This window comes from Lonchura striata, chromosome 1 (genome assembly GCF_050655825.1).
Source record: "Lonchura striata isolate lonStrDom1 chromosome 1, ASM5065582v1, whole genome shotgun sequence".
NCBI lineage: Eukaryota > Metazoa > Chordata > Aves > Passeriformes > Estrildidae > Lonchura > Lonchura striata.
This window is the reverse complement of record NC_140703.1, coordinates 78,056,269-78,344,626: the sequence shown is the minus strand read 5'-3', so window position 1 is coordinate 78,344,626 and position 288,358 is coordinate 78,056,269. Positions and strand designations below refer to the sequence as shown.

Below are 288,358 nucleotides of genomic sequence, written 5' to 3'. Positions count from 1 at the left end.
TGAAGCAGAGTCAGGGAGGTTTAGGTTGGATATCAGGAAATGTTCTTCACCCAGAGGGTGGCTGGGCACTGGAACAGGCTCCCCAGGGCAGTGGGCTCAGCACCAGCCTGACAGAGCTCAGGAAGTTATTGGACAATGCTCTCAGGCACATGATGTGACTCTTGGGAATGGTCCAGTGCAGGGCCAGGAGTTGGACTTGATGATCCAGATGAGTCCCTTCCAAATCAGAATAGTCTGTGATTCTACGATTCCATGATTATGAGCTCATCCTGGTAGCTTTTATTATTATTATTATTATTATTATTATTATTAATAATAATAATAATAATAATAATGATGATGATGATGATGATGATGATAATATTATGGAAGCAGTGAAAGATTAACCCCAGAAGAGGTAAGTCAGTGAGGGATTTACTTTCTTGATATTGGAGTATTTTATTGAAGGCATGAAGCAGCTGTAAAGACTGTTTCTCCAGCTCCTAAACCACTTTCTGATGTCCATGTCAGAAAGGATCTCTGAATAATGGTAGTAAGGGTAGAGCTTGCCTTATGTATTAGTATGCTCATGTATTTTTTTTAGGCTCTTGTCGCTTTTTTAAATTAAGACAATACTACCACATTAGCTATCCCTGAGTGCTGGGAGCAAGGGTGAGGCTGAGATGCCTTTGTGCCTGGGAAGCAATTTTCAGACTAGAGACTCCAGAGAAATGCAAAATTTTGTCCACCTTTGTACACAAATGAGAGAGGGCACACTGTGTAACCTCACCATTTGGCTGAACCATGGCTAGAAATATGACACTGGCTTTGCACCTGAGCATGCAGAGACACCTTAACTGAAGAGTTTTTGTGTGATGACTGTTTCATATATGCTTAAAGGGCAGGGTGATGTCTTTGAGCTGAAAGAAACTCCTTGTGAGTGCATAAATTACAGAACTGTTTGAAGATTTTATCATATCCAGTGGAGGTGATACAATCTCCACAACATTCATATCTTTGAAATGAGTCATTATTTTGAATAATGATCCATGCTTGCTCATTTTCATGTGAACAGTTGAGGAAAGCTTAGCATGAAGGATTTACTTCAAGCTTTCACACTCTTCCTCAAGATCCACTGGTCTGGGAAGTTTAAAGATCACTAAGGCCATGTGAAGTGGTAACAGGGATTGATGACACTTGAATAAAGAGAGTTATCGATCTGTGTGACAGCTGCCATCGTTAACAATGTGGTCTAACCACAGTGACACCTCTCTTCCTCTCCCTTCCTTGCCAGCCAAGACTACTTCAATTTCTCTGCAAATGAGCCTTCATTCTGCTCTGCATTGCAACATTGATGGTAGCCCCACAAAGTAATCAGAGCTTCCCACAAGTTCATTTACATTTGAAGTGAATATGATGCAATATGACAAGTGGTGTTGGGCAATAAGCACATTATAGGTAACCCTGTTCCACGCTGCCACTGTAGAACATTTCCTGGCAAATGCAAGAGGTGGGATTCTGCTTAGTTTGGATGGCCAAAGTACAGATGTCCACATATGGGCCAGTCATCAGAGATCCATGCACCATGGTGAAAGGAGTCTGCAGAGCTACTCAGTTGATAAATATAGAGTGAAATGGGAGAACTGTGTTCCTGAGTGCCTAATTCATTTTATTGACTGTAAAAGGAAGCAAAATGGGAACATTCTTATGGAGTCATATATTACAAATGTCATGGGATGAGATTTTTTACTGTCAAATATTTTAATGTCAAATCCCATATTTACAAACTGAGATATTTACAAGCTGAAAAGGTTTTGTCATTCACAAATACAGGCTGGCAGGAACATAGTGCTTTTGTATTACTGGTGATGGATGAAATTTGCACCCTCTACTGGAAAATATGTTTGGTGCATATAAAACATGGAAAAGGGACATAGATACAGTGAAGTCCTCTCCTCATTGTCCTAGAGCAAAGTTGTTATATGCTGACTAATCCTTAATTTCTCACCACTTATGAGTACTGGCACACATGACTCTTGATTTGCGAAGTTACCTGCTGCCAAAGTTAATAATCAGACCATGTCCTCTTGTGAAGTATGATTTCCAAGTGAATACACTGAAACTCAAAGAAAACAAAGATTTTTATTATTTTTAAAATTTCTATTGCTATGTATTCACCTGGAAAATCCAGAGCACAAAACAACATGAAAAGCCTGTATATAAGCTCAACTATGGCAGTTTTGTAGTGACATTGCTCGATTAGTGTTAAGATCTGTGCAGCTCTGAGTTCACAGTCAGATCTTCTACCCAGGCACAGAAAAGAAAACAGCTATTATTATTTCACTTGTAAGAAGAAAAAGCTCTTTTCAGGGTTACATCACACGCCTTATCTCCCTGAACAAGCAAATGTGGCAGGTGGCTAATGCAAATGAAAGAAATGGTTGGTCCTATAGAGTCTGACCTCGGAAGAATAGTCATTTTGGCTATCAAAAAAGAGAGAGCTGATAGTTTACCCTCTAAAGGAGAGGTTCATTGTCTGAAACTTGAAATATGTGAAAAGGGACAAGAAAGGAGTGTGGTCAGCTTTCCAGGTGGGATGTGGATATTTCTGTCTCTGAGATGTCTCATCCAATTCAGCTGAATGACACTTCTTCCAATCTTCTGATTTCAGCAGGATACAGTAAAATGGAGCAGATAGTTACCAGAGTCTGATATAATGAGTCTGTACACTTTCAGCAGGAGTGTTTGCAGGGAATCTGCTTTCCACTGATATGACATGGTCACATGCTGGAGGTGTGTGATCACTCAGAATCTCACTGGATCCTGGCTGGGTATCAGTAAGCAAATAGCAAATAAAACACATCATCAGATGGATTTAGTGTGTTAAATTTGCAGAGATCACAAATTACTCTTTGCACTGCTGACAGACCCTGGTCATAATATCTTTGGCAGTCTTAGCCAAGTGTGTGAAAAGGATCAGCAAAAGAATCAGTTCCCTCCAGGCATTCTGAGAAAGAAAAGGCACTTTGCCAGGAATAAGAAATGAGATCTGTTTTGTGAAATGAGCTATTCTTCAGGTCAGTTCTTCTCCCCAGCTTAGATAAGACAGGATCAAGTCAGACATGGTACTGACAGCTAGCCTTGCTTTGCTGAGCTGTCAGGTATTACCTTTGCTAACTGTCCTTGAAAAGGGAGGAGCAATGGGGCAGCACATAGATATGAAAATATGTAGACCCACTTCTTCTGGGGAAAAGGACTAACACTGGAACATATATAAACATTTAGCATCCAACCCTTTTGCCATTCCACAAAAAGCAGGCTCTCAGCTTCTCTTATCCACAACTACACACAAATTACTATAGATACGCTCAAAGTTTTTGCATCAGTAAAAATCTGGGGTTCTATATGCAGCTCCTGCTCCATACCGGGTAGTACAGCAACCACCAGCATTCCATGTGTGATAGATTGAGTTCAGTACAGAGCTCCAGTAGCCCCCACTATTCCCAGAAGCGTCATTTGTTCCCCTGAAATGGAGATCTTGCAGATCTGGCCGTGCTGCAGACCTGGGGAGCCCCACTCCCAGCCATGCCTGTGCAAATTAGTGGTGGGTCCCATCTCCTGCCAACTTGAAAGGCAGCATGGCTTCCTGCACTCCAGCTGGTCTTGAAACCGAACGCATTTTGCTACTGGGATCTCACAGCAACAGGGCCCGTAGGCTTTCTAAGGATGGGAAAAATTTGTTCTTTGGGGAATTAATTTCCCGTGAGTTCCCATACCCTGCACAGTGACAGGGGAGTAGTTCTGTTGACACTTCGCTACTCCTGAAACATGAATGCATGAGGATGCACAGGCTGAAACAGGAGTGGACAGTGAAAAAAAGTGAGAAAGGAGAATAGAGAAACAAACCTGTCTCAAACAAACCTGGTGGAAAGAAATCTGTCTCCTGTGGACTCAGGAGAAATGGAAATGTCTGGCACTTCAGAATATGCTGCCTGTGGGCAGGGAAAACAGGCGTGAGAATTAGCAGCAAGCCCTGAGGAAGAGCCTCTCAGCTATTAGGAGTGTTCTGGCATGAAGGTAGAAAGGCACAGCAAAATAAGAGATATGGTCATTTTATAAGAAAGACTTAGTCTTCAATAACACATATATGGATAGGGAGGACTCCAAAAGGAATTTGAATTACAAACATGGCTCTCACCTATGAACCACAAGCCTGAGCCATTTACTAATATTGAATGGAATCTGTCTGTCTTAACATAGTTGTCTCAAGTTTAGGATTTAGCCTAAGCCCTAAGCCACTGACTCTAAACTCCATGTCTGGTAGATGGACGCTTCCAGTGGCTGATCCAGTTCATTGACCTCAGATACATTTCTCTGGGGATCCCTGTCTCTTTTTCACTTATTGCAGAAGAGCTTTGAGATGATTACCTTAGACACCCTCTTTAGACTGCTAAAATTAGTGATGTGAGCCCCACCTTCTAAACATTGCTCAATGCAAGAGGCAGTGCCATTGAAATGAGTGACTGGCTGTGCACCTCTGAAAAAGCAACTTTCTAGACCAGTGATGAACTGCACATAGCACCCACAATTTGGCAACTGTCTGAGTCGTCTCCCATCTGGGAACAGCCCCAGTGGTCACACTTGAGAAGGATTTCTCTCTTCCTGGATAATGCCTGTTTTATCCATGGATGGTTGAACCTGATTGTTGACAAATAAGGTATAGACACACAAAAAAATTCTGCTTTCATCATACCGAGTGGGTTGGCTTTCATGCCTGTGGTAGGATATGGCCTCAAATTGTGGTGAAATCGAGTTATTGTACTGTGGACAGCTAGAACACAGTGAAAAGGTCACACCAGGAAAGAGGAAGGCATATGACTTTGTTCATTGTCTTCCCAGGTATTTATGTACTATGTGTGCCCTGACAGCCAGAGTGGAAGGTCTTTGAAGCATCCTTCTTTACCCCAGAGGCAGCAGGTGGAATGAGTGAATAACGTTGTCATCCTTGCTGCAGGAATCCATCTGATCTGCCTTTCAGGGCTAAGGAGCAGCAGTGATATGTGTCCTCCATGTCTGCTCTTTAGGGAAAAGGTTCTGTCTTACCAGTACCTTGGGAAATGCAACATTCACATTTACTGTGTTATTTATGATAGGGTGAAATTTCACACGGTGTTGCAAGTCACCTGGAATGTGTTTGCCTTAGCATGCCCTCTTACTGCCCTCAACTGAATTACAGGCATCTCTTTAGGTATCTACTCAGACAGATCTTGTTGGCTGACTTATTTACTACCCCTGGGAGGATGAGCTGTTGGGATGCTGCTGCTCTGGTCTGTGGTACTGGTCTGTTCTGATACTCAGTAGGTGGTGGGGAAGGTGAGTGAGTGAGAATTTTACTGCTCTGCACTTGCAGAACTGGCAGCTAATTAACATGTCCTTCTACGGTGCCCACTGGGACTAACACTGGATCTGTTATTACAATACTACAGCATTTTTGAATGTGAAATAGGAGGAGTTGGTGGGAAATTTTTGAGGCAAATGTATTCTGTCTAAAGTGATCTGTATGGAAATGTCTTTTCTCTTCTGTTCTTTGGCATTTGCAGGGGTAGTATGGAAGTTTCAGTGTGAATGGTTTTGTCCTAAAAATAATGCTTTTCCTAGGCAAGGTCTACTGCAAATTGGTCATGTGAGTAGACCTCAGCATATGTTGGTCAAACCATGATGATAGTCATCAGCTGAGTTTTCTGATGGGCTTTTACATGTATTCCTTTGTACTTCATGGCATCTCTATGGTGGAGGGAGAGATTTTTCACCTGCTTAACTGCCTACACGAAATCCTTTGCCACACTTTAATCTTCTGCCATTGCTTTGGTTTTCTTGCATTATATTTTTTTTTTCCTTTTCATAGGCTGAAGTAAAAAATGGATCACTTCTTCCCCCTTTACTGACTCATTCAACTTTACCCCACCTACTTACTCATTATTTTTTTCTCTTTTAGATGCTTCAGCTACCTCTGTGTTCTGTTGAAGAGTTTCAGATGTAATGGGGCAAATTAAATGGTCCCTCTTATAGTGCACCTTATATTTAATGGAACAGCGTTTTCTTCTTTGAGGATTCACATATCTCAACTGCCCCACAATTGTAAAGTACTGCAGGAGATTTTTGGATGTGGAGATCCATTCCTGCTTTGATGAGAGGGAGGGAGACAGGAGCAAATGTGCTAGCAGCAGCATAAAATGGCCATCTGCTTCCCTGTCACAGTGTCCCATAAAGCTGTCCTTCCTAAGGCAAATTCCATTCTCAGTGACAATCAGTAGTGCATTTTTTCCTGGACAGGAGCTACATCTTCACTCTTGCAGGTTAGAGACCTGTGTATGTGGGAGATGTCCTGCTACTTTCCCCCTGCCTTTCTAAAAAAAAAATGAACCAACATGGTATTGATTTGTTACACAAGCTCATTTTTCCATGTAGATTTGCCCAATCCCTCTGCAGTGCACTGCAAACTCCTCTGGTACTATTTGGAATTGCAGAATGAGTCTACTTGACTTTCCAAGCATCAGTTCTCCAGATAATATTAATTTTTCAGCCTTTCAGGAGAATTAAATGTCAGTCACAGTAAGTGACCCGGTTGGTGGTGCTGTTGAGTACATGAAAGCATTTGTTTTCCTCATATGATTTCATTTCATTTTTCACATCTGAGCCTTGCAATGGCAACTCTACAAGCTTGATAGTTTGGGACTGACCTTGGAAAGAGCGAGGTGTGTGGCAGTACTCTTGTTTACAGCAGGCATTGAGCAGAATATTGCAGGACAGGCTGCATGGTTACAGAATGGAGAGGTGAGCGGTGTTATGAAACACTAAAACTGTAATTAGGATCAGCCTGAAGATAAAAAAATAGGTTCTCTCTATTGGCAAAGCTGCTCTTTGGAGCCTGCTGTCCTCAGAAACACATTCCAATTTATGTTTTGGTCAAATTAATTAATTGCCACCAAAATAGATACTGTAAGTGAAATAAATTGCAGAGTGGACAATGATGATGGGGATGATGAAGAGCCTGGTGAATACCCAGTCAATGTAGGCAAATGCATCTGGAGACTTCAGTCTCTAAAAACTGACCCCAGATAGCTGGGAGGCATCTGGATTCATGTTTTACCTAGAAGGGTCTAAAACATTAAAGGAACCCTACTGCTTCTTCTTTGTATCTTTGTATCAGGGCAGGATGATAAAGATACATCTTTATATCAGGTCAGGATGCAGCTTAGCCAGTTTTAGCTAAAGGATTTGCCTCAAATTTGTTGTGCAGATGCTTATAGTTTGGAGAGAGAGAAGAGGCAGTCCCAAAGGACAATTCCTTCTCTTCTTAGGGCAATTAAAGTAGATTGAAAAAAAAGCTAAGGAGCAACTCAAGTGCATAAGTATATAAGGCTAATTTTAATTGTCCTAAAGCACCTTCCAGTGCCCTGAGTGGAGAATGTGTTTCTTCTCTACCATATTTTCCAGGCCTGCAGAAAGTTTCAGGTATTTAAGGACTTTTAAGATGTCCTGTGTTTAACTACCTCAATTCTTCCCTTCTGTCTAAGTTGTATGAACCTTTCTTTCAGGCCCTCATTTATTCAGTTTAATTCAGGAGTGTAACTTGCTGTGCACCTTCTGCAGAGAGGTCTGGAGAGATGTACTCCATTTACCTAAAATTTGATCCCCTCCCATCCAGAGATGCCTATACAGTGCCGAGGCTGTGCAAAAATACTGGTTGGCAATGATTATTACTCAGATTACTAGTATATTTAGGGATTATCCTATTTCCCATGGCCTGCCCAAACAACAAACAGATATCCTTTAAATGTCTCTTTTTTTTTTTTTCTTAACCAAGCAGCAAAATGACCAATTTCTTAGCACGCCACTCCAGCTTGTGATTCTCTTTGCCCATTGAGTTCAATGGAAGTCCAACACCTCAATTAAAGGTCTCAGTTTCATGGCACAACTGAGCATCTCAGCTGAAGGAGCAATTCACCTTTTGCTACAAGACACAGTCTGCCCAAGCTCTACTGCACCACAGAATTCCTTACCTGGGATCACATGAAACTGCAGCAATACTGCAGCTATTCCTGAGAAGTCAAATGCCTCTGCCCATCAGGAAAGAACCATTTGCCCCTCTGCACATGGGATTGGGAGCAAGGATGGCCAGATCCCAATTTCTGCTTAGGACAAACCAGCTCACTTTTGTGGCTCACTTTTCTGTGCAATAAGGAACTATAAAAGAATGCATATGTGACGCTCATTTTTAGATAGAATTTTATAATGAAAACCTCTGCTTGCTGATAAAAATCTCTGCCTTTACTGATATATTATTTCATTTAAGATGTCTTACAACAAGAAATAACCCTGGAAGTATTTATTTCTCTCCTTCATTGAGCTCTCCAGATAAGGAATACATCTGAGAATTGATTTCACGTTAAGACTTGATTGACATTCAGGACAATACAATAATTCACTGAATGGCCTTTAGAGGGAAGCAGATCCAAAGAATCTATGGAGTGATCAAGAGCAAACTTTTTACAAAAACAGGCTGCTACATCTTGTTAAGCAAAACCTGAAGCTGAGACAATTTGCCCATAATCTATTTCTCTGTGTAGTTCTAGCTGAGATTTGAAAACCCCTCACATTATTCCAGTCTCAAAACTCCCATACAGTGAAGGACACCAGGGCTATTTTGTCTTAATTTGCTCATGTCAGGAGACGTTGCTGCTTTATTTCCTGGGGAGTCTCCCTTTAGCCTTCAAAAGCTACCTTGAAAGTAGGAGTTGGGCATGAAAGAGAACCATGGGAGCATCTGGGACACTATGAAGTGGTAGTCAGCAAGTCTGGAAAGACATACCTTCCTGTCTGATCTTACAAGCTATGAGTTGAAGTAAATATGTGGCCTGGTGCTTCCTGACTTCTGTCTGCTCTCTTGTGAGGGATCGGGCAAAAATGTCTGAGAAATACCTACATATGGGCACAGAGCCAAAATCTCAGAGGGTGATTTCTAAATACTACATATTTAAAGAGCTGTGGTATGTGTGACCTTGTAATTCCATCTGTTTGAAGCATTTTTTTATGCTAAGAAGTGTTTTAAAGGCTGAAAATTATTTTAAAGACAACAAATTCTCTATGAGTAAAGTTCTCTGCCCTTGCCGTGTTCTCTTTATATCTTGGGGGCTGATGGGGCAGGAATTACTCAGTGGGCAACTTGCCAAGGAAGCTTGCCTGTGTGCTGCACTTCTGGCTGTTATTTTATGAGGACAAGGCAGATGTGCTATATATAACCTGGAATGAGATAATGAGTCTGAAGCAGCCTGAAAGAAGTTAATGCAATTTTCAGTACATGCATACTTCTCTATACAGAAGGCCCAAGCAACGAGCTCAGGCACTGGACCTTGGGTGCCAGCTGTAAAACTTCATGGCTCATTTTGAGACCTCAGTTTTCTCTCCCCAGCACATATCTGCTCTGGAGTGTGGCCTGAGCAATCCCAATCACCAGCCTGTCCTGCTCTGTTTTGTGCCACATATGGAGCCTTCATAGATGCGTGGAGAACTTTTAAATGGTAGAAGCCTAGAGAAAGACGAACAGGGCCAAACTTTTAAAAATACCCCCAAAAGAGTAAGCATCAATAATTGGACTTCCTTTTAACAGGTAGGGAAATTGTTTTAAGTACCATTAAAACAATGAAGATACATGTAACAGTAGAGATTAGCTGTATCAAATCAATCTAATTTATTTCCTAAAAGGTTAGAAGGACAGTTAGATAGAAAAGTGTACTTTAGTGCAGTATGACTTGAATTTTCACACTCAGTACAAGCAATATGAGGTTTGCTGAAAACATCCTAAGGCAAGATGCCAAATACTGAATCATCAGTACCTTCCTGGCCATGATGCCCTCAGAGGGGTCTGCAGGGATCTCTGCTGAACCTGCTGCTTTTCATCCTTCGTTAGCACAGCAAGCAAATAGGAACCCTGTAATTGCTGGCAGAGCTACAATGTGCATTGAATGAAACAATGTGCATGTAAATTAAACTATTCCCAATTCTATCACATTATTTTCAAGATGATTTTTTAGACTTGCACTTAGCTGGCAGCCTCTGCATGCCCCTTCTGAGAGCAGGTGCTGCCTCAGACATGACAGGTCACAGTGCTCCAAGGAAAGCTCCTCTGGAGTTCCCAGGCATATAAAAGGAGGTGCATCCCCCTTTTAAATGAGCTATTATACTCCAAACTTACATAAACAGGTTAATTGTATTAGGTTTGGTGCATGCCTTTTCACTGATTTTGCTGAGGGAAGCTCTAAGCAGATTAATGAGTCCTGGGTGTAAGTTTAAACTTTAATCACATACATTATTAGCATCCAAGGTTTGTGCAAGACAGCATTTAAAATGAAACACAGAAAGAAACTTTCATAATGCTTTACATGTTGTGGAAACCTTACCAGGTCGGCATACTCTCACATGTCTTAGTCATAATTGGACAGAATATCCTAATAATATGATTTTAGGCTTTTACCAGTGAAATTTTGAATCTCTAGAAGTAGGAATAAATCCATAGGAAAAAAACCCACAGATAAACAACAGGGTCCTTAGGCATTTCAAGAACAAAAAGAATTATCCACTGTAAAACCTCTCCTCTTTCCAAATAAAGTCCAGTTGATCATGCCAGCATAAACAGCAAGGAGAACAGGAGAAAGAAGATACACCTATACCTGAGTAAAGTGACACTTCATCTCCTTTTTTTCTCTAGGTGAGAAAAGTTTTGTTTTCTATGTGGACAGTAATTTGTGTATCTCCAAATCAAATTTGCAGGAATGTTTACCCTGGAGGACCACATCAAACTTATTAATCCTAGCAGCAGGCCAATTCTTGATGTATTTACATAAAGTTCTTCCCCTAAGAGTTGTTTCTTGGACCCTAGTTTCTGCTGTAACTGGCTATATAAGAGCTTCTGCCATATACATGTAATGGATGATGATAAAAGTTGAAGATTGGACTTGATGATTGTGGACTACTTTTCCAACCCAGATAATTCTATGTTTCTATAATTATTAATAGAAAGGCAACATACAAACTCAAAGAAGTAACCTGTTCCTTCCTAGGTACAACACAGAAGTTTGTATAAGTGGCCAACTCATCTCATTTCCAGTCAGATAATTAAGACCAGACTCGTGTCTACATTGAAACATGCTTTCCAAAAGAGAAAAGAACAGTGTGAGATGCATTAATTGTACCAAAGGGGGAAATCCAAATTGGTTTATGGTATAGAGATATTGAAATATGCAATTAAGAGCACATAGGACAACTATCTTTATTACTTCTTCAGTAGAATCAACTGACAACCTCCTGAATTATTTTGGAATCAGAAGCATGAGGAATCTCTTCCACTGAGACTTTTTGCAGTTGTGATGGTTACTGAGAATCTGTATGATCAAGGCAGTTTTTATACAGTTACAAAAATGTTCGCTACACATATTCTTCTCATCCTTGGATTTGTGGTTTGAATAGAAAAAAGTGTAAAGACATCTTTCTCCTAGAAAATCTCCATTGTCTAATGTCCTGTCCTCATTATTTACTCACAGTAAATAATTTCTTCTTTAGATCTGTATAAACCTGCCCTCCATCAGCTTAAAGCCATTTCTCTTCTTACTATCATTGCATGCTCTTGTGAAAAGTACCTCTTCAGCTTTCCTGAAGGCCTCCTTTAGGTACTGGAAAACTCCTGTAAGGCCTCCCTGGACCCTCCCCTTCTCCAGGGTGAACAACCCCAAGTGTTTCATCTAGTTTTCTTTAAGAGGGGTGCTTCAGCCTTCTGATCAACTTGGTGGCCCTTCTCTGGACTCATTCCATCAGGTCCACAGGTCCCATGGGCACTGGAGAGAAGTGGGTTCACCAAGCCCCCAGCTGCCGCTGTCAGATGTGGTTTCCTATTCTGTGGTCCAGAATACCAAACCATGGGCATCAAAGAGTTCTGGCTTCTGCCTCATCTCTGAGTGCAGTCTGACTGGACATTTTCATCCTTTTTTTCAAAATGACAAAAGGCTACAAAGTATTTCAAGTAGAGAGGCAGGGTGCTGTACCTTCTTGATTTTGACAGAAATTATTCCAAGCCAAGGAATGCGGCAGTGACAGGTGGAGTAACTCCGAGTGCCCTGGAGGAACAGACTTTCCAAGAGCCTGCAAATGCCACCAATCCTAAAGATTTTTTCTTTTGTTTTTCATGAAGCAGGGTGATCAAACAAGCTTGGCTGTCTTCTTCTACCTCCTTCCTCCTCCTCCTCAATTTTGCCATAAACCTACTCACTTTTTTTGAAGTTTGCTCCCTAGATTATAAATGCTCTGGGACAGAGCTGCTCTGTGCTTTGTGTTTGCACAGTGCCAATTACAAGAACCCAATAATAGGCAATCAGCTTTTGTTCAGGTTTCAGTGGCTCCTGATAAGTGCAATTAGAGCACAATGCCTCTGGTTGGTTCCTTTGCAGACCACTGTATGAGAGATGTTTTGCCCCAAATACGTGAGCAGTGAAAATGTCTCAGGAAGCAGAATCAGATTCACAAATGTCCTAAGCACCCTACAGAGCTGTATTTTCCTTCCAGTCCCTGTTAGTTCTAAAATCTCTGTGGTTTATGGTAAAAATGAATGTGGCATAGATTTTTCAATGCAAATACAGTTTATCCTTCAAGAGAAATAATGTAACTTTATTGCTGGAATTAAAACCTAGATATGGAATTCAATAGTATATGAACTACTGCAAAAAAAAAAAGCCAAACTTAAAAACTACCATTGGTCACATTGCCAGATATCAGTGCAGACATCTGAAGCCCATGAGAATTGAATCCTCTATGCAACAAGGCCAGTTAATCTGCTTACTTATCTGACATTAAGCACCCAAAGTGTAGGATTTTAGGCTGAAATAGCAGCTATTGGGAAACAAACACTAGGTAGATAAGAAAAGCTTTCTCACAACACTTTAAACTTCCTCAATCCAATTAAAAGCAGTGCTCCTTCTCTCCCACAAGCTGCTGCCCAGTTGCACTGCTTGTTTTTCACATGCCCTGTTTCTTCCCTTCCAGGACTTGAGTCCTTTGCCATACTAACAGGCATTCAAAGGAGTGGTGTAAGGACACAGGTAAAAGAAGTAGCTTTTAAAAAATATTTCATATTACAGTAATGATTAATATATGAGCTAATCACAAGGATAGGTAGACCAATAAGAACATCACAGTTATTATTTTGTCTGTATTTTAGGAAAAGAACGATTTAAAAGAGTTCAGACTGTGTATTTTAGACTATAAGGTAGATTACTTAAGGCAGCATGTTTGGGATAAAGCACTTGTGTTACCTTATTCCAACTGATGTTGCCATATGCTGCGCATCCCCCAAATTTTGTTTTTGTACCAGTAGAACATAATTTCCATACAATTTTTCTGACGTTTTCTTTTTAAAGTATTTGACAACCTGTTTCTCAAGGAGTAAGGTCTGTTGGCCTCATGAAGTCTGAGTCTGATGTAATTCCATCAAAATCTGTGGAGTTTCCCTGGCATCGAAAATACAGTAATTTAGGAATTATTCAGGCTTTGCATTTCTTGGGTTTTGCCAGTAGGAACTTGGAACTAGCGACTCAAAAATTACTTTTAATTGCATCCGGAGATCCCCATTTACTTTCAAAGATACAATCTTCATCGTCACACACTCTGGATCAGCACACTTGCATTCATGTTTAGAAGCTTAATTATGCATCAATTACATTGGGGAATTTTAAATGAGATTTGCTGTTCCTTTTGTTTTGTGGATTTAACTAAAGCATTCTGTTTATTTTGGTGTCATTTTCATAGCTGGCATGACTGATTTATCTGATGACTAATTTATTTGACTCCAGTCAGACATATACTGCCAACATCTCAACAAAGCACTCCTTTGGAAAGGGTTTATAGAGTTTCAGTTCACTCTAACTATTAAGCACTTTATGAAAATGTCCATTGATTCCTAAGAGCTGTCTGGTAATGATATAGCCTTCAAAACTGAGCTTAATCAGCCCTTCCTCTTGATTAGCCTTTTTGCCCACTGTAATTACTTTTCCACCAGTCTGGGATTTGTAGAGGACCTTTCAAGAAGTGAAGTATCTTTAACAAGGGAAACAAGGGACAACTTCAATTTGTGTGCACACATGAGCACATAGAGTATGTTTTATGTAAAGGCTTGCTCAAATGAATACATGGCAGGCTGTTTTTGAAATAGCTGGCACTACCTCTTGCATGAGTGAGATGCCAGCTCTCAGCAAGTGCCTATCAGATTCTCGTTTTCCATACTCACACTCATCACCACATGATAGCTAAAAGAAGAGCATGGATTTCAGGGGGGCACCTGGGCTGTGTGGAAAGAGGGGGTGACAAGACTTTTCACATCAGGGACAGCCTGAGTCCTGCTGACAAAGGTCTATTCAGTGAAGACTGAATGATGTAAAGAGGGACTTCTTGATCTTAAGGTGACAATTTAAAGGCTGCAGTCCTTTGCCCCTGCAGCAGCTTTTGATCGAAGTATTGCTCCCTTCAGGCAAAGACTGGGAGAGAGGATAGATGTGAAATATGGGAAAATTAGTTGCAGAAAGACAGAAGGAAATTGCTTTCCATGTGCTCTCATGTTTGGATTGGAAGTTCTAGGAATGAATTACATCCAACTGATCTGAGGTATGGGGATCGACCTGTAAGTGTCATCTGAGTCAAGACAGAATTCATTTGAATCCTGCCTAGTATGCCCATACCTTCACTAATCATCCATCTGCTTTACTGTCAACTGGCATGTCTAGACTGTTCCTCTGACCTGCTGTAGGCATGTCCCAGGGATAAGACAGAACCTGTCCCTTCCCTGTTCCTGTTGCCTATAAAGTGATCACAGGGTGGCTGGCTAACTCACAATGTTTTACAGCACTGATGTCTAAAGTGGTCTGGGATAAATCCTAAACCTCTGCTTAAGACCCAGTGCTGCAATTTTAGCACCTCATCTATATCCAGCTTCAGATGCCTGATGAACCAGGATAACATCTCCCAGGCAGGGAGAAAGGAGAACTGTAGGACTCACACCATCCAAGATTCTTATATGTGATAGAAGAAGGATAATATATAGCTCGAATACTTCAAGGAGTTTGGCCTATATTGTCTTTCCCTGCCCTCTGGGCCCCCTTCTGTTTTGGACTCTTTCAGATATGCCAGCAGAATAATGTTTGGCAGTAAAAATAGCATGGAGAAGGGAAAGTGGATGAATGTGAGTTTGCTGCCTTTGTTTAGGGCTGTCAGTCTCTCAGTAATATCTAGCCCAAACCATGGACATCAAATGTGTTGCGCACAGCTCAGTGCTCTGAAATCACAGAGCAAAACATCCACTCCAAATTCAGGAAAATAATTAGGAAATACTTAAAAAAAAAAAAGTGCAAGAAGATTTAATACCAACTGTCCTTTGCAGATCAAAAGTAAAGATCTTTGTAGGCCAAAGGCTACAGGCAAATAGATGGTGGCTGCTGTATAAATTGCATTTTTTGAATTATGGATAGAAGAAGTGAGGACATCAAGAGGCACATTTCACTTCTGGCAGCTGGAACTGAACATGGGGTATAAGGATGAGCTGATTCAGGCATCTTAGTTATCATAGATATTGGAGGTAATCACAGATTGAAACAACTGCAGAGTAACAAAAGTAAGCTAAGGGCTAGAGGCAGTTTGTTTATAAAAAAGGTCAGTTGCTTTTAGGATGGAATGATAAAACTGCTAATTTTTAATTCTTTGTAGTAATCCAGTCTTACCATTTCCTGTGGTATTGCCACTGGACATGGGGAACTGATTATACTCTTCCTGTTTTCAGCCACTAATTATGTACTTGAAGACTAACTCTGTGCCTACAGCTAGTCTACTCTTTTTTAGACTAAACAGTCTCAACTCTCTCAGTCTTTCCTCATGGAGCATATTTCATAAATTTGAGGGATTCTAGTTGCTTTTATCTGTGTGCCCTTTCCAAGCCTTCTGCATCCTGCTTCAAGTGTAGTACCCAAAGTGGACACACAACAGCAGCAGAGGCTTTGTTTGGGCCAAACAGAAGCCATCTCACATCCTACAAACAAACGAACTTTAAAAAGGCTTGTAGTTTGTTTTTTCTTTTGCAAAACAGTACAATCTATGTGCATTAACTGATTTCAGCTGAGAGCATGCTGGATATTGGATTGATCCCTGCTAGTCCATCTACACAGCTCCCACAGCTGACCAGAAGCTTGAGGGAATTCTGGTTCTGCTGAGTTTCCAGTAAGTTATTTAGAAAGAAGAAGATAGATGTTTTGAGGCAAAGGAGAGGGTAGATTATAAAAATTTAAGATTACCTAAGAAACTACCAGGTCAGACATAGCACTGACCTAATTTATGATCCTGTCTCTGTTAGCAGCATGAAGGAGACAGTAAGGCTGCAGGGATATTGACAGAAAAGGAGAACAAAAAGGAATAAATCCATTCCAAAAATATTGCTGTTGGTAGAATTGAGTGAAAGAGATGTAACCCAGTGAACTTCAGACCCTGAAGTAATGTTATTTCTTTCACTTAGTGAGAAAAGTGAGCAAGCCAGTGAAAAAAAATCTCTGGCTTTAAATCAACTTTGAATGACTCACGCATAATAGAAATAATTCTTGGTTGGGAGAAGACTTCCCTCATAATTTCTTTTTCTTTTAAAGATCTTCTCAGGAGTCTTGTAGCTCTCAAATACATTTCTTTGCTTCCTAGTTCCTGTCCCTTGTTCAGCAGTGCTTTCCCTTCAGTATTAAGGCTATAACCATGTGCTCTGTGTGTGTATGAGCAAGGGGATATAACATGGATTTCTCTTGTAAGATACAGATTTTTGATATTATACAAGGTTATCTGTGAAGAAGAAGTGGTTGAAAGCACTCAGAGTCCTTAGATGAGAGCTCTCACTCACTCTGTTGCTTAAAATGCTAGAAATTTTTGGAAATCATATAATTTCTCCCAGCTGAGTGGGCAGATTTTGCTGAAATTGAGAATTTGGGTCCAGTCCCCCTTGTACTAAACGTGGTGGCCAAATTGTCACCATTAGGTCAAGGCAGAGCCTGGCAGCTTGCAAGCTCAGTTTCTGCTTTCCTAATGATTGATTTATTTTGGATGGCTGCTGCCCCTGTATTTTTTCAGGAATTCTCTTCCTGCCCCATGAGCCAGCTGTTGTACACCAGACTCACTTTCCTTGTCTGCAGGTGTTTCATCTCCTTGCAAACAGTTCCCAGGAGAAAGCCATTCCTGTTTCCCAGACTCTCCTTTCACCGGGTTGTATTTGAGTCTTGCACACACAGACCTTGCTGATAGGTGAAAACCTTATCAGTTTGCCCTGACATCCTGTGGTATCCTAGGCTGCCTTGGGCTTGCCCTTGGGCCTCTGCAGTAACCAGAGCAGTCAGCACAAGTAGTGAGTGACCTTAGGAAGCATTTGCATATTATTGCATACATAAAAATAATAATAAATGTTGGTGGGATGTGGAGTGGTGTGGAGTACCTCTTATCAACAGGCTCCACAAAAGCTCCTTCATTTGTTTATAAGGAACTGCAGACCAGAGATGCCTGAATTTGTAGACAGGAAGGGTGAGGGGGGAAAACATCTCCACTTGTTTTCTCCTTTGAACAACATTTTTTTAACCTTAACCATTGAAGGCAGTTAAGCCACTTGGCACACAGACTTGAGTGAAGTACCTTGCCTGGAAATGTTGGCTTGTTTCTGTTAACACCCAGAGTGCCCAAGAGGGGCCACCACCAGCAGCCAGGCAGGGGAGCTTTACTGCTCTGAAGGATTAGCTGAGCCATGGACTGGGGGTGCTGCACCCTCAGTGACACCCAGGCCAAAGCATGGCTATGGCAGTGCAGGATGTCCTGGCCGTGGAGGGAATTGGAGCCTTGAAGCACAAGAGGCATTGACATTTGAAAATGCTGCATTTCTGTGAAGAACTGAGTTTCTAGGAACAATATTAAGTAAGCACAATATTGGAGGTTTTGTAATAGTCACTGAGTAAAACAAAATTATGCGTAGTGTGAGGATGTTGAAAGGTGGTGTAAATTAAAGTTGTCCATTGCATTAATTTTTCTGGAATATCGTTTATCATCTGCTTTGTTTGGTGGAACATTTCCATTAAAAATACAATATGGAAAAGCCAGATGCCATTGATGATTAGTTAGTTAGTTAGTTAATTAAATTACCTCTCATCCCCACTTTGTGAGATAACTATTTCTGCTGTGACCAAAAGGTGGCTGACTCAGGGTCCAGTATGTGGTCTGATGTTTGATGGGATGAGATGCTAGCCTGGGGCAGAAGCTTGGGCACTTGGTGAGCTTGCAGTGGAGAAGTTGTTTATATATCCCAAGAATCTTGTTCTCCTGGTGGCCCAACAAATGCCACACAGCAATCTGGACAGGGAGTAACTTTCACTGTTTCTTATTGGCTGGGGTTTGGTTTCTGCTTTTGCTGCATACAGGATGAAATATCAATAGAAAGGCTGTTATGTGACATTCTGTGTTATTGTTTAGAAATTCATTTATGAAGAAGGAAAAGGCAGTCTCCAAAAAACATAAGATTTTGGCGGATTTCCATCTACACAGGAAATTTAGAACTTCAGAGCTCTGGTTTCCTTTGGAAATACGATTCAGTGAGCGTTGCCCTGAATATGAGCCTAGACACGTCACTGTTTCTGACTGGTATCTGCAGAAGAGTAGCCTCACATCTTAGCTGGATAAAAAAGTGATAGCAACTATAAAAACTGTTAGAGCAGATCTGGTAGAAAACCAGCATATATAATTCTGAAAGCACAGGAATGAGAACTTCAAGTATTTAGTTTTGCTTCTAATTTTGACTGTCACTTTATGCAATTGTACCCTTTCAAACACCAGTAGAGTCAGTATGATTAACTTCTGGCCAGGGCTAGAAGTAAAAATTTGGAGTCTAACTTAAAATTATCTTATAAAATAATATTAATGACAGATCCAGTTGGTGGTGTACAGTTTTAAAATCTACCACATGGAAGCCTTGGTTACAAAAAGCTGTTCAATAGTACAAAATAGCTTAGGATGTGCAGTTTAAAAATTCTTCCTTTATGCAGGTTAATCCTCAGGAGGTGTTTTACTAGAGCTTGGTTAATTACCTCCAGATTAACACACATTTTCTTTAGAAAAGTTGACAGTCAAAAAGAAACATAACTTGACTGTTCAAATGAATGTGTCAGTAGACTTGGGCATGGTCCTCAGAAGGGTTTGGGTACCTCTGCTTTTTTAGCTGTTTCAGGTAATTTTTTAGAAAAGTAAGTGGCAAATTTCTGGGTGACAAGAGCAAGCTATTTAAGGGGAGATATGAATGAAATGTTCTCAGGGGACTTTGCATGTACCTGAATTTCAGCATGTGCTTTGCTGAATTCAAAATTAAATGTTTTAATTCAGCAACTTAAGCATGTCCTACATTAAGGCACAGAAATCTGAGGGGATGTGCTCTGTCCCATTTTAGGAAATGCATCCCTGAAGAGGAAAATCACAGAGGAGACCCAGGCTTCAAGGTCATCTGTGGAGAGAAGATTGGGTGGATTATGGGAATCCACTGGGCACAGCCAGAGGTCCCTCACAGTACTGGCACCAGGACTGAGTCAAGTACTCTGAAAAAGGGGGGTTCTGAAGCCCAGGGTTGCCCCTGGCAACACCTCAGCTCCAAGCATTTGATTTAATTTGAGTCAATGAAAAACTGAAGGGAATACATTGACCAGCCTCTAAACCAGCTGAGTGTCCCATGGCATCCCCTCCAGGGAAGGCTTATAAGGATAACTGGATACTGTAGGACTTGGTGCATGTGGGATATGGGGAGGAATCCCATGTGCATATCTCTAATAAAACGACTGTGCTCATCTGGCATTTTTCTTTACCTTGCAAAACTCTGTGTAAGTACTATGAGAGATAGGGTAACATGTTAGGGAATTATATATCCCTACTGACTGTGGAGTGATTTATTTTCTCTACCAATGTGAATACAACTCTTACTTGCCTAGCCAACTCCATGTAATAGCTGTAGGAGAGATTTTATGTACATATATTTTCCCCCTACATTTCCCCATACTCATTTTTAAGGTATTTGTTTGGCTTCTCTCCTCCGCCTTGCACTACTCCATGATGGAAAACTAAATATTCAAGATTCAGCAGTGTGAATTTCAAAATCATCAGCTTTAATTATTTACAAATGCAGCACTTCAGTCTCTTTCTCGTACCCTCTGCCTATCACAGCTGGTTGTGCCAGGCCTCCTTTCTCCACCTGCTGCAGGTACTTGTGAAAATGAAATGGATTCTATCTCTGAACTTTGAATGAAGCTATGGTTGTAGCATGACTTCTAAAAAGATAACAAGAGGTACACTGGCCTTCGGCTCCTCAGCATATGCCAGAGGGAACCTCCCCTCACCCACCTCAGTGCTCACAAGGCAGACCAAGGTACAAAACCTGTTTGAACAGAGATATTTTAAGACATTGGCTGCATACCAATTACTGCTGATTCCTATTCATTTTGCTGTACACTCTCTGCTGCTATGTAGCAGTAATCAAAGAAAGCTAAAAGCAAAGTGGAGATAGCAATCTTTCCTGATATGACTATTAGAAGATGAAAGAGCTTTGTTATTAATGCCCCAATAACAAGCTTTGCATTCCTGTCCTTGCACCAGCTGCACCACACTAACAAATAGGAGCACTTTCTACTTTTCATGTTTCCTCAGTGATTTTCTTCAAATGAAGACCACTCCGAGTGGCAAAAATCTATAAAATTGAGTGAAGAGAAGCAAAAGCAACATTACTCTTGTCTAGATACCAGATTTAGACAAAAGTGAAAAAATCTCAGCACTGCAACCTCTGTCCTTGTCCTTGTCCAGTGAGAAGGCTCAGAGCACAAAAAGAGGATTGCAGAGATGCTAAGAAATTGCCAGGTGTAAATGAGCTAAAAAGGAAGACTGATCTGCAAGGCCTTATGTTTTCTTGTAACTGAAGATTTTAAAGCAGTGTCAGAATTTGTCTTTTGTAACTGGCTGCCACCTTCTCCAAAACTGGCAGCAGTCTCTGAAGGCTCCATCCTCAGTGTTTTCCATCTGGCCCCATGCAGTCTAGTCCTGTACTTCTTGGACTCCCTTTCTATACTTCTGGCTGCAGATTCACCACTAGGAACATCTCTTTCCAGTCTGCCTACAGCTCTGGACTACTCTGGTTCAAGTAATTGGCCAGAGCCAGACAGCCTGCATAGCAAACAGCAGTAAATAGTGATTCATTGTGGTTTAGATTCATGGATTTTCAGAGCATGTAGATTAAAATCATGGAATCAAAGAGCTCAAACATAAGACAATATTTGGCAGAAGGAATTCTTGAAAACCACTTCAAAATCTTTAACCTATATGTCATCTCTGAGATCCACAAATCCATGTATCACAGGGTTGTTCTGCCTCTGGGGGGTTTCTTCTGGGACTTGCCATTCCATTGAAAACCCTGGATTTTGCCCTGTATCTACTGCAAAGCTGCTGCTGGAGCTTCCCGTGGGAAAAATGTCTTGGATACATGGGAGTTAGCCATCTCCTTCAGTTCATATCTGTTCTGCCAAAGGCTACTTTGTGGATGGCTCTGCTGTGTATGAATCCACTTCTTTTCTAACTTGAAATCAGCCTAATAATAAGGCATGACATGACTCTGACTAACTGCTACCTAGGCTGAACTCATTAATTTACTTCATTCATTAATTTTTGGCATGGGGTCAATGATATGCAATATAAGAGATTCCAAAACTATTTGCTGCATAGAGTCATGATGTTTCATGACCTCTAGTGCATTACCAGACTTCTCTAGGAACCAAATGTGTTTCAGGCTATATTGTTTGAATGGAAAGCAGACTCAGTCATCTAATGTCAGAAGAGAGGCCATGAGCTTGGAAATAACCTTGCTACAATGGAGATGCAAACTGTGAGAGTGGAGAACCTTTTATTACCAAGATTTGACATCCTATTCCTATGCATATACAAAAGATCACACGCTGAAATCAGCATTCAGTCAGTCCAAATGGTGATCCCTCTGCCTGCAGAAAAATGGACAGTACTTTAAGAAATAAAGCCATGGGAATGAAGCCATTAATAAAAGTCTGAGAGGAATTCTGTCTGTGTCTCATGGTCACCTTTCCCAAATTTGAACTATTGATCCTAGTGTATATTTCCTTTCATATTGACACAACTTTGCCAATACTGTTTTGACTTGGGTTTTCTAAGTCACCAAATGGACACTGTACTCATTGAACAGAAAAGCCCAACAGAGGGGTGGCTCAGCCTAACAAATATGGATCAATCATACTTCACTTCAGTTTACACTTTTCCTAGGAGGATTTGCTTGCTACAGGAAAGTTCCTTGGCACAGTTATCCTCTAATCTTAATATTGGATCCTGTGTTCTGTTTTTAGCTGTGTTAGAGTTACTTTTTTCCCTAGTAGCTGGTACTGTGCTGTGTTCTGTATTCAGAATGAAAATAATGTTGATAACCCCCTGATGTTTTAGTTGTGACTAAGTAGCATTTATCCTAAGTCAAGGACTTTTCTCTTTCCCATATTTTGCCAGCAAGGGAGTGCACAAGAAGCTGGGAGAAAAGAGACTTGATCCAAAATAGCCAAAGAGATATTCCATACCACAGATATGTTTGGCATATAAACTGGGAGAGGGAGGCATTGTCTGATTGCTGCTCAGAGACGAGCTGGGCATTGGTCAGTGGGTGGTGAGCATTTATACTGTCCATCACCTCTTTGTCTTGGGTTTTATTCTTCTCCCTCTTTTTCCTATTATAATTATTGTTACTGGTATTTTTATTGTTATTTTTTTTTTCCGTTTCAATTACTAAATTGTTCCTACCTCAGCCTGTGAGTGTTGCCTTTTCCTGATTCTCCTCCCCACCCCACCGAGGGTGTTCGGAGAGTGAGTGAGCAGCTGCGTGCTAACCAGCTGGGGTTAATCACGACCCCCGTGACTCTGTCCCTTTGACTGCCCGGAGGATGCTCCGGCAGAGTCCCCTGTGGCTGACATCAGCCAGAGGAAAGCCGTCCCGGTGGATTTCTCCCTTCCTGATGATGGCTGAAGCCAATCACCCCGGGCAGACGGCCCGGCCCCTTCCCTTGCGATCCCCCAAAAGCGCACACAGCTGCTGCTTGCCCGGGCTCTGGGCACAGTTAAACCTCTCCTCTCCTGTGGCTACTCCCCCGGGGGAAGCCGGGCCGAGGCACGCCGCCTTTCCAGGGAGCTGGGCTGTCCCCAGCCGGGCGGCGGCACCACCGCCGGGCACGGCCGGGGCCGCTCCTGCAGCACCATGGAGAGAGGAGCGCGCCCGCCTCCCCCGGCCCGGCGGCGCGGCAGCGGCAAGGGCTGGCAGGGCAGGGCACGGCTGGCAGGGCAGGGCAGGGAAGGGCTGGCAGGACAGGGCACGGCTGGAAGGGCAGGGCAGGGAAGGGCTGGCAGGACAGGGCAGGGCTGGAAGGGCAGGGCAGGGAAGGGCTGGCAGGGCAGGGCAGGGCTGGCAGGGCAGGGCACGGCTGGAAGGGCAGGGCAGGGAAGGGCTGGCAGGGCAGGGCAGGGAAGGGCTGGCAGGGCAGGGCAGGGCAGGGAAGGGCTGGCAGGGCAGGGCAGGGCTGGCAGGGCAGGGCAGGGCTGGAAGGGCAGGGCAGGGCTGGCAGGACAGGGCAGGGCAGGGCTGGCAGGGCTGGCAGGGCAGGGCAGGGCTGGGCAGGGCAGGGCTGGCAGGACAGGGAAAGGAAGGGAAGGGCATGGGGATCTGCCTAGCAGCAGGGAGCAGAAGTGCAGTGTCCATCCCCAACGCTCACGCAGCCTGACTCCCTGCAAACCCACTCAGGATGGATGTAAAGCCACGATGTTGGCTTCTGGGGGATTTAGCACTAAGTGCCCTCCTCTAAGGCTGAGGAGAAGCCTGGCCTTGGCTGCCATGTGTATATCTGGCTAGCTTGTCGACTCATACCAAACAAATGCATAGTGTGCTTTCCTGGCAGTAAGTTTCTGTCAAGTAAGGGACACTCTCATCTCAGTCCTTTCCTGCTCTAGAAGCTGAATTCTCTGGCAAAATTACTAGTGTCACCCTGACCCCAGCTAGAATTACTCTCTGCACCCTGATGAACCCAAATGTTGTTTGACTATGCAAGGCTCTTCTGAGTACAGGTGCTGCAATAGCAGTTTTCTTGTATCAACTTCCTTCTGCTGCTTATCTGCATTGCAGTGGCGGTATCATGAAAAGGCAGCCCCGAATCAGTTTGTTGATGTGACCCAGAACAGCTGGGCATTGCCTGGTCCATATTTGCTACCATCAGGATAGCACTATTTGCCCCATCAGGCTCTGCTGAAAGAGGCACTGACAAGATGCCAGCAGATCTGAGGCTCAAAAAAGCAACGGTTCCAGGAAGCAGATTTCTTCCAGTTTCTTGTACACCTCCCTGAACTTATGGTATAGAAAACCAGAACATACAGGAGTCATGAAGTGGTGCCGTAGGAAAGGCATGCAAAATGCCAAACTAATTGTTTGAAGATGCTGAGTAGCTGTCCTGACAGACTAAGGAAGTGTCATAGAAAATGGATGTAGACACAGTTCAGTTGACTAGTTACAATTCTGTACTTTATATGAATGAAACAGCTCTGTGTAACATCACCAAAGTCAAAACACCTAAATAAAGTCTCTAGCCCATGCTTGATAGCTGAAAGATGGTTCTTGTCAAATCTGAGTAAGTCTGTCATTGTAAGAATTCATGAGAAGAATGACAAAAGAGGTTAATTACTACCTGTGGATCACTGGGGAGTTAGCAGGAGGCAGGCTGGGTGCAAACTCTGCCATAAAAGTTTCTGGAGTTCACAGCTCCAGAGCTTCTGTTCTCAAGGTCATGCTTTGAAGGCCCTTTATGTATCTTTCTTGCTAATAAGGACTGAGTGGCTAATCAAAGGTTATTCTTTTTGAAAAAATGTTGTCTCACAGCTAGTTTTATTTTCTGGCATTTATTGACTGTGTGAGTTTATGCTTGTGCGTAATTGTCTCTTGGTTTCAGTCATACAATTTCCATGGGTGTATCTGATGCTCTGATAATCATAACCAAGTTAACTGAAGAGACAATATTCCCAGATAATATTTAGCTTGAAGCTTGTTGTATTTGTGTCAGATCTGATGAATGCCTTTGTTGCATACTTCTCCCAAAGCAGTTGATTTAATAAAAGATATTGCTTCTTTCCACAAACATTGCCTTAAATGACTGTAGCTACAGTGCTGTTACTATTCAGGATCTCCCTCTAAGATCTTTCATCTGAATGAAAGAGCAGAGCACACTGTGGCTGGACATGTGAATGCACATGTACATTTGGCAACAGCCCAACTAGCTTTGGATACTAGCAGCATGGCCCTGCTAACCCAGACTTCCAGAAACACAAACCCCTCAACATCTGTACCTGGGCTGGGTTGCAGAAGCTGAGCTCTCACTGCCTTACCTATGCACAACTCATCCTCAAGCTGAAAGTCAGTTCTGGCAAATATCTACATACTGCCTCTGGCTGCAGAGTAATCCTGCTCAGAGCAAGGCCTTTGGAATCTGTTGTTTTGGGTTTTTTTCTGTTGTGAAAAACAGAAAAAAACAAAACAAAACAAAACAAACCTTAAAACTTCATAGTACCCATTTAGAAAACTCCCCTGCAAAATCCTCACAAAAATTGCAATTTAACATTTAATGACCAAATAAATCTGCTCTGGCTTACTACACTAGTGTAATACTGTTGCTGCTACTGTTGCTGTTACTGCTAATACTTTCTGTAGGGTAACCTGAAAATGGAAAGATAGGAATGGAATGAGGAACTTGCGTAATTTGTCTTTGGCTATAGGAAAGAATTCCAAATAGATTCCATAAAAATATGAACATGCAGAAGAAAAGTTATATTGCCACCCTCCCTGGCTTCTGTATATAAGAGACAATGATATAGTGAAGCTGTGAGGACAGAGAGTTCATTACTTCTTTAATCTGAGCATTTTGTCATTTTACAATCCATGACAGAGTGAGAGTGCAAAACCCTTTCCCTGTTGAACTCTTGCTTTCCTTGGATTATCAGGAGTTTATGTTTAGCAGGTTTTCCAAACTGAACAGCTCACTCTTTTCCAGTAGTGCTTGTGCTACATGTAACATTATCCTTTGCTGGTGCATGCACTGGCAGGTTAAAATTAGACTTCCTAAATGTCATTACAGCAGCTTGTTACTCTCTTACTTGAACAAGAGTGTGCTAATTTAATTAATTAATTTATACTCTATATTCTTCTAAAAAACAAACAAAAATGCAAAATCTTACTCAGATGCTTAAGTATATATTAAATTATGCATGCATAGCATGCATTTTCACTTTATTCAAATTTCAGTCTGCCAGTGATGAAAATAATAGTAACAGTACAAAGTGGCAAATAGATTACATCTGATTACTCTGAAAGCAGATTTTGTGCTACTAACAATAGCAATAATGGTACTTTCTAGTTACTTTACATTACTTTAAACAATGCCTGAGAAGCAGAGCTGATTTTCTTCCTTTAAATCTTGAAATAAATAATGCATAAATGATTATTTGAAAAATGTAATAGTCACTTTTCAAAAATATGTGTGAGTTTCTGTGCCTTTTAAGTAATTTTTGATGAACAGCATTCTTTAAAATAAATAAAACCCTTCTTATCCATTCACATTTCTGATGGGTGTTGTGTGATGATTTGAAACAGGGCATAATGAAATATGTGGAGAAATGATGCTGAGTTTTATCTTAAAATCATCTGTATGTGTAAAAGTGGATCTGTATGTCACAGCACGTAGTCTGATGTGTCAGGGCATGAAAGGCAAAAAAAAGGTAAGGATCTGGAACATCCCCAGGCTTCCATGCTTCCATGTATGTGTGAGTTTACGACCCTGCCTATGTAATATCCTGTATGGCAACAACCATGCAATGTTACATTTTATATTTCATTCAGTCACTGCCTGCTAATAGCTTAAGAGAATTGTGCTTCTTTCCGGTCTCATAAAAGCTTTGGATGATTGGTTCTGTCTAAACTGGGTTTATTTCCCTAAAATACTGGAGTCTTAATACATTTTTTCTTACTCTAGTCTGACTCCATCTTGCTTGCATGCTGCCCACCCCAGGGAGAGCAGTCCTTCTGCCAAGGCTCTCGTGAGTGCTTACACACAGTTTCACTAAAAACACTATTTTGCCTACTATCACAAAGCTTAACAGCAAACAAAACCAGACCTCTTCATTTACTGCTTTGCATATAGAGAGAAACACAAAACACATTGCATGGTACACTTACAGTTAGCCCCTATCTCTGAGAAAAGCTGTAAGGCAAGAAGTCTCCATTCATTTTTATGTTCTGATAGATGGCTTACAAATCTAACACTCCCCATTAAAATGGACATTCTGAAACAGCACACCCTTTATCTTTAAAGTGAAAATATTAGCTTGTTATACAAGAAATTATATACATTAGCACTTAGTTCCCAGTATATGAGCATTTGCACAGGATGCACGTATTCATGGATGTGGTTATTTGCTCTCTGATTTTTTCAGACACTAAAAAGAGCACTGATAGCTGTCACAGACCTTGCTATCTTTCCCCCTCTCACCATCCAGCAAGCACAATGCTCTTTTTGGCATGGAAATTAGATCTGTAAGACAGTTTAGTCCATTTTCTCTGCCAGATGTGGTTTGATACCGACAGTTTATTACTGGCACTATGTCCAGTATACTTAACACATATTACCAACCACAGAGTAGAGCTTATTGTCTGTCTTGGAACACATATTATTCTTACAAAGTTGTTTGCAATATTCTGCCTACAAGATCATTTACTTATATTCATTACAATGTTTTAAACATGATCTCTTGCACAAGCCAAAATAATCTCGTATTCCTCCGGCTCACATCTTGCAATACACATGGCTTTCCATAAGTTCCAGTTAAATTATGCTTCCTTACCTTCTACTTTGAAGATAGTAAGGTGAGGTCTGCAGTGAAATGCCCCCAGTGCATTGCCAGCACAGTTCATCCAAAGACCCTGGAAGACCCAGGTTGCAGTGATAACAGATGATGCTCGACTAGTGACTTTCCACTCATTTGATGCAGTAGCAGCAATAGCAGCACCCAGCCCACAGAAACAAAATATGAAAGCTATAATCTGGATTGCCAGCATGTTTCTCTGTAAACCAGGGACTTACTAATGCCACTGTATGGAGACAAAAGCACTTCAGTCACGTGTGTAAGCAAAAAGGCATAACATAAGCAAATTATACTTGAACAAGTTCAGTACCACTTGCTACAGAAAGTTAATGTGGCTGAAAGAAATTTTCATGGTTGAGTGATTTAAGAAAGGCTGTAGGCATTACGAATGTTTAGAAAGAAAGTCAAGGTACAACTTTATAGGAACTAATTACTAGTACTTACTTACTAATTTCTGATTGTAAAAATTAATTGTTTTCAATTTTTTCCAATAAAATCTTCCAGTTAATGCTTAATTTTTAGTTAATTGGAAACTTACAACCATTCCATCTAGCAAAATAGGTTCAGAGTCCAAACTGTACAGTGCTATTTAACGGATTACCACAACATTTTAGGAGGATCACACAACACTTGAAAAATAACTCATTGAAAGGCTGTGAAGTTAATTCAGGCATAACCAGCCACCATGCAAGCAGTGCTAAAACTGGAGGAAGCAGTGTCTGTGGGTATATTTGTAGAATAGCAGATCTAGAGCAACAACAGAAACAGCAAGTGGTCCATGAGCAGTGATGCAGCTGCAGCAGTCAGCAGAATGAGCCTCATGCAGCCCCCACTGAGTCTTTTCACTTGGTCATTATAGAAAAGGTACTGTTTCTTACACTCTGCATGAAATACCTAGTGCAGAAACATCTGTCCCACCACTGACTGAGCTCCTGCAACCTCATGCCATGAAGACCTCAAAGTATGCTAGTGACTTAATAAAATGTTGTCTTTAAAGCAGCAGGCACTGAGAGCACCACACTGAAGCAACTATTCTAATTAAATTCCTGAGTATATAGTCTTTACTAACATGGGACATACACACACAATTTTACAGACATGTGAAGCCTTCACTCTTTTAAAATTCCAGCTGCCAGCTGTATTTATACCTTTCCTGGTACTTTTGACCTCCTCCTGAAAGAAGGAGCAAACTCCTTTTCTCTTTGGTGCTAGTGTATGCCATTTGGTGACATGAAATTACCCTGAATATTGAGTGTATACCTTCACTTTTAACAAGAACACTGGTCTATGTTTATTCCCTTTGGGTATTTCAACTGTTGATTCTCCCTGTTACAGCTGAAATAAAATACCACACTGAACATTGGCATTGGAAATTTTCTATAGACTTTTCACAGCTCATAGAAGGGTTAAGCAAGGGTGCTAAAACATCATTAACATTCCATGTAAAGAGCAAGAGGAGTTTCACTGGGACTGTTCTGTTGAACCATCATCTGGTACTTCAACTTTACGAGCCTTTGGCTCAGCACTGAGAAGGAGGACCGAAAAGGATTATTCTACAGACCAGAAAATTACACCACAGGAAGGAATTTCTTTTCAGATTAATTAGGAGGCTCACATCCCACACATGCAGAGTGAACAGAATTTTTTTTTAGCATAGACAACTTGAAAGACATGAAAGGTGGGTTTGCTACAAAGCATCATTATAATATGGCAGGTTGTTTTCAGGGTGAGGACAATAATTTACAGCAATTTTGCATTGCTGTAAAGTAATATAGTAACAGTTTTCTTATGTTAGGTGTTAAACTTCATGTAATTTTTCATATGTATTTTCACTAAGTTTGAAAGGGCAGAGAGGAAAATACAGAAATGGGTCCAGCTTTGAAGCAGATTCCTGAGAGCTGAGATTTTTTGTTCTATATCTACCATATAAAAAAGTTGAATTTGGGTTTGCTTTTTTTGTTTGTCAAAGACTATGCAAATTCACACAGAATACTGACATTTCATTGGGTATCTTTTTTTTCTTTTTTAAATCCTCTGAGTGACAGTAATGTTGGCTGAGTGCTCAGAGTAGCTCAAAAGAATGTTTTATATCTGATGCTAAATTCAGGCCTAGTTCTGGACTTTTGAGTGTTGTCACTGACAAAAAACCCTCCAAAACCAAAAAACCAAACCAACCAAACAGAATGATCAAGAAGCCCCCCAAACTCATTTGGACTGGAAAAGCAAGGATGACTGTATGCAAACACTCTTTCATCCCTCCCTACTCCTCTTTTTTGCTATTCACAGCAGTGTGCCTTATCAACATAGCCTGTGAGGAGCTACCCAGGCTCAGCAGGATAAGGCTACTTCTCTATTTCTAGGTGACCTGGATCTAAGATAGAGATACCTTCTCAGTAAGACCTTGCTCTTTTAAACCCATTATCATGCTATTATCATGGGAAGGGTTTTCACATTTCTATTTCTAGATAAACTGCAATACATACTCTTAAGTCTCTTTCCCTTTGCACTCTTAGATCATTTTCTACCAGTGCCGAATCCAGTACAAACTCATTACTGTTATGCTGATAGGACACTGAAGGCTGCTTACTTCAGTGGAAAGTGCCTGTAGACACCACTTGAACTGTAGACTACACTTTCATGGCTTAAGGACTCAGTGGTTTCTTGGCCTTTATCTATCTTCCTTGTTTTCTAGTGCATGACTGTGGAATTCATGGTCACAAGCACTTCACCCTGCATTGTTTCTAGAGAGTTAGTTCGTGAGTGATGAATAAATTAAACAGATACTTAAGTGATAAGAAAGAAGTAAGCAGTCCTGTTTACAACCCTCATTTCTTCTATAAACTGTAAGAAGTTAATCAGTCATTTAAGAAGTTCAAGGTGAAGTTGAAAGTTAACCTGTTAATGCTGTTTTCCATTATATCAAAACTTTTTTCTCTGTTACTGAACAGACAAAAAGTTGGAAAGCAGCCAGGAGTTTAAGGAGTGTTTAAATATAAAGCTGGAAAAGGGAAAACATTTTGCTACAGGCCTTTGTTGAACCATTTCCCCCAAAGTCCACAGATACAGTAACTGATTACATGACATATTGCTGTCTCTGTTAAAGTGGACACTGTGCCAGTAACGTGCAATATTTCTTTTACTACTGATATTATCTTTTTTAATGTCCAGTGCCAGTTCTTAAACACAGTTGATGCCTCTGCAGCAGAGCAGGAATGTTTACACAGGTAAGCTGTAGCTTTCAGTTTGTGAATTCTTCTTCAGCCTATGTCAATTGTTGTAAGCTTTTAATTGGATGAGTTCCCAATGCTGATACAGATCTGGCTGCTGACATATATTTCCCTCATGAAGACAAATACAGCTAGAGCAAACACTTAGCTAAACTGAATTAGTTGTGGAGAAAATTATGGTATAAAAAAAAAAAGAACTAAGTGCAAATCAGTCCCAATGTTATCTAAATAAGAGAAAAGAGAGTTCTGCAAAGAAGCTACCTAAGGTAACATGGAGACAATGATGTATGAGATAAATAATCAGTTATGCTGAGGAAATTCTATGCAGAGTGGGTGAACCATGCAAATTGACCCTCAGCACTGCCAGGAAGTTATGGGAGGCCTACACAACCAGGAGAAGTTGGACAAAGAAGTTGTCCAACTTAGAAGTTACAAAGACAGAATCAGTGACTCAAGACTTTTGGAGAACTCAAAGAAGTGAAAACAGTGTGTAAAAAAAATCAAACACCCAGAGACATCTCTGCTAAATTCAGTCAGGCAAGGCACCAGCTGTATGGTAATGTGACTGGTCCTATTACACAAACACAAAAAGAGTTCCTGAGAACCGGCAGTGAAGTACGAGATGGTGCTGAAAGAAGGAAGGGTACATTCCAGATGAGCACCAAGTTCCGATGTCTCTGCCAGATGCATGCAACCTAGAAGCCAAGCAAGCAGGGTAGCAGGCATAGGCTGAAGAGGCACCACATAGAGAGGAATTTCAAGGAGCAGTGAAATCACGGGAAGTGGGAAAGTTGAGGAAAAAGACAATTCCTAGTTTACCATAACAAAAGGAGAACATCATGTTTCAACATTATATTGGTATGCAGCAGTTACAATTGGAGATGTTTGCTGTTCAACTCTTTAATCATGAAGTGTTGGGTAACATAAACAGAGAAGGAAAACTCAGTTCAATGTTTATCCCAAATTTATTGCTCTTTATTGAGCACTGCAGCCACAATACTAATATAATTATATTCGTGTTATGTAGTGTAGTATATTATAATGCCACTATTAATAGTACATTCTTTTATATTCCCATTACTGTAAATATTTCAGGTCAGGGTCAATGGGATCCTTAGTAATCTGCTCTAATTGAATATGTACCAGCTCAATGCAGAGAATTTGGACTATGTAGTCTTTAAAAGGACCCTTTAAACTCAAATGATTACATGATTCTATGATATTGATGTAGAAGAGAAAAAAAAATTTAATATCCTTATCACTAGGAGAATTGCTTTGCAAATATATGGATACAGCAGGTAATTAAATTCAGGGTTTACACTAAATTTATACAATCTAGGTGTACATGTGTTTAGGAAAATACTTAACTATATATAGTTACATATTATATGTATGTATGTACTTAATACCTATGCAGGTACAAGCTATGCTTTATTACATTTTAAAGCATTTTCTGTTTGTTTAAAACTGCTCACTCATGCATTATTTAGATGAGTACTTCTTGAATATTTTCTAAGAATGTGTGGGATCTTGAACAACTGATTTAAATCAGTGTTTGGTATGAAGATGAAAACACACAGGATTAACTTTTTTTCCTCATCATGTTTCTCAACTGGGCATTAAAGATAAGAGATGAATTTGAAAATGCTACTTTAGGATGATAGAGCATTATGTTCCTTATTTTATGCTGTTGACACTAGCAAACTTATTTGGATTAAAGCCATTTGCTGTCACTAAGTGCATTGTTGCTGCTGGCATTCAACCTAGACTTCCAGTAAGTGGCAAAAAGCCAAAATGGCTTTGTATACATAAAAATATGAAATGAAAAGAGCTAAAATGCAGTGAAGTTAGAATGATAGGACAAATCATGTATTTGATCAGTGCTGAAAGCTGGGGTGAGATTCAAAGCCATCGTGCTTTGCTGAGAACTTCCAGACAGTTAGATTAAGTGATAGGCTCAATGAAGAGATCATGGTTTTTATAGAACGAACTGATCAAACCCATCCTATATTGGAATGAGTTTATGCTAGAGTATACTGATAGCATTACTGGAAGCTGTAGTGTTAGATAAGAACAAGCTCCAGGGTGCTGTGGTTAGAAGAGTTCAGTGCTTTGAATGATGATAGAAGTGAAAAGATTGTAACACAGATAAAGAAGAAAGAAGGCTGGGAAAGACGGAAGTAGCAGAAATATTGTGATCTAAGTGCTAAAGACACATGCAAATACTGAAGAAAAACACCACAATGCTGAAAATTAGTTTGTCATATAAGTGGACTCAGCCTTGAGAAACCCTGTATAAGTGCCCTGAGTGCATCCACATCCACCCTTCCCAGAGGTTTGGGGCTTAAGGCAAGCTTACAAATGGTGCAGCTGATGGTGCACATCTCCTTCCTGCTGGAGATGTGGGAAGAGACTCCCAGCCAGCACGGTGCTGAGGAAAAGCCAAGGCAGGTGTCCCTCTCTGCCCTGTGGGATCTGCTTTCGAGCTTGGTCTTTGACTGAGCTACAGTGCCTGGTGCCTGACCTTGGACCCTAGCGATCACTGGGCTGTGTCTGACACTGGGTGCTGTCGCTCCTGGGGCTGTCCCATCCCTGGATGAGAGCCTGCCCTGCCACCCTCGTGGGAGCCCCCTCTGCCCTCTGGCCAGCTCAGGCCACCATGAGCTCCAGTGCTGTGGGCCCTGCTGACCGTTCCTGTCTGAGAGCAGCATGCCTGCCCCGAGGCTCTCCACAGTGCTTGCTCTCTGCACAGCCCTGAGCCCCAGCTCAGCCCCAGGTCTTGACTTCCTCAGTGGCCTCTGAACACCTCTACCCAGCCCAGAAACTAACCCAGGGCAGCTCCAGTTCCTCTCATGCCCCTGGAGCTCTTCAGGAACAGTCTGCCCCAAGTCTAACCCTTGCCCCACTGCCTGACCTGGACCTGTCAATATATATTGACACTCCAGCAATATCAACCCAGGATCGCTGGCCACTGGGAATGGATATGCATCACCCACCCCGCAACAAGCCAGGGACATGCATGGAAATATTTCCATGGGGACCCCCAGCATGGCCTGAGACCCATCAGACATTGCCCAGGATCCCCTACCCTACCCTCATGACCAAGGCACCTCACACCGCATGTGTATGACCTCAGGTCTGTGCAAAGTGTGAGAACACTTTTGAGTCAGCAGTGAGTCCAGGTGGCCAAGAAGGCCAAAATAATCCTGGCCTGCATCAAAATTAGTGTGGCTAGAAGGATTAAGGAAATGATTGTCCCTCTGTACTTGGCACTGGTGAGTCCCCACCTCAGAGACTCCTCAATTCAGGAAGGACATTGATGTTGCAGTGTGGTCTGATTTAGTCAGGTTGCTTTTATTAATGTTAGTTAGCCTTTATGCTCCCCCATTTGTCCTCTTACAGTTGGTTTGATCCAAGTTGTTTACCCCAAAATTCCTGCCACTTAGCTCCGCTGTTATCTGTCAATCTTCTCACCTTTCCCTGTTTTCTCCTTATTTGGTTCCATCAGAGTTGGTTGATACTCTTTCAGTTGTCAGTCCTATGACCACCCCCCATTTTGTCCAGAAAGTTCTGTATCAATCACTCCAGTTTAGCTTTTCTATTTGTCCCCTGACCTTGTACCTACCCCTGTTACATTATCATAGGTTGTTGTGTCCCTCTCTGGTTTATCCCCACTGGGCAAGACAGGTTTGCACCCCTGTCCGCCCACCCCCTATTTAAGTTGCTGTAATCTTTGATTTCTTTGGCGTTTGTCACTGCACCCACCCGGAGGGCACCTTTCTTGCCGTACCTGGGGAAATAAAGGACTCTTTGGGCTGGCATACGAGTGTCCTCTCTCATCCCTTCACCTCCTCTCGGCGTGCAGAGTTGCCCCAGCTGCAGCAGGAGCAGCAGCAGCACCATGGGGGCAGAGGATTCTCCCGAGGTGCCGCTCTCGGGGCGGCCCCGCGGGCTCAGGCGGGCAGAGCCGGCCGGGCCCGGCCACCGCCCGGGCCGGGGCAGGTAAACGGCGCACATTGAGGTGCTGGAGCAGGTCCAGAGAAGGGCAATGGAGCTGGTGAAGGCTCTAGAAAGTTATAAGAAGTGTAGCTGAGGAACTTGGGGATGTTTAGCCTGAAGACAAGAGGTAACCTTATCCCTCTCCATAGCTACCTAAAAGGAGGTTGTGGACAGGTGGCAATTGGCTTCTTCTCCCAGACAGCTGGGGGAATTTTAAGAGAAAATGGGCCAGGAAAGGTCCAGGTTAGACATCAGAAAGAACTTCTTATCTGAAAGGTAGTCAAGCATTGCAGTGGGATGCCCAGGAAGCTGGTCGAGTCACTGTCCCTGCAGCTATTCAAGAATTACCAGACATGGCATTTAGTGTCATGAGCTAGTTGACAAATGTGGTGGTCAGTCAAGTCTTGATGATTTTTGAGGTATTTTCCAACCTTACTGATTCTATGAGTCGACAACATCCCTTATTGAGGAGCCCATGCCCAGGGCTCATCCCTTCCCATGGGAGCTGCTCTGAAGAAAAATCTTTTGTGCTGTATCTTTAGAAGGACCACAGATCCCACTGTGGTGCAGTCCAGCCTGCACCTGCCTGTGGGCCCTGCTGATCCTGACCTGGGTCTGCACCCAATGCCTGAGCCTGGCCACAACCTATCCCCATCCCTAGGGAGGTGACCGATGCCCAGGACTGGAGCTGTCCTGGTGGCCCTGGTGGGGTTGGATGGGTCCTGGAAGCCAGGTCCTGCCCTGACACAAGGGAGCCATGCCCTGGGGATAAAGCCATGCCTTTATCCAAATGTCAGGGCATTAAGGGCAGAAACCATGGTAGAACTGAGAATCACAAATCCTGTCTGTGCATAGTTCATGTTATCTGATTGTATTAGTAGTTTTGAATGAGTGTATTTAAAAGTACATGCAAATAACCCTTTCTGGGTACTGTGCCATGTTATTGAGTACAGACAGAGAGAAAACAGCTTGACATGAAGAATAGACCTGAAAGGATGTAGATGATGATATAGATGATGATGATATAGATGATATAGATTTTGAAGATAAGGTCCAAATGTGACAAAGTAATCCAAACTGCCTAGAATATTGTGACATAAAGTAAAAATATTATGAAAATTAATAATTAAAAGGAGCTGCTGAATTACTTTCCTAATGCTATGTTTTGTATGCCAGAAAAGGTTTGGTGCCTTCCCAGTATTTCATCTGATAATACAGCTATTTAAAATTGCAACACATAATCATGTTGCAAAACTCCTTACACATTTCTTTAGCCTATGTCATAAGGACTGTGGAAGACACAGCTCTCTTTGCCTCTACTAGCCTGCCATGGTACCAGCCCTTTGGGAGGCTATCATTTCACATGAGATTTAGGCAAGAAGGAAAAATTGTTGTTGCTCTCCTGCAGCAGATTCATCTCCCCTCCTCCTTCAAGAAGGTGCTTCCACCATACTGGTGTGGTGGGGAAGAGACCCCTCTGCTTAATTATTACATTTTTTGGTTATCTGCCAGTGTGCAGTCCTCAAGACTTTTGCTACTCTGCTAGTCATTCTTTCCATAAAGGCAATAGAAATGCATCTGCTTGTAAACACACATATGTACACCTCCTTCTGTCTTAAACAACTGAGGTACTGAACATACTATGCAAGTTCCTGTGAGCAGTGCCAAGCTGTCCTGCTCACATAAGCACTTCAGCGCCAACAAAGACTAGGTGATATCCCTTAAAGCTGATGCACGAAACACAGGACTATGTCTACGCACCCAGGCAGCAATTCCTGTGACCTCCTCATGTTTTGAAAATAGAATTTAGTAGAATTCAGCAGTTTCGTGTCACAGGGAAATTATCTTCAATAAGGCCATTAACATATTTTATTGTCACCAATGGCATCCCAAATCCAGGACATGTCACACATACCTCTTCCAAGGCCTAACAATGGGATTGATATAGGTTATTCCTGCAATATCTTTGTATTGCTTCTGGGAACAGTGCAAAGTGCTTCATTCTTGCTCTAGGTGTGTTTCCCTCAGATCATTTCCTCTAGAGTAGCAAAAGGCTCTATCTTCTACTTTTCCTTCTTGACTCCTAACAATACTGCTTATCCTCTCAGAAAGCCTAAACCTGGTTTTTCCTACACGATATATGGATTAGCTTTCAGGTCTGGCTGGTCTTCAGCCTTCCCTTCAATTGGAAACTTTCTGAAATATTCAAGAAAACCTTTACCTCTTCTGTTTTCAGGTAGGAATACATGTTAGACTAAGGTGGGATTGAGTGCAGAGGATACTGTTCTCAGTGTTGTGTCAAACTGAAAGAGAGCCCAGGTTTGTGAAACTGGAGAAGGACAGTGTTGTTCTGAAAGTGTTTCTGAATGTTTTAGCCAGTTAAGACAATACCATCCTGTTTTTCAAGAGTAATAAGGTGATTAGAGAGATCTATCTCACACTTCCAAATGGACTAGGTAGAAAGCACATGTGAGAAGCAAAAGGTGGGGCATAGCTCTTTGTTTGCTGGTGTTTTCCTAGCTTACCACCCAGATAGACTTAGGTCCAGCAGCTACAACCCTTTTCTTAAATCCAGCCCTTACTGCTGATTGCAAACATGCCCAGGCAATCCATCAGCCATGGCACACACCTGACTGAGAGCTGCTAACAACATTAATGTCTTCCAAAATTATCAGGAGCTGATAAAGCATGATTACAGCCTGCCACAGGCTAAGTCTGGTTTCATCTGTCTTGTAAAAGCCAGCAGATGAATGCAGCTTCAGGGTAGGCAGGAAGCTGTCCAGTAGGATCTGAGCCCTTCTCAGCTCTCTGTTCATAGCAGGGCAAGCACTGAAGGGGAGGGGAATTAATCACAATCTGCCTCTCATGTAGATTACTAACTCTTGATATTGCACTGCCTTAAGGGGAGAAGGAACCTTTAACACATTTCCATCTTTCTGTATGTCACAACATGGGTTAGATTTCAACAATTTCACCTTCTTAGTATGACTGAAGTCTATCTTTGGAGAAGGCATTTGCTTCTGATTTAAAGAATGAAGATGAAGCCAGGAATGTGTTTCTGAGTTTTGTTCCAAGGGTAAAATTTGCTCAATATCCTAAATTGTTTTCATCATGCAGTGTCTCTTCTTTTGTTTTATTAAACAATCTTTTAATAATGGCTACTCTGGAAATGAATCAGGTTGGATGAGATAATTTTTTGAGATCCCTTTCATCCTGGGGTGTCACATGAAATAATTTATTACTGGAGTCAGTGTATGACCTCAATTATGGTTTTCATAATCTAAATGTTTAAAGTTCTTTCAGTCTCTTGCATTAAATATTTTCTTGAACTTTTAGATACTTTCTGGGGCTTTTTTTCCAGCATGTTTCAACATTCTTGTACAATTATGGGGATCAAAAAGGAAAGTTATAGTCGGTATTGCCTGTTCCAATGCCAGGTTTGTTTTTTCTTTTAATTTAAAATAATCTATTAACTTTATTTTCCAGAGTATGTTGGAAACCAATGCATTCCACAGTGCGTTGGAAACTCATATGCACTTATGACTCTTGAGAACTTTTTGAAAGCATTATTTTCCAGAACTGGTAATTGAGTAATCTCCATATGTTATTTTTTTACAGTTTACTCTATCAAAAGAAAGTAACATTTGATGCCCCTGTGTCAAAGTAAGGCTTGCTCATTTACTGTCCCCAATGAAAAAGAATAACATATATAAAAACAATAAAGAAGTCTGGATAAAAGTAATATTTTTTTTGAAATTAAAAAATGAAGTCATCTTAGACAATTAGCTCTTGCATATGAACAAGTGCTTCAGCAGAGTAAAATTACTCCATCTGGAAAACAAGTAGTTCAATGACCTTCCAATAGTAAAACATATTCCTACTAAAGATTTTAAATCCTGGCATTATGACAGAGGTAACTTTTTTGATTTACTGACCAACCTTTCCCATTCTGGGCTCTGCTTAATTCCACACAAACAGCCAAATGTCTTGCACAGTGCTTGGAAAGCAAACCATTGGTTTATTCTTAGAGATTATGATGGACAATACACAATTGACCTACTTAATTTTGTGTTGCTATCTACTTCGGCAACCAGAGCAAATTAAGTGTTCTCTTGTAAACAGTGGCTTCCATGCTTCTCTAGCTGTACTTAATCATGTCCCAGCAATGTTTGCATATTTGTCTGAGATGGTCTCAGGCTGAAAAGCCAAACTCCAGAATACTTGAGGACAAGAACTAAGGCAATTACTCCTGCAATTTCATTACAGATGTGGCGATGTCTGAGGAAAAATTTTGTTATAGCAGTGTGGGTTCTGCAGGTTCAGAGAATAAAAGAATTTCATTAGCAGAGTGATGGTATTTACACGTGATTACATATTGTGCTAAAGTTTGTAATTTGTTGTTATTATTTCATTTGGCTTGGGGATGGAAGGATGGGAGTAGGAATGGAAAAAGAACATCACTGGGAAGCTTTAGCTGGTGTAATTGCGTACTGATAGTTATATTGCTCAGAGGCTGAATTTTGGCAAGAATGAACATTTGTACTCCCATGTGAAGCTGCTTCTCAAAGGTCCACAGGCAGAGTGCAAGTGAGAAGGTTATGCCTTCTCCCATTTGGTCCTTGGCCCTGAGCTGAGAGAATTGTCCTTTTCCTCTCCCTCTCCCCAGGTCTTTCCTCCTGAAACACAAGCTGATGGCAGGACAAGAAAGGGAAAGGAAAAGGAAAGGAAGGGAGGGAAGGAGAGGGGAAGATACGGGAAAGGATTACTGCAATCAGTCATGCTTACTGGATAGCATTGATCCATTTCTCAATATGAATGTGTTCTATGGGACAAAGTTTAGGGCTGAAACCCATGTTAAACACACAGTAGGAATAACAGCTTCTCTCTTATGTCCCAAAAGCATATTACCTGCATTTGCTGTTCCAGGACATCCTGAAACAATGATTCTCACCTTGGGTGACTGGGCTGACCAGTGCTACAGTTGTTAGTCTGATGGAGCAGCATCATGGGGAAGAGCTTTGTAAACATTCATATTGTCTGGGTCAACATCACCTCCTTCTCTGAACCATTTTTGATTCATCCTGCATGCATAAATTGTCTTTTGTCTCTGTTTAGTACTGAGTTCTTTATTCACAGCCAAGTGATAATTCAATCTGGAAGTTTTTAATTTTTCAGGAAGAACTATTAAATAATGTCTAAGAGCAATTATATACAGATGTAAGGCAAAATAAGACTGTTGACATGGCTTCGGTGAACACAGGAAACAACAGCAAACCAATTTTCATTTGGGCTGGCAACTATAATCTTTCTGAAAGCTCTGTATCCCTTTGGCCCTGCCAAACTTGTTAGCTTTTCTTTACTTTTTGGAAGGGACCAAGGGACCTTCTGCAGCAGGTATTTTACAGCTCTCTGAATGATGTTGTATCAAAGCCTCTACCATGTTACACATATATTGCAGATGTTCCAGTGTTTAACCTGGTGCTTTTCAACAGATTCACACTGGGCTCAGAAAGTAGGGGAATTTGTTTAGACAGCTAGATATTAGTAAAATCTCTTGTTTCCTATGAATAGCATGTACAGTTCAGCAGTGGTGAATAGCATGACCTTTGGGGGAAAAAAACACATTGAATTACCATTCTGTCCTTGTTCCATTCTGAAAGAATCCATCATGCTGATTCTTACAAGAAAATACATTTATTGACAGGTATATACGCATTGTCTGACTCCTGGCTGATGATTTATAATCTCCTTAAATCAGTGGTTTATTTGGGATTTGATGGAACCAAGGGTGTTATGTTTACTGAGAAGGGCAATCATGAGAGAAGAATAGCAACTGAAGTGCCACCTCCTCACTTGTGGAAACTTACAGAATCTCATTCAGGGAAAAGAGACAAAACACATCTTGAAGTGCCAAATTCTTTGTCTACCCACCACTCACAGCTGCACATACTGCACAAATCTCCACCCCAAAGCCCAGCTCCAAGAGCAAAGCCTCATTTGGCCAGAGCTGTACTGAGGCATGTGGAACTGCCCTTGGAATTAACACCTTACACAAAGCTGATGTTACTCACCTGCTTTATTTCCCTTTCATATTTTCTATCCACTTCAGGTGATTGAATATTATCACTCCTTTCCAAACACAGGTGAACTGAAAGTCATGCTTGAAAAAATATATTTTTATCTCTTTTAAATGAAAACATGGCCTTTGCATTTTTGCCATTGAGTAGTTCTCTGTGATAAAATTAAGGTAAGGATGTGACTATGCAAACAAGCAATGAAAGAGAAAGTAAAAGTAAAATTTATTTTAGGGGATATATACTGCTCTAGAGAAATAAAATATGAAAGTAGTTCCTACCACTAATGTGATAAATATATAATTACTGTGATTCATGTATCATTAATGTGATTATCATATCACTAATATGATAAGATTGAAAGAAATGAGGAAGGAAAATGTGCGTAGACAAGAAACCATCTAGGTCTAAGTGCCTCAAAAGATGACCTGCTTGGGTAACATGGGTAAAGACCACCTAAGTTGATTTTGCAGAGGAGCAAAAAACTTGGAAATTGTATTTAAAAGATAAATAGTTCTGATAATTTGGAATCACTGTGATGGAATCCGAAAAGACACAATTCTTTGGCAACAAATTCCTTTGTGATTTCTGACTGGTCTTGAAGAGCCTCTTTTCCTCCCTGTCTCTCTTGTTGATCATGTCATGCCAGCTTTTCCTGTTTCTTGACCAGTCCTTCACTACATGTCCATTCTGTAATATAAAACTTTGGCAGACATTTGTGGATGTAATTGCAAAATATTAGCTACCTGAGCTGCTTTACTTCATTTGCTCATAAACTTTCCAGATATGTATTGAAAACTTACTTCTTAATGCTTCCTTAGTTGCAATAGAGCATATAACTGTTGACTGAGAGAAATGACAGGTTCTTCTCCAAATTGTAATTTAAGCATCAGGAACTAATGTAATTATAAACTTAGTTTTGAAATGTGTGCTCTGTGGTACTCTGGTTCTGGAATTAAACTTCAAAATAAGTTGTCACAAGATGATTCAATTTAATAGAGAGGGACAAATTCAGGTACTTTTGATAAAAGTGGTGATAAATTCATAGGACTTATGCATAACTGCATAAAGTTCAAGAACTTGAATTCAGAAGTCTGTAACCTGCAGATATACAAAATGGAAGAAACAGCTTCAAACCTACTGCATGAATAGAAAAAGGTGAGTTACATAGACTATTTTAGCCTGCTAAATTATTTCTCTGTAGTTCAGAATGCAGCAGGACAACATTAGGAATGCCTGAATTCAAAATGACTCAAAGCTCACAGAGTTTCTCAAAGTAAAAAACAAAAGCATTGAGATGTACAAAGTCAGAGAGGACAGAGAAAGAAAGTGAGGCTCCACTTGTATGGAAAGAAGGAGGTACATGCAAAATAATAGGCTGGTATGAATCCAAAATGAAGGGTTGGATCTAATAGGGGACATGTGCAAGAGCCAGCACCCAGTCAGGAATGTCCTTGCAGTTGTTTTTTATGCATTGATTGAGGAGATACAAGCACTCCAATTGAGATTTGTAGCACTGGAAGAGTTAAGGCATCTCTGGGATTTAACAGAGAGTACCAAAGGGTGGTCACAAATGCTGTTTGTTTCCTGGATTTAAGCACTTTTTTAAGGACTACAGGAAGTGCCCCAGTGAGACCTGGGTCCATTCTATGCTTTGTGCATATATCATTTATTGGGATGCAGATCACAGGCTCATGGCTTCCTTAGTAAAGGTAGGGAGGAGGAATACATGGAAAAAGGCTTCAAAAAATCATCTCTGAAAAAATTTATGTTAACTAAAACAGTTGACAAGGAAGTGGAAGACACATTCCTTGACAAATGTAAATCCAAGACTCCAGCTGCTAGGTAAATGCTGCAGACTATGTGATCACTGGATTTTGGAGCAAGTGGAATGAAGAAACAATTCAGCCTCTGCCTTAGACAGCCACAGAGCTGCTAATGCAAAATTCATGATTTCAGGAAAGACATCAGACCTGACCCCAGCAAGTAAAGGACTCAGATGGACTTAACATCATCTCATCTTTCAGATCTTGTGTATTTTATGCTAGCCAGCATAACAGGAGAAAAAAGATTAATTCATTGTGGTGTGAGGAACCATCTAAATACTGGTTAATATAGAGAGTCTGCTTGTATTTTCTTTATCCCTCAAAATCAGTAAAGCAGATAAGCTTCCATCTGGTTTCTTCTCCCCTCATTATTGATATCAGCACTTTCTAGGACATTCCTTCTGCAGTTTGCAAAATTTTTTGAGATTCTTCAGGGCAATATTAAAGTAAAGATGACACAACATCTTTATAATTTCCACATGAGTGAGGAAATTAATACCTCCTGCTATACACTTCAGAAGCAATCTGTGCAGGGTACACTTTCTGGATGCAGATTTGGACTCTTTCTCTTCTGGCAATGCTTCAGTTCCTCTGTAACCTTCAGGTTCCAAAAGGTGCCTGCAGTGTGACCACGATTCTTGAACTTCTTTCTGTCAAGGTCTTGAGGGACTCATTGTCACTGGGCCAGTTTTACAAATTAAAAATTCCTGCATCTCTAATGAATGGTTCATCTGCAAAATCTTTTAATCTAATTTACAAATGTTCAAAGTAACAGAAGTCCCATTCTTTGAGGCAAAAAAAGGAACAGGTCTACCAACCATCTGTTTCCTGATTAGTTTGAATGGGAGCAGAGCATTTACCTTCCTTAGTCTTAAAACTTTTGACTACCTCAGGATTCAAATGGAGAAAAACCAACACATTTTCTAAGACATCTGACTTGTAATGTATTTATAAATTCAGACTTGGGGTCAAGAACATGACATCTACTTTAAAATCTCTATCTCCTGCTTTCCATGCAGCTTCAAATTGATGGAGTACTTCAAGTATGATGGGCAGTAGTGCCACTTCCTATTGAAAATGAATTTTGTTAAATAATATCTTTAAAAGCCCAATTCTTCTTTAAAACTCTGTAATTATGATTTTGTTGAAAAATCTCTAATGGACTCAGTTCATGTATGCCACAGATTGAGCCCATGGAGGAAAATATAATAGTACTTGTTTATTACATCTCATAAAATGTCCTGTTGTCACTCATGAGGATAGGTACTAAGATGCTAATCCTAAAATCCAAACTAATTTTTTTTGGCAGTTTTTATTGCTGTGATATCAAGTGGCTTGGCTTAATGTTCAAGTATCATCACTCATCAGTCACTACTCATATTTGCAAAACCCACAGACTTAGTCATGCAAACATTTATACTGTATCACCTAAATTAATGTAGGGCCTAGGCACCTACATATGCCTGCCAGTGTCAAATCTAGGGGTCATTATTCTATTATAGCACTTCTGGCAATGCCTTCAAGCCCAAGACTCCATAGAAACAAATGCAACAGGAAGAGTTAACCTTATTATAAACATTTTAATGTCACAAGCTTTAGCAGATGAAGTAAAACACAAAATGATGGAGTTCATGAAGAAGAGCTGAGCAATGACCTCATGCTGCTCACCAGCCTGTTGGTATGTGTTAGCTGCTGCTTTTAGGCTGATGTCACCTCTAATGCAACAACTAAAACCACATTCTTGGGTATGTGCTTGCCTAGACATTGTCTCTCTTCCCCTAATTTTTATACAGCAGCAGGAGGGTCAGCATAGGCATCACAGTAGGCACCAGAACTGTCTAAGGCTGTTACACAGGAACGCATGAGAGAGAAATGTCAAATATTACCCATTCTTCATGGGTCTTTTCTGTCTCTTCCCACCCACCCCATTGCCCAGCCTGCATCTCAAAGCATGGCTCTGCATTCATCTGCTCCAAAAACTGCAGTGACAACAGGCTTCAGAGGGACAAGATGGCATAAGTTGATGGATTTGCAAGCTGTCTTCCTCCTATCTTGTTTCTGGCTAGACTGGACACACAAAAAGGAAACACCATTCAGTGTATTTTATGTCACCTAGATATCCTCAAATTGTGTCCCTGTCACTGCTTAGTTTGCTAGTACAGAAGTTGTCCTATTGAAGACATCCCCAGGAGAGCAGCATTAGCAAACAAAGCTTTCAGTATTGGCTGGACATCCTGCTTCTCCTCTGCAGAGATGCAGCCACCTCCACAGTCTAGCCTGCTTGCTCTGGAGGAGGGAAAAATACTTTCCAGGACATTCAGAAATGCATGCAGCCTGCCAGAGCAGGCGATGTGGAATGGCACTGCCTCTGACAGAAAACAAACTTTGCTCTCCCGTGTCTGAGAAAAAAAGTCTTCATGGGTTTCTCCTGGAAGAATACCAGAGGATGGTTTTGCAGAGGGCTGTGCCTGCAAACAGACTGTGAGCTCCTTCTACAATGAGGGTGAAAACCAGAAACAGGACTTGAGGTGCTGCAGGGAGCCTAAAGAGCTTGTTCTGTCCTTAGGGCTTTCTCATTAGATAGTTATGTGTTGTTCTAACCACACTAACTGGCTGAGCTGCTTGGACTGAATTGCTAAAAGGCAAAATACACATTTATTTCAGGAGTTTTCTGAGAAATATATACCCAGCAAAGTTTAATCTGATGTTGTGAAGCTTTTCAGACCTCTGGCATTCAAGGCCAACCATCCAGTCCCAAATTTCTGAGTTTTCTATGGTTGTCTGACAGCAAGAGTCCTTATGTTAAGCTGCTTTGGGAAGACTACAGGGAGTGCAGGATTGACATTCTTTGGGTGCTGGTTGTAAGGGTCTAAATTTGCCCAAGGTCTTTGTGAGGAAAATGAAAATTATTTGTCCTGGGTATCAGCAATGGTAACTGGCTTTTGTTGGGTAGCAAACATGTTTTTTAGATTGGTTGTACTGACCAAAATATTCCCTTCTCCTGACTTCACCTGTGTCAGCCAAAGAGATGCACCCTGTGCTCTCCTGCAGCTCTTCCGAATCTGGAGCAACCAAAAAGAGGGTGGCATCCATGCATTCTGACAAAAGCCAGAGACAAGCACAAGGCTCACGGTGGGATAAGGTGGGGTGGCAGAAAGGTCCTACCCCATGCCAGCATTTGGGCAGGCTGGGCCTGCGGGAATGGGTTCAGTGACCCAAGCAGGGCTGCCAGGTATATCCCAGTAAAACCTCTGGGGAACAGTATGGAAAGTTGTTAGCCTAGAGGTTTAGTTGTTGATTTTTACTTCCTGTTTTGCTATTAGACCCTAGTGGATAAAGGCATAAGGCAGGAGGGTGGCATGATCAATGGGTGCATATGGAGCATAAGGGGAATATGAAGTACAGGCACCATGTGGGAGGGATGGGAGCATGGTACAGGTTTTATGCTCTAGTTTTGGGTTCTGCCCCTGTGAGAGCTCTGCAGCATACATAGTGCTCTCCCAGGGAACTGAACAGTGTTTCCTTTTTAGAAATGGCTGTTGGAGGTGTTATTGGTGCCTTTCCTCACTCCTACTATGGTTAAAGCACTTGTGCATGAAGTGTGTTATTTATTGTTCATGATTGTACAGCTAAGGAGGAACTGTACTTTTTAAACATTTTCCCATGGATGTGGTGATACCCATTAAAATTGGGCAGTTGTTAATAAAGTTCTGCATAAAAAGAGGTAATAAAAAGGGCATGAATAAGTTGTTTCTTATTTCTTTGCAATTTTCAAAAAAAAAACCATTCACATTGAAATATTTTAGGGCTTGTGTGGCATTTTTTGTTTCTTCCTGTGTTATTTCATATGGCAGATCTATTTCTGAGCAGGAAAAGAGACCAATTGCATGGAGACAGCGTATGTCTCTTTAGGAAAGTGTCTGTGTCTCTCTGTGTAAGAATATGACCAGTGCATGCTTTTGATTGCATTCTCTGGCTAACATAGAAATGCATCTATGTAGCCAGAAAAATCTGCTTATAATAAAAATGAAAAGGTTAATTATTCTAGTGCCTGTGCAGATGTTATTGATAATGCCTTTCATGTGAAAGAACATGAACAAAGTAGACCTCTGACATTCAAAGAGACAAAAGAAAGGAAAAAGCCTAATACTGTGCCAAATTTTAAAAAGAGAAATTCTTCAGGGAAAGAAAAATAAAATGTTTGAGAGTGTAGAATAAAAAAAGCAAATATTAAAAAGTATGAAAACAATCTTGTCATTACCACATTCATTAGAAAAAATCTATTCTGACTATCCTTTGCAAAATATCAAATCTTCAAATCCCAGCAAAAAACAGGGCACATAAATTGCATCAGGAGGGTTGACTTACATTATATATTGCTTCAGTTAAGTCTTCAGATACTTGCATCCTCAGCCTATAGAGGAACTCTAGAAGAGAATGCTCTTTTATAGGAGCAGAGGAGTAGGAAATTTAAAGCAGATCATGGCTAAACCCAATAATAAATATAATATCCTGGTTTTGAAAAACTGTCATCTGTTTGACATTTTATCTTCTGACTCCTCCATGGTTGTTCTGGTTTGTGGTGCTGCTTGGGGCAGCAACTTGTAGCAGGTTTTGTATGAGGAGTGAACTTGGCAAGAGGTAGTGGTCATGGGAGGGATGGAGGGAGGGAGGGAGGGAGGGAGGGAGGAAGGAAGGAAGGAAGGAAGGAAGGAAGGAAGGAAGGAAGGAAGGAAGGAAGGAAGGAAGGAAGGAAGGAAGGAAGGAAGGAAGGAAGGAAGGAAGGAAAAAATTCCTCAGATTGTGGTTTTCTTGAAATATGAGGCAAAATGTTCAGTAGTTTTTTATGGAAAAAAGTAATTCTGGCAAGAGAATTCATTCTAGATTCATAGTATTCTGTAAAAAAATCCAAATTGAGAATAACAGCCAAAGACAAGAGAAATATTAAATTTTTCTGCCACAGAAAAATGTTGGTTCTTCAATTTGAAATCCCTTGTTCAATCTAGAATTTCTTTTAAGATTAAAAATGTAAAGTGTTCAGATTTACTGGCTTAATAAAAAGCTTTCTTCAACCTGAAATTACCTCTTTTATGAAATTGCCATCAAATAATAGTAAAAAAGTATCATTCACATAGGTTCCATCTAACTGCCAAAAGAGTATCCTTTTTTCCACTTTATTTATTGCTTTGACTATCTATCATCTGATATTTATTATTATTTAATTGTGCTGCCATTCATCCAAGCCAGGGCTGAATTGTGCTAGTTGCTGCATGATTAGGTAGCAAAACCTTTAAATTAACAGTTTCACTAAAGAAACCTTTTAGATTAGAGACATAAATAAAAAGGTTTTACTCAAATGCTTATCCAGTGCAGTCAACTGGAAAAAAAATGGTAGCCATGGAAGCTAGAATTTCCCTGTATAAATGTTAGGAGCTGTGATAGTTCACTGGTCAAGCAACAAAGTTAGGAATCCCTGCTTCTTCCTTGGCTGTAGAAATACATCATTGGCCTCTCTCTCTGACTTCTTTCTTTGATCAGTTGCCAACAAATTTAGGTGTGAGGTTTTTTACATTGCTGATGTGTACTACAGAATATAAACTTTTTGTCCTTCTGTATCAATCCCTTGTCATTCATACAAATCATATCCACCCTAAATGTATTTTGCAAATGATGCTTTTAGCATTATGTCCCGATAGGGAGCTAAGGATGTGCTTAGCCTAAGAATTTTGCTTTATGGCTGTCATAGGTCTCAGCTACAAGTAAAACTCTGAGCTTCTCTACTGGTTACTGTAAGGAAGCAGAGACCAAAACGCAGATTTGTCTCACCTTGGCATTCGTGGCATTAGACTGCATTATCACCACTGCATTACTGTGTGATTTTTTCCCTTGTGGCAAAGACAATGAGAATTACAGTTCCATGTTTCTTTTGTAAGTTTGCCACATCTTTAGAGAGAAGCATGTTATTTCAAGTTCTGCCTAATTCACATGGAATGTCATCTATTTCACACAGAAGGGACAAAATCACTTTATATCTCTGGACTTCCAGCAGCTTATATCTTTCTGAATAATTAAGGGCTGCAGGGATATTTGGGTGTGTATCTCATATCTGGACTTACCTGGGAGGTTGTACAATGAATGGGAGCAAGCTTTGGAGTCACACTTGGGGATCAGCAGGATGCTAGATTTATTTTTATTTCCAAAAGTCCTATTTACTCCTATTTACCTGTTTACATGCTATCAATCTAATTTATGTGTAGATATGTGCAAGTAAACAGCTGGGTTTACTGAGTCACTCCTGCTGAATAGAAACTCTGCAGGAGGAAGTGGAGAGCACTTACCCAGTTCACCTACCCACAAATGTTCCAAAGCAGAACTTAGTAATGTCATGGTTGTCTTACACTGGGTGGGCCTTCTTCCTTCAAACAATGACCTTCCTATAAGGAAATATAATTCTTACAAAATTACTTAAGGAAAATATTTTTAAAAATTTGGCAGGGTAAATGACTTATTCAAAAGGGTCATTATTTAAAGCATGGAACAAAACCTGGCAAAATTACTCTTATTCTTTTTCTGTGATAATGTAACTCCTAGGAATCCAGGTCCTGAAGCAGAAGCTCTATGCCAGGGCTGGACAATTAAAGAATGAATGTGGTTGTCAATCCCCAAAGGAGCTCAGTTCTAATATATGAAAACAGTGATTTATCCAATCCTCTTAAAACTCTGTCTTATAAAAGCTACCAGGTAGGAAAATGAGGAAAATGTCAGAGTTCGCTGAGGTTTTTTTACTCTGCATTTTCCTCTGCTGAGAAGAGCAGGCAGGAAAAGCATCAGCACAGGTGACATTGCTAGTGGCATGGCAGGATTGTGGAAAACTGATTCTTATTCTGAAAGGATAATCATGGTGCTACCTGCACTTAAGTGGAGAAAAGCTTTTTGGTATCCAGAGAGAAAGGGATGATACTTTTATGCAATCCTCTGCTGTCTGGTCATCTCCTTTGAAGATGATCTGGAAAAGAGAGGAGCACACAGAGCGGCACCAACTTTCTCTGGCAGAAGGGATGGTGGTGTAATTTTGCTGCTGTGAAGTATATTTTGAAGGGTATGAAAAGCATTTATTTACAAAAACAGAATTACAGCTGTGCCTTCTGAGACATTCTAAAGCCATTCCGTGCATAGAGATATCTCTTCATATACACATAAATTTATTCCACCTATTCTTGCCTGCCCCTGGTCACAGCTGAGGAGATTTGCAGAGAAGTTTTCTCTCACTTTAGTCTGTTGTCGTGTGATGAATACATGGCTTGTTGGACAAATCAGCCATTCCACACTTAACCATATGGTCATCTTAGGACCTGACACAATCATCCTCCATCTCTGTCCCCCTGTCATGGTTAACCTCACCTCTCTCTTTTCCTATTATTCTCAGTTTTCCATTCTTCTACCTCATTTTCCTTCCTTCTTGCTTTGGCCCCATCTTGGATCCATCTTCTCCTCAAGCCCTGGATAATACCTCCCTCCAGTCCTTCTTTTCTTCTTAATCTCTGTGGTTCATGTAGCAGTCCTTACTGCCACAGCACTTGTTCTTACACTGACTTTTCTAACTTCATGGTTGTTTCTCCTCCTTGCACTATTGTCTGGAACCACCCTCTTCTGAAAACATCTGCAGCCTTTTTATAACTCTCTTACACAGAGTATAAAGGTTGAGAGGCCATCAGAGTGAATTTGCAGACCAGAGATTTGACCAGGAAGCAGGTAGACGCTAACAAAGAAAAAAGATTAAAATGTAACAAATGCAAATATGGTCACAGAATTCCCAGGAATGCTTTGCAGCTTCAAAGCAAGAGGAAGAAGGGGGTATGTATAGGTTTACATCTAGCCAGTTCGAGCCATAGCATGGGAGTGCTCCTGAATTTTTCACCAATGCTAAAAGTTTTGTGTATTTTGTGCAAACATAAGTAGCCCTTTCTCTTATCTCCCACAGAACTGTGTCTTAGCCTGGTGGTATGTATCTGAAGCCATGGTATTCTTCTTTCCTTTTTGCACTTACACACTTGCCTGTTCCCTCAGGACTATACACACTCTTTGCACTTGGACATGAAGCCTTCCTCCCATAGGAAATACAATGAAGTGCAAATACAGAGTACACATCCCTGAGGTAACATGGAATACTGTAAACACATCTGGTTTTTACTCTCTTGTATGTCTGCCATAAACTATTGTTGAATGCAAGATCTCAGATCTTTCCCTTCAAGTGCACTGCTCCCTCTCAGAGATCTCAATAAATGCCACAGCAACCAAGGTAAACATCTTCCCACGACAGAGGAAGTAGAATGTCCCTCTGTAAGAGGAGGCCTGCCTCTGTGGGAGAAAAAAAAATCCACCTGGTTTGTCTGAGGCTGAGAAACAAATAGTCATGGAATGGGAGCACTAGGGAAGACTTCACTGCCTTCTCCTCTAACAGCAATATACATTAGGCCAACCTTTTTTCTCTAACATAAACACAGCTGTGAGTATATTAGCTTGAAGCCGCACAAACCAAAACAGATTAAGAGCAAGAATAAACATGACATTTAACATGTTGCTAGAAGATACCTAGATGCAGCAGTGATTAAGGTGTTGTAAGACTCTACACACAGGAAAACATATACTTGGTGCCTGTGAGTCAGTATTTATAAGCATTTGAGTCACAGAAGCATTGAATCATTTAGGTTGGCAAAGACCTTTAAGATCACTGAGTCCAGCTATTACCTAACGCTGCCAAGGCCATCACTAAACCATGTCCCCAAGTGCCACGTCTACACGTCTTTAAAATACCTCCAGGCATGATGGCTCAACCACTTCCCTGGGCAGCATGTTCCAGTGTTTGACAACTCTTTGAGTAAAGAAATTTTTCCTAATATCTGAAATAAACCTTTCCTGGTGCAATGGTCGTTTTCTCTTGTTCTATCACCTGGGAGGAGAGACTGACCTTCACCTCACTGCAGCCTTCTGTCAGGTAGTTGTGGAGAGCTATAAGGTCTCCCCTAAGCCTTCTTTTCTCCAGACAAAACACTTCATAGTGTTTGGGCTTAAATTTACCATTTTAAAATAAACCAGATAAAGGAAAATTTTAGCACCAATTATTATATTAGAAATCTTGTAAAACTCTGACTCACAAAATGCATTTCTAGTATGTAGCCCACCTGTGCTTGAAAAACCCCAGAGAAGCATCGGGCAGCCAAGAAATAATTAAGGAATAAGGGCCTCATCCAGTGGTGTGTGGATAGGAGTGTGAAAAACGCCGATCACTTGGTTTTTTAAATTTTTAAAGTTTAATAATAATAAAATGGTTATAAAAACAGTAATGCAATTAGAGTAATAAAAATTTAGAGTTGGACAATTACAAGACAATTAAAAGCAAAGAATTACAGACGTCCGGATGCTCTCAGATACTAAGTCACAAAAAGCATGTTTTGTGAACAAAGGAATCACCCTTAAAAACCATACACCATTGCATATTCATACATTCTTTATGGTTATGCATACATTCTATTTAAAATAAGACACTCTCTCTCTGGAGTATGTCAACTCCTTCTTTTAATCCCCACGGCATCTTTGAATCTGAGCAAGGCCTGAAGAAATTAGCTTCTTCTTATAAGAGAACCATAAATTCCTCTTCTCTGAAAGATTTAGGTGTTCTGGGACTGTTATCTCGAAGTAAGTATCTCATTCCTTTAAAAAAACCCCACATACATAGTTTCTATTTTAACATTATAATCTAAAACTATATTTAACACATTATTTAAAAGAATTAATACAGCATAACTTTCTAACATTACACATACAATATTCATTTTAATATTTGTGAAAAACCAATCATAAAGGATGCATTTTTCACAGGAGTGAGGAGCCAAGGATATGTGGACAAAAAAAATTGCTTTTTGGGAGTTCTGCGTTGGCAGGTAATTGGTGTTCTGCTGACAGCTGTGCCCAGAAGTGTCAGAGAAACTTTTGTTACTTCTCAAACTGTGGGTGCCCCAGAAAAAGTGGGAACTCTGTGTGACCCAGCCAAAAAGTCAGGCCTTGGTCCTCCACGTACTAGACCCTGGTGAAACAGCCAAGAGCTAAGGAAGGCCAAGTGATAACAGTGTTGACAAACTGTGTTGGTCAGAGCTGAGAGTAACTATGTTTGCAGCCATTTTACACGGTTTGTGTTCTGATTTGACAGTCTATGTTTGCTGGTAAGCACCTCACACTTAGGTCAGATGTGACCTGAAATACATTGAAGATGTCTCTGCTGGCCTTAGATGACTTCTTTTAGAACAGAATTGCCTTTTCCTCTTTCCACGTGTTGCTAGCTTTCCAAGAAAGTCTTGAAAACCAAGTAAACTACCCTCTCCTTTCTCAGCAGAAAAATAAAGAAAAAACTGAAATATTTAAAATTATAATTTTAATATTTTTCCTTTTTTTTTGTTGTTTTTTCTTTTACTTTCCTGTCCTCAGCATTTTGTTAGAATGTCTGGTCACTTTTTATTAAACTTCAGTCTGGCAATGAAAATCAAACACAATCAGGATCCAGATGATCTTGACAGCGATGTTTCATTCTGAAAGTGATTTATATGTCTTTCCCTCTGGAGCTTGTTACTTACTCATGTCATTGGTAGGAGGGAAAAGAATTCTGGAAAGACACTTTTGTTTTATTTGACCATCTGTACAATGTCTTTTTCCTGATTTTAGCATGTAAGTAGAGTGGCTTCAAGAAAAATCAGAAATATCTGGGTTGTAATGGCGGAGCTGCTGACAGATTTGCTCTGTGGCTTACCAATTTGTGAGCACTCACTATTTGCCTTTTCCTTGCTAAGATAAAGGAGAACGCTCATGCTTCCACTTCTGATGTCTCTCCTCTCTCTTTTGCCCGTTTAGGTTAACAACAAATTAAAGAGAACATGCAATGGAAAATGCATTTATATAAATAAACGTGGAAAATGCAAAAGAATGCTGTAATCAAGAAAAGTTTTGAAAGAAGCACAGATGTTACTCACTCAAGTCAAATGTTATTTGCTGCTAGTTTGTTACATGTCTTCATAGCCACTTTTGAAAATAGAGCTTTCTTATCAAAGCCATTTGAATTCGATGTTTTAAAAGTGTTCTGTGTTCCAAATTTTGCTTTAGAAAATCAAGACAAAACTGTCAGGCATAAAATCCTCATCCATATAGCAAGATCACAGTATCACTGGAATCAGACCTACATGAACTGAAATGAGCCATTCACCTCCAGGCTGAGATGAAGTTTTAAAAAAAAAGTTTTTCCCTCCATTTTCTGGACTTCATGGTAATACCCTGGCAATCTTGCCCAGTTAAGTGAGTCCACAGACACAGGCATTCACAGAAAGCACAGAAGTCAGAAGTCACTCCCTACCCTCAGACCAGGTTGCCTATGTTGAGCAAACACCATGACAGAGATTGTAGAATCATTGAATCATAGAAGACCTCAAGTTAGAAGGAACCTACAAGATAATTGAGTCCAACTCCCTGCTCCTTGCAGAAACAATCTCATTTTTAGACGTCAGAGATGGGAAGTCTTCATTTTCCTAGGCCATCAGTAACATTCTGCATAATAATTGCAGTAGGCTGGTTTTTGTGTGCTGACTCACCTTTGCCCTGAAACTACTTGAATTTAATTTTTTTGTTTCTGTAATTCACTGTTGCTTGGGGATTATCCCTGGCTGTGTGCATTAATATTAAGCTAGAAAACCGAGAGATCAGGATAGGAAGGAGGCAAATAAAGGCAATATTTGCTGTAACGTATCACAGAGAATGTAAAGAAAGACTTTGCTCTTCAGAAACTCTATTATCAATGTTATAAATGTAGTTCAAAGATAGAAGACTTGAAAATGTAATGAATAGAAGCAGGAAGATTAATGTCTGTTATCTGGTGAGAGTAGAACAGCTAAATGAGCTCTTAGCTGCTAATGGAGAAGAGAGGACTATGTAACTCAGGACAGCAATATTGTAAATATATCAGTCTGTGTTTTCACTAATAGCACAGGGAGCTGCTGCTGAAGGCCTGCTGCAATCTCATCCAAATCATCCTACAAAAATATCAGTTTCTAAGTGCATGAAGTACAAGAGATGAAATTGTTAGGACAGCTGAACAGCTGGTTGGTGAGTCAAGTTTAACCTTAGTACAACTTTTTCTGACACTTTTCTACTGCATCAAGTGTTCAATTTCTTAGAAAGTAAGTGCTTGGAATCTTATCTTAGCATATAATCAATAGAAACCATTTGCTATAGAGAAATTATTTGAACTCAGTTTTGTGTAAGGCAAATAAGTATATCTGCAACTACAGTGATCTACAAGGCATCAGAGACATCACCATGGGATAGGCAGGTAAAGCACCATTAAAGGAAGGCTGAAAACTTCTGGAGTGGTAACTTGTGGCTGCATAGAATATCCTACCATGTCTAAAATGTAAGTGGGGACCTATGTGTAGGCACCTGATTTGCACCATTATTTAAGGAGAATGAATTAGCACAATTAGCACAAATAAGAAACTATGGAATGTAGAGGATTGACACGGGGATGTAGAAGAAGATATATGGAAAATGATCAGGTTGAAATAGCAGAATTACAGGCTGGTTCTGCAGCACTGCCTTTTCCGCTCTGCAGCTGAAGGAGAACAGGCCAATATGTCTGTACTGCAGGAGGACAAGCACTGTTCCCCTGTGGATACATCAGCCAGAGGATGAGTCAGGCCACTGGGTAGTGACAAGCTGGGCTGCCAGCCAGCGGGACAGCCTGCTCTCCTGCCAGCAGTGTGGTGGGACACAACGCTGCCTGTTTGGGTTGTCAGGCTGGCATACGGTCTGCCTTTCTGCCTGGCTTCAGTCAAAAGCATGAAACTCAAACAATGCACGGCTGCAAAGCCTTCTCATTCTGCTATCATAGCTTGCCTTTGGAATACCAATCCCTCCAACATCTTTCAAACAGCTTTGAATTTGATTCTGTCCCTAATGAAATACCATGTAGTGCTCAGCAAATCTTTTATAAAGACTTCAAACACAGTCATCCACAACTTCTTGGTTTTCTAGGTGCTCATCTCAAGGCCCTGGGGTATGATAAGGGTGTCAGCCCTGATATCAATGGCTGCTTGCTAGAAAGGGAAAGGTTATAGTGCTATGTCCTCTAAAAGACTAAGCTTTAGGTTGCCTTTGCGTAACAGGGATCAGTGCCTACATTTCACCTCAAGATCCATGTTTTATCTGCTATTTGGATATCAATGGAAACTGCCCAGTAATCTTCTAAGGGTTTTGAGAAAACTGTATGTTTGTGAACTCCCCAATGCTAAGTGCCCTAAAAATGCAGATGGAGAAACATATTAGTCTGACTGTATTCAAAGTGAAAAGACAGTAAAGAAGGCATAAGGCCACATGATAAAATGCTTACTTAGTGACTACTGGCTTTCTTGTGCACTGAATAAATAGTGAATCTTGTGTGTTTGCACATTTGTGACATCCCCTATGATCTGAATTTATTTCCCCAGAACAATGTATGTGCATAACAAGTTTAACAGTTGGCACTGCCTTAATTTGGCTATTTCCCTATTTGAATAGTTGGTTTGCTAGATCATTATCCATATGACCGTGATAATTTAGATTTACTAAGTCACACTTTGATTAGTTTGTTACCTATCTTGTTCTCTCCACATGAAAATAGCGTTGCCATAGCAAAATGTTCAATGCATAAATTGGCAGCTGCTCTTTCTGACTCCTAAAATAGAAAGAAGATTATTAAATTAATTACTGTGCAATTTTCCCTTCCCTTTCCTCTCCATGGGCAGTCTCAGACTTTCATGAACACTTCTTTGCCCAATTGTTTCACACTTTTTCATTACTGCATTAATTTCTAATTGCACCCTCAGCAGATAGACTTACAGGTTAATTTGGCTTTCAGAATTTTTTTAAATGTTATTTTCCCTTTTCCTTTTAGTTTTTTCTTCTCCAAAACTTTTTTGGAAGTGTTTTGTTTCGGACTTACGAGTAAACTAAATATTTCAAAATCAGTCATAATGATGGCAAATTAAAAATTTATTTCTTGAGGATTGCTTTTTGTCCTTTTTCTATCATCACAATAATACTGAAAAAAGGTTATTTTAATATTTTGCTTTAATACTTTTACCTGCATTTTGAAAATAAATTATTAATTGTAATTATATTTATTAATTGTAATAAATTATTAATTGTTCATTAATAGGCTATTATTTCCTTCCCCAGACTAAGAAATGTTTGGGTAATCTTTCATTGCAAATCTAATTCACAAAGCTGAAATCAGCCTTAAGATTTACATTTTCCTTTCTCCCTCTTCCTGACCCAATCTTTATTGGCATTTTGGGACTTACACTATGCTGTCATACCTTTTAATTCACTCATGAGTATTTAATGAGTGAAAGGTCACAAGGATGATGAAGGGAGTCTGAGACAAATTTGTCTCAGAGAAATCTAAACCCGTCAAATTTTACTGATGGGCAGAGCTTTTCTTTACAAATTTTGGGAGATCCTTTAAATTTATTATCCAGGCTCTGGAATATAGGGATTATTTCATTAAAGACTGCCCTTTCAAACCACTGCATCCTTTCCACAAGCTTTTTTCCCTTGTTTTTATCTGGGAGGATCTAGAGAAAGCCATTGACAGGTGTACTACTTACTGTTCATGAAATTCTGTGGCACATTGTCTATGCATGAGCAGCGCAGGCTGTTTCCACCTCCATCAGTGCTCATTGACAGCAAGCTCAAGCTGGATTTGTCTGACATACGGTTATGACATTCATTCAAGCATTAACTGATGCTATTTATTCAACACTATAGTGTAGCCCCAACCCTCTTTTATCTCAACAACGTGTCAACTCTGATGTGTATAATTAAAGTCAGATGCTACCCCTGTCAATAGTTTCACTGTCAATACATATAAGCAGGAAGAGAGAGGGTTGGTTGCTCCTGGGGACATGAAATGAATATACAGAACATAAGAATGGAGTTTGTTTTGCAGCTGGCTCGGATTGAGGAGTCTAGGAGATCAGGGTTGTGATTAGTTACTCAAAATCTAGATGGAAGTCAGCAACTAGTGGTGTACATCAGGTGTTAACATTAGGTCCAAAACTATCTGACATCTTCATAAATGATCTGTAGGAAACAGAGGGCTGACTCAGCAAGTTTACTGATGATCACAGAATCACAGATCCATTAAGCTGGAGAAGACCTTTGAGATCCTTGAGTCCAAGTATGGTGGCCTAACACCACCTTGTCAACTAGATGTGGCATCAAGTGCCACATCCAGTCTTTCCATAAAGACCACCAGGGGCGGTGGCTGATCAGTGACTGATAACACTCCACAGAGCTGTGCTGCCATCCAGAGGGACCTCAACATGCTGGAAAAATAGGCTCATAGGAACTTCATGAAGTTCAAAAAACAGAAGAGCAAAGTCCTGCACCCAGGGAGTAACAACCCCAGGCACCACTATGGGCTGGGGGCTAGCTTGGGGTCCTGGTGGACACCAAGTTGAATATAAGCCAGCAATGTGTCCTTGTGGCAAAGAAGACTAATGATATGCTAGGATGCATTAGAATGAGTATTTACCAGCAGACCTGAGGTGATCTTTCCTCTCTACTCAGAAGTGAGGACCACCTGGAGTCCTACATTAAGTTATGGGCTCCCCAGTCCAAGAGGGACATGGACATACTGGAGAGACTGCAGTGAAAGGTCACAAGGATGATGAAGGGAGTCTAGTAATCTTTCCTATGAGGAAAGGCTGAGAGGGACTGGAGACCAGGCTAAGAGGGGTCTCATTAGTGTGTATATTGATGAAAAAAGGACAGAGCCAAGTTCTGCTCTGTAGTACCCAGTGACAGGACCAGAAGCAATGGGCACAAGCTGAAACATAGCAGGTTCCATCTGAACATCAAGAAACACTTCTTTGTTGTGGGGGTGACTAAGCACTAGCATAGGTTGCCCAGAGGGGCTGTGTATACTATGGAGAGTATCTCCATCCTTGGAGATACTCAGAAGCTGCCTGGGCATGGCACTTAAACAGCAGGGATTGGACCAGCTGACCTCCAGAGGTCTCTTGCAACCTCAGCCATCCTGGATTTTATAGACTGCAGAGAAATAAAAGCATGGCAGGGAATCATTCTGCCACAGAGATTAACAGTTCTTAGGTTACTTCAGGTACCTGTCCTGCATTTTCTGCTTTCCTTGCAGTTTTCGCTCTTCTTCATCAGGGTCCCTTTGGCAGGCCATAGGTGAGGTGACTGGAGAGGAGGCTACCTGCTGAACCTTTAGAACTGTCAATTTCAGTGATACGCCACGTCCTGAAATTAATTCGCTCCTTTATTATGTATCGCCAACCTCTCCTAAACATTGTTCTTATGGTTTGGTTATCGATTTCTAATAGAAGAATATGCAACATCAGGGAAGGAGCGCTGACAGCAAGCGTTTGGTCCCGCTAAGTCTGACTTGCCCTTGATTCGTGAGGGATTTTTCTGTCCAAAAATCCAGCGCCACCTCGCCTGGCGCTGCGTGCAGCGAGGAGATGCTTTCCATCAGCAAGGGGCACACACAGGTGCGAAAGCGGGGGGAGCAGAGCAGAGCCTGCCGGCCAGGGGCTCGGTCCGCCCTGAGCCAGCCGCAGCGGAGCGGCTCCGGCGCTGCCCGGCACCTCCTCGGGCGTCGCGGGGAAGCCGGGCCGGCAGGAGGCGTCTTGTGGCGGCCAGCCGGAGGAGGAGGAAGAGGAGGAGGAGGAGGGCCGAGGCGGGGGTGCTGGTTCTCCCGGAAACAGCGCCGGCCGGCGGCGGAGCAGCGGCTGCTGGCGGTGGGAAGTCGCCCGTGGTCCTGCGCCCTCGCCGCACGCCGGGCGGGTCGGGGCGGCGTGGCGGGCGGCATGGAGCCGGTGCCCCGAGAGGAGAAGCCTAACCCGCTGCAGGATGCCAACCTCTGCTCCCGGCTCTTTTTCTGGTGAGCGCCCGGGCGAGGGCAGGGGGGAGGGCAGCGCTGGAGGCGCGGCGCCGGGCACAGCGCCGCTGGCTTCACCTCGCCCGGCCGCTCGGGAGTGCCCAGGCTCGGCTGAGGGTGCCCGGCTCGCACTTGAGCGCGGCTCCCGGAGCGTCCGGGCGCCGGGAAGGGAAGCGGCGGCCGGCGCTGCCCCGCTGCTTGATGATTGTGCAGGCGCGGCTCGGGCGCGACCTGCCGCCCGCCCCCGCGGGCCCGGCTGCCAGCGCTGCCCGCCCGGGTAGCCCCGGGTCGCAGGTGGGCTGAGGTCTCCTGAGGTGACGCCGGCAGCCCGCGATAATCCCCGGCTGCGGTCTGCGGACGGCGCAGCCGGGGGCCTGCCTGTCGGCGCGGCGGCGCTCCGCCGGGCGGGCGGCGCCGAGCGCGGCCCCGTCGGCCCCTCGGAGCACATGTTTGTTCGCTCGGTAGCTGCGGGGAGGACGGGAGCGCCTTCTGCTTCCTGGCCCGGGCAGCCCTGCCGGGGACTGGGTGCAGGGCTGCTCCCGGGCATTCTTGTGATTCCCCGTTTGAATAACGGGTCGCGGGCGGGGATTGCTCATCCCGGCGTGAGGCTTTGCCCTCCGGCAGTGAGGTGGTTCTGACCCGTGTGGCTGCGTGGGAACTCCCCGGGGTAAGGGGTGGCGGGGCAGCATCCTGGCTGCGCTCGCCCACGCCTCTGCTGCCCCCGCTCCGGAGGGGCTTGGGTCTCACGGAGCGAGGGCTGGCGGTGTTGCCACAAACTGTACGGGGCCACAGGGCTCCCAGCCCAGAGTTAGTGCTTGGTCTTCTTCTGGGGACCTCGGCGTGGGTATCTATGTGTACTCAAAGAGGTGAGGAATTGCAGCTCGGCGTTTTAGTTGCTTTGAACTGTAGTAGGAAAACATTTGCAAAGTAAAACGGGAGAGCACCAAACTTGTTTGTCCTAGCAGATCCCATTTGGAAGAGCACTTCCCGAGAAAGTTCTTATCCTGCTTCACCGGCTGCAGCCTGAACCAGGGTGCACATGTTGTGTGGTGGAGGAGGGGGAAGGAAGGGAGGGCATGGCAGGTGAAGCTCTTTTTTTGGAAGCCTCTGAAACACAAATTAAAAACTCTTTGATTCTATAAGCAACTCTGAGCAGGTGCAGAAGTCCCCTCTGGAAGGTAGTGGCGTTTTAAAAACCCTGACAAATTTTAACTAAACTTGTTTATCAGTCAAAGATATATCTTCAGAGGTACTATTTGCAAAAAAACAAAGAAAATAGGTAAGTAATAATAAAAAAGGCAGCTTGTATGCTGGTGCAGAACTCCCTGTGTTCAGGATTTTGACTTTTCCCTTTAATACCAGGGATGCCTGTGTTGGAAACAGCTTTGTTGTAAAATCCAAGCAGAATGGGATGAACCTAAGTTGGCCATGTAGCATTCCACAACTGTTTCTGGTCTGTTCCCTTTCCCTTGCTGGAATCTTGTGGTGTTACTGGTAGTTCTGCCAAAACCAATCCAGCTAGATGTGAAAAAGAAGCATGCAGTGCTCATAGCCAGCTTTCTGACTGCTTGTATCATTCTTTTTGTGGCCTTCTGTATCACTCTGCATTGTTTTTAGGTTCTTACTTTGCTAAGGGAAAATAGGTGGAAGGCTGTGCTTGGGGGATGACAGCTCTGCTCAGAGTCCAGAGATCAACCGGGACTTGAGACTTCACAGTCAGATGCTGGTGTACAACCATAAAGCTTCTGCTTTGGAAAAGCATTTAGTGGAGCATGTAAAGCTTTAGAATTTGCCCAGTGTCCTGCTTATCAGGCTTTTATAGCAGTGTAATTCAAAGCAGTGAAAATAGCCTTCTAAAGTCTTGTCTCTTACCTGTGGTGCTTGTGATCACAACTAACATGAGTATATTAGTCAACAAACATTAGTGTTTTCTGGGTGTACATTTCAGCTGAAATGATACCTTCATTCTTCTCCACTGTTTAGCCTGGTCAAAATTGAGCCTTGTGGTAAAACTGAATAAGCAGGGGCTGTCAATTTTCTGCAAAAAGTTTTGCATAAAATTCAGGAAGTGTTAAAACACCCTCTCATTTAGCTATAAAGCTAACTTTAAGGGTAACTCTTAGAATTACTCTCCCTTTCTATGAGTGTAGCATCTCCCAGCTGTGTGAGTACTGCTTCATTTTAGCTCATGTCTCACACAGGACATTCTGAGATGTTTTCATCTGGAGAACCAGGAAAACAATGCCTGAGGAAGGCCATCCTGTGAGTCCTAGCAGCCACCACCCTGTGGTTGTGTGCCTGCTCTGCTCTCCACATTCCAGGTGTTGTCTGCTTGTTGTCAATGAGGGTAAAAATATGGCATTGCAAGCAGCTTGGCAAAGGTCCTTCTTATTTTTATTTTGTTTGTATTTTTCTCCAGAAGTGCAGTTTTGCCATTGTGAGGAACCACCCTCCCATTTGTTGCCAGTGGTACAGAATAAAAGCTTACATTATTGCCTGGTGCAAACAGGATCAAACTCATGGGAGAAAAAAAGTCATGTTTTCATTGAGTTATAAATCTCAGGTAATGAGTGTGTAGGCTGACGAGACATTCTTCTTCCGTTGTTTGAAGCTTGGCTTCTTGATTTTGGGTTGTGACTTTAGCAAGTATGAGCTTGATGAACATTAAACACTCCAGCAGTAGATTCATGGGAAAGAGGAGCATCTGGATTGTGTGTTAATATTGTTACTTTTATAATGCATCCCTTGTGTAATGTTACAAGAATGAAAACTATTTATGAAAGAAGTGTGAAGATCAGGGCAGTTGCAAAATATTGTTTCTTGTGTCTTTCACTGAATTAACAGAGGTTTATCAAAGCCCAAATTGGCCTTCTGAATGTTTCAGATATTATTGTAACTCCTGACTTTCAAGAGTCACAACTTCCATGCCCACCAAACCTTTTAAAGCTCTGGCTGGTATTTCAGTTATAGTTAGGCCTGCTTGTATTCCTGATTTATTTCATCTATGTTGTTAGGTTGTTGGTTTTTTTATTGCTGGCTCAGTTTGCAGTGAGAAGGAGAATTATGAAGGATGGATAGAAGGGTTTGCTTTCTTTTTAACTTTTGTCCAAGGAAGAGAGACTTCAGCTGTGTTTTTCATGTTTAAACAGCTATTCAGTTGCAGAAAGTTTAGGGATTGAAAAAGCCTTATAGGCCCCCATGCAGTTGAGAATAGCACTTCTTGCATATTTTTTTCTGATGTGAGTGGTGAGATTATTAAATTAATAATTTAAGAGAGTAAGAATATTTCTCATTTCTGGCTATTAACCCATCTTTGAGCTTGTATGTTCATTAAGTAGGAAATATATCTTTATTTGCTGACTTGTTCACTTGAGTTCTTAAAGGTGTTTTTTTCTATTTAGCAGTTACTGAATTTTTATGCATTCTGCTGTTTGGACATCAAATCCACTTTAGTGGATTTAGTTGCCAAACATAGGGTATGATTAAATTTTTGAAAGACTTGATAACTTTTACGCTGTTAACAATAGGAGAAGGCGGGCAAACTGGAATACCCTGGAAAGAGTATCCAGCATTTCTGTGTAGAGAAGTAAAAGAAGTTAAGGTTCTTCTAGATTTCATACAAATTTTTTAACTTCATTTTAATAATAACAGTAATTAGTTATCTGTCACAGACTCACCATGACTGTGACAAGTCTGTGGTTTTTTTGGAACACTGAACACTGTCATCATCCTCAGGCTATATGCCTTTTCAGATCATGACTTGACATGAGGCAATTGCCATTACAGTAACAGCATTAAAACATGATCTGAAAATTTGCAGCAAGGCATCTACAGAGTTGTTACTCCAAGGAATAACTCAGTGATTGGTTTATCATTGCCTGTTAGTGTCTGGCAGCATTGTTTTTTACTTACTACATGTGTGGTTTGGGGAGAATGACAAAACCACTAAATCTTCATGGATCTGATGTGTAGTGGGAGAGAAGAGTATAAAACAATCTTCATTTTTGGTTTAAGTGTGAATTGAATGGCATAAGCATAGATATGCAAGTCCCAGAATTTTGAGTGAGGACTGTACAATATGTAGCTGCTTGCCTGACCAGATGTAGTCATGTGGCAGATTTCTCTTGTAGCAGTGAAAATGGCTACACACCTTATTTAACTTCCTCCTCCTCTCTCACCCTGTGGTTTAGAATCAGAAAAGCCACCGACTGATTTCATCGGATTTCTCAGACAGCCTAGGTATTGCCTGCTTATCTGTCTTCAAGTGTTTCTTGCTTTGCATTGAAAGAAGTTATGGAAAGAATTCATCATTGTTCTTGGATATTTCAACTGGATTCCAACAGTGCCACAAATAAAATTGGTTTGTGTTCTTTACTGTGTCAGTGAACAGATTTGACTGTGAGGATTTTACATTTATTTAACATGAAAATATCAGGCTTCGTGACTTGCCTGGGATCTTGCCTGGTATTTAGTGAATTCCCATGGTCAGTGCCTGAAATTGCATAGTAATGCCACCTTATAAAGACCTCTGAGGTAGCTAAGTTCATTTATTGACTTACTGGTGCAGGAGAGTTGTAGTACTATAGAAACACTGAAGAAATATGTAAACATTTTCAGTATAGATAAACAGAAAACACATTTTTGAGATGGAAATCACACTTACTTCTCTTTTTCTCCTGAATGAAAAAAGACGGAGGATCATACATACAACTTTTTTTGAAAGATAATGCCTTGTTTGTTCATTTATGAGATATTTAATGTCCTGCTGTCAAATTTGAATCATTTATACTCTTGAGCTACTGCATTAATTTTTAAGTTTTGCATGTTTATTTGTGAGATGTCTGTATTATGCAAAAGAAAATACTTGAAAAATATTGTTTATGAGCTAGTAAAGTTAAAATATGTGGATAAAGAGTGCTAAATAGATTATATGGATTACAGCAAGTGTGTATAAACTGTTGAAGTGTTAGCATTTGCTATCTACAGTAAATATCTGTGCTTAGATATGCAGTTAGATGAACTGTTGAGAGTATAATGAAACACAGACTATTTGCCTTTGGAATGCCTGCTGTACCATTTATGAGATAAAATGTCTTCTAATTCCTGCAAAACTTGAAAATTAAGATTATGTCATGATGTTGTTTTTGTCTTCTTTTCCAAAATAATTTCTCTATCCTGCTTCTAGAAAACTAGGCCATATGTAGAGTGGAGGAAGGAGATAACCCAATTAGATTTTGGGAGTGCAGTGTTGAAAAGATCAGTCATCTATTTTATGTTATTTGTTTTGTATCCCTGGCACTGTACCACTTGTAATAACAGTAGGAACTCACAGGGCATTTTAATTCTCCCTATTTCCATTGCTTGACAGAAAGGATGTTAATACAGAAATTCCCACCATTAGGTTCTTCTTTAATGAGTAGTTTCTGAAGTTTAGTTTTATAAGTCACAATCTTCAGACCTTTACATCTAATGTTTGGTATTTTTCTTGGCCTGTGATTGCTGGGTTTGGATTTGATATTTTAATGATAGTCTTTGAAATGCCACAGGTACAGGTGATGCCACTACTCTCTTCCCTGCTTCTAGGCCTGCAGAAAATGTTAGTTTGCAATATGCTCCCCCCTTCCCCTTGCTATGTCTGTGTTTCTTCTTGCTGTCTGAAATACCAGGAGGTATGCTGGATTAATAAGGTAATTCCATACCTGGCTGATGAACAGCATGAAAACAGCCTGCAATAAATGTATTCTGATACCAGTTGTGCTACTGTCAGCATCAGAAAGTGGGTGTTCAGCAACGTACCTGCTCACACTGTGCTGTGGAAAAGGCAGCAGCTTGGAAGATGAGATGGACCTGGGTATCAAAGGTTAATACAGTTGGTATTGAAACTGGAAGCCTGAAGGGTGTTTTTGAGTTAATATGGCTTTGAAGTAATTTCATTGTATTCCTATTTTTTCCTTCTGTAAGCAATGAGAAAAGCTGCTCTTTAAGCCACATTAAACTGGGGAGGGAAATTACAACCAAAACACAGTTGAAAAGAATCTGAAGAAATACCAGACTTACTTTGTTTACTTTATTACTTGTGGACGACTGCCTTTGTAAGGGGAAGTGGGAGAAGGCAACTTCCTAATGAGAATGAATGAATGTATGGAATGGAGAGGTTAAAAAAAATACCACATGATGACTACATACTGTTGCTAGGTTATTTAAAAATTCTTGCAAAATAACTCTGGAGACTCTCAGAGTGTGTGTGTCCTTTCTCTACATCCAGAAAGCCAGCAGTGATCCTGTGGACTGAGAGCAAGCACATAGTGCTGAATTGCACTGCTGGTGTAGAGTGTCACAAAGGTGGGTAATGTACAGTACAGTGAGGCAGGCAGACTCCTGGAGTGAAACAGGGAGAATAAGCAATGTGCATTATTATCCAAATGGCCTGTGAGGAAACTCAATTTATTTTAACAAAAAAGCCATCTCCAAAGTATGTGATTAAAGGAAAAAAAAAATGTTTTACTTTGCAGCTTAGTTGTTGAAGTAGTGCTTCCAAGCTGCTCAAGAGAGACAAAATCCTAGTGTTATGGAGGATTTTGAGTAAACAAAGACTCTCCTGTGCAGCTGTTGAAAAATAACTGGACATTGAGTGTAAACAGGTGATGCTTGTAATGTAATGCACAAATAAGTTTAAGAGGAATTGGAAAAATGCAGTTTGTAAAACACTTCCTTAAGAAATTAGTTGATGAGAGTATACTGGATATGGCTTTGACTGGGTGCTGTAAAATTATCCAGAAATTAAACTTCTGCTTATTGCAAATAAAGAAAGTATTTTTCTAATCAGGCAAGTGGTTTGTGTAGTCTGATTTTCCTGACTTGTCCTGTGATAAAGCAGGAGCTCTTGTGAAACTGGTGAGAAAGAAATTTTGCACTTGCACAGAGGAAGGTACTGTAATTATGCAAGTGACTGTGGGGTGATTGTTGTGGGGCTGGTCAAGGCAATTGAGACTTGTAGGAGCACCCAGGGCCCTTACAGACACATCCTTTCATCTTAGGACTTTTTTTTATTTGTGTCAGCTTTGTAATGTAATTGCAAATGCTTCTTGGCTGATGTTTTTTGACAGAATTTATCAGTTCAAGAAGGACTTGTAATGTGTGCTTAGATTTCTAGAAAGCTCTGCAAACCTGCTCTGCAGGGTGAGAATAGTACTTTTCTGAGTATATGCAAGCAGGACATGATAAAAACCCAGAGGTATAGCAGGTTCCATCCCTGGGTTAATGAACCATTTGAGCTGGGCACTGCTATTAATTTCATATATCTATCTGTAATGTATTTCTTCCTTGGCTGCTAGGAAATTATTTTGGCATGATAGGAAATCTAATTTACAAGCTTTCTTGTTTAGGACATTTTATTTCATGTATGAAGCAAAATAGCATGACTAGCCTTAATGATGCTGCCTTTTGGAAAGCAGGGCTTGTTTCTCTTTCATGCTGTCTTTGAACAAGGGGATTACTTCTCTTAGGAGGGTAAGCAAACACTGTCTTAGATTTTTCTACAATCTTAGCAGCTTTCCAATATCTTGGTGGAGTTGTTCTCTTAACAATTGGTAAAAATTGGACTTTTCCCGAGCAACCAAGTAAATTGTGGCTGGTTGACTGTGTTGTAATCTTAAAGGGTGTGTAATGTCAGGGCCCAGGAGTAGGGAAATGCAGGAAGTGAATGTTTATATTGTGGTCTTTGTGTATCTGCTGGTTCAGAAATGAATCACTTTCTTTTTTTATCAGTGCCCAAGATACTGCTGCAGAGGTGAAAAGCCTTTTGAGGTCAGAACAGTGATTTACTGTTTCGCAGTTGGCTATCTCTGGGCTTGCACCAGGTTATAGAGTGATTTTTTAATTTATTTTTTTAATCTTTATTCCCAGTAACATCAGTATTCTGGCAGTACCAGGGACTTACTCGGGTCATGTTTCCAGACTGATGTGTTTGATCAGCTGATCGTTTTGATAGAACAGAGGCAATCCCAGCAGAACACGAGGTACTCTGGATCCTTAGAGATACTCACGTTTTTGTGCATACGTCATGCTAGGAACAATTTGGGCTAAGCTCTTTGAAGGGCATCATGTGAACCCTGTGTTCTGAAAGAGCAACTTAAATGAGGCAATGTGTAAGGAAAAAAAAAATTCAAAATTCCTAGCACACAGGAAGGTACCTGGGAAAAGTAAAGACAGTTACTAAAGAGTCCTGTTTTTATTTAAGTTGAACAGCTTCTTTAGAAAGAAATACAGAGAGGTCTTGCCTCCCCAGCATGTTGTTCCTCTCTTTCTTGCAGTAAAATAGATAGGTATTGAGCCCATCATTGGGGTGAGAGGAGCGTTTGCATGACTGTCTATATATTTCCTCAATTTCTTTAATTTAGGCTATTATTTTAGCTTTTTTTTATTAAAGAATAATGCAATTTCCACAGGTTCTGTTTTCATAACAAATGCTAATTTTTTGTGAGCTGTTTTTAATACTCTTTGAAGAGATCTGTGTTAGCTGATCTCTGTTCTGACAAAAGACATACCACTCTAATGAGTAGTCTTCCTTTATGGCTATGTTGGGGTTTTGGGGGTGCCTTTGCTTTATTTGTCAGCCTCCTTCAGCAGTCCTCTGACAGCACTCTAATTTAACTGAGCCTTCAGGCAAGAGAAGGACTTGGTTGGTTTGTGTGTTACAAATGTGTGACTTGAATAACAGTGGGCTGTGTGAAACAGGTTGGTCTCAGTTCTGCTGTGAGTGCAGAGAATTCCACAGGGCATAATCTACATGTGGCATTCAGGTGGAAACTTTAATGACTGAATAGGAGCATGTGCTAAGCCTTCTGTCTGGTAGCAGACCTTCCAGCATAAAGATCAGTAAGATGGTGATGCTCCAACTCTTCTTGTTGTACTTAGAGTTTACAGAAGAACTCATTCTTGAGATTAGCCCTTCAAAGACTAATCAACATTTGAAAAATAAAAATGTTTAATCGTCTTCTAAGTATATTAAACTATACTCTGTTAATACAACATACTGTTAAAAGCTTTTTTACTCCTGAAATCACCAGAGCAGTAGCTCTTGAAGATGGGTGTTTTGGGGGACACTAGTCAGAAAGGTCAATAATGGGTGACTTCTAAAATTTTTTGAGTTTTTTATACTATTTTTTCCCTAACCTTATGGAAATGTGGGCTTGTGCTGAATCTTTGCCACGTTGTTCATTATAATAAATGATTCACAAAATGAATTGCTACAGTTTTCTACTTGCTCTGGATTGTTTTTTCTTGCTTTCTTTCATGTTAACATAGGTTGTCATGCAATATATTACTCTTTTCAGTGTTACGGTTTTAACTGATGGAAAAAAGAGAGAAGCCCTGAAGTTGTACTAGGTCTCACTGGAACTAATAGTCTGATAGCCCTGAGACTTCTGGCAGTTTTTACCCTGCACTATCATCTTTCTGCTCCTTAAATCTTTTTCAAATTCACTCACACTGTAGGTACAGGGTGGAGATGGGGTGACAAGAGATTTACTGCAAACTGTAAGAACTCCTCAGTGGAGATGGGCATATCATCAGTAAGTTGTTTTGGGAGTTTAAGGACAAAGGATAAATTGGATGGCTCTTGCAGTCCTGTGCACTTGAGAGTGTTGTATTTCAGTGGGTTACTTTGCAGTGGACTGCACATCTGTGGTCAGCACATGCTGCCCTTGGCTGTAGTGTGGGATCAAATGCTGTCAGGATTGAGCATTTGCCTTCAGCAGAAGGCATTATTTTTCCTGTTGCCTGCCTGTGGTTTTTTGAACAGTGTAAGTAGTGGAATGGTGCTCTAATGAGTAAAATTAAAAGCATTGTTTTTATTTTTTAAGACTGTGTATTTAAGTCTGTTTCTAAAGTGTCTTTTGTTTTCCTCTGTGTACTCTGCTGCATGCAGAAAGTACTATATTCAGCACTGCTGAGGCCACAGTTGGGGCCCTGAATCCAGTTCTGGGGTCCCCAGTACAGAGAGATATGGACATACTAGAAAGAACACAGCGAAGGGTCACAAGAATGATTAAGGGTTTGGAGCATCCCTTCTGGGAGGAAAGGCTGAGCGAGCTGGAACTGTTCATCCTGGAGAGGAGAGGATCTGGGGGATATCATCAATGTCGAGAAATACTTGAGGGGAGGGTGCAAGGTGGGCAGAGCCACTCTTCTCAGTGGTGTCCAGGGGTAGGATCAGAGGCAATGGGGCCACAAACTGAATAATAAGAGGTTCCCTCTGAACATCAGGAAACACTTCTTTGCTGTGTGGGTGATTGAGTGCTGTTGAAGGCTGCTTGGAGAGGTTATGAAGGCCTCGTGGAGATCTTCAAAAGCTGTTGGGACATTGTCCTGGACAACCAGCTCTAGGTGGCCCTCATTGAGCAGCAGGGTTTGGACCAGCTGACCTCCAGATGTCCCTTCTCATACAACCCCAACCTTTCTGTGATTCTGTAATAAATATCCTATTTATGTTCCTTGTTAAATGTCAGAACTGGTTTTCTTTTCACCTTGGCAGCAGTAGCCAGTGAAATCTCACAACCATTTCCATAGATGGGAGAAGGATTTAGCCTTTGTATTTTCCTGAAAGGACTGCCTAATCAGATTCTCATGCTAGGAGAAAGATAACTTTAGCCTGATGCTATTGGACATTAAATGAGTACACAGAAGCTTGGTAAGTTCAAAAGAGAAAAAGACTCAGTTTTATTTGAACATCTGGTATTTATAGAATTCTAAAGGTGACCGTGGATTGGAGGATGGAATTACCATCTCTCCAACCACACTGGTCCAAAGATCAATCAATCATTTCTCTCCACCCACAAAGAAATATGTAAACTATTCTGTTTATACATGAAATTGTGTGGGAACTCTGACTCTCAAATATGTAAACATTATCAGAAAGCTAAATAAGTTTTATGAGAACTTTAAAACTTTCAAAATAAGTATAAAATAAAACTTAACAGTTTTAAAAATCAGGGCAACATTAGCCTCCGTCTGAAAGGAGACCTGTGACTTGTTTATGGATACATCCTGGGCTAATACTGATGTGTCAAGAGAAGGAACACTGGGTATCGGCCTCAGGAGTCTATTGAAGTCTGCAGATCTTTTCCTGCTTGTCCTGGAGCAAACAGAGGCTATTTCATCCAGCAGGCAGAAATTATTTAATGACTTTGCGGTTATTTGCCTCATACCTGCTTTTCACCTGTGGTCGGCTGCAAGAACTGAGGCCAAAGGAGACATGTTTCAATGGAGCAGATTCCTTGTGTTAAACCAGGTAGAAGTTTTGCTGCTGGTTGGAGCAGTTGGTATTTGAGACCTCTTGTTAGGACCTTTTGTGGGAAAGTTGTGGTAGTGATTTAGGCCCTTATGCTATTTAACCATAAAGTCCAAGCAACAGACTTGTCCGACAAGTATTTTCTCTTTCTAATTGTACCTGTAACATACATTTAGGAGTTACCAGCTCACATAAACAAATCTTCAGTACTCACTCCAAGAGTTTAAAAAGGGCTGTTAGGCATCAAAGGTGCTGCTCTAAGGATAGATTTAATTTTTTGAATGAGTCACAAAAACACTGTGCTAACATGCTAAGTAGTGAAAGAACAACAGTGTATAATCCCATTTGTTACTTGCAGTTGTGCCTTGGAGCCTGGGAAAAAAGACTTTTATAACAGTGCTATCTTTGAAGAAACTCTCTCTGAGCCTCCTCTCTAGGGTTCAGCCTGCCCATCCATGCTCTCTGAAATTAACCAACAGCTTTCTTGTAAGCCAGTGTATACAAAGTTTAGTTAGAACATGCCCAAGTGAGAAATGTAGAGCAAGTTGATGAGTATTCATAACCACTGTTGTGGTTGTGAATAAATAAATATCCTCACTGTAAACCACCCCAGTTTTGAAATCTCACGTGTTGGTCTTCCAGAAAATAACATGCTTCACCTAGCACACCACACGTTCTTTTAAGAATTGTGTTGGTGAAGTTGGGGGGTAAATAAGTATCAGAAACTAAGCAGCAGTTAAGAACTTTCACAGGCAGTTGAGATCAGACAGACAGCTTGCCTTGAATGCAAGAGTATTTTTTCCAAAACAGATCCATCCCTGACTTCTTCATTTTGATGGTGGTAACCAGTTGAAAAAGTGTAGGGGAAGCCTTAGAGCCAAAATCCATGTCTCCTGGAAACAAAATATCACAAATTTAGTAGAGAGACAAACTAAATGGAAAACTGCAAGTTCCCTAACTCCGTTGTTCCCACTAAGCCATGCCTGTTTTGCACGTGTCATTCCTTTTTTTCTATCTCATGGACAACTTGGTCACTTTATGCTTTATGCCATACAGCCCTCGCTCTGTGGGGCCCAACTAAAACTGTTTGGACTTCCCTGGTGTTTCAGGCTTGGATAAGGATCCAGGTGCATAAAAGTCTAGTCTTGCTGTTCCCTGACAGTTGACCTATTTGAGCTAACTAAATACAGTGTTTTCCAACAAATCTACAGTACTGCTATTATAATTTATCTTTAAAGTGTTGTTGTAAAATACTGAGCTTTTAAGAATCTTTCCACTAAGGAAACTGAGCTGTTTCTGATTATTTTCTGATTATTCTGATTATATTCTGATTATTTTCCTTTTTTGAACCTACACACTGTGTCAGTGTGCTTCTGTTTATATTTGCAAACGTGAGTAAGGTACAGTAATAATCCATTGTTTCCCCATTTTTACATTTCAGTGATTGTCTTTAAATTACTGACCTTTAATACTTGTCAAGGTGTCAGTTGAACAGCAGCTACATTTTTCCTCAAGTAAATGTTACAAAAAATGTATTTAGTGTGCATTACAATTTTATTTACAGCTTTCAATATTTTAATAGTTGGGTTAAGTTCAGTTTTTTTCCCTTAATATTTAAAGGAGTGTAAGGAAACACTGTAAGAAAACAATTCCCTTAGGACTAAGGAGGGTTATGCGGGCTGTCTGGATGACTGGGAGTAAGGTGTTGTGGCCATAAAGAGATACAGGAAGTGGGAAATGCTTTCCCATTTGCAAGATAGGAGTTGACTTAATTCTTAGACAAAAGTGCAGTGAAATGTGTGGATGTTAAATGATTCAAGAGGAGGAGAAAAGAAGGGGGTAAAAGAATTAAATTATTATGTAAATAAATTACTCTTTTTGGTCTGCTAATCAGTTTACTAATAATTTGTACTTAACTAGGTGGTTGAATCCCTTATTTATTATCGGCCATAAACGGAAGCTTGAAGAAGATGATATGTATAAAGTGATGCCAGAAGATTCCTCAGAGAAGCTTGGAGAGGAATTGCAGTGGTAAGGAGAAAAATTGTGAAATACTTTGGATTGGAAGGCAAAATTGTTCTCTTTTATTGTACTAATGCTGGAGAAGGTAAAAATCTTATTTCTATTCTGAAATTCAAAGATGTTATTGTAAAGTTTAACAAGGTTAAAAATGTTGAAGAATTTAGAGCAATAAGAACTAAGAGAATTTGTTTACCATAGATGCTTTTTAGATTTTCTCAAGTTGTACATAATGGAACTTCATTAGAGAAATTCCATTATGTAATTTATAATTAATTTGACTCTTTGCAAAATGCTTGCAAAAAACAACTTTTCATCAACTGTAATGGTAGTAATCCTTAATAAATGCATGAATCTTCTGGCCTGTGGTAAAGCAGCTGTGGAAACTTAAATTGCTTTGTGTAAAAGTGGAGAAAAAAGTTTTGTATTTTATTTATTTTTGTTTGTTTGTTTAGATTGCAAACTGAATTAAGTGACCTCTTAAATATATGTGTGTATAAAAATATATGTATGTTGAAAATTACAAATCATTGGTAGATTGGGCAAGATGCCTTGAACAGGTAAAAGCAGGTATCTAGGATGTGTTTTTATTTGGTTTTAAGAACTTTTTCATGGACTGTGTACTGGTCTGTAGTGTTATTGACTCAGGGACATCTATATTTTAGTAGGAAAATATCTTCAAATAATTACTATTTATATCAATTGTTGTGAACCTTCCAACAGAGAGGATTTTTGTCTTCAAATAATCTTCTGCTAAATATAGTTAGAGGAAAAGATCCCACTTAGTGAAAGGTGGCCTCTGTATTAAGAAAGTGTGGCCTTGCTGTTTCTTGCTGTTACACTGAAAGCGGAGCAGATGGACTTTCCTGATAGTTTGATTGGGATGATAGACTCCTCAAGAAGTAAAAAGAATCCAGAAACAAAAGGTTATGACCAGATCTGCTCTGGATAAGTTAACTGAAGAAAGAGAGTCAGTGATAAGCTCATAGGAGTTGCTGCTTTTAATGTCTTTGTAGTTGGAGAGCTTTGCCAAATTCCATGGTTGTGTTAGGGACTTGGCTGTAAGGAAGATGGATTTTTTCTCAATGATTTTTTTATAGTAAAAGCACACACTTGCATGAGTCAGGAAATGGTAGGAAAAAAAAAAAAAAGAGTGTTTTTTAATTCTTCAGTGTACTTGACCAAGAAGCAGAGTGTATAATTCATAAATAGCTGCCTTCAGAAGTAGTCTTTTCTCTTGAGCCAAGAAACCCCACAGAACCTACATAGTTTCTGTTTTCAAAGCATGTAGACAATAAGTCTGTAATTTTTGTAACAAAAAAGAGGGTAAAAAAAAAGTGCTCTTATCTGTATGCTTTGAACTTTTGTGCTTTGTTGCAAAATAATTGGCTTTCATGCCTTAGACTTATTTCACCCCTCAAACTGTCAAGGTCAGGGGTTTGGCAGAAAACACTTAGCCTTCACAAGAAAGGGGGAGGTTCCTCTCTGACAGCAGTGTGTTTTAACAAGTCTGCTTAAGTTGTGATACTTTCTTGCTAAAATTATGCTTGTTATTACTGTCTTTGGTTTTCATGTGAACAGATTGTGTCCTGCTTGTGGTGATGGTCTTTGCCACTCTGCTGCCGAATCCTCGCATTCAGAGAGAGTGTGTGGAGTGTTGGGTGACAAAATCCTCAGCAAAGCATATGGTAGAGAATAGACAGGGCCAGACATGAGAAAGGGTTGGACATCACAACCTCTCTGAGGAAGCACAGGGCATATGGATAGACAAAGACACTGTGCTGCCTCAGTTTAGTCCATGGTCAGATCATATGATAGGAGGCTCTTGATTAAGGTGAGTGGTGACTGTCTGAACAGAGAGGAGGAGAAACAAAGGAAGAGTTCCTCATCAGCAAATATGTCAAGGGTGATAATAGTCAACAGTGGTGAATTGTTTGTGATTAACCAAGAGCAAATAGGTCTAGACATTAAGTAATTTTATTTGATTTTATTAAAGTGATCAGGGAAATCTGGCTGTTAGTCTGAAAGTGTTTTATTCTAGGTAATTGCCTTGTGATTTTAATTCTGTCCTCCAACATATTTGCACTTTGTTTGTCAGGTACTGGGATAAAGAGGTGCAAAAAGCAAAAAAGAGAGGAAAAACACCACATTTAACAAAAGCCATTATTCTGTGTTACTGGAAATCCTATTTAGTTTTTGGAATTTTCACAATGATTGAGGTAAGTGATGTAAAATGTCACAGGACCTACTTCTTGGCTAACAGCAATGTGAAACTTGTCCACTTAGACTGCATGACATGTACTGGTGACTTCATCCTGGACTGCTCAGAGAACCTGGTAAAGTTCTCAGAAAGGTATAACAGAGCTGTAGCCCTGCAGAGACTGAAAAACTGAGTCATAATTGCAGGATTACGCAAGTGGAACAGAGAGAGCTCATTTCATTGCATTATTTTTGAGACATTGCAAACCACTGACTTGATTTGTAAGGCTTATCTGTATTTTATGTATCTGAGTGGTATGCCCAGTAGAAAGAGGATTTTTTGCTCTCTGTAAGTGGCTCTAAAGGACACATTTAAAAAAATGGAAGTATAATACATACTCATGCAATTATTATAACATCAAAGCGTTTTTTTGGTAATTGAGAGAGTTCTCCCTGAAGTTCCAGCTAAATTTTAATGTGGAACATGTTTCTTTTGGGTAATGTGTTGATAAAAATAGGCTTGACATTTTAGAGCACAATAAAGACAAAGTAATAAGGGATATGGCTTGTGGCAGTACTTGGCTCCTGTTTGCCTGTTTACAGACTTGATTAGCATGGTGTGATAAGAAATTACTAATACTTTTCCCCTTCTTTCTCTTTCAGGAAAGCCTCAAAATAATTCAACCAATTTTTTTGGGGAAAATTATTAATTATTTTGAAAAGCATAATGCCTCAGATGAGGAAGATTTGAATTTTGCATATTGCTACGCAGGTGCTCTGTCTGTGTGCACGCTTATTCTGGCTATCATGCACCACTTATACTTTTATCATGTGCAGCGGGCTGGCATGAAGCTGAGGGTGGCCATGTGTCACATGATTTATCGGAAGGTAAGCAAACCTGTTCACAGCTGTATTTTGTATTTGACAGCTGTTCTGTTGGGGGAGTTTAAAAATGCAGTTATTTATTACGCTCATGATTGCAATTCCATTGAAGTTATTGATTAGTAGAGACCTAATGCATGCGGAACGTGTCAGGCCTTAGATGTTTGCATGTGTCTTTCTGTCTCTTTGGCTGTCTGAATGACAGCTTCAGGCCTGCTTAGTGAAGGTGGTGAGTTAAATAGCCCTAAAGTCTTGGAAGAGCTGCTTTTTTTGCTTCCTGCTGCTGTTGGAGAGGAGCCCCCCCCATTGCTCTTGGAAGTGTTGTGTGCTGAATCTCTAAGAGGTGTCGGCATAGAGCAGGAGAGGGACAGAGCTTCCAGGGAATGCTGGCAGCTACTCAGCCTTGCAGTTTGATCCCAGGGGAGGACATGGATGGCACCATCTGCTGCTGCACTCTCAGTCTCCTGGGAATTGCTTCACTGTCCGGGTTTCCCTCCACCCCTGTTGCGGTTAAGGGTGGGATTTATTTATCTTTTATCCCATCAGTTATGTAGAACTAGTAGGTTGCTTCCTTTGCAGATCAGAGGCTGCTCTTGTCCCTTTGGGCACCCATTAATTTCCCTTGGGGAGTGGCAGCAGTTCTGTGGAACTGCTACTTTCCCCTCCAGGCAGGCAGGGATGCTTGGCCTATTTACCTTTATCCCTGCTGGGGGGAAGAGAGAGAGGAGCAGGCAGAGGAGACACAGTTCAGAATCAAGTGGAATCCTAAAGGCAGGGAGTTAGTTTTTTATTACCATTTACTGGTGTTATTGTGGGAGTACTGCACTAAAGCCAGTGAAATGTGAGAAGGGATGTGTGTTCAGTGAGCCATAGTTTCTTTGCTCTCTCTGTGTCCTGATCAAAAAATAGCTGTCCTGAACTACAGATGGAGTTGAGGCTGCTGTCAGAGGAAAAGTGGAACAAGAGAACTTGAGTTTTACCTGCAGGAAGGAGCTGAACAACATCCCGGACAAAATGCTGTTTCTTAGTTGAAAATGTCTGCTTCACTCTTCTGAAGCCATTGGCAATTCCCAAACCATGAGCCTGCTTCCAAGCAGGATATCTATGCTGAGAATGCTGGAAGGGAAAATGCCCCATCTTTTTATCTTCAGTGCTGCTGGAATTTCAGACATCAGCAAAGAAGTTTAATTGAAAAGTCGGGACTGCACAGTTTCTTTGGAATGTAAAGAAATCCACATTATTTTAACCGTTAAACATAGGTACCATCAACTTAACATGAACACTTGTACTACGGTGTAGGTTATATCAAGTTTTTGCACAAAGCAGTAAAGTGTTTTGCACAAAGAGTAAAGATGTCCCCATTTTAAGTGGTGATTACTTTTCATACACACATTTATTCTCTTCCTCTTTTGATACCTTGAAAAGGATCCTCTGGGAACTTGGCTCTAACACAGCACAATGCTTTCTTGTACATCTCTCTAAGGTGTTAATTTACCAGACTGATTATCAAAATGGAATTAATGGAAAATGTATATAGTAATGGTGTTTGTTGCTGAATTGATACTGGCCTAGAAGCTTGGAAAATAAATATTTGTAATACACGCCCTTATTTCTAAAAATGGGATTAAATGGAAAATTAATGAGCCCTCAGTTTTACTTCTGAGAGTGACGGTTGAAGTAATGGCATTGACAAGAACATTGGCAAACCTTTCTAATAATTTGTCTTCACTATGTGCTGCTTATAAATAGGTCATATTTTATCTTTAACCTCATATAGGCTTTTGAAAAAAGCTTGGGTGCTTATTTACCAGCACTGTACCAGAGTTTGTTAATTGCTGTAGAAAATAAAATATTTGGTTTTTAAGGATAAATAGATTGGATAAGAAAGCATTCTTAATAGAGAACTTCAAATGTTCATAATTCTTAAGTTTTAGACCCTTTTTCATTTCCTGGAAAGTTCAAATCTAATTTGCAAAATCCCTGTATTCAAACAGTTAAGAAGTTTTGTTACCAGTAAGAAGTATTAGTGATGCACATAGAAAACTTGTAACAAGAATTAAAGTGAAATATGTCTAATGATGACTCAGAATCTTATGCTTTGGAATCAAAGGCTACTTTTGGGAAACCGGTTTTTGTTGGTTTTATTTTTTTTAAGACTTAGCTTTTAGAAGTTCTTTGAGGTCAGTGTACTGACTTTAGCTGGGATGGAATTAGTTTTCCTCAGCTCATATGGGGCTATGTATCAGGTGTAGTAAAAAAAGGAAGGTACCAATACAAGACTTTTTGGTAAAAAATCGGTTATAAATGTAAAATTGCTACTTTGCAATCGATACATATCCATTCAGCCAGGAAAATGTGAGGCTTATTTCACTTAAAAAAAAAAAAAAGAAAAAAAGAAAAAATCAAAACCAAGAGGGAATCAAGGAAACGCTAAAACTGCATTGCCACTGATGATGAGAATGGCTGCCTCCTCCCTGAGAATACAAATCAGTCACAGATGAGCACCCTCCTTTTGGCTCATGCTTGTGTGGTTCCTCCTGAGACTGTCTTGGTCAAAATGAACTGGACTCAAAATCATATTAAAACTTGTTTTGCTGCTTATGTAGAAGTAGGTAGTTAGAAGTCAAAAAAGTGATTGTGTGGCAGGTCCAAGACAGACCCAGGCCATGGGCCACTAGCAAGACCCCAGCGCGATCTTCTGATGGTTCAGGTGAACCTCAGATAGCAAATATGTTGTACCCATATAAACACATCCTGATGGGACACTTCCCCAAACATGCATCATGTGAACTCCTCTTACTATGATCTGTGAATTTCTAACATATTTTCTCCAAGCTTACCAGCCTTAATGTGTGGTGTGGAGCAAACAGGATAGCAGCAGGCAGCTACCTGGGGGATTTCAGGTGGATGAGAGACAGGTGGCTTAAGACAGAGAATGAAGCCATAATTTTCACAAATAACTAAATCTGATCTTTCATATACCCACTATCCTAGATTTATTTTTTGGAATGTCAGAGGAATTTCACACTGGAGTTTTAAAAGTTTCTGCCTTTCAATGTTTCAGCTGGTTTCAATAAAGTTAGGGTTGGGATTCACTCTGTCATTAACAATATCTTTTTAACACAAAAGTGAGGTACATAAAATGTAAGGGACCTTGGTTGAAATTATGCTTTGAATAGTACTTTGATGATGTTTGATGTTCTTCTACTTGTTTCAAAATACTGGAATTGTATTTTTGAAACAATCAGTACTTTTCAGGTTTGATTATTGCTCAAAATGGAACCCTAATAATGTTTGGAGAGGGAGAAGTAGCTGTGTGCTGCCTAAAAATGTGAAGTGTTTTTGAGTAGTAATCTATTTCTGTACAGAAAAATGTGTATCGTGCTTTGTATATTTTTTTAAACTTGTGCTGCAAACCTGTGTTTTCTCTCTAGCAGGTGTAGGAGGAAGCAGGGTTTGTTATTGGTATTTATGAGAAATTTCAGTTTGGACCTTTGCAGTAAAGTTCAGACTGCATATTTCTATATGGGATGTTTTCGGAGGGGGGGAGATATTTTATAAACACATTCTTTTTTTTCTACTGACTACCTTTTTAATTAACATATAAAAATACTTGATATTTACCCTTGTTGTTTTCCATAGCGTGTGCTTCATTTTACATAATTCAGAAAAGTTATGATTTTTCAAGAGTTAGTGATTTGTAAAGGGACACTGATTTGCAAAGATAGTCTGAAATTAATAACTTGAGGGATTTTTGCCTTCCGTCCGATAACACATTCAAAGTAGAATTCTTTCAATTGGCCACTGTTCTGACTTTAGTCTGGCCTTCAGTCTAAAGTTCCTGTTTTATACAGGTCCTCATAGTGAGGGGAAGAACAATGCACATGGAAAGTTACAGCTCTTTTGCTTAGTGACTTGCTGTATTGATATTTTCCTATTTTTAATCACTTCAGACATGAAGATAGGGCATTTTTATTCTCACAGTCCTTCCCTTGACTTTTTTTTTAAATAATTTTTTCTTTAGGGCTTTGTTTAGAATATTTATTTTAATCCTTTATCTAAGGTTCCAGTGCTCTCAGGCAAAAGCTGAGATGTGACTTCAGCTTTAGCCCTGGTACTATATTCCTGTATCTTGTGTGTATAGGTGTACTGTGCTCTATAAGCTGTGATAATTTGAGACTGTTCTGACTTTTTTAGGCACTTCGTCTCAGTAATGTAGCTATGGCGAAAACTACCACTGGTCAAATAGTAAACCTGCTGTCAAATGATGTGAACAAATTTGATCAAGTAAGGAGTATTTTACAGATCTTTCCAAGGGGCTGAAGAAATTGTGGGGTTAGAGTTAAGAAAGTTTTGTTTAAAACTGGTGATTAAATGTTTCTAATAAACATTTCTTCTAGTTGTTTCTTAAACATGGAATGTTTTGTGTTGGAAGGGACCATAAAGACCTTCTTGTTCCAGTTCCCCTCCATGAGCAGGGGCATCTTCCACTAGGAGGCTGCTCACAGCCCCATCTTGCCATGGGCAGAAATATTACTAAGGGTTTAATTTGTTAGCTAAGAGCTAATTTACAGTTAGCTAAGAGCTAAAAGTTATTTTTTTATTCTTAACTTTTTGTTTAGGTAACAATTTTCTTGCACTTCTTGTGGGCTGGACCACTTCAAGCTGTAGCAGTAACAGTCCTTCTGTGGATGGAAATAGGCCCATCATGTCTTGCAGGAATGGCAGTTCTCATTATTCTTCTTCCTGTGCAAACGTGCATTGGGAGGCTTTTTTCTTCCCTCAGGTAAGGCTGCATGTTTTGGGTTGTTGCTAGTTTCTGTGCTGGGTTTTAAAATGTGAATATTGGGTGGAGACAGAGTATCAGCTTGTGTCTGGTGATATTTTTTGCAGTGCCTCTTATCTTTGCTAACATTTTTTTAGAGCTGCTAATGTGAAATGTCTGAATTCCAGATTATGGACTTGACGTGGTCTGTCTTCCAAACATGCTGAAAGTATCTGATACTTATTAGCTCTCCAGTGCATTAAAAGAGTTTGACTGTTTCTGTAGCTACCTTGCTCTAGATCATGTCATAGAATTGAGCTTTGCCTTCCTGCAGTAATTCCTGGGGAGTGGCTACTCCAAAGGGAATGTAGTCAGCCCTTCTCTGTGTGATTTACTGGAGTGACACAAGATTTGCAGCAGAAAGCTCTGGAAGTTTCTTGTTTAAAGATCTTGCTCTGTCTCCTCCGTGACTAAAACACGGAGAGAAAAAAAGGGAAGGAACTGAGAGAGAGGGGAAGAAAAATTTATTGTAGTGGTTTTGATGCCAGCTATGAGGTTTCCAGCTGCAAGGTTCTAGGCTGTGGAGATAAGAGTTTGGAGTAATTTTCCATTACTATACAAATTTAATTTGTTTTTCTGTAACTTTATCCTAAAAACCCCCAGCAAGACTTGCCTCTGTTGGGATTGTTGAGGCAAGTTCTTGCATCCAAGTTTTCTGTTTCTTATGTAATAAGCCATGCTTGACTTAACATTATGACTTTATAAAAGGCTTTTACACCAAATTGGAAATATTTTTGTGTTCCTTTACCCTGTACACATATGCTTAGGAGTGTTAGGCATCTTTCTTTGCATCTTTTTGTTGAATTGGTTCCTTTTAGCTCTTTGGATAAGTAAAATTTCTTTAAGTGAGGTAGTCATTTTTTTTTCCAAGTTGTATTTCAAGACAAGTTTTCTAGACATGCTGAGCCTGGCATTGCATGGCCAGGTTTGAAGAGAGAGATGAGAATTACAAAATGAAAATGACTTGTAGACCTTTCATTTGTAACCACTGTAGTAGTCTTCAGTCACTACATTCGTATGCTGTTTCTCAAATAATGTTCAAGGGCTATTTCTCAAATAATGATCCATTCAGAGTTCTCTGTCAAATTCTAAGGGCTTTTCTTCTTATGATAAAGCCTGTTTGTGGAACACTTACCATATGTTCTTAAATGTGTATTTTCATTGCATGTGCAGTATGCATGCAGAAGTGTAAACGTACTTCATTGCTGTTTTTCATTAGTGGTAAGTTTTTGAGGTTTGAGTCAGTAATTAAAATACCTAGTGCTTAGCTAGTGCTTTATCCATGGTGGCAGGCTTTAATATCCCCATTTTACAGATGGGAAGCTGAGTCACAAAGAGATTAATGGACTTTTCCAGGGTCAGACAATAGGGTGATAAAAATCTCTTTCTTGAAGATATCTATTTTGAAAATTAATCAGTGGCAATGTAACAGTGTTTGGGGTTTTTTACCCATTCAGTAACAGCCACTTGTTTGGATGCAGTGCAAGGGAAAGAATTTGTTAACCAGAAAAGCTTCTGCTTGTCTCCATGTGCACGGATCTTCTTATTTGTGTACAAAAATGTGCAATGAACAGAAGGAGTTAATGGTAAAACTGGAATAGATTTTAACTCCGTAATGATGATTGTGTTCACATGGCATTTGCTGGGAATCTGCATGGATTTAAGGAAGGCAGCCTATGAAGAAGTAATTTAAGGATTAAAGCTTTTGCTAAAATCCAAGCATGCTTGGTGTGGCAGTTAATTTGTGCTATTATTCAGCAGTGTTCTTGTGACTCAGCCGTGTAAACATGTGTGCACAGCAGTTCATGGTGCAGCCGCTGGCCTCGGTGCTCTGGGAGTTTGCAGATACGGATTTGACAGCCTGTGGAATGGTATCCACTGTACTCTACAGGATTGCTTTTACTTGCATAAGTAGGAGAAGTTTTGCAAAATACACATGACCTAATATATTATTTGAGAAGCAATTTAATTATTGGACTGAAGACCATTCTATATGTATTTTATTCACAAGAACTGGGTGCTTTCACTGCTTAGTCATGCAACTGTAGTAGTATTGTTACTTAAATTTTTTCTTGAAGATAAAAACTGTGTCTAACTGCTGTCTCAGGCATAATTAAAATCCACCAAATATGCCTTGTGAAAGCAAAAAGGAATTTTGTAGCTAGCTTAATTTAGAGTGGTTTTTAGCATCATAGAGGGGTCTTCTCATATGAAAATTTTCAGGTCCTTTCTTACTGCACTTTCTTATTGACATGCTTTGTGAGCATGTATTGGACTTACCTGTTTGTACTCTGAACTTAATATGAAACCAGGGACGTGACTTTGTCTGCAGTAATTTACCATCAATGCACTGTATACTTGAAGCCATTACACAACACCACTAAGCTTGTGGCTTCTGATATGTATGTTGATTGCAAAGGGGAGTGTAACTTGAAAAAAATTTTCAAAAGACCACTCCCCTAATTTCCTGAGCATTTCAAAGCAATTTGAAATGGGATGGCTACTATGATGACATTTCAGCAGGAAAACTGAAAAGTTGGTTTGTGAGAACTATGGCCGTTTTTGAGTCACACCATTTTAAAAAAAGAAACCTCTGTTAACTTTATTATTTATTCCATCATCTTCAACTTTCTATTATGAGGAGACCAAGCCTGGAAGTTAGGTGACATTCAGGATCATAGGTGAGAGCTGTTTCCTGCTGCAGAGCCATGAGCAACACATGGTAATTTTGCCTTTTTCAGTGGTGGTATGTCTATGGGGAGGAAATTATAAGCTGTTACATTATTTAAGGAATTGTTTTTCTGTAACTGTTTCTTTTTGAAAAATGGAAAAGAGGAAGTAGGAAAGATAATCTCATTCCATGTTGATGTGGTTGGTTTAAGCTAAGTTATTTTCCTCAGTGTTATTAAGAATCTGTGATTGTACTTGGGCTAAGTTTCTAAATGCCTTTTGCTAGTTCCCTTGTATAAGTATTTTTTAATGTCCTGCTTCAGTCATCCTAACATTTATGGACCGATGGTGCCGAGAAGTTTTCTAAAATGGCGAGTAGGTGCTTGAAATTCTTTCAACTTGCGTTCTTTTATTATGATTTCCTCCAGTGTACCAGAGAAATCTTACAGGAGACAAGTGAAGCTGAGAAAGCCCAGTCACACCTTCTAAAATGATTGGAATTTTTTTAATGATCTCTGAATCTTGACTTTCATTGTTATATGCAAAAATAAGTAATTTATTAGGTAAAGGTATATTTTATAAAAATAAGGTCTAACACAGCTCTCCATGTGCAAGATGTTTGTCTACATGAATGAATTCAGAATTGTAATAGGATCTATTAGCATGATTTATGCATTTATTATGTGGCTTCTAACTTTCAATGCTTTTTTCCTAATTAAAAGTGTGAATTTATTATTTAATTATATATATTTCCCATTTTTTCCATCAGTGCAAACATAGTGTGAGACCAAAACAGATATATTCAAATTAGTGTTAATTACAATTAATGCTTAAATAATATTTATTTTTTAAAGAAACCATATCTAAATGGTTATATATATGATATCATCTGTCATAATGAATTATGGCTCATGTACTATGTAATCTCTGCTTCAAGTACAGTTAATCCTGAAAAGTCACAAATGAGGCAAATTTCTTTAACAACATCAGAAGAACTTTATGACAAGAGTGATTGTTTTGGCATTTTGAAATATTTTAAAAGTAATTTTCTGATTTTTGTTTACTTCTAAACGCAATAAACAACAGATATATTGTTTAAGGAATACTGCATGTTTGCACAAACTGACATGTATTTCTGAACATTGAATCAGCTCTCAGTTCCCTGAGAAGCAAGAATACAAGCATGCTAAGTCTGCTGTGTGTCAGCTGATCTTCAGGAAAACCCTTTAATGCAATTATAGTTTTGTGAATCATCTTTACAAATAAAAGCAAAAACTTTATACATATGTTGTGTGTTCATAAATTTTCTTCTTTAGGGAATCTGAGAATTTTTCCTTTGTCCTGTTTTCAGAAGCAAGACAGCTGCCTTAACTGATGTCAGGATTAGGACCATGAATGAAGTGATAAGTGGTATGAAGATAATAAAGATGTATGCTTGGGAAAAATCATTTGCGGAACTTGTGAATGGTTTAAGAAGGTAATTCTAGAAAGATACAGCTTGGTGTATGACCAGTGTCATTTTCCATTTTTTACATGTGAATTGGTGCTTTATTTTGTGCTTTAAAACACAGTTTCCATGCACTTCTTGAGCTTTTTTTTAAAATTTTATATAGCAAAAGTGGAGGAATGAAGATATATTCTAAGGGAATAAAAAAAGTTGAAATCCTTCAAACTTCAATAATTCAGGCTTCAATAATTCAGTAATAATTCATTTTATTACTTAAGCCACCTGGGAAAGGTAGAAGGGAGAAAGCAGATCAGAAATTCCATTGTTATTCAACTGGCAAAGCAAGCTGTGTTTGGTATCCTAATACATTTCATTTCAAGGGTTCATTGACATCAGGCTAAAACATACTAATACATTTGATTTTCAGTCAGTATTTTCCCTTTTACTTGACACTATAGCAGCATTCAGTACTAAAGGTTAAGTGTAAGAGTTTGTGTGTGTATTTCTTAGAAACTGATTTTCATGTATGTCCCTCTCCAGCATATTAATAGAATGTTGGTATCCTGCTGCAGGTTATCTGACTTCTTAGTTTTAAATGTTTAATTTTGGAAATCCTTTTCATAAAAAGATTTTTTTTCCTTTCTATCCATGTGCAGGCTTGCAAACTTGCAAATGTTCCCTGAGATGTTCCTTCCCATGCACATAATTGGTTCCTCTGTTGGATTATAGAATCCTGTGATCCTAGAATGTTCATGACTGATGGGAAGCTTTACAGTCTTGTATGGAGCCAGAGAGAATATTTCTTTATTGAAAGGTTCCTCAGTAGGTTATATTCACATAGCTAAATTTTAGATTTCCAAGTTCAACACCTCATTAGGATTAGAGGCTTCTTTTTAAATATTGTAACACATTAAAAAAGAACACATCTTGAGCCCTCTTTGCTTTCTTGAACTGTATTGTGGAAAACTGTAAGTAGAAGTCTTAAATTTAGCCAGATGCTTTATTGTCCAGTATTTCCACATTGGCCCTCGACAGTGGCTAAGATGCCATCTGAACTCCTCCACTGCTCTTTTTTTTTGTGTCTGTCTGTGTTAGTTTCCTTTTATGTAAGCTTGTGCCTCAAGACAGTGTAATATATTATATGCAGCCTGCAGGTAGGCTGTAATTTATCTGGTATTTATGGAGAGTAGCACAAAAAACTTGCTGATTATCCACAGATAATGAGAGGATTATTAAGAATTATTAAAGGGTGGGAAAAGAGTTTCATCCAGGGTTGTAGAAGTAATTGAATTAGACCCAATTCAAATAGTTTACATACAAATGGTTTTTCTCTGTACTCTGGAGGAGATTAGAGATGGTGAGCCCTTAAGCTGAAAAAATAAGTCTTTGAAGCTCTTTAAAAGTCTTGTCAGTTCAGCCAATTTGGCAAATATAGTGGGAAAGTTGCTCAACTAGTTTTCCAGTAGTGCATCCTGCATCCTTTTCTTCATTAAGTGGTTACTTAATTTGCTTCAAATTGTATAATCACAACTTGAGTTTCTAATCTTAATGTAAAGTTCCAAGTGGAAGGCAATCAAAACTATTAAGAATTGTCAGAATTGCCTAAGAATTGCCAGAATATGTGGAAAGAGAAATTAGGAATTGTTTTGGGATTTTATATTTGATAGTATTAAGTAGACAAAAAGTAGAATATATGGGGAAGGAGTAAGTTGTTTTGGCTGTCTTGATAAGGAAAATTACTATATTAATAAGGAGGTAAGCCTGATAGCATACACATTATAGCAGATGATAGTGCAGTTTGAATTGCTGGAGGGAGACTTAAGTGTCTGTGCAATGCTTCAATCACTGTTTAGCTTTGGCAATGACTGGCAGAACAGTTGGCCTCACAGGTCAGTGTTTTCTTAATTTATGAACTAAAATTCCTAGAGCAAAATAAGCCAGGAGCAGGGTCCAAATTGGGAAGTATTTAGACTGAGATGAAAGGAAATACTCTAAATCCCGTGATATAGTTTGAGGAGCAGCAGCTGAATAATGGCAGATGCTTGGGCCATGGGCAAACTTGTGATCTTCTGGAAATTGCCCTGTTTTTTTTCGACTGCAGAGTATGTGTTGGTCTTGTCATGAGTTTTGTGGACTGAACTCTGCTGGATTTTGATATTGGAAGGATAAGGACTTAGTGGGTGCTTGGCCTTTATACAGGTTTTTTTTTGCTCTTTTCTATTGCATGTAGCCCAAAATGTACTTGAAGCAGATTAGAATCTGAATTAAAATACTAGTTTGACTACAGAAGAAAAAAATAGTATGTTAGTTTTCTGATTCTAAAAAAAAATTATTTTCTATAGCTATTAAGATATTAAATAAATTAATTTCTCCTTTGAATTTCCAACCTCTTAAATTCTGATTTTTTTTTATTGTTTGTTTTGGGTTGGTTTTTGTGGTTTTTTGTTTGTTTGTTTCTGGTTTTGTTTTGTTATTTACCATATAACATGTTTTCTTCACAGTTGTTTGCGTATGAGTTGGGGTGGTGCAAGAGGAGGAGAAAGGATATGAAAGTAGAATCTTGAGAGGGGGGTTTCCCTCATCCTCTTGTTGAGGGTAGCAGTAATTGGAAAGATTGTTGTGATTTGTTTATGTTTTGCATTTTTTTAGGAAGGAGATTGCCATGGTTATGAAAAGCTCCTACCTTCGAGGACTGAACTTGGCCTCGTTCTTTGTGGCAAGCAAAATAACAGTGTTCATGACTTTCATGGCATATGTGCTACTTGGCAACGTCATCTCTGCGAGCAGGGTGTTTGTGGCAGTGTCCCTGTACGGAGCAGTGAGACTCACAGTGACCCTGTTCTTCCCTGCAGCCGTGGAGAGAGTGTCCGAGTCGGTGATCAGCATCCGACGGATCAAGGTAGCGTTACTGCCTGGGAGAAGACGTGCATTCCTTCTCTTACTCTACCTTTGTTTTAATGTCACTGACACATGCAGCCTTATTATGGTTTTGCAGTTTGGAATTTGTAATTGAATTTCCATTTTGGAAACAGAACATGTCGCTGTGTACACAGGTACAAAAAACATGACATGTACTGTAGGGTGGGCTGAGATGTAGGAGAAAAGTGTGCATGGCAAAGAGGTATTGTAGACATTTCTGAAGTAAGAAGACTGTGTATGCAGCAGGGGTGCTGGAATTGGAGTTTGAAGAACAAAGCAGGCAGATGGGAGCCATAGGATTCATGTTTCACACTTCAGTACCCTGTCACTGTGGAGGACAGGTGTGAACCCCAGCTTCTCTCTTGTGGCTGCTTTAAGTGCTGGAGTGAAGACTCAAATTCAGTAGGAACGAGCATTGATAGTGCTGATGTCTGGTGCTAACATAACAAGAGTTGTACACTGTGTACACCATGGACCTCTGTGTTAAAGTGCTTTGCTTCTCACAGCACTCCGTAACAATGCCCACCAGCTGGAGTCTGAGCAGTACCTCTGTGCCTGAAAAACTCTAGCAGTAATCTCCCTGCCCTCCTGTGGCTCCTGACATCCTCCTGCTTCCTCTTAGTTACTGCTTTCTGTAAGTCTTGAGCAGCTATCTCACACCTATAAACTATTAGCTAGGTCGTTGTTAACTAGTCTTGAATTCTATGATCAAGACTTCCTTATCTTCCCAAAATAGTCTGCTGCTGCCTATTTAAAGTCCTTAGACTCCGTGAGTCAAAGGATGAAAGACCTTTTTTTTTAGGTTTTGTCGTAAAACTGTGGCAGCTGTTAACCTTAAAAGTTTTCTGTGGAAATAACCCCTTTCCTTTCTAAATATGTTTGGGCTGTTAATAATCTAGCATCAGGCAGGGTGTGGTAGAAGTGTGTCTATGGCACAAAGTGTGTGCTTATGGAAATTGAAGGAAAAGTTTCCTGACTGGGATGTGATGTAGAATAGAAGTACAGTAGTGAAAGTGAGATGAGTCAGCTTTGCAGATGTAAGCAGGTTTCTTTTTTTGTTAGTGTGCTGGACTTTAAAATGAGGAAACATTCAGATAGTGTTCTGTCTTCTATTGGCCACTTGAAGAATGCTAAGTAGAGGCAGTGGACAGCTGCTTCCTGTGTCCTCGTTATTCTTCCAATGCCATCAAAACAGTGGAATGAGAAGGTGTTGCAGTGAGGGTTTCACCTCTTCTGCATGGAAAAGGGGAATTAAACAATTTTAAAAGTTGTTAGTGATTCAAGGAAAAGACAGATTCTTAAGATCAATTTCTTTCTGCAATTATTTATTGAGCAGGTGATTGTTATTCTCTCCTACTAAGTCTGCACTTTTGGAGGTTTTTTGGGAGGGAGAGCTAGCTAGTTACAGGTACGCTGTTGTAGTTGTGCATTGCCTTGGAAATGTAATCCTTTGATCAGTTCATGGTTGTTTTTTCCAACCCATAACTAATATTCGGAATGCTGCCTTCAAAAAACATATTTGGTTTCCTTTCCCATTCTCAGTCTCACTTTATGCAATATCCTCTGCTTTTCTTTTATTGCAGAACTTTCTGATGCTTGATGAGGTCTCACACTTCAAGCCACAGCTGCATGGCAGTAATGAAAATATCATTCTTCATGTTCAAGATTTGACTTGCTCTTGGGATAAGGTAAGTTTACTTACATATTAAGTATATTTGTGCTACCGTCATTTGAAGTCTAAAATGCAGTGTGTGTATGTATGGTGTGCTCTTACTTTGTATTCCATCCCTTGTGTTTGAGAATCATTTCAGTATGTTGAGCTAACTCTGTAGAATAGCACTGAAAACACTATCAAGTGCATCTTAAAAGCAGCTATTTCTCAATACTATACTAAATGAAAAACTGCATTTCTCAGAGAAAATACTCCTTTTTATTAAGCAGCACTGTATTGTGGCTGAGGTATTCAAATTGGAATGAAGGACAGACAGCAAAGCAAAGTCAGGCTTATAATGGGGGTTTTTTTTCTGTGAACTGGATGCTTGATCAGTCCATTAGTCTAGAACCACTACAAGATTATACTTCTCACAACAAATTTGAAAGCTTTAGAGATGAGTCAGCACATATTAATTTCTCTGTATTTTGTGACTGTTCAGCTGCACATTTTTTCTGTTTAAATTCACCAAACTTGCCAAAATAACTAGAAGAATGGACAATAAATGTGATAAATGTATAATATATCTCTTTTATGTAAGAAAGGCAAATGTTGACTGTTTTGTTTTAAAACTTAAATTGCTGTGGTAAGCAGCAATTCGTGAGGAATTGTTGGTGCTATTGCAGTCTGGCAGTATCCTCATACAAGAGAGACTTTAGTCTCCATTACAAGTGCTGGAAGCTCTAAAAATTACTTTTGCATATAAATGTAATGCAAATAAGACATTACATTTCTAAGCCCTGTTCCCCTACCTGTGCTGTGTCCCAAGGAAGATCAGGTGTGAAAACCTATGTGAGGATCTACCTATTTTTAGCTATGTAGCTGCAAAAGAAAATTGCTATTTTATTCTACTTTACTTTCTCAGACTTCTCTGTGGCATCAATGTTTCTGAGGCATTGACCAAGCTTTTAAAAATTAATAGCTATGAAGGAGTTGATTGTAAATACATTCTAATGCAAAATTCAGTGTATTGCCTAATTTTTTTCTTCTCAAACTGACTTTGGTACCACCATTAAGAATTTACAGGAAATGGTTGCATAAAGTGCCCATAAAATACTTTTTTTTTCATTAGTTGTTTATATTGCATAAAGCACAGTAACACGACTGGAATTACTGGTTTCCTTTCAGTTAAAACCAAACCCTAAACCAAGCCATCCACAAAACTGTTAATGTAACTTCCATTCTGATACTTAATTGCAGTATGCATGGGAGAACAGTTCTCTCAGAACTGTTATTATCTGCTCAGAAAGTTTCTACTATATACTCTTAAAATTATGCAAAATAATTTTATAGACTTGCTCACTGAAAAAAAGTGGTAAGTTCTGATAGAGACGAGTTATGAAAGTAAAAATACAAATATGTTATCCTTTGTCAAACAGCAGGCCTACCTTGCTACTCTGGCTGGGTTTCTCAAGACACTTTGGATGTCTGTACAGACCCTCTACAGCAGGAGATAATTTTTTAAATTTTTTTAGAGATCGTGTGCCAAAAGTGATACTGAAAAAGACCAACCAAGAAGAAACCCATGAATCCAAAATCACTTGATATGAAAAGGAGATTATTAGCTACACTTTTAGCCTAACATGATGCATATTACAGTTTCTCAAAATATAAGCAAAACCAATTTATTCCTGGTCAGACTCTTGTGTTACTTAGGCAAGTATTACCTTGAGTACCACAGGCTAGTCTGATACCAGTATGGAACTAGGGATTCTTCAGCACAGCTTTTTACTCATGTTCTTGAATTTACAGGCCAGTCTGTGTGCTCAACTGAGCAACTTCAGATTTAAGGTCTCAGCATTTGAGCAGAGGCCAAATTTATCCCTTGTAAGTCTAGTCCTTACATGAGAAGCCTAAGTAGTATAGTACTTTCATGCAATATATGATCTCTGTGTCCCTTAGGTGGGCAGAACTATTTCATTTTCTGGCATGTAGGATGTGTAAGGTCTGCCCAAGCTCATCTAAGGAGTCACTCCGCTGAAGGGATCATTCTTGTGTCCTCTTGTCCTTGCATTCTCTGCTTGTTGCCTCCCTTATGCTGGTTGTTAATGCTGGTTTATATGACCTTGTGGTGAAGCAGTTTGGAAGGATAAAGCAATAGAAAATGAATCACTTTTAATGAGATCAGTCTTCTGATAGCTGAGTCCCATAAACAACGCATGCAAGGTTAGGCGGAAGGAGGAAAGTTAGAGACACAGCAAGCTGACAGGGCACAGGGGAGCTGGGACATTTCTGATAATGAGCTGTCAGGTGTCCTTAGGTGCAATAGTCTGTGCTCTAAGTGCCTCAGTTTAGTGCCTAAAAATAGGTGTGATGAATTCAGGACAAATTGTCTTTAATTATAAGGAATGCTGTTTTGCAAAAATATCATGCTCCTTAGCTGCATCTGGCTGTGCTGTTTGATCAAAAGACTATGCTCATGCAGGCTCTATGATAACTTGCAGTACTGCTTTAATATATAATATGGCAGTAATAGTTTAAAAACTTTTAAAAATACTTTCTTTAATGTTCTTTTAGCTCTTACCTTATTTTTTAAAAGTTTTTGATGTGGGCGGAAATGTCTTTGCACTTCTGTGAATACAGAAGCACAACCTCAAGAGGTCTGAAGAAGGGCCTGTGTGTCTGAAGGCTTATTTATTTTTTTCCATATAGACAATGATTTAGAATATATATTTTATCTTCCTACAAACTCCGTGTGAAAAAAGGAAAATATTTGGCTGCCATAAATTTGTAGAGTTCTCCTGATCTTAGCACTTAGGTGAGCACCTGAGCTGTGTAACTCTGGGCAGAGGAATCAACTTTGAGGTCAGGCGCTGCTTTGGGAGGGTGGTGGGGCTGTGCAGAGAAAAGGAAAAAAATCCCGCGGGTGCCACCCTGTGGAAATGTACAAGAGCAAGGTTTTAGGAGAGCTGCACAAGGAGCCCGAGTGCAGCTTCGGGCAGCGTGAGGATCTCCTGCAAGCCCTGCAGTGTGTCTGAGAGCTCTGGCAGCAGGGCTGCCTGCCAGGGATTTATCCTGGCACAAGTGAGCACGTGTGTGCTATCCCAGTCATCACAGATGTGGATGGATACTGGATTTCTCTTCTTCCCAAATACTTTGAAATGAATTGCAAGCTTCCTCCTTTTGCAGTCCCTAAACTTTTGTGTCTTGTGTCATGTTTTGTGTGGAGTTAGGGTGGTGGCTTTTTCAACCCCTTGAGCTTCTGAAGGTGGCTGGAGATTTTAAGGTATTCTTAACCTTGCTTTTCTGTTTTTGGTACTTAAGGCTGGGTTTTTATTTAGTTCTTTAATCAAGTGGTTTTTGGGGCTTTTTTTGATGTTTACATTTTACTGTTTGCATTTCAGTGTCAGTCGTGCTTAGTACAGGTGAAGATGCAAGTGAAGGCAGATTCTGTTACGAAGGTGTTTTGATTTAATGAGAGGGAGCTGCACCAGGTCCTTAGAAAAATTCTGTTTAGCATAGCTGTTAAAGACTTGAGCATCCTTTCTTTCCACAAGAAGGCATTTTTAGAACTTTGATGGGAGAGGTGCAACATATGTTGGGAAATAAGCTCATCCATAACATAAGGGATAGGCATACTAGAAAGGAATATTAAACAGACACTCCTAAGATGTATGAATGAATATCTAGCATACAAGATGAAGTTGTGTAAAATCAAATAGCATTTTTATTGTTTTACTTTGGATAGAGCCTTAACTAGATCAAACACATCCCTGGCTTTTCTGAGGCTCTGAGAGCCTCAGCCCTTCATTTTTCTGTGTGCTCGGAGTCGCTGAGAGTTTTGTGCTATGGCTGGAAATGCTGGTGTGGCCAGCACAAAGCTCATGTTCCCAAGGCTGCCACCCAGATATTTGGGCTCTGAGGAAGCCCTGCTTTTGCTGCCTTATTCCTTGAATGCTGTTTTAGCTGTGTTGCATGTTTGTGATAAACGATGAGGGTATTTCAAAAGTGTTTGTGAATTACTGAAGAGGTAAAAATCATATACCTGAAAATATGGTGGACATATGGACTGGTAGTTTATAGCAATGTATGCACATTGTTTTCTGTTTCTAAATACTTATTTTGATGGTTTATATTTAATTATTGAGAAATACTGACTTTTTCTCAAATCCCCAGAGTTTAGAAACTCCAACACTTCAACAAATTTCGTTTACTGTCAGACGAGGGGAGTTACTGGCTGTGATTGGTCCTGTAGGAGCTGGAAAAGTAAGTCTTAATATTTACACCATTTCATGAGGCTTTGAGTCTATTAAATGTGAAAACTAGAAACCTGAAGATATGCAGTTCCTTTATGTGTATAATCACACATTCCATATCAGGATACTGGCATTCAAGATAGGCTGATGTCCTTCTGGGTGGGGAGGAGGTGTTGAGGAGCTTAACAGTATTTTGTGTGTTGCTTCAAGATTGCATGGAAAGGGCACTAGTGTTTTTCTACTGTTAGTAGTAGTTTGGGACACAAGGTGAAATAGGCCATCGTGGTAGTGAACACTGCTCAATCTTTGTGATGTCTTTAGTGCAACCAGACTTTTTAATTTTCATTTCATTTTTTAAAAATCTTTTCCAGTCTTCACTCTTAAGTGCTGTTCTTGGTGAACTGCCTAAAGACAAGGGTTTGATAAATGTTACTGGAAGAATTGCCTATGTTTCACAGCAGCCTTGGGTGTTTTCTGGCACTGTAAGAAGTAATATACTGTTTGACAAGGAATATGAGAAAGAAAAATATGAAAATGTTTTAAAAGCCTGTGCTCTTAAAAAGGTAAGGCTTTCTCTTTTGAGTATTTTATTTCCATTGTTATTTTTATTTTATTGTTTTTTCAGACATGCTGCAATGTGCAATATATGGAATTGTTATAAGTAGCATGTGAAATAACTCCTGTTGCTTAGCAGAAATGTGTAATTATTTTTGCCATTCCTGTGTAAGGCATCCTCTTCTAATTCCCAAAACTTACACTAGAGGGAAGTATAGCATGTGTGAAGCACTGACAAATTTGGGAAAATCTGTTCCCTATTATTTTGTTTCATGATTACATTTTAGCCCTTTTCACATGCATTACGGTAGGGCTGTGTGCAAATGCAGTAAGAGGTAGAAAACAAATGATCAATCTAGCACTCTTTGTGACTTTCGTTTCATTAATATACTACATGCTTTCCTTTGAAATAAATGTTATGTTTGCTGTGTATTATGCACAACAGCTATCAAAAGAACCTTAGGGCTATGTACTGGAGAACTTGCTGAACCCAAGTAGTTTTATGAAAAAAATATATTTGAAAGGTTTGTGTGCAAAGGTTTGTGACATGAGATATAGAAGAGGATTAAGCCAGATTTGTCAAGAAACAGACATTTTGCTTGGCAGCTAAAAAGGTTTTGTGCAGCATGTTACGATATTTCTGTCAGCAGCGACACAGGTGAAAAGCAGATGGTTACTGTAATGAATGTTTTTTGCAAGATTTTTACACTTGGCAGATATAGTTTTAGTATCTCCTGCTGATAGTCAGTCATGCTGTTGTCTAAACTTAAAGCTTTAATGACTTTAAAAGACAGCAAACAGCATTTAAAAAATCCCCACTTCATATTGATGGTAGATTTGTTTTCATAGTTTTCTTGCAAATGTATCTGAATAATCTTTCAGAATATATTTTGTAGCTTAGTGTAAAACTTCTGTATTTCCTGATTAGGAAATACAATAATATGACACAGAACACTCTATAATTTTGTTGTGTTAGCCACAGTCCTGAAGTCCCAAATTAACCAAATCTGTGTGATGAATGTTGTAGTTACTTTTCCTGAATCCATTGCAGTAAGAATAAAAAAAATGCAGTATTTAGGGATATTGGCAAGATAATTTACTGATAATAGTTAGTTAAGTTTTTATTTTTTGTGACAGCTAATTTTGTTCAAATAAAATCTAATAAATTTACTGTTAGACTTTTTAGTATTTTATTTTATTTTCTGAATCACCAATAAATATTCCTTTTAAGACTAAGGATAGTATTGCACTTTCCTCTGGCACAGCTGTAGAAAAAGGAACTTTAGGATCTCATATATTTTTTCTTCTTTCTCAATTACCTTTTGCTGAAAGTATAGAGTCATAAAGTAGCTGCAGATACTACATTTAGTATGTAACCTTATATTTTAATGTGTTATGTTAATACTTTTCAAGTAAGAAGTGTTATGTTGGAATAGCTTTGTCAGTCTTTGAAGTTAAAATGATTTAAAAAATATTTTTATCTGTTCTTTCACATTCGCAGGACTTAGAATTATTGGCAAATGGTGACCTGACAGTAATAGGAGATCGTGGAGCTACTCTGAGTGGGGGACAGAAGGCTCGTGTAAATCTGGCCAGGCTAGTGTTTTTTTTTGCTGTGTCTAAAATTTATAAATTTTCAGATTCCAGTGATTAAAGCAAACTAAGAGTTTGTGATGCTGACATTTCTTTAAACCTTTTAGAGCTGTGTATCAAGATGCGGATATCTATCTTTTGGATGATCCACTGAGTGCAGTAGATGCTGAAGTTGGAAGACATTTGTTTGAGAAGTATGTTACTGCTTTATTTCAATATAAGATGCAACTGTTATATTGGAATTCCTTATCAAAAAACTTGAGAAAGCATTTCTGGGGAGATGGATTTCTTCACAAAACTTTGTACATTCACTTTCTGATTTGTTTTTCCCCTATTTTATATAATTGGAAGATACATGGTATTTTTCTTCTCTGTGTTCTGTTGATTTTGTTTTTATTTTTAAAAGCCCTGTAAAAATCTGTTTTGAAGATATTATAAATAGAAATATTCTTAAAGGAATATGTGCCATTTTCTTAAGGAAAATGTTACGTTTCATACATGAGTATTTGGGTTTATGAATAACGGGGTTTACGAATATTAGTACTGAGTGAAGAATAAAATGGGGTGGGATTTTAAATCACTTATTAGTTTGCTGCAGCTTTACTTGCTAGTAATAAGCACTTAGTTCAACTGGCTAAAGGAGAGAACAGAACTGTCTTAGATTCTTGAATAATTTTTCATTTTGTTTCTTGAAATTTCTCTTGGGTAGGTGAAACACGGCATGTGGCCTGTAGAGTAGACTGCAGAGAGCAGAAATAGAAGGAAACAGAATGTACAAGTTTACTATGTAAGTGAGGGACCCTGGACCTTCCCCCATTTCCAAAGAAACAGGAGAGTGTTAATTAAAAGGCAGATTCCCTTTTCAGTGAGTTTATTCTCCTCCATCCCTCTGAAACAGTCTAATCTAAGGCACATAGGGTGGGTATCAGAATAATTTGGTTGGTCCCAGCCAGTGTTTTGTCCTTACTTCTTCACAGCTTGCAACTCTCTGTGTTAAATCTAGAATTTGCTGGAAGGAAATGCTTCTGTCGATGAAATTCAGTGGTCTTTGGTTGAGGCCTTCGATAAATGTGTTTTGTTTAGCATACTTGCATCCTTTGAATTCCATGCTCCAAATACATGAATTAATTTGGTTTTACTATTGTTCTCTCCTGTCCTCCCCTAGATAAAAATAAAAACTTGCAGAAATGGTCATAGAAATTTCACTGAGTAGCAGTGGCATGCACGTTCTTTTTTTCCCCATACAGGGAAGCTTTCAGTATCTAAATTTGAAAATTGTACATTCTGTTGATGTTTGCAGTCTCAAATCTGGGCCCTCTGAAACCCCATTAACATCTTGCTTTTTTTTATTGATGTCTTCAGAAGACTATTGTTTGTTTCTGTCAGTGAGCATGGAGTAAGAGTTTTACAATGTATGGGCTTTATGTTCATTTTTCAGCTGCCATGACCGATAGATGGAGTTCATCACCTCTCTAGTTCATGTGCACTATCAAGTTCCTTTAATGCCTGCTGAAGCTTTCCAGGCTTCAGCTGCTGCTTTTCTGTTTCTGCACAAGATCTCTCTGCAGCTCCGGCATCTGAATGTATCAGTGCCTGAGTTCTGAAAGTGCACCCACCTGAGCTGTTAACCTGTCTCTCCCTGAAGTCTTAAGGTCTCCCTCATGAAGAGGGAGACAAGAAAGTACCCTGGTGCCTTGTGAAGGAGGTCAGGCTGCCTCTTCAGCTTACTCTACTTTTCATACGTGACATTGGCAGCATCTTCATTCTATGGCAAACCTCGAAGTGTGGTTTTTTGCATGTGCAAAACCATAAAGGAGATAGAAGCTATTGCACTGTGTTTTGCTGATAAGTGTGTGAAGATGAGGAAGGAACAAGGAGGTTATCTCAGAGAATTTGAAACTCAGACAGGTAGCTGGGGTTGTTTTCTCTACTTTCATTTTTACTCCACAACTCCAGATCAGATTGAGCAAAACACAAAGAAGTAGAATTTTTTAGAAAATGGACTGGGTGGAGTAGTAGTGGGAAGAAAAACTGAGCAATGCCTCCCTGCACAAGATTTTAAGGGAAAGTTTTTTACAAACAGAAGTTGTCTTCTAAGGCCTTCATGGAATCTGTAAAAGTTACTGGGGGTAGTGGGGAGAGTGTTATTTCAGTAAGTTGCTTTGAGAAACAAGGCAAGGCATGTTCTTTAGTGTGTACTGGATAGTACTAGAAATGTGGAGAGGAGAGCACTTGGGCAAAAATGATTTTTTAGGATATGGTGCTGAGGAATGTCCAAAACACCACTTCATGCAGGCTGCTCCCCCAGGAGTCCAAACCACAAGGCTTAAAACAATGGATGAGGTGGAAGAAAGAGGGGATTTTTTAAATGAGAATCTGAAGTGGATATTGTTCAGTTCACTCACTCTTTTTTTCTCTTGTGATTTTATGTTAAAGTTTATTTTTTTTACAAGGGTCTAGTCTATGTGTTTACAAAAATAGGTATGTTCCTAGTAATTCCCCAGAGAGATAGCATGTGGATGTCTGGTTCATTACATTTGATGCTTTTCTGTATTCTATTCAGCTACTGCAGTAAGTAGTTTAAAATATATAAATACTTTTCAAATGAGGAAGAATGCAAACAGCACAGCTCCAGTGGGAAAACAGACCATGATATTATTAATAAAGGACTTTGGCTCTTTAGAATTTCTTCGTGTTTCAGACAAGTTGTTCTGTGGATGATGGAGTAGATAAAGGCAATTTTACAATTAATTCTTCTTTCCTGGTCATCCAGTGCTACCTGGTTCCTGGAATAGGTGTTACCTGGTGCCTGGAATAGGTCAATGGATTTTTATAGACCAGTCATATTTATGTGTGATTGGGACTTCTCGTGAGATGGAAATAAATGATTATCATGGCAGGCATAGAAACAGAAGCAGCAGAATAGAAATAGAGACAGCAGAATAGAATATGTAGGGTGTGTGTGTTCTTTGGCAAAGAAGAGCATTTTTAATTTTGTAAATTTTGAAATGTGCAAAACTAACTAGGGGATTGTTCTCCCTAAACTACTTAAATTGAAATGGAAGGGAGAGGAAAACAAATATAAGAAGTAAATTAATATAACAAAGGCTTTATGCCTGTGAGCACTCCTGCATGTGAACTTCCAAAAAGAAGAGGGAGAAAGAATAGTAAGGAAGAAGGTAGAATCATTACAGAAGAGACATTTTGCAGAGGTTAAATAAAGCTGGTTCTTGGAGATAAAAACTTAAAAAAGATTGAAAAAAAACTTGTCTCAAAGGAAAGCCGACCTGACAGGGAAGGAAGAACAAATGAGAGTTTGTATGCACGAAGTGCGAAGGCTGCCTTTGCGCAGGGGAGTACTGTGTTGTTGTACGCCCCTTTCTCAGTGTCTCTTGCTTCGTACTCTGCACTATCAAAGCTCAAGCTAATTATTTTTTAATTGTGTAGCAGTTTGCTGTCAGTGGGTTTTTCATATTGATTACAGTATCCTGTTACTTAAGTTTGTTAACTTAAAATACTCTTTGCTTGTTTTTGTTGAATCGGAAGGGTGTGTTTTCTAGAGAGGTCTGTCCTGATTCTGGTATTTCTGATGATGTATGAAAGTCATTGATTGTACATTTTCAGGTGATGGAAATCAGGCAACACTAAAGGCAGTTCTGGAAACAAATATTTGTGAAGTTTTTGTTATGGGATGTGAATTGTAGGTGCATGCAGCAGGGTCAGGTGCTAAGTGTTGAGTCCATGAAGGTACAATGAGCAGGGATCAATAGTGTGGTAGTTAATGGAAAAGGAGATGTAGAATGTAGTAGATCACAAACCCAGTATGACTCAGTAATGTCGTGCTTTTGTTAAGGAAATGGCATCCTGGGATTTATGACCAGTACTATATGTGGCAGTACAAGTAAAATAATACTCCTATTAGGTCTTGTAAATGTAAGGTCTCAGCTGAAATAATGTTTCAATTTTGTGCCCTTCAAAAAATGTATAGACCATCTTCATACAAAAGGATAGGTGGTCAGGAACATTCAGGTGTCCAGGGCAGAGAGGTAAAAAAAGAAAGAAACCTATCTGCTACTTTAAAGAAAAGTCTGTTTGAAAGACTTCTTTATTGCTTTTATTTGTTTTTCTTTCATGTCTGGAGGAGAAGGACTTCAGGTATGAAGGGACCTTGTACGCAGGAATGAGCTGGTCTGGGGCCCTTGGGGATGTAATGGATTGAAATTGCACCAAATGACTTAAACTTGGACTTCAGAGAAAAAAAAATTGGAATGGCAAGGGTAGCTTGTCCCTGGAATACATTTTCTAGGGTGTTGAAATTTCTGCTCAGCTTAAACATGGAGAAGAACCCATTTAACTTCTGCCAGGAACATTTTTACATTTAATTTGATTCTTAGTTGTGGAAGAGGATGCAACTTTCACAGTCCCTTCATCTCTCTCTTTCTTGTACTCAAAAAAGGCTGAAGAATTTTTGGGTGTTCTCTGTCTGGATCTTGTGTGACTGTGTGCCACGTGTGTGTGTGTGTGCTTGTTATGTATGTAATAAATGTGACAGTGGTGACTGGAGGTTGTGCAGCAGTTTGTCCTGTTGCCGTGTGTTGAGCGTGCTCAGTCTAACAAAGCGTTCCTCTGAAGAATTGTGGACATTCCCAGGGAAGGTGAACTGTATGGGTTTTAAAAGCAGGTAAAAAGGTTGTGGCAGTGCTGGGCTGGCTCCAGCAGATGTCTGAACTCTTGGAGCAGTTACATCCCCTGCTGAGAAGGCTTTCCTTGGGTTCTCTGTATCATCAGTGAGAAGGGGACACACTATCAGACTGTGATTCGCTTAGAATTGGGCTTTTCACCTGCTTGTTGTTCTTCAGTTATACAGAACACTACTTCTAAAACTAGATGGATGATGAAACTAAGCCTTAGTGAACCAGTTGGAAAAATAAACACTTATGGACTGTTTTGGAATGTTTTGGGATTTTTTTGTCTTAAATCAGTAGTACTGTTTTAATTCTCCAGAAAAGTCTCTGTGCCTCAGTGTTCCAGCTGGTTTGAAAGCTTCTCTCAAAGAAGTTACTTTTACTGGCTGTATTTCTCCAGAATTTTCCACAGTATCTTTCTCTTCTTTCTCTTTCCTTTAGAATAATTTTTTTTAAAATACTCTCTTTGCAATCCAGCTTATGACATGCACATTTGTTGCAAGAATGTTTAAGATACCTTTAATGAAATGTCTTATTGTCTCCTCTTTTTTCCAGACCAGAAATAATTATATATCTTTTCCCTACCCTGAAAACTTAAGAAATTAAATGAGGAATGTGTTTTGTTATAGTTTTATATAGTTTTTGTAAATCTAATAAGCATGGTCATCTTCTTATTTTAAAAAATGAGTAATTGATAGAAGAGGTTTTCCAGAAATAACTAAAATATTTTAGGACATTTAATTTTAATTAATCTTTTCATCTCTTTGCAGATGTATTTGTCAGGCCTTACATCAGAAGATTTCTGTTTTGGTCACTCACCAGTTGCAATATCTCCGTGCTGCAAATCAGATTCTAATTTTAAAGGATGTAAGTGATTTCAATGTCTATACTTACACTTTTTAATTATCCTTTTTAATCTAAGAAAGGAAAAAAAGTGTCATGTTTTAATTTTTAGTTTATAAATGTGTTTTCTGTCTACTTATGACTACATGTGATTTTTAAGTTTTATAGTTATTAATAAGTTGACTTTTCTTGGAATACCTTCCCTGAAAAATCTGTTCGTGAATTTTATCATGTAAATAATCTTGTATTAATAATACTTACTTCTTCAAACACTTGGTCTGGTTTTGAAATAAAGTTTTAGCCTTCCCTTGTTTCAAATTTAATATTCTCTGAGACTGTGCTAATGTTTTGCTTTTGTTCTTGTTTCTTAACTTCTGTATGAATTAAGAACTGTGTTAATTTTGCAACAAATCCGTTTTTAAATTAAGGCTGAGAAATAGTCTCAGATGCCTTTGAGAATGAGCATGCCTTCAGTACAACTGGTTCCTTCCCATCTTTGTACTGGATACTCACAGGCAGAAGGGAAATGCAAGGACTGCAGCTGGGGCTTTTTCTTCCTATTTTTTTTAAGGCTGGGTAGTGTAATATTTGAAATTACTTTTGATGCATTGTGACGGTGCAAAAAAGGGCACTGTTCCTCTTTTTCTTTCCATTCAGATTACTGTAAAAATTTCAGTGGCTCTTGAGAAATGAGTTCATAGTAGAGCTGAAAGAAACGTCGACATGGTCAGTGTTGCTCCTTTTAAGGTTCTGTGAGGATCAGAAAATGGAGCTGGTGTTTACCCCTGGGATGGAGCAATATAAAAAGACTGATGGTTGTGTACGTGATTTTTAACAGGTTGTCCTAAAGCTCCATGGCTTGGCTGTCTCCCACAGCTTCTCCAGGGAGGTGATTCTCCCCTGGCTGTAACTGGGGCTGTTCTCTTCCTGTTATTTGTTGGCCCTGTTAGCTGCTACAAGGGACTGATCAGATCTTAAAGAGCTTGTTTCTGCTCTTCTAAGTGAGGAACTCGTAGAGGCTTCAGCTCAGTTACTGCAGTGGCATGTGTGCCCAGCAACTGCAGAACCCCAGAGGTAGCAGGGACAGGTAAGAAAAATTGTCCTTTATAGAAAGTGTATAATGAAGGTACTATGTTACTATAGGACATGAGAAAGCACAACGCGAGCTGTTGCTATTGTAAAGGTTAAAAAGTAAGTTTTTTTTAATGACTCCAGTATTTATAGTTTTTTAAAGGTGACAGTGGTGGAGGGTGAAAGTGCCACCTCTCCAACGACATTGGACAAACTACTAGTCTATTAAATTTTTCTGCTTCTATGAAGGAATGTAAAAACAATAACTTATTTACAGAAAGTATGTGAGAAAGTTTGTTACAAGAATGTAAACTCAGAAGGCTTTAGAAAATCTTAAAACATCAAAACAACAGTACTAAAAGTTTATATTCATTGTAGGGCAAAATGGTGGGGAAAGGTACCTATGCAGAGTTCCTGAGATCTGGCATCGACTTTGCTTCCCTTTTGAAAAAAGATGAGGAAGTGGTAGAACAGCTGTCAGTTCCAGGAACCCCAAACCTGAAGCCTGCCCGGAACCGAACCTTCTCGGAGTCCTCTGTCTTGTCCCAGGATTCATCCATCCACTCACAGAAAGATGGAGCTGTGGAACAACCACCTGTAAGTGCTCAGAGGATAGAAGTGTCTTGATTCTTGTCTAGCTGTTTTTTAACTTAAATTTTGATATGGGCTTTCCCTGCAGCATTGGGATTTCAGGGATTACTGAATTACATTATCAGGTAAGAGCTCGCCTGTGGAGGACCTGTGCTTGGCTGGCAGCTCACAGCTCAGCGTGGTGCTGTTCAGACCCAGCAGGGTCAGTCTGAGCAGTTCAGCATCAGCTCTGCTGGGTGCTGGGAACATTCCTTGTGTGAGTCCAGAGCCCCCACATAGTGCTTCTTTCAGCCTGTCTTCTGACAGCAGTGCTGTGAAGGGCCAGTCCCAGTGTATTGGGTGGGTTCATTATGTTTGTGCAGTGTTGAACTGAAATGAACACTTTCTCTGAAATCCTGAGCTCTGGGAAGTGCATGTAGAAGCTGTGGCTTTATGCAAAGTTTGTGTTTGCATGGCTGGCATCAACATACCCATAAACATACCCACATGATCTTGAGCTGGCCCTGCGGGTGTAATCCTGAACACCACGGCCTTACTTTCTCCAACCTTTTTGTTGCTGAGAACAGAAGGCTTTGTATGGTGCCAATGTGGCTTCGAGGTGCCTCCTTATCTCTTGGCCTGCCCAGAGCAAAAGCAACCCTAAAGTTTCTGTACCAGAGGTTGCCTTCTGCTGGTGTGTTTGCATTCATATCAAACAGTGCAGGCTCCCTGTACCCCTGCTAGGCTTGTGCTAGCACTGTGTCTATGGGACAAGCAATCCCTGTATGTCCCTGATGATTGTCACCCCTGTGACTATATATTATCTCTATTTCTTCCCTATGATAAAGAGTGAGATTTAAAGAAGAAGAAGAAAAAAAAAAACTATAGACTTTTTAATGCATTTTTGAAGAATGGTTTTATGCTCCAAAGCAGTAAACTTACATTATTAATGCCCCCGTGGCAATTCCAGTCTTAAATTCTCTTGAATTTGTGGAGGTGGACCAAACTTAGCAGCATTGAGACTGTTGGATGGGGATGGGGAGAAGTGGGAAGGTGGAGTGGCTGGAGAAACAAAAAGCAAAGATAGGCTTCTCACCCTTTATGGATTAATAGGGTGGATTTCTTTTTTCACATCTGTCAGGTCTCTTGATTCCACTGCTCTTGTGCAGCCATGTCTTGTGGCAACAAAATCAACTGTTACATGTACTGAACTGACACTAGTTTTTATATTGTATATACTGTAAAGTTGTTTTTTTTTTTAATCCTGATTTTATTAATTTGTACAGTGCTTTAACCTTCTTTATGCCTCTATCATTTTTTCTTCTCTGTTTTTTAGTGTTCCCCCATCCATTGTTTGCTTACTACGACTTCCCATTTGTCATTTTACTTGTTTTCCCTATTAACAGATGCTTTGTTGGTATTTACAAAGAGATTATTAGAACTTTATAGGTAATTTGTAAGTCTTGGGTATATGTTGGTTGATTTTGGTACATACTTGTAGAAGAGTATTTAATTTAAATGTTTTTCTGGATAGGAAAGGTTGCCCACATTTGCATTCTGAAAACAGAATCTTCCCCAAGTAAAAGCCTTAAGTTCTTGAGCTGTTATGAGTGAATGTAGTGTATAGGAAAAGAAGAACCTGGACAGTGGTCAGAGCAAATATTTCTGGCTATATATGAAGTTGTATTATATTTGGTGAGCCAATACCAAATAAAACCCTTGAAGTGTTGCTTTGCAGAGTAGATTTTTCAGTATTAGTACACTGAGACTAATTTTTTTTTCTATAGCTATAGTTCAATATTTAAAGTTTTTATATGCATAATCACTTTATATCCTTGTTTAATTGTTTGCTAATCCTGAACCATGACTTTCAAGTACCTTAGTCTGAATCTGTAACTACAAGGTTGATGAGGTTTGTTCTGTGGACTTTCTTTCAGGGTGAAAATGCACTGGCTGCAGTGCCAGAGGAGAGTCGCCATGAGGGAAAAATAAACTTTAAAGTTTACAGGAAATACTTCACTGCAGGAGCCAACTACTTAGTGATTTTTATACTCTTGTTATTTAATATTTTGGCACAGGTGAGTTGTTGGAAGCCACAAATAATATTGAATGTGTTTTGGATTTGTGAGGTTTTTTTCTGCTCTCTTTTTTTTTTTTTTTAATACAGTGCATACTTGTTACTGTAATGCTTAATCTAAAATGTTTGGGTGTTGTTTAATAATTTTGTAGTGTACTGAAGTGTCAACATGGAATTTTTAGTACAGCATTGAGAAGTCTTGCACTGATCCTTATTCCAACAATTTTAATAATTGTTAAAATAAAGTAGTTGTTTTGATGACACTAAAACATTTTTTTGATGACAACATGGCACAAAAATTATAAGCCATTGTACTTTGTTTATAAAGAGAAGAAAATCATAAGGTGTATAGGTGTTTAACAAACCTAAACAGTCAGAATGTTTCCAGTTGAGGAGGGTAAAGAGATGTACTGGGTGTAGGAGGACAGAGCCTGACAGAAGTGTTCAAAGAACAGCTCACCTGTTGGTAAGTGCAGATTATATGAAAAGTTTAGGTGGAGGGTCACTGTTTAGCAGAATGAGAAAGTGAGGAAGAGCATAGGCAAATATTTTGTATGATGCAGACTGTAACAGGTATACAACTTTTTAAACAAGGAAAGTTATTTACAGACTTACTGAAAGCAATGGTGGGCTGAGGACACCTTATTGCCTTTTTCTCTGTTTCTTGCTGAGAAAGCTCAAATTCATTTCATGGAAATTATTCTTGGCTGTAAAAAAAGTCTATATATTTTAACATCTTACTTCCTGCTTGTCCTTGAATTGAGTCTGTTGGTAAGATAGCTAAGCAAGATCAGATCTCTGTAGTAGACTGTCCACAACTTCAAATTCACATGAACAGAAGTGTATTTTGAGATAATAACCCTGTTACATGTTTGTCGTCACCTTTTGTCATAGAAGGAAGGTGGCAGAAGGAGTTTTTCCCTCCCTCTCCTCTCTCATCCTCCTTCAACCCTGTTTCTGGTAATTATCTCCTGTAAACACAAATTTCTGGACTGGTAACATCAGAAAGTTTGTTAATCAAAAAGCATTTTGGAATATCTCTTCTAGCAAATTTAGGAACTGAGAAAATGAGTTCTTTAATGTTCAATTAACTTACATTAGGAAGAGCTACTATATTTTGTTTGCTAAAGTGTATTGCTTTCCTTTAGTTTGCTAACATGTAAGGTAATTTAAGGTAACTTCTTTCTTTGTAGAGCACCTTCTAATGTGCTTGGCAAATTGCTGCTGGTCTTGAAAGACTGGATGGCATACTTTTCTGAATATGTGATGTTTTCCCAGAGAGCTTGAAAGAATAGCAAGGAAATTTAATTTTCTAATTTTTTTTAATTTTGTGAGATGATTCTTGTATTTGCTTCTTTTGCTCAAGGTGGCCTATGTGCTCCAAGACTGGTGGCTTTCTTACTGGTAAGTTTGTGATAATAAGTGGCTGGTTGTTTCTGCCTTTTCAGTCAAGTGCTGTTAGTTTAGTTGAGAGGGAATGGAACCTACTTTAAAATAGCTCAGATCTTCCTCTGATTTTCACTTCTGTTTTAGGGGAAAAAAAATTTAAACCCTACGCTAAGTGTAGACTGTAATTGCATCTGTTCATATTGTGATGCATGACAGCATCAATACATGAGATCTTTTGAACTAAAGATTTCAACTAAAGAGTTGAATCTAGAAACAGCTAAATGCACGTATTTGATGATGGTTATCTTCTGTGTGCATTTCCACAGGGCAAATCATCAAGAAAAGTTGAATCTCACAACAAATGGAAATAATGGAACAAATAAGCTTGACTATCTAGACCTTAACTTCTATTTGGGAATTTATGCAGGTAATTGCACAGCATGTGTGTGCGTGCATGTGTGTGTGTGTGTGTCCAAGAACTATTTGTTATTTGATAGTTTTGAGAGGTGCAAAGCAATGTGTGGGGAAATGTGATTTCTAGCAGTAAACAATGTTTTTTACAGATTAGAAGCCTGAATCTTGCTTTCTGATTAAATAGATTGCAATAAATAAAATAAATCTGACAAAAGAAATAGGTTGAATGCAGCATCTTTAATTGTTTTTCCTGGATTTTGGAAAGTAAATCAGACATTGAGTATCTGAAAAGTCAGTCACATTAAGGTTGTGGTTATTGTCTATATATTAGTAAGTCATTGAGCTAAATCTTCAGTCATTATATGGATGGCAAGAGGGATTAGAAATGGATCTTTGTTCTGCGCTGTTCTAAAACTTGGCATGGCCACATTTCTTCTGAAGTGCTGTATCAAAAGAACAAGCTTTTAAAAGGCATCCTAGATGGGTATGCAAAGCAGGTTGTTAAGAAACATTTCAATATATTTCAATAGGTAGCATTATGCTTCTGAATATTCAGAAAAGGGCGTTGATCTTTGCATTCAGGCATCCAAACATCTTGAAAAACTGCTCTGAGATGTAGTAAAAATTGCCACAGAAGAAGCATGTGCATGCTCTCAGATTCTGCTATTTAACACTCCTAGTGATGAACAGTTTTGTATGGCATGGTAATTTCTGCATGGAGATGTAAATGATTGGTGTGAGAAAACAGGTGGAATGCCAGAAGAATATGCATTGAATGTACTCAGAAACATCTCCATGGGTGAGAGAATAGGTGCAGGACTTTTTGTTTAGTTTGTTTTCTGGAATCCATGTGATCCAAGTGGCTGACAGAAAACATTGTGTTTGACCTGGAAAGCAACAATTTAGGAGCCAGATGAACTTGGCTTGGCTCTTATTTTCTCTGTGTAATGTCTTATTTTGTGAAACGTTCCAGTGGACTGCACAGTATGATTAAGTGTGGCAAATTTCACTTTCTCTGACCAGATAGCCTAAGCCACATTAGTGAAAATTTCATCCTTTGAGGAATATTTTGCTCTAGATAGCAGAACAGAAAAAGCTACCTTTATATTGAAATATTTAGATGACTTAGTGAGATATTTGCAATGGTTGAACAGCATTGTCTTACCTACACAAAATTGTAACTGAAGTTGACAAAGTTATAAAATGGTAGTACATTTCATATGAAATACATAATAATCCAACTTACCTTTCTCTATAATCTCTTAAACAGTATAAAACAATTTAACATTTTTATTTCTGGTTCTCAGTGTTTGAAAAACCAAACCCACTGTAGTAGTTCCTTCTTAATCCTTGTTGCTTCTGTGAAACAAAGATTTTGAAGAGTAAAATTGCTGTTAATAGGGAACAGTGGTGGCCAGAACTGAGGTACCAGTTCCACACCTCTTCTATAGGCCGAGCATGCAAAGATCCCTTGTCTCTCTCATGCTGAGGTTCTGAACTCGTGAACAGGGAAAGCAAAGAGACAGACTGAGTGTAGGATTTGGAAGCATGTCTTGTTTCTCCTTCTCCCCAACCTGCTCAGGTCTGCTCAGGTGTTTTGTTCTGGGAGGGTTGTACCAACAGCTTTCAGGCCTGAGTACAGCTGTACAGAAATGTGGGGTTTCCAAGGTGTGCTCCCTCTCCTCGTGTTGCTCCCACAGACTGCTGGTAGGAAAGGGCTGTGCCGCAGCCTCCTGCTTCATGCCTCTCCTGCTCCCTTTTTGCATGACCCAGCTTTCCTCTTTGGGTATGTGCAGTTACTCTTGGAAAACTTGTCTTCTCCTACCTGGCCTGGAATACAGCAGCTGGGACCAGGCAAACATACTCTCATGCTAGTCGTCATCTTTTTTTCTTAAAAACAGCACCTCACAGAATGTGAGCAATAAACTGCAAGCAGACAAATGGAATAGTGATGATACTTTATTTTGCTCCTTGGGAGGATGCAGAAGGAAGCAGGATGGGATAGCTTAACCATGTCACATAATTTAAAACCTCCCTCTTTCCCACTGTTACTATAACTGTTCTTGAATTGTGTATGATTTTAACCTTCCTTGAGAATTGGCAAGGTTTTCTGCTGATAGTTGGGGTCTAACTGCAGCATGTCCTCAAGACCTGAGGTAGCTATGCTGATTTTTCTGAAGCAGATCATGTAGAGCCTGGATGCTCTGCTAAATGTAAGGTTTAGGTGTTCACTGTTATTGACAGGGAATTTGGGCAGCCACATTGGAGATTTTGCAACAGCGATCTCATTATTTATTTCAGTTTTTTGCCCTGTAGCACTCTTGCCTTGTAAGCAGAGTTGTGCCCAGAAGAGAAACAAAGAGTCTGCACACCAGTTTCCTAGAAGGACTGTTTCTTCACGTGGCATAAGGAATGCACCTTATATAACGTGAAAGACACATAATTTAAATTATTTGGTGTGTTTTACAAGGGGAAGAATGGCATGAGTGGTTTGGGCTGATTGGAAATAACTCAAGGTTGTGTCTAAATAGCCATGTTTATATTACTTGTTCAATACCTGCTGGCAAGTGTTGAATCTTCACAGTTACCTGTGCAAGCCACAATTACACGTGGCACTGCAAAATGAATTTTTTAGTAATGCTGTTATGCAGAAAGTTTCAATACACATTTGTCTCATGGGTTAACAGACATTTCCTACATTTCTATGAAGTACCATTTCTTTCAAACAGAAAAAGAGAAATGGATTAAATTGATTCTGTGATAATAACTGAAGCTAGTGACAAATGTATCTGTGTTCTGCACTCAGTTTGAGTCCCCCTAGGCTTAAGTTTGGATTCTTGTTATATGCAGAAGTCCAGAGAATTTGGTTTTAATGCAATTTTATTTTTAACTTTTTTTTTTTTCTTCTGAAAGATCCATATATTTTTGGTGGCTCTATTCATGTTTTGTTTTTTTTGTTTTTTTTTTTTTCATTTCAGGTTTAACAGCGGCTACGATACTATTTGGCATAATCAGAAGTCTTCTGGTGTTTCAAGTTCTTGTCCATTCTGGTCAGAATTTGCACAACAAAATGTTTCAATCCATTTTGAAAGCTCCTGTCTTGTTTTTTGACAGAAATCCTATAGGTAAGCTTATTGAAAATTAAAAAAAAAACCCTCAATATTTAATGTATCTCCTCGATTGCACAAATTGTACCATTTCTGGACAATTACAATTTGATGGTATTTTTGCACTTTTGTTGGGTTCTTTTGGTTCTTTTACCTAAACTCGCTAAATTTTAACTTAAATACTTCAGATTTAGCAGTGTAGTCCTTTTAAATTTCAAACACATGACTGCTGTGTGATGGGTCATCTTACTGTCTTTAAATGCAGCTTCCAGAGCAATGAATTAGCTGTAGCTTTGGTGCTGTACCTTGACCTGTATTTGCACTGCTGTATTTGCACCTGTATTTTCCAATGCAGTTTCACAGGGAGTCTCCAATATCCTGAATGTGTGTGAATGCATTTTGTAAAACTGTGATCCAGATCTTTATGTTCTTCGAAAGAAAAGCGAGAGAAGCTCTAGCAGAGTGAAGAGAGTGAGGAAGTGGGTGGTACTGATTGACTAGGCAAAGGTTTCTCTTTTACATGAGAAACAGGACCCTGATGGTCTTCACTTCCTTGGAAAAAAATAGACATGGGCTTGTTCTCATAGCACCAGGAAGCATTTAATTGTAAGGATATATAGGGATGGCTTTAGTGTTTCAGAGAAAGTGGTCATATTTTCAGGAAATAAATACTCATGTGGAGAAAAGGTTCATGCCCAGGATATGATGAATGAAATGTGTACAATGTAATCTTAAAGAACATGCCTACAATTGCAGAAGGTTAGGGCTGTGTTACATGGCTTGCTTGTACTGTGAGTATGTGGAAATGTAAATTCAAGGCCACTGTGAAGGATTAGAAGGGAAGCTCAGGAAATAGGTTAGTGGTGAGCTAGTAAGAGCACATGCATGAGAAGAAACCCTAGTGGTGATGTGTCAGGGGTTTTCCTCTTCTCTCTTGTGTATGTGTGTGCAGCAAACACAGTAACTTTATTTTTGAGGGAATACATAGTGATTGTGTAAGAATGCCCATAAATCTGGCTCATAATAACAAACTAAGAACTAGAGAGAAAACATCATCAACAATGTAGAGTTAACACCAGTTTGCTTTGTAACACTGTGAAGCTCTAATTAGCAATCTAATGTCTAATTATTTATATCTGCCTGTTACTGGTATTCACATGCTGTTGTGACTTAGATTTGTGTTTTTGTTAATCAACAGATATTTTATAATAGAGGATTAACTTCAGGATGCATGTATTTCTTTCCCTTCATCTTTCTTTTGGTCAGGGTGGCATGCAAAAATACTGCTATTTTAATTTCTGCATTATTTGGAAAAGGAAAAAAGAGAAGAAAAAAGATGACACATAGACAATGTTCTTGTTCAGAATTGCAGCATTTAGCAGTTCTGAAATCTGTTTGTAATATCTGTATTTCATTATCTGATTTACATGGGTTTTTTGCTGTTTATTTATCTTACAGAACTTCACATGCCGTTTCTTGCATTGAGGTGGGATGTATTTTCCCCCCCCTTTTTTTAATATGCCTATGAAAGACATACTATAAATAAATATAAATTATTAAATGTGCCTTTTTCTAGGATTGTGATTGTAATAGCTAACCAAACTATTAGAACCTTATTAGCAAAGCTGATATTGCAATGTCAGATCTGTCATTTAAGCATCCAGTATGTTCTCAGTGTTAGTGTGAGGTTTCTAAGACCTCAACAGAAGCAGTTGCTGAACTAAATTTTGCTGGTTTATTTATCAAAAAATAATCAGCAATTAAAAAATGCCACGGCTAGTATTTTTAGCACATGATGATCTGTGTTCCAGAGTTAAGTAGGTGACTTAAATAAACAGACATCCCAAGCTCTTGGTAGTTCTTATTGGGAAAGCAGAGTAACGAGGAGCATCAGGGAGTTGACATTAGGAAATGGAAATGCGTGATGAATCATGACATGTCTGTCAGCTCCCAACAGTGTAGATCCAATCAGTCTTGGTGAATAAATGAGATGACTTATTTCTAAAAAAATGGTGCATTGTGAATCAGTTTAGGCATAAGCCCAAGATCTCTCTTTACAGATTGCATTAGCAATATATAGGGAGGGGAAGGTTGTAAAGGGAATAGTAACAAGCATTTTACCCAGATGATAGAAGAATGTCAATGTATTTTTGGAACCTGGTTACATAGCAGAGAGAGAAAAGAAATGAAAGGATCCCTCTCCTGTTTCTCTTTCCAGCCAAAAATATTTGTACATATACAGATTTCACCTTTCAATTTGGCATAGGTCAAAAAGAGTTAAACATTACTGCATATTTTGCACTGGAAGAACTTTATTAATAAATGTCTGTCTCTCGTTCCTTCTTAAGTGTTTAGCCTAAATCTACTGAGCTGATAATTTTAAGTGATCAAAGTGCATTATCTTACCCAGAATTTAAAAAAAATTGCCATTTATTTATGACTGAAATTCAAATTTGTCAGCAGGTATCTCTACTGTATCACTTACACAGCTATTGTGAAAGCTTCATGGGTAGTTGGAGTGTTAGTATTTTGGGTTTTATTACGTCTGACTTGTCTGCATTTGTTCATAAAACTTTTTTTTTTTTGAGTGTGGAATTTGGCTGTCTGGAAACTTCCTCTGCTCTTCTACCCATATCCTAGTAAGGGACTGATATGAGTGTCAAAGTATCTGTAAAGTAGGAAGATGTAGACATTTTCTATTTCATAGTGAATGCTTTATATAATTGCTCTTCACATGTCACTTGCAGGAATAAAAAAGGGTTGATTCCTGTGCATGTCTAGCACAAGAGGGCAGCATGATCTGTTTTATCCCAGTCCAGCATTACAGAGGCTTCTTAGAAGGATAACAAAATTAATCTCTTATGTTTTTAGAGATGATATTTGAGGAGTGAATTTTCAACCTCTCTGCTGAGCAATAGTACTGTGGTTCCATTCAGTTGTCGTAATTATCTGCAAGAATAGTATTTTCTCCTAATCTTTTACACAATAAGATTTTCAGTTTCATGTAGTGCTGAGTTCAGGAACTTTTTTAGTTTTGGAAATAGCAGCCAAAAAGTCAGATAACCCTCTAGAGTCAGAAGAGTCCCACCAGGGAGACCTTCTTAAGCTATTATTACGTTTAATTTCTTTTTCAAGATGCTTGTAACACTTCAAGACATATTTGTTATAAAGCTGTGTGAAAGAGACCTGGACTTCAGCAGCAAAGACTTGATTTGGGACTTGCCTCTCTTGAAATTAGTTTCTTATTGAATAGCATAGAGGATCGTACTTTTGACAAGCTTCAGGATTTGATTCAAGATTACTTGCTTAGCTTGTAAATGAATTGTTCTTTTCTGGGATTTAGGGACAGATTAGAAAAGTGATGCTAATATGTAACTGCATAATTTTCAGTTATGGTGGTTCTAGTGTAAATTCTGTGTAATTTTGAATTGAATTGAATTTAGGAAGCTGAAACCTCTGCTGCTCTGTCAATGGGTGCTGTAAGAAGGAATGAATGATATGCATTAATTTGTTCAGATAAAGTAGAAGTCTTTTTCCCTTCTAGAAAATATGCCTGAAATTTAAATTGAATCAGAATCACTACACAAGTGCAGCTTTTTTTTTTTTTCCCAAATTGTATCTCCCCATACTCTTGGTTCTAAGGAGGAAAAGAAATATTTTGGCAGAAATATTTACAGCGTTTCTGGCCTTCTTAGAAATGGGAAGCACTGAATTGTATGATGGCTGTCCTTCACCTGTTAAATTAATAGATTTTTTCTTTCCTCTACAAATGCCTTGTGGAAACATTGAATAAACATTGCTTCCTTTGGGTGCTTACCTAGACTTTGTGATTTGACCAAGTTATAGAGAGAAATACTTTTTTTTTGGTTTTGGCAGCCAGAAATTACACACTGAACTGATAACTAACAGCAGCACATGAAAGCAAACTCCAAATATAAAAAGATTAAAATGTGAAAGAAAGCTGTTGTTATAATGAAGTTTGTTTTTCTTTAAGGCATAAGGATTTTAATTATGGTGTTCATAAGTCAAGTGCTGAAACGCTTATAATTTGACAGAGAAAGTTTCTTTATAGGATTAAGAGCATGTTCATCAATGCACAAACGACTATCTGCATTTTATCTGACAGAAGTGTCAAATGGGCAATGTTGTTACAGTGTTTCAACCATATAATATTTGCAACGAATATGGTATTTCAGCAGTCTGAAAATTACAATGCTGATAATGAGGTTGTTAAATTATACTTTATCAGATGGATAGTGAAACTGCTCTAGTTAATGTACATTAATGTATGCTTGTTCATACAAGTGATTCTGCTGAACAAGTAGCATGTTTAAACAAGAAATACTGGTCTTAAACTGTGTGATTTACAGTAGGTGGTGTTTTGGCATATCATGCAGTTAACAAGGCAGAGCTTCGTGTTAAAATACTTCGTTTGTAGTCTCATTCGTTAGTGATATAAATATTCAGTAGCAATGCCAGGAAATGTATTGTATTCCTGTTTGACTCAATGACTCAATTGCTTTCTTTATTTTTTTTTTTTTGGAAACAAGATTTGTCCTATCTTTCTGATGCAGTTTTCAGATATATCCCTGTGGTCAAGATGAATTCTGCAGGGTTGTGAAAAACTGTACCAGCTCTTTGACAGCTTTCACATTCTCTTAAGCTAATACAAAAAAATACATTGTCCTTAAAGCAACAGAGGCTTTGTTTTCAACTCTCTGTGCCAAGCTCTAAAGCACATTCACATGTGCACAGGTTTGTTAGTTTATGTTGAAAAAGAAGTCCCTATAGGACAGCCTTTTGTTGTAAAATAAAAACACAGATTCTCTCTTCCGTGTTGGTAATCACTTGCATTTGTTGTTATTAAGATGGCAACACAATGGGTTCCATCAATCATCAAGATCCTTAACAACCACACAACGTTGTAAATATTATGTTTGGGTGTTTGAGTGGAACAGCTCGTCACTGAAGTAGGTGTGGTAATTAAAACCTGTTAGGTTGCTACATGTGTTAAAGAAAAAACCCTTTAATGTTTTTTTCATATAACAATGGCGATATGTACTTTACATCTTATCAGGGTGTGATTATTAAATGATATTTTATGGGAGTTGCTCATTTACTGTTAGTATTATCATGGCTTTGTTAAGAGTTTAAATAGTCTTATGCTTCCATGTGTTTTATCACCATTATGATTCTGTCAAGAGCCTTACAAAGTTGATTGCTATAGGAGTAGTCTTTAAAGTCAGTAAATGGCACTCTGGAGTTATGTGTACACTTATTATCTATTAGCGTAACTCGATTCAACTCTATCCTATTCTTTTCTGCAATAATAATTGAATGAAACTTGGCCATAAACCGATGAGACAAGCCCATTACATTTTCAGTTCACCGAGTCAGAGCTCACCCCATTTATGCCTAATATGGGAGATAAAATTAAAAGCTTTACGGAAAAGCTGTTTGTAGGAGGGGATGAGGCATTATTTGATAGGGAAATAGCGTGAAGCTTGCACTGACAGCCACTTCCAAGTGCAACCTCTTGCTTTCCTTGGCACAAGATTCCACATCCCTTCGTAGGGATTTTCTATCTTCTTCACATTAAGATCCCCTGGTGGGGAAAACAGCCTGCTGTGAAACTCATTTCTGACCATATGCTGACCTACCCAGATACTGCAAACTCTAGTGTTTTCATCTACTGAAGCAGCTACAAAGAGAGCTGCTCTCGCTCCACCTCAGCTGAGCAAAAGGGAGGCATGCAATGTCGAGCAAGACAGGAAAGCCTAATTAAAAATACTGGCTTTAGAAGACTGCACAGAAACTGTTCGGAGACATCCCTTTTCTGCAAAAATAATAAAATGGAAAATAAAAATGAAATATTGTTTAAGTCTTGCAAAGTTGGCATGCTGTTTTGGGGAGATTTCTGGCAATGGGGTTGTGGCAAATGTTGGTTGGAGACACTTGAAAACAGAGGGAGAGACTGCTGTAATATTGATGAAAATCTGCAAGGGGCTTAAAAAGAGGGACAAACGGAGGTGATGCAGATACAAATAAGCTTTTAGAGATAATTCAAAATGGAGAATTTTTTGTTTGTTTTTTTGAAAATAACTATTTTAAATGTGTTCCTTTTTTTGCTATTTTTAATGTTTATAAGTTGTGGAATGCTTCTACTACTGCTGTGGATAGTGGGGACTGGGTGTGCCAAAGGGATAGAATATCCTCTCTTGCTGTTCATGGATGCCTGTTTTGGATGGGAAATAATTATCTCTGAGAAATGAGGAAAAACTTAACAAAACTCACTTCATTCAACCTTGGAACAAGGCATAAACATTTCCAAAAATAAATTACTTTGGAGAAGAGCTGAGCAGGGATGATGAATAGCCAGGTGGTGAGACCATGTATATGGAATATGGGAAAGGCACTCCAGCTCTTCTCCCCCTCTGGTTCAATGTGGGCTTTGAACATGTGGATCTCCCATCCTGGGTGAAGCTATGCACATCGGGCCCTTGCCTGTGTCATAACCTTCCACTGCTGTCCCTTATGGGCACACAGATTTAGATCACTGTGGTGTTTGCACAAAAAATAGCCTGCTTTGATGGGGTATTTTGGTGGGTTTTTTTGTTTAATATGAGTAGCTGGAAATTAAAATGAAACAAACACTATCACAGTGCAAACTCATTTCATTAGCACTTTTCTGCTTTATGCTGCACAGAATCCTTTCTCCCAGACGGTCCTAGGTAATCTGCACTGCAGCATCTGGGTGAATTAATTAGTTGGGGTTTCTTTTTTTTTTTTTTTCTTTTTTTTTTTTTTTTTCAGATTTCCAGCATCTTGCAGATTATGCAACAAGTGAAGATTAGTTTGTGCCTGTGGTGATCTTGTAGAGTGTTTGGAAACAAAAGGCACTTCTCGATCCAAAATTAAAATTTTAATGTAGAAAAGAATGGCTGTTGTATGTGAATCTGCCTGTTTTGGCAATCCAGACTGAAGCCCAAAGAATAGAAATAACAGCAGAAGCAGAGGTATTGAATCAAACTTGACTTCAGTGTGTTGTTCGGTTTAAAAAAATACCAACTTAAAGTTACTTACAAATAGTACAATACAGCATTGCCTGCTGTCTTCCACCCTGTCTTCCCCAGATATTTTTTTTTCCTTTCATCAAAACCATTAGGTACTTTGTCTGGGGCTTTTTGTTACATATTCAGGTGAACACATATGCGGAACCTCCTTCAGGTTTTGATTTTTGATGTAATTTTATGGAAGATAATGTTACATTTGGAGAGGGCAACATTATTGCAAGCTATATATGTTAATAGCTACCAGCTTTAAGAGAGCTTTTCAAAGTACTCTAAAATAGCATCAAGCATATGAAGAACATTTTTTTTGTTTGTTTGTTTTATTAGTTACTGGACAATAGTCCTATAATTAGAGTGGTAGTATGTAATGGACATTAATTATTGCTTGTGGCTATACCGACCTTGAGGCAGGTAGCTTGAAACTGGAAACTGCACGTTCATTTTTGTTTGGGGTTTGCTTTAATGTTCATTTAAATTTGGGCTCTTGTTGAACATTTTCTTAGGTGATTCTTATTTACATACTTAGTTGCATAGCTTTTGATTTCAGCTTGAGCAGAATATTTAGTTGTAGTGGTGCCAAAGGGAGGTTGTAGAGTGAGGAGGTTTCTGAAAAATCATGGATAGGCTGGGGCTGCCTTAGCTATTACTCACCTAATGCTGGGTAGGAAGTTGTATTCACAGAGCCAGCAGGCAAAGCAAGCTGCTGTGTGGCAGAAAGGTGGCAGAGTCTTCATTCTCAGCTGTTTGACTCAGAGTAGAGTGCCTTTTGTGCTCAGGAGGTGGTTTTGGTTTTGTGTTCATCTTTGCCTTGTTGTAAAGGACTTACTAATTACTTTTGACCTGTTTGTTTTCTAGTTGCAGGATCCACTCATTCTTCTTCATTTACCAGTTAAAAAAGAGCACAAAGGTCACTAGTATTTCTCAAACTTGAGCTTTTATCACGTGCTACTATGACATTTGAAAATTCAGAGAAAGTTTAGAGTTCAGCTTTTTGTAAGGTCATGGTTTCTATGTCCACTGACATGGTTCTGGTCAGTTTTTATCCACTGTGTGCTGAATTCATCCTCTGTTTTGTCCAGGAATGCTACTTTTCCTGCCCTCTTTCAAGCATAGGTCTTCACTAACTTGATTTAATGTTGGGTTAGAGAGTGCAGAATAATCTGAAGGTGTTTGGAAACCTGAGAAGGTGAAGATTTGGAACTTGGACCTCCTTGCTAGCAATTGTAAGGAATAACAGATGGAAGAGAGATGGTCTAACTCTTCCTTAGTTTTCTTTTTATCAGATGTGATGAGATTTCTGTGTGTGTGGTAAACCTCTTTTTTCTCAATGAAATTACTGTCTGTTTAATATGTAAATGATGCAATGCAGAATATTGCTAATTCGTGTGTAGGCAAGAAAAAACACTCTGCTTTGTGGCAAACTTCCCTTCAGTGGGAATACATGCTTCTTTGTCCCTGTGTGTATTCATTTCTCAGCATAATTTCATGCTCATGAGTTTGAATGTTCACAACCCAAAATAAAGTGTTTAGTCTACATTTTAGACAAAATCCCTACATCTGTTCTTAAAATGTCATAATTAATTTCTTATACAGGAATACTGTCCCTGCCCCATCCTTTCTAGGACATGCCAGGAGGACAGTAAGTGGTTAGATGCCAGGGGCATTTGCTTAGTGTTGGGTTTTCCCCACTCCTTCCTTTTCAATGGGAATACTTAAAGCTGTACACTTTACAGTATCTTGTTCCTCTCTTCTTCTAGAGCACTTTTTTTCTAGAGCACTTTTTTTTTTTTTTCAGAATCTGTCATGTTTATCTTTAGAGAAGAGGTGGTGTCTTGTCTTCACTTAGAGAGTTAAGAGTTAACTTCCTGTGCTTAAGGATGGGTATCTAGGATTTGGAAAGTGCCACTTTGAAATTAACCATATTTTTAACATTTATTTTAAAAAAAGTATATAAGCCTCATATGCTTTCCTTGAAGTTGGTACAATACTTCTTTCCTTTCTCCCTTCATTAGTTCCCCAGTTTCCTTTTAGAAGAACAGTTCTTCTCTCTCCTGTCTGAACAACCAGCCAAAAGTAAACAATTGCTGTTAGTTTTCCAGAATATTTCTAGTATTCCCAGACTAAAAATTGTTGAAATGGTTTAAGGAACAGTTGATAGGTCTTACCTTTAGTCAGCTAATGTTTCCTTACCATTGGAAATTATTTGGTGCTTCTATGAGACAAAAGATACCTGCAGAACCCTCTGCAAGTTTAAAACCGCAGAACTGTAAAATATAGATTGTTTTAGCTTTAGAAGTGTCATCTGTTTTTTCTATTAGACTAACAGTATAGAGAAAAATTTTTTCCATCAGTATTTTCAACAGAAAACTAGTTATGCTAGACTTACTCTAATATTAAGAAATCTTATCTAAGGAGCACTTTCAAAATAAAGCCAAAATTGAGAGAAAAAAGTGCCTTGAGGTTTTTATAAAGCTGACAAGTTCTAATATTCCAAATATGTAGTGACAATGATCTTCTTTCATAATTAAGCTACAAGTATGATTTAATATTGAATTCAAAGCCATTCACTGAATGCTGCTTATATTTAAACCCCCAAAAATCCCCAAGAGAAAAAATGGAAAAAAAACAATCCCAACATACTTTTTAAATTCAGAAAAGAAAAAATAAACTCTGCTGCAATTCAGTTTAATAACCAATGTTGCTCAGCTACTACCGAAGGCTTAAGGACAGTGTTTAGAAGTGATTGTTCAAAAATAAGTGTTTCTCTAAGATTATAAGGGCTTATACAGATGATTTTGTTCACCTGCTGAGTGTTAAAGAGTGGAAATGTCCAATCTGAGGCTTTCCAGAAGTGTTTGTTTGCTTGAAAAAATAGAAATATTCCTGTAGAAAAATAGGATTTAATTAATTTTTGTCCCTTCTTAGCCACATACTAAAGTAATATTATTGTGTACTTTTAATAGAAACACAAATGTTTAGTGGAATGCAAAATCCCAGGTTTCTGAATTAATCTGAGGTGTTTCTAGCTTAAAATGTAGTGCTGTGAGCACTGCTTAATTTGTTAATATCTTCCTACTCTTCCTCTGTTGTTTGTACTTCTCATGAGATGCAAGATGTTAAAAAGCTTGTTGAGTACTTGTTGTTCATTTTAAAATGGGCATGGAAGTGTTTTGAATAGAAATCTTACGTATTGTTCAATTAAATAGGCAGAAAGAGAACAAGTTAATACAACTGAAAGAGAGTACATTTAGATTAGATACTAAGAAAAAAATTCTTTGCTGTGAGGGTAGTGAGGCACTGGCACAGGTTGTGCAGACAAGCCTGTCTATGCCTTATCCTTGGAAGTGTTCAAGCCATGTTGGATGGGGCTCTGAGCAGCCTGGGCTTGTGGAAGGTGTCACTGCTCACTGAAGGGGGGTTGGAACTAGGTGGTCTTTAAGGTCCCTTCTGACCCAGCCCCATTCTATGTTTCTTTGATTTTATGGGTCTTGGAAAAACAGAAGGATACATTCATTCTTTGATTCCCTGAGTAGGAGATGCAAAAATACTCTTCCAGGTAGTGACCTGCATCACTTTGGTAGCTTTGGGTTGTATCTGAATTACTACAGAGTAAATGTGATGGGAAAAAAGTTTCAGCATAGAAGAAGAAGGTTTTTAAGACCTTTCATATCTCTCAGATTTTGTGCAGAGATTCATACTTTAACTTTCATCTTATCTTTAAAGGGGCTGTGCTTCATTGTAATGGAACTTGAGCAGCAGGATGGACGGAGAAGGCTGTTGGTGTAAGAGGAAGTGTGACAGGTGTAACATTTGCTCTGTAGACCAATTTTTCCTCTTGCTGTATGCCTTTCTGCTGTGATACCAGAGCAATTCAGAGAGGAAACAGAGCAAGGAAGGCACTTACTTTAATTAGTGAATTTTATCCTCAAAGGCTTTTCAATCTAATTTGGCCTTCTGATTTTCTGTTGATTCTTTCAAATGCTTCAGACTTAGTCAGACAAAAGCCTTTTTCTTCACAATTGTCAAATTTCATTGAATCTTGAGTCTTGGTGATAGAGCTTAATTGTCAGCAAAATAAGTCTTGGTTTGTCTAAATTGTTTGATCCTCAATTGGTTTAGAAGTGACAATATAATTTCATTTACAGCGTTTAGATACTGTTTTCGTGTGGCATGTGGAGCAAAGTTGGACCAACGAAAAACATTATTTCAGTTGTTTTCTGTCAGGAAGGCTTAGACAAAGAGCTTAGTCTCAGATCCTTTAAAGTTCAAGCATCTGCCACTAGGGGCAAAAATTATTTTCCTGTAGGCGTTCATCTTTTATTGTAGATTTACTGTGCTGCTTCACTTGGTTGATAATCTAATTTAAACCTCAGAGATGATTCATACCTCCTTAAGGGGATTCACAGCTAGTTTAAATTGTCTGAACTTTTCAGTTCTTCTAGGATCTCTTTTTTGAACATAATGGTCCTTTGGGTGTTTGAATGCGCTGAGGAGGAAAGAATGTAACCCATGCAAGTGATAACACTTGAGAGATACCATTTTACAACATACTTCAGATATTTTTTCAAATTCATTTGGATTTCTTGTTCAGGTAATTTGTGTTGTCTTGACTTAATTTAGGTCCTAATCATGCCAAGTGGTCTGTTGTGGACAAACTTCTGCAGGAATGAGCATGGTACCTGTTGAAGTAAGGAACTTTCTGGTAGAATAGACCATGTGCTAGAGACTTTCTTTTCATAAGCCCAACATTTTGTATACCTGTAATAGGGCAGTTTTCCAGAAAAGCACTGGATTACGAAAGGTTACAAAACTTTGATATTAAGAGGCATTTTCAATTTACATTCTCAGAAAACCAGAAGAAACAAAGAAACAAAGCCCCAGTTGTCCAGAAGGTCTGAAAAGGTTTTAGAATCATCCAAAGACGTAAACTTGTTCGTGACCCCTTCCTGAAAGCATGACCGCTTTATAGTTGACCACTAAAAAGTTTAGGAATTGCATGTTCATGCTATATTCATATGTGAACTGCTATTTGAGGAGTTCTTCTCTAGAGTCAGGCAAGGACAAAATAGACATTCAGAAAATTAAGCGATGTTGTAAATATCATTCAGCTGTCATGAAAGGTTTATTGAATACTTTTTGTATGCATTCTAAAGTTAAGCTAAATTTTGAAAACTATCAGAGCCAACATTAGTTCTGCAAATACTCTAATTAAATAAACTACTATATTAAGTTGTTACTAATTATACCCTGTAATTTTAATAGTGGTTGGTTTATTAACACAATTTTGCCTTTTGTGGTTTTTTGCTTGGAGGTATAGTTTTGTTTCATATGTTTTAACGATGTATCTACAAATTGATCCCAAATCAAGTTGTGTGCTCATACTGTTTTGCAAAGAGGGAAACAAAAATACAAGATATTTTCTGTTATTTGCTTTCATTATTATATGCATAATTTTCCATTTTATTCATGCTGTATCAGGAATTTGGTATCTTTTTCAATGCAGAATCATGGCAAAGCAGTTGTTTTGAAAGAACCTTTCTCAAACTGTCTGGGGTCAGATTATGATCAGTTGTTATTTGCAAAATTTTTAATGCATATTACAAAATATAACTTGTGCTTCAGTTCCATGAGAGGACATGGATAGTTGAGTGATAGCTATTTTTGTCATAGTCTTTACATGGCTCCTCTAGTTGTCCTGTTTGTTACAGTCCTGGAACTTTTTTCATCCTAATGTGTCTGATGTATTTTCAGCAGAAAAGCTGCTGGTTTAAAAAAGTGACAAAACCAAATTGTGGTGAAAATAGATGTCAGGAAAACAAAAATCAAGTAAATAAGTGAACTGTTAAAATCCAATGACAGACATGTTTTGAGGGAAGAAAGAAAATTCTTATTGATAATTCCTTTACCTGAAATTTTATTTTGCCTTGTGAAGTCTAAAGACCCTGTGTGAATGAAATTAAACTAATTAATCAGAGTATACTCTAAAGACTAATGAGACACAACCATCTGTTTCCCCTGCAGTTCTATAGTTAGCAGAGTGAAATATGATCCTGTAAGAGCAGTTTAAAGCAAGAAGTAACTGAAAGCCTCTGATTTGTTTTTTGAAGACATCTTTTTCAATAGATATAAGTCTTCCCTCATCTGTTAGAGTATAATCTTGTGAATAATCTGTACATGTCCAGTGCCTTTGGTTATGCAGTATGTCCCGGATGCACTTTGTCATCTTCCTTCAGGTGATGCTGGGTTTTAGACCTCTACAGTTCTAGTTTGGGAACTATTTCTGATCATGGCCTCTCCCTTGCTGTATTTTCCCTGTTTTTCAGTGTAAAACACCCTTTCTGTTGCCTTTATGGCTTACGTGTTATTCCCCTATCTGGCTCTTTTTGCCACTCTGCATTTCCAAAACATCAGTTCAGTCACTTATCTGGTTTTAAGTGTTGCAGTCACCTGTTCTCAGTTGCTGTGTCCCCAACTCTTCCACACTTCCTAGCCTGTGTCTCACTGTGTTGGGCTTTGTGCCTTGGTTGTGCATGGGATGGTATTTGTACCTAGAGCTTGTGCCATGCCATGGTGAAGGAGAATGGAAGAACTAATGTTGAAGGAAGAGAGAGAAAAGGAAATGGGGAGTGGATATTGAGTGTATGAAGCTGAGGGTGAAGGGGAGGACACATGCAAGCAGAGCAGAAAATCAAGAATGTTCACAAAACTCTCTCAATATCCAAACACCCAAGATTTGGTGAGGACTGTGACTGTGACTGCCAGTTTGTCTCTTAACAATTCTGTCTTGCAGCTGCTCCCCAGGGCCAAATGGAGGGAAGACCTTTTCTTAATCTTACAACCCCAAGCTGGCACTTTTTCATCTTAAAATCATCTCTCAAGATGCACCAGTAACATTGTAACCGCAGTACACTGACAGCAGTTAAACATATGGGTGGGGAAAACTCATTAATTCTGTGACCCCTTCGTGTTGGTGTACTTTGAAACACATCTTGTGCTGCAACTTTCTGTTCCAGCTTACTGCTCCATCTTCCCCTAGCTCTTTACTCCTTCTGTAGTCAATTTTACTGGTTACTCTTAATTGGCACAACAAACTCTTCAGGGCAGGGCACACTGCTGGCTGCGTGATGGTCCAGCCTGCATCCCAGTGAGCCTCTGCCTCCTGCCTCAGATGCATTAATCCTCTTCTGACTTTCTGACATGCAAACAACAAATGGCAACGTTCTCAGGAGTCCCTTGTTGTGAGCAGCACTCTTCTGTTTTAGCCTCTTTATTTATTTAGGAATTCATACTGCTGGACAGCTGTAAATCAGAGCTTCACAGTGAAGTCTGTCTTTGAACTGAACAAAACCAAAAGGGTTTGTAAATTGTATTCACTTCTGCTTGAATGATGGTGGAGTCAAGTAATTTTTTTCCTTCTTGATGTGAATTTTTTTCTGTGTTCATAGAGGAGTGATGTTGCTGTTAACATTTGTCATTCTAAGTTTCTTATTTAAAAGCCATGAGAAAGAGGAAATGATAGGATTTTTTCTTTAATTTTAAGTAAGAGATATGTAAGCATATGGTTTCAATTTAACCTCTGGTGTGTTCAGCTATTAAAAAAATCTATGGGAATTTATTTAAGGTATATTGATACATAAACATTAAAGGCTCTTTGGATTTGATATATGTATAACTAATGTTTTAGTGTGGTCAGCAGCTACTTCTCATTTGTAGCTGCTTATTTCTAGTATATTTTTCTTTTTTGTTTTTGAGGTGAGGCTTTCTAATGGTTGTCCAGTAGAAGAGTACAGTAGAGTCAAAGGCAGTGCAGTATAACTTTTCAAAATGCTTATGATTTAATAATGTAATTATGAAAATGCCTTTCTTTTAATGTTGTTAGTAAGATATACAGTAGAGAAGAGATCATATTTGGGTATTTTTTTCTCATTTGATTTCATTTAAGTTTTGTTAAGTATAGTTTAGGCTGTAAAGACGTTTCTTTTATAGTGATATTTTTTTCCCCAGAAGCCAATGTCCCAAGGAAATACATTGTCAGACTATATGTATATTCTCTTAGACATTACTTCTGGAATAAAACTATTGGGTTGTGATTGCCTTCAGCTTTTCTGAGACAAAAGATTTTTGGTTGTTTCTCAGGCAAGATTTGCGAGTGGAATTTGGTGCCAGTCACAAAACAGAAGAGTAGGTGAAGTCCCAAATTGAAGCAAAATATTTATTTTCATGGGGCATGAGGGTGTGGGGTGTGTCATCTTCAACACAGAGCAAATTTTCCAAAGGGAACACTTTGATTTATTTGCACAGCAGACTAAGTGAGCTTTCAAACAGCTATAGGAGAATATCTCTTAAATTCTGTAGTAATGACCTTCCATGTGAGGCAGGAAAAAATCTATTGAAAATTATCCAGTGTCATCTATTGAGCATTCTGGATAGCCAAACCCAAGTGTTTTTTAAGTAATTTTTTTCTGATTCCCTGTGGCTATTTTTATAGCAGAAATAGTTAAAAAGGAAAATGTATTTCAGGAATCATTACATGGGTATATAATGAATTAACTTTAGAGCGAATCCCTCCTTTTCAAACAATCTTATATTCCAGAAGAAGAAAGAAAGAAAAAGAAGCTGAAGTTAAAGAAAAATGAATGCTCAAGCTGAAGGAACATGCCAAGCAAGAGCGAACAGTTTACAGTCAGATGAAGATGTGAAATGCCTCTGCTGTTGGGCTTGTCCAGAGGCTTTATCCTCAGACTGGGTGGGCTAGGTAGAGGCCAGAAGTCTTGGCTGTCCCAAGACAATCTCTATAGAGTTCAGTCCCTTTAGACTTCTAAATACAAGAAACAGTCCCTACAGAATTCTCTTTTGTGGTTCCGAAAAAAGGAAGATGATGAATGGGGATCTGAATATATAAGATTTATAAAATATGGCATATTATTTGTTTTTTGAATGATAACCATATAGCAGTGATAACCAGATAGCAGTTTCAACTAAGATTGCAGGAGTCAAATGCTTTATATTCAGTAATGTCCTATTTCTCCATTGTCATTTTAGACTGGAGTGATGATTGAGCCTCTGTAGCTTCAACACCAGTTAAAAAAAGAGAGGGGGAAGAGAGAAACATTGGAACATTGGGAACTAAGATTCTTATAATAAGAATTATCTTAGGAGATAGAATGGGAAAAGCAATAAATATGAGCATATTTGCAAGAACTCCACCTCAATATTTTCTGAAATGCATTATTTAAAGCCTATTCTGAATCAAGTCTTGATAGTATTAATAGCGTAGGAAAACTCAATTTTTGTTGTTGGAAGAACCTTAACAGGAAGGTGACATTTATTTCCAATTTTATTTTAATTCTTGCATTGATGTATATTTGTATATATTTAGCTCCCAAATATGAAAATAGGTCTAATAGCATAAGGTCCTTTGGGTGTTTGAATGTACTGAGACAGAAAGAATGAGGAAAGAATGGAACCGCCTCTCATGTAAGTATTCCAGTAACAAAATACTCTTCAGATATTTCAGTCCACCCTGTTTGTAGTATTCTGATTAAATTTTCTAAGTCTCTTTTCCAGCAAAACAGCACTGGGGACATATTTTCAGCCCAAATTGGATTTGTAGCAGAAAGAACTAAGCTACACAAGTGCGCTTTTATAAGTGGGCACATTTGTGGTTAAATATTTTAGCCAAGAATTACATTCATAATCGTGCTAGTAGAAAGTCATTATAAGACTATGTTTTGTAGGTGATGTTTTGGGTTTCTGTTATACAGATGCTTTGCATTGTGGTGAGAAGTTGAAATAGGTAACTTAATATATGAAAAAGGTGCTGTAAATCAATGGAGAACTTAGTAGTGTATAACTTGACATCTTTTTAAAGGCCAATTGATAAGAAGTTGCAACTGGTTACCTTTTTTGGTTTGTTTGGGGGGTTTTTTTGGGTTATTTTTTGGTTATTGTTCAATTGGACTGTGTCCCTTAAAAATGGGAGATAAAAGTCATGCTTCTTATGTTGAAGAATACAGCAGAAATTAAGTTCTGCTGTATTTTGGCAGTACATTAGATTTGGAGGTGTCATTTTAGGTTGTGAGGTTTTTTTGTTTCAGTATGTTTAGATATAGAATTTTTTCATTAAACTGAGGATAATTTAAAATAACTTTAGTGGATGAGTTTAAAATGAAACAGAGAGGATATCCAGAGCTTATCTCCTAGAATGGTTAGAACTTTATTCTGGCAATCTTCATCACGGGATTTTGTATTAGAAGTTTGATACTACTCCAGGGATCTGGACGATTGCAAGTGTCTGCTTCCATTGTCATTCTAATTATGAAGCAGAGATGTAGTTTTGTACTCAGGTTCTAGCATAAGACTTTTATATATTGCCAGAAGTTTGTACTTTTAAATGTTTTTGAATCTTCCTTTCACAATCAATTACAGGGTATGATTGCAGGGATCAATAATTAGAAAATTGCTGATGAATATATTATCTCAGCTCTAGCATACTTTTTTAAATGGGATCACTTTGTTAGCAAGTATAATCCAGCACCAAAGTTAAATTCTTTTTTATAAATGCTGTTACATTGGGAATTGTAACCAACTTAGTTAATGGGTAGTGGGATACAATTGGAAAGGCAGTTAGGATGCAGAAGGTATTTTGAGATTTGCCAAGAAAGCAATTTCAGAAAGAAGGAAAGTTACACTTCCCCCTCTTCCTCCACACAATCAAGAGGATTTTCCTTTGTGTACTTCTGTTTTTAGTGCAGACTTTAGATGTAATTTCTGCATTGTATCTTATGTGAGGAGGCTTTGGCTGGTGATAATAGACGTTAATACATGTGCTCTTCTCAGTAGACCCAGGAAAAAGGACAAATCAACTGTACCACATAAATTGTGAAAGATAAAAAAAAATTGTATAGAGCATTGACGTATTTCGGTTTGCCACAGCAGGGTAATTCCAATCAATGGTATCTATGGACTAGAAAGCTCCAGAAACAACTGTACAGTTAGGATCAATGTATTCATACTAGGTAATGTAGATGTCTCCATCAGCAGTAAAAATAAAAATTCATTTCCAAAGAAGCCTGTTTTCCATTCTTATCTTTATCATAGTTATACTCCTTCCTTTAAATCCTACACTTAAAAATAAGATCAAACATAGTGTTCATGTTTTCTTCTCATTTCGTAACTGTTTTCTTGTTTGACAGCATTTGTGTAAAAAGTCCTTTTCAAGTAGTAAATTAATTTGGATAGAAAGCTTCCCACCTGAATTCATTACATGCTGGCAGTTTAGATAAATGGATATTATGGTCTCAGCATATTTCGGCCCAGCACCACTGTGCCTATTTGCAAATGTCTAAGAAAGTGATAATATTCCTATCAGTTTCAGACTGCTAAAGAAAAAAAATGGGGTAGAATTTCTTATTTATATTTATAGGATGCCTGTGGGGAAGACAGCAATGCTGTATATGGCAGTTTGTGTGGACATGTGGTGCTAAACATATATTAAAAAAAGATAACAGACCTTTTGACGTTTCTGTGTAGAAATATGGAAGAAAAGCCAGAGTAGATCAGAAATTGACAGTTATGCAGGAGATGCATTTCCAGATTTCTTTCTGAAGAAATATTTCACAAACTTACAATTCCTTTCAAAGTTGGTAATCCATCTTTAATTATTTTGTTGATTTCATAGTTGTATTTTACAAGGTTGATGTAATGTCTGCTTCCTGCCAACATTTGATATGGACAATCCACTTTGTCATTGCTTTGATGAAACGGCAGGCTGCTTGTAGTTGCAGTACTTCGGGGGGTGTGTTTGTGTGTGGGAACTGAGCATGGGTAAAGGCTTATCAGTTGCTGAATGCCACAGTTTAACAGCAAGATCTGTGGGGAGCTGCCAGTTTGTACCATGGACAGAATGGGAAGTGTGTTCAGTGCAGTTCAGTGGATGGGTGTTTACATGTACCTGCTTCCATACAGCTATTTCTTCTATTCTGACTTTTTGAGTGTGCCTTTATTGCCACACGTACACTTGAGAACATTATTTTGATACCAGGTGTCAATTAAAAAGAGTTTTGGTGTTCCAAGCTGTAATTGGGACTGCTGGAGTGCACGCTTCCTCTCTTTGGGGTCAGGGAGCCCATGCTCCACCATGGCTGATGCAGACAGCCGTGGCACCCAGCCACCGTGGTGCCATGGTATCAGGGGGCTGGGGGGCACAAGAGGCTTCTGCTCATTCAGCAAAGTCAGTGGCTGCAGAGTATGTGCTTTGGGATTGTGTGACATGGATCCATCCAAAGGTTGTCTGTCCTAGCCCAGGCGAGCATCTCCTTGGCATGACATACCTTCAAGCAAGTGTGCAATCCTAGCTGGGGTTGTTTAGGTTTAGTTATACATAAATGACTTAAGTACCTTCTTGAATCTGTTCTTAGCACTACAGGCTGCCTTTTGACAGGTTTCTGTGAGTTTACAGCAAAGAGCGGAAGAGAATGTAACTTTTTTTCTGTGGAGGCTGGGCACTGAGGGTGTTCTGGCTTCAGAGTAGCATAAGAGATTTTGAATATTTTTTTTTTCCCTGGTGAATGCAGTACATGGATAGGGATATTTAGGCCAATTGCTATGGAGGAGTTTAGGTTACTATGCAAAGCAGTATTTATTAATAACATTTACATATTGAAATAAAAAATGTGATGCAATCAAAATTGCCTGCACTGAGGATTAGCCTGATCTTTGGGGGGAAAAGCATTCCAAGACTGAACACACATGCACACACAAGTGGCAAAATCTTTCTATCTGTAGAAGGCCTTTTCTTAAACCCTTCTTCTTTTCCAAAGAGGCAAGTCAGTGAAGTAGAGAAGTAGTGACAAAGTATTTCTGCAATGTGTGATGAAGCAAGTGGGTATAAAGGTTTTGTAAACTCATTGCAAGGTATAGAAAATCAATGTACCTACTCTATTGTGTTACCCAGAAGTATTTCAGTGAATACACTGGCCGACAAAATATACTGCAAGTGCCAAATACATTTAGAAATAATGTACTCTTGCTCTTAGGGTCGTTGGAATTTAGGTTGCACAACATTGAATACTGTGGATGGCATTTGGCTATTCCAATGGACGATCCTAGTTTCTTGTTTTAAAAAAATCCTTTTCTGGTGTTTACATCTTGAGTGTTGATTCAGTTTGGATTATATTTCTTTCATGATAAAGTATGTATAAACATTTTAAAAAGGTGTGGCACAGTCAAGTGTTTTCATTATTTGTATGATAGGTTTGAACATCTATTCCAAAGTATCAGGAGGCACCTGCAGAAGCAAAGTGGGTTTATAGCACCTGAACACATTCCAATTTGTGCAATTAAGGCAGTTTACAGAGCGAGAAAGAAAAGAGTATCACATACTGAGGTTTGATGTCTTTTTCACAGAGGACAAAAGAGTTTTGATTCTTTCACTTCAAGTTTTGCCTAACTATTGTAGGGGAGGAGGTTTAATGAATCATTGTTTAACTTTGGTACTGCCAAGTATTTGACCATTAAATAGTCTGAAATGTGTACATAGCACTTTGGTGACAGACCCTTATTTAACAGTGATTAATTGGCATTGAATAGTTATTTAATTACTTCGGAAGAAATCTAACAACAGTGTGTGTTCTGATTAAGTTATTTGATGTAAAAACAAACATAAGACTGCTGAAGAGAGCACGTCCCCTTTTGCAGCTTGCTGCTAACTCTAAACACTGTGTGGAAACCTGAGTGATTGAAATAGCAGATACTATTCACCAGTTTGGATGCTGTTGTAACAGTGACATACTTAATTCTTGATGTCTTAAAAGACTTTTTTTGTTTGTGGTTTGGTGAAATTTGACTTAGAAGTTTTAAAGGTAGTATTTTCTTTTTCTTTAGTAGCCCCTCTCTGGGATAAGTAGAAGATGTAGGTATTAAGGGAAGGTATTAAATTTTTTTGTGGATTGGATATACTGGACTGATCTAAGAATTACTGTTTCTTGGCATGTATCTGTATCTCAAAGATGCTTACTTAAAGAGTTTGGGGTTTTTGGAAATGTGAACTATGGTGGCAAGGTTATGTTGATAGCCTGTAAGTTTAGGAGAGAAGGATGTAGAGGTTTCGGAGAGAAAACATAATTTTCAGGGTGAGAGGGTAGGTAAGTTGTGCAATTCCTGCCCTTCTTGAGTAGCAGGTGCAACAGTGTCCATAGTCTGAAGAAGCGTTCTCAAAAGTTAGGTTTGCAGATTCTGGAAGAAGCTGTAGTCATAACTGTAAGCATTTTGAGTCCTGACTCCAAATAGGTACTTCAACTTTTAAATCTGGAATGTTTTCTCTTGCATGCTTAATAATGCATAAGCAAGTCACTGATTTACTGTTCTTCCAGTAAGTGGAAACAGTTGTTTCTTCATACCTTGTGAAATAGATCTCTTGTACTTGGAGGCATCCTTATAAATGAAGCAATTGCTTTGAATGCAATACTATAATAGCTGTGGGGCATCTTGTGGATATTTCCAAAGCATAACACTTCTGCTTGAAGGTGCACTGCTGTCCCACATGGTGAAGGAGCTTGCTTTAGTGAGTTACTGTACCTTCCTTCTATGTAGAGCATGCTGTATAAAATGCCAGTTCAGTTACATCCATATGGAGAGGATCTGAAATGCATCTCCAGAATTTTATTTTCTCTTCTCCTGTCTTTGAGGTAATAATATTGAAAAACAGCAATGGCAAAAATAAGGCTAAGGCTTGTGGGTTTGTCACTTGCCTTTAGCTGTAGAAAATTATTAATGGTCACCAGATAAACAGTACAGGATGGAGATACAGACCTCTTAACAAGAAGCAAAATATTTTCCTGGCCTTAATGACTTCAGGTGGCATTTCCAGAATTTCTGTGTGCAAATGTGAGAACCCTGGGCTTGGTCTGGGGTCTTGTGTGGTGGAAAAGGCTCTCCTCCAACCCGTGCTTCCAAAGAAAAACTGCGCAGCCTCTTGCTGTTCGGTCTCAAGGCAGTTTATTGTTGGTTATCTCAAAGATTGTCTTCTCGGGCTGCGGCTGCTTGGTCAGTGGCCCAGGCAGAGGCACACACACACACCCTGACATCCTCTCTGTCTGCTGTCTTCTTTGTCTCTCCCCCCACTCAGGGCTGCTGCTATCTTTTATATGATATATTACGTATTACATGTTTATAGTTTTCCCCCAATACCTACTACCTATATTACCAAGTGCTTTTCTACTCTAAACCAATCTGTGAGTGCCAACATCACCAAGAACATGGAGGCAAGGAAGAAGAAGGAGGAAGAACAGGATTAGCCCACTTTCCTCCATCTTAGAACTTCTGACCCCCATGTACAAAGTAAAAACCCCCCTGTACAATACTAAAAAAATTTCCCCTCTGTTTTGTAACTACTTTTACTATACTATCTAACCCTTTGTGACTGCTTGTTCCACCTCCAAAGTTGGTAACTCATTCCATGGCTCAAACTCAAAATCACAGCTGTTTCCAGCCGCCTGCCAGGGTCTAGAATGCTTCTGACCAAGGCCTGGAACCTCTAAAAACGTCTGAGAGACATTTTGAGTTCCAACATGCAAACACTAAATAGACTAATGTTTCAGTAATTTGAGAATTCAAAAGCAGTGAAGTTCTGCTATCAGAGAATCACTTTAATGTTTATTTAGGAAGCAACTGATTCATGTTGCTGCTGTTTAATGGTATTATGTGACTGTGAAAGATTCCAGTTTTCAAGGTTTGTCTTTTTCAGATACCATTTCGTTTGCTCACTCAAATTTTAGTCAGTGTCATTTTACAGAATCACTGTATTTACATTTTAAAGAGGATTAGGCAGATTAAAAGATGTTTTCATGTTTTCTTGATAACATCAGATTAATTTCCACTTTCCTAGTGGCAGCTCACAGAACTGTCAAAACAGAGGCTGTAGAAACACTGTTATATTTAACAATTTCATAAGGCAGGTGAAAAAAATGCAGTTTTGGCAATTAGCAGCATGATTATCTCTGGGAACTGGAATGCTTGATGGTAACATGGAAGAGACATGAAACCAGGGATTGCTGAGGACAGCCTGGCTAAGTTTTCTGTCATGTCCACGTTGCTCAGAGAACTTCACGGGAAGAGGAGGAGAGCCAAGTCACTCTTAATGTGCAGGCATTGCTCGATGGCTGGGGGTGCCAGCATGGGGCTGACCTTGCTGTGGCCATGGAAAAGGAGCAGCCTGAGTGACCTTGCTGCCTCCTGGCAGTGTCACATGGGATGGCCTTTGCGCAATGGCTTCTTATATAAGTCTGAAACCACTACAAATAAAACGTACTTGGGGTTAAAAGGCAAAAAGGTGATTCTTAGGCTGAATTAAGGTGGGGTTTAGCTCGCTATGGGAATAATCCTTTGCCCTTGTGTACAGCTCGTCACTGGTGGGTCTCACAGCTTTTCATGGAGGGGCTTAGCACTGTCACGTCTCCTTGCTGTGCTCCTTGCTCTGTAAAATAAAATGAAGTCACTCAGAAGGCAAGTGACAAAGGTGTGAACAGATTTCTAATACCCTGAACTCAATCTGTTATTCCACCTAGTTTTCCTTGTCTGCCCTTCGTGGACATGCTGCTAAGGAAACCTCTATCAAACAGGAAGCATTTAACCTCTTCAAATTATTTTCTTTTTGCCAGAGAAGTCTTGGTTCATTTGAAAATAACCTAGAATGTGGTATTTAAGGATATTAAGAAGCCTTAGTGACAGCGTGTATGCAGCATGCTCTTGATCAATCTTCTGTGACCAGTCTCCATGAAAGAAAATCATGGCAAAAATAATCTTTTTTTAAAAATTGCCTTGGACTTTCTCCTGATGTATCTACCCTGATATAAGTAAAAGGGAACATCCCCACGTGCTATTCCTAGTAGAAAAAAATGGAAGAGATTTTTCTGAATCTTGTGCTGTGGTACACCCTTCCTCTCTGTGTGCAGTGCCTAAAAACAGGATGAACTCTGCTGTTGGCTGCCTGAAGTAACTGCCTTGGGTAGTGAAGTACTGCAGAACAAGCTCTTTGCCACCAGTATCTCTCTTCAGAGTCATGTCCCAGACCTGAGGAGAGGATGTTTTCTGTGTCGTTTGATGTGGAACAGAAATTCCCTTGAAAAGGAAATGAATGAAAAAGAGCTGTGAGCAAAGAACTTGCATGATGGTTGCCACAGAAGTTACTTCAGTATCTCTTATCTCTAAATTTCGTTGCCAGCGCACTCTGTGGAAACTTTAAACTTGCTTTCAGTTTAATGAGCTCTTTTGAAAAGAAAAAAAAAGTCTTTTGTTGCCAGTGCAGTGAATATGTTTGTACCAGTTAAAAGTATAATTGAATCAAGATATATGCAGATAACAAAGCAATGTGAATGCATGTATGGGCATCACACACCTTAGTAATGGCCAGATTCCCACCCCTGGTTTCGTTTCTTTCCTGGTGAGTAGAGATACTGATTAATAGAGAAAGATACTAATCCACTTATGGGTGGCAGTGCTGTGACTTTAATTATGAAAGAAGTCTTGATATAACTGATTTTTTTCACTCAAGTAGAACTTGGGAAAATAGAGAAATGTAAATGCTTCACTGACAGCAGATTAAAAATCGTTTTATTAGCTTTAATAAAGATCAGTATTGTCAAGGTTTTGAATACGTATAAATGTAAGGGTGCATGAATGCATATCTATCTCAGATTTTACTTTAGAAATGCCTGCAATTTGAATCCATGTATAATGTTGAGGGGTGAGAACAGAAATGCTAAAAAAGATCAGTTAGATCATCTGTGATCTATATGAGACATGCATGCCCTAGTGAGTTTCAGTCAAGGATAGGAGCAGATTCTGGCTGAAGTTGCTTGATGAAACTTGCATTAAGTTGTCTGAACTGTAAACCTTTACCTGCACATTGAGCATGTGTGTTTCACGTGTTAAATTCTGTTGGAATATTACCTTCAAAGGCCGTTTAATTTTTTTTCTAGCCATTTAAGTAAAGGTTTTATATTTGGGTAGAAGGCAAAAAAAAACTATTCTAAAAAAACTATTCTTCTTCAAAATATATTGCAGTGGTTGTAGAAGATTCCCTTCATGGGGGTTTCCAGAATTGTTTTTATTTTTGAAGTCTAGCTGTTTCCTTTTAATTGTTTTTGAAGTGGTAAAACATGGATCTTTTCAGGAATTATATTTACTTCCCTTTTGTTTTTCTTCTTAACCCTGTTTCTATAGGAAGAATCTTAAATCGTTTCTCCAAAGATATTGGCCACTTGGATGACTTGCTTCCATTGACGTTCTTGGACTTTGTGCAGGTAATTCAGTTGCTGCTGTCAAAGACTTCTGCACTGCAATCTGCATTTAGACTCCTGTATGCTTTGCTGAAGATCAGCTATTTGTCACAGATGTAGCTGAGTCGAATGAAAGTACTTGTTTGTGAAAGAAAGGTGCGGTTGAAATGTAATGTGTCAGTAAAAAGCTAACATGAGTAATAACTGTGGGTAGGAGTGGCTATACACAGTTTGCTATTATGTCAAGATTTCAGCTCATAGCAGCTACATGCTTGGTAAATTGCTCCTGATTTGCCTTCCAGCAATCTGGCAAGCTTATTGCTGTTATAAGAAATATGTCCATAGTAAAGAAACAATCAGCTCACATGAAAAGATAGCACAGATTAACCTAATTACATGTCTACTTCCACAAAGAATCAAATGCTTACCACACCATTTTGGATTAAAATAGGTGTGGCTATTTACAAAGAAAAGATTAGTAGTAATAGGGTGAATATAATAGCCTTAATAGGAACAAGTGAAATAAATTGCTGCAGAAAAGAAAGATGGACAAAGCATGGAGATTTTGATAATGATGAAATGATAAAGGATTACATGTGACATCAAGGTAATTTTTCTGTTGCAGTTGCTGTTAATCTTTCTTGTAAAAAATTGCAGGAGGATAAATCTGAAAAAGAATGATCATACTGTATGAAAATAACATGAATCACAGAATACACAGAATTGTGGAGGCTAGATAAAAACAGACTTAGTGGATTATCTGGATCCACTTAGTGGATCACACCTGTCATGCTGAGGTCAGAAATGTTTCTTAAGGTGCTATTACTAGCTTTGCTTCATCTCTTAAGATAACTTATTCAGGATCTAAACCCTGTTTTGACTTACTTAAAAATAAACCAAAGACATTTCAGGTTGAGCAGTTTAATCATGTTGTTCCTGCTGAACTCCTAAAAATAGGAAAAAAAATTATCCCAAAGAGTCAAAATGCCTATTAAGATGAAGTAGTTTTTGTAGTTTAGTGAAGCAATTGGAATTGAGGTGTATGTTTTGTTTTTCAGATTTTTACAGTGCCACTTTAAATGTTGTTTTGGGGAAGAAAGGAATGTGACATATTTTACTATCAATTACAGAAATTGTTGGGTTTTTTTTGTGGGAGTTGCTTACAGTGAATATTAAGATTTTTAATTCATGGCCATTTTAATTAATTTAAATTCTTCTTGAAAGTGCAGTATGGTTTTTCTATAAAAACACTTCATTTTTTACTGTTTTACAGATTCCAAATTTTCTTCAGTCTCATTAACTGTCTTATTAGACAGAATATCTTACTTTATTTCATCTGTCTTGAGACTTTCCGTGCCTTTCTTTTTGACTGGAAGTTCAGTTTGTCCTGTAGTCCTTATTCTCTTCTCTTTGCATACGGTCTGCATCCACAAAGTCAAACCCATCTGTCCTACACAGTGTGCTGCTTGTCCATTGGGCCAGAGGGGCTTATATGTGCATCAGTGTGTCCCCTTTACAGCAGACTGCACTATGTGTGTTCATGCTATGTACTGCTTGTGGCCAGAGCATCCTCTGGGTCCTGTCATCCTGAGATAAAATTATTAACCATTTTCTTTAGTTCTGTATGTTTACAATAATAATGTGAGAGTTGTGTTGCAAGACAACGTGGTGGTTTTATAGCAAGAAACTGAGTGGGTGTTTTGCACGCCCTGGCATGTGGTTTAAAGGCATGTGGGGTTGTCTGAGGATGCAGAATTTGCTGGGAAAATGTTACAGAAGTCTGCAAAAGCAAAGGGAGCCACAATTGGTGTGATCTTGTCCATACTTCCTTTTGGGAGCAGACCCTGAAGCAAACTGTCTTGAGAATTGCACTGTCTTACTTTTGACAGAACAAACTGATCTGCTTCAAAAGAAGGCTGAGAGTGTCCACCCTGTGTGTGTGGCTCATGGTACAGAGTGTACAGAGAGAATCATCTACCAGCACATTGGAAAACCTAGTTCCTTGACCAGTGTATAGATCCTTTAGGCACTGTGTGCTTTCTGAAACTGAACTGGTCTGGAATGAAAAAGTGAAGGCTGCTTCTCTAAATGTGATTGTTTTCTTCTTTCAAGCTCCTACTGTAAACCACATTTGTCAAACATTTTCCTTCATCTTGGTTAATTTATGTGGTTTTTTTAAAATTGGCTATTGAATTATTTGTCAAATTCTGGATTTTGTTTTTTAAATGAAAAGTTCTTTCTTTCCAAAAAACAAAGTAGATTTTACAAGTCCAGTAGAGTATTAAAAAGACACTGTGTTTCAAAGCTTGCCTGCTCTATTTGCCATCAGAAAAGAAAATTTAGGATCTTATTGTTGATTATTAATGCAGTGCTATCCATAAGAAAAAAACACTTTCTTCTTGGTAGGTTTTCTAAAATTTACTGTTCTTGATCAGCAGGCTTCTTGCTTAGCAGATGTTTTTGAAATTCAAGAGCAAATATATATTTATTTCTGATTAAGCAGAGATTTTTACAAAGGATAACAGTTATCAATTATGATAGAGATCTTTTGTTGCTTGTTTTGTTTTCAGGTGTCTTTTACAACACTTCTTATAATCTCTTCAGGAAGAAATATTTTCTCCTTTCTAAAAACAGTATTAGCTGTATATAAAAGCCCTGATCCCATCCATTATGGTTGATTCTTTGAGAGACATTTCCCAACATTCATTGTTTAAATGGTTGTCAGGAGGAATCAAGTGAAACTTAATAAACAATGCAGTAACTGGTTCATCTTACTTTGTGTGTAGAAGCTTTCCTTGAGCGGATTTGCATTGAAGAAGTGGTCGTTTTTCAGAGTTATTGCGAGGATCATTGTGGAACATTCCACCCTTTTACTGTATTGGCAAGTGAGTGTATAATTTCAGCACAAATAAATACAATGTGATTGGACGTCCAAAAGCTACAGTATGAGCCAATTTAAATACCAACAAATAAATAATTGCCATCTTCTAGTTTCAAGAATTTTTTAATTGTACAAAATACAGCTTTTTAAACAATGCTAAAAGTTGATATGATTCTTTTTGAAGTAGGTGATAAGATTTATACACTGCACTACAGCCCTAAATGAGCATTATTAGTCTAGACAGCTAAACTGGACAAAAATTAATTCTTTGAACAGAAAGAGTTTAATTTTTTACATCTTCCATTGAGTTAAGGAGAATAAAGACTCTCTTCAAGACAGTGGATAGTCTCTGTACACTTTCTGGTTAACGCAGAGATAAAAGGTATGTGGTAAGCAGAAAAATGCATCATGAACCTTGTGTTTTCTTTTGAAAATTTGGTTAGATTTTACAAAACCATTGCTTTTCAATATCTCCCAAAGTAGCAACTCGCATTGTGTTTAGAGTTTTCTGCCATCTTTTCATTCTTTGGTTTGAAGTGCACCAAAATATAACACACCTGTCTTGAGAGATTGAAGGCAAGAGAAGCAGTCCTCACTGGAAAGCAGTTATTTTTTTCTTATGAATTTTAACTGCAGATGAGGCATCTCATGGTAGTGCAGCTGACTGTGTTTTTGGAAATTAGTGCTGTATCCACAAGGTTTATGAGTTAAAAATAAGTCTCTTTTATGAGAACATGTTTATGGCTGTGTTTGACTACATGGCTGGAACAGAACACTGTGAAATAGAACAAAATATTGAGAAGAAACCAAAGGTTAATTTACATGTTTCAGCTACGATATCTTTAATGGTGCATTCAGAGTCCAGTTTGAAGCTCATTTAAGTAAAAAAAGACCTTCAAAATCTGCAGTCTAAGCCTGAGTCTTATCTTCTGTAATGAATTCTGGCTGACCATAAGGTTCCATACCAGTTCTCCTAAAAATGTAAACTAGAAAGCAATGCCGTGTTCAGTATGACACTTGTTAGTTCGACCAAGAATGGCATTAAATTTGTTTGTAAATTCAGGTAGTAATCAATGTTTCTAGGTTGACTAAAATAGTCAAAAAGCTGAATTTACTTGTTTGGTGAAAATGTTGGGGTTTTGGCTTTTTTTTTGTGACCTTACATATTTTTAATTATTATTAGCCTCTTTAGCCTCAGTCTGCATCTTGTTCTCTTTTGAAATTACGTGGTTTTAGCAGCTGTTCTCCAGCTAAGTTACAGTCTCCTCAGGTAAAGGACAACTTGTGTGAAGGCCATTACAGTGCTTTAAAACTTTCTAAGACAATTGAAACATCTACTTTATTTAGATATAAGTGTCCTGGCTTAACCTCTGTGGGAGTATAAGATTCTGTTGATGTGGACTTCATTGGTAGGTGCGAAGTCTGTAGTGTAAAATTGTAGGCTTGCAGGATGCTTTGGGTTGGAAAGGAGGTCAAAGACCGTCTAGTTCTAAACCTCCTGCCAGGGACAGGGACACCATTTACTAGACCAGGTTGCTCAAAGCCTCATCCAACCTGGCTTTGAGCACTTCCAAGGATGGGCATCCACAGCTTCTCTGGGCAATGTTTAGCTCAATGCAGCACTAATGAAACACAATGCACTAATTGGGGAAAAGGTCAGCCAAGAAATAGAATAAAATTTTTAGGGGTATTAGGAATTAAAATGAAAGAGGGACTATTAGTAATTAAGAATCCAATATATTTAATAGAGGTTTATGCACATTAGCCCAGATATTCCTAAGTGGCCAGTATTTTGGATGCTGTATTTTTGAGAGCTCATCAAAGGCTGAATCATATTCTGACTCAAGACACATCTGCAGAGGCGTAACATCTTTAAACTCTGATCTCAGACTTTGCCAGATGAGTACCCAAACTGATAAACTACTGCTTGAAAATTATGACTGTTAAACTGATTGAGTACATAGGACAGTGAAATATATTTCAGGCTTCCTGTTGGTTTTGTAAATTATTCCGGTAAATTTTAAAGGGATGGTTTTTTCTGTAGTTTCTTGCCCTTGTAATTTTTCAGTGATCTTATTACTTGTTAACAGAGTTGATTTTCTGCTTTAATTTCAAGTGAATTTGAGTAATTAATGTTATGGCCCCTTCATTTTGATTTCTTACCCTATATTAGATTGAGGGAAAGGGTAAAAAAATCATGATGTGTTTTGTTTTTGGAGAACACTGTGAACATGTGAACTATCTGCAGCTGCCCTTGAAAAAGGGCAGTGATTTATTGAGGAAAACTGAATTGCAAAACCTTTTTCCTCCCCAAAATCAACAGCTTGACTGAGTTTAAATAACTGACTTTTCATATCCTTTCATCACACACAAAGACCTAATCCTGAGACTACTTGAGCCACCAATGTAGGCTTGTGGCTGAGACCACCACTGAATGTGCCATTCCCTTCTCACTACACACAAAACACATTGACTGCAGCTTTATGGAGTGAAAATAGTGAAGAAAAGGAAAATGTGAAGGAGGTGTCCACAGTCATTTCTTAAAAAAAAAAAGAGAAAGGGGGGGAAAAAAAAGCTGCTGCATCTGGATATTAGGAACAAAAAGTGCCTCAGACTGGAATAATAGCTTGGGTCACTTGCTTTCGTATGTGCACAAGAGTGGAACTGCCGTTCCTTGTTTCAGTACCACTGACCCCTGCATTTTATTGTGTGAGGATGTCAGGGAAAGTGTGTAGAAGGAATTTGAGGATCTTTTAGTTTAACAATAACGTTGTTATTTTGTGCTTTCTGTGAGAGGTGGGATTCCTGAGGAGTTTGTTGTGTTGTTTTTTCCAGTTTAGCTGAGTTTAGTCTGTATGCATGTGTGAGCTTTAAGAGGCATTTTTCTTCATTAAAGAATAATTCTTTCTGTGTGTTTGCATGTGTGTATTCAAAATATGATCAGCAGTGTGTTGTAAGAAAATAGCCAGTAGTGGGATCTGTATTAAATGTCAGTATACTCTGTTGAGCCTGGTACATACTGCAGACCTGTGGCTTGGATACCTTGGATGCTTTCTAGCTTCTCTTCTGCTGAATCATGGTAGTTTTGCTGTGCTGAGGTTTAAATGAAAAATAAATAAATTAAAGAAACACAAAACAGTTGCCTGGTAACACTTGACAACTGAAACCTTACAGAACTTTTTCTTGCTGTACCTTTCCAAGATGCATATTAAGGGCATCTGACTATTGCATGATGAAAGACCAGTTAAAACCTAAAAAAAAGTAATAGGGGTATATATTTTTTCATTGGTAACTTTTGTGCTCTAAGTTCAAAAAAGGTTAAAATTATCATTGTAATAAGATCCTAATTTTTGCTGTGGTCATGCAGTATTTGGACGTGCTTTCCATTTTGGTATTTTTTTTTTAATAAACCCCACTGTCTTGTTAAAAACAAACAAGCAAATAAAATAAAGGGGTGGGAAGTAGTGGAGGAAGAGGAGGCTTGGGTTGCATTTGTGTCTCCAAGACCAACATGCAGAAGCTGTGAGTTTAGCCCAGACTCTTCTCTAAGTAATGAAGTTTTTAATTGACCTTTTCTTCCTCTGTCCTTGAATGCCTTGATTGTTAAATCTTGGTAGCCAATTAGTCTTGTTGATGGTGACCAGCAGTGGGAGATAATCTATGCCAAAGCTATTGCTGTTCTTTATTTTGTACCTGTCATTACATTCCTTTGAATGGAAGGGTGAGTGTCTTGTATCATACAGACTGCATATTTACTCAGATTGGAGGTGTGTGTACAGGATAAAATGTGTAAAGTCTGGAGTCAATGCTAATGGGTGAATTCCAAGTGTATTTATATATGGACCTCAGTTTTCCAGGGAAGGCTATTCTCACTATAGTGGCTACATATCCCCAACCTAAGCCTTTGCCTTACCCTTTTTTTTTTATTTTTTTTTCTTTTTATATTAATTTGTAGAATTTTTATAAGAATAGGTATGCATGCAATTCTCCACACATTATTGTCAAGACAGCAGAGATCAAAGCTGTAACGAAACTAATTTGTGTAGGAACATAATGTAACTGCTTTGATATTTAGAGTGTTTATTTACTTGGTATTAATAAAATTTGAAGATGTAACCCTTTATCTAACATGGAAAAGAAGTTAAAATCATTCTGAAAATATGGGGTTATTATGTTCCTGTCCTCTTGATTCCTTTACTGCTTTTCTAGTTTTTCTTAACTAATTTCCTTTTAGTTTTTGCACTACTGCATTTATCTGATAAAAGTAGGTCATAGTTTTGTACTGGGCTCCTCTCATTTTCTCATTGAAAAATAAAATACCGGTGGTTTGAATATACTGCTCTGAAAAATATAGTTTTCAATTAGTGGAATTCTGTCCTCTCTTTTTTTTTTTGCCTTAGAGTATATGAGCATCGTGAGGTGCAGTCTTTATCCTAATTTCTCTAACATTTGATGAGATTGAGGTGTAATGGTAGTTTTTCTTGCAGTATTTTGATAGTTGAAACTTGTAAATACAAAATTACAGTCAGGTTTAAGTAATCTCTTCTCCAAATGGACTTCTCTGTTTTCTTTATCAGATTACTTTCAATGTATTTCCAGATAATAGAAAGCAGGATAGTTGTATGGCAGTGCAATGAAGTTCCCCCTGTTCTGTGTGGTTTGGAAATTTCCCCACTTTGGTTAAGGTGGAATTTGTAAAAGTTCCAGAAAGAGATTCTCTTCATTTGGGGCTGTTCATGTCTGTTGGAAGGTATTTTCTCGTTTGCTTTTCTTTGTGTGAAAGAAGGAAAATAAATATTCTCTAAGTGTATTTATGTATGCAAGTGAACTTATTTTCTGTCGTTTTCTCCTTTTCTTTTTGCTCTTTCTTTGTGTATATACTACTGCTGTTTTTAGTGCTAGAGTGGGAATTTTTATTACTATTTTATAGGTATTTTGTGAAGTATTTGATAGGTTATAGGTTTTTGCAGGTTTATTAGTATTTCCCTGACTTTGTAAGCATTATCACAATCTGTCATTTCCGTGTCTCAGACTGGTGATTAGTTTTAAGACTTCTGAAAATCATTAACATTTGTAACACTTTACACTAGCTAGAAATATTTTAATTCTGCTGTCAGTCACAGAGTGTAACAATCCTGTTCCAAATGGTGATAAGTACAAATCTTCTAGATTGCCTTTAACTACTGATATACTATAGATAGGACAATGTCTGCTTACAGACAAATTAGGATTTCGCTGTTTGGCAAAAGGATTGGAGATTTCACTTTTGATTCAAGAAGGAAGGAGAAACTTGGAGGTAATTTGAATTACTAAGCCATGTAGCTGACACGTGTGTGCTAAATCATTATGCTTATTTATACCCAAAACAAACATATGGGGCAAGGAATTATCTCTAGCAAAAGTAAAGACTTCATCTCACAGATATGTTCTGCCAGGGTTATGTGTGCATCTGCACAGTATAAGAACTTTTCTCTTGCTGAAGCTGATACTATGACTACTTGGTCAACTGTGCAGCTGATTTGAAAAGTCTAGACGAGTTTATTTGTCAAAAGGTAGAGGAGATTGCAGTCTGGGCAGTTCTGTACAATTACAGATGAGAGTTCAGGTGGTAACTGCATGTCATATGTCTTTTTATTGCATCTTTTTATTGCATCTACATTACAGGACATTTTTGTATTGTTTAAAATAAATTGATTCATTTGGATTGTACTCCTGAGATACAAAAGTCTGTGTATTTAGGCTCCTTCAAGGGCTTAATAATACCTATTCCTGCACAGTGGAAGAATTGGATGCTGAGCTATTTCATTTTATTTCACAATCACATCCCTAAATAATTTTCTTAATTGTTTTTAAAATCAGTCTAATGTTTAAATAAGCAGAGCTCTCTTGCTATGAATGTTACTTGTATGCTAATATAAAGGGCTTAGATCTCATAAAACTGCTGGTTTTGGTAGTTAATTCAGTTGACCCTTCTGTCAAACTCTACATAACACTTAGAAAAAACAATTTTTCAGTTGTCTCACTAATAGTCGGGATTGTGGGATCAGATCAAACTTAAGTATCAGTTACTTTTGTAAGTGTTCTTTTGTTGACGGTTTGTGATAAATAAAGCTTCTGAAGAATCTTCCTCATGGTTTGCTGCATATTTGTAGCGCATAAAGAATGAGCTCACACAACAGTAGATGGTGTTTATTCTCTGCCATGGGATTTTCTCTTTACTCACTGGGTCCTGGACATGCACAGAGCAGCTGAACTGGCTGAAACCTGCTGGTGGTGGAGTGAGGCTTGTGCAGATTAGTTTAAATATGCTGAAAGCATCAGACCACTGCTCAGTGTTTTGGAGGTGAGTGATGACTAGATGTCATGTAGTACTGAAAAATTGTGAGTCAGGAGTTTATTTTGAATAGGAAAGTAGTAGTTTATAACTCTATCAAAAGTGGCAAAGCTCTGGGGAAGTTAAGGGGAAAAATGTCAGGGACGGGTTAGAAAGCATTTTTTGCATATCTCCTGTGAAAGAGTTTCTGAAGGAAACAGAAGGTAGTTTTATTTCTTTGGATAGCTGATGTTGTTGTCTTTAATAGTTTTCATTTAGCTGTGGCAGAGAGGCTGTTACGGTGTTTACAGAAAGATAGTTCTTCATTCCATCTAAAAATAAATACATGAATAGCATATTTCTAAGTAGCAAGAACAACAATAAAATGCTTAAAAACTTGTAGTTACTGTAAGGCAGAAGAGCTGTGTTACTGAGGAATTGATACTCTCCTTAACAGAACAGCCCACAGTTTGAATGTAGTACAAAGCTCTTAAAGTTGTTGAAAGACCTAGAATTAACGTCTGGTGAAAGTTAGACTTGGCTGAGCAGAAAAGGTCATGCAGTTGAAAATGAGGTATTCTTGAGGAGGGTGCAGAGCTGCTCTGGCATTCTGGCCATAAGGAACAAGAGACCTGAGGTAGGAAAGTACAGAGACAAAGTTTGCAAAACTGTGACTTGGGGTGTCAGTGTCTATGGTAAGCACAATTTTGCTAAACATTTTAAAGAACTGCAAAAGAAAAAAAAAAGTGCATAGCATGGGTGAAAAGGTGATAACATCATCATTAGCTCAGAGGAATTTCTCACAGGAAGAGTGGACAGTAGTATTTCAACAAGTAAATTAATGGACTAGACCATAACATGAACTAATGCCGTCAGAGTTTTTTCTCCAGCAGTGGCAATAGGAGATGCTGTTTGTGTAGGGCATGAGCTACTTTTTGTGATTCTTTCCCTGTTTAGTACCCCAGCACTCACAGTTTGTACTGGGGGTGTCAAAAGGCCTAACTTTTCCCAGCCTAACTTTTCCTAGTCCTTCTACTATGTATTTTTTGCATCATTTTGTATTGGCCTGTAAGATCTGCCTCCTGCATCCTAACAGCCTGAAAACTGAGGTTTTTTGTTTGTTTGTTTTTGTTGTTTTGTGGGTTTTTTTTTGTTCTCATTCTATGTATGTGTTCTCCATAATTAGCACTGAAATAAAATCTGCTTTCAAAAGGGTTTTTTAAGAGGGATAAAACTGAGACAAAAATCAGTGAATCAGCCTCTGCTGGTAAAGTGCTGAACATATGAATAAAGGACAAAATAGGAAACATACCACTTGTAGGAGTACTAAGGAGTAAAATACCGATTGTTGAATAGAATGGTTTGATGTCATAAGGCTCTGTGCTCAGTGGGGCTGTATTGGGCTTATATAGCTGGGAAAACATCATGGAAATTACTTCTAAGAGGTAGGAGAGGAGCAAAAATTGTCAAGCCATTCTTAATTTTCCTTTAAAAATATTGGTTACGCATCAGTGAGGACTGACAGAGGAGATACAAAAATACATTTTTCTGGGAATCTTGAAGCAAGTGCAACAGCCAGCAAAGCAACCGCACTTGGCAATGGTGGTAGATGTTGGAGGCACAACCCCTCTAAATTTATATGATGGAAAATAGATGGTTTCTGCTACCTGAGGAGTAACTCTGGGAATGTTGGGTGATGTCAGACATTTTTCTGTAGTGTTTCGGGCAGGTTCTGGCAAGAGCTGTCAAGAAAGCAAAGCATGTTCTACCCTCACTGATTCCTCAAGCTACCATGCAAAGTTGTGCTCGGCATCTGAGTGTTCGCAGGAAGATAAAATGTATTTTTCATGGTACGAAGACCAGTGTAGTTTATGTGAATAGCTACTGTGTGTGCACTTTTTGTTCCTTGAGAAAAGAGCAGTATAAGAATATAGCCAAGGCCTATTCACAGGAGAAGTGACAAACAGCACTGTTGAACAGCAAAAACATATTAACTCCTTATATTATTCATACAGGAAGATCACAGTAAAGTTATAACTAACTCCTGTAACTTCAGGAAGAAGACCTCACTTTTCTATAGATCCTCATTGCAAAGACTTGCTGCCCGAATTGCTGAGAACACTTCTGTGCAGATGTGCTTAAGGGACACAAGATGCAATAAATGAGGAGCACTTCAGAAAATCAAAGATCCTGTTCAAGATTCTGCTTCTTATAAGTAGGAAAATATATTGCTCACAGCCATTTACAAGAATGGCTATTGGCACTGTCATTTTGTATTGGTATTAGTTTCCATGTACAGTGGGTATGAGCAGGAGCTGCATGCCTAGGAAGAGGCTGTAGTTTTGGCTCTGATAAAAGCTGTTTTTTCCATGGAAAACCTGTATTAGCTAACTTACTACCGAGGCTGAAGAGCCCTGGCAGAAAACTTCTTACATGAGTGAGGATAGGTTATTCTTAGAAAGGAGATAGCCTATATATGATGTACAAATTTAGTGTGGAGTTTTAAGAGATGAGTATTTCAAGTGTTTGTCAGAATCACCGAGTCCAGAGCTTGGTTATGTGTCTGTTTCTAAAGCATCATACCTGAAAATCTCAGACAACATATAGACTCTGCTTTTTGAAAGCTGCTGTTACAGTCAAGTTTTGCATGAGACAGTTAAGCCTCCTGGCCCGGGGTGCCCAGAGAACCTATTTCTATCCCTTCTTGTAGAGTAAGAGATTACTCATGATAGGATGCTGTTTGAATATGAGAGTGGTGGCATTGCCAACATATTAAAGTAAAAACGCTTTTTCTTATAAGGTCATTTGTTAAAGAGCAATTGCACAGTTCTCTGTGACCTCAAACAAATATTAAGGCTTCTCACTTAATGACAAAATGCATGCCAAGTCAAATGAATGAGCCTGTTGGTGGCACAGAAAACATTTGCCCTGAGGAGCTCAGTATGTGCTTGTTCACTTGGGAAAACAGCGATCCAGAGGGACTGTCTTGTAGAGATGAGAACAAATAGGAGGTGCTAGCATTAAGGATGTGATTGGAAATTTTGAATACATTTCTGGCAGATGTATTCAGCTCATTTGCAGTGACATACTTATTTAGTTAGGTAACGCCTTGTCGACTCATTGCAAATAACAGGATTGAGAGGAGATGAGAGCATCTCGGAGGACGTAAGGACAAACTTGCTCTTCTTGAAGCTTTTAGAGCTGGAAGTATTTAGTTCTTACTTTCTTCATTCAATTTATCTGAAATTATAATTTTCATTTCTTCTCCAGCTGTGTCTTTTTTTCCCCTTTCAGTGCATTGGTTGTCATGGTCTTTAAATCCCATATTTTTTCATGGATGCACATTTTCCTAAAGCTGAATAAACACTGATTGAGAGCTGTCATTCCTGTCAAAGATTGATGTCCTTGGTTGCTTCAGAAAAGGACCTTGTCAGATATGCCACTTAAATATTGTATGTACCGTGGTTTTCCTGTACTGACAAATCTTCATTGCATTTTTGGTGAAGACAAATGTGTTCCTGACAGTTTGATGCAAGCAGTAGTGTAAACAGCCATATATACTTACTTTTAACCTATTCCAAAAGAAAATACATAAATTTTATTTATAAAGCAGTTTGAAGACAAGACTGCTCACCTCAATGCAGCTTCTTTAAGCGAGTAAAATGAAGTAGAATTGTTTAGGTGCTAGTTTCTCTTTAGATGTTTCCTGTGGCTTTTTGTAATAAAGGGGAAAAATGCAGAAAATCTACACTGTGGTTCTGGGTGGAGCTGGCTTGAGTAAAATGTTTATCACTCTGATCTTCTCATTGCAATGTCATCTTCCCAGGGAAACTGGTCTTCTGGTGTCCCAGTGTAACCAGCCACCTGTGCAGTTTTTCCTTAACAGAGATGCAGGTCAGTCAGTCTGGACAGTCTGGTTTGAAAAAGTCAGCTTGAAGGAAAAAAAAAAAGCATTCAAGGATAAAGAAAATGTCAGAACTGGATTAAGAATTGATTGTACATGCAGTTATTTGGCAGAGTCAACAAGGAAGTAATTTCTATCAGGGGTAGGGGTGAAGTAGGAGGAAGGGTGATGCCAAGCAAGTATGAACAGAGTGGAGTTTTGTAGTTTCTTGAAATGTCTTTACTTCAGACAGCGCAGCCTGACTTAGAGTGCCTGAAGTTAATGCAGTGAAGGTTCAAAATGAAGTTGTGGACATGGGCCTCTGCTGTGATTAAATGAGTATGGCTTTGTGTCAGTTCTGTGGGCTAATATAATCCTTGGGAGTGTATATTGGGGCCCAGGGAGTAGCATTTAGGAATTGGGGCTGAGTAGATGTACTTGGCTTCTGCTTAAGTATTGGTAAAACCAATCCTGGAATGCTGCAGTTCTTGTGTGGGATTTTACTGTAGATTTGGTCATCAAAATTTAGCCTTGATGGGCTTTAGATGTTTACTTTGCTGTAGTCAGAGGACCTCAAGTAAATACAGTTAGTGGATTGTAGCAAAATATTCAACCATAGGGTCATTAGGTATGCACTTAAAGGTTAGATGAAGTTACCACCATCCCTCGACGTGTTTAAAAGATGCACAGACCATGCTTAAGGACATGGTGCAGTGGTGGATTTGGCAGTGCTGCATTAAGGATTGGACTCTGTGATCTTAGTGTCTTTTTCCAACCTAAAAATTTTACTACTCTATTCATCCATTTCTAAACTGTTAAACTAGGACAGGAGTTCCAGCATGTAGGCCACATCTGGACTCCCACAATGAGGTTTTCAGGTCTCAAATCCCATCCTCTGGGCTACTCTCATTGATTAGAGATCCTACCAGGTCAACAACTGCAAGTCCAGAATAATGTGGTTCCTATGGTAGTAGGTCCTATACCATGATTTTTTGTTCTGTGGTTGTGGTACAGAAATACCTGTTACTCCTAGAGTAAGACCTGCTTGAGATAGAAACTCCAGAATATCACTCTCAGCATCTGTAAGAATAATGGAGAAGTAGGTCATCAGATGGTGAAGGGAAAGCATGTTTCACAAGTGAATGTGCTGATCAGAGCATTCATTTCCCTAGAGGGTTATAGTTGGGCATACGTGCTGCAGTAAAAGAGATTTTTAAGGAAAAAAAAAGCCACAGTAAATGGAGTGACTGACCAAATCATGAGGGAAATCTCTCAGGACTCTGGCAAACAAGAGGATAACTCCCGACAGAAACAACACGTGCTTCTGTGTACTCTAGGGATAGTGTGCAGGCTGTGTGTGGGAGATTCATCTGGGAGATTCATCTTTCTCCAGGGAAATGGAAGCAAGTTTGAAGGTTGACATGTCTCCATTTGGAAGCGTGGTCTTTTCCTGAAACTGTCCAGGTCTTTTTTTTGTCTTGGTAGCCAGTGCATCTGTTGTCTTTTATGCAAGGTGGCCTTGTTGCAGATAGCTGTAAAATGTAATTCATCAGCTACTGTGTTTTTGTTTCGGTTGCTTTTCTTTTTTTTTTTTTTTCTTTTTTTTTTTTTTTTTTTTTAGTTTGACTGTTACTTTCTACACAGTTACTACATTTTGAATGCTAAAATTAAGAAGTACACTAAAAGGTTTGTAGACCATATTTCTTTTATGTAGGAAAATCTTGGACTTTTGATGCAACTTTCCATTGTAAGCTGATTCTGCCATGAGAAGTCTAGATACCCAGTCCTGAGTGTCTCTTGCGGTTTGACTCCGGAGAGGAGAGACTCCATACACTCATGTTGCCATTACTGTCAGCCTGCTGATTGTCTTGGGTCCTGCAACTTGCACACAGTGAAGCTGGTAGAAATTGGGGCAGTGTACACTGCAAAGGTTGGTTGTCTCTTGTGAAATTCAGGAGGTAGAACCTTTGCCTTACCTCACGCAGTGACTGCATGATTACAGTCTGCAAATGGTTGTGTCTGGCTTTCAGACTATTTCATTAAGAGTTAATTTATATGCAAGTTTGGTTTTCAAAAAAAAGAACACACATGACTGATCCACCCTATCATAAATTTTTATAATGATAAGGTGGTGCAGGCTCATCTAAAATTCTTTCCAAAGGCGGTGTCAGATTTTTACTTTAGTCATCCTAACCATCTTTTCCTTCCCTGTGTTTCTGCCGTAGCAAGGCTTTGTTTACACGAGCTGGATCTTAATAGTTTTACTCCCACTCCCACCCCCACTGGCACTTTGCAACATATTGTAGATTATCATCACTGAACTTCAGTTGGGCTTCTTTGTTTTTTATTAAAAAGCATTTGTTTTCCTCGGAATTCTTTTCCTTGAAACCGCTCTCCTCAACATTTGACTTCAGATTTGCTGCTGATGTTATGAGGAGACTGTGTACTTCAGCAACAGCTTTTTTGTGATTGTCTAGGAAGTGATGGAGGGAGAAGGGAGCAGATGTATAAAGCAGATTCAGGAGTGAATTTGGAACAGGAAGGAAGGGTATGGACTTCAGTCTCTGCTGATAAGGATGGAGGCGAGGGAACCTTTAGAAACTCACCAGCCTGTGGATGACTGGCAGGCTTGGCAGAGATAATGAACATTAGTGAGGGAAGCAGTGGTCTAGACAGGAGAATATTCGTAGGAGGCCAGGAGTCTTTATGTCCTTTCTCCTCACCCCATGATAAAAAGGAAATACATTTACAGGGCTCTAAAGAATGCCAGAGAAGTAGAAGGTAAAGGGCTGATGGCAGTGCTGGTGAGGAGCCCAGGGTGCTTTGTTTTCCTTTGTGCTGACACAGCCATGTGCATAATTGCTCCAGGTGAAACACTGTGCACTCTCATTGCCACCTTACCTCCTCCTGATGAAACTAGGTGAAACGTTTGCGATCTGCTGTATGTATCTAGAAGGTCAAACAACATGATGCTATCAATCAACACCTTAACACACAGATGAGCAGTGTAGTGGTAATGCAACTTCCTCCAGAGCTCCTTTCCAATGCCTACCTTTTAGCAGTTTTCCTTAATAAGGTTATGAGCCCCTAAAAGGTGCTGTCAGGATCTATGAGATGGGGGGCTATAACACTGATAAATCTTCTTTCAGAGCTAAGACCTCTAAGCCTAGAGCTGACTCATGCAGTCATAATGTGTAAGGTGAGTGGGTTTGCTCTTTGGTCAGGTTAAATTAGGGTAAAGTCAGAGAAGCCTGAAGGGAAAAAAAGCAAATTTAGGGGTAAAGGTTGGACTTGGTTTTGGCCTCAGTGCGCTACCAGAAGTGCAGCAGGAAATGCAATGTGTCATAGACACTTCCACTGAAAGTGTTTGAAAACCCAGGTAGCTCTCTGGCACCTACCTTGGCTGATGTGTTGCTTAAAGAGCACTGAGTTGGAAAAGTTGAAGGGATGGAAGCATTTTTGCTCCAGGACATGCATTTCTGGCACCCAGTAGACACTAATGCAGTTTTGGAATATAAAAATCAGGCAGCCACAAAATTTAGCTGGAATCCACTTCTCTGTTTTGTGAGGTGATGAAGAAGGTGGCTGCTGTACAGTACATAAAATGAAAAATCTTCGGAAAGTATCGTCATTGCTAAGGAATATGTTAATGACAATAATACAGGAATTTAATCTTGAGCTATTATTTCAGTTGTCTGGTTTTGGTACTGTATGAGTTTCTTTTTGTATGGGTTGGGGTTTTCTCCCCCTTTATAAGGAACAAATGGGCACATAGTATACCAGGATTCCTACCATACACATTCATGCACAGCTGGGTTCTTCAAGAAGTTTGTGTGCAGATAATGCTTTTGACTTCGTATTCAAACTGAAAGTTTGACTGAAGAATGTGAAGGGATCTGTAGGAAATGGAAGATATTATTCAGAAAGTTGGACCAGAGTCCTCTGTCCTAAGGAACAGAGTTTCCCTCATTAGATCTAGTTTTTTTAAGAGTAAAGTCCGCTTTACCTCACCTATGACATTACACTCGAGTAAACCTGGTGAAAAAAGCCTTTTATGTCACTTCTTTCAGTGTTTTCTTCTTATTTGTAGCATTTCCCAATGCAATCCTTTGAGAAGAGAAAGCCCACTTTCTCCTGTCCTGGGTTTTCTTTCTAAGTGGGACAATGTTGTATTTAGGATAACATTGCAAGCCTATGTTGAAAGTCTCTTTTCCAAGTGTCAAGTCTTTCAACTCAAACTGAAAGCCAGTTTTTCACCCGTTTCTTAGCAGGAGTGAAAAAACATGCCCTTGATTCATCACATAACTAGGGTCCATTAAAGATTAGCTGTCCATTGCATTGATCATTTATTATTTTATTGTGGCAGTCATAAAATAGTCTACCAAGAAAGACACTAATTTTCAGTCAACCAGCTTTGTAAAGACTTATTTTAAAGAACAAATAATGTGGAAGAAAACCATAAACTGGAAAAATATCAATTTAGATATTAATGTAAATTTTCCAAGTTGCTTAAAAATAGATGTTGCTCATATGTTATACAATGCATCCGCTCTTAAATGTGGTACTGCTGTTTAAATATTTAAGTGTTTCAATGGTGTTAAATAGTTTTATGCTTGTTCTAAATTAAATTCTTCTGGCAAATAGTTTTTTCTTTTGTTTCTATTGTGCTCTAGACTCTCCTACAGATTTGTGGTGTGGTGGCTGTGGCTGTGGCAGTGATTCCTTGGATACTCATCCCCTTAATTCCACTATTTATTCTTTTCATTTTTCTTCGACGGTATTTCTTAGACACTTCAAGAGATATTAAACGTCTAGAATCCACAAGTATGTAGTTTGGCGGGACTTAATGTTAGTTTGAACCCTCATTATTATGTGAAATGCTAGTATTTTATAGACAGTCCATCAAAGATTTTCTTTCCTTTTGCTATGCAAATAACTTCCTTATTGCCTTGGTTCTCAACTAGTGAATTACATGCTTAAGTCCTGTTTTGCATAATGATAAACCTTGGGTATGTCAGTTAACTATCTGTAAATAAAGCTAGTTAAGAATATGCTAAGCTGCTGGTCTTTGGGACCTTGCATGCATATACTAATGGTATTTCTGACCTTATCTGACTCCTGTGCCTGACGTTAACTTGACTATGATATGGAATATTAAGCATTATGAATAAAAAACATGGGTGCCTAATGCCATTAATAAAGCCCAAAGAATTTCTACAGTGACAGCTATTGTTAAAAATGTAAGAGATTTTTGTATAAATTAATCTGCCTGGCTGTCTGACTGATTCTAATTGAGTAAGAAGACATTAGTTAAAGATATTGCATATTTATTCTAAAAAGATGCAGCCGAGTAGTTTGTGTGGTTAAATATAAAGTGGTAGGATTAAAGATTAGTGTGGTACAAAAAGAATTAAATGTTGTCCTTCATCTATTGTTAGAGCTAACTCAACTGTCATTTCCCTTTGTAGCTCGAAGTCCGGTGTTCTCCCACTTGTCGTCATCCCTCCAGGGGCTTTGGACTATTCGGGCTTTGAAAGCAGAGGAAAGATTTCAAAAATTATTTGATGCACACCAAGACCTCCACTCAGGTTTGTGATGAATTGATGTGAAAAATCAAATACTTCGCACTGTAGGAGGAGAATATCTTATGCCCTCAGCGACATGGATATAATGTGCATTAAAATCAGTAGGAGCTGTGCGTTTGTCTCTTTAGGGTAAAATTCCTGTATTAGAACAAAAACATTATCTGTCTAGATTTAGAGAGTTTACTTTGGGCTGTAATATAATTTAGAATACCCATGCATATGTTTTAACAATGTATAAGATAAACATTTTGAAAGTATGCCTGATAAGAATAGTTAAAGAATAATTTTTAACATTTTCCTGGATTCCATCTTTAAGAAAAGGAAAGGTGGGAGAGGGCAGAGAGAGATGTGGAGGGAACAAGCTACATTATGAAGCATTTGATACTGAGTAGAATGCTAGGAATGGGCAGATATTATTAGTATAAATGATATTGAAAAAGTTTCATAAATCTAACTTTTTTTTTTACTTTGAGCAGCTTTCAGGGTTTAAATCTAAAATATGGAATTAACATAATTGGAAAGTGTGAAATACTGGTGTTCTGCAAATAAGTAATATAATTCAGGTTTGCACTGTGATTATTTGACTTCTGTTATTTAAATGTTCTCTATTACAATGGTCTTCAAGATATAGCAGAATGCAAGTTTTCAGTTTTGTGTTTGTTAGGTAAGATTGTGACTTTGTTGTAAGACATACAAGTATATTCAATTGATGTTTTGTAATTTATAGAGTTACAAGGTTTCAGACAAGACCAGCTGATCCTTTCTGAAGTACAGTTTATCACAGGTTGTAGCATCATACACACTGACCATGTTGAGCCCAGTGACTTGTGATTGGCATAGTGCATCTTCCAGGGAGGCACTTCTAGCTTTGAATTTCCCATTTCTCAATATTTTATAGTTGCTAGTTATCTGACCAAATCAATGTTATCATTGATTTGGTTAGATAACTAGTGAGGGAAGATAAAGTGGTTTAGTTTAATATTAAAAGACATCTTTATGCATAACTGTGTATAGAAGTTTCACTATACAAAGAGGACCATGACATTTAAAAGAAATATTTTTCTGAATTTTAAGGTCATATCCAGGGAACATAAAAACACTTCAATTTTTCAGTCAGTTTTGTGCATCTCCCTAACAAAACTGTCAATAATACTCCTCATGGGCAGATCATGAGCCTGTTTTTGAGGTCGAGCTTCAGTGCTTATAGTCACACTCTTCTGTATGCCTACACACTTCATCTTGGTGTCTTTCCCACCCAAGCCTTTGGGATATACCATCTGGCTTAAAATGTGTGTGGTTTTTGGTCCTCACAAGGAATATGTGCCTGGACAGCAAAGGAGGCCAACACCATCTGGACTGTACTAACAGGAGCATAGCCAGGGAAAGGAGGGAAGTGATTTTCCCCCTCCACACTTATTAGCCCACACTGGGAGTACTGCATCCAGTTGTGGACCGCCAGCTCTGAGAAGCATTCTAACAAACTAGAGTGAGCTCCCTGGAGGGGCCATGAAGATAGTTAGGGTGTTAACAGGAGAGATTTCCTTGTGTGGGAGGTACTGGATTTTTTCAGTTCACAGAATACAGAGGATTTAGTAGCTGCCTTCCAGTGCCTGCAAGGATATTGCCATAAATACAGGTTCCTCACCATGGTACATAGTGGTAGGAGCAGTGACTTGGGTATAAGTTGTAACAAGAGATGTTTAACCTGAATTCAGGAAAAACTATTTACTGTGAGCGCAGTCAAGCAGAGGCAAGGATTGCCCGGAGGTGCAGGCTTCATCTGTGTCAATTTTCAAGACTGGAACTGCATAAAGCTTAGAGTAACACGGTCTGACCTCTGACCTGACTATGTTTGAGCAGGAGGCTGAACTAGAGATCCTGAAGTTGTTTTCACCCTGGATAGTTCTTTGATAGTAAATGTGAGCAAGCAGTTGCTGATGTAAGAGAATACCTTTCATAGCAGGTCCTGAGTTCTTAAGCCTCCTAAAGAGTTTTAAATTCTTTCCTGCATTGCAGAAGGCTCTCCCAACCAGTGATGGTTTTGTTTAGCACTTTTGGCTGAACTAGTATCTTCCTCTCTATTTAGGCCTGAGCGTAGGACTCAGGACACTTGCTTTGAACCCTTTTGAGGGATGCCTATAAATAAATTTTAGATAAAAAACATCTAGAAAGCATGCTGACATTTGACCAAACCCAAGTTTCCTTCCTGCCAGTGCCCATCTCTGTAAGCAAGCCCATGAGTTTTCAGACCACAATGAGTCTTTATTAGTTCCTATGACTGTCAGATTTCTTTCTTTATGCACAATGATCCCTGTTGCATAGGGAGGTTGCAAAATGACTCATCCAAGTTGACAGTGTAATGTGCCTCCCTGGACAATTAGGATCAGTGGAGCAAAAGCTCTATAATCTGGCTATCCCAAGATGATCAGGCTTAAAAAGCATACTTACATTCTCTCTATCTTACAGATGGGAGAATTTTTTTAGTCTGAACTTTTCCCAGCACTGGGCTAAGGAACACTGAACAGTTGAAACTGCAGTGATTATTGGCAGGCAGTAATGGCAAGCAAGGCAGAAGGGGTTGGAATGGTAACCTTCTGCTGTGTCTTGGTAGCAGCTGAAACAATTCTTCTGAGTGCAGCCTAAGCAGTAAATCATGCCATGCTTTATTATGGCTGCTTCGCTTCGGGTTTTGGTCTTGGATTCAAACACTTTGCCTTCTGTATTGCAGTGACTTTTTATGCTGTCTCTTGTACCTTGTACTGCAGCAAATCTTCCTGGGATGGAACTTAGCACCAAATTGTCAACACCTGAGTGTGAGTGCAGAGTGGAGATGTCCACCTGTGCGCTTCCCCAAAAGTAAAGATGTGCATCTAATCATCCGAATACCTCTGTATAGCTGCACTGGCTGTATTGAGTAGCTCCTACAAGAGTTTAACCAGCTGCAGCTGCCTTCTAAAAACTTGGTTCTGACAGTTGTCTGGTGATATGTTCTAGCTAAAACCTTGTAGATTCCAGCTACAGTAAATGCAGTTGTATTTCTGCTTTTTGTATAAGACTCTTGAGTCCACTAGAGTTGAGAAGAGGTTTCCATTTTGAGTAAGTGGATCATGCTCCAAGCCTTAATTATTTTTCTTTCTCTTCCTATTGTGGTTGCTACTGGTGTGAAAACTAAACTAGACAATTTCAGGAAAACTGGTCAGTAGCCTGATCATCATCAGTCCATGCAGACATGCACTTGAAGATGGCAACATTGGGGTTTTTTGACAATTTGTATTATTAACGTGAAAAAATTTAGCAGTAATTATACAGCTTAGTTTTCTAATAATCCATTGATTTTTGTCTTTGTAAAATATACTTTAGAGGCCTGGTTTCTCTTCTTGACAACCTCAAGATGGTTTGCTGTGCGTCTGGATGCCATCTGTGCCATTTTTGTTATAGTGGTTGCTTTTGGTTCCCTACTTCTGGCCAACAGTAAGTACAGATGTTAGAAAAAGTTCACCCAGTAATTACCATGTATAGTAATGCCTAATTCTTTTTCATATGTTGCTGTTTCTAATTGTTTAAAGGCTGTAATTAAGTTAAATGTTTCTTTCTAGATCATGATCTCTTCCTTAGTCTAGGGCATTGGGGCTGTATCTGCTTTCCTGCAAATCCTGGAGGCAGTTCAGACATCTTCTGGGCTGAGGCATACATCTGTCATCATCCCCAAGTGTGCAAACAAATGTGCTCTTCTGTAGTCCTCACTTTTGAGATTTTGGCTTTCAGAGCAATAACAAGAAATAAATCTTCTTCTTTTTCCCTACCTTTGTCTTTCTCTTTTGGGCCTACAGGGCTTTGCTTTTTGTACTGAAACACGCACAGAGCTGCCTCTTAACAATGCTTTTCCTTTCTGCACGTGGGACAGTAGGTCAAAAGGCAAACTAAAATTCCTAGGGATACTCTTCTCGTATCTTGGATCAGCGGCCAGATCCAGAAAGAAAATTGCCTCATAATAATACATTTTATGTTCACTGTCACTCATGAACTGTCATTAGTGTATGCATCATCCAGGATGTAATTGGGTTAGGTGTGCTAGAATGAGATAGTAATCTAAAACATGAAGGAAGAAGTAATTATCTTGGACATGAAAATTAGTGCTAATTTACTGGTTTTGTTTCTTTTCTTGTTTCTTTGGATAAGTTTTGTGTGTGCACATGTATTTTAAAATTTGAATGCTCTGTGCTGCACAACTCCGCAAATTTTTAGCTAGGTTTGATGTTACTAGAATGCAAAAAGACAAGTCAAAACAATGGTTCTGAATCGTTCCTTGTCTCTGTATAAAGAGTAGTTCTCTCAAAGTCAACAGTACTATGTTAGGATAAAGTTCAAGTAAGTCAGAGGACAATCATGTTTAATATTGGGGCTGACAGAATACGTTTATTTTGTGACAGTAGACCCACCAAACACAGTAAATGCTTTTATAAAGAGGGTAAGAAATATTCCGTCCTGTTACTTTATCTGATTGCTTATAAGAGTACAATGTTGATGTACATGTTCATAACTAATTTTGAAATAATTTTACACAATTTTTTTTGCTTAGGTTTAGGGCCTTATCTGATTTCTGTAGGAAAAAAGGGAAAAGTTAACTAATGCTCAGCCAGACAGGGATGACCCTAACAGTCTATGTAAGTTTGGTCTTGAGAATAAGCCTCAGGTTTTAGATGAATGCCAGGCCAAGGAGAATTTGGATTATCTTGTCAAAAAGTGCCCAAAATGTACCCCAAAAACACAGCAAGCAGCTGTTCTGCCTGGAGGTACTCATTGCACGGATAGCAAGTAGTGCATAACCAAATAAAATTCTGGCTGTGATGCTTCCATCATGTAAGTAACCTCATGAAAGAGAACTTAACTGAGATTTTGTGTAATTACAATGTACCTATTCGAGTCTCATTTTCCTTTCTTCTGCAGCTCTGAATGCGGGGCAGGTTGGTTTGGCGCTCTCCTATGCTATCACCCTCATGGGAACGTTCCAGTGGGGTGTTAGACAAAGTGCTGAAGTTGAAAACCTGGTAATGTTTATTTCTTCCTTTTCCCCTCCTGTGACATTCCCTTTCATGCTTGTAACATGAAGCCTTAAGGATGAGATTCTTCGTAATTAACTTAGGATATTAATACCTTAGCAAGCAATTGAGGCACTGCTCTGCAGTCATAAAGAAAAATTACTTCTTCTAGGTTATGGTTTGTCTGACTGATTTTGAATGTTTGTGAGATTAACTGTGAGGATTGTCCTCCATTCATAGTAATGGAGGTTTTACAATCTCCCTTTATAGCAGAAAGGAGACCGTTTAGTTACAGTGTAGACAATTGCATTGCAACTTGCTAAAGTTGCAATAAATTAATCCCTTTCCATAAGGAAAAATTTAAATTATGTTTTTATATTTGGTATTTATACATTATTGTTATTTATTATTGCATTTTAAAATTTTATTTATATTCCTCATGGTATTTTTAGAGTCCTATTATTCCATTGCAAAAACTTACAACTTTTTCATTCATTCTAAGTTAACACAAATGCAAAAGCATTTGTTTATATTCAGCTGACAAGGTTGTGTGTTTTCCAAAATATATAATATAAAACACCTTTGACCGATTCACAGTATTTACTAGCATGTTCTAATTTGCCTGTCTACTTTCTTAAGATAATATGTAAGAAAAATAGATTGTAAAAAAAACATGCTAAACATAAACCTGGGATTTTTTTTGTTGTGTTGACAATTGAAGTTACTTGTAATTATAGTTTGCTGTACATAGTCTAGCAAATATGTGTAGTCCTTTGTAGGAGTTACAAAGCCATGATTAATTAATAATAATAATAATGATAATAACAAAGCTAGAATTTTTTTTGTTTGCTACCACATTGCTTTTTCTGTGCATTTTTCACACACCAGTAAACTGGTGGTGACAGATTTTCTGAAAAATGAGAAGAAAGCTTTCAGGTTTCTTCATACCATTGGGGGACATCTGTGGGAGTGTCACATGAATTGAGTGGCTTTCTTGGAGGCTGTGACTCAGGAATACCTTGAAAGAGAAAGGCCATTCACTAACGTGGCTTTGGTGTGAAATGTGATCATTTTATGGAGCTATGATTAGCATCAACTTCTCTGATAGGTGGACATCCACCAAAAATCCCTTGTTATTAAAGGGTGACTGCACCTTGGGTAGGCAAGAACATTTCATCTCCATTCTGTTGCTAGCTGGTCAAGGGCAGTGATTGTCAATCTGTACTCAGTGGTGGTGCACCCTTGTTTTCAGTCCTGTGTGTAGTTTTGGGCAGCACAATACAAAATGAAGCTGTTGGAGCATATCCAAAGGAGGGTCATGAGGATGGTGAAGGATCTGGAGGGAAAGCCTTTATGAGGAGTGGCTGAGGTCACTTGGGCTGTTCAGCCTGGATAAGAGGAGACTGAAGGAAGACCTCATTGTGGTCTACAACTTCCTTGTGAGGGGAAGAAGAGCGGCAGGCACTGATCTCTCCTCTGTGGTGACCAGTGATAGGACTGAGGGAATGGTCTGAAGTTGTGTCAGGGGAGGTTTAGGTTGGATACTGGAAAAAGGTTCTACACCCAAAATGTAGCTGGGCAATGGAACAGGCTTCTCAGGGAAGTGGACATGGCATCAAGTCTGCCAGAGTTCAAGAAGCATTTGGACAATGTTCTCAGGCACATGGTGTGATTTTTTTTGGGGGGGTTGTCCTATGCAGGGCAAGGAGTCAAACTCAATTCATGTGTCTGCCTGTAGTTCATTTGTCAGTTTGATTTCTAGCTTTATCTTTCTAACACACAATGGATTGGTGTCATCTTAGTCAAGACTGACAGACAACTCTCTTAGCTTAATTTTCTTAAAACTTATGCACATATTTAGGTTTGCAATTAATCCTACTGATGAGAAATACTTATGAATGGCTTTATGTGTCATTATAGATCTGGATCTGTTGTAGGACATGAGATGCATTCTTTCCACTTTTTTAGTTGTATAAAGAAAGCCTAGAATGGTGCCAAGTACTCTTACCTTTGTTTAAAGAAAAACCATGGAGTAATTTGCATTGAATCTCTATAGTAAAAATATTTATATGAAGGCAGTATTTGCAGTGTATGCCATAGGATGAAGCTCATGTATGTATGTTTTCCTTCCTTCCCTTAGATGATATCAGTAGAAAGAGTGATGGAGTACACAGAGCTTGAAAAAGAAGCTCCTTGGGAGACCAACAAGCATCCACCACCAGAGTGGCCTAACCAAGGAATGATAGCATTTGAGAATGTTAACTTCACTTACAGTCTAGATGGACCGTTGGTTTTAAGACATTTGTCTGTTGTAATTAAACCAAAAGAAAAGGTATGTTTGCAGCTATCTTTGGATATTCACAGAAATTAAGTAAAGATAATGAGTTGGCAAGAAGCTGTGTGCTAGAAATGCATGATGATATATGTGGACGCTAGGAAAACAGTACATGTTCTTTTAAAAAACAAGTTTTAGTTATATTTAATAACAGAAGTTATAGCCTATTCATTTTCTGTAAGTGTAGCATAAATTTGTCTGGGAACATGATATTTCAGTCTGTCAAAACAAAGGATTAAACATACTGGATAATTTCCTTTAAAAAATTTGGGATTCCTCAGAAAGTAGCAGACATTGAAAATGCCAGCCAGGCCCCCAGAATGTTTGTTCAAATCCAAAACAAATGGAGCTACATTAGGAAATTGGGTATTCAACAGAGGGAACATAATTGGAATTGAGTATGTCAACAGGCAAGGTGAGCAAAACCAATGGAAAATAAGGAATGTACATGCTCTTGTACTGAGTCCAAAATGGAAGACAGAAGAAAGAAATACAAATCAGTTGCATAACTTCAGAATTTGGGATTTTATTTCAGTTCCTTTTGGCTACTTATCCAATTAACTCTTGTCATTAATTAGATTGGTAGCCAAAAGAAACATAGAAATAAAACTCTTTCTCCTCTGCAAATTTGACTCCTCCTCCCAAATTTTGATGCTATCCCTGTTGAAAGCGTGCTGCAGGGAAGGTCTCCCCCACAGACAAAATTAAATTAGAGCCCCGAAGTGTTAATTTGTTCTTTGCTACATTTCAAATGCAGGTGTACTTGTTTGATTAGGAGGTCTTCCCTAGGAGCATGGTTCAACTCTACAATCCTTGCCCTTGCCTCCTTTTTAACATGCTTTTCCATTCAATATCAAACCTGTTCGTTTCCCTAAGTGAACGTTTAATAACATGCATGTTACAAAAATTCAACCGGACTTTGCTGCATTGAGGTGATTTCCTGGAATTAGCAATGAATGAGTTAAAAATGGTCTCTTTGAGAAGAAGAGCCATGTGGGCCGTCTCCTTAGCTGTTACAAGTTCTCCAATCTAGATAAGAAGTTCTATATTTCTCAGTGAGAGATTGGAATGAAATTAAAAATGGAAGCAAGAGATACTAGTGATGCATGACTCAGTCCTTGTTGGGGGGAGGAGATGGAGGGATGACTGGGGGTATTTATTTTTGCTGAGCAGTTATGCTGTGGTTTTGTCATCCTGAATTTGCCCAGCTTGAAGCTATTGCCAAGATCTTTGTGTTTGCTTTTTATGATGTTTTTCACAATACTGCAAGTAGGCTGCCATTGTGTAAAATAAGTCTCCCAAGCATATCTCCTCTATATTTGTTTTAATTATGGAGAAGCATCTTCTTCAGAACCAGGTTTCCAGATCTGCTGGGGATTCTCCCTGTAGTGCTGTCACTGTTAGCTCTTACACCTGTTCAGGATCCTGACTTTTAGAGACTTCTGGTGGCTGCAGTGCCACTGGCAGCATGAATGAGTTTAAGCTTCTGCTGTGCTTGTATTTTTTCTTGTAGCCATCCTAGGGCCCAGTTTGGGAAGCTGTGGGTACAGTAAGAATGAGGGGAGGTGATTGTTAGCAAATCACTCATGAGTTAAGGTCTCTTTTGATCTGTTTGTCTTAGTATTCAGTATTTCCCTACAGAGTAGGCTAGGAAGGACTCTGTGTTTTAAACATCCTTGCTGAAGTAGTGTGGTCTGACAGAAACAGACCAGAGAGACACAAACTGCTGTGCCAGTAGCTGGCAGTGCTTAACCTCCTCTGCTCCTATAGCTGCAGCAGGGGAGGGTTAGTGTGTGTAATACTGAGTTTTACACAGCATCTTTGTTTCAGGGAGCTCATGAATGCTTATTGGCTAACATATTGTTAAATGCACCTTTTCCTGACAGCTCCTGGATCTGCAGGCTGCATGAAGAAGCTAGGAAGGTGCACATGTAGATTTATGGCATAGCAGCTGTGCTCCCACAATGAAAGGGAGATTGCCTGAGGGATAACAAAGACATGGGCTGTTTCAGTGGAGTAGCTGACATGCTGTAAATCTCACATTTTTTGTGCAACTCTGCTGTGAAGTACAAGTGACACTTGAGTAATGATGAGCCCAGCGTAGCAGGTGTACTCCTGTGCATGCACTGGGCTTGTATCAGGCAGCACAATCTTGGCCATGTGCTTCCTGATAGGTGGCACTTGCATTTGCAGACCGGTGCAATATTTGCACTGGCTGTTGAGTGTGGGCCTGTGAAGAATAAAATTTATTCAAAAAATGGATAATGTGTATACTGAGAGCTGTTTCAAATTCCTGTCAATTTTCAGCAGCCTGTAGTCAATTGGACCAAAGATGCAAATAGAATATTTCTAAATGTTGAAGAGCATAGTCCTTTCATTTGATGCCAAACTGAAAGTGGGATTTTGACAATATGCAGAACAGCTGCATTTTTATTTTAAGTATCAATGTATTTTTTATGTTATTTTTTTCTTTATATCTTCGATACAATACTTTATATTGACATTTGCAGTGGAGCAACTGAATCTTCATTTTCACAACTCTGATTGTCTATGTTCTCTATTCAGCATTTTCTTTCTGAGCTGTAGTTTATCTATTCAGAACTATTTTTCTGTTGTTTCACTAATACAATTTAAGAGTATTAGATATTTTATCATTTATTGAAACAATTTGCTTAAACTAGTCTGTTTAATAAAAAGCACTGTAGAAATGTTAATTAGTTTATATACAATAGTACAATAATGAATGGTTGGATGAAATTGTTAAATCAGAAGTAGAAAATACCTTTTATATTATGCAGTGTAAGTTGCTCCTTGAAGTGTACCTTTTTAGTGTGTCGTGTATTTTTTATCAGTGGGCACTGCTGTTTTGTCTGAACTTAGTGTCTCTGACTGACAGTTCCTCCTTGCACTTTGGGGCAGTTTCCTGTGCTGAGTTTCGTTTCAGCAGGCATTGCTGCATACATGTGAGTCTCAGGCAGTGGGGAATTGCCCTCTGGTGTCTGCACGTATACTCATGAAGGTTTTCATCTTTCTTCCTCCTTTCTGCACCCCAATCACTTCGCCAAGCCATATTATACATGTTTAATCCTCAGAAATCCTTCCCCATCAAATCAGTATCTTCAACTCATATTCATTTTGTGTTGCACTGCTCTCTCTGAAGTTTTCCAGTGTGCTGATTTTTTTTTTTTAAATTTAGAGATTAGAACAGAATGCAGGAAATAACAAATTCTGCCAGATCAGATCCGTGTAGACAGTTACACCCATTATCTTCTCTAATACAGTTGATTACTGTACACTGTTTTGTCTAAGAATCCTTTACCTGAATACATTTAAAAAAATTAAAAGAGAAGAAGTATTTGTTGATCTTAGTGCCTTGTCATTAAAGTTATCAATCCTGTGTTTTTCACTGTCTCTTTTTTCTGAAAGCTTTTTTTTTTTCACACTGTGTATGTCTTCCAGTTTTTCTTTGGGAACAAAGAGAGCCCTGAATCACTGTGATTTTATTATTTGCTGTTTCTTCTGTTTGAAAAGGAATTTCATCTTGATGTCATGGCCTTGTAGTTTCAATGCTTGCTGAAGATGTCTGAAGTATGGATACAATTTATAATGGTGCTACTTTAAAGTACTTCACCTTAACCGTAGCTAACCGAAATCAGTCTCAATTATTTAAATTGGGAGTACATTGTTCCCAGAGTGCTTTATGCCTTTTTGGGGTCGAGTAGTAGATGCATGCCTGAAATGATTTGCCTAACATCACCCAGCAAACCAGGTTTGGTATAAAAATTAGCAGCCTTGAATCATATTACTGTATGCATTGAGCCACTTTATCTTGTTTACACAATAAGACACCACACATTAAGGGGAAATCATTCACCTTTGAATATGATCCAAGAAATTGTCATGTATACAAATGTCACCTGAATCCAAACCAATGTAAGGCGAGAGGATTTTTCCTCTTGGAAGAATGTTAATTACAAAGAAGTTTTATTTGGTGCATGTTCTACTGTAAATCCTGTGATGCTGTAAAAATGTTGCTTGACATATTAATTTATCCTGAAAAGCTCACAGTTTAACTGTACAGGCTTGGCTTGCTTCGTAGGTTGGAATAGTGGGAAGAACCGGAGCTGGGAAAAGCTCTCTGATAGCAGCCCTCTTTCGCTTGGCAGAACCTGAAGGAAGGATTTGGATTGATAAGTACTTGACATCAGAGCTGGGACTCCATGACTTGCGGAAGAAAATTTCAATTATACCTCAAGTAAGAGAGTGACTTGGTTTGCCATGGATGTTTTGACTATGATACTGTAGTGTTTAAAGTGCCTTGCTGGGATATGTTCCCCCTGCACCTCTGTATGCAGTAGATACAGGAACTGTAGCTAGGTGTTACTTCTACTTGAATAAGGTCTTGATTATTGTAAGATAAACAGAATCAATTTTGGGGATGTGAGCATTTTCTTACTAGTTTTGTAGCCTGTCTGTTCCTTTGGAATATCTGTGTGTTAGCTGTGTAGTGTCCTCCCATAGTCTGGGGAAAAGCAAAGAAAATCTGATAAGTATATACCAATCTTCAGCAGTACTCTGAAGTCACTTGATCCTTTGGCAGCAATTCCTGCCCGATCCTTCCTTAGTTAGGGACTTTGAAAAACCACTTTCACCTCTCTAGTCATCCCTGTGCAAGCTGAGTGGTGCTAGATTTAGAAGGAGCAAATGTGCTGCCTAGAAATGAGGTATCAGCTTTTGCTTTATTTGGAGAAGGTTGGGCAGGAGAAGACCAGAGGAACAGACTAAAGAGTAGGTCATTACAACCTGTAATAAATAAAACTTGATGAATTTTAGAAGCTGAATGCAAGAAAGGCCACAGTACAGGAAAAAACCCAATAAGGCAGTGTTGGAAATAGCTTGATCTCTCATGCTGGAGGTAGAAGAAAGGCTGTTCAAAGCAATCCAATATGTCACAGGTCTTCTCTCTAGAGTCTTACTGTCATGAGACATTGTATCAGAATAGAGTTATGTGTAACCTTAAAACTTAGAGGGCAAAGTCTCTGCATGTTACAGTTTCATCAGAGCGCTGGTCTCTTCCCTGGGCATTTGCTCTCCAATGAAGAGGGAGGAAGAGTGAAAAGCTTGTATGCTGCAAATGGGAAGTCATATTTTGGAAAGTAGTTAATCTATGCTGTTCTATCAGGTAGAGGGAAGAGTAGACTGTAAACCAGAGGAACTTTTTGCCATGTTTACCATTATTTATCAAATCTCTCTATGTTATAACAGAATCTGTATTCAGAGTTAGTTCTGAATGTGTACTAGTCTGTTGGCAGGGTGGCAGTCAGAGTGTATTACTTGCTTTAAGTTGAGAATCTAATACAAATGGTAATGAGGCTTTTTTTTCCTCAAAGAATAGAAGTCAAAAAGAAACAGGTATGCTATTGAAAAAAGAAATTAAGAAATAGGTACTTCCCCAGCAATTGGATCATTGCCTAATGCAGGATGTCTTTTGTTTCTGCATGCTGCAGGCTTTGTTATTGCAATACACACTGGGACTAGTCATCTTTTGTATGTAAAGAGAATTTTATATGGAATTTAATTCAATTTTTTTTGTTTGTGTGTAGTGCTCCTTTCTCATGAAAGCAGATGATTGGTTCATTCAAGGTCTACAGCTTTTTGAAAGCCTTGCCCATAGCTATTGTGGGTGATTTTTTCATTTTGAAGAATTCAGCCAAGTTGAACAAAATAGGATACTGAGACAGGAAAACTGCAGGTCATATATAGTTTCTACATGTTGAATGTCACAGATGCTCAGTGTGCTTCATTCAATTACACATGTGAGGTGTTTTCATACACAGGTCTGTTGGCATAGTTTTAAAACTGTTTAAATACGGTGGAACTGTATCATTTTTGTCAAATTTATATAAGGTTTGCATCATAGTCAGAAAGGTTTTGAGTGTCCAAAGGCTAGCAGGTAGCTTTTTTTTTTTTTTTCTGTGTGCATGAGGGAAGGCTGTTTCTACTAACAATATACAAAACTATCAAGTGGTGGTACAAAGAAGAAGAGGAAGGAGGGTTTGGAATCAGGTTTCTGCTATGGTAAACTGTATGATAGGCATTGTCTTGTACTGTGCTAATAGTAGTGTCAGTAATAGCAATGTAACATCAGGTAGTTATTTTGCAGCAAATATCTTCATAATTATGTGGGCAGCTGAAAAAACAGAGAGAGAGATGCTTATTAGAACTGCAACATAAAACATGCTAAACAGAACCATTCCTAGAGAGTGATGAGGCAAGACTGAAGTTTCTTGTGTATGAGTTTAAATACCTACCTGGAGAAATAAAAATGTGCTTAGGCTTCTAATTGCTTGCTTGGATGGAGCTGTGTAAAGGTTGTGTTTGTAAATCTTTTCTATGCAAATGTTGTCTGCCTCTCTGACTGCAAGCATTTTTACAACAATTATTTACAGGTTAGTCTTATTGCTTTCCTCTCATAAACCAGACTGTTTTAAATAATAATCTGTGTCAGAAATGGTAATTAAAAAATATCCTTATCTTCTGTTGCAGTACATGTCTGTTGTTAGAACTTTTATAATAGTTGTGAACACCTTATTGCTTCAGCCTCTTCTTTGCCAACATATAAAAATGGATTGAAAAGGAAAATAAATGTAACAATACCTTCAAAATATGCCAAATGGTGTACTAAGATGTGTGTTGTTAAACAAATTAGTTTCTAGGTGTTTTTGGAGAAAACTGGTTTTTGGCCTGGAAATGTTTTGTGTTAAACCCTTTTGCTCATTCAGCAAGTTTTTAATGACATTGCTGTTGCAGCAGATACTTTCAAATAATTGGCATGTTATATCAAGAAATCTGTATCTTCTTTCATATTGCTTATGGCACGTTCTGTCTTTTTAAATTCTTTTATAGCACTCAGGTGGTTTAGAAATTCAAGGACAATAAAAGGGTTAAGGTCTGAATTTTCTGGTTTGCTGCAGCCCTTTGGAGCTGCACACCACTAGGGTTAGATGGGGAGAAAGTCATGACAGGTTAATCTCAGAGTAAACTGAGGTTACCCATTGTAAGTTAGATTTTATTTCTTAAGGGGAGAAAGGAAAAAAAAAAAATACATTTTGCCTAAAATTTCCTTTATTTCTTAGGGGAGAAAGGAAAAAAAAAAGAATAAATTTTGCCTAAAATTTCCCCAATTTAATGAGGACTGACAACATGATGAATGGTCTCCATTTATGATTAGCACTGTTACAGCTTTTGACTTGTTTTTGTCTTTATGTGTGGTATTAAAATGAGTTTAGCCCTAAAGTCGTGTCAGTGCATGACTCTCAGGTCTGGCTACTCACATTACTGGGTACTGATCTGTTGCTTAAGAAGCTCTGAACCAAAAGTCGTTTTCCCAATCTTAAATACTACATGTTTCAGTGTGATTTGATTTGTGCCAGTTTAATGAATTATCTGTTATTGCTCTGACTGGGAGCTGAAGTAGAACAAAACTTGCTTTGACTACAGGTAAACCCACATTGGTACCTGAATGGGAGAAGGTACTGATTTGACTCCCTGGTGTATTTTGAGTGAGAGCTTTGCCCAGCAGTGCTTCAGTTCTAAGTCAGTTTGCTTTGGTGCTGTGGCAGTATAGATATGTTTAGGTTTTAAATGGTGAAAGCTGTTCCTGCTTAGCCCTCATGGTAAAATGGAAGGGCTTTTATGGTATGAAATGAAAAAAAAACCAAACATAGAAGGAAAACCAGAAAGGCATTGTAAGCTCTTTGATTCCTCTCTGGTTTATATACTTCAAAAGCAGGTTTCCAAAACTGCCCAAAAGTAATTTAGGAATATGAGCCCATTGACACCGCTAGTTGTTGGTTTTCATTAACAATACCATGAGGCTAGCAATGATTTCATATAAATATATGTATAGCTTGTGGCATCAGAACAGTGGCATGTAATAACTGTGTACAGCAGTTTACACACAGACCTGTCCTGTTTGGTAAATTATCTTCATACAGAGTAGTTGAACACTTGCCTCCCCCTCCCCCCTGCCCCTTCCCTCTTAAGCATGTAGTTGAAATGTACACCTTTGCATTTCAAAAATGATAGCTTGCTGTTGGGTATTTCTGTTCTATTGTTATAGGTTAGCTGGGATTAAATTACCTATTGCATTATAAAACCTGTGTTTATAATGAAATGCTGATTTTACTGGTTTCAGGAGCCTGTTTTATTCACTGGAACTATGAGGAAAAACTTAGATCCTTTCAATGAATACACTGACGAAGAGCTGTGGAACGCCTTGGAAGAGGTGACTTACTAAATCTAACAATGTACATCTGGTATTTAAAATCCACGTAACAATAACATTACGGTGCTTGTGTGTGTTAGGTTTTGGATGTTTTCATCAGGTTTGATAAAGGTATAGCTGTTGATGGAAAAGGGTAGACTATCATGTGCATTTGTGTATATGTGTGCAGGCATGCATATTGCTATATAATTCTTTATGAAAAAATTATCCTTTGGGATGATGCCTTGGTTATATTTTGATTCATATCTTGGTTTTAATGAACATTAATAGATTCTTAACAACATGCTTTAATGTTTTTAGAATTCTAATAACTGACACGCACTGTAATCCAACTTGGCACTTACTCATTTTGTGTCAGAATATAAAAGGCAAACCTTGCATACTTATTGTTGTGTCATCAGACACATAATAGCTGATTAAAAAGAGAGTTACTCATCCTACAATATGTTGACATGTCAACAGGTGCAGTTGAAGGAGGTTGTGGAAGATCTACCCAACAAAATGGAGACACAGCTGGCAGAATCTGGATCTAATTTTAGTGTTGGTCAAAGACAGCTGGTGTGTCTTGCCAGAGCAGTTCTAAAAAAAAATCGTATTCTTATCATTGATGAAGCAACAGCAAATGTGGACCCAAGGTAAAAACAAAATCTGTCATACTAAAATGAACTGGTTTCTCTCCTAATACAGTTGTCTCTATTGTAGAGATGAACTTAAATGCTTTATATTTCATGTACTTTGTATTGCTGTTTTATATTTTTGATGATACTATAATTTTTGTCTATTCAAAATGGGGCAATTGAGCTTTGGCTATGGAGCAGATGATATAAACTAAGCACTCAAAAGATCCCTAGTTTCAGTGCATTCCATAGTGTAGGGAGATTAATATTCAAGGTTTATTTGTCCTGCAGCCATAGATTAGAAGACAAGAATGTTCTTGAAAATGCATCTCTGTAACATCAGAATAGCCAGGAAACAAGCTGAGTTCTGTTCTGGAAGAAATGTTTGTTGGAAATAAATAAATACAAAATATTTAATTCATCTCATTCCCAAAACCCCCTAAAACTAGAAAGGTGAAACATTTAAGCAAAACCAGATACTTCTGGTTGTGAGATGCTGTCCTTTCAGATGGCTCAGATGCTGGTGTGGTAAGTTAGAGGTAAAGTAGGGGCAAGGGCAGAAGGTAAGCTGCCCTAAAAATCACAGGAATTGCAAAGCGGATTTCAAGATGTTTAAGTCTACGAGATGGACTCACTTATTCATTATTCTGTCTTGTATAACTCAGGCCAGCAGAACTTTTCCTGAATTCATTTCTATTTGAACTAGAGTGTACTTCTGGAAGAACATCCAACCTCAATAGCTAAAAAAATCAATGACAACCCCTGTTAAATTGTTCCAATAGCTGAGTACCCCCACTGTTAATTTTTGAAACATTTGAAGCACTGGTGGAAATATTTTGGAAACAATACTGCAAACGTACTGCATCAATTAGTCTGAGCTGAATACATAGTTCCAACAAACTATGGCTTGAGGGAGAACTCGAAGTCCAAAGAGGACAATAACACAGTAAGTCCCTCAAACAGATGCATTAAGGATTTTGTATGTCATCTGGATGTGACTCATTTTTCTGACATCTTCTTAGGGGAGAAGTGGTGCCACTGGTGTAGCTTTACAGTTCAGCTGACAGTGTATTTCTAAAACCTGTAGAGAAGTACATTCCCTTCCCAGAGGTTCTAATTTTTCTTTTTTTTTTTCTCTTTTTTTACTCTTAGTTTATTTTTGTCTGAGCTCTGATAGATTAACTGTGATTAATCATAGGTGTGGAAATTTAAACTATCTTACTCATCCTCCCTATTTTGGTATCCCACATGTGTGTTCTCAACTTGCACTATCCATTTAATTGATCTTGATTAATGTGTGCTGCAATATATATTATAATAAGGTAAATGTTTGTATCAACTCTAGGCATAACAATACAAATAATAACTTGGAACTTCTTTGAATTCAGTTTGCATTACAGTCATTATTACCTTTTCCTTAATGTGTTGGTATAACTAGAGCCAAGTATTTTTAGCTGTGCAATCTGATAGGAAATGCTGATGTGGGTTGCTTAACTGAGCAGTTAGGGAGGCATTTTTGGTGTGTAAGGAAAACCTCCTCCTCTTCTGATGCACAACCCCCATACCTGGCACCCTTGTCTCTCACCTGGTGGCAAGCACACAATCATATTGAGTACCTGAGATGGGAGACCATGGTGAGCTGCTGCCAGCTCTGGGGAGACTTCGCTTTTACTTTTTTTGTTTGTTTTTCTGGCCCTTGATTTCTCTCCCTCGGCAGTCTCAACTGCTGTTGCCACCACGTCCATTCTGCAGTTCAGCCTGTGTTGGACAATACTATTTTTCATTTCCCACAAACCTGGAAGCAGGTATGAGAAGACAGGGGCTAGGGGTGGCAGGAAGGTGAAGTGACATGAGACAGTGGATGCAGTGTGGTGGGCACTGTACCTTCCCATGGGGACTGAGCGGGCTCCCCACCACATCTCAGCTCAGCTAGGCCATTCTTATCTACCTAAGTGAAGGGAAGGAATTTGAAGTTCATCTTCCTTCCTCCTCATATGTTCTGGCTCACGTATTTACCCTTATTTACCTCCTTGTTCCTCATAGATGCCACCTGCTCTGCATGTGGCAGAGGTGTGAGTACTTTTTGGGGAGAGGAGGGGCTTGCCATAAAGGTTGCCCTAAATCAGACTACCTGCATGATTCATGTGATGACTTACAAACTTAATTTGATTTTATCTTCTTGGTCCATTCTCACTCCAAAGAATAAAGTCTGGTTTTAAAGCAGTTGAACTGCTCTGGAAAACTGTGTGAAATCTGGAGCAGAAGAGCTGAAAATCTTCATGTAGTTGCTTTGATGATACACAGAAACAAAATCATTAGTAAACGAGACTTTTTAAAAATACTGAATTTGTTTTAATTGTATTAACTCATATTTTTGCTTATAGAGAGCAAAACTTTTGGTGTGCAAACCACTTCCATCTTTTTACATTGGTTGTTGATTGAGTCTGGTAAAACCAGCCATTGCACATAGTTCAGTTCATTAGCCATCTTAAATCTTAAACTTGTCAGGTTTAACCTTTTATTACATCTAACTGCTATCTGTAACTCTTTCTCTTTCTGAGAAATTATCTAAACCTCTCAGAAATTGTGTAGTGTGAGAGATGCTTTCAGGAGAATCCCAGGAGGACATTAGACAGAAGATAATGACTTACCCAGTTTTCTTTCAGCAGCTTGGTTGCTTCACATTCAGATCATATTTACTCTTCCTCTTCGAATAGTTTTCTTTTGACAGTCAACTAATTCTGGTTACACCAGATCTTGGGTTGCTGGGAAACTTGGTGTTAGATCCTCAACCTGTGGCGCCTGTGGGACAGCTGTACCTCCATTCTGTGCTTTCTTATTGTATTATTCCTTGCAGTAGGGAGTGTCGTGGTTGCCGTTTTTATATAATCAGATTAAGATTGAGTTTTTATCATCCAGCAGCCCTGGTTTTGGTATTCAGGTTGCATCTTTGATTTTTAATGTACCTGAAAGATGATTGGGTTCGATCTGTTGAACTGGGTGATGAAATCACTTGGCACTTGCCCTGGACACTTGCTCAGTATGGGTAGACATCACTAAGAGTCCATTTATGCCCTGAAAAAGGGACAGAAATTATGCTTCCTTTGGTAGGTCTAACTCTAGCTCTAGCTCTAACTGGTGTGTGATACAGTCTCTACATTCTGTCAGCACATAATTCTGTGTACAGATTCTTTTCTTGGTCTTTTTAGATTTTCTTAATTTTCCTAGCTTCTTCCTGAGATTCTCCTGGAGGTTACTGATGGTGCTTCTGCCTGCTGTCCCAAAAACTATGCTCCAAGATCTACCATGAACCTTGGAGAGGATCTAGCCAAGTGTCAGTCAGCAGTCACGTCTGAATGAGATCTTGTACTGTGATATTTGAAGATAGAGCTATTAAGTCTGTTCCTGATTACTCTGAAGTCTCATTTTAGAACATTTGTCACACCCACAATATGGACAGCAGTTTCTTGTTAGTGATAAGCTTGTGTTCAAGAAATACCTGTTTAAGATAATAGTTTGATAGTATCTCTCTAAGAATGAGTGGATTTTTTTCTTGTAAATGTAGGAAGAGGTAGTGCTATAAAGAAGACATGTAATAAAAGAAGATAATATAAATTAATGCAGAGGACAAGGATAGTCAAGGCTGAGGCATTCTCTGAAAACAGTAGGAATAGCTTCAGCTATAAATAACTCTAAGCCCTTTGTAAGGTTGTTCTCCAAGTTCCTGAGCCAGCTATGATTCTTGTGTTCTGTAGTAGCTTTGCAGAAAACTTCACCTTGAGTCTGATGGTAAGGGAAGAAAAAGGCTTTCTTTACACAATTCTAGGGAGTATTGAATACTGAATGTTTTCTGTTTTGCTATTTTAGCCATTGCAGAGAACACATCCTGCTCTCTCTGTAAGTCTATAAGACTTTTCCATAGTGAGTGTTTTCATGGATGTCCTTTTTTTTTTTTTGGGTTTTTTTGTTTGTTTGTTTTGTTTTTGTTTGTTTTTTGTTTTTCTTTTTGGAGGTAAGAGTAGTCAGGTTATTGAGGCATTGCTGAGAAGAGAGCAAATATACATGCATTAGCACTGGGATGAAAGGACTGGTATAGCTGTGATGTGGAACATGATGAACAACTTCCTTTTCTTAAGGAGATAACACAGAACTAAAGAGCCTGACCCTGTCCTGACTTCTCTTGTCTTTTTTCCTGATTGCTTACTGGCCTTTGTTCAAAAGGAGTTGAGGAACACCTGCTTCCCACTTTGTTTTTGAGCTTCTTTTAGGAAGTTAGGAGCAAAAGGACCAAGCCTCTCAGACTGTGGTCCAGATCTCAGTTCTCTTAAGCTCATGAGAAAGCTTAAATATTTCTGTCCCTAGATGAAGGTAACAGTTAGAATGCATGGAATTCTTACTTAACTGTTGATGTCTTCCTTCTCTCTGATGATTCTTCCTGTCATCAGCAAGGATCTGTCTTCTCCTTTGTCATGCCGATTGCTTCAGCTTAGCTTGTAGCAGAAGCTATGTTTGTCCTTCAGAGCATGAACTCATACTTTGTACTGTGGAAATGTAATAGTTATTTCATTTCTCTAAGTCATCCTGTTCTTCCAAAGTTGTCTGTCCACTTCTTATTGCTGGTGCCTCCTGTCATGATGGCATCAGAACAAATCTCTTTGTATAATTCATGAAGAGATATTAGATACTCATCATGTGCAAACAGATTCATTGTGGAGTACTACTTCTGTGTAAAAAAATATTACTTAATCAGAGGAAGATATGTTTTGTGAATCTTTTATGTATTTTATTTTATTTTTTCTTATTTTCCCATTACTTCTAAAAATTTGAAGAATTGAGGCTTTGCAAGCAACTGATTGCAGCCAACGTGTCTGCCTATATATTCTAGTGTAGTCAGATACCTCCTTTGTCTTTTTTTTGAACCTAATCTGCACATTTTATTATTCTGCAGTCATCATATATACAAAAGAACAAATTCATGTTTTAATAGAAATCCTGAAAATGAGGCCCATGCCTTCAATGCCTGACTTCTTGGCTGGAGCTTCCTTGGTTCAACTAACGCCAGTATGTGTTGAGTTATTTGTGTCATCCTTCTATCTTTGATGAGAACTTTGGTTTCTGTTCCTTTTTCTCCATTGTTGCCATTTGTCTTTTAGGGTTTTTTTGAAGGCTGGTGGGCAATATGTGAGTATTCACAAGGCCTGGCTGGTGGGACCCAAGGCTACCTGTGTAGTGCGGGCTGTCAGGTGCCTCTAGAAGGCATTCATCACTGGATGGCTGCCTAATCCAGGTTCTTAGGTTCATCTTCCAGCTATGCCTCTTCCCTTTCACTGGCTTAAGAGGGGACTGTAGACATCTCCACGTATAAGCCTGACTGGTGACCTCTGCTAGGTGGTGTCAGTGCTTCTCTTCTACAATTAGTTACTTCAGTAAGCTCCATTTCCATGAGTATTGCCCATCTTTCTCCTTACTGCTCATTTATATGACTAAAGAACATTCTAGTGTCTGTTTCATTATACGCCTCCAAGTAATCTGGTATAACAAGAGGAAGAAGCGCTGTAAAAATTTTAGAAACATATTTCTTTCTATCCAGTCATGTTTGATGAAGTCATAAAACCTGCTTGCCATTCGGTTATCCATGCAAACATCTTATTTTTGTCTGCATTGCTCTTGCTATGTTTCAGAACAGATGAGTTCATTCAAAAGACGATCCGTGAAACCTTTGCTCACTGCACAGTGCTGACCATTGCACACCGCTTGAACACCATTATTGACAGTGATAGGATTATGGTAAGACAGTTAACTGCTTAACTTTTTTTTTTCTTTCCTGAAGAATAATGTTATTGACTTTCTTAATTTTGATCCAAAAGTGGGTAGAAGTATAAGTCATATGTTAGGCTTATCCAAGTTAACCTCATAATCCTAGCTACTGTAATTCGCAACTCATAAAACTGTAGATGTAATGACCTGGAAAGAATTCTTGCTTTCTCTGGCCTTGTGCTTTCCATCCTGCAAGGCACAGACCCACTGCACGTGAGGTGTAGCAGAAGACCTGAGCAAATAAGCTCTGGGAGCAAATAAGTACTGGGAGCCTGTGAAGTCACACACATGAGGTTCTGGACAGTCAGCTGGGTTCAGTTGGGAGTATTAATGCAGTCTTGGTGGGTCCAGGGAGGCAGTGACAATAGTTGGTGTGGGATGTGTGAGTAGGAGGTGGGAGGTGGAGGTTCTGGGACAGGAGGCATGGAGGTAAGGAGACAGCAGCTGCCCTGGGGCAAAGGTAGTGATGGGAGAAGTAGGACTAGACTGGTGAGGTAATGAACATGGCCAGCCTTCCAAAGCAAGGTTCAAACAGAGAAGATGGAGCACTACCAATGCAGCAGCCTCTGCCCCTGTCTTTGCTCCCAATATATGAATCTGCCAATCCCAATATATGAATCACTGTATCTGCCACCTTGTCTGCCCCACAGTACATTGCACATGCATAGACATTAGGAAATACTTGCTCATTATTTTCATAAAGGCAGTGGTGTTCCCTGGGCTCTCAGGAAATCCACCTGGTTTGTATCCGTGATATAATGTGCAGCTTGCAGTTTTACAATTTCCTGCAACAAGAACACAAGCCCTTTGCAAACATCTTCTCCACAGCTGGTTAGTGAAATAACTGGCATAGAGGGCAAGCTGTGTTCCTGATTTAACTGGGCTTCAAGCAGAAATTAACCTTCAACTCTTGGTGGTAACCTTAAAAAGTACCTCTCAACTTTTGTCCTAGGAAAATGAAACATGATAATTCTTTCCTTATTTTTTTTTTTTTTACTGGATACTCAAAACATTTTAAAATCTTTGAGTACAGTGGGTTTCTGAAGTACACAAAATTAAACAATTCCATCTGCTGAGGTGAGTGGTGTTCTGAGGAATAGAATAGATTGTGAGCTCAGTGATTATAGTTTACTTACAAAGAGAGAAACCAGCAGAACGGCCATAAGTAGTCATGTAATTGCAAGCATTTAACGTATAATAAATAAATATTTTCTTCTGTGGTGAATACCTCCCCACAGGTCTAATGGATATGTTGGTGTTTTCTACAACTGAAATGAACAAAAAATTTGGAGGAAACAACTGTGACCTAATTAATAGCTCTGTGTGTTTGTTAGCTGTCCAAAGGGATTTCTGTGGGTTTTGGTTCATTAACTACCATTAACACATTAGGCACGGAATGCTCTTTCCACAAAGATGTTTTCCTAGTTTTACCTTTAATGTCATGAAGTTGCAATGAAGACTAAATGTTTTACTTACTTTTTTTACCAAAAATTATTGGAACAAAGCATAAAAATTGCCCTTTTCCTCAATCTACTCAGGATAATTGCCAACTACGTAGCTACTCTATTGCATTTTAAATGTCCATATATTATTCTTACCCTTATGTTGTTTCAGTTTAGTCACTATTAAGCTTTCTAGTTTCCTAACTGTCTAATAGTCTTTAATGCTTTTGACCTCTTTAGAGTATTAAGAAAGATATTTACAAGATGTGTCTTTGAGTCTGCAGTCAGTAATAACTTCTAAATATTCTTAATGTTTTTACATTGCTCCATTTTGGTGTTACAGATTTCTGTAAACTGAGGGAGGGAGGAGGGTGAGAAGCCAGATTAAAAAAAAAGAAGGAAACTGATGTGTAACTTTGTAACAATCCTGTTTTCTTGACATCCTTGCTCAGTTATTGATTCTGCTTAGGGGCAAATCAGAATTATCATCTCATATATAAAATGATCAGAGTTATGGCAGGTGTGCTTCTGTTATATTTAATTACTTGGTTTACTCAGGCATGTAACTCCTAGTAGGAATAAAGCAAAATTTTGGAAGAAAAACATGTTAAAAATTCCAAGAATAAGAATATTCTTCTAGAAGACTAACTATTCATTAATAAGGGCTATTAATAAAATCAGCATTCATGGAAAATTAATTATTTACTTCAATATCACAAAACATTAAGAAGACTTAGCTAAAGAAAGCTTTTAGTGTGTTCTGTAATTTGCTTAGTTAGTGGTATGTTTTAGTAATTCACAAATTTAACTTGATGCTGATTCTTTTTCAAGAGGCAGAAATGCACAAAGAAAATTCCTGGTATTATTAAAAATCCTGGGTTTGTTTCTCCTTTAATTGAGACCTCTAGGTACAATAATGCCTTATTTATAAGCCATCCCAAATCTCTGTTGTTTGCTATCATGATAAATTTTTTAGAAAATGAAGGAAGAACTAAGATAGAACCTGGCAGTCAAAGTATTAACAATTGTCTTTGGACAAATACGTTATTTTTCAAACAAATTTTGGGCAAACTTGTATAGCTCTCTTAAATCAATCACGAATATTCAAGCCCACTGCTGAACAAGTGGACATCACCTAGGGCTTTCCTCCCTTCCTATTGAGTCAGATTGAAAAGAATTTCCTGCTCCAAGCAGGGTCAGCAATCAGGTTGCTCAGGACTTTTTCCATTTGAGTCTTGAAAGCTTTGAGAAATGGAGATTCCACACTCTCCAGGCTACCTGCTCCAATGCTTAATTATCTGCCATTAAATATTTTTTCTCCTTATATCCAGTGAAAGCCTTTCTTCCTTTTATGGCAATTGTTTCTTGTTTTCCCACTGTGTATCTCATGGAAGAGCCTTCTGTCTTCTCAGGAACTTCTTTGTAGATATGGGAAGGTTGCTGTTAAGTCCCCTGGAGCCATCAGTTCTCCAGGGTGAACATGCTCTGCTCCATCAGCCTCTCCTCATAAGTGCTCCAGTTCACTGACCACCCTGGTAACCCTATTTCAAGCTTGCTTAAATTTACCTTGCTTTTTCTTATACTGGGGGGTCAAAATTGGTCATCATGTCTTGAGTGTGTTGGCTGCAGCCTCCAGCTTAGCATTGTCTATCATTGTCTATGATGTCTTTGATTTAATTCCATTTGATTACTAGCTAAAGCAGAACTTTCCAAAATGAAACTGTTTGCCTTTAGGATTAATCCAGACATTAAAAAAAAATAAATTAGAACAGAAAATAATTTTGAGAAAGTCATGAGAAAATGTCAAGTTGGATGAGTATGGAAATAGGAACTGAACGTGAACTGTTGCATGTCTGCTCACACCCGTTGTAATAACCGGTTCTATTTTAGAAGAGAAGAAAAGCCTACTCAAGGAGGGAAAAAAGGAAGAACAGAATATATTTTATACAACTGTAGACAAATCTGGCCTCAGGAGTTGTTTTAATTCTCGTTTGTTCCATTCCCAAAACCATACCTCTGCTTTCATAATCCAGGTCACGCCTTAAGAGTATTTCCATTATATCTTTCTTAGTGATAAACACATTTTATCAGAACTTCAAACGCTTGAAATCATTGAGGGAAGAGCTGTATTGTGTAACGTGATACTCTCTAACCCAGTCGCCTCAATGAGTAATACTACATTGCACTTGCATAGGACCTTTCATCTGGAAATTGTAACGCTCTTTATAAACATTAATTAATTAAACTTCAAACACCTGGGTGAGATAGGGAAGTATCCATACAATCTTTGGAACCAAAGTTGGAAAGACTTGTTAAGTCAGCCCATCAAATAATACTACCATAAAATTATAATCCAGCGGTTTTCAAGCTCCTTTTTTTTTCTTCTCTCTCTGCTGCTCTAGCATCTAATAGGACACTTTCTCATTCCTTTTCCTTCATTACTTTGAGAAGCCAAGTTGTAACTCTTCCCATCAGGTGCTAGCAGTACCCGTTTTAGCTCTTTGGCACAGGTAGGCACTCTGCTGCCTGGCAGAAGGGGAGGGTAGGATGAAAACTGCAGTTACCTCTTCTGTAATGGCAAATGCTGGCAAGAAGCTCAACTCAGGCTTGCTTCCTTGCTTCCTTTATTCCCTGTAGCTTGCCCACCACCTCAACAGCTGATTCCCTGTCCCTTCCTTACCATAGAGGGCAAAAGCCTTTTATGTAAACTACATCTGAAGCTTATGGCAGCCAGTGGGCACCACTCCCAAGACTTACAGGGGGATCTTACAAAATCCCTGTCACCCATTCCTCCCCCTCCTCTCTGCTTCCTTCTCCAGGTTGAGAAATGATTTTTAGAAACTCTGTTTTTACAGAGGGGAAAACAGAAGCACACAGAAATTGAGGCTCACCCAGGGACATAGTGGTTCAGCAGCAAATAAAGTATATGCATCTGGCAGGAACCTGATGGAGTTGTTTGCTGTATATACTATGCTGTGGCCTCTCCAGAGGAAAGCCACAGAGTCAAAACTTGTGCATTTTTCAATGACGAGGATGTTTCTCCAGAGTTTTCATATCAGTGCAATACTTCTTTGAAATGGAAACTCTTTATGCAAGCAGAACTTGATCTAGTAATTAAAAACTGTCATTCAAATAGGAAGTTTTTGATGAGACAATCATGGGAAGAGATTTGATTTATTTATGGGAAAACCTGTTGTGGTTACATTCTGAAATGACTAATATTCATGGTAACAATACAGTGCACTTCACAGCTAGACCTGAGTTGTTGTTTTCTTGGTCAATAGAAAATGACTTCCCACGTCTTTCCGGTACACCTCCCTCATTCATTATTCTCATTTTTCTGATGTTGTGTTTGCCATGGTGGAACATCTGGGCCTCATAAATCAGGAACTGTGTTTCCTGTGCTGTAGATGTCTAGCTTCAGCAGAGCAATCAGTCCACCAAGAGTAAGTATAAACATCTTGGAATCAAAGAGAGAGAGAGAGAGATCCAGGCTGTGTGGTGAAAAGGCCATCCATCTATAGCTATATAGAAAATGCTGTGCAGCAGACAAGGTCTGAGCACTTGTCTCTCTCTGGAGTTCCAATATCTGACCTGGTATTGCATATTAATATCCTTCATCCATCCAGGTGGAGATGAGGCAGTGGTGATAGACATCTAAGTGAACATGGTGGTGATGGCCATACTGCCCTTCCTTACCATGGGGATGACAGCATTCTTTCAGGAAGTGCAGAAGAAATCTGTGCTTTATCTACAGAGGCCTGGATGCAATGCTCCCCATTCCCAGAAAAGTGTCATGTCCTCTGTGTAACCAGGGCAGCCAGGTTAAGCCGTTCCTTTTGAAGAGTTGCATTGCCAGAAGTGCAAGAGTCATCAAAGGATAGCAAGAGGGAGTCTGAATCTGCAGCCCAGTGAGAGGCAGAACTCTTGTAGCAGTGGGAAGCCCCGTCTGTCCTACTGATACCTTTGTGTGAGCTTTCACTGCAGTGGCCCAGCTTCAGATGGAAATATGGAGAACGCAGGAAAGTAGTGGTGGTACACTTCAATTAGTAGTACTGAGTTAGTCAGAAAAGCTATGGTCTGTTGACTCTTCTTTAGGTGGCTTTCTTTTCCACTTATTTAAATATCACTGCTGGAAAATGAATGTGTTTTACAGCAAATCTCATCATTCTGTTTAGGGGGTGTTATGTTAAGTCACAAGACACAGAACATGCAATCCTGGCTGTAGAACAGTTATTTTTGAAAGCTGTGTCCCACCATTGGTGTTGACTCTGATCTTCAGTGTGTCCATGCCAAAGTGTTTCCTTGCTGGAAAGCTGGCTGCTGTCATACACTGGCCCTCAAGTGCTTGGGATGTCTAAGAGAGGTCAAATGATGAGACCATAAATATTCCTGGAGCCTCAGATGATAGAATATGAAAATTTATGGGGAAAAAATACCAATTTTATACTTCCAACTTTTTACTAGTCCAGTATCTGGAGTGTTTTGAAATATTATTGGATATTATGCTTGTGCTATTGAAATCTGTTAAAGAATGTAAAAGGAGCTTAATGGATTATAGTAGCTAGAATGGATGCCAAATTTTTGCAACTAAGCCTCTAATTCTTCATAAAAACATCTAATTCTTCATAAAAACCTTAAAGTACCTTGTGGGTCTGAATCCAGTAATCCACAGTAAAATTGTTACATTCATACTGGTGCACCTGCTGTCATTATTCAAAAGGAACAAACACTAATAAAGGTCCTTTTTTGACTCAGCCACTGTCTTGAAAATATGGACTAAAGAATTTAGAACTAAAATCATTCATGTTTTTATTCAACCTAAGAAAATCCCCACTGAGTTCTGGGACCAAGTCTCTTGAATAAGGAAATGTGAAGACAAAAATATGAAGGATACTCATAGAAGGGAACCTGCATGGAGAGCAGAGGGCCTGGAAACCATTAGATTTCTCCTTTCTTTTGTTAACTCCAGACTTCCAGAATTTCAAAGTAAGAGCTGAGCATTTAGCAAATGATTTTTCAGAAATGATCAGTTTTATTTTGATTCTGAACAAAGGCAGTTTCCACTGTTGCCAGATCTTCTGCAACTGGGTTGATGTTTACCAAACCAGAAGAGAAAACAAGATCCTTCAATTTTCTTTCTTGGAATTTATCGAGTTCCACAAATATCAGCAGTGAAGGCATTGCTTCCAAAACTTGAGTAGTACACACATCTTTATCATTAAGATTGGTGTTTAGGCCAGGTTTTATGTAAGATACTGAGCTGTGTATGCCATGGTCCTGTATCAGAGTGAGTCTTGTCAGCTGAAATGGAGTGTCTGTGACAGTTGTGAATGTCACATCTGGCCTATCTGCCTCTAAAATCAATTAGAAATCCCAAAGAACTTGAAAATGCACCAGAGTTCTTGATTCTCTTTGCCAGTTTTAAGCCATACTTCTCTAAAACATTGGCATCTTTAGTTCTTATAAGCTGCTCCCATTTCAAGAGGGCTGCCTAACAAGATTCTTTTGCCTGAATAAAATAAGTAATTATTGAGGTAGTACTTCAGCTGGAAGCATTTAAACAAAGAATTTTAATTTGAATTTCTGCAGGAAGTGAAGCCAGTGTTTGATGAACTTTGATCTCTCATTCTGTCAGACATTTGTGTGAATGTGTTTCCATCAGTGTAAGAACATGGTGGTCGGATCACATTGCTTTAAAGACAATGGTATGGAATCTAGACTGTATTAGAAATACTAACACATCTTTAGAAAATGTTTTTTGCTTGCTCAGAAATACTGTATTACTGTTTAAAAGCAAATTAGCACAGGTCATGCTGGTGGCTGATACCCTGAGCAGAGAGTTTCTGATAAGATGAAACTCTGTTCATGGCAGCTGAGCCACAAGTTCATTGTCATCAGAAACCAATAAAACCAGGAGATATGCTCAGTCATCTGCAACAATATTCCTTAACCTCTTGAAAAGTATAATATCCTTGTAGGTTATCTACCTTTCTAAGACCCTTAAAAGCCTTTTTGAAGAGTGGGATTTTTCAAACTGAAGTATATAAATATATCTCATATCACTTAAGGGCCACATTTGAGACATTCTGCAGTCCCAGTTGAGAAATGTGGCTTTGCAATGATGGAAGCAGTCATTGCTGATTGACCAAGGGAGAGCTTTGTCAACACGTACGTGTTTTTGTCAGCTGCTGGTAAGCACTGGCACGAGTCCCCTTCATAGCCTCTGAAGCAAGGGTTGAACTTACGTGGCAGCACATTTCTTTCTCAGGATTTTTTGTAAAGATGCACAGAGGGACAGAAAGAGAAAACAATTTCTATTTCTGCTTCTTGTTTTTCTTATGTAGAATATGTTTGGAGAATTGTTTACCTGGGGTGATTGATTGGATTCTGGTGAGGATTGTTTGAGCCTGATGGCAAATCAGATCTACCTGTGCCTGGACTCTCAGAGAGGGTCACAAGTTGTGTTAGTTAGAGAGAACAAGTAGGTTTGTAGTTTTTAGTATCTTCCTTTATTTAGTATATTAATATATTTTTGCGTAATTTTAATAAAGAAATCATTCAGTCTTCTGAATTGAGTCAGATATCTTCATCTCTTCCCATTGGATTTGCCTGCATTTACAACAAACTTACACTGGCATATCAGATGTTTTGAGGTAAGGAAACTCTGCTATACAAGAGCCATTTGCAGTGTGTAGTTAACAGACTTCTTCAATGAGACACAGAAGGAGTTCATGTTGAGTGATCATCACTAGAATAAATCTCATTACTATATACCTCATTGGTATTTTTTCCCCACAACATTACATCCAGCTCACAGTGGCATGCCATCAGTTGGAGGAAAAGAAGGTAGATTTTTTTAGCCTCTACAATGAGCCTGAAGAAGACCTGTGTGAGCATCATTACCAGGCAGTGCTGCATGCTCGATTTCCTCTAAGTTACAGCCAGAGAATAATTTCAGTTTAAAGAAACACACTTTCTCTGATTACAGAACAAGATGTCTAAAGTTGCCTTTTCTGTGAGAAGTGGGGGATAAGGGGGTACATGTCAAATCCCAATGACCAGTGGCAAGTCTGGCATTGTTACAGCAAAGTTAAACTCTGCTGAGGTGAGTTATTTAGAAAATCTGAAAATAATAATTCAGATTATAAGAAGGTGAATTCTCAGGTCTGCTCTGCTCTTTTCATGTATATGATAATGCAATATACATTATTTGACACCAAATTTGTCTGGAGTTTGGTAGAATTATTCTGGAAGAATAATTTGTGTAGGAACCCTAAAGGAGCATGGGGAACGCTTTAAATAAACCTGAAGGCTTAAGAAAAATCAAAACAAACAAACAAAATAAAATCAAAGCTGCACCACCAAAAATAATAATAATTAAAAAAAAAACAACAGAGAGGAAACTTTCAAAAGAAAAGAAAAGAAAAAAACCCTTTAAAATGGTTTCTGAGATATATTTGCAGCCTTCTGAATGTGCTTCAATGTTCACAATATGTTTAGATAGGTTGATATTTATAAATTATTCTTCAGAGAAGTATGTACATGTTTCTGATCTGTTTTGACAAACCATGATGAGACAGAAGAGACAGAACATGCTTGCATCTGAACTTAATGCCAACTGGAGTACAGGCTGTTGACTCTTTCCCACAAAGCTATGTATTGTCTTGGATGGATATATTTCTTATAATATGATGTAACCAGAAGCGTCTCCTGAATATTCTCCTCTTCCCAGGACTTTATTGAAGAACATCTTGATGTATGCTCTCTGAGGAAAACATTGTTCAAAGTTGTACTCCTAGCAGAGTTTTGAACTTTAATAATGATTTTTTTGTTTAGTGATGTATTCTCAAAGTCTAAATTAAATCAGATGTATTCCCAAGGAGATAATTTTCTTGAATTATTTTCCTTTTGAATAGGAAATAAAAACATTTATGATCAACTCTTAAATGTCCCATTTCCCCTCTGGCTTAATGGTGAATGTGAACGTGAATAGGAATACTAGTCATTCCTCAATAATAATTGAAATAAATTCCCATGCCCCCCTCCTCTGTTGCTGAACACTTCCAACCTTGGATTGTTTTTTTTTCTCAGAATGTTTTATAACTATTGTTCTCTTGGTTTGTCTGCTTTTGTTGCTGAAAGTTAGAAAACACAGGATTTAGAACTTCGTTTTTTGTGTCTATGGATAGCTGTAAGTACGTGGTGTTTTGTTACAGCATTTTAAAAGACCCTTGTTCTTTGTCTCTGTGGCTAATGACACTTCTTTTACATATATTAATCCACAAAGAAGATTGTAAAATTCACTTACAAAATGAGTGTTGGCTTCTTCAAAGTCATGTGCACGAGAACAATGGATTGTTTGAGGAATCATCAAGGAGAAAAGGTGTTCTTCTGGCTCTCCTGCTTAGGTTTCTGCTGAAACTCAGCTATTGTGATGTAGTATCCTCATTGTTCATTGTTTTGTTTTTCTCTTTTCATGGTGAAATGGACTTCCTGACTCCTTTTTCACTATTTTATGTTTTACTTTTTGTCTTCCTTCCCCTGCTCCTTTGTCTTGGTTAATACATTAAATTATGAAGCTGTGGGATGGAAATATTGCAAAGCTTGGGGGTTTAGGGAGGGACCTAGGTAAAGTGGGGATAGATACCCTGCTAGGTTACAGCTGAGGCAAAATGTAGTTCTCAAATCTTGCCCAAATTTAGTTCAGCAACATTTTTGTGGCATAGGCAAATACTCCTGTGCTAGTTAGAGTTAACATAAACACATTTAAATGGCTAATAATCTTCTCATGTTTGATATTGCACGTCAAGATCAAACACTTCTGTTTCTCTGTCCTTCGCTGTCATATTTTAATCATCCCCTCTCTATGTTATTCTGTGCCCCAAAAATAAAACAAAATGCTGTTCAAAACTATGTTGTCTTCTACCAATACGGTTCTTAACATTCTGGAAAAATCACAACTCAGATGAGCAGTCATTGCCCCAGACTTCAATGAGGATGAAACATTAGGTTAGATAGAATTAGATGACATGTGAGGATTTTACTCAAGAATAATACATCACTTGAGCCCTGTTTGAACTTACCATGTCTCTGTATTGCTGCTTGAGTAATGCTAATTTTGGATAGCTATAAGTAAAGATGTTTTCACCTTTCTCAGGGAGGTGAGCAAATTCCATTGAACAGCAATTTTCCTACATGTTTTCTTTTGTATGATTGCCAGCAGCCAATTTTGTAAGTTTTGTATTGTTGGAATTGCTCTTTCATATGAGAAAATCCTGTTGAAGTCATAAAGGTGGTACTACAAAGGCAAAAACAGTGCAGGCAAGGTAAAAGAAGCTGCCTGTGCAAGAGGGTGGAGAATCTGGCCCAGGTTTACATATGACCACCTTGGGTTTATATAACTCTTGTATTTGTTTTTACTTCACTCTGGGCTGTTCAAGTATTTCACAGGCAGTTAGCTACCACAGAATGATCAAGTCTTTATTTCCTGTATTTTACAAAGAGTCAGAGCAAGGAGCTGAAAAGTTGAGTAATTTGCACGAAGCCCCTCTCTCAATATCTGCACTGCAGTCTGTGATGAAATTCAAGTCTGATTCAGAGTCAAGTGCTCCTGTGTGTGTCCTCCACAATCTCCCTGCCGATCTGATTTCACCAGCTACAACTTCTCTGGCTCTCCTGTATCAAGTTCCACTGGTACAACTGCCTTGGGATGCATCTGGGTTCGATTCTCTTGTATTGTGCAGTGATAAGCATTGCAAGTTGATCAGAAAATATGTGGCTGGTAAACACCAGATTCCACCTTTCCTGAATGATTGGCTGGCTTTTTGAAGTCCTAATGATTTTAATTTGGCTTGGAGTCAGTGAGTAAGAGTATGCAAAGCCTTAGCCAAAGTACCTATTTATTTATGTAAATCTTATCAGCACACATTTCTTCAAAGAAGCGTACCTATCTCTTTGTCTAAGTGCTTTTTAATAAATATATAAATATATAAATGTGTAACTACCAAGTAGACCAGCTTAAATTTTCTCCATTGTCTCATGGTTGACAGCAGTTAGTAGAAAGTGGTTTTCCTTGGTGAACAGGGCTTATAGTGTTCTTGACTTGTAGGAATGATATTGTCTGTTCAGTTTCATTCTTCATTTATCATTTCAGATTTTTTTTTTTTTTAAGTAACACAGCTTGTTTTTCTATGGCTGTTCTGTCTATCTTTATAACACAAGTTTGGGGTTTATTTCCAAAGAAAGGCTATGAATAGGTTAATATAATTTGTTTAAAATATGGATGGAGTTTCTCTGGACAGAAATTGTTCATTCTATCTGTTCATCTTCTAGACTTGACTGTTTAAAACTTGCCAAGGAAGAATAATTCTTTCCCTTTCCCCAGGTTCTCTGGAGGGGAATGATTGTCTGTGTTTGTGGTTGTTTCAGATATTTGCAAAATGAATATTAAAATTGCAATACTGCAGTAATATTATTTTTATTAATCCTCTACTTGTCTATTGCAGTTCTTTACTATAAGAGACATTAATGAAGATGCTTTTTGTTTCCTTAAGGAGTGCTTGCATAATCTAGTGCTATGCTGAGAAAAGCTTTATTTAAAGGCGACAGAGATGCTCTATGCTGTGGCAACCTGATTTAAATGTCGAATTGTATATGAATTTTTATTGCATTTTTAAGGAAGCTGTCCTTAACTGTGACACACAGCAGCTTAAAAGATATTGTGATAAAAATTATATTTATAATTAGTCAGAGTAAAAAGGATAAGTAAAAAGTAAAGCTATTCAGAGTAAATAGGATAGGACTAAGTATACTGAAAAGTCAGCATGTGTGCAAATATTAGTAGGTGAAATAGTATTAGCAGGTGAAATATTAGTAGGTGAAATACTGCATCTATTAAATGACTGCATGTTCTGCTGTGCAATACTACTAATATTTAAGATTTTTCTATGAGCACTTTCTTCAGCTGCAATTCCAAACCATACTAGAAATCGCTTGCAAGGGAAGTTCAGAATATAGGCTGGGTTCTCTAAGTTAAAAGCTTTTGAAAGTAGCAAATATCTTCTTGTAGGTTTCTGTGCATACAGTTCATAAAACTAGATGTAATTATGCTACTGTTTGTTGTCTGAGTTATTTTCCATTCAAATGCCATGTACTTAATTGAACCAGAAGGGAAGGAGTGGGTCCCTTTTCCCTGGTGCTGGGTCTCTGGCATCAAAAAAGTCTATAGTGATCTTGGCAGTGTGGTATTTTCAGAGCAGTGCAGGCAAAGGGGTCAGCTCACCTGTGCCCCTTCCCTGTCGACTTTGTCATTTACTGGGGTCCAGGCTGCTTGGAGATCTGCCAGGCCCTTGGGTGTCAGGATGTTTGGTTTTATGGAGCTGCACAGCCAAAGGACACGTTTGAAAGTTTCCTCACAGGACTCTCAATTCATCTCCAAGCTTGTTGGAGATTCTTCTTTCAAACAGAAGTTTGCACGCTATTTTTATTACTTTGGAAGTTGTCCTCACAATACCTTTTATTCATTTCTTCCCTGAAATCAACAGCTCCATTTTTTTAGGTCTTTTTTTCTCACAAGTATGTACACCACAATTATGGCTTGAGTTATAAGTCCTTGAAGTCCTTTTGTTGTGGCAATATCTTTGTCAATAGCACGCCTGTGCATTCAGGTTTTTTATTTATATAAGAGCAAAAATATTTTCTGAATTGCTTTCTCACATAAATTCTTTTCCTTTTTTTTTTAAACTCCATTACTCCTACTCACGGTGTAAAGTATACTGGACTTGTAGACTAAAACCCAAATCTTTCTTGAGTCAATACCATTAATTTATAAGCCAGTTAAGTGTTTGAGTGAATTGCATTTGTCAATATTGGCTTTTCCCTGCTGTTGTGTTTCTCATTCTCTTAGGTTAGTTAGGTATATCTGAACCTCTGGTCTGTTCTTACCTGCACATTTTTTTGTCATTCGCAGGTTTGTCACTTCTCCGACACCTCCTTTTTCTGATGATTAACATAAGTAGCTACCACCTATGCCAGAACAATATGGTTCCCACCAGTTCTTACCTGTTCAGCTTTCTTCAAAGAAAGCTGCACTGTTTAATTCAAATCTCTTGTTTTCTGTTCAGGTTTTTGAAAAGCTTTGTTCTTTGTAGCATGGTTATATAGTTACACCAGATATCTATCTGGAACTCCATATAAACCATTTTTCCTTTAGTTTTCTTCGTGTGCATTAAAAATTGTATCAGATTTGTGATTGCTAAAACTATGGAGAATTAATTCTACCAGTGATCTTTGTGTCTTCTTTTGTTTTAATGACTGTTTCCATTAATTTGGTGTCTTATATCAAAATATATACGCTAGTCTGAAATTTCCTTTAGTTAATCCTGTAAAGGCTTTTAAAAATGTAAGTTCAATGTTTGCTGCCTTGCAGTCCTTAAATGATGTCATTAGTCTGAGAACAGTTTCTTAGAGGTTCAATCATCTTATTCCTATTTTTTCCCTATATTTTTGACTGTGTATGTTGTCTGTGGATTATTGACTTAATACTCATTTAATTTCTCTGTTGTTCTTTCTTTCTCCCTTCCTCTCTTTTTAGGTATCTGTGTCCATGCTGGTATCTGACCTTTTCTTTATGTGGAAAGAATAGGGTCAGGTTTAAATATCTTTCTAATACGTAGTTGGCAAAAACTGATGCAAGAAATTGTTTATCTTTTCAGCAACACCCTCATTTTCTTTAATTACACCTTCACCTCTAATTCAAAATACCTACTTATTCTCCCTTAACCGTCTTGGTGGTTATTGCGTGGTTTTTACCCACAGCTGTTTACTTCAGAGCCCATTTTGGACCTCTTTGTTTCCTTCTTACACAATGCATCTTATAATCTGCTTTGTTGGCTGCACAAACATTGTATTTCCATATTCTGCATAACTTCATGTTGGATTCCTATAGGTGGAATGGCTGTAGGGCACTCTAAAATTGTACAACAGGTCTGTAAACTGAGAAAGTGCTATACTAGTTTGAAGAGGATAGAATTCATTTTCAGGGTACAAAATTCATCTTAGTGCTAAAAATGTATACATTTTCCCCTTGCCTGTGGTTGCCTACTTTGGTTTCTAGTCCCTAACATTTAATTTTTAATTTTATTATGTTAATACATTGGTTTCTGCTGTTTTAACAGGTTTTAGATGCAGGAAGACTGAAAGAATATGGTGAGCCTTACATTTTGCTGCAAGAACAAGACAGCTTGTTTTACAAAATGGTGCAACAAGTGGGCAAGACTGAGGCGGCTTCTCTGATTGAAACAGCAAAACGGGTAATTTTAGAAGAAGGGATAATTAAGTTTGTCTCTGCAGTTTATTTATCTCAAGTTAGCATATTCAATGTTGCAGGAGCCTTTCACTAAAGGATCTGTCAGTTTTGCAAGGCAAAGCCATAATTTTCAGTGGGATATACACAGACTTCCAAATGGTAATGTATTTATATACCCCAAGTTGAAAGACTGGATTTCTTGCATCCTTTTGTGTGTACACAAAACAGTAAGTGTAAATAATATAGGACATACTCACTTGTGCTGGGCATTGATCTTAACTTGCTGTAAGCAATATGTTAGGACTTCAGGATCAAACATTTATATGTTATGTCTATATTTTTTAAAGGGTCCATCAGATTTTAGTTGAGGCTCAGTGCCTGTGACCATGCTGTGGTCCCTGAGGGTTTGATCACATTTCTTCTGTTGTGCATTCCCTTACTTTGTTCTTACACCCTGGCTCTCTGTTCTGCACCAAAGATGAGCAGGGCTCAGCTAAGAAACCGCTGTTGAATGTTTTGTCACCTCCTTGTTCCCTGCAAGGCTCTGTGCTTGACTTTAAACTTTTCAAATTCTACTCGGAGTACAGAATTGTTAATGTAATTGTGGGCATTCCTCTGGCAATCAAAGTGTTTAAGAGACATCAATAGATTAATTTTCATAATATGCCTGTGAGGTGAGGCTATATCATCTCCACTTCTCAGATGGAAAGCTGAAGGAGAGATAAGAAGATAAAAAAGAATGACCTGTGATTTAGGATCTCTTTGACTAGCTTTGGCTTGCTTTCTTTTTTCTTGATAATTTACCACACAGGACGTCCAGAGCAAGATTTTAATTTTCTCAGTGTCAACAAAGTTTCAGCATTGCTTCAGCTGAGACTGGCAGTGCTCAGTGTGGCAGCAGCTTGCTTGGAACCCATGTAACTGTGCTTTCAGCATGCAAGTAAGGCACTGGTATGAAGCAGGTGACAACCTAGGAGAGCCTTTTACAGGCAAGAGGCAAAGCTCTTTAGCTTTTATGCTTTCTTTTCCTCAAGTTGCTGGATGTGTGAAGCAGAGCTAGAGGAACACAAAGTCTAAACTCTTACTCAAGGAAACAAAAAACCAATACGCAGGGAACATCACACAAAGACAGGAAACAAAATGCCAGGTGTTTGACTATTTTCCAGTAAAAAAATATATGCATTTCCAACAAGTTGGAAAAAAAAGAAAAGTTGTGCTGTCATGGAGACTGTGTGCTCATGGCTGGATGCTATTTTACTGGACTTCTTGAAGATTAGGGAAGAGATTTCTGTGTCTGTTCATATTCTCAGATTTTGGTTTTTAAAGAGTTTTTCAAGTAAAGCACTGTAGCTAAGAGCATACACTGTAAATTCTTGTGTGGCACAAATTGCAGAACTGAGGAAACAGTTTTGTCTTGAACTAAGCTGTGTTACAAGTTCTGCTGTCCTCTTCCATTGCCACAGTGTAGCTTCATTTATTTTCTTATTAGAAGGGAGTGGGTTAGCCATGTTTTCTGTGGTATGTGCATGACAATCTGGAGGTTATATAAATGATATGTAAAAGGGTAGCTTCAAATTCATGTGACCATTGTTTGCCTGTAAAGTGAAGGCCAGCTTCCTAAGGCTTGCTCCTTGGAAAGGCAAGAGGTGAGGCTGTCCAGCTGTCATCTGTAGAAATTTAGCTGTGTCATGCTGTCATTCCTTCCTTCCCCAGAGCCCTCTCCAATTGCACAATTGCATTCAAAGATGATTCAAAATGTATAAAATTAATTGCCTGATGTTACTTGCCTGTATAGTCATCTGCAGTTACCACATCAATGTTATGTGATTTTGTACAGGAAGGGAAGAGATCCAGGAACCAGTCTCTGCTGAAATGTGGTTTGATGAAAAAGTTTGCTAACTCCCAGGCTAGAAGGCAGATACAAGCTTTAGCATCTGCCAAGAATGCAAAGCATGGTGCTTATCCACACTCGGACCAAAAATATGGGAATCAAGAGACTGTATCTCCAGTCAGCAGCTACCCAGAAGCAGAGTTACAGTTCCTTCTGTTTGAAGGACTTGGAAAATTCATGGGTTTTGTTATTGCTGTCCCTTGTGCTTCATGCATATTTTCAGAGAAGTCGCTTAGTCAGAAGAGCTGATTCCAATGGCTTTTCTTTTTACACTACTGTGTCTGCTGCATGTATTGCTGTTGGTTTCCCACATTCCTGCTGTGGTTACTAAGAACTGTTTTTATGAAGAACAGCTTTCTTTCTGTTTTTGGAAAACAGCGTGCTGCACATAAAAAGAAATGGTAATATGACATACATAGATACTTTTGAAAAAGAATTGCAGTGGGTTGCTAAGTAAAATGGTTTGGACTGTGGCTATGCTTTGGCAATGGTTATTTGATATATCGTATTTTGGACCTGAATCATTATTTGTTTCAGTTTAAACTTGTACAACACAAGCTTGCACCAAAATCTTCTTTCAGTAAGCTGAAACTTTAAATGCATTTTCTGGAAAAGTATTGATTCTGCATATATCCTTTAGGTGCAAATTAAGAGGTACTGAGGTACGACACAGCTTAAATTGGGAAGCCTAACTTGGGCATATTTAAGAAACATAATTTTAAAAACATCTCATGGGCCTCTTAACAAAGCATTGCAAGACTGAGCTATTGTTGGAACTTTAGCTCAGGCTTCCAAATGGATCCAGTTGCTATTGTATGGCTCACTTGGCCACTCAGTATCCCCATTTTTTGTGCAAATGTCAAAGACAACAACACCGGCACAACTCAAATTAGATACTGCTCAGTATGCATTGAACAGCCCATGAGCCTGGTGGCAACTGAGTTATGCTTGACATTGTGAGACAGTTTTTATCTTTGCTCAGTTCAGAAGAAGCTTTTAGCAGAAAATCCTGTGGGAAAGAAAGAAATCATCAAGCGGTGAAAAAAGAATAAAAGTGCTCAGTTATTCAGATAAGCAGAAGTTGGTGTGTTCTCCCTGCTCTTGGCCGTGTTGAGAGAGGCTTTTCTGCAGGCTTTGGTGGCATCAGGATAGGGATGGGTTTCTGTCAGTCAGGTTTGAGTACGTTGAGGGAAAAATAAAGGTTGTTTTATTCTACTTTAAAGCTATGACAGATGTGTAAATATTAAAATACTAGGTGTTATCTCACCTCAGTGATTACTTTTAAAAAGGTTGCAGCTCTGTTGGCAGTGGAAGAAACTTGTATAAAGACTTGGGCATTTAATATCTTGAGGGATTGGGCTCAGGGGAAGAATTGCAATGAGACAGTTGAAAAGCAGCTGCCATTTCATTACATCTCTAGTAATGTGCCAAGGTTTTCTATTAGCTTTCCATTAAAAAAAAATCACATTCAAAAGCTGCATTAAAAGTATGCCAAAGTTTTTTGTTTTAAACCAGGAACGGGATGGGAATACTGAGGCTGCCGTCTGCAGCCTGTGTGCAGTCATCAGTGTCATTAACTTCCTTCTGTTGCATCCGATTGTGACTGGTTGCTGAGGAATGCCTCTTAACAGGACTCCCAATTCTTCTGTTGATTCAAATAAGACTTTAATATTGTTTGAAACTTGTAAAAATGCATATACCTTGCATTAGTGAGTTCACAAAAGATGACAGCGGTACTTACAGGAACATTTTTGTAGAATAACTATTTCTTTTTTATCCTATGTGTCTTACATGTGTATTCATGTATGTGAAAAGGACATTATTATCAAACAAATTGAACTTTGTTGACAAGACTCTTAAATATAAATTGCAGAAATGTTTCATAAGCTGTACTCAAAGCAGTCTGACTATGAGATGTAACTCGTGACACATGTCAGCTTCAGAAAGATAGTGTATTTTCTGTTTTAAAGACTCAAACAAAACTTTTCACATTCTTCTTTGAAAAAAAAAAATTGCATTTGAAGTCCTTTTTCACCCAACACATTTTTAGATAAGAGCACACAAGTCTTGACATTATTTCATTTTGTTATGCGCATCTGTCAAGGAACAGAGATATGATACAGCTGCTAAAAACTGATGATTGTGGAACAGTGAAACTTGACAGCATTTCATTTCCTTTATGTTCTGATTATACATTTATCAGGAAACCTGTATCTCTTCTAGTTGAGCTAGAAATTGGTAGAATTCAGGAACTCAAAGGCTTGGCAAAGAACTGTCCTATTATTTGGTATCATCTTACGTTTTAGAGAAGTTGCTTGGTTGAGTCATTGTTAAAGCTTTTGCTTCTTCTTTCATTATTGTGGTTCACTATCCAGAGATCACATTTCTATAGGCCCTATAACTGCTCTGCAGCACAAATTAAAGGCTGGGATATTTCATACATATACTTCGAAGTTTCAATGGTTGTCAATCACAGTTTGTAAAATATAGGGATTACAACCTGATTTTAACATCCAAATCCATTGTGTTCATTTTATGTGTGAAAATGAGAAACCCTTGTGCAGACGCAAGATTTCACAGCTTCTTTGTCATCCTGTTTTTAATTTATCTCCATGTTTTGAGCTAGTAAAATTATTTTACTTATCAGTTTAATGTAAAGCGATAGAACATATCTGCTCATCTGAATTAACAAAATTTGAGGGATCGACAGGTTGTGTGGGATTTTTCACACATTTTGTTTTAATGTAAGTTCATATAGTAATTTTTCTAATTTTTCAGTGACGTGCATTAACTGAATACCACTAACATGAAGTTCCTGTTGTGATTCCTTAAGGATATGTATTTATCTCTACTATGTTTATCTACAGAAATATGGTTTGAATCTAAATGGACTTTGGTACATAATTACTTATAGAATGTAATATTTTTTCCTAGGTATACTTCAGTAAGAATTACCCAGAAGTTGTTCAGAATGGTCAGCTTGCCACAGACTCCTCCATGGATCCTTCCTCAGGATTATGCATAACTGAAACAGCACTGTGATTCCTCATTGCCTTATCTGTTCTCTATAGAATGTAAACCTGAGATCATCTAAACTCAGCAGCAGTGTTTGCAAGTGTCAATGGGAGAGGAAAGGGAGGAGGGCAATTCTTTGCACTGGACATCCTTCCTATTTAATACTGAGAAGAAAATGTATATTGTCCCTGTTTCTTTCATTTCAGTGCAATATGTTTTTTCTTTCCAACTAATTATGCTTGTATTGCTAAGGAAATTAGGCAGATCCAGTTTTTATTTGAAAGTTATGTGGTAGAGATCTCTTTTATTTAAACAGGTGCAGGACACCTAACAGGTCTAGTGTGCATATTTGGAGCTTAGTAAAATAATTGGAATGTGTCCTTTTTTCTTTTAGAAATATTTTGTGAGCAAGCAAAACCAAATTTTTTTCAGTGTCACTTTAGCATGACAGCTCTGTCTGAACAGCAGATTTGGTAGTGTGCAACTTACTTGTCTAGAGCAACTGTCTTTCTACCTGTCACAAATATCTATGCAGGCTGGTAGGAAAAAAAAACTTGAAGAAGCCAAAACCAGTTTTTCTTTTTGATAAAAAAGTACTATATACTTTTTTTTTTAATATAAACAGTTCAAATAATGCTCTTCAAGATGAATGTAAATATTAATTTTATTTTGCTAAAATCCAAATGCTGAAAAATCAATCTCAATCTTCTGTACTTCAGAAGAAAATTACCACATTTGCACTGAAGAAATATTTAAATAATTTAACATACATTCCTTTTTAACCCAGGTTATCAAAGAAAAAAGGCATTAAAATAACTTGAGGAAATGTTTGAATGACATGTCATTATACCTAAATACTGCGTAGTACAAAGTTATCTTCAACACAACACATTGAGATGTATACATTATTTGCATTTATTGTGCCTTAATATTTGTGCCTTCAAGCCAAAGCTATAACTGCAGGGTACACAACAAATTCATTAGATATATGTTAAAAATATGTAACTTTAGCGTTGCATCAGGGGTTCTGTTGAACTTCAGCTGTATGAAGGTACGTACCATCCTGCCAGAATAAGTAGGAAAATACAGCTTGTACTTTGGAGTGGCTGTTGCTGATAGAGAGGAATGCAATGAGAGAGGGGTTCAATATTCATAAGTTACGTCCTGATTCAGCAAAGCACTTTAACACAAAGGCACTATTCCCATGTTAAAAAAATAAACCAAGCAAGTGCTGTGCTGCTTCAGATTTTTTTCAAATTTGGTGAGCTATTCTTTGAGGTCCGGTAGAAAATACATCTATTCATCTTGCTGTTTAAAGTGCACAGGAGAAACTGAAAGGCAACAGATTTCTTCAGGACATGGAAAATATTGTGCTTTTTTAAAAATACTGAAGATGCTTGCTATTACCTTTGTAATGCCAAACAAGTGTTATTTACCCATTGTTCATTCAGTGGTCTAAAAGTAAGGCAAACACAAATGTTTCTCATTTCAAGCAGTTGTACCAGAATTCAATTTACTCAGATACAAAGTTACTTCTTACTGAGAAGTGAATTGAGGCCAAAGTCTGTGCCTCAGCACAGCCAGTCATCTTGGACATTTTCCTGCTCAGAGCAAGCCCGATGGTGAGAGGCAGAATCCTTTTTCCCCTGTTACAGCATTCTCCCTGCACTGGGGCTTGCTGTCCTGCTGTGAGATCCCAGGAGATAGGGGATTGTGTCTGCAGTGCCACCAGCCAGCTTTCTGAGGGACAGGGACTTTTGGAGCTTGTGGAGCAAACATCGGGCATCTCTGTGTGCTGGTAAGATTCTCTTAACATGCTTAAAAATCATTAGGGGGGAGTTGCAAAATGAGATGCTTTTGCCCCTAACCATTTTTTGTCAAGTCCTAACACTGCACTGTGTAGCACCTTACACCGTATCAAGTTCCACTGAGATCAGTGGACTTCACACAGTGATGTGCAGCAGGAGGCTTGTGCTACATCTGATGATAAAATACCAGCCAGCCAGGGGCAGCTACCAGTCACCAAGCCACATGGCACAGATGTGCTTATGTGTACAGTGTTTATGGCAGATCCTTCTGAGAACACACCAGCCACGTCCACTTTCTGTGTTGCTTGGCGCTTCTCCAGGCTGCTGTCCATCCACTTACACAGTGTCCTAGCACACAGTTATCATCCTGTGTGTTCTGTGGCTGTTTTCTTTTTCACTAAAATTGTCTGAAATAAGGATAGGGCCATTCTGCAGCTGAGTGAGAGTAGTGGTTGCATTGCAGAGTTTAAATGTGTAAAGTTATGTTAGATAATTCTGGGGGACTGTGTAGCATTAAGAAAGTTCAACCTCATGGCCTTGTCCACAACTGCCTTTTTGACAAGGATCCATGGATCTATGTCCAAATTCTGCTCAAGCTTTGCCGTGGAAAAACCTGGTTGGAGTGGTGCAAAACACAGCTACAGTGGGCTGACCAGTAAGGCAGTGCACTTCATTGAGTTGGGAGTTTGAGCTCCTTTGTTTATCTTCTTTTTTTGAGCAGTGTGAATATATTCAGAGTCTGTGTTCTAGAATATGGAATTCTTACTTGTTTTTAAACAATTCTTATAGAAGAAGAAATGTGGTATATAATACAGAGAGTTTTAAATACTGTAATAGAATAGTAAGTTCTCCTGGACATACATACCTCGAGTTTATATTTTTTTATCAGACCCAAGGAGATCTGCAGGAATAAACCAATGGTATAATTACAGTTTTAGTTCATTTCAGCTCCAAAATGAATCTATGGTAAGTTGAATTTCAGAGCAGAACTCCAAAACACTGGCTGCTGCAGACTCATTTGTATGACACCCTGGCTGATCTAGCTATCAGTCTATAAGCTAGAATTAATTTGATCCTGTAGCTTTTTGAATGTGCACAAAAATGTTTGGTATCTCTGAAAATGCTGATTCTGCTTCTTCACGTGTTTTGGCAGGACACTACTTGCTGTAGGTATCAAATATCAATATTAGACTAAACAAATTTTTTACAAAATCACACTTGAAACCCATAAATTGCTGAATAGAAGAACTGATAGCAAGTCATTAACGTCTGTTATTGGCATTATTTCATCTTTTTGGTTTAAAGCAAGAAAAATATTTTATTCAGGAAACTGGTTTTACTGGTATTGTTGATAGCTGTTTTGTTCAGATGTTGATTAAGTCTGACTGACCCATTTCATTTTACTTGGGTAAAAAAGGTGCAGTGTACCTGAATGGCAGAACTCAAATCAGGGGAAGAAAATGGCCTTCATGTGGTGGAAGTCTTGGTCTGTTAAATGAATACATTATCATTACAACAAGGTGCTTTATGTTTCCTTATAAAGAAAAGATTAAATAATTTTAAACTTCATTTTGAAAAGTGTGCTTTATTTGGAAGTAGCAGAGCAGGTTACTCTAAGTGCATACCTTGCTGGGGATTTTGGAAAAAGAACTCAGTCTCCTGAGTTGTTCAAGCCTTTAAAATATTTCTTCGCCATGAGGTGCCTTAAAGTATTCCAGAGTCTTATTTCTAATAAACATAATTTTATACAGTGATTCTGAAAATCATCAGTTACCAAACTGTTTGTTTCTTAGGAGTAAAAATTTAGGAACAACCTCTACTTCTGATCTTGAGAATTGTTTTTCATGCATTTGTTTTGGTATGTCTTTGCTCCACCCCTTCTCCAAAGACCACTGTGAGCCTACAAAGCATGTTGTCATTTCCAAAGCCACAGATTGTCAGGATAGGCTATTTCATATTTTACTTGCTTGCTTGTTTTAAGGTTAAAAATTCTCTTTAGTAAACTGCACCATTTGCCAGATGGGCATTATCTTTGTACTGCCTGTTGGAAGAGGGAGAACTTTCTGACCAGCCTCAGTAATGCTGGTTGCTTAAGTAATGTTGATGGTTTCTTTCAGCCTTCCCAATACATGTGTGGAGTAAGATTGCAAAAAGAATCAGCAGAAATGCTGCTTTTCTTTCTGTTTTTTTTCTTTTTTTTTCCTTTTTTTTTTTTTTTTGTTAAACTGACCTTTTGAAATATCTCACTTCAAAATTTTGCCTTTTTTTTTTTTTTTTTTTTTTTTTGAGGGGGGAAGAAAGAATTGAAATTACTTCTTTCTTGTGATGGTGATGAGCATGACAGTTTTGCAGAAGATGTGGCTTTATGTGTATGTTTTACACTGTGTAACAGCGTGCTGCTTTTTCATCATTTTAACTCTGGTTTTGTTTTGGTTTGGTTCTTGCATTTGTTGTAATAATTTGATTTTGGCATTGCTATGAAATGATTTCATTGTGGACGTTCACGTGACAACTGCTGTCATACAATAAAAGGCATTTCTCAGAAACCTGTCTTAAGTATGTTGTGATTGCAAATATGTGGCTGAAGGCAGAAGTTATGGGCTGAGCTAAGTCAGGACATGTCTGACATCTCAAAACATCTCTCGGTGGCATCAGTAGCCCCAAGAGCTGAAAATCCACTTGGAGGTACAAAACACAGTAATAAATGCCAGCTTGGTTTTACCAGTTTTCTCCAGTCTGAGATCTCTCAGATCACATTACCAATATTTTTACTTTAATTGCTGAAAAGCATTGCAAATAGATTTTTAAAAATTGTGATGGAAGAACCACTGAAGTGGCACCAGTGCAGACGGGGTATGGTCTCTGCCTGAAGCAACTGGCAAACTCACTGGGCTGGACAGTGGAAATGTGGAAGGTCAGTGGGCAGAAGTGAGGTGTGTTATCAGTAACTCCAAAATCTGGTGTCACCTCTCAGTCCCGTGTTTCTCTCTGATGAGTTCATTGCCTAATTTAGCAAGACTCTTGAAAATTGCTTTTTTCTGAAAACCATGCAAAATTCCTCCCTATGTCTTCCAACTGTCTCAAGCACTTCACTCTGCTCTTTTGATGCAGGACTTTTAGTATAGGATGAATTGTGCTTTTGTCAATAATTCCTCAGTACAGCAAGTTGCAGGACCTGCTGCAATATGAATTGTCATCTCTCGTTTTCTACCATAGAGTATGCATTAAGAATTTCTCATATTCGTTAAGAATTTTCTACCAAAGTCTACCTCACAACAACCATGTTTCCTCTCAGTGAGTTTGGGTTGTCCCAGCACAAGCCACCTGTGGGCTGTGCAATATCCATCTGGAGCTATATCCTCTCGGAGCAAACACTTCCCAAACGTGTGTGCTCCTGTGTTAATACAGCAGTTCTCTTTTAGAAGTGGAAGAGGGAGATTTGTTCCCTTGCCTGAAAAAGAACTACTGGTAAGTAACAAAGCCAAAGGTGATTTTTAGGAATCAGCTCACAAAACAAGCATGAATTTCATTAACTCAGTGTTTAAAGCTGGTTCATAGATTGGAGCAATATTAATGTACAGAAAATCAGGGCCATACTCTGAGGTATGAAATTGGGTTTCAACTGTGTGCACCTTGGCATCACTTAACTCCCAAACTGGCCTGGAATCAATAGCTTTATCTATTTTGAGATACAAAATTCCCTATGGATCTTAGCCATGGATCCAGCACAAGCTGAAAAAGTACAATAACCTTGAGGAGAAACGAGGTAAGTCCCACTGCCATTCAGGAGCCAGGGCACATCCTGCTTTTAAGTTGCTGGGCTCAACACGGAAACTGGGATCATACTTGATTTCTTCAAACACGTGCATTAAAAGCTGCATGAGAGCTCTTGTCCCTCTCCTGCATGGGATACCTTGGTTTTTTAGAGCATGCTTTTGGGTGTTTTTAGTTTTTCCTTAGGTTGAGCTGCTTGGATATTCCCTTCTAGTGCGTGACTGAAACATAATATTGAGGATCTTTTTGATGGGAATGTTGACCATGAGTGAGTGATAAGTGGCATTGTTTACACCAGGACAAAGGAAAAGCCTGGATTCAAGTCCAAGTTCCAGGCAGTATTTATGCATTTTATTTGATTGTAGAAACACCAGGAGGAGCTGGGGCTTCTACTCCATTCTCAGCATAGCTGGGATGTTGTTGGGCAGCAGGATCCATTTGCTCATGTTCACTCCTGCTCTCTGGCCCCAGTGGGGCAGTGGTGGCCCAGGCTGCAGCTGCCACCACACAGGTCTGACAGGTCTGCCCTTTGCAGTCAGTGCTTCAGCTGTTGGGCAGCTCTAGCAAAGCAAATTTGCTTCTGCCTCCCCAAGGATGTTGTTGCCCTGAGCGCCATTGCTACCATCCAGAGCTCTGCTCCAAGATGGGATGCTCGCTCTGCCCAGCTGTTCTACTGCAGCTGCTGCTCCTCCAATATACGGGCAGTGAAATCTCCCTATAGACCAAGCTGTTCTTAGAAGAAATAAAGCTCCTAACAGAAGGGCTCTGGAATACTAGCTGAAGTTTCTGCATTCCCTATACCCAGAGAAAAAGCACCCAGTTTATGCAGTTTGCACTGTGTTGCATCCAAGAGATGTGTATCATCTGCTCACAGTAACATCTAAATGTGGTGCCTGAAGTATGGCTGGTGGATTGTAGTCATGCTGGTCAGGCACATGAGAATTACAAAGAGCTGTGGTGCTTTTTTCTTCTTTTTTCTCTCTCCCTTACTATTTTTCAGTTTTGGATATTTGCTATGGGGAATTAAAGTGAGATGAAACAGGGAAAAATACTTCCCTTTGTTTAATTCCAGTAAGTTTTGTAGTTTACAGGTCAAGCACAGATAGCAAATAAAGGAAGGAGTTATTTATCCTGCATATTCTGAAGAAAGTAAATCTTGCTAGTGTTCATGTCAGCTGACCTTTCTCATGGAATTCTCTTGTTTTCCAAGAAAGGACTGTAATTATCTTATGGCATTAAATTGAGTTGGGTTAGGAAGTGCTGCCTCAGATTTATTAGTCAAAGTTTCACTGTCAACAAGGACTTGTTCTTGAATATTACAGGCCTGGATTTTCTTTTCAATGTAAGTGCCAAGCATGAATAGGACAAGTGAGCACTGTTGAACTATCTCTTGAAAACATTGCCAGGATAGCAAAAGAGAGGATTTCTCCCCCTGCCAGTCCAGCTGAGAGGATTTTTCCTCATTCTGTACCAGCAGGAAGGCAGCATTGTACCAAAAATATGGACCGCTCTGTGTTTTGGTTGATTTAACATGTATGCACTTTTGCAGAGTAGTGATTTCCTTGAGTGGAGTTATGCAAGTAATTCACCGTGAGTCATTCATGCAGTGAATTGAGTGCCTCTTCCCACAGCCAGGTTGTCTTCTGACAATCTTCCTTTTTTTTTTTTTCTGGAATTACTCAACAAATCCTTTTGGAATTACTTTTAAGCATTCTGTGTAGATCACACGTTTATGTCTGTGGTTAATGTTTGTTGATTTTTTTGAGTCATATTCGTAATCAGTTGGTATTAATGTCCGTACCTGAAAATAAAAATTTTGTTTTCATCTGGTTTCAGGGGAGCATGTGCCTGTTCATTTCTGTGTGTATCCCTGTCAATAAAACTAGATTTACTTGAGTGGTGCATCACATTATGTATACACATCAACACAGAAGGGAAGAGAATCTACATTTTTCAAATAGTTTTATGGAAAAGTCTCTGCTGCTTTTTCTAGCAGCAAGTGGTAGAGACCATCATGGACTTGGGGGAACAGGAAGATGCCTCTGCACGTGCCGAAAGAATGTAAAGAACAGCAAGATGCCTGCAGTCTGCTCGGATGGAGCCGGGCTGGCAGGAGTCTCCCTGCACAGGTTTTACCTGCCTAGGTTTTTTGTGTGTTTCTGTGTGTGTGAGAAGTTGCAACAGACTGTGCAGAGCCAGTTCAAGTTCTGAATGCAGAAAGTGAAAGGCCAGGTGCTGCTGGTAAGCAAGAGCGGGTGTTTGCCTGTGCCAGGCGTGGCCGAAGCCCATTCCCCTCAGGTGTCCTTACAAGTGCACTGGCTGACTGTGCCTCTGCCCCATGGGAGTTATTTGGCATGTTTTGGAGGAGAAGAAGCCCCCCAGAAAGGAGAAATTTTTAGGAAGAGCTTCCTAGAGCATGAAGGAAGCAACAGTGAGGTTTCTCTCAGAGGTCTTCATCTCATAGGAAAAAAATTGTTCTTTTCTGATTTTCAGACATGTGTTGGACCCTGCAAGGCTCATGGACACTCTGCAAGGAAGGTGTAACAGCCCACAGTGCTTAGGAGGACCTCTTAATGGGCTGGTTATGTGGCTAATGGGGATGCCTTTGCTCCAGCCAAATGGATTACTTAATAGAGACGTGGAGATCCTTGGGAGATGACTGGGCTGCCAAAAGGAACGGGCAAGAAACCAGTTGGAGCTGCTGATGCTGTTGTCACAGATTTACCAGAAAATCTGCTTTTCCTTTCAGCTCCTTTTTTTTTTTATTTTTCTTTTTTCTTTTTCTTCTTTTTTTTTTTTTTTTTTTTTGGTAAGGATATGATTATGAGTTCAACCTTTCCCTGGAATTGATATTGAGGTATCAGATATTGCTAAAGGTAATGTGCCTTTTCATGATTTCTTGGCTCATGATGGCTGCCAAGCTCACAGGATATTTTGGCCCTGTTACTGAAACCGTGGCTACTGTTGTTCATAGCTGTTCAGGACTTCCATTTGCCCATCCTGAGAGGAGTGTAAGAAAGACTGGTCCCTGCTGTTAAATTGTTTGCATAATTTATTTTTTCTTTCTTTTTCTATTTTTTAACTGGGAAAGTTGATCTTAGACTGGAAGAAGTATCAGTAATGCTAGAGTTTTAACATGAAATCATCATATCTGAGTGATTCAAGATGAGTGTGTCCCTCTTCTCTCATCCATTGCCTTGAAGTTGAGGAAAGTGCTTGATTTCCCACTTTGATTTCTCTGGATGACTCTTAATCCCAAATTTTAGTGAGGAACTGATTTATTGTCTAGCATTAGGGAGGGGACATTAATTCCATCTGCCACCCAGTGTGCCTGCTTGGAAAGAAAGAAACCTCCTCTGCTGTAGGTAAGATCAAAACCAAAGGGTATAAACTGGGCTGAAATCCATGTGTCCAGGCAGCTTGTCTGGAAAACATGACTCTACTGCTCCTTAACCCTGTAGTTGCCTGGAAACCCTTGAAACACCTGACTCTTTCTCTTGAAGAGGCACTTTACCCAGGTGCCCAGAACCACCCTCCTTGGGCTCTCCAGGGCGGCTGCAACTTGCAGTTCAGTGCCTCATGCCTGCTGGAGCCCCACTGGCATGGAGAAAACAAGGATTTTACTTGTACAGGGTCTCTGTGGGCCCTGATAGCTGCCCCTGGCACGTCCCCAGGCAGCACCATGGCAGCTCCAGCTCTAAATGACTGCTCCAAAAGATGTGTGAGAACCCTTGGAGCAAGTGGGAGAGGGGCAAAGGACGCCCCTGCCTGCTGCCTCCCAGGGAAGTGCACTCAGGGGCGAGGATGCAGGCCCCCCTTGCTAAAAGCCTTTCCTAGAGCCATGATGCCGAGGAGAGAGGAGGAATTTGGATGCCAGAACCTGCAGTCAGTGTGTAAAGCTCCTGGGCTGACAGCTGCCAGGGCAGTGAGGAGGCAGCCCAGGGCTCCCACTCCCTGGTGACGGCCTCAGAGCGGGGTTTCGCCATTAGGCACTGCTCCCTCCTTGCTCTCCCTCAGCCCCCTCCGCCCTCCCGAGTCAGAAATTCCTGGCTGCAGAGTGTGGCAGTTTCAAAGCAGGGGTGGAGGAGCTCCTCCGCCCAAGGTAGCCTCCAGCCTGGTTGTTGGGGCACTCTCATGGATGTGGGAGATGTGGGTTTGGGCCCCTCGGGCTGGGGCGGGAGAGGAACCCGGGCCTCCCACTTCCTCAGCATATACTTTGAATACCGAGGCATTATATAATAAAAGCTATCACCACCTTTTCTTCTTCCTGCTTTGTTTTTAAAAGACTGATCTGTGTGGAGTCTTTTGAAATAAAGGGCGTAGGTACCAATCTCCAGGAGAAGATTCCAGACAATGGATCCCAGGCAGACAGGGTTGCCTCACTCCAGCCTCAAGGGGCTTTTAGTGCAAGAGAGAATTGCAGATACACCCTTGTCCTCCACTTTTCCTGTTGCTTCTGTGTCAGCAGCTGCATGCTTCCTTCAAGAAGATCCCACTGTATCCTGCCAGCTCTGTTGTGTTCAAGTCTTGAAGCACCCAAATTCCTCCATCAAGCACACGGGGATTCTGAGTGTGGCTCATGAAATGCTGGAGGCCATCTGAAAGTCAGTGCCCAAACCTCTCCTGAATTTAACCTTCAATTCTCTACTTAAATTAGCTTGTCCAATCCAGATGAAATTACTTGCCGCTTTGCAAAAATACTGGGGATAGAGGCCAGACCAAGAAGGACATCCTTATATAATCACATAAATAGGTAAAAATATTTTTGCTGTTTTGAAAATGTTAAAGGGCTTTACACTAGAAATAAATGTCCACAAGTAGTCTTAATCATTGCACTCTGTGAGTACTCATTTGAAATATTCTTGGCAATCAATTCTGATGTAGCTCTTTGGCTGGAAAAGTCCAGACAGTCCCAGATGTCTCTTTGATGCAGGATCACACGAAGATTCAAGTTTCCATTGCTCTGATGAAGCAAGATGTCCCTTGCCCTGACTGAGGGGGAAGAAGTCCCTGTATCCCAAAATATAAATGTGTTGCACATGGTGCCTATTAATCAATGGAGTCAAGTCTGGAGCAAAATCAGTTTGTACTCAGTGGCGTGATTTTACAAATCCATGTATCTCTTCATACATCTATATATCTTTCCATGATATTTGAAAAATTATGGTAGCTGCGTGAAGTCCCTGGGGACTGGAAGTAGGAAAATACTGCACTCATTTTTTAAAAGAGTTGATAGAAACAGCCTGGGAAGTACCAACCTCTCCGCTTCTGTGCCTGGGAAAGTAATGTAGCAGATCCTTCTAGCTGTGCTAAGGCACATGGAGAACAGGAGATGATTAGAGACAGCAACCCTCAGGATAAATACAGTCTGGAAGACAAAGAGATAAAGAGCAGCCCTGCCAAGAAGGACTTGGGGGTGCTGGTGGATGAGAGGCTGGACATGTCCTGGCAATGTGTGCTCACAGCCATGAAGGCCAACCATATCCTTGGCTGTATCCAAAGGAGAATTGACAGCAGGGTGAGGGAGGAGATTCCTTCTACTCCTCTTTGGTGAGACCTGACCTGGAGTACTGTGTCCAGCTCTGGGACCTCCAATACAAGAGGGTCATGGACCTGCTGAAGTCAGTCCAGAGGAAAGCCATGAAGATGATCAGTGGTCTGGAGCACTTCTATGAAGAAGTTGGGCCAGGTTGGATGGAGCTCTAAGTAACTTGATCTGGTTGAAGATGTCTCTACTTCTGGCAGAGATGTTGAACTAGATGGTCTTTAATGGTCACTTACAACTCAAACTGTTCTATGACTCTGGGTAACTTGGTTTTGAAGCATTCCATCTATGGAACTCTTATTATTTCCCTTCTTTTTCTTGGCAGAAATCTCACTCCAGAGGGATGAAGGCCAGTTTATCAGTGGGTCTTCATGAAAGATTAAAATCTTAGGTTGTTTGTGGTAGATATCAAAGGAGATCAGCAACCAAAATGAAGAAAGGATGTCACTAGCTTTGCCACACTTTTATAAAGAGAATTCCCCAAAGGATGGCAAAGGCTCTCTGCAGACCCTTCATTAACATCTTCATTGTCATAAATTGCCCATGGAGCAACCATTGCAAGGGATGCCAGCTCTGGTAGAGGGGATTGAGGCTTAGTCCACTCTTTGAGACAGTCAAGAAAGCTGAAAGGCATGAAATAGAAACCTTCCTCAGGATATCCTGAAAGTCTAAGTGTACATTTGAAGAAGTCCAACCACATGAGAAATGGCTGGTTACCCTGGGCCTGGACTGACTGGCCAGATACGATGCTTCATGGACCCTCAGGTAGTTTTTGCCAGGTGCTGTGATGAGATGCTGCTCTGATACCATCAGGAGATGCTCATGGCAGAGAAATAAAAGGCAGAAGGTACTACAGAGGATCATTTCAATACCTGACACTCTTACACTAGGCTAATTGTATTTGTTAGTTGAGATAAGGATCAGCATTCAGCTTCTTCTACATTTAGGTCAGCCTTCCAGTACATTTGCACTTGCAAGAGAGAGCTGCTTTAATGAGGGATAATGAAAGTTGCTACACATTGCATCATAACTTCTGTGTTAATATCATTTACACATGATAAAATGCAAATAGTATTGACCGTCAATACACAATCATGCTTAATCCTCTAAGCCCACACACACACACATGTGCTAAAACTAATATCCCTAACAGTAAACAAAATATATGTCTGTGCCTCTCTCAGTCCTCCTGAGAACCTTTGTTTTCCCTAAACTACTAGGTGCATCAGTTCTACCCACACAGCCAAACAAACCGACTGCCACTGGCTCCTGTAGGTACCCTTATTCCCTGTTTGCACTTCACAAAACCGTGACAATGCAGTGAGACCTCACTGTAAACAACCCTGCCTTAAACAGACCCACACTCTGCCTTACAGGCATGCACAGGGCATTTCTAATGCATAACTCTAGTTGACTCTCCCAATGCATTTTGGGTGTCCAGGGTCTGCTTGTCCATCTTCTGTAGGCACCCTGAATTTTGAAATAGGCATCTCAGCTAAATGACAAGTGGTAGAGATGCTCAAACCCTTTTTCATTTGGGATTTGTGCTGGTAGAAGGGTACCAGCATACTCTTTTACTTCTGGGTTTTGTAGTTGGAAGGTAGCACAAAAGGCAAGGTGAAATGGGATCAGTTAGTGACTAGCCATCTTCAGTGAATAAATGTTCCCTGAAGGTTAAATGGGTCCACATGAACTTCAATAAATGCAGATTAAGCGCAGAGTGAAAGTTAAATGTATTTCATTATAATTCTGTTATGGGAAGTTCAACTTCTGTTTCTTTGGAAATTTCTCACGCACCTTATGAAACACAGCATTGCAGCAACTGTTTGCTGTTCTATTTCTCAGTGCTATCAGCAAAGTGCTGCCTTGGGTTTTAATGATGCAGAAAAATGCAACAGACAGCAGTTGTCTGGGGAAGCCATACACTTGCGCAGGACATGATCTTTGAGGAGGCATCCTGCTGGTAAGGAAACTGAGGAGCAGCTGAACAAGCTCACTGCCTTTGAAAGACACTCTGCTCCTTTGATTGCACAGGCTCTTACTTCAAGAGGGCTGCTTCATGAAGCTAGTAAAATTTAGCTTCACTATGCCTACTGGCCAAGTCTCACCATGAACAAAGACTGAGTAAATGAGGTTTCCTTTCCACAGAGGGAAAGTGTCCCAACTTTTGTCACCAGCTGAACCTGATGTTCACAGAGCTGGTCAGTTCTCAGTGTTGAATACAGATGTGCCCTTTAGACTCTTCTTGGCCCATTCAAAGCTTTGTACTGTATTTCTGTGCCTATCTGAAAGCACACTGTACCCCTCAGCAGCCATAAAGTAAAAACTTTTTTTTTATTTAATACCTATGAAGCAGATGTTATTCAGAATTTACTATGCTTTCAGTGCCTGAGAAGCTGGAAAGACAATTGTGTGCCAGAAGTGTGTGTTAGAAAACACAGCCTGTACATCCAAGCTACAAAAGAGTGCAGGTGCAGGGGCAGCATCTCCTCCAAACAGACCAGGCAGCCCATGGACCATGTCAGAGGACCTCAAGACACAAGCTCCTCAGAGTAGCTGAATGCAGACTCCTCTCAACCGGACGTGCACTCAGTTTGAGGATTATGTATGTTAGATCCTTGCTTTGATACCTTCACTTACACAAAGCCTTGGCTCTCTCACTTCCAGCATAGTCAGACTTGGGTGAATCAGCCTCCCTCAAACCATGCAGCCTGATTCACACGCTAGGAATCCAACCTCTCCTTGCTGCAGAGTAATCAGTGGAAGCTCCAGCAGTGGAGCTGCATTTAGTATCAGCTCTGTGAGCATTTTTGTATGCAAACCAAAGAGGTTTTTTTTGAACCCTGGCTGTTGTGCGTGTTCTTGGATTGTTCCACCTGACTGGATTTGTAGAAGAAAGGCTGTGTGCACAGGGGTGAGCTTGTGCTCCTAAGAAAAAGAACCGGAGTCTTGTCTATAACCTGTAAGTTACAGGGTATGAACTCTGTGCTGCAACCAGCCACATTTTGTTGTGTGTTCGCCAGCATGGCTTTGGCCCATGAGGCCTGATATCCTCCTAGGTACTGTAGGATGTAGCACACCTCAGACTGATCTTCATGGACCGCACAGATGAGGCCAAGTGTTTTGGATGAGAAAGTGTGTTTACTCTTGCATCTGCAAGTTGTGCATGACAAAGAAAGGATTTTCCATCTGGGTACTAGAGACTTCTTTCACTGCTGGTAGTGTGTGTGCAAACATACACTAGACTGTGAGGTATGGGCATGTGAGACATATGTGCATGTATACATGTAGACATGTATTTATACACATGCACACACATACACTGCACTTTTATGCAATAACCAAGTTTAATGCTGTAACTACGTGTACTGCAGACTAAGAATCATGTCCTCTTGCTCTGTTTCTTTTTTTGAAGAAGGTCAAACCATGCTAATTTTAACAAGTCTCCCTTTCTAGGCTTCAGTGGGCTTAAATTCCCCCAGCACAACACTGTGGTGAGCTGGTTTTTGTCCCTGAAGGGTGATGGAACTGGTGAATCATAGTGCTACAGCCCCTCTGCATTTTCTGCACCAAGTGATGTTGCTGAAGTCTAGCTCCAGCTTCCCTCCCATCGTTGTACCATTATGTCTGAGGTACCTGATTTTGTTATCTGCCTTTTGTGTGATTCTCTGGACTCCTCTATAGCCAAGACTCACTTACAGGCAAAGAATGCTAACATGCTATTTGCCAAAATTCTCATGGATGAGAAAATTAACATCCCTCCTCCCCTCCTTTTTGTTGTTGCCATGGTCACAGGAAAGGAATTAAAGCATCAAAGCTTTCCATTTCCCAATGATGGATTAAGGAAATTATTAATTTGTCTTATAGAAAGGCAGGTTGTGTCTCTGCAATTAATGTTAGAAGGCTCTTCATGAGGGGAATTTCAGCCTCCTGGGTGGAGAAAACTAAAGCATCTGCTTGTTCACTAGCTTAGATAGATGGGACGACTATGGGGGTCTGTGCCATAATTCCTGCCTTTATTAGTCACTCCAGATAGTACTTGGCTGTCTAGGCAGTGGTTTCCTTGGGGCACAGTATTAAAAATTCAAACCCACCTACAAATTAAGTCCTCTCCTTTATCCATGTTTTTATGCTCCATCCATGGTCTCTCAGGGTTTTTTTCCATTGCACGCTGAGGAAGACAAGACCCAGGGAAAAAACCTACTTGCACATAATTGTCTTTGATATGTTCCTACTCATCTCTTGCCCTGCTTTCCTGGCTCCCTGGTGCCTAGCATCTACCTACTGGTGAGGCAGCTGTTTATATGGTATGGGAGCACTTTACAAAAATCAGCTTCAGAGTGGGATGTGTTCTCCCAGGGAGTTGTAGGCTTGACCATGGGCACCATAACTGACCCAGCATGGGGCAAAAAGAAGCAGTCCCGTAAAGACTTTCTGATGGATCTGGGCTTCTTTTACCAGCTACATCTTGCAATGTTTCTTGGTGACCTGTCCCAGCTGGAGCTGTCTGTGCTTGCAGGAAAAAATTGGGAGGAAAATATCTTACCCTGTCTGCTTCTGGTGTCAAAAATTCTTTCTTTTGCTTCCCTTTTGCTTCTCCATTTCCATTTCTTATTCTAAAGAATTGCAGAAAATATAGTTTTTAATTGTGGCATTTGTCTTCAAAATTAGGAGACAAAAAATACAAACACCAGAACATGGTGATTCTGATCTTGATACTCATGAAAATTCTCTTGGCTCCACAGGGGGTCACACTGTCCCAGGCTTGTTTCTAGCAGCTTCTCTGTGCTTAAAAGTGCTGCTTTGGCCTCCCACTGCCAGCAGCAGTGTTGTCTGATGACAGATCACAGCACGCCACGCTGACTCTTAAATTCATCTTTTCATATTTCTTCTTGGTGCATTCAGGTAATTTGGCCTCTTTATTTACTTGATCCCTTTTTCTTCTTCCTGAAAGAGAGTGTCTTAGTGCTTCCCATTGAAACCCATGGAGGTAAATTGCTGGAAGATAATACCTGGTGAGCAAGTGCCGCTGGGGCAGAGGTGGCTGAGCAGCTTGTGACACAGAGCGGTACCTCATGCTAACCTCGTGGCTCGTCCCTTTGATACAGTGTCCGTCAGGCACTGTGCTTTGCCTACCTTGCTGTGGGAAATGAGGGAACTTGTTTGTCACTTTTTCCTATGCTGACAGGACACAGAGAAGGAAAGGATCTTTGCTCTGGGTGCTAAGCTCCTATTTCCCTTTGATCTGCTTTATGGGAGTACCTTTCCTCTATGAATGAGAAAAATGCCAGGACTACTTCATGGAAAAACTGAATGCAATTTGGAAATTCAACAGGAGTTTGCATACCTGCCACATTCTTATGAATAATACAGTGCTGCTCTCCCAGTGACCACACTCAGCTCAGATATCTTTCTGGAAGAGACTGCTGCAGTCTGGAAGACTCCTTCAGCTGATTGAAAGATATGAAACCCTTGTTCTGGGTCTGACTGGTCTGTAATTAAGAGCTTTAAAACCAATGTTGTAACACCATGAGGGACATTTCTTTGGTGTTAAATGTGTCAAATGACTACTGCTCTCAGATGCTGAGCTATGACCCTTAAAGTCTCAGTTGTTGGGGAGATAATCCATATTAATGTCCCCATTTGTGCAATAGCCATGGTGCTGGTGATATTGGTATCACAATAACACTTCGACATGCAAATAGATGGATTTGCAAACACAAATGTCTAAATGGCTACAATGTCTAAAAAATGAAAATGTTTTGCCAGGTGTACCCTGGATGTATTTATATATTACTTAAGCTCACTTTGAAGTGTTCCACAGTGTACCAACACCATTTTTCCCCCCTCTGGTCAAAAATGCGTATACCATATGCAGGGTTTAAATGAGTTTACCTCCTCCACAGATAGCCTTTGAGGACTCAGAATCAAAGATGTCATCTTCTCTGCTGTACCTTTTCTCTCCAGCTGAGCTGAATAATTGAGCTGGTAGCCCAGGTGGCACCTCAACACCTCCACAGCCCTTAATACTGAGCTTCCTTTGGCCAGCCTGCAGCAAGTACGCATTGTGCTCTCCTGTTGATCCTTATTTTCTCTGTATTCAATACCAGAAGGCCATAATGCTCACCATAATCTCTCTTTATGAGTGTCCACATGCCAGTGGCCACATGCAGATATATCTTGGTGTTCAGCATCAGGGGTGTGGGGAGAATAAGATTTATCTACCTAAAGAGAAGGAAGAAGGAGATGCAGACATAATGCAAAAACCCTTTACTCACACCACAGTTTATATTCTGTTATGAGAAGGAATTAAACTTACATGTAAATCCCTCTAAACTGAAACATCCACTGTACAATTCAGAAAGAAAAAAAAAATTATAAATCTCATCTGTCTTCCTTTTTTCATCCTTCCAGACTCTACAGAGACCCATCACAAGTCCACAGAGGAATTTTGCAAATGTCTTCTGCTCTATGGCACTCCTGCTATTAGTAGCATATGCTTTTTAGGGAATGTGGAGGATGCTATGCACCAGATAAACTTTTCTTTCTTTTACTTTCTCTCCTGAACTCCAATGTGAAGATTTCCAGGTCATGCCATGACAGTCTGCTCCACAAGATAAATGAAGCTGAGAGCAGACACCTCAGTCATGGAGTGACTCCAGCTGGCTTTGACTCCTTAGGTGATACTGATGGAGGCACACAAACATGCAAGTATGCTTCTACAGACCTGGTAATCCATTTCCAGAGAGATATGCATCATCTTTTGTAAACATGTGGAAACCAGAAGGAGAGTTATGTTGCTAAACTTAGACTGTGGAAAACTCAGTAAGACATGAGTTTCTTCCTCAAATGCTATGAAATGAAGTACTCAGGATAAAAATCATGAGAAGACAAGACTTATTTCCAGGTAGCCAAAGGAGATGAAGTACATGCTCTTTGCTTTGGAGCTTGAAGAGAAGCTCACTTGGAAAGGTGAGGAATGGAGGGATGGAGGAGGGAGGGAGGGAGGGAGGGAGAGAGGGAGGGAAGGAGGGAGGGAGGGAGGGAGGAAGGAAGGAAGGAAGGAAGGAAGGAAGGAAGGAAGGAAGGAAGGAAGGAAGGAAGGAAGGAAGGAAGGAAGGAAGGAAGGAAGGAAGGAAGGAAGGAAGGAAGGAAGGAAGGAAGGAAGGAAGGAAGGAAGGAAGGAAGGAAGGAAGGAAGGAAGGATGAAAGAAAAATTTATGTGCATGTCTTTTTAATATAAAAACTGTAAATTTGTTGGTTAGATTGAGAGAAAGATGGATTACATGGCAAAAAACAGCTGGTATATTGAGAAAGGATGATTTCTTTATTTTGTAGACACAGCAGCTGGAATTTTTTTAAAGCCCACAAAAAATACCAAAAAAAGTGTTGCAGCCTAATTAAATGGGTTAAATATATTAGAGGGTGGAAACATGAATTTTCTGCTCAATTTGTTACTAAGAAGATGGCTGGCAAAATAGTGGCAAAAACTATAAAAGTGCAGAAAGCTTCCTGTGGCACATGAGATGTCACTACTGAGGCACGCTAGGCTTTCAGCAACAGGAGGGTAAAACTGGCTCCTCTCCTGCACCATGGCAACATGCAGAACATTATCAGAAAGATGCTGGTTTTGCAGGATGGGATAAAGGCAGAACCCATGTTTCATCAAGCCCCTGATGCTGCTATTCTGTGGAAAGGCTGTTCTGGGCTGGTGGGTTTTTCTCCAAGCTAAGGCAGAAGGTGTGTGCATAAAATAATTGTGACACCAAGGAGTGCACAAAAATATTGTAAGCAGGCACCAGCTATGGGGAGCTCCCCCTTGCCCACCTGCACAGAGATTTAAAGGTCACTATTTGAGAAGTTGTAGTAGGGAAGAATACCTTCAGAGATGTTGCTGCTTAGGGGAGGGTAAAGAAAAGTTACTCCTGAAGGATGGGACACTAAATAAAAATATTCATGCTTTGAACACAGATAGAGCTGCAGACTGTAAGACTGGGATAGCCAGTTTAGAAATATTTATCTTGTGCAAAATGGATAGAAATATAATCTGGTTAACACCCTGGGTAGTGGGGAGAGACTGAAGATGAAGCTGCACAGACACAGTGGCTGTCATCCTGCTTTGGCAGTATTAAAAAATCCATCCATGGCATTGCACTCATGCAGACCCCAGTGTTGCTGAAGATTGAAAACTCCAGAAAGACTGGAAAAGCTAGGACAGGGGCCAGGTATCTATATAGTACCAGGAGGAAGGTATCAAGTATCAAGAGCAGAAAAAACAGTGACATTTAACTAGATTGAAGTAGGACTAGCACTGCCCTGCCTCTGCCCAGCATCTGAATGTATGGCCCAGTTCAGGTCAGGTGCGTTCCTATACTAGGACACTTCTTGAAGGAGCTTTTCCACGCCAGGTGCCTTTGGTGGGGAGAGAGCCAGGTACCTCAAGTTAAGCAGGTTGACTAGGGATTCAGCTATGTAAAATATTCAAGGAGAGGATGGCTGGATCCTGAGGAACATGAGTCACCCTTTCATATTTGGCACTCCAGGTCCCACCACAAGAGCGTGCTTCAGCACATAGCAGAGAAACTTTCAAGTCTCGGGATGTGGCAGGGTGTTGCTAAAGACTGTCATGGATATTATCTCAACAGCGATTTCTGGCCACACCAAAGTGGTTGGTTTTTTTAAAAATGGTTATGATAATAGTTTACCAGGTTACTAATTAGTCTATTAATTTTGAAATGGTTCAGAACAAGGTTGAAAAATGATGATTCATATGTATTGTTTATCAAGAATGATTTCAGAGAGGATGAGTACTTATTACAAATATATCACATTATGAAATCAATAAAAGAAGAAAAAATAAAAAACCCTCGGAAAGTAATAAAAAACCTGAATAACATCATTCATCTGCCAGGATAAGAAAAAACAGATCCTACTATATGCTCAGAAAATTAATATGAATAATATGAAAATAAACTACAGACACGGTATTCACTAAGTGTTGTAAGAAGAAATAATCTTATGCCTCTCATCTTCCGCTCTTACCATCAATTATGTTTCTTTTGTATCCCAGTGCAAGAGTAAAAAAAATTGACTTTAAAAAAGGGTCATATCCCTGATTTTTTAGCCTCTAATCCTATCCCTGTGTTCAGATGTAATGTCATTTTTCAGTCAGATTTCTGAGTCAGTAGAATCCCTCCCCAGAGATTATTCATTGACAAACTCCAGGAATTAGGGCAAAGAGAAGACTTCCACTTTAGTGCCAGTAAGTTGTAGAAGTATTTCTGCTGGATAGCTGAACTTGAGGCTCTTTTTACAGCCCCTGATGTACTTGTATAACAGAAGCACAGAATGGGTCAGGTTGGAAGGGACCAGAGTGAGGTCATCTGGTCCAACATATTCTTAGAACCCACTGCATAGGATTGCATCAAGGCACGATCCTCCCTATTGCCCCTGCTGCTGGAAAATGCCCACTTTGCTCAGCATGCAGAGCAACAAGGGTGGACGCCCTCCCTGGCTGGAGAACCTGACTCCCAGTCCAGGTTTCCCTGCCTGGTAAGTACACTCTAATTTACATTCCTCCCGAGTTAGTAAGCTCGAGCCTAGCCTTGAATCCTTCTTGAAAATCCTGGACTGATTCATTTTCCCCCTGAAGAAGCTCCTCATAAACTCTGGCTCACCCCACACACATACATTTCATTTTAATTAAAAAATACCTTGCTGGCATGACAAGCTATACAAGTTTCACTAAAATATTAAATAATAAAAAAAACCCCTCTGAACCCTCAGGTCTCTGTCACAGAGAGATACAATACATCAAACATCTGTCCAGAACAGAACTGAGGATAGTCATAGCATTTGGAGGTTTAACTTCTTTCCATTTATCATTGTGACGTGTTTCAGATTTGGAGGTAAGTTCCTTTGCAGCATAATCATAGGTCACTTTTTCTTTTCCCCCATAGCTGTATGAAAGTTTTCCTCGATTTTTCTTTTAATTGAAAGTCTTTTACTACTTTAAAATATAATTTTTAAAAAAAATAAAAACTCCTCCTCACATTTCCACCTGTTTTGGGCACAGAAATAGGATGCTTTTCTCCATTTCAATTCCTCTCCTATCACATTAGTTGTGCAGTGATTTCTTTTTAGTTCTGCACTGTGCTTTGCCTCTTCCAATTTCAACTCCTCGTTTACAGTCATTGATTCTTCATATGCTGAGGATCTACTCCAGGCTGGCACATTTCATCCTGTGAAGCTATCCATTAGTCTCAAAGCACTGTTTAAAACTCTTCAGCAACTCCATCTCTGGGGCTTTAATATATCTGTGACAGTGACCCGTATACAGTTTTGTGGTAGGGTTAGGTCTGGGGGTGGAGACATGCTCTTGCTCCATTTTCTCCAAAGACCCAGGCTCCCCATCCCAGTGCTGGGGGAGGAAATATATTCCACAGAAAGTTGCGTGACGTTATTGAGAGCTGTGTAAGCAAGTCCATAGAAACAGAAAGCAATGAGGTGGAGTGTAGGTACCACCTCTGTTATGTGGGCAGGCACATTCAGCTGCTGGAGTTCTCAGCCAGCAACTTTTTGGGTGTTGGGAGGCAGCAACTGAGAGCAAGCAGCCAGGGAAAGGCACACTCTAATGTAAACCAGCACAGAGACACTGCTGAATGAAGGCTGCTGAGGGTGTTGAGATGTTGCTCCAGCTGGACAATTGGCCTGTTGTTATAGGCCCTCTCTAAAGATGTTACCGGGGTATCCTGGCATTGTGCTGTGTGAGCACTTCAGCTGCAGCCACAGTCAGACACCCAGCAGAGCCATAAGGGACCTGGGTGAATGCCTAGGCAGCTATTTCTGCTGCCTAGAGGGTACTTAATTGCAAGGTGCTGGGTGCACCTTGGACTGGAGCACCTTCCTGCCTTCTTGGGTAAGGTGAGTTACTGTGCAGAGAAGCTGCCCAGCTATGTGAGACCAGGGAGGTGGTGGGCAAGTGATGAAGGGAGGATGTGCAGTGTGCAAGCCATAGCTTTTGTCAGGTGCTGGAGTCCTACTTTTGTTGTGTGTGAATTCTCGGTTGTGATGGCTTTCCTCTGCTGATGCCAGGGCTCGGCTTGGCTGCACCACGTGTTGCTGGTGTGCAGGACATTCAGGGCTGAAACCAGGAGCAGCATAGTTAAATCAGTGCAGAGCTGTGCTTCAGCTTCAGTGGCTCAGCTGCCCCTCTCAGCCCAGCCTTGCTTGCCACTCTGAGCTCCACTACTACTTTACTTGCTGCTTACATAAAGATCTTCCCACTGTACTTCAGTTCAAAGGTTAGGCATTCCTAGAGGTGTCCCCAGGGAATTTATCTTTGTATTAGGGTGCATGTAGATACAATTTCTTATCATCCAAACTAATGTTTTCATCTGTTTTTGAATGTCTCTGTGACAGTCCTCTGGAGTGCATTTCTTGTCCATATAAACTCCTTTCCTGTTCATCCATGCACTTAAATTCAAGAGCAAACCACCTTCATGGCAGAGGTGTTCCATCTGCGAGCCATTTTGCTGAGGTTTCTATAAGTGTGGTCTTGTAGATTTAATATTTATTGTTATTGTAGGGCATTTAATACTTATTTATTGTCTGTATAGTAATAAACATGTTTGAGGCTTCCAGTAGCTCAAGAAAACAAAGTCCAGCTAGACAGTATTATCAGACTGCATGCAAGAAGAGGAGGAGGAAAAGCAGCAAAGAAATGTCATAAAACTGACATTTCTAACATATTTTTGTAGTGATATAAAGACAGAAAGAGCAACTTCAGATAGTCTTACCCACCGTCTGAAGTACTAAGCAGTACTGTATATGGTGAAATAGGTAAGAAATTGCATTGTGGAGAATTGCAGTGTTTATTGATAAGGAAAATTTTGCTGTTGTTGAGTTAGAAAAATGGCATGGGCTGTATGTGACTGACAGTGTGGCCATGACCTTCTTGGTTTCTCCCTTCTGCACCAAGACCTCAGTTCAGCATCCCGTGCTGCCTCAGTCCCCTTCAATGACCTTGATCATGCAGTGCTCATGTGAGAGGGCAGGTTCTGGCAAAGCTGCTGCTTAGAGCAGAGCAGGTAGCTGCCAAGCAGCCATCCAGAGTCATGAATCCATGTGGATGTGTTTGGCCCATGCCTCTGTAGAGATCCTCTACAACAGCCTGCCTTGCTGGGGTGTTGCTTTTTGAGGCAGCAACCCTGAGTCCTCCTCACAGGCTTCTGCAACTACAGGGCATGGACATAATATAAAATAAATTTTTAGAAAGTTCCTTTGTACAACTAGTCTTCTTGTGTTGGAACATACCCTGAGTTTTATTCCAGCTAATGTATCAAGATTCTCAATATCCATATAAACACTGGTCCATTTTAAAATCCTCTTTTCCTAACCTCAGTAGTATCTGTGGCTTAAGGTCCCACAATTTAATTACATGTTGTGTAATAAAGCATTTCCTTAGCAGCTCCTTAATTTATACAGCAGAAAATATCTACTAGGTAGCATTTCATCTACCTTGCCTGTGTTTGCTATTATTAATTTACTCTCAAAACTGGCATCCCAATTTTCCTGTCAAGCATTTCTCTCCCTGTCAAGTGCTCTCCCTTCTCCATTTTGAAGTCAGAGAACATTGCTCAGCACAACATCTGTTTCAGTGTGTGCTTTACGTCATAGTTTCAACATTATTTCCTAAATAGTTTTGAAACAAGTTAACCTTGAGTTGCTTCAGAGTTTCCTGGGCTCCTGATGTTCCTGCTCTCAGGTCCCGCTCAGGTCTGCCATGGACCTTCCTCTCCTTATCCTATGCCCAATACTGTGCAGAAAGTCTTGCATCCTTGTCTTCTGAGGCTGCTCCAATTACTTCAAAAATGACAATATTCTCTGACACCCACAGTCTTGCCTATTTTTGGAGAAATTGACAGGAAAATTGGAGATTTCTCTGGAAAGGGAATGAAGAAAGTGCACCCTTCTCAAAGATATGGAGGGGTTTACTGAGCAATGGTTTCATCCCACTTTCCAAGCTCTGGAGTTTATGTAATGATGGAGAGTTTCAAAACTTCTGTTTCATTTCACTATAAGAAAAAACTTTTCAAGGACAGTGGTAAACACATGCTTGTCACTTTTTCCCTAGGGAAGGTGCAAGGAATTTGCCCCATTTCCCACACTGCACTCCTGTTCAGAGACAGAAAACTTTACACTATTATCAATGAAGTGGTAAGCAATGAGAGGTACTGCTGAATTTTTTAGGCTCAGAAGAGTTTCTGTGCTGAACTCATGGTAACATTCTCCTCCACAGTGCATAGGCTTGGCTGACAATGTGGTACACCCAGGAATTCAGCTACCTATATAAACCCTTGCAAAAAATTGCAGTCTGACTATGTTTTCTTCTGTGGTATGATTTTCATTCTTTTGACTTTAAATTTCTGTAGGTGTTTCCAAATAAATCAATTTTGCAGGGAGTTAAGATAGCCATAAAAATGTGCTAAGTGTGCAGATATTGAAGCTGTGAGGTTCCAGATGGAATTTCTAAAAGTGAAATTTTGATCAACTTTCAGTGCAGGATATTTTTTTCTGAGTTTTCTTCATGTTGAGAAGTTTGAGTCTGTGAGTCTGTGTGTGTGTATGTGTGTGTGTGTTTGTGTGCATGTACATGTGTATCTGTGGTCTCTACTATTTTAAAAACTATAATATAGAGAAAATGTAACCTTTTTATAAACCAAAGTTCACACAGAGCTTTTTCTTTATCTCCCTTTATCAGTTTTATCTATATGTATGATTTTAATAGCTTCATCCCTAGCTGTAAATAAACAGATACATAAACAAGCAAATGCTGAGGTTTAGTGTGCTGGGAGGCGTGGACTGAAACTGGATTTGTGTGGCTGAGGATCTATGTACTGAGCTGAACATAATTGCCTCTAGTTCCTGTGCACAACATTTAATTTGTGGATTTAAAAGTCCATAAGTACTCATTGCCATGATGGATCATAACAGCTTTTGAGGCAGTTTTTCAGCACCAAGGTGGCAAAAGATATTAATTTAAAATTACTCTGCATACATGCATTTCTCTGCATCTATGACAGACCATCAGGGCTGACCATTGTAATGAAGGGGATCCATTATGGACTCTCCTGTGTTCCCAGAGGACAAATCATGAAGGATGAATAAAGGGAACTGTGTGCACACAGAAACAAATTTTCCTATTGTGCTGATAGACTTCAGCTGAAATAAGACAGGAATAAGGTAACTGGTACCTCTTTCAGGCTAAAAGGTTAAAGTGTGGGAGCTTTAACCCAAACCAGTGCTGTATGCCATCTCCATCAGCCCTGTTTCAGGCTGTAGGAGGCAGAGGTGCAGAGGGGTTTTGTGAGCCTGCCCTTATTCACCTTATTCACCACACGTGTGCCTAGGTACTGCAGATAGTAGAAACTTCCATCAGGGGTCTCTGGCTAGCAGATGATCTTTACACATCACGCCAGCAATACACAGAAATTCAGAGAAGTCTGAGGAAGGGGTTGAAGCTTTCTCATTCTGTTTCTATAAGGGGAAAACCTGCCACATGGGGACAGAGGGCTTTGGCCACAGTGCAGATGTGCCAGCACAGTGAGCCCTTGCATGGACATCCCAACTACCCCATAGTGCTAAGCTCCCTGCAATTATCCTGCACTTGTGTGCAGAGTGTAAAAGAACCACCTAAAAAAAACCAACAACAACAAAAACAAAACAAAACAAAACAAAACAAAAAAAAAACAAAAAAAAACAAAAAAAAACAAAAAAAAACAAACAAACAAAACCCACCAAAAAAACAAAAACAAAACAAACAAAAAACCAACCCAAAACATCACAATCTGGTGTCTGGGACTACACTTTTAGCCAAGCTGCTGAAAGTCATGGGTACCAGATGCTAGAAAATTACAGGATCATGTCTGGAAGAGACATGTGAAGGCTGGCAGGTAGCACCCTTCCCTGTGTCTGTTTTTATGGCAAGTGTGTGTGTAGGATTGAGAGGGTGTGTTGGTGAGTGAGGGGGTTGGAGACCAAAAAGCAGATGCAAAACTGCAGGCTGCTACTGCTGCTGGTAAGAGCTCCTAGTTTAAAAGGGGCTTTGCCCAGAGGATCTCAGCTGCTTCTTGACTAGATAAGCTTTGGTGAGTCATGAGGAACAGATACACCTGAAAAGCACAAATCTAATACCTTGTGTTTGGGCTTGTTTTTCAGATTATGAAAATGTGGAAGTGGGAGAGGTGGGCACAAAATCCAAGTGACAAAACACCAAACCCTGCTTCAAGAAGGATCTGTCTTCTGCTGTGCACAAGCACAAAGAATCATAGAGAGATATAGTAACTTGAGGGGACAGTTTAGCAACATTCTTCTTTCTGCCAGAAATCAGGTCCTCTCCTCAGCTGGCAAAAGCTGCAGGCAGCATCCTCCTTGTCTGTGTGGGGATCATTTCTGAAATGAGGGGGAGAGAGAATATCATTTTCCCTTCACAGCAATTATTTCAGCTTTCAATAAATACCCAGGGTATGTGTACAAATATGTTCAATGTATGTAGCAGCTGTTTAATGTATAATCAGAAGTTACTGTGACACCCATGAAAGAAAATAGGCTCATACAGCATATGTGTAGTATATGTTGCACAGTTCAATGTGTTTCTCTCATGGATACATACGGTATATTATCTGTACATTTACCATGTGCATGTATGCTTGCATATTTGCATATTTATATTTTTCTCTAGAAAGAAGACCAATTTTTAAAATTCTGCAACATGGGTAAATTATATAGTAAGTATAGGTCAGATGACTGTTTTGATAATTTTATAGTTTTGGGGATTGAATTAGAAAAATGTAAATTGCCTAGAGCCTGAGGACCTTAAGTCTCATATTCAGAAGTAACTTAGGTAGGAAGAAAGTCTCCATCATGTAAATGAACTTTGTACTGGTTTTTCTGATTTTATATATAAGTATGTGAGTATAGCAAAAGTATAGCTTATATATGGCTTCTTTCTGTCTGAATGTAATTATTTGAATTTTTGAGACACACAGATAACAACTCTAATGGGACCTCAGTCCCACTGTCAGAAAAAATTTTTAAAAGACACTCTTGGCAACCATAGTACAAAATGCTCAGATTTCAGCTTAAATCTTAAGTGTCATGTGCCTAAGATTTTGTGGAAGTGTTTGTGATGGAACAATAAGTCTCTTCAAAGCCTGTGTGCTGTCAGGCAGACCTGCAGTGTGCACAGGCTTCCAGTAGGGCTGTGTTTCTATGAAATACTTTCTGTGTGGTATCACTTTTTCAATCATGCTGTGGGTCATAAGACATGGGTTAATGCCTTTCCCAAACAAGTGCCAGCAAAACCTTTATACTCTGCCCCAACATGGACTATTCTGTAAATGCTACCTTTTATTAAAGAAATATTTTGGAACAAATGCAGAGGGTTTTTAATAACATTATTGGCACTCCAGCCTTCTGCCTCTAAAGCCAGATGACTTGGGGCTCTGTAAACACAGGCAACGCTTTCTTCATGTCAGTAACCTTAATGATTTCAACTCTGTACAGTACCTGTAGCTAAACCAGAGTGCGCCTTAACCACATGAATAGGGTTTCTTTCCCCTTTAAAACTTTTCACCATAGATCATATTGTCATAACTTTATGTTATAGGGAAGCTCAGGAATTTCCAGGATGATGAGCAAGCATCCCACAGGAAAGGAAAAATTCTCCCCTCACTTGGTGGAAACCTCTCCACTCTCAATTTACCTCACAGAAAATCTTCAAGCTGGTCCCAAGCAAGCCCTACATCGAGCCTTGGCTGTTGCAATGCTACAGAAGTCAGTAAGGCTAACACAAGGATGAGCAAGTTTCAGTGAAGTTTCAGTAGCTTTCTGTATAGGATTCCCAATCTAATGCCTGCTGCAGTCAGGAGGTGGATGTTGTCTGGTGGCAGGAGACATGGTGATGGTGCTGATAGTGGTTGCCTCTTGGGCTAGCTGAGACCCTGAAGTACTGCAGACCTATAACCACCTGCAGAATTAGGGATTTTGTGGGAAAAGAGGGAATTTTTACCTAGAGATTTGAATTTTAAAAGAAAAATAAATAAACGGGACCTGGTTTCAGCTGTTTTGTGCTTGGGAATAAGGACAGCAAAGCCAACAGAAGGGTATGAGAGGGGACAGAAAACGCAGATGACTATGTCTGGAAGGCATGAAAAGGTAATTTAGTATGCACCTTTGTGATTTATCACATACCGATCCCCTGCATGTGTTGTGATGAGTGTGTGCAAAGGCAGGAGGATGCTCAGGGCATGTGGATACACGCGAACCCGCCTGCAGACAGCGGGGCCACCACAGGCTGCCTGCTGTGGTAGCCTGAGTGCCACCAGTGTCACCACCCCCACCACCATCTCTCTGGGGCTGGAGGCAGCCGGATGCTCCGGGAGATTTTACACCAGCCCAGTGACAGGAGCAGTGTATTTTCCTATGTGCCTCTCAGCTGGCTTTGCTTGCCTTAGCAGAGGGAACTGGCTTTTCCCACTCACTGGGGTGCAGGCGCTTGGGAACAAGCCACCCCTAGGACCTCGCTGCATCCAGCTCCCTCTGTGCAGCACTGGGGAGGAAGAGCCTGTCCTTCCCTTTACTCAATGTGCTGCTGCTGCCACAGAAAAAAGACTTGTTGCCAATCCCTCTGACCTGGCAGGGTTCTCTTGGCATCTTTGCAACTCCATCTGAAAGCAGTGGGGCCATATGGATTTGGGGGCATCTGTGTGGGGATGGCAGGGCAAACTGGAACCTTCTGGTAGGTGACATGCAAAAAGCCCTTAGTCTCCACATGTTTTTGCCCAATCCATTTTGCAGAGCAAGAGCCAAGAGCAGGACTAAAAGTGACGGCTGCCTTCAAGCTTGTTGTTATGGCTATTCACACAGCTGTCTTAGTGGGAAAGGCATTTTGGAGTGTGGTGGTTTGCCCATCCCCTGGCTGCACTGTGAGGGAGGCAGCATCCTGCATCCCACATCCTATGTCTTGCATCTCACACCTGGGCCGTGCATTCCACATCCCATGTGGGACTTGGTGGAGAGAGGACTGGGACCACTGCCTGTTAGCACTGGGTGCACACTCGGTGCCAGGAAAATTAGAGGGGTCCCAAGGTGCTTTAATATCAGGCTGCTCTGCATGATCAGAAAAGTCACAACAAAAGGCATGGTCATGGGTGTCAAGGGAAGGACTCTGTGGAGGCACTGCCTGCAGCTGAGCCCCAGTTTTGTACCAGCTCTGAGGAAGAACCCCGAGTGGGTGGAGGGGGCAGCATCCATGAAGTGCATCCTGCCTAACCCGAGGAGCTCAGGACTGGGATGTGCCTCCTTCACCAGCCAGGCTGTAAACAAGCACCTGAGTGTGTCTGGCCTGAGTCAGCCCCTGGCTTCCCTCACTGCTGCCAAGGCTGCAGGAAATTTGGGTGGCAAAGTCCCTCCCATGACTGCCAGTCTCTTTGTTGGGAGCTGGGAAGAAAACCCGTCAAAGTTGAGGAGGAGGAAAGGTGTGCCAAAAACTGAATTGCAAAGTAGAAAGGCAATTTCGACTTAGCTGAAGAGTCTTGAATTTCTCAGTCGGGAATATAAAAAGCAGAGTGTGAATCTGCAGCTTAAGAGCCTTCCTAAATGTGTCAATAATTTCCATATACAAAGAATTTATTTTAGCCTTGGATTTCAATGTAAAGTGATTCAACTACGGAAAGTAGGACCACTTTATTGCTGTTCACAAATTCACATGCATTTATTCTGCTGAAAATTTGATATAGGGCATTTTTTGTATTCCCATTTATCGCTTGCCAAGAAATAATTAAGAATAGGAGCTAGAAGATTAATTTTAAATAAAAAATCTTCTCAAATGAAAATGTCAGGTCATAAAAATTCCTTTTAAATCATAACAGCATATAAATCTTTGAAATTAACCATGTAATTACAATGTCTATCAACTTTTACCTTGAGCTTTGAGCCTCTCTTTTTAATCTCCCATTCTTTTTTAATGAATAGCTATTTTGAAATTAAAAAGTACTGTTCATTACACATGCCCCACTATAATAGGGTTTTTATCATATTTGCTCTATTTAAAAATACTTGCTACTTTGTAATTATTCACACGCCGATCCCTTCCTATATTGAGTAGAAAATAAAAAATGAAATAGAAGTCAAAGGTGCTTTAGAGCTGAATGATTTACACAATTCATTAAGGACGGTGATTTTTCAGTTAGCATCAGATTAAATGGTTACTTACTCTCAAATAGCCCTTGGGGAGTTGAATTGCTGGGTAGCAAACAGATTAAAGTTTGCATTGAAAGAAAAATTGAATTCAGAGGTAATCAATAGCATAATAGGGGCAGTGAGTGGTGCCTGCTGCCTGAAATGAAATTACCATATTTTTAATCTTAATTTTCCACTCTGTTTATCTGACAGTGTGGATGTGCAATCCAAACAGATAATGAGAGAGTGGGATATTGACACTGCTGTCCTCTGGAGTGCTTGTTTTCAGTGATTAAATGCTGTGATCTGTGATTACTTTGTGCAAGGATGTCAGAGCTGCTGGCCAGGACTATGGGAGGGACACTAGCTCAGCAGCTGTAGCTCTCTGGTCTCTCAGGTCCTAATGTCTGAAATTCATTTTCTGCTGGCTATACAGGGAGGGGGGAAACTGCCTCTTTATGTATATACTTCTGCTGCACAAATTACAATAATTAATCCCATTACTATTGTTGTCCTGATTCAGAAACGTTTAATTAGATCAATATGTAGTGCAACCTCTCTCTAAGTGCTATATTAAGGAGCCGCCAAACTTGCGAGGGGTAGTAAGACATGAGTTATTACACAAAGCATGACTAGCAAAGTTTGGAGGTACGGTGAATTATCTTTGTAGCAGAAGAAGATGGAAAATGGAAAGCGTGATTGTACCAGAGATCCAGCAAAGCCAGTTGGTGCAGATATATGGAAATCTGAAATGTAAATAATACCCATTGTAAGTATAACATCCGCAGTCTTTTAAAATGCAAATGTAATGATAGAGATGTTTTTGTAAAAAACATAGAAGGACTTGGGAACAAAACATGATTTAAAAATTGTGAGACATTAACATAGCTAACACAACTGGAATGCAAAAAAATATAATGATGCAACCCCTTTTTGACAAACAACCTCAAATATTTCTCAATTCTATGAATATGAAATCTCAAATATTCCTGGTGTTTGTTGCTTAACCCAAACGCAGTGTAAGCCATTTGCATTTTGATTAGAACCAGTGAGATTGTATGTTCAGTACCAGGGCCTGATCCTGCCTGATAATGGGATTACTGGCATGTAGCAAGGTTGTTTGTGTTCCTCAGTCTTTCAGGGATCAGGCCCTGGAAACAGAACTTAGGAAGCCTTGAAGTGTGTGCATATGTGTGATGGATGGGTGGGTTACTTGAACTGGAGTATGTCAGGCCTTGGCAGTGTATTTATCGGCGACAGCTATCATGTTCTCAGGAGAATTAGCATCTCTCTAGAATACAAGTTCCACATTTGATTACAGTCTGAATTGAACTTTGCACTATTCTAACATCGCCACTGGGAGTTTCTCCTGGTGCATTTTCCCAAACCATTGTGTCAAAGATTACTTTGGTCTAAGAGAGGCTATTATTTCAACCAGTCATTAGAAATTTAGCCATTTTCAGGTATTTTTAGGTTTTGCATTATTTTTTAGGGTTTTTCCTCTGGGTGGATTTTTTATCTTTCACTACAATGTGACATAGAAGGCAAGATTTTTGTTTTCACAAGTGCTGGATTCTCACAGCTACTGTCACAGTCATTACTGTCTGCAAGATTTCTCTCCTCCTGAGAATGAGGTGCAGTATGAAGAGTTGAAGGACTCTGAGCCATAAGTGCAGCCCTCACTGTCTGTGAGTGTCTGCATCTTCAAGGTGGTCACATTTCTTGAGCTCTGCTTTGACAGAGAGTAAGGAGGATACACCTCACAGCAGGTACTCTCGGAATGCACAGAAGCCAAGTCCATCCTTCCTTGCGTGTATGGACATAAACATGTACATGGATGAAAGCTGTAGTCCACAAGCATGCTCAAACTTTGTCCCTCTATAGTAATTTCTATAGGCTGGAGCAGGGACATGGTGCATGAGCTAAAATACAGCTGCTGCCAGGTCAGGTGTTCTTCACCAGAAAGAGCTGTCTTTGCCCTCTCCTTTACAACTAATTCAAATAAATGTCATAATATGCTGAGTCATTCCTAATTTTACCTTCCCCTCTCTTTGAACACAGTTTGGATGCTCAGGTGGAAACAAAAGACCTTCTTTACCTAAAGAAACCAAATCTTGGGAACTCTGTAACATCAAATCCCTGAAGGCTCAGAGAAAGCCCTGCTTTACTCATAGGGAGCAAAAATAGTAAAATAGCTGCTACTCCAAGAATTAATATAGAAAGTGGAAATTGCCACAGAAATACCACTCCACTGTGAAAAAATGAAACATGGCAAAGTCATGGAATTTCCTCCATTGCCTTCCTGAAAGAAATACTTTACTCCTTGGGAAACTTGTTCCTATTCCAGATAAAACCAATAGCAAAAAGTACTTCAAAGGGAAATGAAAAGGAAGGTGAGTCAGAAAAATACTTTGGCACGTGTGTGTGTCCCCTGTATGGGTGTTGAATTACACCTTGTGCAATGCCCAAAGGTGCAGATCTGGAATATTTTCTTGTAGGTTCTGCATATGATAAGAATTTTGAGGTCCATACAAAGAAATATAATGCAGTAAAATGCATGTTTACTGAGATATCTGCAGGTATTTGTTAGTTCCTATTAATATTTTTCTCTCAGTAAATCCTAACTGGCCATGTATCTTACATGTTGCTATTCCTTCTCCTTTACTTAATGTTCATGAGGATGAATGTTTTGATACAGTATCATTGAAATCTGTGGAAATTTAATCACTGACTTCTGTGAGAGTGGGACCAGGATTAAAATGCATATGAAGGTTTCCCTGGTCTTAATTCCCTGTTTGTGACTCACCCAATGAGAGCAGGGGACAGAGCCATGAAACCAGTTGCTTTTTTAAGGGCACTCCTAATTTTTGTTGTTTTGTGTTTGTTGGGCCTTTCTATTTTTCCAATTTCAAACCTTGCTGTTGGCTCAAATTTTTTACTGCTATTTCATTTTTTTGCAAATATCAGTAAAATTGAAATACACTGCAATGCTTGGAAAGTGAATGTAAAAGAGGTATGAGTGAGGCAGAAACAACTCCAGTTAAATGTCTGATCAAACATTCATGAGTGTTCACCCACCTTTAGTTAGAAGACAGTATCAAAAATATTCACATAATTACAACCCATGCCTTCAGTAGACACTCAAGATTACATTATTCTCATATTAATCTTTGAACAGTGCATTGAGGTGATACTTTGTCACTTCCATATGGTCAATGACGTGAGTTCCCCTCAGAATTGCCAATATCTCACTGAGTCACTTGCTTTACCATATTTCTTTGAAACTGTTTTCTCCTGAAATTACTATATCTGCTGTGTTTGTCACATCCATTAATATAAAATACAATGAATTTGTATTAGCAATATTTTTTTAAATTGCCAAAAAATCCTGATGTGAGAAACTCCTTTGATTCATGACGTGGGGTTCAGATTTGTTCTCCTTATTCCACAAACTACTTCAGATAAAGATGACAGAAATATAGGTGTTTTCCACAGTTATTCAGAGTTTACAAACCTGCTGAAGCTGAGGAGTTTGCTTGAGCATAGTGAAGTAAGAAACTGTCTAGAAGAGGTAGAAGCAATAGTGTTGCTGTTGTTTCCCATATATTAACACCTTGCTACGATTTATGGAAAATTATAAACTCAGGTGTGAGCAAGACTTAGTCCTCTAGCTTTCTTTTAAACAGGGACATCCATAGTCATTACTGCTCATTGCACTGTGTTATCTGTGTGCATCAAACTCCTTATAAGCACTTTAAAATGCTGTCTCTGGGACTCAGTGATATTGCTAATAAACACCCATTGAAATGGAAAGTGGCTAAAAAACTGTTTGAACTTCTTTCCTGTTGTCTGACTATAGACGTATAGTCCCAACAAACGTTGGGGTTTATAAGAGCACAAAAGCTTTCTTCTGCCCATGTACCTGCAGTCACCACTCTAAGTATATTGAGCTTCAGAGCACACAAAAGAGAGGCAGAAAATCCAAACCAATCTCTTCCCTTTCACTCCTTAAATCCTGACATGCTCCATCACCTCTTCAAAATAGTGAGCTGCCCTTCCCCAAAATGGAAAAAAGAAACAAAATCAAATGCAAAACAATGAAGGAGGGATAATCTGATCTTTAAATAAGGAGACATGTTGCTTGGGGCTTAAGCAGGGTAAGGTTTCACAATGATGTCACCTTCTTCTGAGAATGTGACCCCCGTGAGAGGTGAAGGGTGAAATATAAATACTGCTAATCCATTGTGTTTGTATATCTCTTAAATATGTGCCAAGTTTGGCATGGCTGACTCCACCAACTGTCTGGCAAACTAGGAAGTCTTCACTACAGGCTTTGAATGAGCAGTATTCATGGAAATCAAATGGCTGCTCTTTTATTTTCTGACTGAAGTACACCTCATTGATGTATTTTCTTTAAAAATAGACCTATCTTTCTGTCTCGTTTCTGACAAAACTGTCTGATTTTTTCAGACAAAAGCAGAGGAGCCATTACTTTTCATGCAGACAGCAATATCCTCCACATACAATGGTTTCCAAAATCCTAAGTTAAAAATCACATGTGTAAAGTTCACTGCTGTTTGAGTCTTTGTTTGTTTGTTTGTTTGAAAAATCTGCTCCAATCCAAACATGAATGTATTCAGGAGAGTCACTTTGTCTGTGTGAGAGAAGCTGTTGGAGTGGGTGATTGACAACGTGTCTCTCCTTGCCTGGTTGTCTAGGTGTTGGTAAAGGTGCAAGTGAGCTACAATAGCAAAGATTTCTATTTTTAAGAGATGTTCATTAAACATATTGAGAACAGTTTAAGATTTTTAAAGATGTCAGCAATTAACATTTTTTTGTTGTTGGAATACCCTGGGAGAAATCTGTGTCAGCATTGTGGGAGTAGAAGTGGAAGCTGATTGAGAGACCACTCTTCAAGCTCTTTTTGTAGGCCTTGTGACACCTGTCTACTTTTAAGACCAGCAACATAGGATGCACAAATATAGATTTCATTTTAATAATAATTTTATTTGAAAGCACAAATGTTTATAGGCACAACAGCTGGTAAGAAGCTGCTGCCCCATCTCAAAGAACAGGAGGAAAATCTGTGCCCTACCACCTGGACCAGGGAATTTGTTTAATCCAACATTTGTCTGCAGAGAAGTTTCCTGTGAGGGACACAGATAGGAGGATGAGGACAAAAGAGAAAATACTTATTTTCAAGAGGAAGGCAACTTTTGGCATAAATATTGTATTCCAGGAGGCACAGCTTTTACATGTAGATCCTGCAAAATGCTTTTCTATGAACTTGAGAAATGCTTTTTTGCCCTGCTCCCTTCTAGCCAGATCTGCAGGAATTTTTGGTTCTCTTTGACTCACTCTCTCCTTTTTACTGCACAAAAAATGTTTGCTTTCACTGGTAAGGGTTTTCATGATCTGTTGTCGTCCAACCTTTCATCTTTAGTTTAAGTAGCTCCCCACTGGTTTTGACTGGGCAAAATACTTGTCTTTTCCATGTCAAATTTGTACACAGGTACTCCCAGACTTTTTGCACTGCCTCAAAGTCTTTTGTGTGACAATCTCAAAATTATCAAACAACACTGATTCCAAGTGTATCTCCAAGTTCTGCCTTTTCCTTGGAGCAAAGATATTGCTAGTTTCTGTGCTAGTCTGCACAGCGGTGGCCATAACAAAGTCCTATTCAAGGCTGAGGCACCTGGTTGGTCCCATAGTACCAATTCAGTAATACCCAGAGCATAAAAGGCTGAATATTTGCACATCATTTTGATCCTGTTTCCTTGTTCATACATGTACCAGTCTTCACTGCTGAGACTCTGAAGGGCAGGAACTGTCTTTTACAGTCCCTGTGTGCAGGGAGATGGATGAAATCACCTAGCGACTCTACTCAGGTGAGTGTACAGTGATTTCAGGTGTCTTAGAAGGTCAGTGACACCCAGGTGATCTAGGAGGTATGACACAGAACCTACAGGACCTAGCCATGAGGACCTGGCCACAGGAGAGGCCAGGTAGGACACCCCAAAGGAGGTAACATGACTCTGCACTCTCAGCTCGTGAGCCCCAGCAGAGCGACTGGCCATGAGCTGTGCTAGGCGGCCGTGTCAGGCTGGAGGCTGGCTGTGCATGGCCCTCCACACAGGCCAGGAGAGCTGCCAGCAAACAACGAAAGGACTCAAGGAACATTACAGTTCCAGCCTAACTTTTATTTAGCTGTTAATTAAGCCACTGGCTGTGTCTAGACTAGAGGACGTGGGCGTGCTGCCAAGCGCCCGTGCACGGCGGGTACCCACCCTGCTGCGCCCTGGCTCCAGCCCGTGTCTGCTGCCCACGGTGCCCAGCCCCACGCTCAGCACCGCTGAATTTGGGTGTCTGGGAGCACCTCTGGGAGCCTCACAACACACAGCTGAAAGTTACTGAGGACACGGCCTCTGTCATCGAAATAGAAGATAACTTTATTTTCCAAATAAAGTCCCCGTGAATGCTAGGTTGAAAATGTTGAAAAACAGTCTTCTAGACATGCTAATAAAATGCTAATAAAATAATGCAGCCAAGTCCCACTAGCTTTGAGAAATCAAGCAGGCAGCTGAATTCAGCCTATGATAAAATGAACTGATATTTAGTGATTTTGGACAGACACCAATTATCTGAATTTTTCCTTATTAGCAGAAGGAAAAGCCAAAAGTTGTTACCCTGTATGCTGAACCAAATATATGGATCAAGCAATCAAATGCATGGGCTTCTCATCAGGTTGAACAAAGACGTTGGTTCACTACTTAAAAGTCAACAGTGTTCATTTGTTCACTCAAGCTGCAGATCTAACTTGGTACAAAAATCATATTTTCAGTCTTGTTTTTGGATCATTATATATTTAAGGATATCTCCTGGGGTGGTATTGACATCTGAGGTACACTCTAGATAACTTCATGGCATAGTTCACTGTACGTGGACTGATACAAGAAAATTGTGAAGAAGAGAAAGGAAACCTTGTCTGGGAAGCAACAGGAAATACAAGAACTGGTTGCAGGATTTGATTTGGCAGTTTAAGGACAAGGACAGAGCAAGTGGCAAAAAGCAAGAAACTTGTGCTGCTTGAGTAAATCAGCTCATATCACAGCACTTTTCCAGACTGGTGTATAGGTCTCAATTTAGAAGTGGATGACAAAACAGTGAATGTTCATATGACCAGAGTCACTTTTCTCTCTGAAACTTATGTGCCAGGTAGAGGTGGCATTTACCCAGACACCAATGAGAAACAAGAAGAATCTGTTTAAAAGATTTATCTGATCACAAAACATGCAACTAAATAAACATTTCTCTAAGAAGTGTATATTTTTCTCCCTTGACTGAGATGAGATTTCAGAGCAGTTGTCTCATGTGCAGCCATCTACAGGTCAGGAAAGAGAAAGCTGCTGCAGATATTTACTGCCAAGCAGAAGGAAACTACCCATGATCTTCTCCCTCTTCTCCTCACATTCAGGTCTATGCACTGTGCAAAAGCCATGTACTACACTGAGCTTTCTCCTTCCTGAGGACACCCAAACAGGAGCACTGCACCTGACACTTTTGCGTAGCAGCAGATCCAGACCCTGTGTTTGTTTTGTGGAGCAGAGCCTGCCACGAGCTTGGAAAACCACTGAGACAGCACAGACAAAAGGATGTCCAGTCATTATTTTGTGGTTAGTTGTGTGATAACATCAGCCTGGGGCTTTGCAGGGCAGCCTCCAGAGAAGACCAGATCAGCCACACCATCTCGTGACACTCCAAGCACAATCCACCTGCCTCTGTTTTTGGGTAGGCAAGAAAGTGTCTGTCTCTAGGAATCGCCACCCTATTTCCAGAACTGAGGAGTAGCTCAACTTCAGAAATGGACCTATTTTAGAGATGAAAGGAGAAAGCAAATTCCCTCATACAGCTGTTCTACCTAAACCCTGTATATACCTAAACCGTGCAGAATACAGTATTTACTGGTAAGACAGACTTTTTACATCCTGGTGTAAAATCTTGTTATCAATCTAAGAAAAACAATCTGGAGCTGAGACACCTGCCATAATATTATTTTTGTTTGATAATGTATTTCATTTGAGCTTGACTTGGAAAGGACATAGGTGCCTGGGTGTGTTAGAAAAACCATAGATTTAAGTGTGGAAAGTGGAGTCAGCAGTCATGAAAACTTTTACCATGTGACAAATATATAATCTCCCTGTAACACCAGACCATAATATATAGCTGGGAACTGAGCAGAAAGGAGAAAATCAGTCATTTACAAGTAGTCCCTTGTGTCTTACCTTTATTGCAGAAGGGCTTTGCATAAAGTCTGTCTTGCCAGCTTTTAGTGTGCCATTCTGCAAATGAAAGGGAGGAAGATTGCCAGGCAGTAAGCTTGCTGGACACAAGTTATAATTTCTCTCTCTGTTAATGGTGAGTCCTGTGAAAATAAAAATTATTCACCCAGTGTGGAGCATGTAACCTGCTGCATGTATAGATTAGCAATAATATAGAGCCCTGATGATTATGGCAAATGAGGAGTTAGAACAACTAACCTGGATGGCTGCAGGTCTTACACTGTGGGATGCTTACATTTGGATCAATACATAACAGCAATTCACATGCATTTACTGGACCAGAATCTGTAAAATTTTACTGACTATGGCTGCAGAGATATAAGGGATAATTCTTCTAGGTGTTAGCAGTGGTAGTAAATATTGGTATTTATATTATGGTGGCGTCCAAAGGAACTAGCAGGGGACCATTATGCATAGAACTATATAAGAAAAAAAAATATATATAATCCTTTCCCTGTAGAGTTAACCATCTAGGGGACACAAATGAAAGGTAGAAGAAAAATAGGAATAAAATGTAGATGCAAATAAGTATAGCAATGAATTGGGGCAGCTTTGTGAATTGCAAGACTTTTTTTGTTATTTCTCTAAGGAAGAGAAAAACATACACAATGGTTGTTATCAAGTCACCTGGACATTCAAGGGGTCTGGAATTCATTTCTGTTTTAGCAAAGTGGGTTTATAAAATGTTTCTATTTTCTGGGGGGGTGGGGGGGGGGGTATTTGTTTGCTTGTTTGGGTTTTTTGTTTGTTTGGGTTTGTTGGGGTTTTTTTTGTTAAAATGGAGGAAGAGGAAAAAGTTAAATCATAGCAATTTCTGTTTCTTTGTATGTGTAAACTCTAGACTAGAATTTTGTCAATTTTAATATGCTAAGAAATGAAATGTAATTTGCAAGTCATGTACATATACATTCAAGACACATAAGAGATCCAGTTGCTGATCACTGTCACATCTGGTTTTAGTGTGGATCTCATAGGACTAGCACAGCAGCAGCATCCACCTCTCTCCTTGTGGGGCTGTGTGGAAAACAAACATCTCACAAGTGGACATACACACCTGATGAGCAATTCCTGTTCCCTTTAAGAAAAAGAAATCAAAAAAATCAAGGCTAAGTTATGCCTCTCTCCGAACGCTGGTGGAAGAGAGGGAGGAGGAGGGGAGGAGGGTCACCCTTGGGGAGGCTGTAGGGCTGATTGACTTTGCTCCTGGACTGCCACCTCTGTGGCAGGGGAGCTGCCCCACTCCCAGACCTGTCCCTGCTGCCCGTGGGAGCAGCTCTGGTGGCAAGTAACCCTTAGGAGGAAAGAAAGCATTCAGATTTGGTATTTAGCTCCTGAGCTTCTCTCCCTGAATTGTTGATTGTTTACCAGCTAAAGTGAAGTTCTTAGGGTGGATATTAGCAAAGAAGGAACTAATTAGGCAACTTCTGTAATCCTGTCAACACTGTTGTGGCTTGCTTGTGCAGGCCGAGGCATTTTCACATTTTATTCTTCTTTATTGTAAGCATTTCCCAGGTAACAAAGAAGGTAAAGAAAATGATCACCTTTTAAAACTGCCTCCTTGCAACTTACCTTGACAGAGAGATGAAACTGCTGTTTCTCATTTTTTCCTGGCATAATCCTTTCCCTCTTTTATCCTACATTTCATGTAGACCTGTAATCCTGAAGCTGATCTAAAGAGGTTGTGTTTTGCATGTATCTGTGTCTTATAAAATATTTTCTTCATCACTCTTCAGGAAAAAAGTTGTCCTAGGACACTGGGAGCAAAGCAGGGCTTCAAGCAACACAGTAACAGTTTCATTGTTTAACTTAAATAATAAAGGCTTTGGGGTTCTGGTTTTTATTTTTAAATGCTGGAAATGAAATATGGTAGGGATGTTTGAATTATGAACAATGTCACTTATTCTTTTACTGTTCATAGTCAATGCTATAACAGTGTTCTGGGCTACAGTGCTCTTAGCTGTGGGCAATTTTGGTTATATAGATTTGGGGCATAAATAGGTAGAAAAAAAGTGATAGCAAGGAACACTAATTCTGGATTGTGTGCTACTTTCTGGAAAACTTGATTCTTGTTTATTGTAGTTTGTCCTTTTTCAACATGACAGGAGTAAGAGTTGATTAAAGAAACAAAGAACATGAACAAGCATAATATAAAGTTGGCAACTTAGATTTGCATAACTTAAATTCTTAGTTTAAGAGACATAAATAAGGAAAGAAATTCCCTCCAGGAATTCAGACAAAACTTCTTTGGATTTTGTATTTTCCACATTATAAACAAAATCCTCATTGCCCAAAAGCAGAAGAAACTTAAAAGACTATAGCTGCAGGAAAGGGAAGAAGGAGATTTAAGTTTCTGAGAAATTCATTCTAAGATCAGAAGGACAGACATTTTTATCTGTTCTGACCCTAAATGGCTTTGTCTGATTGTTTCTTTTGTGATGGTGCAGAGAGCTGTTCCCTTGGAGGAGGCTGTTTAGCAAATACCAGTGGCTCTTCCTAAATTACTGACAAGGACAGACAGGCTAGAAATGGATCAACTCATCCTTCCCTCTCTGGATGTTTCTTTTGTTTCTCTGCTTATTGCATGAATCCCATCTCTCTCCCCTGCAAGATTTTCATTACATATGAGTTTAGTACTATATTTTTAAAGTTCCTTTTTTTCTTTCTCCCAAAGTTTCTTGTTTAGTCTGTGAACACAAACAATAACACCTCACAAGGTATTACACTAAACCAAAGAGCTTTCTGTTTTCTAGCTCAGAAATAAAATACTACAGGTGTGTCTGCAAGTGTCGAGTGAAAAAAATAAAAACCGAAACACAAGACAACATGGAAATGGTAAAAACACGAGCAGCATTAGAAGGGTTTGATTATTCGCATAATAATGGGAAGCTTTAATGTGAACTTTTTGCGTAGTCAAGCCAGTGAGATCAATTTAATCCGGGTGGGTTATTCTTTTCCTAATGTAAAAGGCCATTGATTCCTTCTATTGGCTCAGTGAGGGAGCTCTTCAGCACAGTGGCACACTGAGGAAGCTGGTTGAAAGCCACTGAAACCAGCAGGAGCTTTTTAATTGACTCTGAATCAGGTCCCAACACTGCACATAACTTTCACAAAACTTTGTTTCTTGAATACAATTGGATTACCTAAATAAAACTTGGGTTTCACTGTTTAATAGTCTCTGTGAATCAATTCTTTATGGTGAAAATATTTTGCCTGCGATACATTTGCTGTGTGTTTAAAGTCTGAAAGTGTTGCCAGTTATAATTGCTTCATCATCTTTTGTTCAGGTGACTAATTATAATAAAATATATTTTATGCATAAACCAGTATGAGACTCGCTTTTATACATTTCATTTAATTACTTTTTACTGTGACAAATCACATTGTTAGAAATGTACTAACAGATGGGGTGGATTTTAAAGTCAGTATAAATTATGACTCCTTAATTTTTGCAAGTGTTGAAGAATTTAATTGTCTCCATTCAGATTTTTGGCTTAACTCCTGTGGTTTGACTTGTTAGGATTCCAGACATGCAACACAAGGAGCAGAGAATTTCTGGACTGTGCAGTGTCTTTTGGAAGAGGAAAAAGTAAAAGAAAAAAGTGTCCTGAGAAGGAAAGGAAGTTAGGACAAAAGAAAGGTCTGAACAGAAGTGCTCAAAATGGCCTGTCCCAGAGTGAAGGTTAGGAAGGGCTTTCTTTGAATAGTCCTGCTTGTTAGGGGCAGCAGAAGCAGTGCTCTCTTGTGTTGTGCACATACCAGCTGCAATGAAATAAAGGCTCTGAGTGTAACCCCAGCCCAGGAGTGGGGGAAATTCTTACCCAAGTATAAAATCAGACCATTGGTAGCTGCAGCTAGAAGTAAAACATGGTTAGTAGTGAAACACCGTTTCAGAAAGCTTCTTCCCTTCCCTTCCCTTTTTTTGGGACATATAAATTCTTTCAGCTTTGGTAATTTTAAATTCAGATGCTCCTGTTGAGACTTCTCAGGTATTAGCTGCCTTCTCTCCTGTACTTCAGTCTGCTCCACAGTTGTGTTACTCCTGACAATTCACTCTCCCTCCCTTCCTCATATCAAGCAGATTTTCCTCTGGCAAGCCTGGGCCGGTGGGTCACCATGGGCAAAGCCTTATTTCTCACCCACTGCTTCAAAACTGCCACTGCTCTTGTTAAACCCTCCCACACTCATCCTTTGATATATCACTCACCTGCAGCTCTTTGTGGTGCTCACCATGGTCTTCAGCCTGAACTGCCTGAGTTCACTTCATCAGGCAAGCATCAGGACTTGTTGAAAAAGGTCTCCTTGATCAGGTGATGATTATAAACTGTGTCAATGGAAGGCAAAAAAACAGCTAGGCTTCCCAGAGGATCAACTTGAGCATCACGGACCCAGCTGCCTCCATGTGCCCCATCAGCCTCTCAAGTGATGATCTGCAACACTCTCCTTCCTGCTAGATCTGTGCTTGGCAAATTCATTTCCCTTTTGGATCCAACATTCACTTGTAGTACTTTGCAGATGCTTGCTCAGGCTCTCACCTGAAGAAAGGCTTGTGTTCATGTTCTCCAGTGGGTGGAGAACTTAGACCTGTGCCCAAAATGAGGTAGAGATACTATTTACACTGGCACTTGCTGTTTCCAGTGCCACTAATGTCTGCCCATGAGGCCTCATTCATACATGGAGTACACAATACAGGTGTGTGGAATAAATTCCATTAAGTGTGCCATTCTACTTCTGAAGATAAAAACCACATTAAATTAATGGGGAACGTCATCAAGTCCTAGCAAGTGATTAAGTTCAGAGATCTGTGGCTATAAGGCTGTGGTGTCAACTAGCAGGGTGTTGTTTTTCCATGCCTGCCAGTTTTGAACTGGTATTGCAGAATTTGGAAACTCCAAATTTAGAGTTTGGCTTTGAAAGTTCAGTTAATTCAGAGATTAGGAAGCAGTAGTACAGCATCTGTACCCATTATCTCATGATTTAAATGTTCTCTGTTTTACATTAGCTAATGATTTAAGTGCCATTAGATATCTTTGTATGACATCCAATATGAAATAATCAACTAGCTTAGCGTAACATTGGTCCCATCAATCAAACTCCCTGTACCTCCCACAGCATTGTTAATGAAATGTTGGTAAGGAAACCAACAGACCCGACTATGGCATTAGAATTAAGGGGTGAAAGGTGACATTTCATTACTCAATTATTTTTTGTCTTGAAGTCCAATTTGATTTCAACAGAGTCCAGAAGGGACATTTGCTCAGAAAATGTTTTATAACTCCTAAGATATCTGTCCTAACCACTATTTGTGTTTAAGCTGATTATATAATATAGCAACATTAAATGAAGGAAAACAGTCATCATATCCTTAAAACATACCTGGTGCTGGAGCTTGACATGGTTTCTTTGAGAGGCAGTTTTGGTAGTTCTTTGTGTCTTTGTGGTCTTCATGGTGACATGACTGTCAGCTCAAAAGCAGTAGTTTCAGTGGAGACAAATGAGAATGCTGTTCCTTGTGTGCTTGCCTGACTGATTTGTAGGTGAGGGTGAAAATGTGTGGATATACAGATAAAACATTGTCATGTGCAGGACCACAGAGCTTTCAGGGGACTCCTTATTAAAAGCTAGCATACCAGTAAATTAAAAACAAACCCAGTATCATTGCACACTGTTGTAATAGAGGGCTGAACAAAGAGGAAGTGAGAGTCATGGCAGGGACCTGGGCCATTTTGTCACCTTTTTCTCCATCAGCTGAAACCTCCAGATGGACACAGAGATCTTCTGCCTACATGGGAACTGAACAGGCAATAAGAAGAGACTTCTGGAGGGGGAAAGAAGGAAGATCTGGGGCGGAGGAAGGCCCAGGGAACAATCAGTCAGGAAGGTGATTATAGTGTGGAGTTATGTTCTGTGAAGTTAATAATAAAGACAAATCCCAGGAAAGTTGGAAAGCAAGCCTGTCTTCATCTCTTCTTCTGTTCAAAGCAGAGCAGGGACTCCAACTGCTTGGAGAGTCACCTTTCTTTGAAGCAATTTTGAGGTGAAAATCTCAGGCCTTTGTGCAAAGAATTAAAGCTTTTCTAATTCCCCTTTAATTTGGGTGTACTCAGAAAGCTCTCGGCACTTCTGCAGGTAACTTCAAGGCTCATTCCTTAACAAGCTTGCTTTTTTTTTTTTTTTTTTTTTTTTTTTTTTTTTTCTGAGACACCAGGTTTGAATTATTGCAACATACATGGAAGAGAGATATTAATTCCAAGGAAAAGATCATTTTTATCCTATTCTTATCATTATCAGGACTGGTTTCTTTTAGGGCTGTTTCAAATCATCATGAAGTCTTTTTCAATCAGACACAAACTCCATTCAGTGAAAAAAGCCAATGACTGCTCTGTACTGCCTTGTCCCAGTACTGTACTAGGGCACAGACAGATGTAATGGAAAGGCTTGAGATTGCTGGTTTTCTCCTCTTTGAAGATTTATATGGTATTAAATAGCAAAGAAATGTGTCCTTCTGCTTGTGAAAAGGACACTTCAATAGGTTCAGACTTTTTTTTGTGGAGGAGTAAAAATGTGACACAGAATTCTGAAAAGTGTTTAATTAACAGCTTGGTTTTGCCAGACTTTTCTAGTGAAAAACTAACTTAGCTTATGGGCTATAACTCCAAAAAAGAACTATTGATATGTTAATTGTATATGATTATGAATGGTTATTTATGGCATTGGATCCCTCTGCTAAACCAATTATGCTCTATTTGTGAGATTTGCATTATACTGCATCCATGGCATTTAATTAAACTTCTATTTCTCTTCTTTCTTTCTTTTTGTTTTCCTTTTCCAGCCTTACATATATGATAAACTACAATAAGTCACTCAGTGGTTAAATCTAAATCAGCTATTCATTCGATCGCCCCTCATTCACATCCTACTCTGTTTATTTGGCCCAGAAAATCTTAGCTGTGCCCCCTTAAAGACTAACTACCCAACTCACCAGCTCAAGTTCAATGAATTTTTATAATTGTATTTGATGTACTTCTAGAACTAGATACAGCAGTCACTAAAACTCTATTGGTGAAAATCATCTTCTCTATTTTAATGTATATTTAAATATATTTATATAAACATAAAGGAGATGTTTAAAAACAGTGTAATGGCACAGCATGCTATAATCTGAGTTTCTTTTGGTCTCCCTCTGCCAGTTAATAAACAGCATGTAAAGTCAACTGCATAACCAATGCTCTAATTCAGAACATATCAAAAGGTTTGCGTGGGTGAGGTAAATTGGGCTGATAGTGAGTCAGGAGCTGGCTGGATCCCTCATTTGTTCATTCAGAGCATTTTTGATGTAGAACTAATTTTCAAGTAGTTGAATTTCTGAAAAGAAAATGAAATCCTTAAGGGGCCAGTTTAGCTGGAATCCTCTGAAACACAGTTCAACACAGATTGCCTTTTCACAGCTGTTTTGTGTGGAAAGGGATCTTAGGTTTTCAGTCCCTCAACACCTGCTTACTGCTTCTTTTCTGGAATTGTTTTACCGTGCACCTACTGAATGAGCTGTTAGGATTCTGTGGAGAAAGGGGTTAAATCATATGGGATATACTTTGTTACTGGAAACTTGTCTTGCCTCTTCCTCATAGCATCTGCCAAAAAAATTTGGTTTAGGGCTTTCAGTGGTTGAAGTGTCCAAAAGTAGGAGTAAAGAGAACTATATCTATCTTCCCTGCAGCCCCTTGTGTGTATTGCTTGCTGTATTACTGGAGCAGGGTGCAGAGAAATCGGGAATTCAGGAACTCATCTTCCAGTGCACATATATATCCACAGACATGCACAGATATATCTGGTTCCACTGTCCCTGCTCAGGCAGTGGCAAACAGCACAGAGCCTGTTCTTTGGTTTCAGAGCATAATAATATCTTCTTCCTGGCCACAATGCTATTCATCACAGCCTTTTGCCAAATAACAGGCTTAAGTGGCCTGGAGGTCTTTCTGTGGACACTGTTCCAGATTCAGTCTCCCGAAAAATATTTTGAAACATACCAGTCCTAAAATATTTTCAGTCTTACTCAGAAAAAACTCTCACTAACTAAATTCTACTCTTGGATCTCTGTTCTCTAAGAACCTGAGTCCCTTCTGTCTCAGTTGAAGTCTCGACAGAAAGGAGTTTTAGCATCTTGCTTGCATCTTAAGTGCATAATTTAAAAGGTTGGCTACACAAAGTAGGAACAATTGGAAGCTTTCTTCTGTGTATGATCATAGGGATGGGAGAACATAGTTGGAATAATTGTATTAGAAGGGAACCTTTTTAATTATGTTCCTTCCACCCTAACATATAAGCAAATAAAGTAGGACCACTGCAATAGCATTTATTTAGCCGGTTTTCAGGGCAAGTACAGAAGTGTTTATCATCTTGATATTACCAAGGCAGCCACTGCTAGAATATAGCTTGAAATAGCTGAAGAAAAAAATGTAGTTGTTATTTCAACTGGGGCAATTTGCAAATACCCAAATCTTCTATTGTTTGAAGGGTTTATTTTGCAGCACAGAACCTATAGTTACTGCACCCCAAAAGTTCTTTTTTATGATTAGCTGAAGCACAGACAAATCATGAAAAGACAATTGTACACTTTCTTGTGTGGCTTTATGGGCTTTAAGTGCCTACAAAAAAGGATTCCTTATGCTTTAATTTCTCTTTATTTTTTTGACTGTAAAGACCCATGGGGTAAATGCCAGTCCCACAATCCTGCAGTTATATGGTTACTGTCAGCCTGCTCAAATGATGCTTCCTGTTCATTAGGCATCCTTTCATCTGACAACAATGTACTGGCTTTGCTGCAATTCTTAGTCAACGCCCATCTCTTCAATAGCCTGTGAATAGTATTAAATAGTGTTTATGCTAGCTATTGTTGCCTTTTGTGTGGTTTGTCTAATTCACAGAGAAAAGTCTGCTTTTGTGGTCTAAGGCTGGCTACGTCACGGCACGCCATGTGCCTTCTGATGGGATCCATTCCTGCTGAGTGATAACATTACAGGTCTCAACTCCTTTGCAATACAATCCAGCATTCTTAACACAGTCAATACACTCACAGGCAATCTAGTTTACTCTTTATATTAAGAGGTTTAGGGAGACAAAGCTCATCTAAATACCTGCTCGTGAAACAAGTAAGATGAATTCAACTGGGAATTACTTCCCAGCTCCCACACAACTACACAATGAGTGCCATAAATCAAAAATTAAAAAAAAAAAAAAAAAAAAAAAAAGCTGAGCAGGGAATGCCCAAATATCCCAGGTAGAGTCATTCTGCACACAATCACGGCACATTTTAGCACTTAGGGTGGCATTACTGTTCCTTGTTAAGACGAGGCTTAATACTAGAGTCAAAGCAGATGCTTTTCTTTGCTTAAACTACTCACAAAAGAGAAGGGATATTGTAAGGATCATTACATTATCCCGTAGCTCAGGAGCCTTTGCAGGGCAGGTATGTTGCTGTGCCTTGAAAGGGCTTTTGATGTAAGCAGATCATTAGAGGCTCAGTGTGTAACTGAGCTGTCTCTGGCTTTTGCCGTATATGGGTTATTCTTATCTAACCGTACGCTCCCTGTTCTAGGTATCTAAAATCTTATTATTCTCCTTCCCTCCCTCAGTCCCTCCCTCCAACCTTGCCACTGTACAGCTGAAGTTGGTTTCCAGCTTTGCCTTGGGAAGTGTACAAATACAAACACAAATGCAGCTGGAAAGTGAGGCTTACACTCCTCAATAGTGCCATTTGTTTGTCCCAGGAGTTATCTTCCATGCGTCACGCTTTGAACAAGATCAAGAGTGGCTTCTAAAAAATATGGCAATGAAAAGAATGCACACAAATAGTAATTATTGCTCTGTAGCTGCTCAAGCTATAATACCCTCCATGGCCAGAAGCTAGCAGGGAGGCAGGGGACTGGGTGGGGCTGGGAGTAGGTGGAGGCTGAGCTTTGTTCTCTGTGCATCACAGGAGAGCAGTCAGATTGCCCTTCTGATCAGCATAACCATACCCACACTTTTCTGCGGTGCTGTGGGCCACATCCACAACGCATTCAGGACTGTGAAGCTCCTGGCAAACAAGGGGCACCAGGATGAATACCCACAAAAGGCCTGGAAGTAGACTTCTCCACCTGAAGTGGCCACTCTTTCGAGTCAATTGGAAGAGATTGCTTACTTCATCCTCGTTTTGACCTCTGATGTTGTTCTGTTGAAGCACAGTATTTTTTTGCTACTGCTACTGCTAACCAGCACAGAAATGGCCACTGTGAACAAGTAAAGTCTAGAAATAGAAGTCCTATCCAAGTGTACTTCAGTCCAGGTTTTGCTGTCTTTAGACTAAAAGCTGCTTTATCCAGACAGATAGCATAGAAAAGGCATGATGTCCTTATTAATTATCTTTTTTTTATTTTTTAAGCTTCTGAGTGCCTCCAAGCTACACAGAAGACAGTCATTCTTTCCATCTTAGAGTGAAAAAAGGAATAAAATATCTGTCATAACAACATGAAAGCATTTCCTGAATTACAACCCTGACTGCTGAATGAGTGAGTTCACCTGAAATGAGTCAGTACAAGTGCAGAGTCTGTTGCCAAAAAAACAGGGAGGAACCTGACAATCTAGAGCAGTTGCTAGATAAGAGCTTTTCCCTGTATTCAGATTACCTTCCTTTGGAAACTAGTTGTGCAAATGCTCACCCAGAGTCAGTAAATGAAAGAGTCCATGTCCTGCAGAAATGCATTACCTTATTGTGCTCCTGAAAATGAATGAGGTGGGCTTTGACTAATGCTTTCAGCAGCAGGCATTGGGAATGAACTAGGGTTGGCAGGAAAGATCATTGATTTTGCAGGACCCATCCAAATTATAGGACATAGTTTGGAGAAAGAGCCCTCCCTTTTCAAAAGATAATTTTTCAATGTACCGCCCATGTTTGTGCTTTTGTGCAAGCAATAATGGTTTAATAAATGTTTTATATGATTGGGGTTTAGCTATACCTGGGAAGTTGGCAATTCTGACTAGATTTTACAGATAACAACTTTTTTTTACCATTAATACTTTTTTTTCCCTTTCTGTTTATGTTCCCAGATTGATTTCCAATAGTTAAAATTTAAACAATAAAGGCAACTTCAGTTTTCAAATCTGCAAATAGGACAGACAATGTATGCAACCTCCTCATTGATTGACTCTTCTGTTTTTATAGATTCACCCTCTTGAAAGACTCATTAAACACCAGAGAAAATGATTTGTTGCCATTGATTACATGACATACTGCTCTGGCATACACAGTTTTTATATCTAAGTTATTAATTATGTTGTTAATGTAATTTGCAGACCACAAGATAAATCATTCAGCTTCTGACTGGATATTACTGGATATATTGCATATATAAATACATCTCTGGATGTGAAGATAACTGTTACCAAGAGTAATAGATTAGAAGGCTTCTAGTTTGCTTTATAAATCATAATGAGCTAAGGAAAACTTCCTCTGCCCATTTATTTTATTAACTTGGAAATGCTGAGTTTCTCAACATCTCTGCCACTTATGTGCTACAGCAATGCACATTATCACTTCATTTCAATACAGAGGAAACATTTGCAATTGTTGTGTTCATGCTCTATCCTCATTTTCTCAAGAATTTCACAGTTTAAGATTAATAAGCTACAGGACATAAAAAGTCAAACTTAATTTGTGTCCTCCCAAAGGCTTCACTAAACAATTTTTTCCCTCTTCTGGTGTTGGATACCTTCTGCTAGCTTCAGTGTCTGCAACTTTCTTTTCCTAACAAAAATTGCCAAGGAATTAATTATGACAACCCGAGTCACAAATGCATGCCATGGTAGTCTGCTGCCACTAGTGACAGACTCATGTGTTTTAAAGTGGAAGTCTCTGCATTTGTACCAACAAATTACCTTTAAAAGTTCCTTCTGTTTTGTACTTCATTTCAACAGGTCTGGGTCTTTCCTTAGTTTCATAAGGGTTTAGCAGCAACTATTCAGCAGTTACCCTGGGAGCACACTGCAGATTATGCATGCTTGCCTGACATTTGACAGATGCCCTTAAAAGGCTCAGTTTCCTTTTCACAGAGGCCAAGGGGTTGAGGAGGGTGGAGGGCTAGAAACATTTTTGAAGTGAGTGACATATGTTTAAATGTCAAGGTGGTCTTTCTGAATCACTAAGCACAATCCTTGTACACTGAAGCAGTGGGAAATGTCCTTTTTAGCTAGAGCTAAAAATTCACATTTTTTAATATTCCTGATCCCAGAGATGACATAGTCCTTTATTTGGAGAGGAAGCTGAATTCTGAAGACTAAATTTTGTTGCCAGCATATGCTAAGACTCCTCGGAAAGCTTCACCACATGTGAAGAGTGAATAAAACATGTTTTGTAAGAGGCATTGCTGAAAGTGTGAAACTCAAGGAGGTAAATTATCTTCCCTCTCTGCTCAGCTCTGTCCATGCAGAGGTTGACATTGAATGTTGGTACAGTAATGATAAACAAAGCCACAACTGCAGCTCCAAAAACGCCTGAGTGTAAGGAGGAGAATCTTTAACAGGTTTCTTGGCTTCAGAAATGTTCAGCGTCTTGATACAAAGGTCTTCAACATCATGGCTGATATTTTTAAGAGTGTTAGTGCCACAGTCATTCCCAGATTGAAACATCAAGGGGGCCTCAAAGAAGGGAGGTGGTCCTGAGTTTGGATCTGGGTGTACATCCTGGAGAAGTCCTGTCCACAGAAGGAGCCACACACCCCTTACTTCTTCCCTTTCCTTTGGCTCAGGGCCCACCAAAAGGCATGCTGTAGGCTCAAACTATGTGCAAGTCTAAGTTCAAATGTGTCTTCGAATCTCCCATGCAGATGTCTGGTGAGCCCCAGTCAGGAGCACATTCCTACATGTTTCAGTAGGTGAAATGCAGAGACCCTTAAAGCTGCATGTGAAAATGTGTTCCTTAAATATTGCAATTATTTGATCTAGAGATCCCTTTTAAAACCAATAGAAGTTATTTCTGCTGTCAATGAGGATGCAGGTTCAAACCTCTCCAGCAGACATGATGTCTGTTTTTACTGAATTAATTATTTTGATTATTGTATAGAAATTTCATGCTCCTATCAACTAGCAGTACTAGTCGGAGTAAGGAATGGTGTAGGCAGCCCTGGTTCAAGGTTCAGTGCCCAACAGTTCTTATCAATCTTAGACTTGACTTGTCCTGAGTAGATATTGCCAATTATGTCATGGAATCTGAGGTAGATAGATATCTCCTTGGGAGGAAAATAATGGCCAGCATCATTTTGACTTCCCATCTAAATTGAATTTGAACTCAACTCCCTAGAGAAACACAACCACTGCATTAAACAAGTGACGGAATTAATGCTCTCATCGATCCTGCTCATCATTACAGATGTGTGTGCTCCCATCTGCATCCAACCTCTCCATCTTAGTGAGCCAAACTGTGGCCCTGAATGGGCAGAATGTGTTGGCTTTTCCAGCTGTGCAAAACAGCAAGACCTGCTGGTGATCTCACAGCTCCTCTGGGTTCACGCTGATGTGAATAAGTGGAACTAGAGGTTGAGTGATGGATGAGATGTGGAGGAGATTTCCTCTTGTTTGCTTCAGTGCTCCCTTTTAAATGCAACCAGAAAGAAGCAAATGAAAGCAACTGCTCCGTTAACATTGATGAGTAAGTTTAAAATATAAGTTTATGTTATAAAATGTATATCAGCAAATTTGTGTATTGCTATTCATTTTTATGACACAAAATTTCTCAGAAGAGTGTCTATAATATGGAAACAGTTCCTGTCTATCAGATAATGACTGAATGTTTAACAGGGCCCACAGCTAAAGTATAGCAAAAGCTACAGTCAAGTACTCACTAGTTGCATCTAGATTTTCCCACTTGGACACTCTGAAATAGACGCCTTTAGTTGCTTTTTGTTGCATCTACTCACAAAAGAATTGTTTTGGGTTTATTTCTGGAAAGTTTTGTTGAAGACCATTTGGAGACAGAAGATGAGACACACAGCACTTCAGGGATATCACATTTTTATTCTTGATGCTTTGAAATTTCAGAAGGTCTTTTGAAAGGTCTTTATGGTCTGACCAATAACATATAGATATGTAAAAGATTTAGCTGCTAAAGATTTTTCTTCTGTTTTGTTTAATTCCTCTTATCCAGAATAGCAGATAAATTTTTAAGAGGATTAATCGAAGTAGAGATAAAAATAAAATGAACCGTTTTGCTTTATCAGTTTATTCACACAAATTGACTTAGTGACCAATAAGGAGGGCAGGAGGTAGGTGAGCAGAAAGGAAAGAACAGCAACCTTGGAGTAATGAAAAAAGGTGCTGGAAGGGACCCAGACTGGCAACACAATGCAGGAAGGGAGTGGAGGACAGCATGCTGATGCCCTTTCCTGTGTGCAGCTTGTGTGAGGGCCCTGATGGATGTGAGGAATGAGCCTAAGATGCAATACTGACAAGCTCTAAAAAGGGGAGCTTCATCACCTAATAAGCCCAGGAGTGTGAGGAAGAGAGACTGTATCATGGAACCATGGAATGGCTTGTGTTGGAAGGGCCCTTTAAAGGTTATCTAGTCCAACTTCCCTACCATGGGCAGGGACACTTTCCACGAGACCAGGTTGCTCAAAGTCTCATCCAGTCCTGTGATAATCTTCTTGTCCCTACTCTGGACTCACTCCAATAGATCTACGTCCTTTTTATAGTGAGAAATTTCTCTGTATTCCTCACAGGATACCAGTCCTTGCTTCCATCCTTTGTAGGCTTTTTTTTTTGTGTGTGTGTTTGAGATTGTCCAGGAGCTCCTTTTTTATACTTGCAGGTGTTCTGCCATTTTTGCCCAGCTTCCTTTTTGTTGAAATGCATTGCTCTTGAACTTGGAGGAGGCGATCCTTGAATAGTAACCACCTTTCTTGGGTTGCTCTTCCCTCCAGGGCTTTATCTCATGATTCTCTATGCACAACCTTGAACAGGACAAAGTCCTTAAAGTCCAGGGTAGTGAGCTTGGGGTGTGCTTTCCCCTCTGCCCTAAGCAGTGACCACTTAATGGTCACTATAGCCCAGGCTTCCCTTCAGCTGCCCAGTCCCTACCAGTCTCATCTTGTCGGTGAGAACAAAGTCCAGCATAGCACATCTCTCATTGGCTTCTCTGTCACTTGGAGAAAGAAATTAACATTGATGCATTCCAGTAACCTCCAGGATTGCTTATGTCTTGCTGTGTTTTCCCTCCAACAGATGCCAGGGTGGTTGAAATCCCCCATGAGGACCAGAGATTGTGACCACAATGTTGTTCCCATTTGTCTGTAGAGGGCCTCCCTGACACTTCCTGGTCAGGTGGCCTGCAGCAGACCACCCACTATAATGTCACCTCTCCCTGCCCTCCTTTTAATCCTGACCCATAAACTCTGGCTTGGCTCCTCACCTATCCCCAGCTGGAGCTCCATCCACTCCAGCTGGTCACTGATATAGAGGGCAGCCCCACCTCCTGTCTGTCCTCCCCTGCCTGTCCTTCCTAAAGAGCCTGCATCCATCCATTCCAATACTCCAGCTGTCATAGCCTTCCCACCACGTCTCTATGATGCCAGTAAGATCCTAGCTCTGCAGGTATGTGCACATCTTTAACTCTTGTTTTTTTTCCTATTCTATGTGCAAAGACACATTTAAGATTGGTCCTGATGTAGCTGATTTGCTGGCTGGAGTGGCTGGCATTCTTTTTTGCTGCTCTCCAGGTGCTCTCCTGCTGACCTGTGATCACTCTCTGGACTCTGGGCATCTACTGCTGGCCCTGTCATCAAACTGGTAGGAGTTGATCGGGTTCCCCACCTCCAGCAGCATTATTTTTCCCTCACTATCAACTTGGTAACCCAATGACTGAAGAAGCTCCTATCCCTCTCTGACATATGGACTTCATGAACCCCCAGTAGAATGTTTAAGTCCAGCATCATTTAGCACTAGTATTGTTTAAGTCCTTAAAACTAGTTAATTTGTTTATTCCTATTCTTTTTCCTTATTAGATTAATTCAGTCTTCATTCTGAGGCTGCAAAACTTACTTTGAACATTCAAGGGAAATCCATTTATATGCTATTTTCTAATAGACCTTAATTATAAGAAATTAAATGATCCTCCAAACCTCCTATAGACTTCTCTTCCTTCAAAATGCACTTCTCACTGCAGAAGTGGCATGGCAAACATAGCGTTGTCTGTTAGTAAAATGCACATAGATAAAAGACATAAAATTAACATATCACAAGATTATGAAATCACAAATTCTGTTCAGTCTCCATTCCATTTGCTTTCCTGTCAGTTATTAATTTGACCTCTGCAAATATTCTTTGCAGTACGTCACATGGTTATAAATCAGCAAAGCCTTTAAAATTGCAGTCAAATCTCCCAAATACTAGAATAGCCTCATAGTGCAAACGTTCAGCTGCTGTTAATGCAATTAAAAGTCTATTGGTCTCAACAGGCTAAGAGAGTAGAATTTTGCAGAAGGCTGCATGGCAAGCATGGAGTGCAGCTGGAGCAGGATGCTGTTTACATGACCTAGAGGTTCTCCCGCTCTAGAGACATCTTCTATCTCCTTGCGACTTGTTGCCACATTTTCCTTTATTCCTGATTTATAATTTCAATCTTGTTTGAGGTAGCATTTGTAAATTTTGGGCAAGTGAAACAAAGGGATATGTGATATATTCCTTAGCACAGGAAATCTGTTGGAGAGAGACAAGAGGAGGATCACAGAGGTGATTAGAGGGCTGAACCATCTCTGCTATGAAGACAGGCTGAGAGACGTGGGGTCTCCCAGCCTGGAGAAGATAAGGCTCCAGGGTAGATCTTACAGCAGCCTTCCAGTGCCTGAAGGGAACCTATAGGAAAGATGGAGATAAACTTTCTAGCTGTCTGTTGTGATAGGACAAGGGATAATGGTTTTTAACGAGAAGAGAGTAGATTTAGATTAGATAGATGATTTCCACAGTAAGGGTGTTGAATCACTGGAACAGGTTGCCTGAAGAGATAGTAGATGCAACATCCCTGGCAGGATTCAAGGTCAGCTTGAATGGGGCTCTGAGCAATCTGCTCATTGCCACAGAACTGGACTAGATGACCTTTAAAAGTCCTTTTCATCCCATACCATTCTATGATTTTTAAGATCTATATAGCTTACTGTTTATAGACTGCCCTATCCACAAAGGAGGCCATTAGTATTTTAACTGGAAAGTAAGTGGCAGAAGCAAGATTGCTCTTCTGTATCACCTGTATGTGAAGAAAGAGTGAAAAACTCCAGCTGCTAGTATCTGCCATCTACTATCTGGACCACAGAGAAGCCCTGCAAATACCACCTCTGGGTGTTATTTGTGACTCTGTGGGTGTCACAGAGTCCAGCGGACACCAGGCAGAAGTGATGTTCATTTGGCACACCTGTGCTGAAAAGCAGTGATACGGAGCAGCTGGGTCTTGGATGTGCAGTTTCAATTCCTTGCAATTTGATGTCCACTAGTCCATGAACACCACCAACAATTTACCAGTTTAACCATTTGCTGCTTCTTGAGTGAACCAGCATAAATGACCAGGGACATACCCTTAGCCTGCAGCAGGGACAAGATGGGGTGCTCCTGGGAAAGCCTATACAAAAGGAAACTGCTTAACAAGCAGATTGTTTAACCTGGTGAGTAAATCCCATTCCAGCACCTGCCCTAGGACAGCTCTTTACAGCTAAAGAAAAGTCTCTGCCAAGTCCTCAGGATCCATACAGGGAGTACAAAAGGCAGCTTCACTTTTCACCTTGCAAATCAGTCCTGGTGTCCTCTTCTTACATTTCTGCTAAATCCAAAAATGAGGGGTGTAAAGCTATAGATGGGCACCTGCAGGTGCTCATGTGCCTCTCCCAATCTGCCTGGAGGCTCTCTGCCTGGATGCTGTTACCAGCATCCCTCTTTGCCAGCACATTTTTCCATTCATCTTCCTTTAAAAAGTGTTGCAGAGCAGTTAACAGCTTGAAGAGGAGCTGTTGTCATTACTAATGTTTAGGGATTAGAAAATGTTATTTCTGTGCAAATTATACTTAATTAGTGTTATAAAATAATAATTATTTTTCATTAATAGAGTCCTAAATCTTTGAAAGCCTTAAATACTGTATATCTCATTATGCTACACAGCACAAAACCAGTGAAACCCTGTCATTAATTCATTAATGATTAGTTGGAAAAGCAATATGACAGATTATTTTACATGTTACCAAGTACTATTAGTACACTTACATACACAGCTTAATTTAGAACTTTAATATTAGAGTTTTAGTTCTTCAACCATGGAAATTGAGTGGAAAATGACTATGAAGATAAATTTTCATTTGATATTTTTTTCAGGCACACTTTCGACCATGTACTCCTTCTTTTTTACAATCCACACAATAAGAAAAAAAAATTAAATATGTCTTTAACATGGAGGACTACTTTGGTTGTTTTTTTTTAAAGCTAGATATCATTCAGTTAATGGATGTCCAATTACACAAAATGTCCAAATCAGCAGTGCCATACTTTTGAAAGCAGTGAATCCTCTCTCAACTCAGCTGAGAGACCACACAGAAGGGCTTAAACAACTAAATCAGACCTTTAGTTATGGACTTCTAAACTTTCCTAAGGCAAAATGCCAGAAAAAATGAGGTTAAATTTCATCAAAGTAAGTTAGCAAACATCATCTCTTTAGAGAAAGAAAGAGAGAATGAGAGAAAGCATGAGTCTTGCTCTCTTCACACTTTTGCCTCAGGAGGAGACAAGGAGGAACACCTAGAAGCTGTCTGGGATGGGTCAGGCAGACAGTACCCTAAAAGCAGTGCCTTTATCCCCCTGTGACTATTCCCTGCAGATCTGCACCTCACTCACAGCCCTTGTTTGGAGAGGGGAGCTGTGACACCGTGCTGTGTGTGAGTGCTCCCAAAGCCACTGTGCATGATCAGATTATTCAGGCCACTGGGTCTAACTTAACTGGAGTTATCACTACACATAAAAAGTAGATGACTGAAGAAAAAGTCGCACATATTTCTGCCTGAATGCACTCCTGCAGCAAAGCAAGCCAAGATGCCATGCACAGGTGCTGCTGCTCTATTTTTGTGAACTGCACATGAAATATGGAGAAAATGTCTCTTTAAGTGACGGCTTTGGAAATGTCTGTTGGCAAAGGAGATGTTTTGCAGGACATTCTGCAGTAACTTCTTGCCTGGTAGATAGGACTCTTCTACTTTTAAAATGGAAGGAGAAATTCACAGATCAGCTCCTCTGCTTAAATAGATGCTAGGGGAGAAAGAACAGAAGGCTATCTGTCAGGTATTTCCTTTATTTCTTATCCCTTCAAGGTTTTGGGTGGTCTTTTGTGGTTGCAGGCCTCTACTCAGGTGCACCTACACTAAATGGAGGGCTCAAGTTTTCCATAAGAACTTTGTCAGAGCACAGGTTTTCCTTTTCACAAGGAAGTCCATCCTTTTGAAATGTGCTTTGATCATGCTGTAATATCTAGTCAGGGAGCTAATATTATACATGTATCAAATAAAAAAAAAACTATCAACCAATCACCCAAAAAGCTCTCAACAAGTTAAAAAAATATTACCACAATTTAACAATTTATTCTAATCTTTTCTAATGTTCTATTCTATGAATATTAATACAGAAATTCACAGAAAAAAATTAAATGAGGGCTTGGTGGTGTAAACGAGAAGTTTCAACCCTTTCACATGGAAAACTGTCAAAGTTGTGTGCCTGCAAAACATTTGCAAATTCCTCAAGTCTTCTCTCCAGTACAAAGGTCTTCCATCAGAAATGTTTTGTATTAATTAATTTACTCAGAACAAGCAGTTCTAATGAGCTGTATATGAAGACAGTAGACATTCACTTAACCAACAATGTTTTTCTCCACCCCATATTCAGCAGAATGCAAAATAAATTCCATTATTTCCTTCATTTATGTCTTTTGGGCACAGTAATATTGTAAACATTATTAGTGCTTTACATTGACATCTGTCTGTGGAAGAACTCAAAAGTTAGTCTTACCACAGGGTGTAAATTATCACTGACTATTTGGAAAGAAAGTTCCAGACTACAGCTGGGAAGACCAGGAGTGGGGATGTCCCTGCAGGCCAGCCAGTCTTTGAGAATCTTTTTTAATGCTCATTGTAAATCCTGAAGATGTACAGAAAACTTTAGTTTCTGTGATGCTTTCTAAACCACAGGAATATATTTAACACATTAATAAAAGGGGAAGAAAATCCAAACAAACCCTAGGAACAATCCAGTTCCTGTCATGTGTCTTGATTTTTCACTTAGTAGACTTCTTTATGGATTAAAAAACTTTTTTTCTCCTTCTTCTTGTAAAGAGTGTTCATTGAAGCTTGGCCAATAGATGGTATCACCCTTTCCAAAGTCTATGCTATGGGAGGCCTATGGAAGCATATCTGCTCAAGGCATTCATGCAAATTATTACTTACTGCCCTATATGCTCATAAATTAATAGCTTCTCTGTGGATGAAAAACAGAAATTAGACAACCATTAAGGTTGAACAATGTATAAAGAATATTAAATATTAATATATGAAATGAAAAAATATTGCAAGAGATATGAATAGATATGCCAGAAGCATAACAAGCCAAACCTAGGAATGTAAATAATAAAAACATGTTTTCAGCTAGATATTCTGGATGGTTTAGTATTCAAATTAAAGTTTGTTTTCCCATTCAATAAAAACAAAACAAAAAGTATTTACCGTTGTTGCCTTATTTGCATGAGAGTTCATTTTCCTCCTGTGAGCAGAAGCAGATCTTTAAGTGGAGGCAAATCAGGATGGAAAGGCCACTTTCACATCAGTGTGTTTTTCCAGGAGTGTTTCAGTGAGGTGTGGATGGCAGCTCTGCAAGTTCAGGAGCAAGAATACCCCTTACAATTTAAAGTGTTATTTGAATGAATAATTGCAAAGCTAGCTTGTGCATTTTAATGACTTGTGTCGGCAGCAACGATAAAATTGAAATGGAAATTGGATGAAGTGTTTACTTAATAGTAGGATAAGGCTGCCTGTTGCTGAAGCATTGTGGCTGACTGCATGTGTCACTTGTTTCTGGCAATGATGCCTTCCTTTGGAGCCCTGTCAAAGCTACAGGACCTATCACTTCACACAGCCCATGAGCTGTGAAAAAATCATGTTAAAAATACCTGATTTCTTTGTGAATCCAAGTTCATTTTTCAAATATATTACACCCTGGCCAGCTTCAGCTCATTTCTGCTAATTCTGAATTATATGCTACTCTTCCCTGTCCCTGGGAGAATTATTGCAAAGGTGCTCTCTATGGATTTTGACCTTGACCATGGATTGCTTCAGCCAGACCTTGATCCAGCCTCCTGTGAGGCGCATAGGAGTGACAAGTGCACCCATTTTAAAAACACATTTAGTGAAACATCAGATGGAGAATGTTCTTGCTCCCATACTCAGTTTTATACTATTTCATTTAGCCAGATGTTCGTTTACCAGGGCTTGGGCTGGACTGTCTCACAGGGTGCTTTCCAAAAACTCTAGATCCACTCCTGGCTAAAACCTTGGTGTGAGTCTTACCAAGATTAAACAGCCTCACTTTTAAATTGAGTGCATAGAGCTGCATGGGCTCCGCTTTACTTAGGGCACTAAATCTGGGCTGTTCCCATGCTGGAGGCTCTTTTGTGGGATTCATTGGAATGAGCAAACAGTAAGAAGGAATCTGGTATATTTGTAGTAGGCAGAAAATGTTTTTCAGGATAGTCCTGAAACAGTCTAATGAACATAGATATCTAAAGATTTCAGATCCAGATGCTTGATTTAATCAACATGCACATGCACACACACAGAGCACACGCTGGCTCAGAAAACTGATTAATTACTAAAGCTTTTGATTAATACAGATCATGGGAAAAACCCCAACATTTGTTTTAGGAAAAAATGCTTTTCTTTCTGCCTGTTGTGTGAAAAAAATTTGACTCCTCACTGCTTCTCAGTTCTGATTGGAAAAATGTTTCAAAATAACTGCTGTGTTTTTGTACAACATAATAACCACACAAGGCAAAGTACCAATCCTTCTAAAGGCACATGATAGTAAAAGCTAGCCTTCAAAGTACTTGGGGCTGTGTCCAGCACCGAGAAAATCCAAAATAACATTGCACAACTGTACTGTCAGGCATAGGGTCAATCAGGTTCAGCTCCAGAGGAGGTGGCATCTGTTACCTACCTCATGTTTTAGTAAATAGTCTGTTTTTTATGTGACAAGTGCAAACAGAGATACAAATTAATGGGAAAAGAAAAGCCCCAATTGTCCATTTGTGTCACATTGCAAACTGCTGGGTGAAAAACAGCCCAGCATCATTTAATCATCCTGTTTTCCCTCTCCTTTTTCACTCATTACATTCATTACTCGTCACAAAAGACTGCTCACAAAACAGCTAGTGATTTTAATTTAATGCATCCTTTCTAAAACCTGCAGGGAAATTAAAGCAGAGAGCAACCTGGGGAGGGCTGGGGAGCAGAAGGGGGAAATGGCACATCTGAAGCTTTAAATGCTAATAGTCAAACATTTCCCAAATAGATCTGAGCTGACCCTAAACACATTGGGAGGGCTTAACTCATTAGTTTGCAAATTGAGTCAAATTGACACAAGGAGTTTCCTTGCAGTGCCTTTAAATCTCTGATGGAGGCTGGTGAGTGACCTCTCAATCTGACAGGCCAACAGTTGCCAAACCATCTCAATATCACAAAATCCAATAAAAAAAGCTACCCAGGCAGATCACCAAGGGTTGGTGCAAGTTTTTTTCCCCTCTACATTATGCAAAAGGTTGTTGTTGTTACCCCCAGCTAAATATAGGGGCATCATTGCTTTACAAAGGGGTAACTAAATAAAAGAGCAGTAATCAACCAATCTCATGAGTACAGGGTGTAATATCAGGGAAGCATGACAATATTTGGTTGGAGCTGTAGAGAGCCTGTGGAGCACAACTCACCTGGGGCATTGCTCTAGAAAATGGCACCCTTTCAAATTGTTCCACCTAGCTAGAGTGGGGGCTTTGATGGTAGATTTGCTCTTTCAAGTCCTGTCTCCTCATCCACTGAAATCAACAGAAAGGCTCCCACTGACACTAGAAAGGTGAGAGGAAGGAAATATGCACTGTGAGAGGCAGGAAGGGTCTGTGCTGGCATGAGAATGACCTGCAACAAAGCACGGGTCACCACAGCTGGAGGAATGGGATTTATCTCCTCAGAAAGGACACTCACACTGGGGTGTCTGCCCACAAGCTAGGTGCTTACACTGTCAGAGGTGCTTGTCCCTCCCTGAGGTCCCCCAGTCCCTTTGACCAGATCTCCAGCAGCTGTTCCACAGGAGCCTCAGCACTCAGCTCCCTCTGAGCTTCTGAATGCTCATTTGCCTGAACCCTGATGCTGGGTGGTAGCATCAACCTTCTGCTTTCCAGCCCTTACTGTGCACTATTTGCCTCCTCTTGTAGAAGATGCTGCCATCTGCTTCTGACTGGAAACCATACAGGAAAAAAGCCCTGCTCCTGAGGGCGCTTTCCAAAAGACCTTAATGGTTCCATTATTTAACACTGTGGAGAGCTCTTTGAAGCTGATTTTGACAGCAGGTTGACAAGGATGCATCACAATGAAAGTAGATTTCTACTTAATTTTCAGAAATAATATCACAGTGATCTGGGGAAAAAATATTGCAGAGTCTGAAAGAGATGTTTAAATATGAGTTTAATAAGGTTAATATGCCTAAAGCACACAGAGCAAAAGTCCTCCAACCCACTCCTGTACACATCTTCCTTGGGATGCAGTCCAGAGTCTATTGGTCCTGACTTGCTTCCAAGGCACTTGACGGAAATTGTTCTTAGTGCTTATTTTTATCTTTTTCATATTGCTTCTGGGATTTTACTCAAGGATCTCCGAAATATTTCTTGTGTAGTCTTACACTTTCTACCCCCTTCTGCCAGAAGCACACGTGCTGTTATGCCCCCAATGAAGTCACTCACCAGTTACCAGCTGAATGAACACTTGTAAAGATGATCACAGAATGAAGGCAAACAGCCTTGGGAGGCCAATTAAGCCACATGATTATTTTGACAGATCATGTCCTAAAGTACAGTATTTTGAACACAAATGGGAAGTATATGTCCTTCATATATATCTGTATCCTGTGCATCCTCATGCACAGGATACAGATATGGGAACTAATTACTGTTGTGTATAATTGTTCCTCTCCCCACAATGAATTCTCTCTCTCTGGCCTGCCTGTTATTTACTTACTGAAGAGGAAACTCTCCCTCACATATCCATGATCAGAACTGGTGCAATGGCTCTTACTGCAGGGCAGCTGACTTAGACCAAGTTCACACCTTCTCCTCCCCCAGCAACTTGTGTGACTATCCCATAAAACCTATAAAATTAATTTTGCACTAAAAATAGAGATAGTGAGCTAAGGTGATATAGCACTTCAGCACTTCCATGTCTAACTGCCTGTTCTGTGCTGAGACCACAGTTCAGAGACTTAGGAGTCCAAAATCTCAGCTCAGTGTCACCACAGCATCCAACAGCAGCTACCAGGGCTTGGCCTTTTTGTAGCTCAGTATTGCCTTGTGGGAGGCTGCAGATCATTCCTTCTGTGTTGGAGCATCAACTGTGTCACCCTTAGCATGACTGTTTACCCAAAAGAATTATTTTGCAATGCAAACTGGTCTTGTTATCCTGGGTGGAGTTCTTGTTTCTTCCTAAAAATTGATTTTTATAAATAATTGGCCACAATTTACCTCTTTTTTTTTTTTTTTTTTGAAGAGGGAAAAGAGGGAAAGTGATAGTAAATGATATTTTGGACACTTGAGTCTGATCTCCCTCATTGCTTATTTGTTCTCTCTTGCCTTTTACTAATGGGTGTTATACTTCCCTTTATTCTACTTTTATTTCTGTTTTGTTGAAGAACTTCTTTTGGTTGTCTCTTATGTCCCTTGCTAATTGAAATGCATTTTATGACCTAGCTTTTTTGATTTTATCTCTGTCATATAACCCTCTGTTTGGTGGGAGAATTTTAACAAGGGGGTTTCCAAGAGACTTTGTAGCTTCTCCTGCCAATGCAGCAAACCATTGTGTTGTAAACACATTCAGGGCTGCCTGATGATTGTGGGTTATTCTGCTCCTCATACTAATTACCCTCTACAGGGAGATAGTGTGCAGAAACATTGTGAAAACCTTGTCTTCTCTTCCTCCAGCTTTTTATTCCATTCTTATATCCTTGGCATCCAGCTTTTTGCCACTCCTTGGTGTCTCAGGCATTTCATGTTTTTTTTTCTTTGCCTTCTCATTTGCAACAAATGAAGAGTCTGTTTTCTTAAACTCCCTTCCTTGCTGAAACACCTGAGCACTTCCATTGCTCTTTCTACTACTCCAGTGCCCATCTTGTAGAGCAGCACCTGGTATAAACACACCATTTCAGGTGTGGTCTTACATTTTCCATCTGCTGCCAGGAAAGAACTTTATTTCCAAGTTCAAAACTGCTCAGTTCTTGACTTGGATCATACTCAACAGTGCAACAACTCCACTGAGACCCGCATCCTGGTCATCCAAGAATAATCATCTTGTCTGTGCAAACATGTTTGGTCACCATTTACAACGAGGTACCCTTTTCACACAATTATTTCTCTTTCCCCTTATAGACTCAAGGCATGTTAGGATAAGAACTATTCACTTGGCCTTTCTGCAGTAAGATCTGTCAGAGTTTGTCCGCTGTCACAAAATATAATAGTAACTGTTAACATGTGAGTGCCTGAACTGGAAGAGCTGACTTACCTGCTTGGCTGAGAGAAGCTCTCCTGGTATTTGAAAATCCATTTCTTTGCATGGATAAAATTAAACCTGTGGAAAGGAGCTTTTGTACAAACCTTTTAGACCTCTGAGACGAATCAAGGGCCCGGGCTTGAATTCTCTTTTAGAGATCACTCCACCACTAATTTGACAAAAGAATAACCAATACCAAGGGCATGGAATGAAACCTCATCTAGTTTTTAATGCTTTCCTCAGTCTCCAGGAGAATCCTCCTGTCTCCCAGTACAGCAACATGTCCAGGCCTTGGCCTTGTGCCACCCCAGGTGAGACCTGGCCATTTCTCCCCATTTACCCTCCTTCTTTCCTCAGCTCCAGCTCCAGAGAAGAGCCTCTCTGAAACCCATTGCAGCAAAGAGCCAGCACAGGTGGGGTGAATCAATGCCTGGAGCCTTTATTTAAAGGAGAAGGAGAACAAATGCCATTTTTGGCTCACTAGCCTGGCTTGTGAGGTCTGAGATCATGTGGGCTTCTTTTCTGCCTCGCTGAAAAGCAGTCATCTTCATCAAGTGTTTGAATGATGATGGTTGGATGTAAAATACTCTGATCAATGGTGACAGTGATACCTGATTTTTATTTGTTTTAACATGTTGGAGAGTGGAAATTGTGATTATAACATGCAAGAAAACCTTCTGTATTTCATTATTTGTGGCATGTATTTAAAAATTAATAAAACTTTCAGAAAAATATGTACACATTTAACATCTGTTATCTCTTTTCTAATCCTTTAAATCCCTTCATTTACTCCAAAGTTGCTTAAACTGTTATCAACCTCTTTTGAGGGCTCTACATCTTAATCACAACTGTATGACAAATATTTGATGATACAGTATGCATTTGGCAGATACTTAGGACTCAAATGATAATACCAAAATAGAGGTTTCATGAGGTTTCATATGATTACAGAGACTAAGGGATTAGAAACCAGATTTAAATGGGTCCAAGGGGCAAATTCAAAGACTTCAATCATCTTTTTAAAAACAAGATGCCATGGTTTGTAAAAAAAATCTAAAATGAATTTGCCAATGATCTCTCCTCCAGAAATATTCTATCACTTCATCAAACTTACTTATTTATTTAAACTGCCTTTGAAGCTCTTTTATTTCAAGCGGAAAAAGACCCCGAGTTCAACTGCATACATTACACAAGGGGAAAAAAATAACATTTATGTAAAACCTCAGTGGGAAATTTCCCTTCTTCTGTTCTGTGAAGAGCAGACATTTCCCCAGAGCTGCTTTCAAGTTTCGTGGTAAATCAAGCCTCCAGGTAAATCCTTCTGAGTGGGAGTGAAGCACTGAGAAACGGCAGACAGTGACAAGCTGGGGGGTTGTTCTCCGTGTCCATGCAGTGAGCTGGAGGCGGATCCGATGGAGCATCCGCGCGGTGATGGGGTCTGGGTGGCCGCCAATCCCAGTGGAGGTTGATTGCTCAGCAAAGCTGCCCACACAGAGATGAGCAGTGCTGCCCAAAGTGTCCAGCAAGCCCAGCAGGTCCCCACAGGGCTGGCAGGCACATGGCACTTCAGGGACACCCGTGCCCTGGCTTATCCCTGGCTGGCAGCTGGTCCAGTTTGGAGTTACAGACGTGACCTCCCTCCTGGGGCACTGCATTGGTGTCACCATAGCGCTGTCATTTCCAGAGCTGCTATCCTGGACCTGGCTTGAGTACCTGCATCATGCCGAAGGATACACTAAGGACTCACTGAGCAGGAGAATCACTAGTCCAAGCCAGCATATCTCCTTCTCATCTCCCTTTCTTCCAGAGAAGGTTGGGTCTAAATTTGCGGAATGCCCATTATCTTGAAGAACTGCTCAGCACATTTAGGATCAGAATCTGCAAAACTTTTATGCTTTCAGTTATTATTTTCTTAATCCCAACTTAACTTTTTGCTAGTTTCATGCCTGGACCTGGGTTGTTAGAGGTTTGCATGAGTATTGGTACAAGAAGAAAAGTGTAAAGAAGTGTGCAGCCCAGAGTGGGACAGAGAGTGGCCTAAGTCACCCTGCAGGAGCACCATCTGAGGCTGAGAGGTGCAAAATAACCTCCAGAAAATCTTTAGCATTATCAGTACTCAACACTAAATACATTATTTTTTCTTCTTTCTGTCAATTTTATTTTACAACACTGATCCTCTTTTTTACAACGAAACAAAGTAAGCTGCAATGCAAGCTCCCTTCTTCCTTTCCTACAAAGTCTCCAAACAGGGAAAAAGTGACTAGAAAACCTATTGGGACATAGGGGCAGAGAGCATTATTACTTTATTCCTTTGGGAAGAGAACTGGTGGCTGAACAGGAGCAAAACCCATGTTCTCATGGTGCAGTGGAAGATAGGAGGACTAATGCTGGAGATGCCAAGCATGCAGCTGATGTGCTGGGCCTCAGCACCAATGCCTGCTCTTCCTCCTTGCTGCATGTCTTATTGTTTCCATGAGTTCCAAACCTGTATTAGTGAGCAATACTCAAGGACTCCAGGCACACAACAAATCCTGAAGAAGGTGCAGAAGCATTCAAGGAGAGAGACTTGCATGCCAGGTGATACATTTCCAGGTGGATTTCTGCTTGGACTGGCACTAGAAGGGTATATAGCTTGTGCCCTTGACCCAGCTCTTCTTGCTGTGCCTTATTTCACATGAAAACCTGGTAATGTAATCCTCACTTAAAGACATTTTTCTACTGGGTTGCTGCTACTCACTAGGATTTTTTGTGGGTTTTTTTCTATCCTCATATGCGGTGGTGTGTACCGCGCCACAACACTCATACAATTCCTGTATGAAACCTTGCAATGGAGAGTCATCGCATATATCAAGAACACAAGAAATACTATTACCTGTAGATGAAGTAGCACTTAGTACAACAGTCATCTGAAAGAGTACATATTACATTTTACCAGCATTGAAATTTCTACCTTACAAAAGAGAGAGAACAGTCTTCGCTGGGCATGTGTTCTGAATGGAAAAGTCAGTTTATGGATTCAAGTGGATCTTTGGTGATTCTTTGACCAATGCTTAGAATACTATCATAAAAGAAAAATCTTGTGAGTTGGCTTTGGCTTTCATTTCTGTTAACACATTTTCCAACATCTTCAAACAAACTCAGCTCAGGTGTCTTGGGCTACTGTAAACTTCAGAGGCAAAGTTTAAGAAGCAAGATGAATTCAAAAGAGTTTGTGTTGTCAGCTACAAGAGTAAAAAAATGTTATCAGCTGCTTAAGCACTGCTGACTAATGTATATTCAAAAGCAAATCAACACAGTCGCACCCACTCTTCAAGCATCAAGGAAACCAGATGAGACCAGTGTCTCAGAGATATGGTGTCAAAGGATTTGGTGTGTGTGTTGTTTTTTTTTTTTTCCAGACAGTAGATGGAAGGGGAGAATTGCATTAAAATGTAATGTTTGTCAATGGCAGTGATAAAAAAAGAAAACTTCCCTGGCCGTTGCTGGCTGCCGCATGCAGCAAATCTGAATACATTGGTAATGTGAGGGACTGATTAGTCCTGTAAGGCTGCCTACAGGTTAGCAGGCCTCATTTCAAATCTCTGACAGCAATATGTGTCGTTTCATGCTTCATCCTCATTCCCCATGTTCAACACAAACCGGGGTCACTCTATATATGGAAATCACTGTCTTCAGGGCAAAAAAATTAAAAAAGGTGAGATTGCCGCTTTAACCTCACTGGCCTCAGAAAATATGTTTTAGTCTGATACATTATACTAGTAGGAATTATTTATCAAGAAGATACAAGCTCGATATTTCAGAAATAATGAGATGTTCTGGTTTTGCAGCTGAAATTTTATGGTCCAGAGAGCATCAGCTATGAATTCAGAGAATGAAGTAAACTTGCAATGAATGATACACAGCATGCAGCTGAAGTAAAATGGCTGTGCAAAGGGTAATATGAAAGTTATAACACAGTGCAAAGCTCACTATGTCTTAAGTGCCTTTGTGTTTCAGAGACAGTGCAGGCACAAGATGCTTGCAGTATTTATTGAGGGAAGTTTTGCTTGGGAAAGGAATTGCCCAATGAGAAAGTTTAGTTGCCAACCCTCAAATCCCACAATTTAGAAGACCTACTGAAGTATTCAGGCCAAAATAATCTGGAAGCTGAAATGCAATGTTCAAGTAGTCAGTATAGTAGGCTGCTACATTAGGTAGGCTGCAGCAAAGGCTAGAAGTTTTCTCCCAATAAGGGGTGGATTTCATTCATGCCTTGCTTTGCTAGAACAAAAGCATATGTATAAATCCATAGGTGTTGTTTTACACCACTGTTCCTAGCACATGTTATTTTAATATGATAAGGGAGCAGTGTATGAGATCAATATACTCTCTGACTTTGTTTAGTTTGCTCTCTTTTCTGGTCAAACAAGCTCAGTGAAGAACTTTTATTTCCTCTAATATCAGTCTTGGGTTAGGGTTCAGCAGAAGTATTTAAATATCATACAGAGAATCAGTTACCAAATGTACAGTACTGTCCAAAATAATTAATTTGTTTGACATGGCTTGTAGGAATTATAAACTCCATGTGACTTAGTGTGAACAGAAGCACAGCAATGAGGAGGGATAGTCAGCCCTTGTGGCTGCTCACATCCCTGCAACACAGACCAGCATGCAGGTGCTTAGTAATTACCAGAGAAGGCAGGGCTCAGACCAGGGACTCCGCTCACAGCAGTGCAATAGAGCCTTGTCCTTGCACCACCCAGCCCTCTCCTACATCTCCTTCTCTTTCTGATGGCACAGAACTGGGTGGCAGTTTATGGTCTCCTTTCTAGTGTCTTGCCATCTGTAAAATTAAAAAAAAAAAAAAAAAAAAAGGTGAACCAAAAAACAGCCAGACAATTTAATAGGCTGGGACCTACAACTGTTCAAGTTGTTTTTTTACCTGACAGTGATGTTTTTTACCTTACAGCTGATCTGGAAAATGAAAAGAGGTATCAAACTAAAACTAAGATTTTTGCAATCTGCATCAGTGATCTTTAGAAATGAACACAGTGAGTGGCTCCTCTCTTTTCCAATTTCAAGTTGTTCAAGATCATTTCCAGGAAGCTCTTGGGTGCAGGAAAACACTAATCCTTCCTCTGGACCTGATAGAATAAATCAGTTTCTGAGCACCTGAGACCATCTCAGCCCCCAGAAGGTTTGCACTGCTGAGATGTGGCACACACTGGTAAATTCCAGGAGCAGCACTACCTATGCAGCACATCTCCCTCCCAACAGCAGGGTTTGCCTCGTGGAACTCAGGGTAAGACTCACCACAGCTATCTGCAGAGGGGATGGTGAAGAGAGGGTGCTGATGGAGAGGATGGTGAGGAGAGGGTAGTAATGGAGAGGATAGTGAGCATCAATGCTGCTCAAAACCTAGATTTCATCTAGATGGCTATCATCAGCCACAAAAAGAAAAATGTAGTAAAAGGGAACTAATTAAGACATAATCAAATACTTTTACATTGTTTGTGCTGAAAAATGTGCAATTTTAACTAGTCTAACCTCCCAGGAAGTCTCCCTTTGGCTGACACAGGACAGGCCCATGATAGAGCACTGAAGAGGAGCTGGCACTCAGGTGTGTGGCAGCAGTGGAGTCACTTTGGGCACCATGAAGAGTCCCAGCTGACCTTCAGCTGTGTCTCCCAAAATGCGTGGGTCTCCAGGATTGAGTGTGCAATCTCCTTCAGCCCATGCAGAACTGTGGGATACCCAGTGTATTTCACAGGAACTTAATCCTTCATCGAAGAAAATGTGCATACTATTTCAAACCCTCTTATATTTTCAGGTCTGCTTGTTCAACATAAATACTTAGGAGCTCTTCAACTATGCAAAGACTGCACACAACAGAATGAGGCCCCTGTAAATGAGATGTGGCATTTTAAGCCATGAGTTACAGTTTGCATCCTGCACAGGTCTGTGCATGTGCTACAGCTGCTCTATCTAGACTGTTCCTACATGTATTATTCCCAGCTTCTGACATTCACTTCTGTATTCCTGTCTTTTGGATACATTCAACATCTACAGTGCCTCCACGCCACATTCCTCTTCACAGAACCCCAGAAATCAGAGCAGACAGGTCTGGATGCTCAGGGGCAGTTTTATCAGAGAGTTTAGGCTGCTTAGGCTGAGACCTTTCAAAAAATGAGCTATTTTCAAAGTTTACCTGCATTATATGTGTCACCAGAGGAACACAGGTCCTTGGAGATATTCTGAGAGATCTTCACATCAACACATATCTCAGACTGAGAGCTAATAATGAGAATGTGCAGAGCTCAGTCTAATGTAAATTTATTGTAAAGTATGATTCAAAGCTGCTCTGTGTGACTTCATCCAGGGTAAAATAAATCAAGAAGGCACCTCCACTTTGTTTCCACTGTGAATACACTCATAGCAAGCATTAGCATAAATTCTAGGTGAATGTTGAAACTATAAGTATATAAGGTGAGTTCAGAACATACTTTTGAATAACAATTAAGAAGAACCTGCATCCCTTCTTGCTCACTGGCTATAATGAGCTCCATTTTATCCTGTATGAATTATTGGGTTGAATAGCAGGCCAGTGTCATTCAACATGATAAGCCACTGTAGACCTCTGAATCATGATAATGCACAGAATCATCCACAAGCTGCCCCAGCTCTAGAAAGAAGTTTTGTTACTGCCCCAGCTTTCACAGCAGTGACTCAAAGATTCTTCAATGATTCTGTGTTGAATCGTTGATCTTCTCAATAAAGAGTTTCATGTCTCAGGTCTGGGAGACTTAGAGCCGAAAGACTTTCAAGACTTAAAAAGTAGCTTTGCACACTGATAATAAAGTATCTATTGTTTTGGACTTACTGCATGTCTTATTTCTAAGTGTGCATCCTCAGTGCAGAGTTGGAACCACTTCCTGAGTATAGTCATGTAAATTGGGCACTCAGCCTTTGCATCACTTATGATTGTATACCCAGCTGAGATGCTGGGACTGCAAGGAAGGACTGAGATTAAGCATTTAAAATGGATATATCTCTTTCAGGATCACCTGGCCTCATTTTAGGCCACCCAACAGTTCACCCAATTCAGTATTCCAAACATGGTGGCATTTTAACATAATCAAACGGTAGGAGGAGACACTTCCAGAGAGGATGTTCAACCTGTTCAGCATTCTGGCCTGGCTGTCTCCATCTGGGGGGTGGCCTCTGGTGATGCAGGTGTGGATTCCCTCCTTTCTTCACAGTCTGACAGTGACTGACAGTCTGTCCCTGACCACAGCATGGCCGGTTGGCTCTATCCTAGTCCTCAGCTCAGGATTCAAACAGCCCTGGGCAGTGCCAGGGTGATACCATTTGCAAATATAAGCAGAGAAAACACATGGCTCTAAAAAGAATTTTCTTTGCATTACCATCACAGGCTTGTCCAGCTGCAGTCAGTGGCAGTGTTCTCATTGCTGGTAAGTACTTTGGTATTTTGCCCTAATTGTTGACAAAAATAGGTACAAAGTTGATCTTAACACTGAAAGAAGAAGGAGAAGAAAGGATAACTATGTAAAAAGTCATGGCAAGAGAAAGGCAAACAGAGGAAAAGTTCATCTGAAGGTGACTGAATGCTATTTCAGGGCTGTTGGTTGTTCTTTGGATCAAACTAGTGTTTAGTTAATGACTCATTTTCCTTTTTCTTTACATTTTCTTGACTCTGAATTCTATGCAGCATCTCTGAACAGAAAAAAATGCATTTGTAGAATGCTGATTTTCTGCAATTAGTTTCTGATTTTTCAGATTTGTCCTTCACTCCAAGGCTTTTGAGCCTCCATCAAGCAGCATTTTTGAGAGACTATGGGAAAAAAAATCCTTACAAAACAAAAACAGTATTTTCAGAATTCCACTCTACTGCTTTCAGACTATTTCCATCAACCCTCTTATTCATTTTGATTTATTTCCATCCATAAGCAGACTAACGCTTTTCTATGCTTTTATTGTTCTTCAAGAATAGGCCTTCTATTGGAGAAAAATAATGTCTCTACGACCACCACTTTGCTCAATGCAGATCTTCATTAATCTGCAGCCACAGTACAGGCTTTTAGCAGCAAGCACTTTTGATGGGAATTGAATTTGATACTGCATTATGGTTGTAGGGCTTCTCACAATAGACTGTGTTCTTTTCTGTGTCTGTGCACAATCAGAGAGACCCAATTAAATAATTTGGTGCAATAATGGAGAACAAAAGAGTATGAGGGCTTAAAGTGAGGGCTTCAGCATTTGTATTCTCCCTTTTCTGTATCATGTTAATTAATTTGCCTGAAAACCAAAAGAAAGAACATAATGTGAAAAGCATAGCTCATCTACAACATGGAGGCACTTTAAATGCAGATACCAGACCAAATCAACATGTAACAAAGGAACATTCATTGCATTTCCATAAGAAAAAAAAAGTTGCCAGCTAATGTTGAGTGGTTCCAGTCATGGCCACTGGAGCTAAGGGTAGTTATCTGGGCCGGGGGAAGCCCTCCAAGTGTTAAGGGTAGGCTAATACCTTGTGCCTGCGATAACACCTACAAATAAATACGCAGTTTTGAAACATAATTGGCAGCTAGAAAAGAACTGGATGCAACAGACATCTCAGTCTTTCTGGCCTTTAACTTCCTTTTCTTTTTTCTTTAATCTTCTGGGCTCGATTCTATTCTCTTCTATTCTTCCCACAATAGCTCTAAGCAGACACTTCCAGAGAAATGAAGCCCCACTCCTCTGTTTGGTTTAGAAATTTCAACAGTATTTCAGTGGGCACTAGAGCAGTCTCTGCTATTCCCGTCTGCAACTGAGTTTATCCAGCAGAAAAGATCCATTTACTCCCTGCTGGAATAAATAGTGTGAATGTGCAGCCCTTATTGGCTCCTTGGAGCCTGGTGGTGGAGGTCAGCGAGCTGAGCTGATTTGCAGCTCTGATGACAGGAGCTGCCCTGCACGCTGCAGTGCCATCCCTGCACAGTCCCCCTTGGAGGGCAGACCACCGAGAGCTGCAAAACTGGCAGTCACGCATCTCTCCTGTAATAAATCCTTTAAGCTATTAATTGTTTGAAGTCCTAAAAAATGCAAACCCAAGGATTACTTTATTGTCTCCTGTTCATTAGCAAGTGGAAAAAGAATATCTGCAGAGCTGTGATCCAATTGCATTCATTACTGCTACCTGTTAAATAGTACTTTAGGGATATTAGTAGGAATAATTTACATTAAGATTATGAATCTTATTTCACAGTATATTAATAAAAAGCATCTCATCTGGGTAAAAATATGATCACAAATTGAGATTTTTAATCCAGTTTGGAAATTTACACAATTATGTCTTTGTAAAATAGAAAGATATATGTCTTAGCTAGTTGCAACTAATATCTTTCTATCAGGAAATGCCTTTTTGGGTTTGAGTTGTGCAGAAGCTTCATAACTGCAGCTGTCAGGCTACCTGCATATCACTCATCCTATTAAAAGTACTGAGAATGATCACCTCATCACCTCTCATCAAGGTGCATTACATACCTTTGCTGCTATGATATTGTTCTTCCCAGCAGAGGTGTCCTTTTATATCAGCATTCCTCTGAATATTACTTGTGTTGACAAGTTACTAGGTTGAAACCTGGGTGGGAGGATCTGGAGGTATCACAAATGGCTAAGATATTTGTGGCTTTTAATCATTGCAATTATCTGTGCATTTCTAAACAACTTTTCTTTTAAAGATGCTAGGGGTCTTATCTTCCTCCCTTCCCCTTAAACTCACTAAATACATCACAAGAATAGTGTGCTGTTTGTTGACCACCATAGACTTGCATGATCAACTTTTCTGAGAAGCACCACCACCAGCAATCTTGGCTCAACTACAGCATGGGAGGCTGCAGACCTGCTTATCAGCCTGTTTGGTATACATGTGAGCTATCATGACAAGTGCTGCTCATTACAGCAAGTCTTCAGTCCATAATTAAAATATATGAGCCTTACAGTTGTTATGTCTCTAGTTCCAGCATGGGGACACGAAAACAGATTGTCCTCCTTGAATCTTAGCAAGTTACACTCTGATCCAGCATTAAGGGAAAAAAAAAAAGAAGGCATTTCTTCATATTCTCAGTTAATTCAGTCTAAAAGTGTCACACTTATTCAGCAGCAGTTAAAATAGTCTGTGATGAGAGCATGACAATTTCCAGCTAAACTAGAGGATAATTAGAAATGCCCTGTAGCAGGCAAGTCAGTGCTTCAATTTATTTGCTGTTTATTACCAAGTCCCTGCCCCTTGGGTGTAATGACTGTAAAGCAGCACCTGCAGCTTCCCAGTGTTTGATTTAGTGCTGTAAATGGTGCTCAGAGAGTAGATTAAGCTGGAATGTGATCAAACCTTATTTGCAATCCGATTATACAAACTGCTCCTTGCACTGACCAGATTGAAGTAATTTCCCTATAGAAACGTTACACTCACTTTGGTGTAAAAATGATTAACATGTGCTGACTGTAGGTCAGCCTTTCACTTTCAGTGTAATTCTTTATCAGGCAGGATGCCCATCTTTTTCTTGTGTTTGCCACATTTGTGTACCATGCGGTATTTAACCAATGGATATAATCAACCTCCTTTTTTCAGGTCTTCTTGATGAATGATTGTAATAAATAAGCACTCCAGCATAAGCAGATTAAACCATTTTCCCCCTGTTTGATTGTTCAGCAGTATTGACATGCTTAATGATCTAACAGAGAACAGCTACAGAACGAAGGAATTTCCATATTTTACTGAAAACGGCTATTGAGGTATTTATAAACAGCCAGTACACACGTGGTGCTCTAACTTCAGTGATGGGCAGGATTGCTGGGCACCCACATCAATCCAAGAACTAACCTACATTTCTTTCAAAAAGTCCCTAAATATTCACTGCCACTACTAATCCTTTCACTCTTAAATAATCAGCAACGTAAGGCTTCTTGGTTCTCAGTAGCCTTTCTCTGGTTGTTTTTTTTTTACCGTATCAGGAATGCTGGATGTGAAAACTGTTTCTCAGACAATTAGCCTCTGGTAATGAAATGCAACCAAATATATTCTGCACATTGAAAGCAAACTCTTGGCTCTCCGTATATTTCTGTGACAATCAAAGAAATATTTTAGCCTGAAATGCATTATCAAGCCTGACTCAAATACCAGCAATAACATGTTTTGTTGTATAACATTTTAAAGCTGATTTTCTACAGACATTTTAGTTGTAACCCTTTTGAGACCACAGTCCTGAAGGTTTCACTGAACACCATGTTCACACCCAGCCTCCTGAGCTGTGAACTGGGAAAATACAGCTCTTGTCCCGGTCAGCCACCTTCAGAAGGGGATTCCTGAAGTGGTTTGCAATATGTATTGGGTGCAGCCATGCAAGAACCATCCAGAAATTCCCAAATACGTCATGCAATGTTTTGCTGTCAAATAGCTATGCTTGCCTGGTGACAGCCAGCAATTTGCTCACACTCAGCTCCCGTGCCGGGGCTGTGCTGAGGCAGCACCGCATTTGTCCCAGCACAGCTTGGAAGGGCTGCACACAGGTTTGTCTGACATAACTATCTTCTGGCTGCTTTTTATGATACCTGAAATATTCAAATTAAGTCATGCCAAAAATAACCATTTAGCTTCAGCGTTCTTAAGCTTCCTGTACAACAACTGTTGAGGAATTAACATCTGCAAGACAGCAAGCTGAGTTATGAGTTTATTTATAAGCCTTTAATTCAATACCTGATTGGAAATAGAGAAAATTGGGTCTTGATGGATCTCATTGTCAAAGTCAATTTTACACCAATCCCACTGGGAAAAAAAGTCAGATCCTTCTCATCTATGGGAATAGATCAGCCCATTACCCTACAAAAGGAGGCTTTTTCTTGCCTTCTTTTCTGGAGATCACCTATAGCAGAATACAAGAGCTTAGTGTAATACGAACAAGTGGCCATAACACAGCAATTTGTAACTTTTCTTAGATTTTACAGCAGCAATGCACTTTTGGACAGTACCACAGACATACAATGATGGGAGTGTGCAGTGTGGGTATTTTTGGAGTGCTGTGCAAAACCACTTGTTTCATAAAGATAGCTCCTTATGGTAAAGCAGAGAAATCCTCATGGTAGAGCTGAGGAGAAGCATTTTGGTGGCTCCAACACAAAATTATATTGCATAGTGTTTCACAAATTAAGCTCCTTTTCTCCTGGCTTTGGGTAATGTCAAAAAGAAATAAGGACTAGTTGCTCTTGCAGTCTTAGAGGGACAAAACCAGAGACCCAATGACATCCTGATTCCTTGAATCTTCTTGAATGGGCAGGGAATGAAAAGCTTATCCATATGGAAAGTAGGGCTGAGGTGACAGGACTCTTATGCAGAGCAGCACAATAGGTCCAGTATCAGACAAAGCAGAAGATGGCTTGGCGTATAAATGACTAGCAACAATGCAGAGCTGTGTAACACACACGTTCTTGTGGCTCATATAGATTCAAAAAATGTATTTCAAGGGATTTCTGCAGAAGTCATTCATAGGTTGAATGACTTCCTAAGCATGGGATATACATTTCCTCCTTTTGTTGTTTCTTTATCGTAATTCTTTCTCTGAACTTTTATTTCAGTCAATAAAACAATATCTCTTTTCTTTTTCTTACTGTGATGTGCACAATGATTTGAGTCAATATGAATTGGAAATTTGGACAGATTCAAATATGGTCATGCTGGAAGCTCTTTGATGTCAATAAGTATTTGTGTGTCTGTGTGGGGATGGGAGGCAAAACCCCAAGCACCTGGACCTGGCAGCCTTCATTCACGGAAAATGGGACTTCTGTTTTGGTGAGAAAAATTTCAGAAATTGTCCCTGATTCTGGCAGAGTAATTTCTTTAAGTGAGAAAAGAGGAGGCAGGCTAACTTTGGGAATGCTAGTTTTCCTTAAATTTGATATGGAAAAGGTCTTGTGCTTAAGTAGCATGACAGTCCAGATTGCCATGTTATATTTTCCCATTATGTTTTTTTCCATGTTGTACCAACTGTCTTCCAACATCCCACTCTTGCACTCTGCATTTTCTGCATGTTTTATCTTTATTTATTTAGGCCTGGAAGAGACTTTGCAGTGCTAAAAACAATCCCCCAGGGCCTGGTTTCTCTGTAATTTGTGCCTACAATTCTGAGGGGGCTCAGGAAAACCTTTGGAAGTTATGTCAGGGGGAGGGAACTGCTTTTCCCAGGGCACTGCCTCTTCCATAACCCTCTTGCTTACTCCAGCAGTCAGCAAGGGTGGAAAGGGAGGAGAATGCAATAGCCCCTGCAATAATTTCAAATAAGACCACAATCTGTTGTTCCTTCATGAGCAAGTGGAATACACCAAGCTGTATGTTTAACAGGATGGCTATTTGTATACCAGCTATTGTTAATATCTGTGGTGGTTATCCCTTCATTGCCTCTGTTTTTTCCAAGCTAATCGTAGGTTTTCCTGTGTTTACAGTGGAGCTGTAAACAATGAGGAACTGTGAACGATGAGGTATTTAAATACTTCAGATAAATGAAGACAAATGTCCAGGTGAGATTTTTTGCATGTGGCTGGAAGCTGAAGAGATCTAGCCTTGGGCTGGTGATATGCTAACCTTCTATATTCCAAAAATTTGTCCTATGTGAAGCTATTCACATCAGGCACCTTGAAACTAGTTTTGGCAGACCAAATAAAATTTGACTTTCAGAAATTAGTAGTCTGTATTATTTAGGTTACCATGAGCACCACTAAGCTTTATTGGCCCTGATGGGACCCCCAAGCCCCCATCCTCTGGGGTGGCATGGGGTCCCTGCAGTACCCCTTCACCTTGTCCCCACTTTGTGGGGCAGTTCTGCTCTTCCTGTGCCCTGGTAGTGTCCCATGGGTGGGTGGGTGGGTGACTCAGGGGACCTCCATCCCGTGGGAACTCTCAGAACCTCAATAACACCAACACCTCACACAGCACTTTTGCTGGCAGCAACTTCCACCATAAGAGGATTTCACATCTTCTGTTAAATTTTGGTGTCTTCACCTTCTGCTTGTGGATGGTTAGGAAGGACAGGTTAGGACAGAATTGGCTCACATGTGCAGATTTGCCTACAAAAAACTGCTTTTTCAAATTGGCTGTGCTTTCCCAATATGTTCAGACTGGCTGTGCTTTCCCAAGGTAGTCCTCATTCATTCCCAAACTTGCTGTACACTTTGGCATTTACAATGTACAGAGCAGATCTCATGAGGTGAAAGCAGGAGATAGGCACTGCCAATTTAATTTTTAATTCTTGTAAGCCAAGATTTGAATGTAATGGTCAGAGATTTCAAAATATTATTAAATTTAACATCACTTATAGTGGAAATACACTCTGTGTCTTACATGTGTTAAGGTCAATGTTATTTGACTGAGAAGGTCGCTGGCTATTTTAACTCTTGTACTTCCCTCTCACAACCTGCATTTTGGATAATAATGGCTACAAATGGTCAAGGGTGATGAGTAGTCACCTGATCCCATAACAAAAATTAAAGTGCTTTAGTCCAGTGTGATGGCAGTGACACAGCTGCTCAGAACTCAGATGCTGAAATCCCTCCCTGTCACTCCACTCATATAAACAAGCAGTTTTGTATCAGCCCACTTCATTACTGCAAGCCAGCTTGAGTCCAAGGGCTGTCTGAGAGATGGTTATCAGTTGCTAATAAAGTATTTGGAATTGCAGCCTGCTATAGATTACTTTCAGAGAGATCTGCAGAGATTATGTCTCCTTGCAAAATGCAACAGGAGCATCAAGAGAATGAAAAGCTGCCTTATAATTCACTGTTAACACAGAGAACCTGGCCCTCTGCATCTGCTTATAGCTTTATGTACTAAAGCCTCTCCCACCCTCCTTTGGAAAAAGAGGGAATGCAGCAGTGGTTCTGGCAAGTTGCTTGGTTGTGCTCTCCTTTAAATCCAGGACTGAGCTGACTGAGCTTTCCAGCTCTGCCAGTCCTGGGAGCTAGAGGAAGAGGAAACACGTGCCCTGGGGAGCAGACAGACCTTCAAGGAAGGCTGACATACTTCTTCCTCACTTTTTTCCCTTCTTCCTAGGGCAGATCCAGACTGCTACATGTAGCCAGCAATGCAAAATGCAGAAAATATTAATCTTGAAGGAAATAAATTATTGAAGAGATGACATCAGCTCAACACCATCAGAAGCTAATTGCTGGCCTCATTAGACAACATCGTTAATACTCAGAGATGAATGGATATTCTGCAAAACAAAATAGGCATCCTGACACAGAATTCTGATGAAGAATGCCATACAAAATGCATGGAAGGAGCTGGAGGGATTGCTCACAGGAATTTCTGCTGACAGCTTAGAGATTCCCACTTGGAAAAAAGCGCAGAGTAGAAAGACTTGGGTATGTCTGTTGGTCAGAGCTTCTGTCTGAGTTGCCAGTTGTGAAGCAGCCAAGAAATAACCATTGAAAAAATATATTTTTTTAAATCACAAACAAACAAAAAAATAAACAACACTAAGAAAAAAGCTCAAAATCAGCCAAGGTATTGCAAATAGATGCAGGGAAATACTAGTGCCAGACCAGTTAAAGAGTAAGGAAAGAAATGCCAAGTTGCCACAAATAAGCCTATGAGGCTGCAGCTGCTGCCATCATTGCCATGCAGGCAGTGGGACTGCAGGTCACCTGGACAGTGGTCAGAGGGCCTAGGGGGAAGGGGGCACCACATTCTGTAATTAGTATAGAGGAGGGCTCCTCAGATGGCTGAGATAATGTAGATCCTCTTTTAAAAGAAGATATTACAAGTGCTTGTGATGCTTGGCTCCACAAAACAAAGTTGAGGTGGCATGCAGAAGGGCATGAGAATGTGCAGGGCAGGAGAAGAGCAACTTGAAGGACAATCATTAATAGTGCTAAGCTTATCCTTTATATGTTTCAGCTGAAAGTCAAAGTAGTTTGAGTTATGAAGTTCTAGAACAGCAATCAGATGTGGGAGAAATTAGCCCCTTTTTAAGAAGGAGCAGAATAGTTTTGTGATATGTGAAGCAATGCTTATGGAAGAGGAAATTCCTGTGTCCCACATTTTCCAAAGTATCCCCATGCTGTATATCTAAGGGACCCTGACATTCAGAGCTGGGAATTTTGCAGCCACTTCTTTCCCTCTTTGCCATGTGTGCGCCCAAACACACTCTGGTGAGCCCCTGAGGAGCCTTGCCCAAGCAGCACAACAGCTGGTGCCTGGCAGGAGACAGAGGAGGCTCAGGATCCTCCAGCTAGGGGCAAAATCTGCAAAGGACAATAAGGTTTCTTAGTCTGGCTGGCTTTCTTCATGTGTTGTTCAGCAAGATGATTTCCGAGCAGTAACTGCCATGTGGAGGCTTAAATGTGCAATAATGTGAATTCTCATGCTGCAAGTTCAAGAGGAGCAACTAACAACAGTTATACTTCAGAGTGCTGGAAAGCCCTCGTGTCTGGGGCAGACACAAACTGCAGCCTTATGGACATTACCTCACTATTCTCCTGTGCTGCCAGAGTCCTGTCCCAGCACGTGTGGCACATAACTGGGGAAGCATGGACTGGGATCTACCTGTTCTCCCAATGTTTTCAAGTGGTAGTCAGCAATCTGGAGGCATTTTCCTGCATGACACAGTTTTAACGAGCTAAGAGTGAAAGGTTGCACTGTCATAAATAATAAAAATGAGAAAAGGTGAAGCAGAAGATTCATTTGTAGTAGCTACAATGCTAAATTATTACTTGCCCAGCCCATTTGAGGTTTTAAGTGCTAGATAAATCATTTTACCCTGACATTTAAAAAAAAAAAAACATTTTCTAGCCTCATCCAGGCAAGTTTATAGAGACTAAAGCAATCCCAGTTTGGGTAACATTACAGCTTAAGAAATTGCTGTTAAAACCAGCTAATTATTATGAATGTAACTAGCAAATTTCTCAGTAGCATTTCTGCCTGTTGTTTGATCTCTAACCTATTGCCCTCAGAGATAACTGTCATTGCAATCCATAAAGACTCCATCCCAAGTCCAGTTTTAAATGGCTCTTAATGTTCTTTCAATATGGTTTCAATAACCATCATCATATCTTTTCCCCATCAGAACACTGAAATGGCTTCAAGATGGAAAAGACATGTAGTATCATACTTGCTCCAAGAAAGGGACCATCTCTGAGCACCAAGGTGGCTTTCAACAAGCCAATGCCAGTAGAAGACTCTCTTGCATCAGATTTCAGGTGCCCCCTTTTTATGTCACTTGTAAGGGTACAGAGTGTAGGGAAGATACGTCCCTATCTAGAACACCAAAAATCACTAGAGTTGTCCATGCTATTACTCTACTTTCTCAAATTAAGCCTGCCTCCTATCAGAGTTCTCATTCCTAATGGCCACCTCTGTCCTGTGCATGGCAAGTAGGTCATCTCGTCCATCAACATCCAGGATGCAGCATAAGGACCATTAACATTTCCTGTGTGCTGTAATGCTTCTGGGTGTTTAATAAGAATGGATTTTCAGGACACACTTGACAGAGGAGAGGGATAGAAAGGCACTACAAACAGTAGCTGGAAAGAGAGACACTGATGTGTGTGGGAGAAAACAATAAAGTGACTAGCAAGGCTGGTACTGCTGGGGTGAAGGGCATGAAGAGGAGCATGGCAGGGAAAAAAAAGCCTATGATTCAGTAAGGTAAGCAAGAAAATTTTCCGCTTGGTTTTGTTAGAAGCTGGGGTCAAACAAAAAGATTTGGTGAAAGGCATGAAATTATCTGTCCAAGGAAAGGAACCTCTTTTTAACAGCAGCAGAGCTCAGATAGAACTGAATGTAGGTGTCACAGAAAAATGCAGACATTATGAGGGATTTAAAAACTGTATATATATCTTGGCTATGCAAACAGTATAAGTGCATTATTAAAATGAAAACAATCAAACAAGGAGACAGTGCAGGTATAGCAGGAGGCAGAGAGTGAAAATTAAGGATGTCTCCATGGCTCTGTGTCTGAATAAAGAAACAGAAGGGGGGCATTTTCAATAAAAAGGCAGCAAGTGGTGTAGTAGGAAAAAAGATTACAAGTGGGGACTGGTTATGTTAGCTGTGAACTACTGCACAATGCAGGGTTAGCTCAGTGTAGTGGGGAAGCACAATGGATTGAAAAGAGGCAAGGTTTTTGTGTCCTCAGTGGTGTCTGAATCTGTGGAAGTGGAAAGCATTGCTCAGCATGATGTCTCTGGCATGCAACAAGGAATCTTGTAGATACCATTGACCATGCTGAGTAGTGGTGGATTCAGCTGCATAAAATTAGTTAACCAGAGTAGCTTCCATCCAGCTCCTCTTCCAGTACCTATTAATCCTCATCAGATCTGCCATCACCATGAAGATATCTTGGACACCTTAGGACAGGTACAAAGGACCGTAAACATTTATATGTCTGCAGCAACATCTCAGTCATTATCTCCTTAACTTCAGTTGAGACCTGAAACCCTCACATTAGGCATCTACACTGTAGACTTTTAAATTTGAATGCCCGTGAACCTGGAGTTGATTTTTACTTTACAGAATTGTAATTAATTGACATGAAGGGTTTGAGCAGAGCTACCTTTCACATGTAGAATTTTAAAGATGATTGCTTTCAAATCTTCTTTAAAAATGTGAAATTGGATGAAAAAGGATGTGTGTTCCAATTTTTTATTTATTTTTTTAGAAAAACAGAGACCAGTTTGGAATTGGATTGATGTTTGGCCAACCTGTTCCCTTTCATCTCTAACTCATAATATTGTTATCTGAAACCAACTATAATGTATGCCTTTTCAAATCCTGATTTATGAATTTCACGGTTTGAAGCAAGTATGACAACTCTGGCATGTACACATAAATGAGATACTGTAGGATTTGCAGTTTGTGGGGCTATTTGAGGATTGTTGATATTAGTGCAATTCCTATTTGATAGGTGTCTAGAGCATAAATGTTAAGTGGAAACTTGATTGTTTTATCTCTCCTGGTAAACTGGTACAGGTGAGCCTTCACTCCCTATAATGAATACAGCTGACTAAATCTAGATAGGGACATACCTTCCACACTTTGTGCCCTTAAAAGTGACAGAAGAAGGGGGCACCTAAAGTACCACTGATCAAATACAGTGTCTAGCTATTTGCAATACCATGGCTTCCTGCAGAACACTCCTTAGTCAGAAGTCTGCTTAGTCAGATCCCTGGGCTCTGACAAACTATGTATCATTTATGAGTATTTCTTTGTTTTTCCTCTAAAGTCCTTATCTTCTTATAAGCAAGAGTGGAAAAAAAATTTGCAAGAAGGAAATAAATCAAGGAAACCAGGAACAAGGAAGATGACAAAACCCCCCCAGGAATACAGGACCTATCATTCAGTTCAGTCATCTGTTATTGCAAGCACACTGGCTGCATGATGTGTTCAGTAAGCTCACAGAGCTCTCTCTTAAGTGCTGTTAGCATTCTGTTCTGTCTTTTCCAGATAAAAGGTTGATCCAAACCTTCTGCCTTCTGACAGCAGAGAACCCCCTTTCCCAGGCAAAGTTTACCAGTGGCCAGTTCATGTTTATTTGTTCTTTTGCCAACATACTCCTTATATGAACAACTCTGGTCTGTAAATATGTCGGAGGACTAAACATCAGTAGGGATCAGATGTGATTACATCTGATTATAAGCAGCTAATGAAGCCAGGAGCTTCTAGGTCCCTACGTGATAACAAACTGACTTTTCCTACTAATGATTCTCTGAATGTATGGGATTGAATTTTCATTACTACTATGCCTAAAACTGTACATTCAAAATAAGGTGTTACTAGAGTCCTGTACAGTGGTACAGATACATTTTATTCCTCACTTCTGGAAATACCTTGGCTTTTTCCACACTGCTAGCAGGCAAGTTGGTTTCAGGATCTGGAGCTAAAGATCTAGAAAACCTGAAGCTAAAATTATCTGCAAGTCTTTCTTGCATAGCATTCTCCAACATAATTGGTCTGTACAAGCTCTCTTTTTTTGCCTTGTTTTGACTGTCTTCCTCCAGGATGTGCCTCCAATATCAGGTCCCATGAAACATCCATAATTTAGCTGAAGGGAGTTTGCATTCAGTACAGTGAAGAGCCAACATGTAAAGGCAAGTGAGACATGTTATGGAACACGTCACACCTGCTGTATCATCAGTAAATGCTTCTGAAACTGAAGAGTAGTCTGCTTTACACCACATGAAAGTCAGGATACCTTACAAGCTGGTGTCTTATTAAAGACCTATATATGTTTTAGACAAATGTTCTGGCCTTACTTACTCTACACTTGACTCCTCTTATTCATTAGTATAAAAATGAGAATAGTGTCTCTTTCCTTAAGTGCAGTCCTGTCATTTCACACTCCCTCAGTAAGTGACCCTTAAAACTCTGATGAAAATCCTTAGTATATATAGAGATAGGCCATTTATTTGAGGAACATTCAAAGAAAATTATAGAAATTTATTATGCAAAGAGACAAATCATGTCTTTTCCTCTTTCTCAGTAGCAACCTCTTGAACTAAAAGGTAAAGATAGGCCAAAATATAGATACCTAAGAAAAACAGAGGGTACTGAAGCTACCTTTTCTAATGAAACACCTCTTACAGACATTGGTCTTTTGAAATTAAAGACCAGCTAAAATATGCTAAGGTGGGGTTTTTGCCCCTATATCAAGAGATAGATATTTCTTCACTTACAAATATATGGATTAGTAATACAACAAACCAAAAAACATTGTCAGTCATAGACCAGGAGGAGAGAGAAACTTCTATAATTTGTTGTTCACAAAAGGAGAATATTACTTAGGACGTGTACATTATCCAGCCTTTATAAATGTTCACCACCCTTCCCAGATGAGGAGCTGTTAATTTTCATGGGTTAAGACAAGTTTCCTCTCCCCGGATTTGGCTGTATGCTATGATGGCAAGTGCTTGGCTTCTCAGTGCGCTTGTTTTTTTGTTTTTTTTTAATGCTTACTGTGTGTTTTCTGGTAAATTTGCACAAGAGAGTACAAAAATAGATTCTATATGACAGAAATTGCAATACAGGAACACAAAAATACATTCTTCCAGGAGTATGCATTTCATTTTCCTAATTGTCTAAATGATTGCCCTGTTAGACTTTGCTAGTAAATATCTCAGCCTGTCCATATGCTGTATGAAATTCTAGCTCCTTTGTTGTTTGTCTCCATAGTTCACTTCTTGAAAAGCAGAATAGGTTATGCTTCCTATAGGTATTATTTACAGTAGTGGCTTAAGATGGAGGAAACAAGGAGAGGGATAGAGGAATTTAGCTGGATGATGGATGAATATGGAGCAATTTGACTTCCATGAAATGAATAGCCACCATTCAGGCACAGATTTCATGGTACAATTGACTACATTAAGGTTAGATGACATCTCACCAGTTTTTTGTTAGTTTTACAAACCCTTGCCTGTGGCATCCTAAAGTATTCCTATTCCTCCTTTTCAAATATTTAAAACACCATCTCCCAGCATGGTAACCGGCAAACCAAAACTGTCACACTGGACTTGCTCCAAGCTCCACCCTGTCCAGCAGAACGTCTCTAACAGCAGGCATTCAAAACCCCAAAGATGCCTCAAAAGTTCCCAGTGGGCAAATACAGAATAAAGTCTTTTGCATTGTCTTGTTGCCTTCTTTAATAGTTAGAGATTGGCTTAAGACCCAAAGCATGACATTTAAGTCAATTAAGTATTAAACAAAAAGTGGAAGTGCAAGCTCTGAATATTATTTTTGTTTCTTGGAGAACACCCAGCACAGACACATGGAGAGGGATGATCCCAGGGCCACTCATACAAGCAAAAGTCTTTCCATTTGCTGTCCATAGGCTCAGGACCAAGCTTGACATTAATGTTTTGGATATATAGAGCAGACCCATGCCACTGCACAAGCAAGGGGGATTTAGTGCCAGCAATGCTCTGCTTCTGTGTGCGTTTGTGAAACGCCTCTGAAGTGTGTTGAATATGTTAATTAGTGCAGCTGACCAATGATTTAAGGAACCATAAGTGATGGAAAAGAGAAATTTATTAGTAGGTACATATTCAGATCCCTCCTCCCTGTTCGATTTATAATCAGAAGTGCCTGGACAGCTACTGGACAATGTGTTTTCTTTCCTTTGTGTATGGTATTTAGGATATATTTACAGTAGCCACTCGTAGTTCATGAGCTTTTTTCTTTGCAAACTTTAATTTAATAACTCCTAATATCTTCAGTTGCTTTCACACACAGTGTTCTTACTGAACTAATGCTTTATATTTCCTTCTGAATAGAAACCACTCCTGCCCAGACCTTGTGCAGCAAGGGATTTGAGTGCAGTAGACAATTTCAAAGACTGCTCTTTCTATTTAACAATCAGTGCATTAGGCTAAAATATTCACTCAGATGGACTAGCAATTGAAAGGGTGTGCAGTGTAGTGACAAGGTCCTTCTTTTACCTGGACTGTAGAATGATGAATGAGCATTAGTGGAATATTCTTTTGGCCTTTAGGTTTACCTTGATCTTCTCACAGAATGCAAATTGACACTATACCCACATTTCTATAGTATTTATTACTGTGGTCATGATGTGAGGGCTTTTTTCAATATGAATAGTGTAAAAGGGGAAACATATTACTGCAAAGAGGCATTATTGTGCTGGGAATGTATAAACAGCTGAGAAGAATAGAGCGACATGCTCATAATGGAAACTGAAAGCTCTTCATTTTGTCCTGATTGTCTACCCTTCCTTTTTAAACAACCTCCCTTTTTCCTAGCTATCAATACAAAGTTCTTTTTGGTAAAATGAAGTGCATTCATGCTGCCTGAAAGAAGCTTTTAAAGTTGATCTGTGCCCACACAAAAGGGAGGCAGTGTTTGAGCACATCAAGTTGAGGAAGCAAACTTGGTCAATGTTCATTATTCATGGCTTGACACTCTGAGCCTCCATATCATTTTGTAAAGAATCAGATAAACTTTCCTTGTGATAAACAACTGAAATAATTTTTCTTAGCTGTCAAGTCCTTTTCTCCCATTTCCAGCCTGTTCTCACACTCTTCCCAGCTCGTAAAAGCAACTGAGCACAGCTCTTTGGACTGATAAATGGGCTCCTTTCAATTGGTGGCAGGCTTCAGGAAAAAGAGATAATCCTGGATAATGTGGACACAGTTTTCATTTCATGTCACCCAATTAAACTGCAATTATCCGGAGTGCAACAGCAGAAAAACTGGAAAGAATGGCTGGAGAATGAGGAGCCCTGGCTCCCTGGGACTCTTTATACTACACACATTAGCCTAGATTTGTTCTATTCTGATAATAAAGTGCCAGTCTAAGCACTTAGCAGCACACAGTGAGAGACAGACCAGCTGCAACCTGTAGCTCAGGATGAAATACTACTGCAAGTGCTCTGGGAAACATCACTTCGATCCAGAGTAACTTTCTGGGATATTATTTGCATCAGGAATCCAAAGCCCTGTGCTGTGGTTAATTACAACCAGAGCAATATGGTCAGGGGGTGCTCTGAACAATGCAACCAGGTTCAGATTACAGGTAAAACAAGGACAAAAAAGCCTTTTCTTAGCATGACTCACAGTAGCACTGCAAGCCAAAATAAAGGAGATATCAACCATTTTATTATGAAGGAAAACTGCATTCATGTCTCTTATCTCTTCAACATTTTGGCTGAGATCTAGGGCAGGATGAATTTAATATGTTAATATATTTTATTAAGTTACTGCTCTTGCAGTAAAATAAACTGGATAATCTAACAGATGTATTTTATCTCTAATTACAATGATCCTGGTAAACTGCAATTAAATAAACAGATGGAGTTTTTAAGCTTGTGGCCTGGTGTATGGGAACATTTTAGTAATTGAAATACATGTATTTGTTACTATTGCTTTACTTCTTTTGCCCAGCCATGTGAGTGCATGGTGGCTACCCCACAGGCATCGGGTATAAGCACAAGGGTAACAGATCGTGTATCTCCTGCAACTTTGCTCCTGGAAGTCTCTACTCTTTTATTCTACCTCAATTTTTTTATTCATTTACTCCTACACAAAGGACCAGGTGGGGCTACCCCAGGCTTTGAGGCAAGTCAAGCAATAGGGCCAACATTCCCTTTCCTGAGAGGAAGGATGGGCTTTAAGGTGCTACACTACTAGATATTGTGAATATGCCGGCAATAATTTTTGCCTGGGGTCTCTTTGTATGCTGGGGATCAGCAGCAAAATAGAGAACTACCATTTTCAGTGGCCACACCTGAGGCTCTGTGCAAGTTCTGTGCTGGGTGGTATGGGTGCCTCTGCCCATACAATTGTGCAAAGGGAGCAACAAGGGCCAGAAGTTTCTAGGTCAGATTCAGAGCTCTCCACCACGACTGTGGGAGGCTCTTAGGAATCACTTTAGTCCTCATCAGACACCAGACTTCATGAGTTTTGTGTAAGTCAATATCAAGTGATAAACTATTTTTGCAGTATTTTTTGTTAGCAAGCCCTAAATGTGTGACACTCTCGCGGGAAAGACAAAGCAAATCTGAAACTGTGCAGTGATGATGGGCAACCAGTTCCCAAAGCAAGAACGGGTGTTTCATAAGCAGTTAGTTTTTGAACTGGAAATATTCTGACTTACCTGAATTTTTCAGTTTGGCCCTATATCCAGGTTTTTATCCAATGGAAAAATGCACTTCCCCATCCCACCTGGGAAAATCCCAGGTGCAAAAAGTTTTGGATTCTTCAGAGATGTTAATAAAATAGGGATTCCCCTGTTTCCAAAATAATACCATGCCTCCCACGCTCTTTATTCCATCTCTTCACATTCCTACCTGAAGCAGGTTCTGGGCTGCTTTGAAGATTGCTTTTCTGTTTAAGACTTTAAAGCTACCTTGTTCCTCATGGAGCATATTAAAATAGTAAAAATCTGCACCTTAATGTGAGAAGCAGCAGTACAGTGGAAATAGGGGCTGTGGCAGAGGTTGGGTCAATTTAACTATTTTGTGGTCTCAAGGAGCCTTTAAGCGATCATCCTACAAAGAAGGGCAGTCAAAAGCCCTAACTGGGAGTTGGTTTACCAGCAGAAACAAAGACAGCATGATTTTAAGGAACAAATGCATTTTATTTTTGGAAGCTCCATATAGGGGACAAGGTCAGATGGCCAGTGATTTGCTTCTATTTGAAGCTGCCAACTTTTTTCAAAGCAAATCCCAGCATTCCAAAGATGACCAGGACTGAAGAAGTGAGGGGAACCTACAGGAGTTGCAAAGGCTGATGTGCCTATGTTGGTAAAGAAAGGTGATTTTATTTGATTTGAGGAACAATGTTTGGGCAACAAAGCAAAAGAAATCAATCTCTGATGGTTCTAGGAAGAAAAAGGTCAAATGGTTGAGCAATATTAATCACTGAGTCATGCTGAGATCTGTCCTGGTGAGCATGTCAAGACATTGATCTTATTAAGTGGCATTTATGTAAGTAAAACCAGAAATTAGGTCTTGTATAACACAGTATAGTACATCAGTCTTTTAGCAGAGTACACGGTGTGCACAGAATGAATTAACACTGTGTGTTCACAGCATACAGTGCAATGTAAAGGAGAATGATGGTGCATAGACTTATTTCACCCCTTCTGCCTGGCAGTGTACATGTACTAAGTCTTTTCCCATGCAGATCTGCAGTCCAAATAGGCAAGAGAGACAAACTCAGGCAAGAGAGACAAACTCAGGCAAAACACCTTTACTTGCTCGGCACAGAACCTGGGCTTTCCAGCATTTAGCTCAGTTACCTCCCAAGAACAAGACAGTGATGGGTAGGAGATCTGCATATCAGTCACATAACTGTTTTATCACCTATTTTCTTATCTTGGAAATAGAACAAGAATGTAGGATTATCCAAGCCAGATGCTGATTCATTTACAGCTAGGGAGCAAGGGGAGTCACACCTTCATAAATGTGTCTATTTCCTTATTTCTTTCTCCAAAGGAAAAAGCTATCATGTACTAATCTTTAGGAGAGGTTACTAGATTATTATGTTTTTAAACCCCTTTAAAAATATATGTATATTATATAAATGCAAGTATTTTAAAAAATATACATGATACCTTATATGATTTTTCATTCTTGTGTGAAAAAGTCAGTTGTGCATTATAAGGGACTAGATTTTAAAGGATTGTATCCTTCTCTCCATTTCTACCTATTTGCAACTTGTTAGGAAGAAACAGAAGCTCTGGAATGGCTGCAATTTACCTCCTGTGTCCCGTAAGTTACTCTGGAAGGAGAAATACTAACGTCTCAGGATGTAGCTTTACCAAGATATCAACGTGTATTTTTCATAAGAGCTTTGTTAGCTGATGGCATTTTGCTTGATTACCAGCAGTCATTGTTCCCCTCAGAAAGGAGCAGTGTCAGATAATTTCACCCCCTGCTTTCTCTTTGGTTGCACAGTGGCCAGAAACAGGAATTAGAGACCCCCCAAACCAAGCGGAGGCCAGGGCTCTGAATGGAGCAGCTCTGTCTGAGTCTCATGCTAATGAGATCAGGAAGGGAGGAAATGTTGAACTCCAACCCTGGGCTGCCAAGCAGCTTGCCCCTGCCTCGGCAGTGGGCAGAGCCAGCTGGGAGCAGGCAGGGTCCTGAAGTACCCAGGGGATCAGGATGCTACTCAGCTGGCAGGAAAGGGAGCAAGAGTTTCGCTTATCTTAATAGCTCCTTTTGTTCAGGAATCACAGTAGCAGCCCTTATTTGCAAACTTGGACAAGTATAATGCACTCTGAGCTCTTGCACAGGTGCTGGGCACTAGGGATTTTTCTCCCTGCCTGCACAATGGCTGCTTTTTTTTCCAGGGCTGCAGGAAGGAACTGGAAAGACTCAGTCAGACAAAAGTGCTGGCTGCACATTTGGCCAAAGTATTGACTGGCTTTTGTTGCTGTGTACATGTTGCCATCCATGAGCCCAGTGATGATGACCTAGAAGGTGATCTGACAATGAGTGCTTCTTTTGGAGAATGTGTCAACTATTGTAGAAGTTTGCACATTCGTAATGAGAATGACTGATTCCAATAGATAATTGCCTGGTAGTCTGTCTTGATAGCTGGGTAGATAAACAGTATATTTGCTTCCCTTCCCTCAAAAACATAACAAAGGCGGCAAAAATAGGACTTGGAATGTCTGTGGGGATTAAATAAAACAAGAGTGAATCACAGTAAGATAGAGAACTTTAGAAAAGCAACACACTCTCATTTAGCCATTTTTATAAGAAGCTACACCCAGTGAGCAGCTGTCTCACTGAACTTGCATGGCTTTATACCTCCTCAAAGCAACTTTGCTGAGCATTCTTTGAGAATCTGGTGTTTGACTGTTTATATCTTCAGTAAAGATTGCCTGCCAAATATGATGTTTTCCTTCTCTTTTCTTTCTT

The 288,358-nt window shown here is 39.5% G+C and overlaps 1 protein-coding gene across 4 annotated transcripts; it reads left to right on the top strand.

The window, feature by feature from the left end:
• Positions 1 to 59,966: 59,966 nt before the first annotated feature.
• Positions 59,967 to 196,582, top strand: ABCC4 (ATP binding cassette subfamily C member 4 (PEL blood group)). 4 transcript variants are annotated; one of them, XM_021530313.3, is made up of 31 exons: positions 59,967 to 60,181; positions 73,389 to 73,499; positions 75,586 to 75,706; positions 76,350 to 76,574; positions 80,766 to 80,855; positions 81,191 to 81,354; positions 85,415 to 85,540; positions 88,160 to 88,409; positions 90,013 to 90,117; positions 94,257 to 94,346; positions 94,708 to 94,899; positions 96,393 to 96,487; positions 96,592 to 96,678; positions 101,940 to 102,036; positions 103,462 to 103,680; positions 105,591 to 105,731; positions 107,097 to 107,134; positions 107,446 to 107,546; positions 110,512 to 110,658; positions 135,933 to 136,012; positions 153,739 to 153,889; positions 154,534 to 154,653; positions 158,011 to 158,121; positions 159,598 to 159,698; positions 161,830 to 162,021; positions 166,124 to 166,279; positions 170,222 to 170,311; positions 170,774 to 170,946; positions 176,610 to 176,715; positions 191,366 to 191,500; positions 196,322 to 196,582. In XM_021530313.3, the coding sequence occupies exons 1-31, from the start codon at positions 60,108 to 60,110 to the stop codon at positions 196,427 to 196,429; spliced, it is 3,996 nt and encodes a 1,331-aa protein (XP_021385988.3). In that variant the 5' UTR covers positions 59,967 to 60,107; the 3' UTR covers positions 196,430 to 196,582. The 4 variants fall into 4 exon arrangements, with proteins under 4 accessions (XP_021385988.3, XP_085437460.1, XP_085437471.1 ...); XM_085581334.1 differs by lacking the exon at positions 80,766 to 80,855; XM_085581345.1 differs by lacking the exon at positions 85,415 to 85,540.
• The last annotated feature ends 91,776 nt before the right edge of the window (positions 196,583 to 288,358 follow it).

Excerpts from the sequence above, each read along its gene's own strand:
- ABCC4 (XM_021530313.3), top strand. The coding sequence starts at position 60,108 with ATGGAGCCGGTGCCCCGAGAGGAGAAGCCTAACCCGCTGCAGGATGCC. Across the intron at positions 81,355-85,414 it reads AGGCTTTTTTCTTCCCTCAG|AAGCAAGACAGCTGCCTTAA; the intron begins GTAAGGCTGCAT and ends TCCTGTTTTCAG. Across the intron at positions 85,541-88,159 it reads CTTGTGAATGGTTTAAGAAG|GAAGGAGATTGCCATGGTTA; the intron begins GTAATTCTAGAA and ends GCATTTTTTTAG.